Raw genomic sequence first — 288,358 nt, 5'->3', positions numbered from 1 at the left:
TAATACTGCAACAAGACTGGCCATCTTTTGTTCCAATCCACTGACCACCTCAACAGCAATATAGAACAACCCAAAAGAAATTCAGCTGCAGATCAGCATAGTACATTGTCAATGAATCACAGCAGTAATGTTCGGCTAAAAACCTATTTCTGGTTTGGTTTCTGGTTTGGTTTAGCAGTCATCCTTCATCATGAAGTCTCAAACTTCAGTATCACTTAAACTGTTTCAAACATTAATCGAAGTAGACGTCACTGGATTGGACTGTAAACATGTTTCCGTCGTATTCCCTGATTTGAAACATACATCGTGTCTTAAGCCAGCTGTCAACCATGCTACTGAGGGCAGACAAGATCTATAGTAACACAAAAAAGGGATTAAATTTTGACCAAAATTAACCTCCAACGGGGTCCTCACTTTTACTGTAAACCAGAAATGTGTGTATGGCCCCAAACAACCATTCACTAAAGACTCCAGCTGCTATGGACCCCACAATGACATCAGACCTGACTAGTGTGTGTTGCTGGGACTGCTGAAAAAAGCCTGTGAAGTTCATAGTTTATGGAGCATTTGAAGGAAATATTACGTTTCTTTGAAAGGAAATTGTACTGACAAATCTCCCAGACATCTCCAGTTGGGCTAGAAGCTTATCAATAAAAAGAAGTTCAGAAATTAATACCTTTGTCTTGGAGGATTTTGACTTTGGTGGAGCTTGATTTGCTGAGCCAGCAGGCTCAACCTCAACAACCTCAGTCACAGTTGGTTCTTTGTCAACCTTAGGAAAAGAAAAGAATAGTCTTTTAATACCGCAACAAGACTTGCCATCTTTTGTTCAAATCCACTGACCACCTCAACAACAATATAGAGCAAATCAAAAGAAATTCAGCTGCAGATCAGCATGGTACATTGTCAATGAATCACAGTAGTGATGTCCGACTAAAAACCTATTTCTGGTTCGGTTTAGCAGTCATCCTTCATCATAAAGTCTCAAACTTCAGTATCACTTAAACTATTTCAAACGTTAATCGAAGTAGACGTCACTGGATTGGACTGTAAACATGTTTCCGTCGTATTCCCTGATTTGAAACATACATCGTGTCTTAAGCCAGCTGTCAACCATGCTACTGAGGGCAGACAAGATCTATAGTTACACAAAAAAGGGACTAAATATTGACCAAAAGAAACCTCAAACGGGGTCCTCACTTGTACTGTAAACCGGAAATATGTGTATGGCCCCAAACAACCATTCACTAAACACTTCAGCTGGTAGAGACCCCACAATGACATCAGACCAGACTAGTGTGTGTTGCCGGGACTGCTGAAAAAAGCCTGTTAAGTTCACAGTTTATGGAGCATTTGAAGGAAATATTACATTTTTTCCAATGCAACCGTACCAACAGAATCTCCCAGACATCTCCAGTTGGGCTAGAAGCCCAGTGAAAAGAAGTTCAGAAATTATTACCTTTGTCTTGGAGGACTTTGACTTTGGTGGAGCTTGATTTGCTGAGCCAGCAGGCTCAACCTCAACACCCTCAGTCACAGTTGGTTCTTTGTCAACCTTAGGAAAAGAAAAGAATAGTCTTTTAATACTGCAACAAGATTGGCCATCTTTTGTTCAAATCCACTGACCACCTCAACAACAAAATAGAGCAAACCAAAAGAAATTCAGCTGCAGATCAGCATAGTACATAGTCAATGAGTCACAGCAGTAATGGTTGACTAAAAACCTATTTCTGGTTCGGTTTAGCAGTCATCCTTCATAATGAGGTCTCAAACTTCAATATCACTTAAACTGTTTCAAACATTAATCTAAGAAGACGTCACTGGATTGGACTGTAAACATGTTTCCGTCGTATTCCCTGATTTGAAACATACATCGTGTCTTAAGCCAGCTGTCAACCATGCTACTGAGGGCAGACAAGATCTATAGTAACACAAAAAAGGGATTAAATTTTGACCAAAATTAACCTCCAACGGGGTCCTCACTTTTACTGTAAACCAGAAATGTGTGTATGGCCCCAAACAACCATTCACTAAAGACTCCAGCTGCTATGGACCCCACAATGACATCAGACCAGACTAGTGTGTGTTACCAGAACTGCTGAAAAAAGCCTGTTAAGTTCATAGTTTATGGAGCATTTGAAGGAAATATTACATTTCTTCCAATCCAACCGTACCAACAGAATCTCCCAGACATCTCCAGTTGGGCTAGAAGCCCAGTGAAAAGAAGTTCAGAATTATTACCTTTGTCTTGGAGGACTTTGACTTTGGTGGAGCTTGATTTGCTGAGCCAGCAGGCTCAACCTCAACACCCTCAGTCACAGTTGGTTCTTTGTCAACCTTAGGAAAAGAAAAGAATAGTCTTTTAATACTGCAACAAGACTGGCCATCTTTTGTTCCAATCCACTGACCACCTCAACAGCAATATAGAACAAACCAAAAGAAATTCAGCTGCAGATCAGCATAGTACATTGTCAATGAATCACAGCAGTAATGTTCGGCTAAAAACCTATTTCTGGTTTGGTTTCTGGTTTGGTTTAGCAGTCATCCTTCATCATGAAGTCTCAAACTTCAGTATCACTTAAACTGTTTCAAACATTAATCGAAGTAGACGTCACTGGATTGGACTGTAAACATGTTTCCGTCGTATTCCCTGATTTGAAACATACATCGTGTCTTAAGCCAGCTGTCAACCATGCTACTGAGGGCAGACAAGATCTATAGTAACACAAAAGGGATTAAATTTTGACCAAAATTAACCTCCAACGGGGTCCTCACTTTTACTGTAAACCAGAAATGTGTGTATGGCCCCAAACAACCATTCACTAAAGACTCCAGCTGCTATGGACCCCACAATGACATCAGACCTGACTAGTGTGTGTTGCTGGGACTGCTGAAAAAAGCCTGTGAAGTTCATAGTTTATGGAGCATTTGAAGGAAATATTACGTTTCTTTGAAAGGAAATTGTACTGACAAATCTCCCAGACATCTCCAGTTGGGCTAGAAGCTTATCAATAAAAAGAAGTTCAGAAATTAATACCTTTGTCTTGGAGGATTTTGACTTTGGTGGAGCTTGATTTGCTGAGCCAGCAGGCTCAACCTCAACACCCTCAGTCACAGTTGGTTCTTTGTCAACCTTAGGAAAAGAAAAGAATAGTCTTTTAATACCGCAACAAGACTTGCCATCTTTTGTTCAAATCCACTGACCACCTCAACAACAATATAGAGCAAATCAAAAGAAATTCAGCTGCAGATCAGCATGGTACATTGTCAATGAATCACAGTAGTGATGTCCGACTAAAAACCTATTTCTGGTTCGGTTTAGCAGTCATCCTTCATCATAAAGTCTCAAACTTCAGTATCACTTAAACTATTTCAAACGTTAATCGAAGTAGACGTCACTGGATTGGACTGTAAACATGTTTCCGTCGTATTCCCTGATTTGAAACATACATCGTGTCTTAAGCCAGCTGTCAACCATGCTACTGAGGGCAGACAAGATCTATAGTTACACAAAAAAGGGACTAAATATTGACCAAAAGAAACCTCAAACGGGGTCCTCACTTGTACTGTAAACCGGAAATATGTGTATGGCCCCAAACAACCATTCACTAAACACTTCAGCTGGTAGAGACACCACAATGACATCAGACCAGACTAGTGTGTGTTGCCGGGACTGCTGAAAAAAGCCTGTTAAGTTCACAGTTTATGGAGCATTTGAAGGAAATATTACATTTTTTCCAATGCAACCGTACCAACAGAATCTCCCAGACATCTCCAGTTGGGCTAGAAGCCCAGTGAAAAGAAGTTCAGAAATTATTACCTTTGTCTTGGAGGACTTTGACTTTGGTGGAGCTTGATTTGCTGAGCCAGCAGGCTCAACCTCAACACCCTCAGTCACAGTTGGTTCTTTGTCAACCTTAGGAAAAGAAAAGAATAGTCTTTTAATACTGCAACAAGATTGGCCATCTTTTGTTCAAATCCACTGACCACCTCAACAACAAAATAGAGCAAACCAAAAGAAATTCAGCTGCAGATCAGCATAGTACATAGTCAATGAGTCACAGCAGTAATGGTTGACTAAAAACCTATTTCTGGTTCGGTTTAGCAGTCATCCTTCATAATGAGGTCTCAAACTTCAATATCACTTAAACTGTTTCAAACATTAATCTAAGAAGACGTCACTGGATTGGACTGTAAACATGTTTCCGTCGTATTCCCTGATTTGAAACATACATCGTGTCTTAAGCCAGCTGTCAACCATGCTACTGAGGGCAGACAAGATCTATAGTAACACAAAAAAGGGATTAAATTTTGACCAAAATTAACCTCCAACGGGGTCCTCACTTTTACTGTAAACCAGAAATGTGTGTATGGCCCCAAACAACCATTCACTAAAGACTCCAGCTGCTATGGACCCCACAATGACATCAGACCAGACTAGTGTGTGTTACCAGAACTGCTGAAAAAAGCCTGTTAAGTTCATAGTTTATGGAGCATTTGAAGGAAATATTACATTTCTTCCAATCCAACCGTACCAACAGAATCTCCCAGACATCTCCAGTTGGGCTAGAAGCCCAGTGAAAAGAAGTTCAGAAATTATTACCTTTGTCTTGGAGGACTTTGACTTTGGTGGAGCTTGATTTGCTGAGCCAGCAGGCTCAACCTCAACACCCTCAGTCACAGTTGGTTCTTTGTCAACCTTAGGAAAAGAAAAGAATAGTCTTTTAATACTGCAACAAGACTGGCCATCTTTTGTTCCAATCCACTGACCACCTCAACAGCAATATAGAACAAACCAAAAGAAATTCAGCTGCAGATCAGCATAGTACATTGTCAATGAATCACAGCAGTAATGTTCGGCTAAAAACCTATTTCTGGTTTGGTTTCTGGTTTGGTTTAGCAGTCATCCTTCATCATGAAGTCTCAAACTTCAGTATCACTTAAACTGTTTCAAACATTAATCGAAGTAGACGTCACTGGATTGGACTGTAAACATGTTTCCGTCGTATTCCCTGATTTGAAACATACATCGTGTCTTAAGCCAGCTGTCAACCATGCTACTGAGGGCAGACAAGATCTATAGTAACACAAAAAAGGGATTAAATTTTGACCAAAATTAACCTCCAACGGGGTCCTCACTTTTACTGTAAACCAGAAATGTGTGTATGGCCCCAAACAACCATTCACTAAAGACTCCAGCTGCTATGGACCCCACAATGACATCAGACCTGACTAGTGTGTGTTGCTGGGACTGCTGAAAAAAGCCTGTGAAGTTCATAGTTTATGGAGCATTTGAAGGAAATATTACGTTTCTTTGAAAGGAAATTGTACTGACAAATCTCCCAGACATCTCCAGTTGGGCTAGAAGCTTATCAATAAAAAGAAGTTCAGAAATTAATACCTTTGTCTTGGAGGATTTTGACTTTGGTGGAGCTTGATTTGCTGAGCCAGCAGGCTCAACCTCAACACCCTCAGTCACAGTTGGTTCTTTGTCAACCTTAGGAAAAGAAAAGAATAGTCTTTTAATACCGCAACAAGACTGGCCATCTTTTGTTCAAATCCACTGACCACCTCAACAACAATATAGAGCAAATCAAAAGAAATTCAGCTGCAGATCAGCATGGTACATTGTCAATGAATCACAGTAGTGATGTCCGACTAAAAACCTATTTCTGGTTCGGTTTAGCAGTCATCCTTCATCATAAAGTCTCAAACTTCAGTATCACTTAAACTATTTCAAACGTTAATCGAAGTAGACGTCACTGGATTGGACTGTAAACATGTTTCCGTCGTATTCCCTGATTTGAAACATACATCGTGTCTTAAGCCAGCTGTCAACCATGCTACTGAGGGCAGACAAGATCTATAGTTACACAAAAAAGGGACTAAATTTTGACCAAAAGAAACCTCAAACGGGGTCCTCACTTGTACTGTAAACCGGAAATATGTGTATGGCCCCAAACAACCATTCACTAAACACTTCAGCTGGTAGAGACCCCACAATGACATCAGACCAGACTAGTGTGTGTTGCCGGGACTGCTGAAAAAAGCCTGTTAAGTTCACAGTTTATGGAGCATTTGAAGGAAATATTACGTTTCTTTGAAAGGAAATTGTACTGACAAATCTCCCAGACATCTTCAGTTGGGCTAGAAGCTTATCAATAAAAAGAAGTTCAGAAATTAATACCTTTGTCTTGGAGGATTTTGACATTGGTGGAGCTTCATCTGCTGAGCCAGCAGAATCAACCTCAACACCTTCAATCACAGTTGGTTCTTTGTCAACCTTAGGAAAAGAAAAGAATAGTCTTTTAATACTGCAACAAGACTGGCCATCTTTTGTTCAAATCCACTGACCACCTCAACAACAATATAGAGCAAATCAAAAGAAATTCAGCTGCAGATCAGCATGGTACATTGTCAATGAATCACAGTAGTGATGTCCGACTAAAAACCTATTTCTGGTTCGGTTTAGCAGTCATCCTTCATCATAAAGTCTCAAACTTCAGTATCACTTAAACCGTTTCAAACATTAATCGAAGTAGACGTCACTGGATTGGACTGTAAACATGTTTCCGTCGTATTCCCTGATTTGAAACATACATCGTGTCTTAAGCCAGCTGTCAACCATGCTACTGAGGGCAGACAAGATCTATAGTTACACAAAAAAGGGACTAAATTTTGACCAAAAGAAACCTCAAACGGGGTCCTCACTTGTACTGTAAACCGGAAATATGTGTATGGCCCCAAACAACCATTCACTAAACACTTCAGCTGGTAGAGACCCCACAATGACATCAGACCAGACTAGTGTGTGTTGCCGGGACTGCTGAAAAAAGCCTGTTAAGTTCACAGTTTATGGAGCATTTGAAGGAAATATTACATTTCTTTGAAAGGGAATTGTACTGACAAATCTCCCAGACATCTTCAGTTGGGCTAGAAGCTTATCAATAAAAAGAAGTTCAGAAATTAATACCTTTGTCTTGGAGGATTTTGACATTGGTGGAGCTTCATCTGCTGAGCCAGCAGAATCAACCTCAACACCTTCAATCACAGTTGGTTCTTTGTCAACCTTAGGAAAAGAAAAGAATAGTCTTTTAATACTGCAACAAGACTGGCCATCTTTTGTTCAAATCCACTGACCACCTCAACAACAATATAGAGCAAATCAAAAGAAATTCAGCTGCAGATCAGCATGGTACATTGTCAATGAATCACAGTAGTGATGTCCGACTAAAAACCTATTTCTGGTTCGGTTTAGCAGTCATCCTTCATCATAAAGTCTCAAACTTCAGTATCACTTAAACCGTTTCAAACATTAATCTAAGAAGACGTCACTGGATTGGACTGTAAACATGTTTCCGTCGTATTCCCTGATTTGAAACATAAATCGTGTCTTAAGCCAGCTCTCAACCCTGCTACTGAGGGCAGACTAGATCTATAGTTACACAAAAAAGGTACTAAATTTTGACCAAAAGAAACCTCAAACGGGGTCCTCACTTGTACTGTAAACCAGAAATATGTGTATGGCCCCAAACAACCATTCACTAAACATTTCAGCTGCTGTAGACCCCACAATGACATCAGACCAGACTAGTGTGTGTTACCAGAACTGCTGAAAAAAGCCTGTTAAGTTCATAGTTTATGGAGCATTTGAAGGAAATATTACATTTCTTCCAATGCAACCGTACCAACAGAATCTCCCAGACATCTCCAGTTGGGCTAGAAGCCCAGTGAAAAGAAGTTCAGAAATTATTACCTTTGTCTTGGAGGACTTTGACTTTGGTGGAGCTTGATTTGCTGAGCCAGCAGGCTCAACCTCAACACCTTCAGTCACAGTTGGTTCTTTGTCAACCTTAGGAAAAGAAAAGAATAGTCTTTTAATACTGCAACAAGACTGGCCATCTTTTGTTCCAATCCACTGACCACCTCAACAACAATATAGAACAAAACAAAAGAAATTCAGCTGCAGATCGACTAAAAACCTATTTCTGGTTCGGTTTAGCCGTCATCCTTCATCATAAAGTCTCAAACTTCTGCATCACTTTTACCGGTTCAAATGATTACCTAAGAAGTCGTCACGAGACGTGTTTTTCTTTTCATACTTTTAATTAAATTTAACTACCTTAAGACTATATGTATAAAATCTAAAATATATACATATTCTTAACATATTTTCCTCAAAGTTTTTCAAGGTACATACATTGAAATTGTATCAATCGACTTCCATCTTAAACTTTAAGATTGTATTCGCTCCCAAATCAATTCCACAAAATGCAATATTCCAGTCTTCAGGATTTTAACCTCTTCAATAGACACACAGACTAAACATAGGTTTAACCTTGAGAAGTCCCTGCATGGCCATTCAGTTCCTCCATAGTGGTAAGTTATTTCCTCTCCAGGGTTTATATCTTTGATGGCAAATAAGCACAGGTGTGGCTTTCCATCTACCAATATCTTTTTTATTGTACAATTTGGATTTTTGTTGTCATCATTGACTAATCTTCCAAGACTGTTATCCTCTTGGGATGCATCAATACTTTACAAATAAGGTGTGGGGGGTGGGGTAAAAGAGACAATTGTTAGTCTGTTTAATATTTTTTTAGTTATCTTGGTAAAAATATAACACTACATAACAGCCCTCCTGAATCCAGTCCCATTGGCTTTGAAGAGCTCCAGAATTTTGCAGACTTACATTAATTTATTATAAACTCTGGACTTACCACCACCATCTTTCATGCCACAAGAAGTCAAACATGAAGACAGTACATGCACTATGATACAGTGTTCTCCTTCTTTGTGATTCTTCAGAGTTTGTCAAAGCCACCACAAAATCTCCTTTTTTAAAAGGAGCCGTGGCGAACACACCTCGTCCTAAACACACAAAAACCGTGAATGGCAGATCAGAAGTCTATCGAGTATGACCTTCATTGCTTCAAAATTATTTTGTTAATACTTTAAAATGTTATTTATGGAAATATCTGAATTGTAATGCTCATACACACAGACCCACCTTGGTATTCTTCTTTTTACTGATGTCATTATCCTGTTAGAGCACAGGTAATCATTTTTAAAACCATCTTTTTCAAATAAAGTTTTAAAACTTTCATTTCAAAGTCAAAATGGCGTTAGTAGTTCAAGTCAATCAGGAACCTTCCACCTTAATTGGAAGACAAAAGTTTTCAGGATATAGTGAAATATTTTGGCTTGCATATGTTAACATATAGTAATTTTTTGGAAATACTTAAACCTAGAACAGTATGTCGGGACACAAGGAAAACAGCTTACATGACAGGTAGCTAATGTAAACGCAATCTTGTCCATATTAACTTAAGTAAATCTTCAATTTACTTCTGTGGTATGCTTTTGTGTGGCTTTATAGAGTTTTAAAAAGAAGCTCGGCTAGCATCACAGTTCATTAAATCTTTTAATTAAACCAGTATAATAAAATACATTTAAAATAAGAGAAATTACTTACTTTTCCACGTGCTGAGCTGCTTTGCCCAGGGCTCTTAATTAGTTCCTTTAAAGGTGCGCTTCATTTGTTAGTCAGCGTGGCCCCGGGTGGAGACAAGTGACACACAAACTACGAGCTTCCACCCGTCCGGTATATCCATGTTTGTAAATCCAAATGACTCAAGTATCTTCCTGAAGTAATTTAAAGGGACTGCGTGTTTGATTTGATGGCATGGACACTAATTAACTATCTATGTTTTTAAAAGTAGTTGTTTTAAAAAGCAGTTGGAATGCAAAGAATTGTAAATTTGTAATTGGTAAGTCAGGATTTTTTCCTCCTCTCTTGTGTCGGCTAAGTTTCTGTTTTGTGTTTACATGTAATAGGTACAATCTGTTTAAAAGTTGTTGGTTTTCACATAGTATCCCACATAGCACATATTTTTTCAAATTTCTTTGTTTGATTTTAAATAAATTATATAAATTGGTACATTGCTGCAAATGACTACATCTGAAGAAGTGTGGTGGATTAAACTCTGCTAACTTAAATGCTTGTACCGCTGTTCTCAATATTGATGAACCATGTTGTACCAAATGTTATGCATAGCATACATTTACATGGTATATTAAATTGAATTTTATTCAGTTTGAAAATTTTTAATTAAATATAAATGAATTAACTACTTTTTAGACACAATTAAGATTTTTTATATGCCACTTGCACCTATGTATGAATCATTGAAACATTGTCCATTATTAATTTACTAACTACTGAATGACATCAAACTAGGAATTATAGATCCCGCTCATTCTGACCAAATGTCCACATTGTTGGTTACTATCTTTGTTGCTGAAAGATTTAATTTCTTTTCTCCCAAACCAATAGTCTCATTCAGATCAAGAGGAAGGGTTGATCTTTCCAACTGCTATTTTCTCTTTCTGGTATGCTTGTGGCTTTCTCTAGAGTTGGTTTTGTGTTCATCCTTTGGTATCAATTCTGCCTTCGGGTGTAAATGTCTAGTAACCTGATTCTTTAGATATTTTGTATTTCTTAACTATTTCATCAGTCCATCAATCAAGTTTATTTGTATAGCACATTTCAGCAACAAGGTAGTTCAAAGTGGTTTATGTAATTAAAACACAAAAATACAAATTCATAGAACACACAGTCTACAATGAAAACTTTGTAACTATTTTTAAGATTCTGAGAATTCAGGTCAGAGTCCATCACTACTTCCAGATTTAGGACTTGATCTCTAGTTTCTACCTGTAATAACTGAAACTGTGTGCTGACTCTAGTCAGGGGTGTCAAACTCCAGTCCTCGAGGGCCGGTGTCCTGCAACTTTTAGAAGTGCCTCTGCTGCACCACACCTGAATAGAATAATTAGGTCATTAGCAAGGTTCTGGAGAACTGAGGAGGTAATTAAGCCATTTGATTCAGGTGTTTTGCACCTGTGGCACATCTAAAAACTGCAGGACAGTGGCCCTTCAGGACTGGAGTTTGACACCCCTGCTCTAGATCCTTCCTCTTGAGGTCCAAGGATAACTTCAGTTTTGTTTCTGTTCAGCTGGATAAAGTTTTGACATATCCAGTCATTTTTTCTAAGCATCTTTTCAGTGCTTGGATGGGTTTTACGTCACCTAATGACATTGTAATGTAGAGCTGTCTATCATCTGGCGTAGGTTTATAATCTCTTCTAAACTTTTGTAGTTTAGTGTATCCATCCTAGTAATGCCAGCATCTTGCCAAGATCTAAGATCAGGACGACCACCTTCTACTGTCAGATCCACCAATGATGTCTGAGATGAAAAATTTTTATTCTGACCAAACATGTTCCACAGAAACAAAGAAGTGAAAGTTATCTTTGACAATGAGTGGGAATTATTGGTTTTGTTTTAACATATTTATGGGGTGACAGGGTTTACAAACACTTTCCTCGATCTCAAGCCATGGATTACAGTGTTTTTGGGTAGCCCACACTGAAATAATTCTTACACGTAAAGACGGTACATAGTTTTCAACCCTGGGCAGGCCCTATCCACTCAAGGTTCAGGGAAGTTGTAAGACTTTAGTTTTAATTTGAGGTTTTCAATTGCTTTATTGATTCCACCTAAATCTTTAGAGTCAATAAACAAAAACAACATAGACACTGGATAAATTAACTTAGGGGGAATTATCATCTTAATAAGGCTAACTCTCCCCAGAAAGGATAAGGGGAGCTTCTTCCATCTCACCAATTTATCCTTAATATGAATAATCGTAGGATTGATGTTTTCAGAGTACAGCTGACTAATTCTAGATGCAATGTGTTTTCCTAGATACTTTAATCTTGTAGAAGCCCATCAAAATGGCTTGATGAATACTGATTCTCCCTGGTCACAGGCATTTAAAGGCATTATTTTCTGATTACTATAATTTACCTTATACCCATATATTTTACCAAATTTTGTTGACGCAATCAATTAGAGCTGAGGTAGATTTCACAGGGTCTGTCAAAGTTTAAAGTATATCATCAGCGTATAATAATATTTTATACAATTTTGTTCCTATTAATATACCTTTAATATCATTGCTTTGTCTAATTGCAATTGCAAGTGGCACTACAGCCAAAGAGAAAAGTAGCAGAGAAAGACAGCTTCCTGCGCCATTCCTAGCCCACAGGGTGTTGACAAGAGGCTATTTGTCAAGATGGTACTGTGGGCTTTTTATAATTAAGTTTTATCAAGTTTATAAAATTTTCTCCAAGTCCAAATCTTCTGAGCACTTCAAACATGTACTCCAGTTCAACACAGTCAAAGGCCTTTTCAGCATCCATTGAGACAATGATGCCTGGTATTTCTGTCTGATTTTTGGTCACTATAGCTGGGTTTTCTTTTAAATGATGAGGTCATAGCTCCATTTCCTTCTCTACCCTGAATGAGCCTTACTCTCACAAATAAACATGCTGCCATTCTGCAGTCTTGTCAGATCTGAAATGGAAAACCCGCCCAACTCCAAAAATTCTCCAACCCTGATAAAACCAATGTTAATAGCATCTGTTAATTGCAACCATTATAAATACAAAGTAGCAATTTAAATAGAACAGTGGAAAACACTTTCAATATGAATAAAAACACATTTTAGTGTTAAGCATATTAAAAGAAATCTTATGAAAATCCTCAGTTTCCTCTGAGCTCTGGAAGAAGTTGTTTTATTTAATTTTCCATATCGATGGTCCATAACAAATTTATTATTTTAAAGTCATCTGCCATTATACTGTTGATAGTTGCTCTTAGTGATTTTTCTGAATAATATCTAAAATTAGCCCAATGTATTTGTAGTCAGGCAAAAACAATAAGTGCATAGTTTGCTTGAAAATGTACATTTGTATAGTTATTCAAGTTTTATTTCCTTTGACTTGGTTTTTAGACACTACTACAAAGGAAAGTGTTGTGGCAATAAAATACTGACTTCATTTAAACAACATGGGCAGAAATATTCAACTAAAATTACACAAAATTACAAAATAAAACAAAACATTTTAATGACGACATGAATGAAAAAATGGGAGAGCTGTACATTTTCCATTCCCTTAGAACTGAATGAGTTCCTGATGTTACTACAACTCAGAAGCAATCATTTAAAGAATAATTTAATATAATTTAAGACAAAGTTTTTTTGTATCAATAATTAATGATGGTCTGAAGAGACAATGTTTTTTTGACAAGACTTTTATCCTACAGGTTCTGCATGTATAAACCTATAAACAAAATTATGCTGGTATATGAAGATTATGGCGGTTCCAGTAATAAGCTACCATGTCATAAAATACTTTTTTTTTTTTTTACAGATTTTTAAGAATATTTACTACATTAATTACATAAATGTCAATGTAGTACTAAAGAAGTTAACAACCAATCTGCAATCACGCTAATGATTCCAAATGTGAAGGTTATAAATCAACAAATAGTAAATAAAATTATTTCAAGTCATTTAAAATAATCCGCTGAAGTAGATTTTTATGAGTCCCTTCAATGTCACTAAAGTAAGATTAGTGTGTATTGTGTTTGTGTTTGTTCTTGCAGTACCACAACCCACCAATAGAGGCCGATACTGAGTGACTACCTTATACACACTTATACACAAACTGTTGGTTTTTGTGAATTATGAGGACTAGTCTGAAAATTTGACAGAGCATCCTCCTGACCTTCTTTTCATTGAATTCAATGCAAACGGTGTGGGGACTAGGTTTTTGGTCCCCACAAAAAATTTGGTACCCACACCGTGAGTGTGCTGTCTTGCTTTGGTCCCCTCTATGTAGCAAAGACAAACACACACACACACACACACACACACACACAAAATACAATTTAGACTCAATGTTTTATTTTAAAATTGACAAAAGTCAGCTTTTTCAAGAAAAAAAAGTGCATCAGTAGAACCGTACATTGATATTATTAGTGTCAAAAATGCTGTCCTCTCTCATAGCAGAAATATATATTTTTTTTGTTTTGGATTAGGTTTCTATTCACTGAGTATCCACTGACTAAAACCTTTCCATGCAGGTATCTTTCTTCTTCTAAAACTGATCAATAATTGGTGCCAATAGGAACTGCTGTCAGGAAATGTCTTGATTAAACCTTCTCTTAGGCTCTCTTCACATTGTAGAAATCTACACAAATCAAGCAGGATTTGGTTAGTTTCTGTAGAGCTTGCAATGGATTTTTGGATAATGCCATGAAAGACTTAAATCAAATAGATTCTCTCAACATGTTCTTTAAACACACACAGTCTCACTAAATCTGCTTTTGAGCTTGTCACCTTCTTACCAGGAACAAATTTCACTTCTCTATAAGGTTTATAAGGTTGCTTCATTCTTTGTCAATATACTGGCTGTTCATATAGACACCATAGAGTCACACTTCAAAAACTAAAATTTCCATAAACTTTTAGTGGAAGCCTCTAAGTCTTGATTTTGTATCCCACTCCTAACAATAGCTCTTTATTTGCCTTGGACTAAATTTAATAAAGAAAGGATAAAAAATAAAATAAAAAAACATAGCAAACTGATCATAGCACATTGCCTATGATAATTAATATTCCTGGATCATTTGACTGAATGATTGGAAAGAACATTTGTTTAATTTATGTAGTGGGAATGAAAACGGTTGATGTATTAGATTTTTTTTTTGCTTACTTGAAGACAAAGGATTTTCATCATTGTTGTAATTAACATTCGGTTGAAATGCAGTCTCCCTGAGCACACGTGTGGTTGGTAGCGTCTTGCTTCTACACGTTTCTGTGCTGTAAATCTGTTCTTCTTCGCTCTTCTCCTTTCAGCATTCCTCTCTTTTGCTGTCATTCCTCTTTGCTTTGCTGCAGTCGTTTGTTTCAGAGTGTCTTTGATCATGAACTGAGAACAGTAATCCACTGGAAGCCAAGTGTTTATATATCCAGGACAGCTGGAAATTGGGTCACACTTAGTAATATCAGCAGCCTTAAGCCTATAGGGGGCACTACCTCAAAGTTTCCGCATCATTGTCTCTTTCCTCCCCTGTCAAGGTTTGTCAACAGTGACTCAGCAGAATCGATTCAAATGTCCAGCCAAGTCTTAAAATGGCATTGAGTAAAAGAGGCAGATAATCAAAGCTTCTACAGTTTTAATGCACAATATAATGCTCAAATTATAGATGCAGTGCTCAGAAATAGGGCTGCACAGTGGCGCAGTTGGTAGAGCTGTTGCCTTGCAGCAAGAAGGTTCTGGGTTCGATTCCCAGCCTCAGTCTTTCTGCATGGAGTTTGCATGTTCTCCCTGTGCATGCACGGGTTCTCTCCAGGTACTCCAGCTTCCTCCCACAGTCCAAAAACATGACTGTCAGGTTAATTGGCCTCTCCAAATTGCCCCTAGGTGTGTGTGTGTGTGTGTGTGTGTGTGTGTGTGTGGTTGTCCTGTCTGTGTTGCCCTGCAACAGACTGGCAACCTGTCCAGGGTGACCCTGCCTCTCACCTGGAACATTAGCTGGAGATAGGCACCAGCACCTCCTGACCCCACTAAGGGACAAGGGTGCAAGAAAATGGGTGGATGCTCAGAAATAACTTATATACATATATAGAGATGCAGCAGCAGTCACACTTTTTCCAAATTGTGAAAATTTCAGCCACACAATTCAATTCATTTTGAGAAAGTTTATGTCATAGACCAACACAAAGCAGGTCTAAAAAAACTGCATGGGTTCCAATTTTTTATTCTTTTATTTTTTACTAATAAAAATCTAAATAGTGTGATGCACATTTGTTTCCGGACTCGGTGAGTGACAGCTTTAAGATGAGTGAATATATTTGCTTCAATAGCAGCTGCAAGTTTTTGGTTTATGTCTCTACTGGTTTTGAGACTGAACTTTCCTTCTCATTCTTCTTCGCAAACCTTAGCTTGGATGAGATCAACTAACATATGTAAACAGCGGCTTTTAAATCTTGTCACAGATTTTAAAATTAGAACTAAATCAGGACTTTTACCAGACCTAGAATTTGATAATCATTAGTGTAAAGCCCCTGCATTCTTTCTCAGGTTGTGTGTCTCGACTTGGTGGCCTGCAAAAAGGTAGAAGTCAAGAACAGCCTCTTTTTTTTTTTGTAGCCGCCAAGAGGTCTTTATCATTCAGCCTCATCTAAACAACTTTGACCAGCTTCTCTGCCCCTGCTACAAATGATTTCCTTCAGGATAATACTGCCGCTCCGTCCCGTGGTTTACAGAGGTTTCCTCAGGACAACGCATGGTTTTCCATCACAGATATAGCTTTTTGCATAAAGGCCAATAAAATTCTTTTTTTCTTATCATCTGACCAGAGCTGCTTCCTTCACAAATTGACTTTCTACACTCCTTTTAGCAAACTGCACAGGAGACTCTTTATGGTTTTCTGTCAACAACGGCTTTAATCTCACAGCTGTCTTCCTTTGTGAAGTGCTCCACTAAAAGTTGTGTCAGGTGTATTTACAGTCAAGAAATTAAAATCTGAGCAAAAAGTTGATTTTACTCTATTCACTACCTAAACAGATTTATATTTTCAAGTCTTTGGCTTTTCTGCTTTTTTTTGTGTCAGTCTAATTAAAAAATAAACATTTAATACTGAATTGTTGGCTTAATAAAAAGTATATTCACTACCTAAAAGGTGTTATTTTCAAAAGATACTTTTAATCTGACAAACCAGCCTCGCTGAAACTCATATTCTGGTTTACTGGAAATTACTTCTAAAGGCACCAGAGTTTATTCACGGTTATTGAAGTTGGTGAAAATACAAATAGAAGGGCGCTCTTCATAAAACATTTAGGAAAATATCAGCAATCTTTTCCAATCTTATAAATTCTGGTTAAAAACCACTGAAGATTGTTGTTGTAATTTCACAAAACGTAAAAAAGTTGTTTTAACCAATTTTTACGATAACTGAGTTGTAACTTTTATCATCAAAATTGTTTGATATGCAATTTTAAGGAATTTTTCCCCTGAAAGCGGAAATGCGTTGTAATTTTCAATTTAATTTAATATTTCCCCCAAGAAGACCCACGGGCAAAACTGTATGCAGTTTTTTTTTTTTTTTTTTTTTTTTTTGTTTTAGGCAGGAGGTTCTATAGTTTCCTTTGGCTGCTAATCTGCAAAGTCACCAGAAATGTTCCTCAAAATATTAATGAAAAACTCTTCTGCTCAAGCTCATCAAAGAGAAACCTGAAGCACCACTATTCCAATCTCAGTGTGCATGTGTGTGTGCGTGTATGTGTGTTTTTTAATTATTCATAAATTTAACAAAAACACTTTGAAATTTGCCTGCAGACACTGCACAGCAGGCTGCTATGTTGGCTTTTCTGAAAACGTAATTTGACAGTATTAGGATAAACTGGAGAGAATCAAATTTAGGACTTTTGTCAAAGAAAGTAAAACGTCTTCATGGCTTTTTTCTTTTGTTTTTTCTTTATTTTAAATTCCCTTCCCCGGCCAGCAGGCCACACATGGAAAGCAGCTCAGTGGCCAGACAAGTGAGATCTGAACAGTGATGTCAGAGATGACACTGGCACATGTGCAGCTGCAGATGTGCCGGTAATTATGGGGGGGAATGAATAGTGGTGTTTTAAGAGGAGATTGGGGCCAATTACAGTGATTTAAAGCAATGGAGCCGGGCCACGAACACACACCTTCTAATTAGCCGACAAAATCCGATGGTGAGCGCGACACATTTGGCGAGGTTGCTAACGAAAACAATGGCCTGCTGCGTGATGTTTATCTTTCAATATTTAAGGGTCCTGAACCTGTCGGCATTCGATAGCACATTTGCTTTGTGATGTGTTTGTTTCTGCTGTTGTCGATGCTAATGACTTTGAAGGAGCGTGGTGATATATTTAGCTGCTAATCAGACAATATTAATCTAAAGTCATTTGGAAATTTTGTTGCGTTCCAATTGCTTGCGGGACTGTATTAGATAGGACTAAATGTGGAGGGGGGGAGAGGGGGGGTATCCACAAGAGGCTCAAACAGGAATATAATTTCATTTGATTGCCACACTCATCAGGCCCAAATGAAGATTAATGAACACATGATGGGGGATTGAAAATAATAATATTCCTGTTGTCTTTAGGGCTCTAATTTGTTTGAGAACATGCTGTCACGCTACAGAGGGCTTATTGGCATTTGCTAATGGACTGCTCATCGCAACAGAAACAATACAGCGAACGGGGATGGAGGAGGAGGGGGGGCATCTGAAAACACTGATGAAGCTACAAGCTATGATGAGTAAGGATGAGAGGTAGAGTTGCAGTGTGTGTGTGTGTGTTTTTAAGCATTTGTCTAAGGAGGCTGCACTGCACTTAACAGAGCCTAAAAGCAGGAGTGTGTGAACACCAGTGAGTTAGAGTATGCAGATGGTAGTAGCCAATTCCCTAAATAACTTGTTCATTGATCGCAGCAAGTAGATGCAGTATTGATAGTGTTGTTCACCCAAAGGACCCAGATCCAGTAATAATTAATTGCGATTGAATAAGGAGGCAGGGCGTCTATACTGCATTGCAGCTCTGCACAGCACGCCGGAGATGTAGCGTTCAACTCGACTTTGCTCGTTTACAAAAGGGATTCGGTCAGTGAAGGAGAACCAGCAGAGGTCTGGTTAGAGGGTTCACTCGTACTGAAGAGAGAACCTGGGCTGTCAAAATATGAATATTATTGAACGATAGTTGTGTAAAATAATCAGTTTATTTATTTATGTATTTATTTATTTATTTATTTATTTAGTGTGTGTTTTTGTGTAATAGTTTGTGTCTGTGCTGAGGCGCTGCATTTAGCTCGACAAATTGCAATAAACACACATATATCCTCTGTCACTAAACATTTTTCTAATGATATTAACATGAAATTCTCACCAGATGTCATAATAAACAAGATAAATCAAATAATAAAGAAATATAAACAATTTAATGAGTTATGCACAGAGAAATGATGAATTGTTGTTCTTTCTACACTTTAAAAATCTAATTTACGCTAAACCATCGGCAGCTGTGGTTTTACTGTATAAACTATGTAACATTTTAACAACTACACGTCCCGGTATTTTAGCGTAAATTAAAGATGTTTTGTTTTAGATTACGACACTTACCTTAATATTCAAAAGTTTTGGGGAAAAAAAAGGCCTGTAAACAAAGCCATCAATTGTTTTTAAAACAAAAAAACTACGAAGGTCTGGACATGGATCCTGTTTGAAAATAAAAACCTTCTTATAATGTATAGATTAACCCTACATAATCTTAGATTAAGATTAACCATAATCCTAATGTAAAAATTAGGATTCCAGGTTTGTTGCTATAAATTAAGGTAATTTGGAAACAATCTGCAAAGGTTTTGTTTTTGTCATTTATGCACAAATTTGGCTTCTTGGCGAACCAGGAACGATCACTTTTGAAACCAGGTTCCAGAGTAGATCCTCTTCAGCACGTATTGATCTCTGCGCCCATGTGGGCTGCGTCTTTTTTTTTATTATGATGTCGATCTCCATCCCGCATCTGTTTCATTCCCAAAAAACGATAAAAGAAAAAAACAAACCTGGTGTCTTTCTGTGTTTTTCGTGTTGGTCTGTGACCATAGTTACAGTGCCACCGATCGGGCCGACATACCTGCCACATTTTCTGTGGCGCGTCACGTTTCTTCTTCCAGGGCCCAAGTTCAGTCGAAGTCACAAAAAACAGGGATATTGTAAGGACTGAAAATCCATGCAATGAAGAACTTACTTCATTTTGAGGCAGCAGTAGTCAGTAAACGTGCTACTTTGTCTCTAATTTAAATAAATAAATTATTACAATTAATTAAATGGCAGTATTTCTGAGCAATCGGTTGTTATTGATTGATATTTGTATTGCAAACAGTTGATGCTTTGTTTTGTCAAAGCTCATTTTCTGATGGGGTTCAGTAATTTTACGTGCATCTCTACGCTTAAAATGTCTTTGTGTTGATTTAATACACACAAAGAACCATACTTGAAGTATTCAGACGGCTGAATGTACTGTCACACTCCCAAAAATTTGCACTGAAAGAATATTATCGATAGAAACGGGGGAAAGTGGCCTGAAACAGACGGGTTTGATCCTGTTGGCTCTCACTGTTGCATCTATGACTCTGCAATGGACCAGGTGGTTGTTTTTATGCTGGTTGTAAGATAACAAAATTGATTACCTCAATGTTGTTGTCAAGTTGTCTCTGCTGCTGTAGTATAAAATAACCAATGAGGTCCGAGAGACCAATAACCAGAAAGTTTGGATGTAACGGGAACGAGATTAAACTTTAAAATATATTTGTGAAATCTTGGCTCCTGTGGGAAACGGTGCTGGAAAGAAAGTGGAAGTAGTGAATATTTTTACAGCCTTGTTGGTGCTGTGTAATTAAAAAAGAAGAGATTGGAGGAGAAAAGTCACTAAGCAGACATTTTATTGTCATAGTGGCTAATGAAAAAGTAAAGACTAAAAACAAACAAAGGGGAAAAAAACAGCTCTGCATTATATTACAGCCGATATACTTTAATATGGGTTTATTATAAAGTTGGCAGAATATAGAATTAAAAGCTTTATTAACAAAGCTAGTTTGGGATCTGTTTACTTCACATCAGACAATTACTTGTATGCAGATCGATTGTTTCTATTTTATTTGTTTTATATAAAACTGTCAAAACATTTATTTTTCATTCGGGTAATGAAAATGAATCCATAATGTTATCTGAGTTTGTTTCATTCTCTTTATATATTTGGCTAACAATATTTCGGTAACACTTTATTTGAAGGGGTGTGCATAAGACTGACATGGCACTGTCATAAACATGATATAACATCTGTCATGAACATAAAGAAGTCTTTATGAATGTTTAAGACTGTTGTCATGAAGTGACATTCGGTAAATAATGACACTTAATGCAAAGTTGCCCAAAAACGTGCATTGAAAGTCCATTAAAAATAATAATAATAATAATAATAATAATAATAATAATAATAATAATACATTTTATTTGTAGGCGCCTTTCTGGACACCCAAGGTCACCTTGACATAAAAACAAGCAAATTATAAAATACATACCGGTAATAAAAAACATAAAAACACAAACAAGATTTATAAGACAGTACAAAGATAATTAAAGGTTGTATGCTAGTTCAAACAAATGGGTTTTGTGTTTGGACTTAAAATATTGGAGAGATAATTTAACGCCAACTTTGCATTAAATTATCATGATTTACAAAATCATGCAAAGTTGGCATTTTTAATGGACTTTTAATGCACCTTTTAGAGCAACTTTGCATTAAAAGTGTCATTATTTACCGAATGACACTTCATGACAACTGTCATAAACATTCATATAGTGGTGTAGTGATACAATAATTTCACGATTTGATATTCTGGTCACGATACGATATGTATCACGATATTTGTTGAGTGATACAGTTCGATACGATTCAGTGCGTTTTTACCGTTTTCTGAAAGATTTTAGAAGGACAGTGATTAATGACATTTTGTGACCATAGACTTGAATTTACTTAACTGAAAACTGATTAAAAGCACCAACTACACAATAATCAGAGTCAGCTCTGATTGGACAGTCTAACAGTCTGCAGCTGGACAAAATGAATCAAAGATGCAGTGAGAGAATTAGTTTCTGTCATTTAATTCATGTGGATTTGACATAAAACTCAAAAGTTTAAACGGTAATCCAGGAGCAGAGTGAGGAGATTATCAGCCTCTGTAGACTCTCAATATGCAAATAATTGCGTGTTTTTTCTTTTGGACACTGTGGCTGCATTTTGGAGTAAAAATGCAGCAACAAATGCAGTCTTTTGGACAATGGGGAAACAGGCTTTTCTACCTTGGCTCCCGGAGTTAGCCGTGGCTGTAAGCTGCTTTCTTCTAACTGCTAAAGTTGTGGCTCCGCCTCACCGCGTAGTGATCGACTCCGTGCAGCTACGCAGCGCCGCTATTCCCCTGCTTGGATCTCTGAGTAGCTGTCTCTCAGACTGCCAGGATCTCATAGTTCTTTCAGTCTCTGATGCTCTTTGTCTGTTGTTAATAAGAATGATCGATCAGCCATTGTTATCATGGAAATCCTCACTGCGCCGCGGATTCCGGCTCAAAACACAGCGCTGCTGCGCGCCCGCTTCGGATGTTATCAACCCATGTTCTTTCTTCAGGTAATCCTTTATATACAGAACAGAAACCGCTAAGATAAAAACTAATTACGAAGTGAATGCTACCAGTCGAAATGTGCCTTAATTTCTCGATCTCACTGCTGTGTTCGCGCAGCTACTCCTTTCCGCTTCTCTATTACGGTTACTTGCGCAACTTTACTTCGTTTCACAGCAACAAAATACAACCCATCGTTATTTATTGAAGATTTTACATTTCCAAAAACACAGGAATCTAATGTTTCGTTTCGTTTTGTACGTTTGGAAGCTCATTCCCTCTCACATAATCGGAAAAGCCGGGGAATGGCGGCGCTTTTGACATTTGTCTGACAATCGGAAAAATATGGTTTACTAATTTTAGCATAACTCCGGTTATACTTGGCCTATTAACACAATTCAAAAACTGGTGTGTAGTTTATAATATGCACTTTAAGCTCAAGTTGAAAGTGAGACTGAGGCGGAGTCTTGCTGCTACGCTGTAACGAACTAGACGTTAAAAAGAGCTATAAGGCTATGGACCCCTATGGTTTAACGGATCGATACTCGCGGATGAAAAATCGATACTTTCCGAGGGCGGAAAATATCGATATATATCAAAAAATAAATTTATTTATACAACCCTACATTCATAAAGACTTCTGTTTGTTCATGACAGGTGCTGTTATGTTTATGACAGTGTCATGTCAGTCTTATACACACCCCTTCAAATAAAGTGTCAACAATATTTCACATTTTTTCCAATTCACAAAACGTTGCAATTCTGTTCTAACAGCTAATATATATATATATATATATATATATATATATATATATATATATAAAAATTCCCTTCTCACCCTCCTCGGGTGGTCTGTTTCATCCTCTGAGCTCGGGTCCTCTACCAGAGGCCTGGGAGCTTGAGGGTTCTGCGCAGTATCTTGGCTGTGCCTAGAACTGCACATTTCTGGACTGAGATGTCTGATGTTGTTCCTGGGATCTGTTGTAGCCACTGCTCCAGTTTGGGGGTGACTGCCCCGAGGGCCCCGATGACCACAGGCACCACTGTGGTCTTCACCTTCCAGGTCTTTTCCAGTTCCTCCCTGAGGCCCTGGTACTTCTCCAATTTCTCATGCTCCTTTTTCCTGATGTTGTAATCACTTGGTATTGCTACATCCACCACAACGGCTTTCCTCTGTTCTTTATCCACCACCACAATGTCCGGTTGGTTCGCCATTACCATCTTGTCTGTCTGGATCTGGAAGTCCCACAGGATCTTAGCTCGGTCATTCTCCACCACTTTTGGGGGTGTTCCCCACTTTGATCTCGGGGCTTCCAGTCCATATTCTGCACAGATGTTCCTGTATACTATGCCTGCCACTTGGTTATGTCGTTCCATGTACGATTTCCCTGCCAGCATCTTGCACCCTGCTATTATGTGCTGGACTGTCTCAGGGGCCTCCTTGCACAACCTACACCTTGGGTCTTCTCTGGTGTGGTAGATCTGAGCCTCTATTGCTCTGGTGTTTAGGGCCTGTTCCTGGGCGGCCAGGATGAGAGCCTCTGTGCTGTCCTTGAGTCCAGCTTTCTCCAGCCATTGGTAGGTTTTCCTGACATCAGCCACTTCAGTTATTTGTCGGTGGTACATCCCATGTAGGGGCTTGTCCTCCCATGATGGTACTTCCAGCACCTTGTCTTCTGTTCCCCATTGCCTGAGACATTCGCTGAGCACATCGTCCGTTGAGGCTTTGTCCTTGATGTATTTATGGATCTTGGATGTTTCATCCTGGACAGTGGCTCTCACACTCACTAGTCCTCTGCCTCCTTCCTTACGGCTCGTGTACAGTCTCAGGGTGCTGGATTTGGGGTGGAATCCTCCATGCATGGTTAGTAGCTTCCTAGTCTTAACATCCGTGGCCTTCATCTCTTCCATTGGCCAGCTAATTATTCCGGCAGGGTATCTGATTACTGGTAAGGCATAGCTGTTTATTGCACGGATCTTGTTCTTGCCATTGAGCTGGCTTCTCAGGACTTGCCTTATTCGTTGGAGGTATTTGGCTGTGGCTCCTTTCCTTGTGACCTCATTGAGGTTGCCATTTGCTTGTGGTATTCCCAGGTACTTGTAGCTGTGCTCTATGTCTGCTATTGTTCCTTCTGGGAGTGAGACCCCTTCTGTGTGGGCGACCTTCCCTCTCTTTGTAACCATCCGACCACACTTCTCTAGTCCGAATGACATCCCAATGTCAGTGCTGTAGATCCTGGTGGTGTGGATCAGTGAGTCGATGTCTCGCTCGCTCTTGGCGTACAGCTTGATGTCATCCATGTAGAGGAGGTGACTGATCGTGGCCCCATTCTTGAGTCGGTATCCGTAGCCAGTCTTGTTGATGATTTGGCTGAGAGGGTTCAGGCCTATGCAGAACAGCAGTGTTCTGCATATATATATATATATATATATATATATGTTTGAATAAACAACATATATATTATGTTGTTTATTCAAACAACATAATATATATTATTATGTTGTTTGAATAAACAATGTAGAATAATTAACATATAAAGCATTTCATTTACATATGAGATGAGAGACATTAGCTAGTATCCATGTGTTGCACATATAGATATGTTGTAGATATGTTGTAGATATATATATATATATATATATATATATATATATATATATATATATATATATATATATTTGTGCCCAGTTGCAACACTCCAAGTCCCTGTGAAAAGACTTAGTTTTAGTGTTCAATCTTACATCATTTTATTTCTTTATTTCTTTATTTTTTAATGAATGGTTTATTTTTGGAGACCCGAGTCACTCCCCTGTACAGGGTGACATTACAGAAAATGATATTTAAATGTTGTTTGAATAAACAATGTAGAATAATTAACATATAAAGCATTTCATTTACATATGAGATGAGAGACATTAGCTAGTATCCATGTGTTGCACATATAGATATGTTGTAGATTCTAACATTTTTTCAGGTATTTTTTTCCATCCTTCTTGCTGTGAGCAGACACATACAGGGCCGGGACTTTAACGCGTTAATTTCGATTAAGTACATTGGTTTTAATTTGTTAAAACCTGATGGGCAAGAGATATCCGCAAACAGCATGACAAATCTGCTTCTTTTGTCCCACAGGGTGTTAATTTTTGCTTCAAAAATACGACCTAACGGGACGCTGGGAAAGACTTGTTGTTGTGTGCAGTTTGTTTTAAAAGGTTTTAGCCTGTCACAAAAGCAACACAAAAGTCAATGCAAAACATGTCGCCGCCAGCACAGACGTCCCCAACGTTGGTGTCGGCCTCCGCTGTCCACATTTCTGAAGACGATAATGCAGAGATAATGCAGGAAAGAGCTGTGTAACAGTTATTCCTTTTTTTCCTGAGCTCGTTATGTTAGTTAGCTGCACAGTTAGCATGGTTAGCAGTAATAAAGCCAAAGTCTAAAATGCCGAGAGAAAGGAGTCACTCTCATTAGCAATGAAATTTCCAAAAGGCTGCCATCATGACAAAGGTTGAAAGTTCAAAAATATAAAATGGAGCTGAAATGGTTTTGGATCAAATGAGTGTCTTCTTAACCTTTGTAAAATACTGCGAAAGCACATCGTTCTCGATCAATTAAGCATATGCTTACAGAGGCTGTAACTGTTCAATGTCCAACATGAATACATCTGGCAAAGACTTTGTGAATGTAAAAACCATAACCTGAAGTCTTCCTCAGGGTCATTCACTAAAACGTGGAGAGAGAGAGAGTAATGGTTATAATTACTCTCTCCCTTGCTTCTTCTATTTAAGCCAAGCAACATTCGAGATTTTGCAAGCGGCACAGCTCAGTAACGTCACTCACGTGCATACGAGTTATTAATAAGAGGATGCTTTCGTTGCTCACGCGCTCTACTTTTTTTTTTTTGGCTGACGCTGCAGCCACACAATGTATCATTCCAAGCAACGCTGTCCAAATTAAAAGCATGGAAAAAGCCCAAGGTTTATGAGTTCTGTTGCGGTCGGGGCCTGGGGATCACATCCAACAGGCAGCTGCAGATGAAATGTGTGATTCGAAAGGAAGGAGATGACATCCCTATTATTTCCTGAGTCATCAACAATCCACTCCAATACCTTCTGTCAGTCTTTCATATCATCTCTCACTTCACTCTCACTGTGTGTTTTGCGACATAACTCCGTATTTTATTATTTCGAGCAATAAATAGTTTGGAAACACAGGAGGATATAGCATGATAACCCAGATATTATTTATATTGAATTGAGAGGCAAAATCAAAACTACTTTCTGCACTTTATTTATCTATTTTTTTTAAGTTACCAACAAAGGTTCACACAAATGGACAAAAGGCTTTGATCTGTTCACATTTGTGCACAAACAGCAGGATTTCTCCGAGTATTTCATACGCATGAGATGAAGTGTAGGTGGATTCTCTTGGCAAGGTGCAAACTGTGCACAAGCCGAGGCAGAAGGATAAAGGTGAAAGGAGAAAAAAATAGGGTGGAGAATATAAATAGCATCATCTATAAAAAAAAAGAATGTCACAAAAATGTTCGCCGAATGACCTTTAGAGAGACGGTGCTGTTTTAAAGTAGACTTCTTGTCATAGGGGCAGAGTAACATTAATTACCTTACATCTATATTTAACACTGAATTCTGGAGGATGTTTGAAGGAGGAGATCTGTGCAAATTATGGACATGTGAAGCATAACATCATCCTCAGTTTTAATAAATTAAAAAAAGACTCCTAACGCCCCTTTTCAACACCTCCTTCATCAGAAGCTCTGTGATTGATGTTGACCAGAAGGTGACAAAAAGAATAGCATCCTGGGTGAGTTCATTATTCTGCCAGTCTCCCAAAGGATGAAAGCAAATGCAGCTACGTGGTCCCCATAACCTGATCTGATGCCACCCTGGGCAACTGCCTATGTGGTCCATATCAACACCATATCAACACCAACCACTGGTCACTGCAAGTCCCCTTTCAAAAACAAACAACAAAATAGGGTAGAATTTTCTTAAAATAAGAAAAATTATCTTGTCAAGATTTTTAAAAAAACAACAAAAAACTAACCAAGATGAACCTACAAATATCTTAAAATTTTGCGTATTTTTACTTAAAACAAGCCAACTTTACTTGTACAAGCACAATATGTTCTTATTTTAAGAAAAATATTCTCAAGTAAAGAAAATGTTACTTGACACTGAATTTCTCAAAACTAGCGTCTAAAACTAGTTTACTTTTTATTGTTACAGAGCGCTACTGATGAGCCAAGGTGTTTTTAGCCCAGATCTGAACGCTAAAACAAGGAGCACCGACTGCACACAGAGAATTTACACGATTTCAACTTTTTTCACATTTTATCATGTTCCAAACTTAAACTTGAATATATTTTACACATCAAATCAGTCTCTGAGTGATCAATAATTATGTACAGGTAGGTCTTAAAAAAAAAAGAATATTGTATGTCAAACATATAATTCTTGTAAATGGGATTATTTTGGTTTACAGGAAATGACCGGCTGAAATTAGCCTGACGTCAAAGTATATACATTTTATGCACTTAAAGTAACTTTAGAAAATCAACTTACTGACAAACTGCATCTGAAGATTAAAGACCAAACATCTTCGTGTTTTAGCATCCCTCACTCGCAGGAAGATAAAGGAGTGAAATGCTTTTGTTCATCAAAAATGTTTCATTGAATGTACAGCGTGCCCTGGGCAATGAAAACCAATTAGAGAGGCAATTATTTTACTTAAAAACTGCTCAGATTTATTTTAAGATGAATTAAGTTGAGACATTAAAGGGAAAGTCATTATCGAGTTGTAAGTGCCCATCCAAAAAAAAAAGTTAATGCTTTTTGTTTTAATTTTCACATTTTTGCAGCTCTGAGTTGAACAAATTAGAATCTGTTGAAACACTGAGACTTTTTGGGTAAACAGAGTTTTTCAGATGGGATGTGGACATAGAGGCATGTAGACATGTTTGCAGATCGTTTTTCACTAAATGAGATGAAATGTGTAAAGCCACATTTAATGCTTCTTACTTCCATTTTGGTCTTTGACAACGTGAAGAATAAATACATTCAGATATTGTAGCATTGACCCCCATTATGAATCTACATAATAATATGCTCTGATCAAGATTGCATTACATCAACTTAAAGCAGCAGGCATAAGGGGAGTCAGTCTTATTTTCAGATTTATTCATAATTCTTAGAACGTGTGAATGGCGTGCTTCCACATTTCAGCCCAAGATGTTCAAGTGATCATTAAGAATGAAAGATGGAAAACATAGGATAACATAAGAAAGTTTATTTCTTTTGACAATGACAGTATATTTACCAACAAAAACAAAGCTACGAAAGTAAACATAGTGCTTTTGTATCTACCTGCACACAGTGTGATTTACTGTTAATTAACCTCTCAGAGAAAAGTAATTAAAAAGTAAGAAAAGTTTAACAGTACACTGCCTGCACAGACTATATTTACTCCTACCTGCATTACATGCATGAAGTATAATGTCATTCTCATTCGCCTGAGATGAACCACTGTTGGCGAACAAAACCTATATCCTCAACGATGCGTCACATGATACCAGGTGCTACACTTTGCTTTTGAACGCAACAGATCTGTGCTGTGCATCAAACTGATGGTTAAAGTTACTGGGTGCAGCAGGCATGAGCCAGTATGAGAATCTTGCGGTAAAAAAATCAACACTTTCCCTGTATGTTGAAATGTAGTTTTGCATAAAAAGCGAGAGTGTCCTTGAGTGTCCAACAGGTTCTAATAGCTTTTAGTTCATGTATTTATCTTGCCACATTGATCCGACTTTAACCTTTCTCCTGAACAAAGTCATTCACTGTCAAACAGATTGCACGACTGGACCAAGACTTATCTGTTTATAGCTGCCTTTCTCTCCTCGATAAATCTATTTATTGGGTTAACTCTGTATGCTGTTTACAAAAATACAAGGTATTCCTTTATAAGTGCTAATTTGAAATATTTCTGATGCATCTGCTCTGTTGTGCTCGCGGCAGATGGCTGCTCGCAAAGAGCTTTTTTTTTTCTGCCGAAGGCTTCCTCCTGCTAAAAGAAGGCTGTTATTTTCTACTGTCGCCACATGCTTGCTCAGAATGAGGGATTGCTGTAAAGTCAAGGCCTCTGTTCAAGCAACAGTCCAAGGTCATCACTCTGATGAAAACTCCAAAACATGTCTTGGCCTCTCATTAAAATAACTTTGCACTGTAGAAGAATAAGCCTTTCATGGCTACTTGAGCAGAGTGCTGTGTAAATATACTGCAGCGTCTTAAGGATAATAAACAAATTTCAAGCCAATGCGTCTTGGGTTCTCGAGCCTTTCGGCGGCTGCTTTTCTCTTCCCTCACCTCCTCAACAGGAAAAGCAATGCCAGTGCTGTCATCTGACACCATGACATGATGCATCCTAAATTCAAGCCTACAGATGGACAAATTAACAACTTCCTGGAAGTCGCCTGAGCCTCTCGGCAACCTGCGCCAAATTCGCCCAGCTTTTCTGCCTTGCTGTGAGAGCATCAAAACACTAAACCTCAACAATGTGAGTCTCTCATATACAGACTAGTGAGAGCGGAGAAAACATAATGCATCAACCTGCAAACTTCGCCTTCAACGACATGTTGACTGGGATTCGTGTTCAATAAGATGACAGAATAGTCGCTTTCTTTGGCTGGCTGACAGCAGCGATTTTGTTGAACTCTTGCGTTGCATTTCCTGCTTGGTCCTCTTCGTGTCAGGCAGGCGCCCCATCTGCTGTCTCTCATCCATCTCTGAGCGTCTGCTCCGGTGTGAAGGGGAAACCTGTGAGAGAAGCAGAGGCATCAGAGACGTGGCATAAATTTATAGGTTGAAAGGCTCAGCAGACAATGTCAGTCTCCAAACACCTCGGCCAGATGGCCAGTGCCTGCCTGGGAGAGGGCCAGTCCCTCGTGTTAAACCTGCCACTTTAGCAGAGAGAAGTTTCATGATTAGTGTTTTTTTTATTTTTATTTTTTTAGATGAACACTTCATTTGTGGAACTTGATTTGTGGCCCAAAACATGTTCAGAATAGTAATTAAACATTAAATATTTGTTAAGAGTTTATTTGTCCAAAGTTGAGCTGTTTGCTTACTTTGTTTTAAAGAAAGTTGCTTTCGGATGGGTAGCAAATATCCCATTGGAGTCTTGCATAAGTTTACACAAAGATTAATAGGTTATAATGTGGTGATTAAGCAACTAAATCTTGAAAGTGTGATCAGTTGGTGGCGGTGGGGCAATACCTCTTGGTGGCTCTCTGGATCTGTCTAACTGAATCTTTGGACTGAGCTCACCAGGAGGCCAAACTTCCAGGGAGGAGACATCATTGAGCACTCATTAGTTAGTTTTATTTAAATGGGACAGTGGTAAACATACAATATTGTCATAAATACTAGATTTAGCAAAATGCTAATTTCCCATAAAACGAACACAGGATTCATGCATTAACATTCACAAAAATAACATAAAAACTCCATAGAAAGTCAGAAAACTGTATTTTAAGAGGCTTAGATTAAAACATTAACCAATCAGAGCTGGAGTTGGTGTAAAACAAGAGACACGTCAGGTTAGAGAGCAAGGAAAAAAACTTTTCCTTTTTTCAAAACCACATTGTTAAAGCCAAGAGAAAACCAAAATATCAATTCACTCTTGGCATAATGCAGGACATAGGTTGTTTTTACCTTCTAATGTCATGGAAATAAATATTGGATCATATTCATGTTCTAACAAATGCATCATTTTTTTTCCACACCTTGGTTATTTCTTGAAGTAACAACTAATCACAGTTTAGTCAAGGTCGTTCAATTAAATCAATTTATTTAATCAATTGTTTAATTATTAAAATTAAACAATTTCAGAATTAAAAAATTTTCTGGGTAAGCTAATTAATATGAACTTTGAGGACTTTTTGATATGTAGATTTTGATTTTAGCCTTTATAAAAGCAGAAGGTTCAATAACAATGAGCGAGGTCAACACCTGCAACAAAAGAGCTTGATTTCTCTATTATGACTTATTTTTACCCTGTTGTACTTCATTCCACAAAAGACACAATACCAATGGTAAAAATGAACCAAAATTAGTCTAAATAAGCTCGTCAGAGACACGATATAAACTGAGCCAAACTCAGAAGTACTGGGAGAATATGCAAACCAAAAAGGACAAAGAAAAGCACGCCATGTGTGTTTCGGAGAACCATATGCAGGTTTGTTGTCTGACCCTTTCTTGGCAGGCTCTGCTTGTGACACGACTGCCGTGGAGTCCAAACTAAGTCCGTGTTTGATAGTTTCTACCCAAGACTGGCTTCTTTTTCTGAGGGAGACGTAACGGTTTGTCAGCCCCTAAGATCCACAGACAGATGGAGACTCATCTCTCCTCCTCCTCTTCTCCTTCTCTCTCTTCTCCCAGGCAGAGCTGTTCATCCTGCCCCAGGGAACATATGTGCTGCTTCGAGGGGGGAAGAGCAAATTTTTGCACGTGGGCCAACTTTGAGTTCTGGCATGCTTCCCAAGTGGCTTATTTATTGTTCTGTTGAACCGTTTGTCTCGACGGACACATAGGCTCGGATTCACTGCCCTACATACTGTACATAACTCAGGGCACACAAGGACACACAAGCTGCTACGTTAAACCGACAGGCCACAAAAGGCAGAAAGCAATTAACGGTTAAGTTACTGTCTATCAGTATTTGAGGCCTCTCTTTTCAATCCATGTGAGCACGGTGCAAGTTGTGTAAGAGCGGAGTTAGCCTTAATAGATTGATGCTGAAAGCTAATTACTTAATGATATCAGTGTTTGCATAAAAAAAAAAAACCTTTGAGCTGCACGTGCCAAAAAACAGATGTATGGAAGTCTCTTAAAACCCCTAGAGCAGTTTCTTCAGATTTAGATCTACTTAATTGTCATTATTGCAGTGACATACAAGAAATTACAGCTCACAGTTACAGTTATGATTAAGTCATATTTGTTTAGAAATTTTCAAATGCAAAATTGTTAATTGTTGTGTTGGGTTGCTTTTCAACAAAACCACAGCAACTGTTGACTTTGGCTTGACTTAAATTTTAGCGACAAAAGTCGGTTGGCATGCTTTTTGTCTGTCGGCCATATTGGATTTAACAAAAATAATTTATTGGATTTGCAGTTGATGGCCAGTAGTTGATGGTGTATTTTATGATGCATTAGTGTCCACTTCAGTGATCTGTGTGCATTTATACCATAAAAATCCACAAAAAGCACAAGAAAATGGCTTTTAGATAGCTGTCCACTGTAGTGACTACTATGCATGAAAGGGTTAATTTCCTCTTGTAAGGTTTATAAAAGCATTCAGAGGCAAATTGTTCATATATGTTCACTTTCAGTCTAAGACTCTCAGTTAAACTGAGATACTTTACAGATATAACAGGACTTGATGTTTCAAAGCAAAGGTTTAATTTCTTTACATTTGGAAAATGAAGCATGTAGGAATTTGACAGCAGCTCAGCGCTCACTAAGGTAAGTTTAAGGTTTTAGATTGAAGGAAATGGTGCCAAATGTCTGGTCTACGAGTTATTTTAGAGAGCTTTGTTTTGGTTAATAGCTGTCCAAGAAAGGGAAGTGACTTTATTCCAATATTCCAACAGCATTTTCTGAGTAAGTCATCAATTTCTTAAGCTAAAGAAGTACATTTATGGTGAACAATAATTCAATTAAACATTTACAATGGAAAAGCTTACTGAATGGGAATAAGCTTATAGTTTTATGATATAAATTAATTATGGTTTAAATTTTTACCACGGTGTGAAGTGGATGAACGAAGGCAAACTTCTTCTGTGCTTATGAGATCTGTAATGCAGACTGTCACGGGAAGGAAGGCCTGTGTTTGAGTGCAGATCACACAAGTCATCACGGTTCATGACCGAGTGCGATTCTAAAAGGCACCAAAGAAAATTACCACACGCAAATTAACTCGGCAGACTGTGATTAAAAAAATACTTTTTTTGTGCGAAACTAATTTGCACTTACTGTAGCATAAAATTAAGGCTGGGTTGGAGCAGTTCGTTCAATTTTCAGAGGACCATCAGGACTTTTGAAAATTTAATGAGGATCCAAATAGCCTCTTTCTCTGCCTCTGAACACTTCATGTAGTTGTGACAATCCAACACTGTGCTTGTCCACTAAAGACCAAAGATTAAAGATAAAACCCAATAGATCCTGATGGAGGGTTCTAGAAAAGGCCTGCTGTATTTATAGTAGCTTGCTGGAGGCCTGGTTACCTGCCAACACTGAGATTCCTCTGGAGACATGAAGACCGTCAGTGGTGAGAATAAGCACAGACGACTGGTTTATTGTTTTGTTGATTACTGTGGGGCGGAAACACCTCATGTTGGCAATGAACAAAAGAATGGAAGATAACCTTTAGAAAAATAAGAATAATCTCTGTTTTTGTCTTTCATTTGAAGGTGAAGATATTAAATTACTGCAAATACTGAATCTTCACATGGACTAAAAATCACCTCTGGCATCAAACAATATCTGATTAACATGCAGGTTTGTGTCCTAAAGTAAGAGATTTTTAAAATATAAAGGGCCTGATCTTCAAGTGGTTTTACACGTACAAAAACAAGTGCAAACTTGAAAGCACCTTCTCTGCTTTTATGAATATGCCAAACATTGGCTGATCATCAGACAGTACAAAATAATGGGAGAGGACAAGCAAATGTAATTGCATCGATATTTAGCACCTTTGAAAAGCAGGTGCAAACTAGCGCTCAAAAATATTTGACATGATTTTTGAATATGCAATAAAAAAAATGTAACGATTAATTTTGACAAATTGTCAGAAGCCAGCAATGTGTAACAGACATTTTTTTATTAAACTTCTTTTTAAGGAACTTTGTTGCAAATTTTGTTCAAAGAATGACCTTTTAACTCTTGATTACAACCACGAGAAGGGAGGTAATGTGACCCCTCATACAACGTTGTTAGGAAAATCAAATAACTGGATCCTGCGGTTTACTCACTTTATCCTGCTCAGATGGCATTTGAGGAGAGAAGAGCAAAAATCCATATAATCTTAATGAATATGCATGTAATCAAGCGTGGAAATGCCCCCTGGTAAAGTCATTACAGTGAAAGTTGTTTTTTTAGAAGTAAAAATGTAAAAAAAAAAAAAAAGGAAGCCTGGCTTTCAGTTTGTGTGATCCACCCATGAGTGTATACTTAGTGTATGCGCTGTGTGCCTTTCCCTCTTGTGGCTGACACAAAGATTGGCCTATTTGAAGTGAAGAAAGTGGATCTTTATGAGTTCCTCATGATATGACAGGGAGACATCAGGGTGACGGGTGTTCTAACCCATTCTCCTCATGGTCATTGTGTGGAAGAGAAATGCTGAGGGATGACAGCGAAGAGAGCAAGCAGTACATAATCATCTTTTACCTCTGCGTGGCCTCAGTCGAGCAGAGGGGCCCTTTTCTTGTCCTCTCCAGTCATTCGAAGTCTGTCTGGGAGAAGGCTCAGCTCACTTGTTGGGGAGAGCCAGCCAGCAAAGCTTGTGTGCCGTCTGTAGGTAGGAACGAGGAATGAAACATTACTAACATAAGAACTAACAGAGTTTTGTGTTTAATTTACAGTTTTAAAAAGCTTTGATTTCAGCCCTTTTTGGATTTATGCTTTAGAGCTACAATTAATAGCATCCAAATACTTTTTCTAGCTTTTCTAGCTTTCAGGGTGACGTCACACTGTGTGCGAGAGTGGAGCGGCTATAAAAGACAGTTCTGGTGTCAACCTAAATTAAGGGCAAGTTAATTATGGAGGTATTTTTAAACTTCTTAATCATTTTATATGCCTGATTAGCCTGGTTAGTGGTGCTGGTTGGAAACAGTGGAATACGCATGAAAATCTTAACCCTGAATTTTTCTTTAAAAAGTCAGTAATACGAAATCCAGCACTCAAAATGATGGATTTAGTATTCAAAATACTAATGCAACTTCAGCTTTTTTTTTCTAAAGAAGCATTGCTATTTATTTGGAAACAGCAGCTTCTGTAAAAAAAAAAACAAAAAAAAAAACTTTCATAAACCTCGGCACATGTGTGCTATGACCACATTTGAAACATCGTTAATAATAAACAAAACAACTTCCACATTGAAGTGTTGTAAGTGCAATCTGACAGCGTTACAGCGTTTTCTCTGTTCACCGACCAGAAAACTATCATTTTTGAGTTTCTCCTCACAATAAAGCTAGAAATGATCTGATTTCATTCAAATCTCAACAGATCACAATAATAAAAAAACAGAACACATTTCCTTCCCAGAAATAAAATGTAGAGGCTGCAATGATTGTTTTTTTTGTTTTTTGTTTTTTTTTGCTTTGAGACAAAAAAAAAACAAAAAACAAAAATGGTTAAAATGGCAACATCCTTTTCCCAAAAAGGATAAATTGCCATTTATCTTTTCTTTCTTTTTTTTTTTTTTGCTTGTACTGGGCTAACTAAATTATATTTCGTAAGACAGTTATTTTCTGCCCTAATTATGGCTAAGAATTTATTTTCTTTTTTTGCCAAGACCAAACAAAACCTCATTCTTACTAGGTTTTTTTTTACTCAGTGTGTCCATTTGCTCGTCTTTTTATTTTGAAGCTTGTCTTTGTACGGTCAGGTTGGTTCTGCTTCCTGCCTTTGTTTTGCTTCTCAACTGTGTTAACAAATCCACTCTGCTTTTATCGCCAGCATCCCTTGCTGTGTTGTACTCTGCCTGAACGATGGATTTCTGAGGTTCTCTTTTCTTCAAAGCGTTAAGTTTTGTGTTACGTGTCAGCATTAAACTTTAGAATTCTTATGTCTCAACCCAAAATTCAGCAAGTTAAGAATGACAGGATGTTACTAAAAAGAAAATCGATTTAAAGCAAATGCATCAGGTTTTTTTCCACTTCCTTAAAAAGACAAAATCACATCACATTTCTTCCCCCCCCCAAATGTAACTTTTAGTACATACTTTTATCTTCCTTTCAGTACATTAAAAAACAGCTAGCTGTCAAATCCTTGTGTTATCTGATAGCATTACTGTTTATGAATACAAACATTTATTATTTCCACGTTATTGTAAAAACAACATTAATAACTAACGGTCGATGCACATTTTCTAAACCGTTGTGTCCATTTCACGCCAGATAATCGGATACGTCCTTTACAAACTACTTAAGCTAATTTCCCAAAATTCTTGAGGATGTTTGAAAAAATTTACCTGAGTCCAGAGAGATGTGCAGCACTGGGGCCGTTGTTCATTTGGAGGCATTTTAATAGAGCAACCTCTCCTGAAGTGGTTCATGTTTTCTTCACTCTTAAACATAAAAACTCAAAGCCGAGTTCACCAAAACCAAACCGTCCAACTACTTTTTGTATTTTCTCAAACTACAATTTCCCTATTATTGATGATCTGAAACCTTTAAGAAATGTGTTGGGAAAGGGGCAATATTGTTCTACTGCACCGTAGATTATCTAAATTTGCAATGCAGAGTTTTGTTTTGGTTTAGTGGGATAAAAAATTTTTTTTTAAATCTTTAAACAGAATCAGAAAACACATATTGTGGTTGCGAGTAACCTTGTGGCCACAAGGGGGCAAGTTTCCACCTCAGGCTTGAGCTATAAAGACAGTTTTAAAGTGATGTGAGTAAAACCAGAGGACCAATGGGAGTAAAGCTGGGAAGGTTTATTTAAAATATGCGAACGAGTTTGTTTTGTTTCAGCTCACACCAGCCTCCAAAATACAGATTTGTCAGATTTCTTTAATGTCTTCCTTTTTCACAGCATAAAGATTAGTCGAGTACTTCTTTTTTTTTTTTTTTTTTTGTCAAACGATAAGCTGGGAGAACACGAAAAATTGTTTGGGCTGTAAAACAAGCTGGGAAATGCTCTCACTTCATCCAACAAGACGAGGAAGACACGATCCTCGTAATGTGCCAGACCATCTGGAGCCTTCAAGGACGTTTTGACAAGACAGACGAAGAAATGGCCCCAATATTGTTGCAATCAGTTGCTGCACGTCAGACCCTATTAGTTAAAATTTGCTCTGTTTCTTTGCTCATGATAAGACTCGTCTTAGAGAGCTCCTTTCCTTTCTGCTGCGCCGTGGCTAACATTTGGATCAAAAAAATACCTCCAGGTGCGTCGGTCTGTCCCCTGGCCTGAGAACTTCAGGTCTGGATAATCTGCTGCCTCTTCTCTCCTCTGCGACGAAGTTTCTTCCTTCCAAAGTTAATTTTTAATGACAGTTTGTTATGTGGGTCCACAGGGGGCTTTTAGCGGCTGTGTTTTAACAACACGAGTCTCACTGCTTGTTCCCATCTGAGAAGGCTTTATTAGAGGTAGCGAAAGGGAAAGAAAGCACTCCGAATTCCCATATTTGAGCCAATTCTAACTTTATATTTCTGTCCATCTGTGTGTCTGGCATTTGTATGGCTTGATTTTCCTTTTTATGTCGAGAGCCATAAATAATCGAGACATTTTGAAGGGAGGAATATAAAGGACCCCCCGTTGGCCACTTTGTAAACTGGTACAGCTGCTGACATTATGTTGAACAGGCCCCTTTTTCCATCAAGACACCCGTTCGTCTTCTTTAACGTTTCACAAGGTCTGAGCATACAGACAGGTGTTTTAGCCATTCTTCTTTCCGGTCCTAATCATCTAGAGTTTGGAATTCTCTCTTCTGCATTTTTTTTCTTCTGTTTTTTCCTGAAGGTTTTCTACTAAACAGGCCTGAGGTCTTAAATACAAATAAAAAGGGGTTGCTTTTATTTTTAAATCATTTCTGTGTGGGCTTTTTCATCTGTTTGGTATAATTCCTCTGCTTAAAGACACAGATTTTTTTTTTCTTCATGTTTTTATTCAGAATGTCCCAGCATTTCAAACACTGCATGCATCCAAACATGTTTATCCATTACCTTATGCCAAACCCACCTGTCTTTGCCACGTTTGTGATATTTTCAGAGACAGATTGCTTTTTTTTGTTTGTTTTTTTTTGCATACAGAAAGCATTTGGTCACAAGCCTTTGTCATTCTTTGATATAATTCTTGAACAATGTGCTTTTGTGCTGCCAACATTTTTCAGCTTTAAAAATCAAAGCATCATTTTAATTTACAGGTATAATGACTCAGTGGTGGCACCAGTCATATGTTCCTTTTAAGATGAAGAATTTGTATGTCAGTGCTAGAACTACTTACATTAAAGATTCAAATTCAGATTGAGATTATACCTCTGCCAAAAAAAGGCATATTATTTAAATTTATTTCATACATCCCTACCTGGATTTCGTTATTGAGCTCAAAAACATTCGTTGGTGTTGTGTCTTTTATTCTATAGATTAAGACTCGTCCCTGTTGAGGTGATCAATCAAACTTGTAGATAAACTTGTGGCATAGAAAATCTTTGGAAGTTCCTCTGCTCTTCATCAATATTTTTTGACGAGAGGTCAAAAGTTTAATTGATCGCCCTGCCCGGTTTGAGGCAAACAAAGCTTCACACTCAACCGACCCAGCGGGCGTGGAAATAAAAGCAGATGGTGTAAAATTGATGCCAAGTGGGTCTAATTTCTTGGTGGCCCATTTTGTTTTTTGATCATTTGCCATGGTACATAATAATACTGCATGTTTTAGACAACAGCTCTGAATCTCGGAGTCAATCGATTAGACGTAGTGGAACAAAGTGAGACTTTATCAAACAGTTATTTCACTTCATTTAAGGCTTTCTAATGAGGGCATTTTTAAATGATCAGTGAAAGATCAATTGTTTTTCCTGCTGCAGATTCCCGTCTCTCTGTCTCATATCCCCTGCTCCACACTCTGTGTGGGAAAGGGAAGACTATTTGAAATGCTGCCCATTCAATATTTTTGATGCTCAAAATATTGTTACATTAATGAAGAAAACTTCTTTTCTCCTCAAAATTAGTGAAACTTCATTGAAATATGTCACGTTGAATTATCAATGAGTTATATATATATAAAAAAAGCATGCTAACGCTAACCCGGCACTTCAACCAACTCATATGCATATTGTTGTCATCAGTATGAGAAACATGTGTTACTGACGGAGAAAGCTTAAGCATCTGGAAATCACTGATGAATGAACTAAATATCTCAAAGTCACAATACTGATGAACAGTGATGTGCTTGTACTGAACATCACTGTACAAGCAGTGATGTTCAGTACAAACAACTTTGGAGGGTTAGCTCCAAAGTTGTTTAGACAACTTTGGAGAAAATACAGTGCATTAAATTTAATGAAGCATCATATTGAACTTATTGTTTATAAATGGTTATTTGTAAAAAAGAAAAAAAAATCAGGTGAACAACCACCTGGATATTCCCCAGTTTGTAGTTTTGTTTTGAAGTTATTGTCCAAATATATCCCATGCTGTTAAACAGATGATGTCTTTTAGCAAAAGAATGATAAAGTGAGTCAACCGTGTTATTTTTTTAAACCATTATTTTTTTATTTCACCACCTCCTTCTGGTTTTCTCTGTGGAACATAATATAAACAGGTTTTGTCTCATTTGCTTCTTTCACCAAATATTGAAACATTTAGCTTTTTGGTAACACCTGAACCACAGACAGACCAATATTAGAACAACATTTAGCCAACTAAAGTTTTTTTTTTTTTTTTTGCAATCACAAGCATTTGTCATTTTATTTGTTATACCCAATAGCTGTAGTTGTTGAACTTGTCTTGAGTTCAGCAATGATTTTCATTGCACACAGTGTCATTTATCTTACTCCATTTTACCTTACAATATCCCTACATTTTACCTTCTGTTGGATGAACGTTTTAGACAAAATTCCTGTAAATTGTTGGCACATTCTCTCCGCTCTCTATCATTACGTTTTGAAGTGTGGCCAAATCAGTAAAACATTCATCCTCCCTCGTCAGTTTAACAGCTACATTAACAGGGTTGACTCCTGGAAATGAACTAGAATTATCATCCATTGTGCTGCGGCTCTCTTAGAGAACATTTCTAATTGCAGGCGTGTTTAAGAATTAGATTTTTTTTCTTCTTCTTCTTCTTTTTTGCCTCTTTGCTGTGGCAGCCGGTCAGGAACATGCTTTCCTCATCTCAAGCATCTTTCTGATAGGATTACCAAACACAAAAGCAGCGGGAGTCCTCTTGACACCGTAGTGAAACTAGGCCTGAGTGAGTAAACAAAGCTAGCCAAATTAGCATGGCATAATCGTATGAATTAGGTGGAAAAACAAACACACTCTGGTGAACAGATTTCCCAGCAATCAGCTAGCACTGAACAGCACGACATGTGAAAAAGAGAGCAAAGTCTACATTTTCACGGTCTTGGTTTCACCTCATAGCAGCTGCTCCACAACCATTTATTTCCCAGCGAAAAACACAAAGAGAGTGAACAATTAAATAATAATAATAATACTAATCATCTGCCTTTTGCTTCCATTCTGATTACGCAAGTTTGTTCACCATAATGGAAATTTGTAAAAAACCTGTACCTCACACCCCTTGCAAAACACTGACCTTACTCCTTCTTCTCTCCGTAGAGATTGTTTAGACATATTTCCAATATGGAAATACATGCAGACATGCTTTCCTGCTACACAGCAGAGGTATGTAAGTTCTCTTCTATAAGTCTCTTCTAAAACAAAGTTGTTTCGCTTCAAAAAATATTTCAGTGACTACAACAGCCTACAAGTGGTTATGGTTTATTATATCATCAGCACACTGAGCAATCTTTACCCTCTGATGGGTATTTTGGAATATTAGAAACAGGTTGTGCTACCTGTTTTTAATGATACAGAGGAGTTTGAAGTTAAGTGGAGCTGCTAGTAATTATTCTCTATGACAACTTGCACTTCTGTTCCCTGCCAAAATGAACACCTGGCTCTTGGCTTGTTGCTATAATAATAAAGGAGGGGGTGGGGGGAGACTGCAGCTGTGCTATAGTTGTATTTAGCAGCTAGATTAATAAAAATCTCCCTCAGGCTGCAATAAAATTGATCAGACAGTTTATTGAATGTTTCTGCATTTTTGTGTTTTGTTTGTACCCATCTGTGTAAAGGTGTTTTTCTTTTTCTATTATTCATAATTTTCCACTTTTCTGTTGAGACAATAATTACTCAAAAGATTAATGGGAAAAGTAAATGAATGCTTACTGTAAGCCAGGGGAGAAACTGTCATTATTAAGACATAAAAAAAAACCTCCACACAGACGGTTTAAATTAAGCTTCAAGGTCATCGAGGCAGTAAGGTAACAATACGAGCCTCGTATTAACCTAGCTTTTTTATAGAAATTTGATAAGCTCAGGGATGTTTTCATTTCCAGCTCAAGCCTTAAAAAAAGAAAAAGTGCGGCTGTTATATTGCTACAGGAACAGAAGCGAGCTTTCCAGCTCCATGTAATTTACAGCTGAGTGAGCGTGTCATTTTTATTCAAATTTAATTTGTCTGTTTTATTTACTTTGGCGCCAGAAAGAAGAGAAAGAAGCAAGTTATTGTTTCAGTGCCTGCACATAAAGCAAACAGACTTAAGGCACGTTCATTTTCAATTTTCAAGGTTCCTTGCATGATTAAATATGTTTAAAAATGCCAATTTAAATCAATACCACAGTGACATTTTGACAGGTATTGATTTTATTTATTTACGATATTCTTAAAAAAAAAAAAAAAAAGCCTTTTGCATGACTAAAATAAAAATTTGCATCAGGGAGTTTTTTTTTTTGTCTCTTGTTTTTGGCACAGCACATTTTACAAACTAGTGTTTTGTCCTTGCAGGGTCATGGGCAAAATAATAAAGGAAAATATATCTTTACTGGCACGAAAACCATTAAAATCTTCTTGTAATTGCTGAGCATCTTCTTGCATGTTTCTGCTGGTATTTGAAAGATTTTTCTTTGGTGATGGAGTTGGACAGCCTCTTTCTAACATCTCATATTTACATCCCTCCAACTTCCCACTCACCTGAGTGACTCCACTTCATACTCAGGTTTCCTGTCAGACCCCAGGACGTTGAGCACTCTTTGCAGTTTCGCTTTACTGGACAGCGATCCGAGAGGGTGATCCAGGAATCTGCAGCTGCCACACTCCTACTTTGGTTCAAAGTGCACAAAAAATGACCACTGGCACCACTAAGGCTTTGAATCTCAACTCCTTGGCTTCCTTTTTCAACCATCTGTATGTCTTTTTAATGTTTCTGTAGGTGTTTTTTTTATGTGCTCTTGACTGATACTCTCTGCATCTGTAGCTTTGTCTAAAGCAGCGTTTCTTAACCCCTCTCCTAAGGGCCCAGTGTCCTGCAAGCTTTAGGTGTTTTCCTAAATAACTGAGTGATTAGAAAGCTTCTGCAGCATTCAGTGGCATGCTGAGCAGGTAATTTAATCCTTTGAATCAGGTGTGCTGGATTAGAGAGGCATCTAGAACATGAAGGACTGAGGGCCCACAGGACCAGGGTTTAGAAACGCCGATCTGAAGGATGGAAATGGTTTTGTTCACTTATGCAACCAGACGATTGTGTTTGTTTTTTTTTTGTTGTTTTTTTTATCTTTTAGCAGATGTTGTTTGTAATATTTGCCACATTAAAGGTGTAAAAAGTTCAGAATTGATTTCAACAGGAGTGTGTACACATTTTAGATTGACCGCGTCTGCTACGCTAGAGGACTTTGACTTGCTCGCTATCCGTTCTCAATCAACCTTCCACTTTTTCAGTGGAAAATTGTTAGTTGACAACGATTTAACCAAGAAGCTCTCGAATGACGCAACAGGTATTGGATTGCTCACTCCGACGCCAACGCTCGCTCTGCTTTCGGTTTAATTCATGTAATTCTGCATCCCAACCCTCCCTCCCCGCACAGGAGGGAAAAGCTGATTGCAGTGCTCTTCCTGTCTTTTCCAATAAGCCCAGCTCTGCCGCTGCCTCTCTCGGTCAAACACATGTGCGGAGTGACTGTCAACCCGCCAAGGCCCATTTACTCCGGCACACACAGCATCCAAGCTCCCTGGTGCTGTCTGCCTCCCAGCCCCTCCCAGCCCCGGCTTACTCTCCACTCACATTCACATTCGGAGGCTTTGAACCTTGAATTGAGCTCACCTCCAGCCTCTGCCCCACAGCACCGTTTCCACTTCCCCACTCCCCCCCATTTCTCCCCCCCTCCTCCCTATCTCATGACTCCCCCTCCTCCTTCCCTGGGGCTCCTCTAGAGGCGACGCAATAACATACTTTGGAGGAAACTGCTTCCCTCCCCCCAGAGCAGCCCAAACTGCGAGCATATTCCCTCCATCACAACAGCAGTGTAGCAAAACTGCTGTCACGCCGAGTTTGCCATGTTAATGTGGCTGTAAGCAACACTAGCCTGGCCTTAAACTACAGTGATACTGTGTTTCAGGGAAGAGGAGGTGTTCTGGGAGGCAAAAAAAAAAAAAAGCAGGTCTTCTGAGGCAAAGGAGGAAAAGTTCGGGGGGAATTGGGGTGTACAGTTAATGCACATAAGGGAAGCATTTCCTCTTCTGACTGCTCAGAGGAGAGCAAACTGTGCATGGAGACGCTGATGCAGTTGCTCCACACATTTTGCTAAATCTACCCTTTCAAAGGGGCTGAGACAAGAGGCTTCAAAGAGCTCGATTGACACCCAGCGAAGCTTTGAACCGCGTCCTTGGACTGCCACGTGGAAAGGCTTTCACTCCCTTTAATCACCCACTTACAAACAGCATGTATTAAGACAGACAGATAGTCAACATGTCAACATTGTTAAACCTACACAGCTTTTCTGCTGAGGCGGCTGACAGGAAGAAATATAACAAGGCTCTTGCCATCAAATGGACACCTACCTCCCGCAGCACTGGCACCGCGTCAACGACGTCTGCAAAGTCACAGAAGCCAATTAGCTTTCACTTTTTCTGGGTCAAAAGTTCTTTTTTATGTTCTTTATTCAACTATTTGTTGTGCGCCAAATGTGAAGCAGAGTAGCAACGCAGCGTTGTTTTTCACTGTAATTTAGCAGAAACGTTGCAGTTTTCCACATATAGCGATTCCAGTCAGTTTATAAAAAACAAACATCCTTAATGTGATTACATTTGTGCAAAAGCTTCAAAGTGTTTAAGTTAATGGGGTTTTTTTACACAGTGATCAGATTGATTAAGAGGAAAATAAAAGAAACTACAAAGGCTGGTGTCACCAAGTATATTTATAACATGATGTAAAGCTCAAAAATATAAATTTTACATAATTTTTCTGCCCTTATCAGACAGATTTTAGATGGCCTCTATCATTGCTACAGTACTCAGACCTTACCTGAAACTTTGTTCTTTAGACAGAGTAAACTGAAGCTGGATTCACACTTTACAATTACGGGCTGTCTTGGCCAAAGTCTTTTGTTGTGAAAGATGATCTCTAGTGGTGAGCTTAAATTGGTGGTCCGCGGTGGTTCAGCTTGATAGATGCACTGACTGCCGTTTTAGAGTTCCCACAACCATAGACAGCCTATGACTAATATCTGGCAGTATTTAATATTTTCTGGGGAAAATCGTGTCCTGACATGTTCCTCTCTATGCCACAGTCTTCTTTCCCTCCTCCCTCTTTTCAGCAGCAACAAGTAGTAAAGTTAGGCAACTTCTACGACATGTTCAAGTTCTGTACGATCTTTTTTTCTGATTTGCAGAGTGTGTGGTATGTTTGAGACTGGGTTTTTGTGGCAACAATCAAACCAGAGTGGGTTGATGTGAAACAGAGGATAATTGTGTAGAATGGCCTCATATCCACTGTTCGGCATGGTAAGGCTCGGTAATACTGTGGGTCTGTTTCTTTTCCCAAAGGCCATAGGAATCTTGACATACAGTGTTGACATGCTGAACACTTTGGCAACAGCGTTGCAACATTTGGTTACAGCAAAGTACTATTTGGCAACAGCATCTCATGAATTGTCAACAGCATTGCGCTATTCATTGTGTACTGATTTGCCAGAGCGTTACAATAATTGGCAGCAGTGTTGCAATATGAATGGTAACAGCTTGTCACTATTTGGAACCATGCCTCACTATTTGGCAACAGTGTTTTACTATTTGGCAACAGTGTCTCATTATTTGGCAACAACGTCTCAATATTTGGCAACAGGATCTCACTTTGGCAACAGTGTTGCAACATTTGACAATAGTGCTGCACCATTTGGCAACAACGTTGCAACATTCTGCAACAGCATCACACAACTTGGCAGCAGGAACTTGCTACATGTCATTATTTGGCAACAGCATCACACTATTTAGCAACAGTATGTCACTGTTTGGCAACAACGTCTCACTATTTAGCAACAACATCTCAATATTTGGCAACAGAATCTCATTTGGCACCAGCATCGCAACATTTGGTAACATTATTGTACTATTTGGCAACAACATCTCAATACTTGGCAACATTATCTCAGTATTTGGCAACTTTTGGAAACAGCATTGCACAATTTAGCAACAGCATCACAATAATTGGCAATAGTGTCACAATATGAACCAATAAATAGTTAACAATATGTTTGACAGCTGTTTGTCACTATTTGGGACCACGTCTCACTATTTGGTAACTGCATGTCCCCATTTGGCAACAGTGTGTCACTATTTGGCAACGGCGTTGCAACATTTGACAACAACATCACATTATTTGGCAACAGGAGCTCACTATTTGGTAACTGCATGTCCCTATTTTTTAATAGTGTGTCACTATTTGGCAAACATCTCATTATTCTGAAACAAAAACTTGTCATATTGAGGCACTGACATGTTTATTGACCGATATTTACTTTTGAGAGATGAATTTAGGTATTTTTTAAAAAAGAAACTGGCTTCTGTAGGTAATCCATGGTGTATTTCTGTTTGCACAAATTGTTTTGGGAAATGCACTTACTATTTTGCGAATGTCAAGGATAATTTGACAAATGCACCAACGCAACTGAGCAAAACTGCTAAAAGATACTTACAAACGCCACAGATTACCTGCAGCGTTTGCAAAAGCCAGTCTCTTGCTCAAAATCCTTAGTTCATATTTCAAAAGTAAGTAAATATATATCAACAAACATGTCAGTGCCTCAGAACGATAGCGACTCAGTCCTTGTGTCTTTGTGTACAGATAAGACACTCAAATTGCATTGTCATGTTGTCAGTACAACAGTATATGCTGTTCTGATGTAAACTATGGCTAAAGTGTTTATGAAACGTACTGTAAGTTGTAATTGTGGGAAATTAATGTCAAGATTCACATTTGTGCTTTTACCGTCACTTGTTGACATATCTTGTCTTTGCGATACAGAAAGGAAAAGTTAGAAGAAAAACAAACACAAGTAGAAATGGGAAGATACAATCTCCTTAAGAATAACAATTCAAGCATGGCTACAGGAATTACTGTGTAGCCTTCCTATGCCTCTTGAAGTGGTGATTGGGCTGCAAACTTTCATCCACATCCCAAATGACATCTTCTCTTCCAGTGCAGAGTGGAACGAATCCTTCAGAGTGTCTTAGCCAGCCTCTGCTTGCATTTACTGTGAAGGCATCACATGCTGCATCCATGGCAGCTGGAAGGGTCATCTGGCGATCGTATGCTCTCCATCTCGATGCTGGAAAAAATTCCTCTATGGAGTTGAAGAAGAAAGAGTAGGATAGGAGAAAACTCCAACAGCCTCCTGTTGTGGGTCACAAACCATTGCCTAAAGATGTTGGAGCCATGGAAACTGGCATATGTCCTCTGTCTCTTCTGGTTTCTTTTGCCACAACCTCACTCCTCTTCCTCTTCTTCTCTCTGGCTGTCCAATTTCTTGCTCTGCCGTTGTCAGAACTGTAACGCTCTCTTGTGCTCCAGCTACATTTTCTATATCCTTGAAAGTTGATGCCTTATGAGATGCATAAACCATCAACCTTCAATCTATTAAAAAAACATACTGGATGATCATTGGTTCTCCCAATTCTTTACTCATTTACCTTCATTGAAGAAAGTCAGAATTCACCCTAGGCAAGAAAAGATTTAGGAAAAAAAATAGTCAAATGGAAATGTATAGAAACATGCTTAGCATATAATGACAACTTGTTTAAGCATTTTGCATGTTAAGACTTAAACAATAAACGTATGCCTAAATGTTGTGGAGGTTAACAGAAACCCATGTAATTCATTTTGATCAATATGATGTATAAGGAATTGAAAACGCTAGAAACAGCAGAGTTGCGCATAATTACCAAAGAACTTCCAACTTGTTCAAAGAAATGAGAAACAGCTTTTTTGATGTGCACAAGTGATCCAAAAGACTGAGCAAGTAGTTTTGAGAATTTCAATTATGTTCTGATAAACGCATGAAAATGACTTAGAAAAAAAAAACGTAACAGGGTTGTCAATAATTGTAGCACTGGAGAATTTGTTTCCCCCCACTGAATAAATGTTCTCCAGTTAAAGGCCCGATTTTTAATTTGTGTGTGTGAGATGAAGTTATTACAATGAAAGGTTCATTTATTTTTAACTTTTTTTGTACATATATTTGCCAAGGGCACCCATGGAGGATTAGAGCGGTGTCTCAAGTGAAATCCACAGTCTTCAACACATTGCATAAGTTTCCCAGATTTCTTTTGCGTCGAGAGTTACAATTGCCTATTTAGTACAACATATTAATGTAGAATCTTTGCAATGAGCTGAAAAATAAATGTATTTTGTTCTCTGATTTAAATTTAAAAGAAAGTTTTCACTAGAGGAAAAGCAAAACATGCACAGTTGAGGTGTTGAGGACTGCTCTCCTCTTTGTGTCCTCAAAATGTTGGCAAGATGAAGCAAAAAAATTAACAGTGACATAACCCAGTAAGTTGAGGGTGTGATGGAAAATACACCATTGGTAATTCATGCTGCTGATGAATAAGTGATCTGTTTCAGCCTTGAAGGCCAGCCTTAAAGGCACAGGGCATATGGGGAATGAGGAGGGCACAGATGCTCCTCAAGGCCAGAGGGCAAACTTAAAAGGGACACAGACATGGAACAGCAATGAAGAGAGAATATGAGTCAAAGAGAAACAGGAGCTGTGTACTTTTGATTTCACTGTTCAAACTCACTCTTTGAATCTGACTTCTTGGGTGTTGCTGTACTTCGGGGTGCTGTGATGTACACGAAAGCTGTGTCTATATTCTGACCTCAACCAAACTAGGAACCTCAAAGATCAAAAGTGCTCTGCCTGTAACAAGGGAAGCACACTCTGAGATTCAAAACTCTACAAAAACCGTTAAAAACGCTCACAGTGTCCCAAACAGGATGCAGACGTGCACACTCACACACAGACACACACACACACACACACACACACACACACACACACACACACACACACACACACACACACACACGTTTGGCAGAGAGCATCGAGAGGATCTCAGCACCATCTGCTGGTGGCTTTGTTATCAAGCTGCTGCACCGAGTCTGAGGGCAAATAAACAAATCAGTTCCCTAAAATCATTTTTTTCCATCCTCTCTGCCAAGCCTGCCTCTCGTTCCATTTAACACTTCCTTTAAGCCAAGAAACTAATCTGACTTGATTAGTTACAGTTTGCCACTGCAGCAGTACACTATCTTTTATCATCCGTCAAAAGGGAAGAAGGTGGTTTTGATGAAAATGTATCAAGCACTTCAGAATGGTGCCTGCTGTTAAGAAAAGGCTGAAAATTCAAAATCCCAGAGAGAATAAATTAGCTTTGCTGTTTATTACTGGGAAAAAAAAGAAGAAATCAATTCTAGGTTGGTATTTTTTATGTTTTTGTCGAATTTAGAGCCACTGAACAAAATATTATAGTTCTTTAGATAATGTACAGTACGCTCCTCATTAAGTGGAACCAGTGGTAAAGAAAAATATGTGAAAAGTCACGGCACGTCAACAACCCTAACCCTACAAACTACTACATCCCATGTTTGTTGAGTTAATAAATTGTTAAAAGTGAAGTATTTCTTGTCATTTTAAACTTCAATCAACCAATTTAATTAACATAACATGCCAAAAACCATCTCCACACTTTGCAGATTGCATAAGAGAGCGCAGAAAATCCATATAATCGTTCACAAGTTCTCCTGTTCACTGATTGGCCCGGTCACTCTCACTTTTTTTAATTTTTATTTCTTACAAAGAAATTGCACAGGAAGCCAATGGCCAGGCTTCCTGCATCCTCAACTCTGTAGCTAAAACAAATGCATCCATCATTGGGGCAAAGTGACACTAGGCATTATGGTGTGAGCTGCCAGTTTACATAAAGGACCGATCATATGAATCTTATACAATATAATTAATGATTTGTTTCTGTTTCATTAGCTTTTAATGAAGCAATATTTCCCAAAGGGGCTCATGAAATAGCAGGACTTTTGCAGAAGTGGTGCATCCATAAGTGAGACAAAGATTAATTGAAAGAGTTTTGAACTCTACACCATGACTTGCAAAAATAACTTTTGGTTAGCTGTTGTAGGACAGAAACAGACAAAAGTTAAGTACAGTAAATTACTATCTGCATATCAACTGGTAAGAGAGTCAAGTTGGGCAATCTGGCAATACGGAATAATCTTACCTCTGTGCCTTGTTTCCATTTGTAAAAAGCTGCCATTGGGCAAAAAGCTACGCCTTGAGCAAAGTTTCTTTAAAAATACAGAAATAGACAATGTTGCCTACAGTTTTAACAATAAAAAGAAATAGCTGATCATGTGAAAATATTTTTATTTCTTAACTTTCCTCAAAAGTTGTCTTTCCACGTTTAAAAAATTTAGACAAGATATTTAATTTTCAACAAATTCTTCTGAGCTAAACGATTATAACTGCCATCAAAAACAAGATGCACATGGACGTTAATTGTTTTGGAGACAGGAAACAGTCATTCAGACCATTTTTACTTTTCGTTCAGTATTTTCTACAAATGAGGGGTGAGATGAACCGTTACATAGTCTTCTCAAGCTCATCCCAAAGATTCACATCCCAAGAAATTAAGTCTAATTTCAGAAATACTCCCATCTCAGTTTAAATTTGATTAATCTTGGCATTGACAAGACGTGTGAGGTGACTCACTAAGAGAACATTCTCACATTGCTGGAGAACGTTCACAAGGAAATTAAAACATCTATTACTGCAGAATCTTTCAAATCAAAAACTCCCACAGATTATATCTCTGGTGTTACGACTGACGGCATAATGAGTGTGCAGGTGCCCGTCCCTGATTGGTTCAAAGAAAACAACGGAGATGTCCTATTGGCTGGTTTCCAGAGGTGACAAGACATAAAAGCTGCTGAAGCGGACTTCCTGTGTTCCATCCTCGACTCATCTCCACCGGCCACACCCCTTTCCTTTGTTCACCTGTGTTAAGAGTTCTGGAGTGTAGGAGTGAGCTGCCGTTTATGTTTCCTCAGTTTTCTCATGTTTTTCTTAGTTAGGAAGGTAAGTTTTTGTCCTTTGGTATATTTACTTTCGATTAGGTAAGTTTCTGTTACTATTTAGTAGTTTCCTTTTGTTTGTTGTTTTCGGCGATAGCTCACTCTGAAGCCAAATACTCCATTTGTAACATCTCTATCAAAAATACTTTTTTTAAAAATAAATAATAACTATCAACTGTTCAACTTTGTGTGTGTCGGTTGTTGAGATCAGAGGAGAATGAATCCTTCATGTTGCGACCTGGCCACCCCTAGACTGGGCAAATACAAATGTGCACCACACATTTTAGATTTGTAAATGTATCAAAAATCATACATTACTTTTCTCCTGTGTCAAAAAATTATGCACAATCAAGTGTCAGTTCCAATGAATTGCACAAACGTTTGCCAACACAATGTGGCAAAATCTGAAAACGTTTGAAAATCTTTGACAGAAATTGTTATGGGTGCTTTAAGACTTTGCAAATGCTTTAGGCTGCAGTCATTCAGCTTGGTTACTATCTTAAATTATATCAGCTGGCCTTACGCTAAGCTTATCAGTGCTTGTCTGTAGGAGTTGGTACTTATGCTCAGCAGATGAAGATAACGATGGCTTGTTCTGATCAGCATGTCCTAGTCACCCAACATCTGAAGGGTACCGTGTTAATAGAGCCGACATCCAATCCTGTCACTTCGGTTGTACGTGTTTCTCCTTTATGTATATTTTTCAAGGTTACGTGAGGCTCATACTCTGGCACAAATTTGAATCCTGAGAGCTCAATGCAAAACTAGCAAGCTGTGAAGACCTGCAGAGAACAGCAGCCAGACAGAGCTTCCTCCAAATAATGTATGTTGTTAAAAACCACAGCTGGGTCACTCCAACTCATCTGCTCCCAGAACAGAAATCGAAAAGCTGCTCCAAGTATAATGTACTTCCAGCAGTCATCAATGTTCTTATTGAACAAAAAATAGAAACCCCCTTTTTTTTTTGCCCTTTTTTGCACTACCTTGCTTGAACGCAACAAGATCTCACAGCGCCGCTCATACTGGTCAGACATTTCTTTGTTGTGAAAGGACCAAGACTTTGTTGAAGGGACCAAGTCCGTCTTCATAATATAGTATGCTCACATTACAGAAAATCACAGATAAAGAGAAATGCCTTTTTGGTAGATCTGAAGTAATTCACACTTAGCACAATCCCCTGTGGTATCTGCGCTTATGATTAGCCCCAGTGTGCGTCTGTGATTTCAGGAAAAAATGTATCATGAATGCATGCTGCTCTCAGGGGCAGCAGGTGATTGTACAGTGCCTTGCGAAAGTAATTTAACACCTATGTGTTCTGTGAAATGTCAACGTATTTTAGGAGATTTAAACCAAATAGTTACAAAAATCTAAAAATTGTGGAATGCATTTTGTATCTAGTCAGTCTGTACTCTAATGCTTGTCCATATCCTCCAGTGCAGTCAATCGCCAACAGAAGTCAATTTATGAAGATATTGTGTGTTTAATTGTAAAACAATGTCCCAGGCTTTGAACATCTCACTCTGTTCAATCCTTTTTTCAAAAATGGAAAAGGAAGGCAATATGGAAGGCGATATGAAAGCCAACGTTCTCGATTTAACGTTCAATCTCATGTATCGTCACGAGAACCAACATTAGTTTCTTCCACAGAGAACCTAGGCTCTCCCAGGAATAGGGTGAGAATTGGTCACTCAGAAAGGGGTCAGAGTGGAGCCACTGCTCCTCCACATCCACCAGGTGAGTTGTTCTGAGGACGACCAACCAGGTGGAGGTCCACAGGAAAACATGGTAGGGGAGGGGTTATTGACCTTATTCCACCAACACTTTTCCCTTTTTCGCAGCGATGCTCAACTCGACTCTACACAGCTAGAATCGTTTATCATAGGCACATACTAAGGTGTTACGATGGTCCTGTCAAAGTATATGACTAAATCTAACTAGGAATGTGTGGCGAGATTTGAAAACTCTTACGTTACTAACTGTAATTGAACTATTCTCCAAAGAGGAATGGGAAAATATTTCTCTGTAGATTTGTAAAGTTGGTAGAGACATGCAGCTGTTACAGCAGCAGAGGCAATTCCACATTGGTGAAGTTTTTATAGATAAAATGTTTAAATCTGTATCTCATTATACTTTAACCTCTGAATATTAACTTTGTGTTCGTGTATCAAATAAAGTCCAATTAGAATGCATTGTTTGCACGGTCGCAACTACATATTCAGGTGGATAAATCTGCGCCCCTCCCCCCCTCACCCCCCCAAAGAAAGGTACGTTAAGGTGAAGGAGCACACGCGAAATATAAACACGTGAGAATGAATAGTTTTGCAAGACACTGTGTGTCTAGAGAAAAAGCAAAAACAAAAACATGATGCAATATAGCGCCGCTAATAACTTTGATACCCATGGTGTGACATTTTATACCAGGCTGAGAGCAACTCCAAAATATTCTTTTCATTTTTTATTCATGACCTGCGGGACATCCTGACTTGGCCTCTCACTGCTTAGCCCCAAGTCAGACTCGCTTCTGCTCATTTTTGCTCTCTGCAGCATTCTCCCCATTCTTGTGTTTCTTTTCTCAGCCTTTAATCAAACTATGTGTGATATCTGGCTCAGCTCCTGCATTTGTGACTGATTACTTATTTGCATAAAGCATATAGAGCAGTGAGGGGGTGGTGGGATGGAGAGGCATTACTGAGAGCATTAGCAAGTATGTGTTTTGATTGTGATTAACCATAATTACGCTTTGAAGCAAGACGTGTCCATTTGAGAATTTAGCCTAATTATGCAAATACTGCCAAGATTAGTAAATGGATTGCTTTTCTTCCAAGAACAATTAGTTTAAGATTTATTTTCAAACTTTAACCTATTATGTCTCACTAATTAGCCCCCAAAAAAGCCTCTACCTTAATGGTGTGAAAGTGAAATTAGTCAGGAGGTGGTAAAATATTATTTCCGCACTGATTGCTTTGAAATGACTGCATGATACGGGCATTTCAACCAATTTGTTTCAAATGTTACCACAATACAATTAATGGGAAGTAATTGAGTTTACAAAAAGCAAGACACTTGTAGGGGATGTGATGGTGTTTTAAGTTGTTGTTACGTACAACGTATGTGATGTACCTACGGAACATCACAAAAAAAAGTTATGCTAGAATTTATTTTCATTTCTAATGGTCCAATTATTGGATTTTTGGTTTTGTTTTGTGATTAATACTTATGGTAAATATTGCAGAAACATATTAGTATGAGGCTGCACAGTGGCGCAGTTGGTAGAGCTGTTGCCTTGCAGCAAGAAGGTTCTGGGTTCAATTCCCGGTCCCGGTCTCTCTGCATGGAGTTTGCATGTTCTCCCTGTGCATGCCTGGGTTCTCTCCGGGTACTCCGGCTTCCTCCCATAGTCCAAAAACATGACTGATAGGTTAATTGGTCTCTCTAAATTGTCCCTAGGTGTGAGTGTGTGTGCATGGTTGTTTGTCCTGTCTGTCTCTGTGTTGCCCTGCGACAGACTGGCGACCCGTCCAGGGTGTACCCCGCCTCTCGCCCGGAACGTTAGCTGGAGATGGGCACCAGCAACCCTCCCGACCCCACTGAGGGACAAGGGTGTCAAGAAAATGGATGGGTATTAGTATGAGCATAAATAAAAATAAAAAACTGCTTCACTTACTTTTGTTCTGTAGAAATATTTAGCAGTGCCATTAATTTGGTTTTAAAAAATGAAGTTGCATTTTTGTCCATTGTATAAATGGGTTGGATATTTTTTTTCTTCATCTGATAGCTTACTACTATAATATACAATGTTTTTTTTTTCTTTAGGGATTTTATACATTTTAACCAAGGATCCAGAACACAGTGCCACCTGTATTTGCAAAACAGCTTAGAAAGAGGATGTCTGTAAACAGTTTTCAAACATGCCTCAGGCACTCTAATGAATTTAAGTTTCACTGGACCATTGAAACACATAAATATGTTTCGATCAAAACTACTCCATCATACTAAAAGCTGAACCTGTTAAGAGTTCTAACAGTTCCCCCCCCAAATTGCTTTATATTTAGTTCCAGCCATCGCTCTATTACCTCAGACCAGCTTCAAATAAACTGGACTTCAGTTCCACCATCATGTTTCTTTAAGAATTGAAGAGCAGCGTTAGCGTTTCATGTCACATAGCATTTCCTCAACTTGTTTTGTTACCCTTTCAGAATGTGTGGCAAACTACAAATAGGTTTTCTAATGATTTTTGTGAACACACGCCATCTGTATGCCACTCCTCCATAAAGGTCAGATTTGGGGAATGCATAGCGAGTTGTTGCGAGAGGTTTACAGTGTACTTCAGTCTGATCTATATGTGAATGTCTGAGCTCTTGCGCTCCTCAACTTCTACCTATATTGTCATATCTGATGCTGATGCTTCTGGAGAAAACTACCGCATGTGAAAAGTCTTGGTCTAAGTGACATAGGAGGATGTCTCTTCCAGAAAGTTTTACTTATACTCCAACTCCTGCCCACCTCTGATGCTCCCCAGCGCAGCAGAGAACCTCTGCAGGTGGATGAACTCAGAGTTGTTGTGGGAAAAACTCTGACATGTTGAGAGTGGACAGGAGTGGAGAGAGGACCATCCTGGTGTGATGTTTCTGTCTTCCTAAGCACGACATCAAATCGGCAGCCGCCTCAAGAAACAAACGGAGGCATGTTTGACAGAGATTTAGCAATCCCAGACGCTGACACCTACCCTGAGCTGTTTCTCACCTGTCAGAGGAGGCTGGATTGTAGCGAAGGTGCTGCAAAAATAAATATAGAGTGATGTTGGAAGTGGCGCTGCTGCCACCCCAGAAGTGACCACCCTCCAGGAGGATGGCAACCGAATCTACGCCCGCTTGAGGTTTCTGAGCAAACAGGAGGTTTCACCTGTACTTCAAGGAGAGCAAAGCCTAATCTGCCCAGTTTGATTTGTTATTTGGTGGAAGACTCTGTCGAAACAAGTTATTTTAAATACACCACACAAAAAGACATTACATTTTTATTCTCATTTTTTTAAACATTAGGTCAAGCAAAACTCTTAAGATCATTTAGAATTACCAAATGTATATGATTAATATTTTCTAAATGTCAGAAATATCAAGAGATTATTTTTATTTGTTCAGAAGAATATTTTTATTACTTCCTTCCAGAGGTGGGGACTCGAGTCACGTGACTTGGACTCGAGTCATTAAAATCAAGACTTGAGGCTTGACTTGAGAAAAATGTTCAGACTCGGACTTGACTTTGACTTTCACACCATTGACTTGGGACTTGACTTAAATCTGTTTACTTGAAAAGACTTGATATTTTACTCTAAGTCTTAAAATTTAAAACAAATTTATAAAGTGGCCGCATTAATTCATTTCACTCATTCCGTATTGACATGCGCAAACCGTCTTCCTGTTTTTCCACACTCTAATTGTGTGTGTGTAACTGCAGCACAACCAATCAAATTAACAGGTTTTAAAAATAACAACAGGGGGCAGGGTGTGGAGGGGGGGGGGGGGGGGGGGGGGACAACGAGAGAAGAAAAAACGCTCAAAGCAGATATACTCCAGTGAGTAATTTCTTTTGGGTACATCAATGTATGGTTTATTCCAGGCACGTGCAGAGGTGGGGGCTGGGGGTGCTTGAGCACCTGCCCTTTTTGCTCCTTGCCCCAAAGTGCCCTTTTGGTCAATTTTTATTTTTATTTTATTTTTTTTTTTTGTATTATTATTTTCTAAGCCCTCTTCTGACACATAACATGTACTAAAATTGTTTTTATTATTTTTTGTACAACATAATAAGCCCTCCGGTCACCTTGTTACCTTTGACCTTTTGCCCGTGACGCATGACGCAGTTGCCTCTCGCGCAATGAGATAAGGCGGCTAACTGGAGCTCAACGTAGCGAACATTCCAGATTACAGAACAGTTTTTGGGGAATAAAAAAATAAATGTTTTTGATGAATAAAGTGGAGTAGACTTGCTGCTTGTCAGATGACAGAAAACATTGAGCGTACCGTTTCTGCTTTAGCACGGAGTATCGGTAATAAAATACAACAGACACTGACAGGCCTCTGCGTCTGCCTTTCTCTGAAGAACTACTGAGCGGGAGGAGACAGCCAGGTGAGGAAAAACTGTTCTTATCGTTCGATTCAGTATTTTTATCATACAGACATTAGGCTGCTGTTGTTGTGCTATTAGCTAGCTGCTAGCTAACAACTTTGCTAGCAAAGCAAGATAACTAAAAAGCTTCTTCCCTGTATCGTTAATGATATCAGTCATTCTTCAGTATCGCTTATGCAATAAGGGCACATCGCCCGTCCAAAACCGATCATCTCCATAATGGATATATGTCCAATCTTCTAATTTCCTTTGCTGCGTAATGTACATTTAATTTATTCAGGTGTTAGGTGAATGTATCTTGAAGGAGAATAACACTTAAATAAAAGTCCAACAAGGATATTTATTTAGAATTAAAAATAACTCACCCTGAATTACCATGATAGATATAATGTATGTAATAAAATTGTGTCATTAATGAAGGGGAAAAAAACTAAATCCAGACTTTAAGTTTAGGGTCTGGTTCGCAGAGTATGCAGTTAAATTTGTTTCCCAATTATTCAATGGAAACAAAAACTAACCATGAGACGAATGTGATTTAAATGTTTAAAAAAGTTTTTTTAAGCAACCCTCCTATTATGTTGCGGGTCAAATTGACCCGTTTCAAAGTTTAAAAATATTTTTAAAATAGTTGCAAGTATTTTTATTGCATGAAACTTTTTCTATTTGTCTTAATAGGTGAACTCTACATATAAATTGAAAATTTATTCATTTTACACATTTGCAGCCCCCCCTGCGTCTACTGTTACATCGATACTGTTCGGGTCAATTTGACCCAGCAGTCAAGTTAAAGTGCAAAAAAAGATTAAAAATGTCCAATTCTGTTTGTTTCCTTACAGCTATGGACCTTAGTTCACCACACACACACAAACACAACACAACACACCACACACATGCACACACACACGCAGACACACACAAACCCACTTTCTCCCTGCTCTCTTTGCTTCACGATGAACTGCGAGAAAGCAGGTGTTCATACAACTTTTGACGGGAACAGTGGGTAAACTCCACCCACACTGAGTGGGCACTCAGTAGAAGTGGAGGGGAACATAAATACTCTCTGCATGACTCATTTATCTTGATTTTAACTGGCGGGTCAATTTGACCCAGAACAGTATGTGTGTCTCAAGTTCAATTATAAAGATCACCCTTTGAAAAAAAAAATTAAATGTAATATAAAAAAATTTACCAAAGATCACTTTCAAGGAAATTATTGTTTTTTGTGTCTAGGTTTTTTCAGTGGACATAAAAAATGTAAATCCCATTTTGTATGTCCAAATGAGTAATTGAGTAAGTTGTCGTCATTAATCCTTAATTTCTGAGAAATAAAAAACATAATTGCACAAATTTTGATTGAGATGGTTAGTATTAGAGTTAATAATCAGATAAAGAAATGTTTTGGAGGAATTTTTTGGTTCCTGACACTATTGCAGGAACCAAAACTCTCCCCGGGTCAAATTGACCCACAAACATTATTGCTGTACCTCAGAAACGAACATAATAGGAGGGTTAAGCAAAACTCAGTAGGTTTTTCTTATGGTGACATACATTAACAATTAAATATTTGCTTTTGTTTTTTTTCTTTTTCCTGCAGTTCCACATTAAAGTTTGATGCAGCTCTGCTTTCCTGAATGGACCATCTTCATCTCCACTGCAGCAAACAGGCAGTTCTTTGTTTTATAGATTACAGTCCACTAAAAGGTTGCATTGTGCCCTTGTTTATATTTTTAATAGTGTAATTCTGTAAAGAAAAAATATGTCTGGTGGTATAGCACTGATTTACATATCTTGCTAAATTGCTGGTTTGAATATTGCAATACTTTCCTATAACAAAATAGACCTGCAGAAAGAAATTACTAATAAAATCTTACATAGGCATAGTGTTATGCTCTATGTGGAGATGTTCGTTAGCTTTGATTGTATATCTCACATTTTTGTAATTTATCATTGTTTATTAAACTCTTAAAGCTGAGTGGCTGTTAATATTCTGTCCTAGAATGCGGTTAGATGTGCCCTTTTTTTTTTGAGCACCTGCCCCTTTAGTGGTCTCTGCACAGGCCTGTCACAGAGAATTTATCAAACATCAGTTCTCTCTATCTGTTAACAAATGATGGCGCTACAAATATTTTTGTGACAGATTTCTGCTCGTCCTGCATTGGGATAAAATGGTTTATCCCAATGCAATCACATAGTGACTAATAGGCGCTGTCCAATCCAGTAATACATATCAATTAGCAGGAGTATGAAAGACGTACGAATAATGAACTATACTATATTAAGAAATTATATGTAATCCTCTGTGCTACATGAATTCAAGTTAAAACATTTGCAACAAGTAAATCAAGTAAATTAAGTCCTGTCGTGATCCGTGTTTCTATGTGTTTATTTTTGAGTTTCTGTATGATCCTGTTCCCTGTGAGTCCTGTCTCTGCGTCTTCCCACGTTGATTGTCTCCCAGGTGTGTCTCCTTTGCTTGATTGCCCCATGTGTATTAAGTCTTACCTGTTGTCTGTGTTCTTCGTTGGATCCTCGTCAGTCATCATTCGTCGCACGTCGTTGTCAGTGTCTTAGTCTGCCGGCACAGTTGAACTGTGAAGTCCTGTGCCGGCCTTAGCTCGTCGTCTCAGTCTTTTGTTTTGAGTCAGTTGCTACCGGTGCTGAGCCTCTGTGTTTTCCGCTCTGCCGTGCTGCCTGCTTGTTTTTCCTGGACTGCTCCGAGCACTATAACCATTTATTATTCATTAAAACTCATCATTTCATCTATATCCTGGGTCTCAGCGTCATCTCCTCACCACAACCTACCACACCACATGACAAGTCCAATGTTATGTTTGTGTAAGGTAAATGTGAGAGTGAGACATTCTATTATTTATATATATATATATATATATACACACACATACTGGCATATGCTGCCACCCCTGAAAAAATCCCTGCCACCCTCTCGCCACCCCATAAATATTTTTCTAGATCCGCCCTTGAGGCTTTTATACGGGGTCAAACGATAAATTACACCAGAAATAAGACGAATAGAAACTTCATGGAGATGGTAAAACATGAAGAACAAATTACATTTATCTCAAGCTCAGTCTCTTTAAAGGATTCTAAAGAAAATCAGCAAAAACTGCTAATATTAAGGGTAAAATATAACAAACTATCTTCTACCAAAGCTTCATCAGAGATATTCAAGCTGAAACAATCGTCCTACGATTAAGGAGAAAAGGCAGGAAAGCTTCTAGCCTGGTGCATTAAAGCTCTGCAGAATGAAAATACTTCTGATCCTCTAAAAATTAATGATCTCTTTAAAGATTATCACTCAAAATTTATATACATCTAAAGGACACATATCACAAATATCACTTGATTCATTTTTTAACTCTATAAATATCCCCACACTTAGTGAAACGGTTAAATCAGAGCTGAATATCCCGATATCTATAGATGAACTTTCAAGTGCAGTAGATAAATTTAAATCAGGGAAAACACCCGGTCCGGACGGGATCCCTTTGGACCTTTATAAAATATTTAAAAACAGACTACTACAGCCCCTCTATAATATGCTTGCAGAAAGTTAGACCCTTAAAGAATTACCTCCTTCTCTACGAAATGCAATGATAACAGTACTACTTAAACCTGGAAAACCTCCCACCAGATGCAAATCTATTCGACCAATCTCTCTTATAAATTCTAACATAATATCTAAAGTACTAGCACTTGGGCTTGAGAAATTTTTACCATCTCTTTCTGAACCTGATCAGAACGGATTCATAAAGAGGCGGCAAACCCACCATGGTATCCGTCGTGTGCTGAATATAATCCATGCTAAATATGAACATCCCAATACAGCTTTACTTTCACTTGATGCAGAAAAAGCAATCGACAGAGTGGAACATAATTATCTATACAATGTTTTATCTCAATTATTTCCAGGTTATGAAATAACTATTTCATAACCTGGATTAAAATAATGTATAATAAACCCACAGCCTCAGTTATAACAAATAATATTATATCTGATTCATTTAATCTAGCTAGGGGACCACGTCAAGGGTGTCCCCTCTCACCCCTCCTCTTTATTCTGGCAATTGAACCATTCTCTTTTGCCAAAAGGAACAATCAAAACATACAGGGTGTCAGAATAAAAAGTATTGAATCTAAAATTAGACTATTTGCAGATGACATTATTTTAATGTTGTTTAATCTGAAGTCCTCAATCCCTCAACTACTTAAAACCATCAATGAGTTTGGTTATCCATCCATCCATTTTCTAACACCCTTTGTCCCTTAGTGGGGTCAGGAGGGTTGCTGGTGCCAATCTCCAGCTAACGTTTAGGGCAAGAGGCGGGGTTACCCTGGACAGGTCGCCAGTCTGTCGCAGGGCAGCACAGAGACAAAACAACCATGTACACACACATCTAGGGGCAATTTGGAGAGGCCAATTAACCTGACAGTCATTTTTTTTGGACTGTGGGAGAAACCGGAGTACCCGGAGAAAACCCACACATGGACAGGGAGAACATGCAGAAAGACCAGGGCCATGAATCGAACCCACAACCTTCTTGCTGCAGGGCAACAGCTCTACCAACTGTGCCACTGGGCAGCCCTGAAGCTAAATCCGGCATCCTATTTTTAAATCAGGCCACCTCAAATTTAAAACGGGGACGAAGACTAAATCTTGCTCAAGTTATTGCGTTAAGAAATTGAGCAGCAATTATCATCATCATCTAAAAGGTGTGGATTATATTTAGCCCTATCTTCGCAAGTTGGGCATGCGGCGTACTTTGATTTATTTGGAGCTCGAATGCCGTAAATATCCTCATCCTTCGCCCTTTTGGACAGGACAGAAGTCAACGTTTCGTAGTCCGGTCTCTTTCTAGGGCAAACGTCCTCAGCCGAGGACGTTTTTGGAAGATTGTCCAAATCTTCCCTTACGACTGCCCTCTCTTGGGACCGGTCTTCCAACGCCGCTTCTGTCAGTCCAGAGGTTGAGGATTCAGATCCAACAACCTCTGCAGTCGGGGAAGGGTTGAAGAGATAAGCATCGAACTCGTCGTAGTCGATGGACTCATCCCTGTGGCTACTAATATCAAATGTCACCCCTGGAAGAATCTTATTAAAGATTTTCCTCACTCCGGTGGTAATCAAATATCCAGCACCAAAAGTTAATGGAAAAAACACAGTTGCTACAACTTGTGCCATTCTAAAATCACTAAAACACACAGAGCTGTAAGTCAAAGAGATGCTTGGATATGACCTCCTGTTTTGAGAGCCAAGCATTCATAACCTCAGATGTCCTTTGATCTATGTCATAGATTATGAGGTCATAGACAATGAGCTCACTATAGTTCTGGGGGAATGTCTTGCTTCTGATGGTTGCTATGGAAATGGTCAAATCAGTTCTGCATGACTCAAACTATTAACCTTTTGCAACTGCATCACTGAATCATTCGAGGCGCCATGACGAACTTCAGAAGGGTATATTTCAGGAGGCTTCGGATTAAAACAGGGATTTTAATCTTTAAATATTAAGTTTGGATTGACAATGATATATTAAAACCATTAATTTAAGAAGGATTTTTCATCATTTAAAATTTTGAATCATACTTGACTTAAAAATATCCTAAATATAAATTTAAATGTAACTTACAAACATTTGCTGCTGCTGCTGCTCTTTTTAAAGAAATGTTGCCTGCTTGGATCTAGGTGTTTTCCCATAAAAACACCTAGATATTAAATACTTAGAGCTGAAATAAATTTAACCAGTGACAATTCAAACTCTTCTTCATTCTGTTTTGCTTTCATCTCTGTGCCACAATACACAGAGGTTTCCTGCCATCCCTAAAAAAAATAACACCCTGGGCGGTTGCCCATATTGCCAATGTCAGAAATAATAATTGTCTGCACCATTAAACATAGCAATTAACAACGCTCAACTGTGAACACTGTCCAAGGCCCAATAAGCAAGAAGTAACCAAGCAGGAGGAGCACCGTGACTGTTCTCATCCTCCCTCCTGCTGCAATATCTGCCACCATGACAGGTGACGAAAACAAAGAGCAATGAGCATGCTCTGTGTTCTTATGTTCTTGTTTTATTTATTCGCCAATTAAATATAAAGATATTTTAATGAAATAAAATAGCTACTGCAGTGTACGCAGAGCATTACAAGAACAAAGAACGGCTCTCAGTGAGGTTTCAGCACTATGGAACTTGGTCAAGATCCATCCAGAAGAATCGGATCGTCCATGAATGTCATATTACTATATTGCACTTTGGTCACAGCGTTGTCCCATATATGCAACACCTCAGTCAACACCTCCACACAGTAATTCAGCATGAGTGACAACTTTTTTTCATCGCAGATCCAACATGTGTTTCAGTCAATACAGCTAGCTTTGCTAGCATCACGTCCACGGAGCTTACCTTTCTTTAAGCTTTCCTTCCAAGTGATGTTAAAAATTGGACGAAGTCCCACTGTCTGTGAAAGCGAAGCGCTGCTGATTTTACATGTCGCCATATCTTATGATTTATGCAGCGCTATTATATTACTGAGCTCAGAGGAAACCACTGCGCATATTTGGAGCTCCGCGTGCGAGTAAAGGTGGAGCCGATGGGTGACAACAGACACTAAGTCAGTGTTTTTCAACCACTGTTCCGCGGCCGTGAGTGATCGTCAGGTGTGCCGTGGAAATTATTCAATTTCAGTACGGTACCGTATTTTCCGGACTATAAGCTGCTACTTTTTTCCTTAACTTTGAGCCATGCGGATTGTAGCCCGCTGTGGCTTTTCTGTGTATTTTTCTTCAACCACCAGGGGGCTCTCTAGCAGGAAGTGAATCATTGGAAGTCAAAATTGTAAATCAAAGAAGAACGGCTAATTTTCATTTAGAACAAGCACATGCTAGCAGCAGGCACGACGGAGAAATGTTTTCATATCATACAGCTTTTAAGTTGAGAGCTGTTGATATGGCACTACAGGAGGGAAATAGAGCCGCTGCACTTAAGTTGGGTGTGAACGAAACCATGGTTCGGCTTTGGAGACGGAGTGCTGCGTCCAGCAGATTTATTAGGACGAGGCATTCTGCTGGGTCCTAATGGAAAACCGAGAGCAGCTTCCAGTTTTTATTTTATTTTATTAATTGAGGGTGCTAGTATGGTGCGCTCTATAGTCCGAAAAATACGGTAATTGGTTTTAAAAGATTTTTTGAAAATGAATTGTCTGCAAATAATGCCATCTTCGAGTGTCTTTGCTGTAGTAGCAGCAGCGGCGTAATCATGTAATGTTCTTACCACTAGATGGCAGTAGGTACAGAGCATTTTACATTAAAACGAGAATTGGTGATGCATGAATGTTACAGGTAGCGGTGAGAGCATTTTATCTAGAAAGACTGTGACGACAGTGATGGAAAAGACAGAGAAGCTCAGCAGTAGTTGGGTTGGAAAGAACATGAGTCCATTTCCCACAACATATCTGTGTGAAGTGAGCTTCTCTAGTGTGGCTACTACGAAAACTAAAAACAGAGAGAGACTGAGATGTTGAGGAAGAGCTTTGTCTTTCTTCAATTTCTGCCAGGAAATTAGCTGTTTTTATCCAAACATGCACAGGTTTCACACCAGGTGGGTAAAATATACAGATATGGACATTTTGTACATGCAACTCTTCATATTGTAACAGTGAATATGAAGTGAAATGTTTCCCAAATATTATTGCTTCTTTCAGAATAAGAATTATTTTCTGTGTTCTGGCTATAAGATGCTTGTGGATTAGTTTGTAAAACAGTTTGAAGTTTTCTACAACTTCTTTAAATTTAACACCACAGTGTTGTGGCACTGTTCAGGGGTATTTTTGAAGTGGACATTTTAAGTGCAATTTGAAATAAGAAATGTAAAATGTGGTAATACATTTTTGTGTTTATTTGATTCCTATTCGAGAGACTTTGATAAGAATGACTATATATAGGCGGCTACAGAGTATCTTTGTTTCCATTTTTGGTTGGTGGTGTGCCTCGGGATTTTTTAAATTAAAACAGTGTACCTTGACTCAAAAATGGTTGAAAAACACTGCACTAAGTCACGTTATTGCTTGGATTTTACGGCGCCACCTTAAGTCCCTGTGAACTTCACATTTTAACGGACAAAAAGCGCAACGCGACTTGGATGTAACGAGTAACGCAACACTTTTGTAGAAATGTAGTGAAGTAGAAAGTACAGATACTTACTTTAAAATGTAGTGGAGTAAAAGTAGAAAGTATCCATCATTAAATCTACTTAAGTAAAGTACAGATACACGAACATTGTACTTAAGTACAGTAACGAAGTGGTGACAACCATATTCATAGTTAGCTAGATTCCTTTTAAAAAAGTTTTGTTTAAAAGACTTTTTTTAATTAACTCATTTTTACCAAACAAACATTTATTTGCACACATCAGAAATCTTTTATTGTGTTGTAAAAACTCAGTAGGCTTTTCTCATGGTGGCATGCATTAACAATTCAATATTTGCTTTTGTTTTTTTCGTTTTCCTGCAGTTCCACGTTAAAGTTTGATGCAGCTCTGCTTTCCTGAATGGACCATCTTCATCTCCACTGCAAGTGCAGCAATCAGGCAGATCTTTTTTTACATAGATTACAGTCCACTTAAAAGGTTGCATTGTGCCCTTGTTTATATTTTTAATAGTGTAATTCTGTAAAGACAACATGTCTGGTGGTCTAGCTCTGATTTACATATCTTGCTAAATTGCGGGTTTGAATATTGCAATACTTTCCTATAACAAAATAGACCTGCAGAAAGAAATTACTAATAAAATATCTTGCATATGTATATTTGTATGCTCTATATGGAGATGTTCGTTAGCTTTGATTGTACATGTCACATTTTTGTAATTTATCATTGTTTATTAAACTCTGAAAGCTGAGTGGCTTTGTTAAATACTGAAGAAGGTTGAGAACTGGAGAAAGACCTGAAGCTGATGAGGCTTATTGATTGCGGGTGAGAGTGGCTGGAGCAGGAGCCAGGCTGAGGGGCGGGGTGAAGGTGACACAGGGAATTGTTGGGAGGATACATAAGGGAACACAAAAGAATGAGAAAGGAAGTACGTGGAAGATGGGAATAAGTAACACTAAAGAAGTACTAAAACTAAAGAAAAACATAAGCTAGAAAGAAAAAAAAAGGAAGGGAAACTATAAAAGAAGGCTAATCTAACAATAAGAGAAACTAAGGAACACAGAACTAGAAAAACTAGAAGGACTAAACAAAGAAATAACCTAACTAGAATCACTACAAGGGATGGACATAAAAGAATAACTAAACCTAGAGTAACAAAATAACTAAGAAACAAACAACTAGAAACACTGCGAGTGACTGAAACAAGGAAAACAAGAAGACAAATCTAACCAAAGTTTTCTCAAATAATAAAACTGGAATGACCCAGAAAGGTAAAACTAAAGTGAACTAGAGAAAAAGTGAAAAACAGAAACACCAACAACAAAATCTCAACCCAAAACCCAGAGTCCTGACATAAATGCGTTAAATGCTAAATAAATCTATGTAAGCTTCTACATTTGAATAAGAATAAAAGTTATATGGATTTCTATACAGCGTTCCGCATAATATCCGGTTTCAGCTGTAGTTTAAAAGCAGCATGGTTCAAAAGGATTTGAATCCTTAGCCTGAAGGAATCTGTTAATACATATGATTAATGTATATAAAAACAGAGAAATAAAGTTCTGGACTGCACTTAACTGATTTCGTAACCTTAATACTTGTGATCTTTTTTTTTTTTTTCTCTACAGTTTTTTATTCTAATAACATTTCAACAACCAGTACATTACAGTGAGCCTCGGGCCATGCAGCTACATTTTATGGATGGATTGCTTCACAATGGAGAATATAAATTCAGAGGTTTGTAACAAAGGAGAGGCTTGGATTTGTGTAAATGTCGAGCCTTAGTTGTTGACAAATAATCAATAAAGCAAGTGTTTGAGGCGTTTGGTCTTTTAAGGCCTGAGTTTATTTCAATAATGTCCAGACGGAGTTCCACAGCAGGAAAGGATGACTACTAAGAGCCTGACAGTGAACTCGCAAAACCTGCTCTCTCGATTTATTGGGTCAGACGTGGAGGACCACGTATCAGTATTCATACTCCCTGAATATCTTCGTCTTATCTCATTACAACCAAAAGGTTAATAGTTTTTATTGTGATTTAATGTGGTAGACCAACTCAAAAATATAAGGACCTGAAACAAAATTTTTCTTTAGTTTCCATTTCCTTTCCAGGTTTTTGGAGATTTAGTATGAGACAGTAATAAACTAATAATATCTCTCTTTATTTATGTATTTCTTTCTATGTTTACCTGTTACACCAGGCAAAGCTGGGCTCTTTAAAGATTAAAATAATTAGCTGTTTATACACTATGCAAACTGTCAGTTCAAACTTAGGCAAGTTTTTAAGTTCAGCAACCTTTATACACTAAGTGTAAACAGACCAGCAGACGTCATCTTTAGAACTTCATAATAAATATCTGCTGAGATGCATAAATACACAACTGAACCAAGGTCCTTTTTGACAGGTGGATCCCAAAAGTCCCCTCTCACCTTGTTTTTCCTCTCTGTGTCCCTTTTGAGATGTACACACAGAGAAAGAATTATTTGTCTGTGCGTCACTGGGCCTTTAGCAATATAACACTGTGACTTTAACACTGCGTGTGAGGACAAACTGGCTTGCTTGGCTGGTTTTTACTTTGTACTTAACTACCGCTGTCTGCTTAAAAAGGATTTAGACTTTTTAAAGCAAGTTTAAACAGAGTCACTGTTTAAACTTGAATGTCAGCCTGGCTCTTTAAGACTCGGCTACATGATTTTTAGACAGTTGTGTTTAACTGGATGGCACATAGCTGAGCTCACATTAGATCTGATTTTGGTGCAATGTGTTAATGCAATGTGAATTAAGCCCATTAAAATAACTCAACCGCAGTTAAACAGAAGTATAACTATTATTGTTTCATCGCGTAATTGTGTCCTTTTTTTTTTTTTACTTGATAAGAGAGTCAAGAGGATAGAAAACCGCACGCTGAAAATGGGGAATGGATCATCATTTGGGAAAGCTCTAGGATCTGATCTTATAAAGGAGCAAAGTGTTTTATTTGATTTGAATAATATGAATTCCTGTTGATATGTTTGCCTTTCTTTTAAGTGTTGCAGGTCCTACATTTTTATTATGTCTTTTTATTTTTAAAAAGATGCTATTTACACTACGGTAAGAAACAAACAAAATAAAACAACTAAACAAAAATGGAAAGGTTGGATCTGTTCCTCCTCTTTACAGTGCTGTAAATAGCTTCTTGTGTTTGTTTCAGTCCTAAGTTGAAAGTTTTATATCATTCTATGTATTCAAACTATGATGTAATTTCAACCACCTCTGGTTTTAGGTGGTAATGTTACCAGATTTGTATTGTAGACGATGTCCGATTTACAACCCTCCACCTCGTGAGTTCAAGTATCACATGCGTGGAATGAAGTACGACTCTCAGTTCAAGGTAACCTCATAGATCCTTGCGGGCTTTAAAATGCCAGCACGTCTGAGGTTTCAGTAGAAAAGCATGTCGTTCTGTAACCTCTGCGCTGTTGTTTGCTCCTCAGTACATTTCGGAGTGCCCTTAAAGCTTCTATCAGGTGGTGTGACAGTTGGTGAGGCTGACAGTAACTGGAACCTTTGTGATAACGATGTCTGCACTGAGGTACCTTCTGTCTTACCTCTGACCCCCTGACACATCTACAGGAGGATATTCACTTAGTTATCCCATCTGTGACTATAGACGCACATGTACATGATGAATCCTTGACAGTTGCCCCGTATATTAATACCTGTATGGCATTATACATTGACTTCACTGAAATAAATGTTAATTTGTTACATTATTGTCCTACTGTACAAAAAACTACAGGTTTTAATTGTGTAAATGCATCTTCTTACACACATACACGTGCAAACGTTATGTGAATCATGACTCCTTACTCAAACTCTTAACTAGAGGTATGCAGTGCAGGAAAAAAAAAATCCAATGTTTGTTCCATATGAAGATAGGGAACTAAATTGATAATAGTCACCATAGCAACCCAGCTTCTAAAACTGCATTTGCTTCGTGACATCGCGTGTGTAAGATCCCGCTCCCATCTCCGTGATTGAGGGCATAAAGATGCTGGCTGACGATGACCACCATTGTCAATGTAACATGGCAACAAACATGGTGGAAAATTAAGAAAAAAGTTTTATATAAATATTTAGTGTAGGAGAGGGAATTTATGATGCCAAATTCTGTTTTTGGTTCAGTTACAAAACAATATAAAACGGCCCACCACACACCAACTCTTGACAGATCATTGGAGCAGGTGTTTAAATGAGCTAATCAACCACCGCTGTCTTGGATTAGCTAATAGCAGAGGTAGCTAATCTTCCGCAGCTATCCCTTCTTAATAATCGTAAAATAAACACCAGGCCTAAAAACACGAAACTGTTAACAGACTGAAAGTTCAGGTTTTTTGTGTGGGAAATGTTTGAGTGTTTTATGGTGTTGAGTCGTTCCGACACACAGTGGACTGTTGTCAGTTGCTATGGCAACAAGTCTGCACGTAGCAGTTGTCACAGAGAGCAAGGGGGAGAAAGGTGGTTTTGAGTTGTTCTTCAACGGTTTTTCTGCGTTATTTTCCCTTTTTCCGTGTTGAAATGTCTGTTTCATTTAGTTGATGGAATTCTTCTGCCGCGGCAGCGAGTCTATGGATTATGTGAATAAATGGCATTAATAATAAAACTCTTGGTTTTAGTCATTCAATGGCATTGATAAGCTGTAGTTGAAGTCAACACGGAAACAGACAATCACACGTGCTTACCTGGCTGTTTAAAGTGCCCAATTGATCTAAAATGATGTTTTTGTTTTTGGAAGACATAATACCCGGAGAGAACAGACAGACAAGTTGACAAGGAAAAGTGTATGAAAAGAGACTCCTTGGTCAGTAGACCCAGGAGTTGTTCACTTCAAGGCAGTAGCTGTGTTACTGAGAAACTCTTAACTCTGGATTGAATTCCTCTAATCAATACTCTATTAGTATGAACTTAAACCGTAAAACTAACCATTGATAGTAAACTAACATAAAACTTAGGTATTACCTTATCACATTATTACAAAGATGCCATTTGAGTCAATAGTATCAGGACACACAAGGCCGTAAGAAAATAAAACTCCAGAATTACCCTTCTACTTGTGTGGTACGGTTAGCTTGTTCCTCTTTCTAACTAATTCAGCCAGTAGTTTTCTGACCACTTGGGGGCAATAGTGGAAGACATACATTTCAGTCTTAGGTGGTCAGATAAAATCAGAAGATTGAAAAGTAAATAAATAATGAAAAGGAAATACATCCTCACAGGCAAAAGAAGAGTACTCCATCCAAATAGAGCTGAACATTGTGAAGAGCATATCATTGATCCCAATATCGAAGCACTTATTGAACTGGCAGTACATTAAAGGTATAATGCTTTCTTCAAAAACATGGAGGAACTTGATGTTCCACAAGATTCCCTTCATTTCTCCAAATAACAAGCCTGAATAGCACATATTTTTTGCACTGCACCAGCATGGGAAGATAGCAAAGTGTGAGAGCAGCTTTACTGTGTTGCTATGGGGACTGTAGCTTCGATTTCCACAATTTCAGAACGTCCTCATAAGTTGCTGTCCTGTCATGACCCCTTCAAGATATAAACACACGCAAACACAACCAAGAGCATCAGCAATAAATTAATATTTGCCGATTGTTTAGAATGCAGAACATCTCCATACGAGTCAGGCCCAGCCAGATGCTCATGAATACAGTTGTATCTTGGAGACCTGCGTGGGTTACGTATGCTGAAGTTTTGGAAAGCTCAAGGTCACTTGCTGTTTATTTGTTCTTGGCAGCATACTTTTTTTTTATTCCAAGTATGGCTGACCCTTTTGTTCAAATGCTTCTGTGCTGACATGTCTTGCGCATTATTAATTATATTCATTCGACTCATCTTTTTCTGTCTTGAAAAGGGTGTTCCTTGTCATTTTAATATGTATCCTCCTGGAATTATTTAGACAGCAGTAGTTAAAAAAAATAAACATAAAAAATCTTCACACAACTTCCTAAACAACCAAGGAGATTATTAAAAATTCACACTTTTTCAGTGAAAGAAAATAGAACTCAAAGCACATCAAACTCAAAGTAGTCACCTTTGTTGGAGAAGAATGGGTTTATTTTTAGCAGTGAAACCACCTGAGAACAGAAAGAAAATAGCTACCTTTGTGGATATATTGCAATTAGCACTGAACTTTTTTTAAAGACATAATTAGTTGATGTCTGCTCTCTCTTACTCTGTCCCCTCTATTTTTCCTCCATCCCGGCAGATGAAAATCTCTGTGTGAAATAGATGAAGAAAGGAACCAAAAATAACACATCTTCTTGTGATCATTAGAATGAGAAAGTGGAGGAACAGCTGCTTACAAGAAAATAAACACATTAACACCAGTGCTCCACAGAGCGCAATCACAGATGCTTTACAAGGCAGCTGTCTGGTTTTAATTACAGTAATGCTTATGTTGTACCGTGTTTCTTTTTTTTTAATCCAACTTTTCTCCTCTGTGTTGGGGTATTTCTAGCACATTGGTCTATTTTTCCTCTCAGTTTTGCATAATTAGATAACTCAGATTAAGACTCAAATATAGTTTGAATGAGTTTTCTTGTCATTTCCCTCAAAATCTCATTCAATAGTTTGATTCTTGCTTCTTATTTTTTAACATTAACATCTCTCCAAACATAAAATAGACATGAAATGTATTTTACACCCATAATAAATCAATCTTAAAACAAACCTTTCTATATTGATGAAAGAATACTAATCCTTCTTTGAAAATGTTCACCAGAACCACCATTTTTTTTCCCTTTCTTTCAAATTCTTATCAAATCTAAAAAGAAATGCAGTGCTTGTGAACACTAGTACACAGTAAAAAAAATTCCGTAAAAAAACAGGAAAATGTACTGGTAATTTTCTGCCAGTACATTTTCTGTTTTTTTACGGTATTTCCAGCAGAATTTTTTCCGTAATTTAACAGATTTTTTCCTGTAATTTAACAGCTTTTATATGTTACATTTTTAACATAGAAAACAACCAGGTCATGCAGCGGTTCCATTGACACTTTGCCCTACACCTGTTAGGAGATGGAACCCAAATAACACATAAAAATGGGTAGGGCGGGAAAGTGGAGGGGTCAATGGTTCCCTGACCGTCTTGTTACGCTGCGCAAATCACTGCCAGTTCAGACTTGAGAGAATAATGCATTTAGTGCCCACAGATTCTATTTTTTTTCATAGCGCATGCTCACTGCGTGCTATTATTAGCCCTAGCAACAGTTGCCATGCTGCTGACAATGATGTCATCAGCATGACTTCAAATGATGTCTATGTCATGAGGGCCTTCTAAGGTTGACTCTGTGATGTCATAGAGGCAATGACATCACCAACTGATCAGTTAATTCTCTGATCAGTTAACACAAATCAGTTAAGTCAGTCAGCACAAGATTCATTTGGACGTTTTAGCTCAGCACAACGACGATGAACAAGATGAACGACGAAAGCCCACAGAGAGAAATGGATGTAAAGCCTAAGGTCTCTTTTTGGACAAAAGTGAAAAAAACATTGTCCAACAAAGTTCAGCCTGGTCAAAGAAGCCCAGATTACAAGAAGAGAAACTTTCTCAGTAAACTTCTGTGGGAAGTGATTGAAAAGACTGCAGATGGACCAACTCTGCATCTTGTCAGACAAATCTTTCAGGAACAACACAGCAAAATTTTGATCTTGCTATTGAGAAAAACTGGAGAATTAAACGTGGACGTACTCTCCGAGGTGTCAGAAGAGCTAGGAGAAAGGATTTTCCAGAGTCTTGCGAGAGATGCATTCCACTTTGCCAGTGGACTGCATTTAATTGCACTCCTTGATCACCCAGAAGGACACCAAGTAATTGTGGAGAAATTCAAAAAGCACCTGGAGAATCCTGTTCCTAAAGAGAAAATGTTAGCGTCTACAAAAAGAAAGTTCAGAAAGACATTTTTTCCTACTGAAGACTTGTACGCAGATGAAAACTGCCTGAGTGAGGATTATACTCAGGCAGCCATGGACCCTGAACAGTTTTTGAGGGACGCAAACAGGATGGGTTTCAGACGAGGAACCGAAGACGAAAGGAGAGTTATGGTGGAAAATATTCTTTGGAGAATAATTTATAAGTCTAGTTACAGATCTAGCTATGGGCATTACAAAAGGAAGCACACCGAACCTGTCCAGAGAAAGCTTGCTCCAAAAATCTGGAAAGAAGTAAAGGACATAGATTTCGTCTTTTTTGAGAAAATGGAAAAAAAAATCTGCAGAGACATCTTGCAACTTCTTTGGGGCAATGAAGATGCAGTTAGAGAACTGCTCTTCAAGTTGATCAAAAGCGACAACCCAATTGTTATTTATAAGGTTGTCCAATGCTTCCGAAGAACCCTGGCACGACCGCGGAAAATTATTCTCCGAGACACCGTTCTGCAAAAGGCATGGGGGCACATCAAAAAGGCTGTGTGTTGTGGAGACGCTTCAGAGGAAGAAGAGAGGCAAGAACCCACCAAGAGTGGACCGAACGCTGTGTTTAGTCCACACTTAGTTGGGCCTCAAAGTTTGGTTTGCTCAGAGGTCGGTACTGACTTGGAGAAGTCAGGGCCGGTCTCCGAGTCAGGAACCGCCTCCAAGACAGGACCCGGCTCTGAGTCTGGACCCGGCTCTGAGTCTGGACCCGCCTCCGAGACAGGACCCGCCTCCGAGTGTGGACCCGCCTCCGAGTGTGGACCCACCTCCGAGACAGGACCCGCCTCCGAGACAGGACCCGCCTCCGAGTGTGGACCCACCTCCGAGACAGGACTCGCCTCCGAGACAGGACCCGCCTCCGAGAAAGGACCCGCCTCCGAGACAGGACCCGCCTCCGAGACAGGACCCGCCTCCGAGACAGGACCCGCCTCCGAGACAGGACCCGCCTCCGAGAAAGGACCCGCCTCCGAGAAAGGACCCGCCTCCGAGAAAGGACCCGCCTCCGAGTGTGGACCCGCCTCCGAGTGTGGACCCGCCTCCGAGTGTGGACCCGCCTCCGAGTGTGGACCCGCCTCCGAGAAAGGACCCGCCTCCGAGTGTGGACCCGCCTCCGAGACGGGACCCGCCTCCGAGACGGGACCCGCCTCCGAGACGGGACCCGCCTCCGAGACGGGACCCGCCTCTGAGAAAGGACCCTCCTCCGAGTGTGGACCCGCCTCCGAGAAAGGACCCGCCTCCGAGAAAGGACCCGCCTCCGAGAAAGGACCCGCCTCCGAGTGTGGACCCGCCTCCGAGTGTGGACCCGCCTCCGAGAAAGGACCCGCCTCCGAGTGTGGACCCGCCTCCGAGACGGGACCCGCCTCCGAGACGGGACCCGCCTCCGAGACGGGACCCGCCTCTGAGAAAGGACCCTCCTCCGAGTGTGGACCCTCCTCCGAGACGGGACCCACCTTCGAGACGGGAACCGCCTCCGAGACGGGAACCGCCTCCGAGACGGGAACCGCCTCTGAGATGGGACCCGCCTCCGAGACTGGACCCGCCTCCGAGACAGGACCAGCCTCAGAGTCTGGACCCCCCTCCGAATCTGGACACGCCTCCGAGTCTGGACACGCCTCCGAGTCTGAACCCGCCTCCGAGACGGGGCCCGCCTCCGATACGGGGCCCGCCTCCGAGTGAGGACCGGTCGCCTCCGAGTGAGGACCCACGTCCGAGACAGGACCCACCTCCAAGACAGGACCCGCCTCTGAGACAGGACCCGCCTCCGAGACAGGACCCGCCTCCGAGACAGGACCCGCCTCCGAGACAGGACCCGCCTCTGAGACAGGACCTGCCTCCGAGTCTGGACAGACCTCTGAGACAGGGCCTGCCTCTGAGTCCTCATGCCGTCTCCAGACACTGCATCCAAAACGGTGTTTTGAGGATTTTTTCTCACCAACGGAGTGACACATTGTCAGAAGTGTCAAAACTGGATGCGTTTCTTCAGCCGAACTTCACAACTTGCGGGTGTGGATGATTATGGCCTTAAGAGTGCTTACAAGTTTTCAATCTGAGAATATGGAAACCTTTAGTCATCTGCTGTTACAGTCAGAGCAAGGTGGGAAGAGTGTACCGAAGAGTCAGAATGGGGGGCTGAGGGAACGGTGGCGGACTGGGGGGCTAGAGTACCTTCGAAGGGGTTCGAAGAAGAAGGAGAGAAGGTGGGGGGCTGACATATCGTTAGAGGGGTGAGGGGTCGGGGAAGCGAAGAAGGAGGGGGGCGAAGGAGAGACATTGAGGGGGGGCTAGTGTACCATTGAGTGCTGGGGGGCCGGACGGACGGCGTGTTGCAAGAAGGGGGGGGAGGTCTGGCCGTAGAAGGAGGGGGCGAAGGAGAGACGTTAATTTGCGGACTGGGGGGCTAGAGTATAATTAAAAGGGGTTCGAAGAAGAAGGAGAGAAGGAGGGGGGCTGACGTATCGTTAGAGGGGTGTGGGGTGGGGGAAGCGAAGAAGGAGGGAGTGAAGGAGAAACATTGAGGGGGGGCTTGTGTACCATTAGAAGTGTGAGGGGTCGAAGAGGGTGGGGCCTGTCTAGCGTACTGTTGAGTGCTGGGGGAGCTGGACGGATAGCATATTGCAAGAAGGGGGAGGACGTCTGGCTGTAGAAAGAGGGGGTGAAGGAGAAACATTAATCTGCGGACTGGGGGGGCTAGAGTATAATTAAAAGGGGTTCGAAGAAGAAGGAGAGAAGGTGGGGTGCTGACGTATCATTAGAGGGGTGGGGGAAGCATAGAAGGAGGGAGCGAAGGAGAGACATTGAGGGGGGCCTAGTGTACCATTAGAAGTGTGAGGAGTCGAAGAGGGTGGGGCCGGTCCAGCGTACCGTTGAGTGCTCGGGGGGCTGGACGGACGGCGTATTGCAAGAAAGGGGAGGAGGTCTGGCTGTAGGAGGGGAGCGAAGGAGAGACGTTAATCTGCGGACTGGGGGGCTAGAATATAATTAGAAGGGGTTCGAAGAAGGAGAGAAGGTGGTGGGCTTATGTATCGTTAGAGGGGTGGGGAGTGGGGGAAGTAAAGAAGGAGGGAGCGAAGGAGAGACATTAATCCCCCCGATCCCCTTATAAATGCTATTTTATTTATACAATTAGGGCTATTGTAAATGAATATTTTAGTAATCGAGTAATCTATCGATTATTCTTACAATTAATCGAGTAATCATATAAAAAATGTAACAAAATAAAGTATTGGTAAATCTGTCATAACAGCAGTGTTACTTCCCTAAGTTACTTTTTTGTAGTTTAGAAAACTAACCTGTAATAATAACAGCTCACTTTCTAAGTTAACCTGACAAGTTATACAAAAATCTAAAATTTATTTCAATTTACCGTAATAATAAGTGGCAGGCTAACAAATACGCTTATTAAAAATGTCTATGATCCAGCTCTTAGTTTATGTATAAATCTTCAGTCAGTTTAATAGATGAACTCTCACGTTGCCCCATACATGTCAAGCTTTGAGTTTGAGAATATGGGAAATGTCGCCTGAAGTGGTGGTGGGCCATAATTTAACAGTTTGTATATGTTAAGTTAAATTACGGGGGAAAAAACTGTTAAATTACAGAACAATTCTGCTGGAAATTCCATAAAAAACAGAAAATGTATTGGCAGAAAATTACCAGGACATTTCCTTGTTTTTTTTACGAAAAAATTTGAAATAAAATACTGTTTAATTACGGGAAACTTCTGATGGAAATTCTGCAAAAAACACTGGAAAATATCCTGGCAGAGAATTACCAGGACATTTTCTGTATTTTTCAGAATTTCCATCAAAATATTTTCCATAATTTAAGTTTTTTGTGTCAAATTTATTAATATTTTGTTAACCCAAAACTAAAATTCTCTTTCTTTTTACTCTTTTGTGATATATTCACAAACTTTTTTTTTTTTAAATCTTTGGACATTTCCAAATACTTTTGTCTTCCAAATCATTGAAGTCTGTATTCTATACCATATATTAATAATAGTGTAAAATATATTAAAGTTAATGTATTTAATATATTCTTAACATAATTTTGAAACAAAACTAAATTCTAAGTCCACAGTAAATGTAGTTGTAGAACACAAAACACTTACATTGAAAGTAGCTCATCATGCAAAGTGATGTAAAAATGAAACCATTCTACAATCAATTTGCAGACTTTATTTTGCCATTTAAGACCATAAATTGAGGTCATCTAGTCTTTATAACTAACCTTTCTTTTTATCCCCAAAAGCCCCACTATGTCTTACTTTCGGGGTATGTCTTATATTGGAAAAAAATTGTCGAATTTTTTGTTTTAACCATAAAATTAACATTTATTAACAACCTGAACAGTATTGTATTCACCACAAAACAGTTTTATAAAAGGAAGTGCCAAGAATGTCTTGTTACAACATTGCATAACATGTAAAACAATGAAAAATGGTAAGAACGAACAGTGGAATACTGGAAGATAAAACAGATTTATTCCATGACAACCATGTCATCATCCTCAGGATACTCCACGGTGTAACTCTTCCTTTTACCACTGGAATCGGAAACGCTCATGTCTAGGGGCAAAAATATAGCATACGGTATAAGCACTGCTTGTGGTTCCGTATCACAGTCTCCTGTGTGCATTACCGTATTTTAAGCAGGAGGCGGCAGTGACAAGTGCAGGGGACAGCGCGGTGACGTATGGAGAGGGAGACGGCGCGGTGACATATGGAGAGGGGGACGGTGCGGACGTGGGCAGGAGGCGGCGCGCAGCTAGATGAGAGGGAGGCGGCAATACCCCCGTGTTATATTAGTCGACCCCCCCTGAAACCTCCGATACGTCTTACAATCAGGGGTGTCTTACTATCGGGGAAACACGGTAGTTGTTAACAGGACCAACATACTTCAAAATAAATTAAATACAGGCATAAATATTTAGTTAAAAATCAAATGCTACATAAACCCAGCCTAATGCCAACGACAGTGGAAGACACTGGATTCATGAGTGTGTTCTCTCATTACCTCTAGTCGCTGTGAACATATTATGCAGAACATATCATTTTATGTTTATGTTCTGCAAAAAAAAGGTTAATACAACTCTTAGGTCCAGTTACCAAGAGCTTGAAATGTTGTCTGACCAGTTCTTGTGCTTCGCAAAAGTTCTTGGTGCACCAGGTTTGATGAGATGACCAATCACGTTTAAACTTCAAAAGGCTCAAATTTTCCATGGATTCCCAGTCATTCAGTTCATTAAGGGACTTGAACCATCTGGTTGGAATGCAAAGCTGCTTCTTCACCTTCGTCTGCGTCATGTCAGTCGACCTCATTCAGGGTTTGAGCCCAGAAAATCTATAAACAAAGAGAATGGATACTCAAGTTTAACACAGAAACACATCATGTTATAAACATACTTTTTACAAAACGCTTCTAAATTACATTACAGCAGCATATCACTTTTCTCATCAGCGTCTCACCAAATGCTTATACCGCTTTCACAAACAACAATATTGAGTAATTTTGATTAAAAAAATCTACACTAGGAGTGTGTCAATTGCAGATTTCTGGCCAACCTTTAAAAATCTGACATGTCAATTCTGATTTTGGCCGATACTGATTGTCTTGCCTGAATATTGCTAAATGCAGAAAACGTCAGTGGGTTGGCAACAGTGGGGTGACTATTGATTACTGCAAACATGGAGACATGACCTGGTGGGCTGGTCTATCAGTTAAACGTCTCTAACAGGAGAGGAAAGAGTTTGATTTTTAGATCTTTGCTGAGGTAGAAAAGATCAGTGGATGAAATCACTTTCACATGTATTGGCAGATCACCAATCGTCAAAATTAAGGATTTGGGGAAGATTTATTGGTGCACCCCTAACATACACAATACACAAATATTTTCTTTTGAAAATAAAAACATACACTGATTTTTGCATATTTGTTAAAATAAAGTCACCATGTCATGATTTTATGTCACGAGACGTATAATTTGTGAAAATAAAAACTCCTCCATTTCCCCTGAGCTATTTCCATCTGAAGAAATCCATCACTCCCAACCAAAACCAACCAATCAGAGGCAGGAGGATAGTCTTAGTGCTGTCAATCAACCTCTTCATGCTGTCAATCAACTTAACATTACAGGAAAACCGTTTATCCACTGTCTTCTGTGTCCATGCTAACTAGCCTTCACATTCACGAGAGGTTCCGTTAGCTGCAGCGTAGCCAAATGCAAGAGATCAGGGAGAAGTGGGATGAGCAGCACCACAGTGACAGTTTCAACATATATGTAAAAAAAAAGTATCATAAGTTACATAGTGCTGCATTAGATATTATTAGAAAGACACTTAACAAAACATTATGCCTATGTTATTGTAGAAAACACCTACTTCTTAATTTAAACTAATTTAAACAAAAACAAATGTACACACCTATTTTAAAGATGCCTTGTTGCTTTCTAGGAAAAGTTCAGGAGTGTCTGGATGCAGCTGTTGAGGAGAGGAAACAAAATAACCATACAAAGTGAAAGAAAACAGTGTCGGTGCGCGTATTGGTTTCAGCAAGTCACGTGACCAATACAGGAACTGTTTCGAAGTGCCACTGGATGCCAAACTGTGTTTATAAGTAAGCGAATCTGTCAAAAGCATTTGCCAAACAAATTCTTGATCTTTTACATTGTCATCTATGGAGCAGCTTCAAAGGAAATGTTTCCGCAGTGTGGGACCATTTTGATCTTATACTGGAAAATAAATGTTTTCATTTTTGTCGTTTCATCCGGTTCTTGTCAGTTTCTACTTAATCTATCTGAACCCAAATTCAGCTGAAACTGACTTTTAGTTTACTTTTATATTATGTTCTGCAGGTTAAGTGCCGCATATGTTTAACTAAACTGTCTTATTTAAATAAATCCACCTTTTCAATGCTGAGGCATTATGAGGCCAAGCATGAGAATGAAGTCCCAGATTCACCCAGATAAACTCAGATATGCAGCCATTCTACAAATTACTCAGTTGCTTTTTATAAATTATTTCATATAGTGAACCCTCGCAGTAACGCTGTTCAGTTTTCACGGTGTCGCTGCTTCGCAGATTTTTTTGTGCATTTTTTCCCACAGTGTTCTTCGTCCTAATTGACCATATGATTGGTAAAATACAGTCTCCGCGCTACCTGAGTGCCAATAACGTTACGGTGTTTAATACAGATTGGCCACTCAGGAGATGGAAACTGAAACTTTCAATGTCTGCCGGGAAAAAAGAAAACTGTGGCCAGAGGCAGCGCAAAACCCGACCGGAGGCTCGTTTGATGAGATCCGTCGCTCTGCCGTAGATACAGCTGTGAATCTGGCGGTGCAGGTTGGAGGAAACGCTTTAATGACATGACTGCGGATCACATTAATAAGGCCCGATTGATGCACACGCACATCCGCCGATCTGAAAACAGGCTTTGTTCTTTGGTTTCAATGTAGAGTATTTATTTATGCTGTGTAATAACTGTAAAAAATAAAGGTAACTACTTCACGGATTTCGCCTATCACGGGTTATTTTCGGAACGCAACCGAAAAACAAGGGTTCGCTGTAAATGTAGTTGTGACCAGCAGGTGGAGATATTTCTAAAAAAGTAACAAGACAACACCAGAACACAGATTTAACAGTGTACAATACTTTATTAAACAATTATCTAAAAGTTCTTTTTAAAACACTTCTTTTAAAATCCAAGGCATCGGGCTCACTACTTGGTCGCCGGAACCAAAGAAAAAGGGAACACACAAGAAGGGACAGACAAGATGAGGTTGTTCCAAGAAACAAGCAAACCATGCAAATGCAACAAAATAAAGCAAGAAAACAAAAGAACATGCAACACAAAAGAAACACAGCACTCAACAGAAACAAATGAATACTTCAACAAACGGTAAAAGAAAATACTTCAAATGATGGAACAAGTTGTCGTCGTCTCTCCAAGTGCCTTTCTATGGGGGCCAGAGGAGTAATGCCCCGCCCACCAGCCCGCCCAATCCACAACAGGCTCAGCGGAGAGCGGCCAGAACAAACAGTGATAAAACAAAGCAGCAGAGCGTCCAAAGCACTGCAGCTCCCAACACTCAGTTGCCTGAAACAGAAAACCCATTAATGCTAAATACAAAATAAAATAATCCAAAACTAAATGGCAGGTAGCTTACCCAGGGATGGAGACACAGCCTACACCAGGAGGGAGCAGATCAGCAGACGAGGGCTAGACAGAAGCCACACACCACCACAACCTCCAGCCGCGGCCGGCAACGCCAGCAGAGCCGCACTGCGGAAACGCACGACAGGTGTAGCACCCAAAAACCAACCACGATCCCAGCCCCGGATAGCAGAAAAATGGCACTTACAACATCAGATGAGCTCATCAAACACCGCCAACATGTAGCCGCCAATTGTGCAGACAGTGGAGGAAACAAGGGCACACACACACCTCGCAGCGACTTACCCAGCTTTAAAGGCATCTGCCCCGCCCACCAATCAGTGGCGCACCTCTCGCCACACCCGACGCAAAGCGTGGGGGAGGGTGAAACACCATCCCACCACATAGTGTTTATTTAATTTTTTTCTACAGCATAAGTTTTGTCAAAAAAAGCTTAACAGGCTTTATTTCAAAAGGTTGTAAAAACTTTTTTTTTTTAAATAAAAATGTGTGGGGAAAAAACAGTCCATGCATCCTCATTCCAAACACATTCACTTAAATGTTCACTTTATGGTATATGTTCACATTCTTTATTGACTCTATATCAAATATATTTAAATGTAACTGAAGATACAACAAATAATATTCAATAAAATACAAAGACTTAAATCTTATTGTACAGACTTGGTCATCAAATCACTACGTTGCCTGTAGGAATTCTTAATGTCCAGCAGGTGTCAGTATTGAGTGATACAGTATCGACACAGTATCAATACAGTGTTGCTATGAGTCGAAACGCCTCATGACGCCTCATTTGCCCATCACTAGCAACACAGCAATCACCGCATTTTACTTTTATAATACGCAAGCAAACACAGCATTGTAAAAATATATATTTTTTGTAAAAAAAAAAATTAAAAAAAAGACTGCAAAACAGTCTGCAATTATAGACTGTGCCAGGAGTCTCACGAAGTCAAACGAAGTTAACTACAAATATTTCAAAACATTATTCACAGAAAAGAATGTGTTTTTATTTATTTTTACTTTACCAGGGAGGTGGCAGAAATGTAACTCCGTCTCTTAATCCAACCGAAGTCCAAAAGACATATGTTCCAGGGTCCAGTTAGCGAGCTTGAAATGTCGTCTGACCAGTTTTCGCGCTTCGTGAAGGTTCTTGTTCCCATGATGCAATGCGTAAAATGGGAAATACGGTACAAATACATGTAAAACTAAAAAACGGAGAAATTCCTTCAAATTTTTACAAGTACATTTACCCGTTTTTTTACAGTTTTTTTTAACAGTGTATATAATTCTAACTCTAGTTAACATAGATAATGCTGGCAAAGGCTTTGTGATTCACCTCAGTTATATTTTGTGAGTGAAAGACAAGCAATTCACCGTGATTGGATTGGAGATTTATTGTCCCATGTGTCTCTCGCCCCGACTTAACAGATGTAATACATCAGTGTTGTTTTCTTCTCTCTTTTTCTCAGGTTAAGATTTCTTAACCTTACTGTTGTTATGAAGCAACAACGACATGTTTTAGCATTAGCAGTGCAGTTAACCTGAAGGTATTTGATTTTCCACTGAGAGTCAAAGTTTTGAAGTTACAAATCAGATTTTTTTTTTATTGAAATGCCACTGAAATAGAAACTCCAGATTGGAAAATTGGAAATTCCTAACATCAACAGTTAATTGCAGCAGCAACTGTTTATTTGCACCTATGGCAGTTTATATCAGTTTAAACCAGTTGCACACAGAGTATTATGCAAATAGAGGCCAATGTGTGGAAATAATCCTGTAGTGTTAGAATACATAAGATAAGTAACAATGTTGTGACAAACTGTGACAGAAAATGAGGTGGAGTCACTTTTTATTTATTTATTCACATTGTCGGCACCATTACGTGTGGGACTTTTTTCACATTTGCTGCATTTGAGCCTTGAATTCATCCAATCTTATGGCAGTCTCAGACCTTTTCAAAATCAATTTGAAGGATAAACACTTATTTTCCAAGGAACTATCTTTATCTCTTATTAAGGAATGAAGACATTTTCTTTTTACATAGGAGCACAACAGCAGCAGTTATTAACTTCTAAATCCAAAAATTACCAAGAGCAGAAGGAGGGAAGATTTTATGATGTTTAGCGGATAGGCACTGTTCTGGATGACCGAAGAAAGGATTTGCCAAATAACTATGATTATTAAGCATGTTAGCTCTTTTAATATGGACTTTATCTTTTTGTACACAATTGATAGAATTTTTTTTTAAGTTTTACATTTAAAGTTGTTCTGAAGACTGTTAAAACCTTGTGCTTATTGCAGCACTTTTTTGTCTTCAGAATACATGGCCAAACAATGGGAAGAGAAAATGACAAATGAGGCAGAGCCTTACAGGAATGATTCTTAATTACAAACAAAGCTGCCATTTAGAGTCCATTGTCCTTCCTGAAAGTTTGCAGACCATAGCACATTGTGCAAAATACATCCTTCCTTTCTCTCTTCCTTTGTTTTTTTCCCCCTCCCATCTTCATGGCAACACTAGCCGAAGAAGCATTTTGAGCCCTTTGTAATTTCTACAGTAATCAGTCTCTTCCCTTTTTTTTTTTTTTTTTTTTTTTTTACAATAAAGCTTTAATCAAACATCTCATGCCCTCTTTCAACCAGAAACCCGTTATTCCGGCAGAAAAACAAAAAAACGTGCAATTACACCAGAGGGATATGTCCCTCCTCCTAGCTATACAGCTGCAGAATGGAGGGCAGTCTACCAAACAAATACTTCTCCTTTCTTCTCCCATACTTCTGCGTTGGAAGAAAAAGGAGCTTCCAGCCGAAACCTCAACAACAGAGGATGTAAAAATTGGCTTAAAATTAGAAACATTCTGCTAACATTGAGCAAATTTATTGCTGTGTTTCCCTACAGAAAGGCCTCAGGAATAACATGGAGAGCTTCTCTCCTCCTTTAACTTTTCACAAATTTGGAGCAAACAAAGAGAAATTTTTGTCAAATTGCTCGGAGTATTTTCCTCTCTATGGCTCATCCCACAGATTTTCTTTCTAAGGAGTTATGTTAAGTGAGAATATTGGTTTAGCGACCCATTTTTATAGTAATGTGGCCATTTGCTTTGAATGATTATTCTGCTAAAGCATATAATGATGACCCATTTTCAGCACCCTGGCAATGACCAGTGGATTTTTATTTTTGTTGGTATTTCAAAATGTTGATGATGCAATGTACTAAAACTACCTCCTTGTCACCATTATCCACTTGACAACAAAACCTGTGTAATTTAAATGTCCTCATCTGATTTAACTGATGACCATCCACCTGACTATCTGTCTGCCTGTCTATGGCTATTTGGCTAAAACATGTGAAACCCTATCAACACACTGAAGTACACACTCCCATATTACTACCACTTTTTGTTTATTCTTCTTCTCAAAGTAAAACTGGACGTGAACATCATTGTCCAAGTTTTGCAACAGAATCTGAATTGGTCCAGATGTTGTCTGAGCCTCACCAAACCACTCGATTGTAGCACTTGCTTTATGTTTAATGTTGGTGTTCCTTTTTTAAGGTAAACCTCCACCCCTGTTGTTAAATCTGTTGCAACTTCTAACAGGTTTTTCTTCCAGGATTATCCTGCGTTACTACTATAATTGTGTTGTAAAGTGGGAATGATGTGTTCAGAGTTACATACAAAAGTGTTGTCTTTCAACAACAGAAGAACAGAGGAATCCTGTAACTCTTCTGTTATGGACAGATTTGTGGAATGCAGAACTAGTAATTGTCCAGTTGACATATTCTTCCAGCTTAACTGTGAATCTCTGCAGCTATTGCAGAATAACAACTGTAGTCTAAATACTTTTCTGATTATTAGACAGGCAGCTCTCGGTAGGTTTGCCTTTATGCCATAATATTTTACTTTCAGAATAATGGATTTAAAGGTGCTTCATGGAATGTTAAAAGCTTATAATATTGCTTTATGACCTACCCCAAAGGCACAATGATAGTAAAAAAAAAAATATTGGGATGGGAATAATATTGGTAAATATTGCAATGATGGTATCACTTGTGATGTAAACCTATTTTCTAATGTTTTTCTCATTCTCATTGTTGTCACATGCAGTCTATGAATGAGCATTGTTTTAAAGTGCCATTCTACCTCTGTTTCACAATTGTGCGCTATTTTGCTTTTACATAAAATCCCAACAAAAGTGAGATTTGTATTTGAAATTTGACAAAAATTAAAAAGGTTCAGAATTAATCCATTATTATTATTATTATTATTATTATTATTATTATTATTATTATTATTATTATTATTATTATTATCAATCAAAAGTGTATTTATTTCTCAAAAGCAAAAAGACATAAATAAGGTTATTTCTGTTCTTTACCAACTGACAACAAAATACAAGGCTTTAAATGTGTTTAACTTATGCTCTTCATGTCAACTTTTTACAATGCTATTTGTTTTAGATTTGCACCAGTTAATGCATGTTCGTTTTATTCTCCTGTTAGACTTTTGAGCCTACCATAAATTACTGTTTTCTACGTAGGAGGTGTTTTACGCAAAATCGTATGTAACGTTTACTGTCCCCAAGGTCGCTTCATTAAGAGTTATTCTATCGAATGTCAAATGTGATTTGTTTTACATGTTCAATGGTATTACTATCAAAATCACTAAATCTATATCGTAATTTACAAAACAGCGTTTTTACTATGCGATTTTCTTTTTCAAACGCCACATCATCAGTTTTGACCGAGCTGCCATGAACATCTCACTGACATGCGTTCTTAGCGGTTTATTCGGATTGGCAGCATCACTAGCACGAGATTATGGGAGACGATTTAGGTGACGACTGGTGGAACCATGACGGTAATAACATCACATCAACTTTTCGCTTCATTCGTACGGTATGATGTGTCCAAGCAGTGGTGGCATATCCCGGCTGGCTCATGCTGTCACGTGAAATCTGTTACAGTGGCTAGCCTTAGCTAACAGTGCTAAATGTAGCTTTACTAAGAGCACATAAAGCAATTAGACGACACGTGGAAAACAGTGAGCACAGGTGTGTTTTATGTTGCTAATTACAGCGATAAACTATTCAGGAACGTTGGTAGTTCAACTGGTTTTAAGTAGAGGTTGTGCGAAACACGTGTTTCTTCTACGTTTTCACAGATGACGCTAACGCAAACTACGGAGGCTTCTCTAATATCGGTTCCCATGTCCTCCGCTCTCATGAACAAGTTGGGGTGTTTTCCTCACAGATTTTAGTGCTCTGGTTCTGCTCTTCACATGTTAAACTTCATATGTCAACAAAGGAAGTTCCCTGCGGCTACTTCTTGCATAGCTCACAAGCTCGCTGCATACCAATAGATGGCAGCCATGTAGTTTTTGTCCAACACATCGACCCGATTGTGTTGGACAGCTGGGTGATGCTGTGATGTGAGGAAGATATAGAAACATGAGTCCAGAAGAGAAACGAATGAAAGAAGAGGTTTTTTTTATTCAAGATGGTTTAATATGATACATTAATGTCACACATGATCCTTGCCAAAACAAGACACTTGGTGAAAAATAGCAGAACATGCAGGAAAGAGTTACTCCAGTCAAGGTATGATCATAAATGTAATGTCTTTAATATTATAAGCTCTTAACAATATAAACACAACAGTATGTACTCATAAACAGCAAAATCTTTGCCATGTTTCCAGTTTTTATGATTGACATTTGATAAAATATTTCATTGATTTTTTTTCTTCCACTTAATTCCATGATTTATGCCAGTAAACATATCTGCAGCTTTCTTCGTAAACAATATTACTGTCAGATTTTTGTTGAGCTTTTCTTTTTTTCTTCATGGTAACATTTCCATATAATATCGGCAGGGTTCCAGATACCTCCATGTTGTAGAAACTGTTGCCGTTTCTTCCCTTTTTAAAGATGCACAAACCAGTTGTCAGAAATTAAATCCAACCAGTTTCCTCCTGATCGGTTCTGATCAGTGATTGACAGGTCAAGTACTGTCAATTCCATGTCTTTCATGTCAGTAAATTAATTAAAGCTTAGAACTTCCTCCCTTTCAGCATTTAATTTGCACTTTTATTTGGACATTAGCGTGTTGCGATTGCAAAACACAAAGAAATACTCTTAACTAAAATTTTTTGTTGTATTTAATACTGTTACCTGCTTACCTACCCACCCCTATTACATAGTTTGTAGCACATTTTCTGTTTTATTTGTCGCAACCCTTAAAAACAAAAATATTCAGGTATAGCTTCTGACATTAACAATATTATGGCCATACCTTTGTTCAGCTTTTCATTTGAAAGCATACTTTCATGTAATGAACTAATATTGCTTCATTTTAACTAAGGAATAGCTGCCTTTCCCACTGGACCTGGTATAAACATACATCACTGCCCTTGCTATCAAATGGATGAGGGAAGATATCAAAGATGTATGCTTTCTGTGACCCATTAGCTTTACTGTCATCCTTTCTTAACCATATTTATATGACAGTGCTCTTTGAAACAAAATGCTGTAAGTCTGACAGCAAACTGACAAGGCAGAAAATGTGATCTGAAGTCTGTCGTAAGAGCACACAATCGACCTTGAAGTTTCATGAATGAAGCAAAGATTTGCAATACCCCATGTGTCTGATGTTGTTGTTTCATGTGGGTAAATGTTCACACTAATAATAACAGAGATTTTCATATGAGTTTCGGGCAATACCCTGAACAGTCAGATACCTCGTTCATCCTTGCCAACTAAACACCAGGCTAGTTAACTTCTTCTAAATCTGTTACCATAATTTCCGGAAATGCTGCTGAATTCCTTTTCAAAAGTCATTACCTTGCAACTAGAGCAAATAAATTAAATCTGTTTAAATTAAATTAATAATGATAAACCTTTGATGAATCAGGACTTTGATCGTCCATCTACTCACCTCCTTTTATGTGACTATACAGTTATTTTACGCTTGTTGCTTTATTTCTGATTTAATGTTGTAGAAAGAATCAAATGACATTAATACAGATGCCAGATTGACAGATCCAGCTCATGTTTTTTTAAAACTTATTTCAAGCTGAAGGCTGAGATCAGATCCTCTATTTCTGGCCCATTTCAGCATTGTGTATTCATGTTTTGATAGAAGAAATGATTTTCTAGTCTGTATAAAAGTAAATGTTATTGAATTGTTTTGATGTTTTCTCTATTTTTAACGTCACGGTTTTGGAACTTAAATTTTAAGTTGCTATCAAGATGGCAAATTCACATAGATGCGTTGTGTTTTTATACAAAAACGAAAATGTTCTTACTTTGAACATTATTCCTGAAAAATTATCTTGCTAGAAAGTCTCATCAAGAAATAAATTTCTAGATGGTATTCTCAATTTATTGTTGTCTTTATTAGACAGAATATTCTCACAATATGGTAGCCTTTTGTACTATTTAATGAAAAAGTGTTATAAAAAAACAAAGTTTTGTTTCTTTCAGTCAGTTGATCAGCATTGCATAGCAACAGGTGAGGGAGAGGCTTACTCTGTTCTTTAAAATACTGCAGAAAATTGTGGTCACTCTGGGGCTCCCTTATGTTTAATTAAATGTTTTTTTTTTACTTTTGGAACATTACAATTAATAATTGTTTCAAAAACTGAAACCTTTCAAAGTCCTTTTACCCTTGATCCCAGTAACTGTTCTGTATTAAACTAAAGAGCATCCCACTATCTCTAAAAATACTCACAAAGTGAATGCAATGGGGGAAAAAAAAGTTTAATTTGCCAGAAAATAATGGTTAATGAAGCAAACAATTACAATAAATGCATTACATATTTAGTTAGTGACAGTTGTACAAGTAGCAATTAAGATATTTTTAAAGGTTATAAGAAGCAGTAAATGGGTTTAACAAAGGCACTGGTGGGAGGCTATGATGGTTATATAAGAATAAACAAATACTCATTTAGGTATTAAATTACATTTTGCTGCTAATCATAAAGACCACTAACGGTGATGTTTGAGTGTGAGGCATGAGCATTAGCAGGGGAGATGGTGATGCTGCTTGTGATCTTGCCAACACCTTTCACGTGACATCCATTGGCAATTACTTGAGTCCTTTGCTCATGCCGAAGGTAGTACGGCCCAACAGCCGGCGGGATGCTTTGGCCCATACCATTTAGAGGGTGGCTATATGGGCTCCCCAGATGGATGTGGATCTTGCTATCCTCCGTTGTAATGATACTGGGACTTGTATCACTACTGTTGGACATTTGTCGCTGCCAGCTGTTGGACCGCTCAGGAGTCTTGCAGAAGACGGCTGGATTTGCAGCGTCTGTTGGCTCAGGAGAACATGTCCTGACCGTGACGATCTGAATGGGTGAGTTGTTGTCAGGTGTTGCAGAGCGGGATGATTTTGGACTGAGCACTCGAGAGATGGGTGTTCCATTGACCGGGGAAAGGGTTCGGTCAGGACTTGAAGATGGACTCTTAGGATTAGCCACAGGTGAACTCGAGCTCTGAATGATGGTAATTCTCTGCTTTGGAGAGGCCCCACTCGTTGGAATGGTGGCAGTGCTGGTGTCTCCAGAAGGGCTGGTAATCTCAAGCGTGGCTGTGCTGATCATGTGATGTGGTGTAACTTTAATTTGTAAGGGCTGCCCTGGTGTGTGCGTCAGCATCATCACCTCTCCGTTAACTGTTTGCTGCATATCCACTTCTGGATGGCTGTTCATGCTGTTATTTGCAGTGTTTAAGTTGTCGATGCTGCTGACAAGAGTGCTTTTTCTATTTGTTTCTTCGGTATTTGGGTTTAGATGTTTGTCGGTGTTTACCTCACTTAATCTCTCGATGTGCATGTTGCGAGTTGAAATAAGGCTTTCTCCAGAATCAGTTTGCACTTCTTTGGTGGTCTGATGAAGATCTGAGAAGTGGTTATTGGTTCCAGGCGTCCAGTTCTTGATTTGTCTATAACTGTTGAGCTCACTCGTCAATTTCTCCATCTGCTGGGCCAGCTCGTTGTTCTTGGCTTCCTGCTGGCTCAGTTTTTTCTGCAGTGTTGACTGATCCATCTGAACCTTGCAAATTGACTCCTCCGTCCCCATCAGCTGCTGGAGTTTCTCCTTCAGGGTATCTATTTCTCTAGTTAGGAGTCTGGATTTGACTTGCTCTTTTTGAAGATGGCAAAGAAGAAGGTGCTCCTTGTTGACCTCTTCTTTTTCTCCATGCTTGTAGCTGGAAAGCTCCTTCTTTGCCTCCTCTAGCTCCTCTGTTAAAACTTGTGACCGTCTCCTTTCATCATTCAACCTCCTTTCTAGGGCCTCTAAGTCTTCCTCCACTTTCAGCAGTTCTGCCTCCAATACCTCCTTGTTCTGGAGTCTCTTCTGCAGCTCATCAAGCTCTTTAGTCAGCTCTTTAACTTTGTTGTCCTCAGTTTGGCACAAATGGCTGGTGTTGCTTGTGTACTTCTCTGCTTTTTCCTTCCTGTTCTCAAAGAGGTTTAACTTTTTCTTCATTGTGGTTATTTTACTCTGCAGCTCCCTGTTCCTCTCCTCCTCTGTTTTTAGTCTGTCTCTGAGCTCATCCTTTTCCTTCATAATGTCCTTAATCTTCTCTTCTAAATCTGCCTTAGATCTTAGTGCCAGCTGCCTTTCCTCTCTCAGCCTCTCTGTCATCATTGCCAAATTACCTTGCTCATTTTTCTTGCTCTCTTTCTTACTCACTTTTTCCTCTGCCTGTCGGAGCTTCTCTGCCATACTCTTTCTGTCCTCCACCAGAGCCGCAGTCAGCGCTCGAAGCTTGCCCAGGTCTTGTCTAACAATCATTTCACTTGTTTCTAGCCGACCCTCAACAGCCTCCAGCTCTCTCACCCTAATTCTCAGTACATCAAGTTCCCCAGACATCATCTTGCTGTACTCTCTCTCTTTCTCCAAGTTGTTCTTCAGAATAGTACAGTCCTGTTTGCTTTTGCCCAAAGCTTCCTCCATCCTCTCCATTTCACAGATTCTGCCATTGAGCTTATCCACCTCAAACTTTAAGCCACGACAGTGCCTGGTCTCGTTTGTTAGTCTGCGGTCAAGGTCTCGACACTGGTCTGCCATCCGTATCAGCTCCTCGTCCTTCCCTTCCATTTCCACCACCCTCTTCCTCAGCACCTCCACCTCTGTTAACAGGCTTGGGGCCGTCATGGAAACTTGGTTAAGCAGCGCTGCAGTTGCAGAAATGTGAGCTGTTCCTCTACACTGGGTGGATCAGTGGATGGAGCCCCTTCTCAATATGAATGATGGGGACAGTCAAATCCTTGATTGTACGCTTCTGTTCTTCCACCTCAATTAAATGTTGTGGTAAAATCCTTCAGGTTGGTTAACTCCTCTTTTACAGTTGAGATTGCTCGTTCATTTTTCTCTCGATTTTGCAGTATCTTCTTTCAAAGAGAGCTTGAGTCTGTAGAGGTAAAAATATGAATTTCAGACAGGCTTTAGAGCAGTTATCAGTATCAAGGTAAGATGTATAGCAATATAAAATGACCTTCCTGTAAAAACCTTAGGTGAAAATCCCACTGTATCATGGTATAACCACAAATACTTTTAACAAAAATGCAAACCATGATCTAATTGCTTTCTTTTCAAAAAGAAGCTTAAAAATGACCTATTGAGTTATAATGTGATCTGTGGCATACGTATTACATTTAATCCAATACATAGAATTGAACATAAAACACAGTATAAATATCTTGTTTTTTTGTAGTTTTTGTGAAAGGCTGTGGTGCATGACGGCAGTTGAACTATACTAATATTTATTGCAGCAGCTGGAAAATGGGAGTTAAACAGTTTTTAGAACAAGGTTTATTAATGCTACTTGGTTATATTAAAAGATTATGAAATCAACTCTGAGCACAGAGACAGTTAGAGACAGCTTTTGTCATTCTAATGCAAATCTGACAAAATTATGGCTGGAGCGGTGTTTTTACTTTTATCTTCCTTTTTTTTCATTAGACAGATTGAAAAGGAAACCAGAAACGGAATTTTTAAAAATGGTGCTCACACAGTTTTGATTGACTGCTGTCCCTAAAGACCCTGACAAAAGCAGGTTTTATGTCTGGGCTCCAGTTTCTTAAGGGCCAGAGCTCGCTTTGGTGGGCCACAAAGAGCTAATACAGTTCATCACTGGAACATGTGTGGTGGATAAAACAGACATGTCAATCTTTCCAACTACAGTTTTAAAACGGCATTCCAGCACTTTTGCTCTCCTAGCTGTTGCTAGGCATTGCTAGTCAGCTGCCTGACAACAGACCACTGCTTTTTTCTGTTGTGTAAGCTACAAGAAAGACAATTTTATCTGTTTGGAAATATGTCCAAATGTGGAAAACAAAAAAAAACACGGTGTGGAAACTAAATGAAAACTATCCATTATTCTTATTGAAGTAACACTGTTGGAGAGTTACAACTGACCAGCCACAAGCAGCTGACTGGAGGGTGGCTACTAGCACAGACAACCCAACTGCCAGCTGGTATTAACTTGTTATACTTGTGAAAGAAGCTCTATTCTGTGCAATAAGTCCTTAAAACTACTACAGAATTTAGAAGTTTATTTTTAATTTTGCTTAAGTCGGTGAATAAAATTAAAAAATATCGAATAAATGTTATTATAAATGTAATTGTTTTAGCAGCAGCTAGATAGTATTACCCATTTGTTTTACAATGCTTTGTGTATATGCCGTCTGTGGCATATTCACTATCATATCGGAGAAAATCTTATACCCACGTGAGGCTAATTTGTTCATGTTTTCATCACATAACTCTTAGCTTTGACTAGTTTGGTCATAGTTACCTTTTTGGCCTGATATATTGCATCATTCTGTTACAATTTGCTGTTGTATAAAAACTGTACAAATACTCAACGACATCATCCATGATGTTTTTTTCTATAATACATGCAACATGGGGTTACCTCAGCATGTCTCTTTATTTTGGGGTATTTCTCTCTAGTGAGCATGTAATCTGTAAGATCTTCTGACTTTCATGGCAGATGGTCCCTTAGTAGGGAGTGTTAGTTAATTAAGAAGTTCTCTTCTCAAGTACCCGCAGCGCTGCAGCCAGTCGCCCTCCCTCTGTGCACCTCGAACGTTACCAAACTTGCAGCTTGGAGAGGCAGGAATTCCCCGTTGTTCTTGAAGTAATTACAAATTGGCTACTTCTCATCAATAGATGTCAGTCCTCAACATTTCCCTGGATGCAACCCAGAATTGAACTTGGAATAGAACCAGAAAGTTTTAAAAAATAAATACAGAGAACAATTACCCATATTTAAAACTCACTGTGTTTGTCCATTTGCTACCGGTGTTGCATTCTAAAGCTCCACAAAGTGTTGGTATTTAGTTCTACTTTTTTCTTTTTGTTTAAAAAAAAACTACAAAACTCTGCTATTGCTTATAGTTTGGAAAAATCTCAGTCAGCCATGTGTTCTGAAAATATGAGACGTTTTAGCTAAGAGTAGAATGTCTCTGCTAAATGAAATGCAGGGCTGGTCAGAAAGGACGGCACAAATGTTTTTATTAGCTAGCTGCATACCTGAACCCTCACTAAAGTTTCTCTTAGGTGTAATTTGGCATGTTAGTTGGCTGCAAAAATGCTCAAGCAGAACATTTACATCCTCTAAAGTGTTAAGATATAGTTCAGTAACAGCTTAACTTCAATCGGAAAATTCATATTCTGTTGGACGCTTTGATTAGCGTGGCTTTGTAAAAGAGTCCTTATCAAATCTTTGCAGTTATTTACTTGTCAGCAGTTGATCTTAAACTATCTTACAAATATAGCAGTTTTTTAAGGAACAGCTGAGTCCAATGAAAGTTTGCATGTTTTTTGTTGCATTAATGTGTCTAGTTTCATACCTGCACAAAGAAGTCGTTCTTTTTCCGTCTTTAAAATCCCTGGAAAAGGCTGTTTTCCCGGTGATGTGGACATTCCATCCGGAAAACCAAACATTATGAGAAGTTCTCTGCAAACTGACTCTCACTCGCAGTAAGTCTGTGGCGCCCATTACATCATCAGCATGTCCTTATATGGGACTGCACAAGCTCTAGAGCTCTGTGTGTGTGTGTGTGTGTGTGTGTGTGTGTGTGTGTGTGTGTGTGTGTGTGTGTGTGTGTGTGTGTGTGTGTGTGTGTGTGTGTGTGTGTGTGTGTGTGTGTGTGTGTGTGTGCGCGCGCGTGTGCGTGAGTGAGCGTGTGTGTTTTCTCTGGACTTCAGCCCAATGCAGATGAGGTCATTGTACAGTCATGCCAAAGAGGCTAATGGGAAGGACAGAATGGGCTTGTGTGTATGCACATGCAACGAAAATCTTTAAGCACAGTTAGCATTTGAGAGGATAACGCCTTCTGTTTACAGATTAGAGATGGCAAACACCTAAAGAATGCTGCGTTAAGCGTCAGCCCCTACTGTCGCTCATGTAGAAGCATGTGGATTGTATCATGTTGTGTATTTATGCCGAACTCTCATGTTTGGAGAAGAGAGGCATGTTTTCTGAGTTGTGCAGCTTTGCCTAGGGCCTGATAACCTGACTGGAAGATGACATCAGCACTTCATCGACTCTCAATTACATCCATATGTTTGTTCTCTGTCTTCTCTTTCTCAAACTTTTCTTCAGCTCAGTGTTTGTCATATTCTTTATCCCATTTTTGCCGTTGCTTTTAAGTCTTGGACTTTCTCGTTTTTGTAAATCCCAACTTCTGATATTTTTTCCCCTTGCCTTTGTTGTTGCAGTTTGTTGGATGAAACATTTTCTTTGTGGCATAAGGCAAATTTGGGTTCTTCGTGGAGCAAAGAGGGAGTGATTATGCTCTCATTACTCCCACAACCTCAAAGTCCTCTCTGTCCCAACAAGAATCCAAAAAATTATAATTGACTTGTAATAATCTTGCTCGTTTGAGGAGAGTCCAGAAAGTTCAGTTGGAGAAACACTTCATCATAGAGCTGATCATTTTTCCTTCTGAAGACACATAGTTGTGTAAGCCATCTCTGGGAACTATATTTTCTTTTTGTTTGTCGAGCACTCAGAGGCCCGTGTTTGTCCCAGGGTTATGTTGCAATTGCTGATTTACAAAACACACATTCTTTTAAGATTTCTTAAAAGGTTTATCCCCTTCTTTGTCTTTACAAAGTGTGACTCTACTAAACAGATGTTTAATACTGGTGTCAAGGTATGCCAAAGTTTCAAAAAGTTATATTTTCAAAACAACCACAATGTTGAGTCTTATATATTTTTTATAGATTCTTGTGATGAGATGCCAAAAAAAATTAAGGTTCTTTTTTTTATTATTAGCTTTATTGAGTTGATTAATGCAGTGCCACACCACCCTCACCTGTTGTCACATGGTGCGTCAGTTTACTACAAGAAGTTACAGTTTGTAAGCTACAAGCAGCAATATTGTGCATTTGTACACATATTGTGTGTACTGATATGACTGCAATAAGTTTTTTTTTTATTAGGAGTGGGGGAAAAAGCAGTAAAATTTCCTACATTATCATCTTACTTTTTGGCTGGTAATTTTACTCTGTTGCACTTGATAAAGCCAGAGAACATTCTGATTACTGCTTTCTTTTCTAAAAGACTTCAATCTATTTGCTTGGCACGATGGAAAATTTTATCAGGAGCTTGAACTTGATTTACTGGTAGCCACCCCTTGTCTAGTTGCTGTTCAGCATTTGTTTTTTTTTTTGCTTTTTATTTGTGAAGCTTCTGCTTCTGCCTTGGTGTCTAATTAACTAGTTATGTAACAGACTGATGTGAGGTTAGTATTCTTAGAATGGCTGGTTTCCCCCTTAATCCTTTAATTAATTCAAGGCAACTGTGGCAGCTTGTTAGCTGCTTCGATTGCATGTATTTGCTCTTCCTCTGCTTTTATGGAGCTCATCACTTTCAGATGCATGCAACTGCATGTTTGCATGCTCAGACAGAATTATTCCTACACTAACCCAACGAACATAAAACAAGATCACTCCTTTTGTCCAACTGGTGACTAAATTAAACATTTTCCTTTGACTTGGTGTTTGAAATTTCTCTACAAAGAAAAGCTCTTGAGGAGGGTGGTGAAATATTGATATCTCTTGTTAAGGAAAGTGAAAGAGATATCCTCATTCTTTGCACTTTTTCATGATCTTTATAGATCCCTTTCATGTAGATCTAGGGCTGACATTTGCACCACTTGTCCTTTATCACAAAGAAGTATAAACCTGTCTAAATAATAATAATAATAAAAAATACTCTTAAATAGTGATTTGTAATATTCCATTTCTGAGTGGAGGACTCCTGCTGAAGGTCCTGCTTTTATCTGGTTAATGATTTAAAACGGTTTATCTGGTTAATGGTTGATTTATTTATTTATTTTTTTAATCACAACCTCTTGTTCTGGAGATCTCAGTCTCTCTAGTTGTTCAGTGACTATTGTGTTGCTTCATAAAAATGACGTACTACGGCTGCAACAAAAAGAAGCGGCTCAGCTTGATATCCTTTTTTTTGCTTCTGTTAATTAATTAAGGTGCATATCAAAGGCTTTCAGGTCAATGCTTTCTCCAATTTGGCTATAAGAAAGAATGAGGATCTAATAAAAGATTTTTTTTTAATTCACAATTTGTATCCAGGTGTTTAACCATTGCACATCAGAGCTTCTTAAAGCTTCCTGGAACATTCTGCATTAAAGGAGCATCATCAAATATATTACTGGCATAAAGAGCCTGAATGCCTGGTTCTTGTACAACTGGCAGGTTTTCCAGTCCAGGCTGTTCTTTTTATAATTGATATTTCATATTATAATATTGCAATAAAAATAAAGTGTCTATATACTGTTCAGTTTTTCATGAACACATTTCCTTAAGAAGTTGAGATTATTGAATCTACCTTGAGTGGATATGAACACGTGCGTGGTTGCTAGGAAACATCTTGTGGAAGACGGCTAAAATACCTCTTTAAAATTTATACCATAAGTGAACTGACCTTATGTTTAGTATTGCTAGTGAATGATGATTTTATTTTTATTAATTTAACGTTTTATTTTATCAGGAAAATCCCATAGAAATTTAAAGTGTCTTTTTGCAAGAGAACCCTGAGAAAATGTTTTGATCTGCTGTAATTTGAAGCTCTGCCAATCTCTTATAGAAAATGTTGTTCATGTTTCCTGGCACGTGTGAGCTGTAGTGTGTGTGATATATAGAGCAGCTGTGTGTCTCTCTGAGACACAGTAAAGTTTACTGTAGAATGAGAAAGAACCAGTAAATGTTTAATTTCCTCTGTTTATCCAAACAAGAATATTCTTAGTCATCTGTTATGCTTGTGTTGGGTTTAAGCATCTGGCTGTCGTCCTCTGGACCCAAACTTTACCAAGATGCTTTTTAGCTTTGTGAGAGCTGCAACTAATTGTTGCAACTTCACTGGATCACATCTAAGGTTTTTTTTTGTTTTATTTGTTTTTTCTCAAAGTCCCCAGTTTCTAGCTATTCGCATGTTAATGGATTTCTGGTTTATTTTGATACTAAGTTAATATTTAATACTATTTAATACTAAGTTAACTGGAAATAATTGCTTCTTTTTCATACTTGCTTTATGGATGTTAATGTAAATATTTAATACTTATTTAATACTAAGTTAACTGGAAATAATTGCTTCTTTTTCATACTTGCTTTATGGATGTTAATGTAAATTTGATTCTACCCCAAGTCCCGGCTGCTTTAAGGACCAAATGACTTTGGTTTGTTTTTATGTTTTATGAATGTATGCATTTAACATCGTACATCTGTAGCAAGCCAAGGGGATGCATTGATTAGAAAGCCACATCAAAAGGGAGGTGAAAACTTGACTGATTTAAAAGAGCTTTGTGGGAGCTGGATAATGCCTCGGAGGAGGAGATGATTCAAAGCTTTTCTGAACGGATCGGGGCAGAGATGTGTTTTGCATGTCGAGCATATGTGTTTGTGGTTATTGCTCAGAAACACACTGGTTTAGAGAAGACTCTGATAGATGAGGCTGGAGCAACCACAGCGCTGCACTGGCATTGTGATGCGCGGATGTAATCGTCCTCTGACACGCAAAAGGGATACTGTTGAATAAAGTGACTGTAATGTGTGAAGGGAATGGAGCGTATATTTTGCAGCTGAAATGGGTCATCTGTTTTGCACATGGCACCTAGCAAGGCTGCTGCTGTGGAGAAATAAAACAGAAGAGTTACTCATTTTAGAATATGTGTAAATGCTTGAAAGTGATTTAATGAAGTGAGATTTCTTTCTTTGGTTCTTTTTAAAACACTGGTTTTCAGTATACAAATGCAGAATTTCAGAAGAGAAACGCAGAGGAGGAGATGACTGAAATAACATGCTGGGGATTTTCAGCCAGTGATAAATATTTGGTATCCTCCCACTACAAAAATCCATGTTTAGTTCAGGGTTGATCCAAGAAGTTCTACCTCCTTAACAGGGTCTTTGTTCGGGGGTAGATTACTACTCGCTTTTGTCTGATTCGGTCCTGATTCCTGCAGTAGAAACGCAAAGGAGAGAAAACTACCATAGTTCCTGAAAAGGCTGCTGCAATGACGACATACCCCAGAAGGGGTTTTTTACAAAGTATTGACTTGGATGTGTTAACATACCTTTCAAACTAGTATTTACAATATAACTTTGAAAACGTTTTATTTTCCTTCCATTTCACAACTATGTACTGTTTTGTGTCAGTCTGTCACATAAAACCTCAAAACACTGTGGAAAGACAGACTCATTGTCTTATGCATTACCCTTTATTGGGCCAAACTGAAGCACTTGTATATTTTGTTGTGCATGTTAGGTTTCCACATTCTATTTAAAAAGACAGAATTCTGGTGAACTTAATCACTCTACAAGCATGGCTATTTCAAGCCCTTAATTGCATGTGTGGCTGCGGTGGATCAGAAAAGCTTTTTCAGTTTGGCACACGTTTGCAGACAACAAGTCTCCGTCCAAGGCTTCAAGCCCAGCGCGGGTCCAGCCTCTACATGCGTAGATTACAGAGGAGACTCGGGTAGTAGATGGGCCGAAGCAAACCAGAACCTTCAACCAAACTTCCCCGTTGTTGGCCCGTTTTTTTAATTAGCTTAGGAGGTCCAGTAATCAGAATCTTGTTGGACCTGGACGTATACTTCGGGCTACCTCTAAATATGCTCTGTATTTAGATAGCAGATAATTTCTGCTCACCAAAAAACCCTCAGTCCATTTTCCAGTTTGGATTAAGGCCGAAGTATGCACTGTGTGGTGTTATTAAATAGCGTAGGAGAGCGGCAATTTAGGTTATGCATGTAATTGCATGAGTGGATGTTTGTGTGTTTACAAGGGAGCGCTTTGCCAGACTGACCGCAGTGTGTAACCAAGTCCAGGGTTTAATGGACTGTGCCTGAGTGGGGTAGATATAAGCTCTGTCTTGAGGTCACATTCGCTGTCTTGCAGAGATACCACTGCTAAAAGCCTCCCATCACTCAACCATGACCATCTTTACTGAATGAAAAGAATCTAATCCTACAGACGTGCACATCACTGAGCTTAGCTTTGGCTTGTTTCATTGTGCAAACTTTTAAATCCTACATCCACTCCTAAAATCCTCAGATAATTCAGATAATAATGGATGGATTTTTCTACAAGCCATGGCTCACTAAAGTCTATTAATTCTGTGGGAAGCATATGACATAAATATTGTCTTTGCTCGGGTACATATTTGATTTTTTTTTTTTTCTTTTTTGCATTTCATGCACAAACCTCTGTCTGTCCTGCTCCAACAGTGTAGTCAGGCCATTGTTCTCTCAGATGAAATCTGTGTAGTTCCTCTTCTTCTCCAGTCGGGCCTCATAGTGATCTGCAAAGCTTCTCAAGCTTTTTCACCATTAGTTTTCATGAACCCCACTACTTGCCATATTGATTGGGCTAAGCCTCCACCAGCACAAACTCAACTCACCTTTAGATGAAAAAAAAAACAGTCAAACAGCAACATTTGTGATAAGACTATAGAGTATCTTCCCTCAATAGTACAAGATTTAATGAATTCAGTTGCTGCTGAGGTCATGATTGGTGAAATCAGGCAAATCAAATCAGCTTTGAAGGCAGATTCTCCTGGTCATTCCCACCAAAACCAAACATTTTCTATGTATTGGTGCATTGCATGTCTTCTCAAGGATAGTATTTATAAAGTTGTCCAGGTGTATTTAGCGGCTACTTACTATTTATCAGAGCTTTATCTTCTCAAATTATTTATTTTTAAGAGATCTTGTTGGGGGGGAAAAAGTAATATATTTTGATGAGATCAATGTTTGTGCAGAAAGGAAAAAAATAGTGATCTGTAATCTGTCTTGTGTAGAAGATTTTTTTTTTTGTTGCATTTTATTTTCAAATCTGCTGGATAATGATGTATTTGTAGATTTTCAGTATGATTGCATAATATCAGGAAATGAGTGAATAGGATATTATTCAATACCAAACACTCCTTTAAGATTATGATATTGGAAAAATGGACGTCACAATGACTGGCGATTCGGTATATAAGGTGGCTTAATTTTGAGCGATATGTGAGGCAAGTTATTTATTACTAAGATACTTTCACTTTTATATTTTGCATGATTCTTTAAAGAGAAAACAAAATTGGCTAATATAGTTATCAGAAGGTCAGAGCTTTAAAAAGTTGCTAATCTGAAATTGGCCATGATAATATAAGAATAACAATGTAACACTTACTGTGTACTTTCAACTGTTTAATGTACATGCAACATTTTCTCAATTTGTTTTAAAGAAATAACAAAATTCAAGTAGTCTAGCTGTACATATCTATCTATAGTGATGAGAGATCAACTGGGTGAAATACCTGTAGAGCAAACTAACAAATGTGTGCAGTAATGCAACTTCACTATATGCTCTTTTGTCAGTCTGTAATATATTCATCTCATTAGATTTGATTATTCACTCCATATGGTGCCTTGTTTCACACGACTGGCTGCGGGTACCTCAGCAATTGATTTTATTGTGAACATCCTGTAAGTGGTCCTGCTGGGCCAGGAGGGAGTCTCTCTGCAGGGGGCAGAGCACCATCCCCTTTCTGCTGAGTCCATAGTGGGGCCCCAAGGAAAACCTAATCTGTCTTCTCTGATTTCAAAACAGCGGTTACCTCATCTCTGGCTTGGTGTGAGGAGAACAACAGATTTCATTACATTATTACATTACTTTGAGATGGCAGCAGTTACAGAATGTTTTTTTTCCCCCCAGAATATATAACATGAACTGAAAAATGAGTGAACCATCCTACTTGAATCTGTCTTTTTAGAGTACTTTGAAAGAAAACAAGACTTGTTTTTTCTTGAGTAGCTATCCTCACACTTCTCGCTGTTGCCTTGCATGCTTCGATTTTTTAAAATGTATTTAGGAACCTGCATGGAGAGGTAGCAGGTCACTGAAATGTAATATTTTTAGAATACACTTCATTGAAATGAACATTTTTGCTGCTGTTACCAAATTAGAAGAACTGGAAAATAAGGAACTACTGACGGTGTCATTTGGCAACAAGAAGATTGTGTCCCAGTGACCAGTGAGGTTGAACAAAGCCAAGCATTAAGTGGTTATTGTGTGACTTCTACGAGTTATGGACTAACTAGTGGTCAGACAGCCTCTTGTCATAACAGTTAGTGTTACTGAAATGAATAGGCCTGTCTGTGCCTGGCATTCATTTGAGCGAGGCTCATTTACTCTCTGCGCCTTTGCAGCAACAACTATTAGTCTGAAAGAAATGAAATATTTGATTCCAGATTTGCGGGATGCTGGGTGTGCGTGCGTGCGTGTGTGTTTGCGCGAGACATGTGTGTAATTGAAGCAAATTTCATCAGATAAACAGATGTCTAGCAGCCAACTTTCTGAGTTCATCCAAGAAGGCATCCAGATTCATATTAGCAAAGGATGAGGTCATTTTTTTTCTCTCTTCAGTTTTACTGCATTTGTTTAAGCTCCTGGCCAAGAGTGCCTGCTGTTTCTTAGCTGTTCATCAATGTTTTATAACATGTTTTATTTTGTGGTCTGTTACATGTTTTAGCTGCATGTTAAATTTTCAGAATGAAACAAAAATATGGTTTATACTTTTGAGTTCTCTTCACATATGTAACCTATACTTGCATTTACCTAGCCTAAGGAGCAACCCTGAGTTTCTTTAATCAAGGTGAGAACAGACATGTCAAGTAGAAACTCTGCAAACCAAAAGCAAGATTTGTGCCACTAGCTCCTTCATCAGATATACTCAAAGGAGGGTGTCTGTAAAAGTGAAACATGTACAGCCTTGAGAGGATCGGGATGTAAAGGCCATTCAAAAGCTTGGATAAGATTTTGAAGGTGTGGACAGCAGCTGGAGTCAGAGCTTCAAGAGCCACCACAGACAACAAAATATGTCATTAGTATCTCACCTGGGCTAAAGAGGAGGACTGAACTGTTGCTCCTCTCTTAGATGAAAGTAAGTTTTGTATAATTTTAGGATTCAAGATTCCAGGAGGAAGGGTGGGGGTCACAGAATCCTCATTGTTTTAGGTCCAGTGTGAAGTTTCCAGTCAGTGATGACTAGGGATGCCCTGTCATTTACTGCTGTTGTCTCAGTGGGGATTAACAAGCTGAAAGTCAGCGCAGCTGTCGACCAGGAAATTTGAGCACTTTATGCTTTCCTTTGTTGACGAGCTTTATGGAGATGCTAATTTTATTTTTCAGTAGGACTTTGCTTCTCCCCACTTATCGTTGTAGATTGGTCAGCAAACCAACTGGACCTAAAGCACATATATGATCCATAAAGTATTGTAAAGAGGAAGGGGAGATGCATCAGACTCAACAATGAGATTGAGCTGAAAGCCACCATCACTATCAAAGTAAGCTGCTTCCACTTTCTTCTTTAAGATTTAACCTGAACCTAAGACTGATCACCTCCATATCACTCTGCAGTTATTGTCCAGTTTTCAAAAAAGTTGAATTTAGGCTTTTCATTGGTTGCAAGCTAAAATTTATATTAATGACGGAAATGGTCAGAGACCAAGGTTCTTGACAGGTAAAGGTCATCTCGCCCTCTCTAGCTTGGAGGGAAGTTCTTCCCTTAAGTGAAGGAGCTCAAGTATCTCAGGGTTTTGTTCACAAGTGAGAATGGACTGGAAGATCGATAGACGGATTGGTGCAGAGCAGAGCCAAAATTTAAGGTTCTCAATTTACCGGTCAGTCTATGTTCCTACCCTCACCTACGGTCATGAAGTTTGGGTCATGAACAAGATCCCAGATACAAGCGGCCGAATTCAGCTTCTTCTCTCGGGTGGCTGAAAGTTCCCAGGAGGGAAGTTCTCATAAGGCAAGGAGCTCAGTCAACCAGGAGCCACTACTCTTTCACATTGAAAGGAATCAGCTGAGCTGACTCAGGCATTTTTTCTGGATGCTGCCTAGAAACCTGTTTTTTGGGTTGTTTCTGGCATGTCTATAAGGGAAAATGCCCAGTACCTACCCAATAATATGCCTCTCAGCAGACCCGGGAATGCCTCTGACTTCACCTGCGGACCTGGAGATAGTGACTGGGAAGAGGGAAGTCTAAGCGTCTCTGCTGAGACTGCGACCCGCTTCTGAATAAGCGGATGGTGGCAAGTGCATAAAGAAATGAAGTTAACAGAAACAAATACTTGAAATGCATTCTGAATTTTCACTTACTAAAACAACTTTACCTTAATGTTTTAATGTATTTTGATGCATCTATAGGTTTTTTTTTGTTTTGCTTTTTACATAGACAGGATCTGACAGACATTTTTTAGGTACGTTCTTCACCTTTGGGGACTTTGCAAATCAATGGGGAGACAGTTTGGTTTGTTAAAGGAGCTTACATCAATGTTACTCTGGTTGATAATGGAGATTGACAGAGTAGTTGCACAATTATCATGGCTTTTTAAGAATTTAAATTGATTTTATATGTGTTCATTTTGCTACCATCAGTTCTACAGGAATCCCTGATAATCGTTGGTCCATTTAGAATAGAATACCCTGACAATTGATTGAAATACAGGCATTTGTGTCGCATAACCTTCACTGTATGAGTGATATGAACATTAAATGACTCCATTATGTTTTAACGAAGTGAAAAATTATTCTATATTGATTCCATGTATTTAGACAAATGTAAGAGGAACCAACTTCTTGTTAGTTTGTTTTAAATAAACGCTGTCAAACATTTGAAACTTTATCCCTAAATAGTTTAAACTCAACATTAGTGAATTTCCGTCTTTAGGAGTGCTATGCTGGTTTTGCTTTAGCTACACTAAAACAAGAGCACTAAAATAAACACGTCTATAGTATGAGGTAATGTAATACCGTCTGGTAAGTTTATGTTTGACACTTGCATAGTCCTCTTTTGTAATAGCCCTGTTGGGATGCTTGTTTTGTGTGGCCTAAGCATTGTTGGTGGTCTTTCCTTTATTGCATTAACAAGTCTATAAATCAAATTGTAGCCATAATTGTGGAAAGAAACACTGCAAACATTTGGTTGAGAGTATTGTCATGAAACATGGTCCACATGGTTTTGCAATGATGTAAGTTGTTGTTCTGAGGGAGGCTTTTTTTTTTCTTTCTTTTTTTGTCGACCAGGACCCCATTAAAAGCACGCTTAAAATGAATAGCACTTTTTGTGCGACTATATTTAAACTTCGATGTTTATTCTAAGATTTACTGGTAGGGATACATGTGCATTACATCATCATAGGGTTACATTCAAGGATATAACTAAGCTTTATATGGAGACTTGTGACAAGAAACCTTTTCGTAGTTTCATATTTTCTCCAAAACACTTTCATTCATAATTTCTTTTAGAATATTAATACATGTTGGATGGTAAAAGACCACAATGATGGCCTATTTTCAGTGTTAATGAATTGTGCACAAGAAATGTGTGCATAAAGAAGAACAATCTTTCAAATTATACCATGCAGTCCTTCGTGTTCCAGTTCATGTTTTGCTTAAACCTAAGAAATGTGCATTTTTGATCACACCAGAAATATAAGCCCTCCTTACATTGGCTACCCTGTGTTGTCAAGGGTTTTCCTCATGTAATTCTAGTAAAAGCTTAAAAGCTTTGGGTTATTTACACAGCCTTGTATCTCTGATTAGCACCTGCTGTGCAACCTCCTCTAGAGCTCCTATCACACTGTGCCAGCCAGCATTGGCTTTGCTCTAACACGTGGAAGCTGGTGTTCCAATCTAACGTTGGGGATTAAACTGCACAGATCAATCTTTCGCAAAGAGAAGGCAATGGATTTTTTTTTTTTACTTAAACAGGGAGGAATTAGAGAATAATTGTATAAATCAGATGCACACTTCAACTTTTATTGCAATGGAAATCAGTATATCAAATAATGGTGTCTGACCATCATACACTAAAATAACTAGCATTAACTGTACAAATATATGTATGATCAATACTAGCTATGCACCAAAAGGAATATTTGAGCTGATATCAATTGCTTTTACTATCCTTTGCAGAAACACCATTAAGTGTTTGTATTGACTGGTAATTGGTTTCTTCACTAGGGAGGAATTGTAGCTCACACTTTGCAGAATTGTTTCACACGTGGGAGGTATTTAAACTTTGGATGGCCATGATTAAGAAAATGCCACAGCATCTCGGTTGGATTTAAGTGCAGAGTTTGACTAGGCCACTCCAAATCCTTTGTTTCATTTTTTATGTGAAGTAATGACTTCAAAATCTTGAGTAGAAATTATCCTTCCATTAATTTTGATTGTCTTAAAACAGCAAATCACTGGACCATCACACTGACCACCATATTGCAGATATAATGTTGTTTTTCTGAACTGCTTTAACTTTTACTTCAAATGTGACAGGACACCCATTTCCTAAAAGGCCTCAATAGCCCATGGAATATTTTCCCAAAAGCCTTGGATCGTCAAGAGGTTTTTTAGCAAATCTGAGACAAACCTTTGGTAATTAAATCTGCTTTCTGATTTTTGAACACTTTGGCTAAACTACAAATGATTTCAGAACCGAGGCCTAAATTATTACTGCACTTCTCTGAGAGCAGAACAGTTGAAAGATTGTGCCTACGCTTATTGTCACATGTTTATATTGCAGAAACAATATAGGTACCATTACTTGCCCGTGTTGTTCTGTGTAAACAAAATAATTAGCTTCTCCAGTGTCATTACTGCTTCAGGTTATGTATGAGCTCAACAGCTTTAAAAACAGAATCAGAGACTATTTGTCGAAAACAGACACAATCAGTTGCTTCCTGAAATGACTTGATTGATCCTTTTTATGTCCTGTCGGCACCATTGGCCATCCATTAAAACTAATCAGCCCTATTGATGGCCTATAAAAGATTACTGGGTTTCCCATTTTGCTGTATGTGATTTCTCTCTATAGCCATAGACTTTAATTGATCTATGGGTATTTGAGCTGTAACCTCTTTGGACTGAGTGAGACTTTAGTCATATAAATGTCTTTCTGACTCTACCATTTGGAACCTCTGTGGTAAAGAAGACACTGAAAGTTAAGGGACTTATATTACCTTTAATTAGATTACTATCATTCTTGTGAGAACACATTTAGATTAGTGGTTGACCGATAGTTTTTTTTTTTTGTCAATACCCCACATAAAGTGAACGCTGGCTAATTTTTCTTAACTGGGTTTTTTTAGTTGTCAAAATTTTCCGCTTGCTTTCACATGAAATCTGCAGCTAAAGACTGAAATTAGCTAGTTGGTAAAACAGCATCTTAACTCTATTCATGGTAACATTTCAGGTAACTCATTATTGTTTTCACAACAAGCTACCAGAAGGCCCTTTTTTGTCAATAAAAGTATATTTACATGTAAATGTAATATTTATGCCTGTATTTTTGTATTCAACAATAATTTTAGGATACTTGGGGTTCGGTTTGATTTGGCGAGTAATTTTGAAAAGTTTCACTTTTACACTTTCAACGAAAAGGTCTCCCCTATTTTCTTCTTTCCTCTAAGAAAAAGGGTTAGGGTTAGGGTTAGGGTAGGGTTAGGGTAGGCTTGTTGGGGAATTCTCTGAGATAATTTGCAACTTAAACATTGAAGTTGCTAATGTCTCTTTATTGCCTGAACATTCTATGAAAATGACTTATATATGTCTATCATTCCTAATCGTTTATATAATATGCTAATCAGCTTTGGATTTGTCTTGGATGCTAGACAAATTTAATTCAAAGAAATTAGTTACAGGACCAGTGTGTTGAATTTAGCTACATGTAAAAGCACATTTGATGGTCTGAAGCACATGAATTCACTTTAACCTTTAATTTATATCTGAACTGCACGTCTTCATTACCCACATAAAATAAATGTGTAAGCTGCCGCTCATTAGTAAATCTATTTCTCTTGCAAGTGTGTCTGTGGTTAAATGAAACGTGTTTAAGGAGTCAACCTAATCGCCTTGCCTGCACCTTATTCTCATTTAAACATCGGTCTAACTTCTCTGCCCACAGGCTCACTGCAAAGTGCTTCGCAGCTCAGTGAACACAGAATATTGAAGTCACATGGTTTATATTGCCTATTCAAGCAGCTGGCTCGTACCTTTGGAAGGGGCAAAATTCACTAGAAAAATGTCAAACATCTGCTTGACTTGATTGCATAAATTTAGGATTGGCTTATATTAATAACTTTAACTTAAGATAATCTGACATTTTCATGTCATTAGATGTCCATCCATCCATCCATTTTCTGTACACTCTTGTCCCTAGTGGGGTCGGTGCTGGTGCCCATCACCAGCGAGCGTTTCGGGCGAAGTCATTGGATGTCATCTCCATTATTTTAACTTCTTTCATAATAAAGATTAATATTATTGTAAGATGAATTGATTGAAATGACCAAACGGGAATTTAAAAAAGCCTTACCTACTGTTTTACTCCCTTTTTCTGTCTGTCAAGCAGGAAGTGGAAACTGTATCGTGGTACGAATCTCTCTTCACCTCAGTGGTCGCGTTCTGCTTCCAGTTATCCTCGCTTCTTTGATCTTTGATAGTTTCTCCAAAATCTGTTCACAGTGACAGTGAGCGAGTGGGAGGAATCATTTGGTTGGCCCACCAATAAAGGGTGTGGTCTTTAAGCAGAAGGGGAGCATGATGAGTGGATTATTGTATCAGGAAAACGTCTCTATAAAGAAACAATATACCATTATGTCAAAAATTAAGATGTCCCAATACAAATTTTGTTTTGTATTTATTACACTTAAGAAAATGTACGTTTTACTCATTAAACAAAAGATAAAAATGTGTTTCCTAACAGGAAAATGTTAGGACACCTAGTAACCAGCTTTCTCCTTTTTGTTTAAATAAATATCGCACAAAAAGGAAAAACTAATTCCTATATCTACAACTAAATACTGTATTGGTATTAGTTGTTACTGAAATTGTACCAAAGGGGTGAAAGGAAAAAAAAAACTTGAGAGGAAGGAAGAAATAAAAACCACAGTTGCAAAATAGATTAGGAAACGGTGCATCAAAAGAACAAGCTGGAAAATTTGCATCTGATGTTGGTTTGTAGAGTGCCTTTTTCCTCACGATGTTCTTGACCTCAAGCAAGATGCAGATCAGTGATATGCTCAATTTGCTGAGCCACATTGCACACATCCTGATCTAGCTGCATGCATCATCTTTCATATGTATTTAGACTTAAAAGAGCCTGACATCAAAAGCATATGTGACATATAGGACTTCAAAGATGGGTGATAAATATATCCTCTTCTCAGGTAGTTCAAATGCAACCCACTCACCAGCAGTGAGGACACTAACCCAGAGACAGTCAGGCTATTGTATGAATCAGAACAAATGTTGCATAAACCACAATGGACTTTATTTTCCTTTTTGAATTCACAGGAACCTTGTATTTCACTTCCTTAAAGTCTGATTATGATACCTCAACCCTGCATGCCCAGGCCCCTTCCCCCAAGGTTTTCCACACAGGTTATGGTACATGTGGGGGCTTCCCATAGATATTTGTGCTTAAAAAAGGGTTTTCAAGAGCGTCAGCTACAGTTGAATCACTCTTCCTAACCCTCCTAGAAAAGTTAACTGTAGACTGTTGGAAAAGAGTCCCGAGCGCAAATATTAAACTTCACATTCCGAAGTAACAGTATGGTGATTATCGTAGCCATCAAACAGGAGGTCAGATCTTTACCCTTCCTGAGGTACTGATTTGGGCCATAAGAGTTTGGTTGTTCAGTACATGTCTGTTGTGGATCTGGAGAAAGCTTATGGCCGATCCTCAAGGTATTTTGATTGTTGGATTATTCAGGGGTACAAAGTTGCGGAGGCACTTTAAGGTCCATCTTGTCCTATTATAAGCAAAGCAAGAGCTTTGTCCACATTTTTGGCACAAGTTGAGCTTGTCCTCAAAACAGGTTGGTGTCCATCAGAGCTTTCACTAATCCTGTTTATAATGTTCATGAACAGAATTTGAAAGTTTAGGCTATGTTCACCCAGTAGCTCTTGATTCTGAAATCCACATTTTCTGCTAAAATTGGATTTCTTTTGCATGGTCGTTCAAACCTCAATGAAACTTCTGTGTGAACGGTTTAAGTCCCCAAATTTAACTGCATGAGCAGAAGTAGAACATTGATGTCATACTGTCTACAGAAGTAATAATGGATGGAGTCGTTTATGGATTGATTTTAAAGTTTATTCAGCAATGGGAACTGACAAGGTTGTCACTAGATCATAGCAACACAAAGGAAGCTAATTAAAAGAAAACACAACTAATAGAAAGGGCCTTTAGTGGAGCTTTGAGTGCAACTTCTGTAGAGAATTCTGTTAGGATATGTAGTCAGAGCCAGGAGTGGTGGGATTGTGATGCAAAACACTTCACTGACACATGCTTCTTTCGTAATTTCGTAATATAATTTTCAACCATCGTTTGAGTCTTGATTTACCTTATCTGGCTTCTTCTGGTGCAGAATTATGAATCATGGCCGATCACGCTGTAGAGACTTTGACAACAATCGGATGCATATCCAATTTAGTACCATGGGGTGAAAATATCTAAATTGGAATATTCAGACTGTGGGTGGTGAAAACATCGGATATAGGTCGCATTTACGCAACAACAAACAAAGAATTGGATTTGGTTCGTATTTGCCTGCTGTCTGAACGTAGCCGTTGTCGGTTCTCCTATTTGCTTTTTGCAGAAGATGTGGTTCTGTAAGCCGTCAGTTCACAGCCAAGTGTTAGTCAGGATGAGAGTCACTTCCTCTTAGTCACTGGTCTGTCTACATTCAAGCTTTGACCTTTTGTCATATGACGTGGATGATGATGGAAACAGTGAGACCCCAGATGGAAGTTGCTGGTATTTGCTTCCTGTAAAGAGCACTGCTTTCTGCATCAGAACAAGTCAGCTGAGGTGGTTCAGGCATCCGATAATAATCTCTTCTTGAAGCCTCTCTTGCAAGATTTTTGTAGGCACAAGTCACTGAAAGGAGACTACAAATCCCTTCTGGCCTGGGAATGCCTTTTAATCCCCCAGGATGAGGGAACAGGGGGATATCTGCGATTCCCTCAGCAAATTGCTAAAAGAAAAAAAACATGACTGGATGAATGTACAGTGAGAAATTTTATACTGATAATGGTCAGCAACTATAGAAATGTACATTGTTCCAGTGATTGTTTTCCAAAAGAGACTATAAAACTAATTTGATTTGCATGAAAATGGCAAAAGGTTCAAAATAAAATTTTACTGTCAACATCATTTGGATCATGTTTTTTAAAAAGTCCTAATTTTTAAATAGTGATAATTAGAGGTGTGCCGATCGATTGGTCACCGATCATAATCGGGCCGATTTTCGTGAAAAAGTGCATGATCTGTGATCGGCGATCATTGGCTCTTGTTGCCGATACCGATCACCTGCATCTCATTTCGCATCCTGCCTGTGCAGCTGGTCTCCTCTTTCCTTCACACTGCGCAAACACGCAGCAACAAATCCTAAGCGATGTGGAACTATAACGCACTGAGTGAATGGGGACGTTTGCGTGTTGCGGCGGAAAATTGAAGCACGTCAAAATGCATCAACACAACGAAGTTAATACGATATTAAAACAATGCCATACTTGACGGAGTTTGGCTACATCGAGGCTCACTGCAGTAAAAAAGACATGGAGCGATCAGATAGCAGGTAAAGCAGCGCACAGCTACAAACACTCACCCGGATTATTAGCATGACGGTCAGAAAGCTAAACAAATAACCCGCAAAATTATTTAAGTCTTCGAGCTGCGATGTAAGACGCTGGTTCTGCTCTCGCTGTTGAACTGTTGCTACACGCTACAGGTAGTAATATTTCACAGACGGAGCGCCGCTTCTGCTCCACCTGGTAGTGACTCTCACACCGAACCTTTGCTTAAAGCTGCAGCAACTAACCTAAAAAAATTATTTTACATGCGTATTAAAACTTTCGCTGTCCTAACATGAGACAGATAATCTCTAAAAAAATAATCGATCTCCTCCCTGTTCTGCATAATTACTCCGCTCAGTCAGAAACAGCCAATTAGAACTAGCAGTAATCAGCTAGCCGCCATTCTATCAGGAAGTTTTCATTCAATAACTCAGGATTGTTTATTGTAATGGAACCTGCATTTGCCTTTGAATGCTAAGTTTTATACTTGAATTTTTTTGGCAATGTTGAGAGGTTTTATTTTGGCTCTTTGCATTATTTAGTCTCTTCAGAGCCTTCATATGTTATTAGTCTGTTAAAGATAGTATTATTGATAGCAGTACCATTTGCACAATGCCTGTTTTGTTTAGTTTTCTTCTTGGAAAAAGTTATTAAAAACAAGTTTTTGTATAAATTAAGGTGAATTCCTTTTTCCACATAATGGAAAAATGAACCATGTGTTTGATAAAAAAAAATAAAAATAATTATGTGATCGGTATCGGTGATCGGCCCTCATGGGTGATCGGTATCGGTATCGGCAGGAAAAAACCTGATCGGCACATCTCTAGTGATAATCGTATTGAAACTTCATGATGTTTTTTTTTTTTTACTTTTATTTAGATTGTGGGGGGAAACATAAGTAAAGGAACGACAAAGGTTTTTTTTCCCTTGATTTGAAAAACTACCAGTAAAACAAGCTGCCACCCAGAAAGGTCTCTTTAGTACAACCAGGAAAAAACTGAAGTAGATTTTTAAGGTTTTGTTTTTAAACACTGTTGACCAATTGTGCACTTACTCTAAAAGGTGTAAGCATGACCTCATAGCGTTGGACTAGAAGAATGCAGTGAGAATGGGTAGCAACAGGGAGGCTAAATATAACCAGATGCTTGGTTTGAGATTTGCTACACAGTTTTATATATAGACCTCAGGTAATATTTGATTATTTCCGACTTTATAGAGCATGGGAGAACATTAATAAATAACTAGAGTTCTCTGTGATCTGTTGTGTGGATGTTAGATAATTGTTTCAGGGCTAATGTTGCATTCTTTCAGTGTTGGTTTAACCCTTGAACAGAGAATAAACAAATTCATTAATTCATCCACCACATAATTTACTCATATTCCATCAACAGTTTTTCTCCCTCTGCTGACCCAGATATGGGTGCACACTATTTCTTGTGCGGGTTTTAATGAAAAACTTCTTCCAGCTTTTATTATACTCTTTTCTTTTTTTTATTTTTTTTACAGATGCAGTTGAGGCAGAGGAAGAGACAGAGCAGGAGAAAGAGCCAGCAGAAAAGGCAAAGACAAAACCAGAGAAAAGGAAAATGGTGACGGAGAAAAGCCCTAAAGCCAAGAAGACGAAAAATAACGATCAGGTTGTGCCCTTTGTGTGTCAATACCACCCATTCTGTTTTCTCACCATGAGAGCAAATGTGTAAAAATAAATGTACAAACTAAAAGGAAAAAAAATACAATTATTTGTGTGCAGCCAGAATATCAACCAGGGTATTTAATGATCTTTTTAAGATAACCAGCGTTTACCAGCGGCTTTTTTTTTTTTTCTTCTTCTTCTTTTACGAGGATGGTTCACGAATAAATAAATTGCAGACATGTTCTCTGCAGGCAGCTATGTCAGCATGACTGCTTTTGATTAAGTTTTTAATTGACACATTTTCTTATGAAAAATAAGAACTACATAGTGCAACCTGAATCAGATCTGCTCCAGTAAACACTGACAGTGCAGACCAGAAATCTTTAATGTTCATGTGAGTTTTATAATTTTGTGCTAATAAAATGTTCTGTGTCTTAGAAAAAAAAACATCAACATGCTCAGATATTAAATTAGTTGGATGTGGGGCGAGGGGGTTCTCAGTGATGATTTGTTTTGTATTTGTTTCAACTCAAAAATAATTAGGTCGCATAACAGCAGAGGAAAAAATGCAATGTCTGATTTTCAGACTTTTGGCGGTAAATAAGGACAGTTTTACATGTAAGACTGCCTAAAATTAAGAAAATCTGGGGTAATTCATTGGTGCAGTAATGATAATTATCAAAAGTTTCACTCCGGAAATGTACAACTGGAAGAGAAATGCCTTGAAACAATTACAGCTATAATTGTCTAATAAAGGCTTAATCCAAATGCACACCACGCTTTACAGATTTGTTCAAATTTAGCAAAAGATATAAAATTTTCTTGGCCCTTTGCAGCTAATAATGTTTGTGTTGCTTTAATCTTTAATCTTTGTGTTGCTCTGTAAAATCCCCCTAAAAACATTAGCTTGACAAAATACAGAAAAGTTAAATGAGATATATATATATATAATATTCTGGCTGCTGAATGAATCAACATACACTGCTCAAAATAATTAGAGGAACACTAAAATAACGCATCCTAGAGTCCAGTAAATAAAATATTTCAGTAGAAAATCTTTATTCATTGCAAAGAGGAACACGTTAAGAACAAAATAACAAACACAAACAATGTAAATCAAAAGTATCATCCCATGCAGGTCTGGATTTAGAATTGCTCAAAAGTGGGAAAAAATTCACATCACCGACTGATCCAGCTCCATTGGAACTTTCTCAAGACTAGTCAAAATGAGGCTCAGTAGCAGAGCCTCATTTTGAGCAGAGGTCGCGTTAACAGAATATTTTCCGTATTTGACTGGTTATTTTTTTAAACAACGGAAAAATGTGGAAGCCCGTCAGTCATTTGACAAGTTATAATTCACACCCTTCACTACTGCACACAGGCAGACATTATAGACTTTATGCAAAGATCTAATTGCAGAGGCAACTAAAATCAATCTGTAAAAACATCCTTTCTAAATATCATCTAAGGAACACACTTTCTGACCAGGAGCTGACAGCGTGTTGAAGAGTTATGCACCGTACCCTTTGGAGTGCGTCTGGTTGGGAAGTGCATTTGATACCTTTGGTTTAAATGACGCCTTTAACTCCAGTCTCCAGTACAGAACAGAGAAAACTAAAAGAATGCAGCGTTGAGCTAATCCATTTATAGTTTAAACAGAGGAGCCGGCAGTTTATCTTGAGAAAATAAATAAAGGTGCAGAAATTAATTGGACCGTAACTTGCGCAGTCCGCTGCACAACCAATGCGGACGCGGATCCGCCTCTGCGAAGAATTAAACTTAACTCACCCTGCGGTTTTAACAAATGGAGCTGAAGACGTTACCCTCCCGGCCCAGAAGGAGAGCGGCGCTCAGAAGCACAGCAGACGCAAGATCTGTATGTTTCGGGGAAGCGAAACCACTCAAAAAAATACTCGTAAAAGCGCACCCCCGGACCGTGCAGAGGGTAAAAAAAAAGTTCAATTGATCAGTTTGGATCAGACAGAGCCAACTGATGAACTAGCGGAGATTTCTCTGTAGATGCGACCAGGAGGAATTTGTGAGGCTGTGCGTTCAGAACCCAGCGGGTGAAGTGACCGTAATTTAAGTGGAGCCGTTTAATTTAATTTATTATAAGTTATTGGGGCCACAGTCAGTGGTTTTTGTCACGGAGAAAAAGTTAGATGCGTTCATCTGTTTTATGTGTGATGGGATCTGGATTCACGGTTCAACTAGGAGAATATCAACTAAACCGCATAAAAATGCAGCTACATAGCCGATGTTAATATGGTTATAATTTGACGGGTAAAAATAGTACATGACCGATTTTTTTATTTTATTTTATTTTTATGTTGTTGGTCAAAATGACGGGAGAACAAAAAAATCTAGCGAAACCTCTGCTCAGTAGTTGTGTATGTGTGTTTGATAATGTGGCCCCCACCCTCCTGAGGCAGCAGATGTTCTCCTGAGCGATCTCCTCTCAGACCTGGATTAAAGCATCAGCTCACTCCTGGACAGTCTGTGGTGCAACTTGGCGTTGGTGGAAGGAACGGGACATGATGTCCCAGATGCGCTCTTATTTTATTCAAGTCTGGGGAACATGCAGGCCAGTCCGTAGCATCAGTGCCTTCATCCTGCCGGAGCTCTTCAGCCACATAATGCATCACAGGAAACACCTACCTCTGCCATCCTCTGGGCACTGTGCTGACAGACACAACTCACATTGATGTGCCATTTTGGATGAGTTGCACAACCTACGCAACTTCAGTGGGTTGTAAAAAGTGACCAAAACATCAGCCTGAAAGGATGAGAACAGAGAAATGGTCTCAATAGGGGGTGGGCCATATGGACTTAAAGATTGATCATGATATTTTGTGGTACTATTGTAATTGGTTAACTGTATGACTGTGACTTCATGACCCAGCAATTGTAGCCCCACAAGCACAAATACTGTTCTTGTGTCTTCATAAATGACATTATCAATTTCATTAATGTCATATGTAATTGTTTAGTCTAACAGAATATTTTTATGTCTTGGTTTTACAGAAAGAGTGTACAACTCCTCAAAAGAAAGAAATTGAAGATCCCCAGTCAACTAAACCCCAAAAGAAGAGAAAAGTGAGTCTAGCGACACCTGCTGTTGTTGTGGAGAACTGCTTTTGCACACGCTCCTGCTCAGGGCAGTGAAGGTCTTTGTGTGGAAATATTAGCTGAATATGCTTCATTTTTCAGAGAAAAAAGAAAACTATCACAGACGTTTTGGCCACCTCTGAGCCAAAGCCGGGCTGTGCAGCTGACCTGCAGGACCTGATTACTCTGTACTACTCAGACAAGCGCTCCGTGATCGAACTGGAAGAGCTCAAACTGCAGAGTGAGTCGCAGCTATTTCCCTTTCACCTTTCATCTTCAGTCGATGTCTGCTGACCCACCGAGTCACTGAGGTCGCCTCGTGTCCTTCCACAGACTCCTGCTTTCTGTCCAGTAATGACTTGACACACACACTCTCCTCTTATCTGAAACAAGGTGAGCCAAGTTCTGATCTTTGATGATTTTTTTTTTCTTTTTGTTTGTCGTTAGATGTTTACAACCAGACTCATGTGTTTGACTTTGATTGCTTTTTTTTGTTTTCTTATTCTCAGTTTGTCCCAAGTGGGCAAAGATCCAAAAGCAGCATTCAGAAAAGAGTTCAGTGGTTATACTGATTGTCTGCAGCTCTGCGCTTCGAACTATAGAACTCATCAAGTAAGTAAACGTGAGGTTGGATGGTCAGCAACTACACTTACAGTGCCTTGAAAAAGTATTCATACCGAAACATTTTCTGTTCTCTGTCAAACCTGGCGGGCTTTAATAAAAAAGCTGCTTTTACGCTGAGGTTAATTTACACAAAGATTAACTTATATTTACACAAAGATTAACTTATATTTACAAATGAAGTGCATGTAGAAGCATTTGGTTGCCCAGGATTTTATTGTGAGGTGTAACGTTTACAGTAGCTGAATACATGTCTTATACTCTAAGGGCGTTTTTACACCAAGTAGACTCGATTCATTTGGGGACCAGAATTGCAATATTTATTACATTTTCAGCTGATGTCAAATTTTCAGGGTTTTTAGAGGGTGAACTAAAAAAACCTGTTCACCCTCTTGCCTGCGGTGGCGCTGCACCAAGAATGCCTGAAGGAACCAACATGAGAACCTCTGAAGAAGACATGAGCAACTTCTTCATAAAATGTAAACAAAAACAGAATGGTGAAAGATTTTAGTGGTTGTAGGATTTCTCTTTCGTCTTTGGTAAAAGACAATGAGCCATTTCTCCCACTAGCGCTAGACTCACATGTTTATTTTGGTTGTATTTACCCAGAATTCTCTGTGCTACTGTTCGCTAAAGCATCTTTTGGAGCAGTCTCCAGTCCGCTTGGCATTCACATATCCATTCAGTCCGAGCCAGAGTTCATTTTAGTCGAAATGAGACCTAGGTTTTCAGGCAGAGTCCAGAGTTTGCGTTTTTCGTCTGCATCAGAGTTCGATTGCACATTCACACCTCCCTAAACAAACTGGACTTTTTGGCAAGTGAACTAGAGTTGGATTGAAGCGGATTAAACAGGGCCGGTGTGAATGCACCATTAGGTTTGTTGTTATAAAGTGTCAGAGTTAAACGACTATGAATATTGTTGCAAGATGCTTTATGTTTGAATTCTAATCTCTGACTGTTTCGATTGCAGGCAGCTGACTGCTTTCAAGGGCGAAGCCAGAGCAGTGAAGCTTTTTGCTAAGCACATCAAGGTATTCATTTAGACATATTGGAAGAACGCAGGTTGTCAGTCATGAAGGGGACAGTTGGAATTATGTTTTCTCTGGGTAGATGGAGGAGCAGGTGAAGCTGCTGCAGAAAGGCATCACACACATCGGAGTGGGAACACCAGCCAGGATCAGCGCTCTGATCGACAACGGTTCGTGTGGACAAAACGGTTTGTTGAAAACCACCTCGGACATCCTGAAGCCGTTTCAGTCTCATCTTCTTTTTCTCCAGAGTGTCTGAGCCTGCAGGCTTTGAGGTACCTGGTTGTTGACTGGAACTGGAGGGACCAGAAGCTCAGGCGGATGGCGGACATTCCTGAGGTGAGCTACCGCCCCCTGCTGGATTAAAATGATAAGCAACAAGTTTTAACAGAGTTGATATTTAGATGGAATTTTAAATCAATATTGGGCCAAAAATGGGATTTTGATTATTGATAGCCTTTGAGTCAGGACTCTTTATCTTTTCAGAAAGCAGGAGAAGTAGCAGTAACAGTATTTCCAAACATTCTTTCAGGACGTTCTCCTGCTTCTGCCTAGAAAGAAGCCGCAGTCCTCCCCAGCAAGTTGATGTTTATTTATCAAAACATACATCGCTGACGTTTGTATCTGATTTTTAATGAACAAAAAAAATGAACGCATTGAACAAAGTGATGTTGGTTGACGTGTTTACAGACTGAACAAAGTGGGAGTTTTCAAATTGGATGCATTTAATGACCGAGAGAAATGTGAGAAAGCAGTTTGAGAAACATTTACCTTGAAATTTCAACATTTGTCACTCACTTTTGTGAAGATGAAGAGGTTTTTTGATAGCATTTCAGGTCTGCATCTCATTTAACGTTGAATGCTGTTTTTTTAGCTCAAATCTGAGTTTATTACTGTCCATGTTATATTCCAAAGAGAAGGACAATTTAATATATTTTGCACAGAAAGAACTTTAAAAAATTGGACTAAATGTATTAGTTCATTTTATACTTTGAAGTAGTTACAAATAATAAATAAATGGGAACAAAAAAATATATATTTTTACTGTAAATGTCTATATTTTGTCTCAGACTAGCTTTTTTCTCGTACCATGAAAATCTGATCCTGGCCAATTAAAACCTGATAATTGCAACATGTCATTTATTTTAGTATTTGTTTTGAGTGCTGTCCAGATTAGTGGTTGATGTTTGTTGTTTTTAGGTCAAACTGGACTTCTTGAAGCTGCTGGAGAACGGAGTCCTGGCTGCCTGTAAAGAAGACAAAGTCAAAATTGGACTATTTTAAGTGAACATCTGTGTGATCTTATTGTTTTAAATGATCACAGAGGAACCTCGCACTGTTTGTTTCCTACTGTGTTTATGTCCGCTTCTCCTTTATTTTATTTTTGTTCGACCAGAGTTTCTACAAAGTCTTGAGAAGTCTAGCAAAGTATAAAATATCATGTTGTTTTCTAGGTCTGGGTTAGTTTGGAAAAATGTTTGGGCGTCAAGATTTTATTGCTCATTTAATTTTCTAGACCTTAAGCTGGACCTGGAGTCTGGTGTAATTGCTAAATAAAACTTTGATAATGCTGTTTTCACATTTCTACAAATAGAAGTAAGAATGTCACAGAATCTGTAATTACTAAAATCAAGCAAATGGAAGACGCCTTCAGAGTGATGTTTCATGAAAACCTAACGTCTATAAAAACTGTTAAAGGTACCTTCCTTGTACTTGGACAATAATAGTACAAAAGCTTCCTAAAAATGCAGAAACTATAAAAGACTGACATTGTGGAGTGGAAAGGCTATAGGAGCCATTTGTGTAAAATGCATGTCAGAGTGTGATGTGTGGAATAAACTAGCTCAATATTACACCTCCATACTGTTGTCTGTTCTTAAAGGAAGTCCCTCTTGAAAATGTGAGGTCACTGTTTACATCAAACAGGAAATCATTTGTCACAGCAACTTTAGAGTAATGCAATTCTTTCTTTTTTATCAGCCAATAAGAGGTAAAAAAATCTTGTATGGTTACAGTCGGATGAAACGGGAACTTGTTTCAGGAAAAAAGTACTTTAGAGGTAATTAAACAATGAGACAAAGGTAACACAAAAAGGTAGTTGGGCAAGAGATTGTGGTTAATAAATGACAGGTTGCAACTGACTCCCCACCCAGAAGTGCCTGGCGTGAGTGCTGTGTGTGTGTTTGATAGCACACAGGCGGATATCACTGACGTTAAAAAAAAAAAAAACAGGAACAGAAGACAGAGCGTCGTTTTCTCAGGTGCCGTTTTCAGCCGTCGGTTCCACTCATGGGGAAAACCAAAGACAAGTCTGGGCCCCTGGCTCGGAGGCCGGACAACTCTGCTTTCAAGCAGCAGCGGCTCCCCGCCTGGTCTCCAATGCTAACCGCTAACACTGTGCTGCCTTTCTTCTACCTGCTGGCAGTGGTATGCATGCTGCTCGGAGTGTGGCTGCTTCTCCTCGTACAGAGCACGCAGGAAATAAAGGTGAGCATAAATAACTTGCTTTTTAGTTCTCCCTTTGATGTGTAGAAGAGAAATATCCGCCAATCTGTGTGGGTGGAAGAGGCGCAGGGACGGGAAGCTCAGAGCACCGAGCAATAAAAACTGGGAGTGGCAAAGATACACAGGAGCCAAGGTTAAGGTTTGAGTCCTAATTCATGTCTTTTGTTTTCAACCCTTCCAGCTGGACTACACCGATCTGGGAAACTGTAATGAGTGTTTCGACCTGCGTCGAAATGTGAGCAACGCGGCGCAGGCCTGCAGCTGTCGGGTGGAGTTTTCAATTGACAAATCATTGAAGGTACCCGACCCTGTGGGAGCGTGTTGGACATACTGTGACATGGCTCAGCTTTCAAATTCAGAATCCAAATTACATCACGTATAATTTTCATTTTTAAATATTATTATTTACTGTGTGCGCCTCAGAATGGAGCACATTGCTTCATATTTTGGCTCTCTTCCCAGGGCGATGTCTTTTTCTACTACGGTCTCAAAAACTTCCATCAGAACCTCCGCAGGTACATGGACTCCAGAGATGACGGACAGACGTTGGGCAGGATAAAAATTTTAAAGGTATTTCTATTTGTTTTTGCCACTTTGGAGGTTTTTATCCTCATTCATATTCATTTTTGTAGTACAATATTCAAAATATATTCAAAAGCTGAAAGTTTCCCTCAATTTTCTTAACTCCTCAGTCAGATTGGATGGTGAACATGTGTGAACAGCAGTTTTCAAGGTTTTCCGAAGATTTTCAGAGTTTTTTAGGTCTGGACTTTGACTAGGTCATTCTAACACGTGATTATTCTTTGGTCTGAACCGCTCCATCCCATATTGCTCAGTGTATCTTAGCTGCTGTCTAGTTTACTTAGCCCCGTTCTAGAAGGCCATCTCCACAGCATGATGATGCCACCGCCATGTGTCACAACGGGGACGTGCGGTCAGTGCTGGGCAGTGTTATTTTCAGTTGATGGATTCATCTCTGTGAGTTCAAAACGCGGCGTATTGTTTTAAACCCCAATCCTGCTGTAAAACACTCTTACTTTATATTCAGTCTTTCTGGTGTGGTCCTTGATCTTCACGGTTTTATTTGTTCGTTTTCTGATGATGTTCCTGTTGCCTTCAAAATGCAGCATTTATTCATGGAGATTAAATTACAAGTGGACTCTACTTTCAAACCCGGTGACGTTTTAAGGCGGTTTGTTGCACTAGATTGTGACAGAAATGAAAAAATGCATCGTTTTTCCTTTCACTTCACACCTGACTAATGTTCATGAAGATCTAGAGTAGAAGTGGTTTTAGTACAGAGCTGTCTGCTCCGTACAACAAGAGGACCTTCCCTTGAATCCTCAGTATTTACTTCCCGGACCTCTAAACTTCTAACATCCAGGCCCGTTGAAGCTGTTGAACTTGCTGATGGTCTGTTTCACTTGCACTGAGAGATTTCATGACTGCATGCTGCAGATTCACACTAACAGCTTCCACATGCAGAGCTTGGAGTCAATTAATGTAAGGTCTTTCTACAGGCTTAAAAAAATGGCGAAATATAAAAAAAAAAAAAAAAAAAAAGGCCTGCATCTATTTGTGAAACAAACTCTGGATCCTCATTTGGTTTTATATCAATAACCTGATTAGAAAAGTTACATAAACATATTATATAGTGGACAGAAGTATAGTGGTGAAAACTGGGCAGCTACTCCTGTTCCAGATTTACATGATTTACAGAATATTGAAATAAAATGAGCAGTTCCAGTGCAAAATTGACTGAAATATTCATTTAGTCTTAAAGAACTTGCACTAATTTCTCATTTTCTTCTGAAGAACCCAAGTACTTATTGTGCGCCGTTTGACAAAGATAAATACGGAGTCCCCATCGCTCCCTGCGGAGCGGTCGCCAACAGTATGTTCAACGGTAAACACCACTCACAACGCTCGCCAGCCGACACGTCGTTGACACGTCGGCCAGCTGACTGTCTTTTCTCCTCCCAGACTCCTTCAGCCTGACCTATCACCTCTCCAGCGGCCGTAGTGTTCCTGTTCCTTTGCTACGGACGGGCCTCACCTGGTACACAGACAAAAACGTCAAGTTCCGCAACCCAAGGACGGACAATCTAACTCTTGCTGAGGTGTTTGAAGGTAAGGAGAGAGACGACGTGACCTCAGTCTCAGGAAGTCCTTTCGTTTCTCTCGCGAAAGATGCAAGAGCACGAGGACAAGCCTGTAGCGTTTCCTCCGCAGGTACGAGACCGCCTCTGTACTGGCAGACGCCTGTATACAGCCTGGACCCACGTGACCCGAACAACAACGGTTTCATTAATGAGGACCTGATCGTCTGGATGAGAGAGGCGGCTTTCCCCAACTTCAAGAAGCTTTATGGGATTTTAAATAGAGCAGACCCCAACTTTGAAAAAGGGCTTCCGAAGGGAAACTACAGCATCGATATATCCTACAGTATCCTTTCACTACAGTTTTCACGGGAAACCTCCTTCAGGCACTTGTTTGACGGTTCACCTAAAGTTCAAATGAGAAAAAAATGAATCTCGCGTCTTTAGTGTAAGCTGCATATTGTGAGACTAAATCATTTTTCTTGTATCACATTATTCCACAAGAGAATCATCTTTGTTATTTTTACTTTGTTTTAATGTGTTAAAAAAAATTCTTTTCCACTCTTCACAATGGCAAAGACAAGACAAACATGCACATGAGCTTCATAAGTCAAGAAAAAAACTAATGCGTGATTTTAGGGAAACATTCTGTTCAAGTGTTACATATTATAATGTTGTTACTATTAAGCCGTATTTTCCTAGATTTTTTCTGTAATCTGTTTTTTATTTTTCATAGTTCATCCAGCCAGATAAATGTATAGTATCAGCGCTCAAAACATGACCTAACACCATGTTTTATCCAAAGCAGTCCTTGATAGATGCAGTAAAGCCCAGACTGACATTGTGTGGCTCTGTTAGCATTTGTTAGACAACACCTACATACATGGTGAAGGCAAAAGCAGGTTTTACAAAGAACCAACCGCAGGGATACCAAAACGTGTAACGCTGCTGATTTTAGTTTCTTCAGAAGTTCTTTTCCTTCTGCTGAATTAATGCGCTCAATTTAATGAATGGATTTTTCTACATTGTGAAACCGTCAATTATTTGATTCCCACGATTTTTTCTTTCCCAGAAGCGCTAAAATTAGGTGCCATGTTTATTTGCATGCTACCTGCTACAGATTAGCCTTGACCTCCTGCCTCTTCAGACTTCCCAGTGCAGCACTTCCAGGGCAGGAAGGGAGTGGTGCTGACCACGCTGACCTGGTTCGGAGGCCAGAACCATTTCCTGCCGATTGCCTACCTGGTAACCAGCAGCCTGATCCTGCTGGCGGCCGTCGTCCTCACCGTGGCCTGGTGGAAGTTCGGAAAGGATGGGAAGAACATGAAGGAATGAAGCATGGAGGCGTCAAGATGCTGAGGACGGAAACCGATGAAGGAATGAGCTGATACTCGTGAAGCTGAGAAAGTTTGCAGACCAGAAACAGGAGACACAAAGTGAAAAAAAGTCAGGGAATTTTAACGCCAGTTTATGGTGAAACTGTTATAAACTAGTTGTTTTAAGAGGAAGCAGTCATTCTGCATTTTAAATCTTTTTTTTCTTTTTTTTTATTTGAAGGGTTTGTGATGCATACGTCACATTAGGGCCATGCTATACTGGAGCACAAAGTGCCATAACATGGTGGTTTTCACATCTTTTTGCTAAAGAAAGTTAAGTAATTAAAGCACTTATTCTGTTGTTTTTTTTAAGAGTAATTTGAGAGATGTGAATTGTTTATTTGGAATAAAGCCAAAAGGATTAGAGTGAAACTGAAAATCCTAGTTTTTAGAGATGCAAAGTAAGCAGCTCATGACTGGTCCCAATTTTTCAGCGGTCAGAAATAAAAGTAAATATTTTTTTCTTTCAGTGAACACATTTGATTTTCAAACCGATGCACTTTGAACTTTGAACCTAGTAGAAAATTTTTTTGTTGCTGATATGGTGTTTAGAGTATAAATATAAAATTAAGTGATTTTATAAACTTGTTTGCTCTTTGTGCAGAAACTCTGGTACTGTGAAAGGTAAAACTTTTTTTTAATTAAGACTGATACACCAGGTGCTTTTTAATTTGTTCCAAAGTGCAGAAAATAATTAATTTTGAAATAATCAGAATAAACACCAATTCATATTATAAAGTTCTACAAAGAAACTTTCTTATGTGAACTTTTAAAATAAACGTACTACATTTTTTGACACCCAGATTTTGCAGTGACTCTGCCCAGACACAGCAGAAAGTAGGAAAAATATTGAGTGCTGTAATTTTTTTGTTTTTTAAGAAGCAAGGTTAAACCCTTAAAGTGGCCAACAAGAGCATCTCTGTTTTGCATTTCTCCGTTAAGTTTCACACCTTTGTCTATCGAATGAAATACAGCATCATCTCATTTAAACATTTATATATAAACCTGTTAATTTAATATGAAAGCCAAGCTGTTATTTATATTAGTAAATTGCAATGACTGAATTTTCAGTGAAGCACTAAAGAAATAAACATTTCTTTAATAAAAAAAAACCCATCTTTATTCCTTTCCCCCTCCCCCAAACAGATTGATTCCACTTATTTTATGCAACCAGGGAACTTTAATCTCCATAAATCACTCTGTGGTTATTGAACACAATCAGCGCGTGACACTGGCACACCTTCCCCACAGCTGAGGCAGCTGTTCTGTGAAAATATGAAGCAGCTTGATGCACGTTTGTCCACCATCTGCCCTCCTGTCAGCCAGTGTTTTGCTCAGATCAGTGCCTGCAGGCGTGCAGGAGAGGAATGCAGTTTACCGGTGCGACATTTAAACGGTTAAACACTCGGACGCCGATGAACACAAGACGGGAACAGTCGATCTAAACGCTTCAGGACAGATGCAACACCGACTTAAATACTAAATCACACATTACCATTTGCAACAACATTACACTTCTCTAATTTAAGACTTTTTTTTTTTTTATGGTTGTGACGATGGCACAGATTTGGACCACAGAAGGCAAGACTTGGTCTCCATCAGGAAAAGTCACGGGTTAAATACTTCATGACAGAAGTTATCCTAAACCTAAACTAAAAAAAAAAAAAAAACTTCTTTCAGCCATAACAGTGCAACAGATTGATTCGCTAACAGTGAGGGGGGAGCCGCTTGGTAATCAGCAGGATGTGAAATAAAAACAATCTGATAATCGTTTGACCTAAAAGGATCGCAGTGATGGAATTACAACAACTATTAACAATTTCAAGTCATGCTTTAAAACACAAGTACCATAAGGAGGCGGCGCGATCCGACAACGCACCATGGCGCGGTTCGGAAAGATCTGAACACAAGCGACGTAATAAAACATGCAGCGATTGGCTGGAGAGACGGTCAGGTTGGAAAAATCACAGCTTCGGAAGAGAACAGGAGGACACGTCACAAACAGGGACAAAGTCTTTCACAAACAGTAGTCAGCTTCCTCCTTTCCGTCACCAACACATTCATCGTAGTTTCAGTGATAGGACTCTAAAGGCACCGCACAAGCAGTTTTGTAGCCTTGCAGAAAAGTTCAGGAAATGCAGACATCTCCAGCTGAATCTGAAGCTAAAAAGGTAGTGTTCATTCAGGACTTCAAAGCCAGGTTCAGAAACCCTCCCAGCTGGGTTTTCCTTCCCCAAACCGGGCTCGTCCGGCCCCTTCGGTGCTCAACCAGCTGGCTTTGGAGGGACTTTTTGAGGGACCTGATAGGTCAGATCCTGAGTGGGCATGGTCTGTCCGTTGGCATTTTTAGGCGTGTCGTATACAGACCCCCCAGACTGGCTGCCGTCTGTCCATGTGAGCAGTGAGCTGGGCCCCACGAAATTAAGCACTTTGGAGGGCAGGTGGCAGCCCATGTCCACCACGATGGGAGTCGCGTATTCGGCTCCTGATGACGGCAGCGGCTCCGCGTAGGGGTGGTAAACGTCGGGTGGGATGGGAGCGTCATACAGGTCTGGATCCGAGTAGCCCGGTTCAGGCCCTTCGTCTGGTTTAAAGGTCGACCGTGCACCCAGTGTGGTCACGCCGCTCACCAGCGGCTGGGCATACTCTGTAAACAAAAAGGAGGAATCAAAGTTATTTTTGGGGTGTTTCAGTGTATTCTCTGTGTTGGAAGTTTAGAGCTCCCATTTTGGAATATTATAAGGGTTCATTCACACCAGCCCAGTTCGGTCCGTTTTAATGGACCTCTACCAAGTTTGTCTTCAAGGTCTGGTTGGTTTAGGGAGGTGTGAATGCCCTTTGTTTGATTGCCTTCTTCCCATTCAGCATCTGGTACCATGTAATGGCTACATGTTTCAAATGGAACAAAAAGTTGCGCTTAAAGGCTTTAAGATGCACCTACAAGATGCTTATTTCAGAACACAAACTGCGGTGCAATACTGTTTAATTAATGTGGACGTAAGGTGATAAATACTCACCCTGTCATCATCAATTTGCTCTTTTTTTCTGCTGCTAACAATTTCTTCAAGCTCTGTTTTAAATAATAATAATAATAATAATAATAATAATAATATTACTGCCAACCTTAAGCTTTAGGGAAACGATATAGCTCATGTTTATCACTTTAAATTGATTGAACATGATGGTTTAAACTCACATTGATTCAAATACCACCAGGAATCTAAACATTGTGTCTTCTGGAGTATTGCGTCAGAGTTAGGACTTCCCTCATGCTGGACAGAAACTGATCGGCTGAATATTTTGCATAAAAACTACCATGATGTGGGATATTTATACACCTGCAGTACTATGCAATTCTGACTAAATTAAGGCATCATATTTTGCAATCCTTCTCACAAAAAGTGAAGTAGTAATGTGAAAAGATGACCTCCAGGGTGCAAATACAGAGGCTGACATTCTTGTACAATAGTCTAAGGAAATGTTAAGATTAATAACTTCATAAGAAACGCACAACTAAAGCATCGCATTAGCCTTAAAAAGGACCAGATTTTACTTATTTTTTCCCTTGCAGTGAGCATGGCGTACCTGCAGGTTCAGCGTGCAGACTGGGAACGGCGCTCCGTCCCGCCAGCCGGCTGACCTCAGGGGTGCTGTAGCGAACCGAATCCTCTGTCTCCATCATCTTGGAGGGCAGCAGCTGCTTCATGCTTTTCCACCAGACTGTAACACACCAATAATGAGTCGCGGAGCTGCTGTATAACCACACGCTACTCGAAGTGACAGAGCGGTGACATACCTGTCCGATCCCAGTAGGGAATGTCGTACGTTCCTTCTGCGCTCTTTTTCCTGTACGGAGAACAATAGGTCAGTAAAGGATGGAGATTTTACGTTTAGGAGACGTGAGGAGATGCAAACTCGTACTTATTCCTCCAGTGGCAAACGCAAGTCACCGTCAAGATCAGAGCAGTCAGAACCACGACCGCCACCGGTACCAGAACTGCCATCAGCACCACGTCTGGGAGTGAAAATACAACACTGAAGCTGAAAACAAAGATCTGCTACTGTACGGACAGGAGGTCTCACTCTGGTCAAAGCTACCTTACCTTTGCCACAGTGGGGAGGCATCGTCGTGTTTCTGATGTCCGGCGTGTGTGTGGCTTCGCTGAGGTGAGGCGGGTGCTTCGTCTTGGCAGGAGGTGGAGTGGAACCAGAACCGGAGGTAGTGAACAGTTTTGTATCAGCTGCTCTGCCACCTGAGCAAAAAGACGCCCAACAAAATACATTCGGGAATTGAACTTTTTTTTTTTTTTTACTCACTACAAAATTGAGTTTCTGTATCAAATTAAACATGCGGTACTTAAAAAAATAAATAAATAAACCTTGGAGTTTTATACATCCTGCTAACAACAGTTTAGTGCATCGTTAAAATCCTTAATTAGTCCTAAAACAAGTGAATCATTATAGGGTGGTTCAAATAGAACAAGTTGTTCTTTTTAGCTTTGGAGCCAAAATAGACAGACTAAAGTTTGGATATGAAAATGTTTCACCATACTCACTTCTTAGCAAAACTTGAGTTGACTTGCAAAAGTATTCACACCCCTTAAACTTACTGACGTTAAGATCATAAACGTCACAGTATTTTACTAGTATGTTTATGTAATAAAGTAGAAAACAATACTGACGTGGAAGAAAAATGCTCCACGGTTTACAAATGTTTTTCACAAAAAGAAAAGTGAATAGTGTCATGGATTTGAATTCAGCAAATGCATAGTGTGTGTGCATGTATTCATGCATGCACACACAGACACATATAAATATATATATATATATACACCTGACGTTAAATTAGTTGGAAATGTTGAAAAATCTAAATCATTTATCACTTTTCCTCCCAATTCAGAACTATATACTACTTTTTTGCTTTTATTATTCTTCCTATAGCACCTTTACTTAACCAGGATGTCTCACTGAGACCAGAAATCTCTGACCTGTAAAATACTTTTGCCGGCTTTTTAATACATTAAAGGGATGGTTGGTGGTGAACCAACTTCCTTTACCTCCAGAAACGCAGCCAAACAACTCCAGCTTCAGAGCAACCCTCTGGTCCCACAAGGTGGGTTTTATCCTCACAAAACGAGCCTCGACTGGAGGAATGAAGTTATTCCTCACCTTGTCCTGGTAGTCCATGTTACCTTGGAAAATCTACCACAGATTAAGAAGAAGAAAAGAAAAAAAGAAACATGACAGCTGAAAGTCGGACATGGCGCAACAACGAACAGTTATTTCCTCCCCATTGGAAAAGCTGATGGATACCATCTCCCACACAATGAGGGAGTGTGTGAATCCCCCACAGTGAATCGTCACAGGCAGCAGCTCCGCCGCTCAATCCATATCCTTCCATTATTAATACCCGACTCTGCCATTACAGCACTTAACTGCGACCGCTGCCTCCTCTCATTTCCTACCATCCACGTCTTTTAGTCAATATCAGCTGCTGGGGAAACAAAATACTCCTGCTGCTTTAAGAAATTACTTTACCCATTTACTGTAATTTGGAGGGGGAAAAAAAAACAAACATAAAAGCAAATGACGTAATGGCTGAACAAGCAGGGTTTATTGATTTCTCCTTTTTTTTTCTTTTTTTTTTGTACCTTATCTTGTGAAGAATTAGTTTCCCTGTAGAAATGCCACTCCTTGCCATCTTTGCTGAACTGAACCCGGTATGCCTTCACAAAGTACGGGTACTCGCTCCGGTCGGAACCCGTGGTGACAATCCCTGCAGAGAGGAGACAGTCGGCTTACAGGTGAAGAATAAACAGGGCTGCACAGTATGAGAAAACCCTGATTTTCAAACCATTGTTTGATAAGTAGGATTAATGTATGTGTGTGTGATTAGATTGAATTGGAGCTATATAAAGAGCATCGTAAATATTGCCACAAAGACATCGGTTGTGATCTCCGTCTTTCCTCTCCTCTGTGAGCATCTGCTTGTGATATATTAGCCAATAATTATTGTCCTTTCCAAACAGTCTGTTGTGATTTAAATAGTTCTGATATTTTTGCTACATATATTGTGCAGCTTTAAGACTAATACTACTTTATTTGGACTGAAAGCTGAGCTCCATGTCTTTATGGAAGCAGCATCAATATGAAACCTTAGCCTTAGAATTAAGCCTTTTGGTTGTTTAACTAGAAAGTCAATGGTCCACAAACACATACCGAGTTAATAATGCAAAGCTATGCTGGCAGCTTGTCAGACCAGGACAGAAGCAGGGAGTATTCTCATTTCGTGCTGCTCGATCAGAACCAGGTTTAAAGCAGAGATTCAAAATACACAAAGATGAATCAGGAGCAAGAGAAAAAGTCAATAGAGAAGGCAATTTTTTTTTTGTAAATGCATTTGAACTCAAAAAAAGCTATCAAAGTTTTTAGGAGCTAAAATGGCAAAATTAGAGAATAAATCAGGTTTTTATGTTATTTTCTGTCAGGCTTTTACAGTGTCAGAAAACCCCGACGGCAGAAAGGCGTTCTGTCTTTAAACGAAGCAAAACTGTTGAGAAGCACAAGAAGCGACTCAACGGGACGAGTAATCGTCATGCAAGTTGTGGGTTTGATTCCTGCATCCTCCCGCAGCCACAAGTCAATGTGTTGTACATTAACACAGACTGACACATGTTCACATGTTCATGACAACTTTTTCTGTAGCTCATAAATTAACATTTCAAAAACAATTGCATGCATAGTCAACTTAATTCTAACATACTCTATTTAACCCAAAGGAAAATTAAATGCTGCAGGAGATCATTATCATCCTGGTATCTTCAAAGGCACATGGTGGATGGTGATGCTGTGGGCAGGACGGTTCTTTGGTAGCTGTCAGTTTTGCAGCGAATGCGAAGAGGCCTCTGACTGAAGACTGTTGCTGTATGACAGTGTTATGACATGCTGACAGCTCAATATCTGGGGAGCAGAAACAATGTTCCAGGGGGACACCACTGCTACTCCACCTCATTTGCTTTTGCTGCTTCTCTTTAAATCTCTGTCTGACAATATGATTGAAAGTCAGGAAGAGAGACGGTTGAATCGGATATGATCCATGGTTTGAACTGCCTCATTGTCTCTCTGCTCTTTTCATCTCCTCTGGGATTTGAGGTCATAGTTCAGGTATCATTTGAGCTTTAAAAGATGCCAATCGGCTGCTCCTATTTGCAAGAACAATACCTCGCTACTGATGCGCATCATAGCAACTGTCCGAAATGAAAAGAGCAAAAAATCTTTCGAACAGCACGGCATCCAAAACCGAAGGGAATAATAACCCAGATCAAAATCATTATGGCTAAAGATCTTGTTAAAGCCATAGAGAGAAAAAGAACAACAGAACAGAGATGTACCTGTGATCCTCTTCTCCCTCCTGAAGTCAACCTGCAGCCACTGCTGCCGGTCGCTGGATGAAGGAGCCCAGGGAAGCCCGGGCTTCTTCAGACGAGCTCCCGACTTCCCCCACACGACGTGCTCACCGGCGGTGGTGTTCCAGTCCCACACGGACGAAACGCTGAGCTGAGAGTCCACAACACCACCAGACTCCAAACCCAGCGTCCCGGAGCAGCCTGAGAGACGCATCGGTAACACAGGAGGAGGCTTGGTTTAAAACATGCTTTCAATTGGTGTTTGGAAAAGTTTGTACATGCTTTTTTTGTGTGTGTGTGTGTGTGTAAGTAAAAACACACACAAACACGTATGCTTTCTGAGCTCCAAGCGTTCACAAGAAGAAAACAAAAACTCACCATCTGTTTTGAAGGTGAAAAGATTCTTTGATAAAATTCCTCTGAAAGAAGATGAAACAGAAACTACGAGTGAGCAACTGAACAGGAGCGAAGAAGGTAGAGATGAGTTTTCTGCGCTGCGGCGTCTGTATTTCTCACACAGTGGAAGTGACGTTATTTGCCAGTGTTGCCTCGTAGTGAGGAATGCCTGTGCTGCTCACCACGGTGATCTTCCCTCCCGCAGCATTGGACACCGCACCTGCATGGATAGCCGCCACGCACAGAGGGGACGACTGCAGGGACGAGCACAGGAAGGGAAGACAGGAGAGACTGTTGCTAGGTACCTTTACAGCACAGATTCATTTCTGTTCAACCGTGAAGAGCAAACACATTACAGTTTTTCCAAGATGGTGGAGGAAAAAAAAGGGCTTCAGACGAGATGACAGACTGGAAAAACCTGCTTTGGGTAAAATATCTCCAAAGCAATAATAGTACTAAAGGGGAAAAAAAAAAAAAAACATTCTCTCATTGCCACCACCCTATATAACTGTTACCTATATAACTGTTAGCTTCTCAGTAACTGTACAATGTGGACACCAAGGCTAGAAAAGTCCATCCAACTAGCCAGATATGTTACCGTCATGCAGGGCGTTAAATGCCGAGTACATGTGATTTCTTTTGCTTTTGGGATTCAATATATCGTGAAGTTTTAGGTTCGTGATGAATAGATTAGCTTCATCTGCCCTATTGAATATTGAAACCAAAATATTATATGAATGATGCAGAGCTGAAGCACTTAGTCGTGATTAATCGATCTATTGAAGTAATTGTCAACTAACTTGGAAATCGATCAAGTGTTGACTGGACTATAAAAAAAAACCTAACTGCTGCTCACAGAACCAGAGGAGTAGGTAAGACAAAACTGTACAAAAAACCTGCTTTGTCTGTAAATATATTCTACCCATAACTCCTTTAATGTCAGAGTTTTAGCTTGAACCTTGTTCAAATTCTATAAAAAACAAAAATAATCTCCTCTTAAGCATCTTTTCCTGTCCAATTATAAATCAGTTAATGCAATAAAATTACATAGTAGTCCTTTGCTGTATTGATAAATCAAGCAGAAAGGGTTAAACCTTTCACATGTTGAAGTTAGATGTTTTGTTTTAGATTCTTTGCTACAACTGATTAAGTGTTCCTTTAAGGAATGGTATGTTATGGCAGGTTAGGTAATACAATTTATATTTTCTTATTTAAAAAAGGAATTATTAGTTTGTATGCATTTTAATGCATTTCTAATATTGTATAAAAAAAGGGCTATTGTGACAAAGTAAAAAATCAGCTGAACGTTGCAAATTTTTTATCCGATTAATCGCCTGTCAAAATAACTGATTACTAAAATAATTGGTACAGTAGTTGCTGACTGCGGATTAATTCTAGTATTACTCCACAACCAGCCATGCAATCTGAAGAAAACCTCTGAAACAAAGACTGTTGAGGTTTACTTTAATTAAACCTGATGTTCCCGGGTGAAGCAACGACCAATAAGAAGAAGTTTACGTTAGCCGCTACAGCTCCACTGCCAGTTTCGTGCAGTAATGCGGTGTCCGCCCTGCGTTGCAGTGTGATCACTTTAACCTTCGGACTCGACCAGATAAGTGACATCATCCTGATTCATCAGCTCCTCTCTGTACGGGAGCCACCGATGGGGAATGCGTCACGGCCGACTGCATTCCTGTCCAAACCTGCTTCCACATCACAGAGCAGCTGAGAAAAACCCAGATTACCCTGCCGCCCCCACCTCTTCCAGAGGAGGAGATCCTCCATGCGAGCAGCTGCTGCAGCGGGAGTGAAATTTTATTACGGGAATAAAGACCCACAGTGGAATTCACAGCTGAGGAGATTGTGGGAAAACTGGTGACCCGCAGAGTGAAGAGTACACATGCAGCAGGCTGGGATTTATGCACGAACGCAGCAGTAAAAAGCCTGCCACAAGCCATCAACACCTTCGCTGTGACTCTTAAACTTCCCAAAAGTCGCACGCCACATCCTGGAGAGAGGCTTCGCAAAAACCGCTGCGACAAAAAAAAAAAAAAAAGAATCGCTGCACCCTGCCTCCAACGGAGAAAACCGCACACTTAAACACACGTGGAGCAAGATGTTGGAAAGGGTAAAAGACACTTAGAAGAATGAAATAGTGATATGGGTGGAAAGACTAATACAACATACTAACAATCACCATTCTGGAATCACACACACGCCCTCCAAAAAGCAAAACATGAATGAATCACACGCAAATAAAAACGCCCCCGGCGTCCACACGCGACGCCGTTTCTCTAGCGTTTTAATAACATTGACTCATTCGGCAGGTTTTTGTCTCTCCAGAAACACTCAACGCGCGGCTCTGCTCGGCGCTCTCCTGCAGCTGGACTGGATTACAGGGTTATTACTTTCAGCCAAACTATTATCTAACCTCCCTTTTACCCAGTGACCCTGCCCCTCCTCTGTTCCTGTGGGGCGCCTCGCTCCCTGAAGCGCACGCCCCCGCGCTCCTCCTTGTCTTCCCATCTGTCAGGAACACCCTTCCCTCCGCCATCCAGCAAAAATAAAAAAAAAAAACTAATGAGGTCATCATTAGGAGACTAAGCAACTGTGACCTAAAGCACAGCAGGGGGTTCCGTGAGGTCATCAAACCAGGACGTGGCGTTAACTCACCTCTCTGTAGCCGTTTGGTGTAGTTCCAGAAATCTTCTCTGTCGATGTCAAGCAGCCTGCAGGACAGTATTTACTGTGAAGGAACAAAACAGAAACACTGAGTATCAGTCGGGTCTTCGAACAAAAAAACCTAAAAAAAAATTTGATGCAAAGCAAACGGCGCTCACCTGAACTCCGCCTCTGGGAAATCAGATCCTTTGTCGAGACAAGTGATTAAATCTGCAAAGGGGAAAAACAAACGGCATCAGAACTGGTTTCTCTGCATGTCGCTGCAAAACAAACGTTCTCTCCTCCTCTATAAAAAGGAAACCACCGCTGCGTTTTCTGCATTCAGTTGTCTGAAAATTATAAAGTACAGCGCTCAAAATAAAACCCATTGTTTTCCAAAACCGGACGTGTTTTTAGAGAAACTTCTAAAATTGATTGCATTTTTCTCGATCCACTCGGTAAGTGGAGAGACACAGCACCTCGCAAAAGTATTCACGCCTCTTTAGCTTTTCGTATTTTGTCATGTTAGATCCACAATGGATGGACGGACAGAGAGCCTCTCTCACCATTAGTTTTGTTAGTTTTGCCACACATTATAAGTTTTTGATTGAGTTGTGATCTAAATCTTTGGATTTACCTCCATCCATCTCCCCATCAAACCCAGTCAACTTCCCTGTCGTTGCTGAAAGACAGAATTCCCATAGCACCATGCTGCCCCCACCATGTTTCAAAGTGGGACTAGTGTGTTCACGGTTGTGTGTGTGTGTGTGTGTGTAAGGGACAGAGCAACGTTCAATAGCCGACCTCAGGATCTTTATTAACTCAGGTTTGTAGTCAGTAACTAATATTTTAGTTGAAATATGCAGACTATGGGTTTATATCTAATATAATCCATGCAAACCTGAGTGGTTTGTATAAATTTGACCTCAGACAAGTTCAAATTACCTTCCCATCCATGAGTCCAACAGGTTATAAAAGCATTTAAATGCTTTTTTTCCCCCTATGAATTTGAATGTCATAGAAAGAAAAAGGATTTTATAAATATCAGGAAATGTCACTTCTGTCTATAGAAATCTAAATGCGAGGATTGCACAATTTCAGGAAAATATTTAGATTCCGTTGCTGAAAATGTTAGCGGTAGAGTCACAGAACATACTGAAAATGTCTGAGTGTGACTCCCAACTTTTGCCTGATTAAAAAGTCCTGTGAAGGGAAAAAAAAAAATCCATACATGTACTATACAAGATTAAATAGTTCTGTCAAAATTTAAGACCTGGGAAAAACATATTAAATGCCAACTTACGTTTTTGATACAAAATTTGAGATTTTACAAGGATGCGTGGAATATTATATCCCATCAAACATAACATCCATTATAACTGAGATATTCTACACATTGATGCTGCGGTTCAACATACTGTGCAGGTCTTCAGAGGACTTTGTAACGAAACTCTGTGGGGGTCATGTCAAACGTTTCCCCACAAGGGAAGCATGAACAAGATGACTCAAGTAGAAAAGCGACTGAATGACCTCTATAAAACATTTTTGGATCGGACCTGAAAAACTCCCGCAGCTGCTCGCATGTTAAAAACAGACTTGCCAACCGACTTCAGACGTCCTGGATTTGTCCTAATTGTGGCTTGAACTACATCACTGAAAGGGAAAAATAAATCTGAATCCATAAATCCGCGAAGATTCAATTTGAATTTTGAACCAGCCGCCGCGAATCTTTCCATGTAAACTCTGAAAAACAACAAAGTAGCCCTGCGAGGCCGTGGGAGTACAATGGGTGATCAAACACACACCAGTCATGTCTCGCAGGATGACGTGGGCTGCTGGGAATGTCATGTAAACTCTGCGGTGACTTGCAGCCCTCCTTCTGCAGTGACCACATTAATATGATCAAAAACGGTACCTCGAAAACAAAGTTAAGATGGAAATTTTTTAAAAAAGAGAGAAAAAAAAGCCACCTCGCATCGCCATGGTGATTGGTTAACTTTTGGTTCAAGCTGCCCACCCACACACACCTGAGTGATCATTTTCATGTGAGGAAAACACATGCATCAGCTTTGTGGCGGAAAAAATGCCACCCAGTGTGATTCAGTCGAGCCACGATGACCATCGGAGCTAAATAATTGCGGATACTTATTTCTTGCGGCTTCGGCTCATCTCGTCTGTTGTTCGGGTTTTTTTTTTGTTGAACCCTAGAATATTTCTGTAACTTACTGACCAACATGTGCACTGAGATAAACAAGATATTTGTTTGTCACAAGTTTTTAAGTTCTCGAGTTTTGGATGAATTTAAAAGAAAAACCTCAAACATTTCCTTACGTGACATTATGGGAAAAATCTGAAGAAACCAGACAAGATATCAGGAAGAGAACTGTGGATTTCTGCAAGTCTGGTTCACCCTTGGGAACAATTTCTAGAAGATGCCACGTTCATCTGTTCTAAGAAGGTCTAGCTATCACTCTGTCCAGGAAGGAGGCCGGTAAAAGCTGAAGTTGGGAAGAGAGCGTCCATTACCTAACGAATCCCTAACCGACTTGGACTAAGAGGTCACTCAGAGAGGAAGAAATCATTACTACAAAAGCAATATTACTGTTTCCAAATGGATTTGGTGCTAAAGAGCCTAATCTTTACAGACATGTCCTAAGTTCTAATGAACCCAAAGTAGAAATGTTTTTGCTGTAATGGTTGTTGTTACATTTGGGGGCGGGGGAAGACACCAGTAAGGATTGAAACCAAGTTTTCTGCAGGTTACATCAACTCAATTTTAAGACTTTTTAAGACTTCATTGTTAATTTCCACTTGGGATTAATAAAGTATGTCCATATTAGGATTGAAATTTAAGAGCTATATCTCCACAGAAATGTACAAACGTCTTCCAGCCAACTGGAGAAAAATTTGCACTCAGGTGCAAAATAGTTAGCTAGCTAGCTAGCAAGAGTATATTAGTAGCCAGTTAATAGTAGCCTCAACCGAAACGCAATAAAGATGTCAGCATACGACTCAAACTTTTGCCTAACAGAAAATCCCATGACAAAAACACCTATAAGAGATTAAATATTGCTGCCGGGACAAAATTTTATACCTGTGATTAATAAATTAACTTACTTTTTAAAAAAAGTGAATTTAAGATGTTTTAAGGCCAAACTACTTTAGTTACAAAGTGGCATTAGGGACATAAAATCAATGGTTTGAAGTGGGTATCATAAAAGCCTGATCTGCAAGAGGTGTGTCTGAGTAAAGCCACCTACAGCCCTGACCCGGTTATACCAGTTCAGCTCGTGGACGGATACCCAAAACATTTGACCCGTGTCAAAGTTTGAAGGGAAAATTCTGCCAAATAGTAATAGTTAAATTGCAAATCTGAAGCCATCGTTCTTGCACTCGGGGAAACGGGAATAATCCTGGTCGTCCTAACTGATGTAATCCAGGAAACCTTCAGTCACATTTTATGCCAAGAAGTGAGAGCAAATGGCTATATTCTTTTTTTTTTACGCAGTGTATGTAAACATCTGGTTTCAACTGCACATCTGATAGCACAGATCAAATGACACACAGAGACGAGGAAAACGCAACAAGCTGCCAGTTTTTAGACAAACCCATATGTTAAAAAGATTTGTGTATGAGTGTTTTTTCAGGACAATACAATTACTTCATAGTCATAAAAATAAAGCTGGGGTACAGAAAGAAAACAGCTGTGACTAACACAGAAAATCCTAGCAACTCTTACCTCCAGGGCTAAAACAAAAACGGAACCAGGCTCAGCGCTCAGGTCTCGTAATTAAAATGAATGCCACTGGAGAAAGAAGACAAAAAAAAACAACAAAAAAACAGAATGGTGTAGAGCAAACCAGCAGCCTGCATACCTGAGTGTTCAGTGGTGGAGTAGGACAGGTAGAAACCACGTCCCGTACGGTGCATCACACTCCTGAACTGGACGGTCACCTGGTTGCCCGAAGACTCGATCAGCTCATCAACCTTCTGATCCAAACCACAGTATTTCACTTTAATGCAAGAAATAAAAAAGCACAGCGATTAGTGAAATTTTACGCATAGATTTAATAAGAAAGTATGGAATAAATTCACAGTATACTCTTAAGTGATGCTGGCTGGTTAATTAGTTAAGGTATCGCCTCAATTTGCTAGACAGCATTCACCACAGACATGATGTCACAGTTTTCCGAATGTCATTTAAAAAAAAAAAAATGTCACCGCTCAGCTACCACTCCTTTAGTTTATACAGCATGACCAGAGTAACCAGAAATATCTACACAACAGTCCGCTTTTGTTGCAAGTGAGAAAATGGTGGTAACCCCCCTTTCAGCCGTGCAGTGTGCAGCAACAAGTGGGGGAAGGGCAGCACCTCACTACGCTATGCTTTATAAAGCTGGAGAATAAACGGGTCACTCCATGGTATTTTGCTTGACGTCTCATTAAAGTTGCCTCAAATTGTAGGAATAGCAGGATGGAAAATATATGTATATTTTTTAAAGTGACTTTATTTTGAAACCTCAATATTCATAACGAGTCCAAGCTTTCTCCAAGCTGTGTGACAAAATGTATGCAGCATAATCAAGCAATCTTTTGGCATTTTTCATCCAACCACTTCATCCAGTGATCCCTCAACCACAACAAAATGAAATCAAACTTCAGCCTAAGTTTAATTAATTCTCGGCACAATCCAGATCAAAACTTATAGCAGCAATTGTCCTAAGACGGAAAGAAAATTGATATCAGCACAAATGAGTTCAACCTAAGGAGCTTTATACTTTATACATCAGGTTAAGTTGACTAAAAGATGACTAATTTCCAAGTTTCAAAAGCAAGCTCCAACCTCGACACTCCCACCACCCAGTATGAGGTGATCATACTGGTATGGGGCCTGTAAACATTCCATTGTAACAAAATGAGCAGCGTCACTTTTCCCCGTGTCGCAGTTTTCTGGCTGATCAGCATATTTTCACAGTTACTTTTCTCACACTTTTAAAGGACTAAGCCTTGAGGCCTTTTGATAAAACACGAAATGTAAAGCCAGCGAGAACTACGCGGCTCAGGATAATTCATTATGCAACATTATTAGGTTGTTTGCAATAATAATTCATTGAGACTCAATGAGACCTGAATTTCAACCAGAATATTTATTATGTCCAATCTTGTGTTATTAATGTTGTCTTGTCTACTCAAGAGTCTGGTCTGTCGGGGCAGACGATTGTTTTGAATCCAACATTCATCCTACAAAAAATCAGTTACTTTTAATTAAGAAATAAAAATACTTTTTTTTTTTTTTTTTACTATTCATTAGCTCAGTTATTTTTCTTTAAAACTGTGCAGCATGTCTCAGAAGTGCAAACTAACACAGACTGTGGATTATAATTTTAGTCAGTGACAGTGACTGTAGACCAAGCTACGTAAATTCGGTGAGAAATGCTCGTGTTTCTCTCCGACTGCTACAATCCTCTCACAAATGGCTTCTCCTTTCATCCCTACACACAAAGTGCGCTTCTGTGGTTCTGCTTGTGGAACCACCGAGAGCCCCAGGAATACCCATCCATTATGTTTTTTGTGTGTTCTTTAAACAGAGGTGAAAGCAGCTTTAAGTATCAGTATCATGTGTCAAAGTAGACCGGGCTGCTTTGGGCTTGAGGTTAGTGGTTTGTTGTCTCTAAGTTAATCTACCCCAGATAAACTTCATAATACATTCAACTAAGAAAGAAAGTAGACTTTCTGTTTAGAAACATGACCAGAGTAAAGGTATAGTTGGGTGGATTTAAATATAACCAGGGCATCGTTCTACTTACTCTTTTCTCAAACCAGTGAGCATCAGCAGTTTGGTTTCTTTAATTTAAGCTTTGGCTGAAAGTTCACAAGTTTAACAATTAATCAAAAACTTGCACAGCAAAGGTGCTCATATCTCATAAGCCTCTTTAACATTTATAGCAAACTTAAAACTCCAATGTAAATGTATATCTGTCCATCCAAACATAAAAAAGTGTGGAGGGAATTTGCATCCATGTCCCTTAACTTTGAAACGTGGGATTGAAAGTAACAAAAATAATACTTTTACAGTGACTTTAATGATGCCAGACCAAAAACTGATCATTCCAGTCAAAAGTAGCTTCAGGACTATTTGATCACCACAGAGTAACTGCTGAATGTCCCCAAATTTTTTGCCTTTTTTTTTTTGACTAGCACACAAACAAAAAATAGCTATACAACTTCACTTACAGCACCACTTATAAACTGGGACAAAGAGCTGCCTGACCTGAAGCAAAGGGTGGCTTTTAATCATTCCTAAAAGTCTCCTTCTAACCCCAAAACCTGAGTCTGTTTCAGAAAATCAGTCAGTATCTTTCTTTTCTCACCAATCTCAGTCTTTTTGGATCCGATGCCGTTGTAGAGGCGGAGATAGTTGACCTGGCAGTCGCTCTCTCCTAAGTCCAGCAGAGCAAACCGAAAGTGGATCCTCTTTCCACGCGGCACAGTGATCTCCCACTCACACACAGTGTCACTCGGGTGTGTCCTCGGATTGTCCAGAGAGGACAGCGTCCCGCTGCTGGGGCCGAGCACACTGGGGCCGCAGCCATCACCTGCAGGGCAACATAAATACACACACATTTATATTTGCAAAGCGAAGTAAAAAAGAATATATAATTTTAAGATGCTACTTTAACTGCTGCAAGCTTAAAGTTTCCTGTTTTTGAGGTCAGTCATTCTAGTCTTAATCCATCTTTGTACAAGAGAAGAAAGGAGCAGGGAAGAACACCCAAGAGGAAATAAAGCAAGGGCAGACAAAAGCACTAAAACAAATAGCAGAAAAAGAGAAACGGGGAAGACAGGCTCCAAGGGAAGGAACAAATGAACAAAGAAGCAAGAAGAACATTTAAGAAATTATGGCCTGACACGGAGGGACAACATTTGGACAATGAGACAGAAAATAAGGTGAGGAAATTCCAGTATTTTTCAAGATTCTTGTCTCTCTTTACTGCTCATCTGCATGTGAACAGAAATAAAATAAAATATCATCCATCTCCTTTTACAGACAATGTAGAAAACTGGAGACTCCATTATTAGCCCAACTAAAGCATTGAATTTTCACCTTTTTCCGTCTCTTAAGGTGCCTTGGGAAACGACCATCCACAGTCCTGACTTCTAAAGCAGCCCTGGCTTCCCCAGAAGCTGTTCAATGGCCAAAAGTTTTCAGACTAATAAAAATCTTCACTGCTTCAGTTTTTATGGCGACGCTTTGCATCATGTCTAAGTTGCAATTCAGACAAAATCCCTCTTTTCCCCCAAAATGAATGAAAACTTACTTAATTACAAAAACATAGGCTGCACGCTGTGTTTTGGCCAGACACAAATGACCAGTTATCATCCTTTCTGTGATCTCATGGTCTGCCTAGGAGGAAATTGTTAACCAGGAGAGCTAACCTGATAGCACTCTGTCATTTTTATTGGATTAGAAGGGCAAAATGGCTGCTTAAAGTGGCTTGAAATCATTTTTCCTATAGCGAACCATGGCCATGAACCACAAGACATCACATGCTGTAATCAATTTTTATAAAGGTAGTTTGAATATGTTATGGGAAAGACTGCACACCAATCAAGAAATGGTCAAACTGCTAAGAAGCTTCAAAGTGTAAGAACCGTCGCTTAAACAGGATTCAGCTAAAGGATTTGGTTGCCACCAGTGTAGAGCAATGGCAGCATGCTGGTATGATTGCAATTACAGAGTAAGGTAGACAATGCTAGGGAAAGCAGACACGCAAGCTGAACTTCTCAAAGTACAACATCAAGGACAGACTGACTTTCTGCACCAAGTACCAGGACTGAACTGCAGAGGACAAAGGCCAAGTTATTTTTTCTTAAAAGTTTTCCCCTTCGGACTGATTGGGACATCTGGAGGAACTTTGCCAGATGAACCAGAAGCAATACAATGACAAAACAAAGCTCTTCCAAGCACAATGTATCACCAGGTAGCTCACATTGACATTTTGGGTTCAAGCCCAGGAAACGTCCCAGATGAATCAGAAACCATCTTCTACCCCATCACTTGTGCAATTGTGCAAGGTACTTAACCCCAAATTGTCCCCAGACCTGCATAGCGCCATAGGAAGTTGTGTTTGTTGTAGGTGCACCTGGGTGACTTGGACTCCAATGTAAAGGTCCTTTAAGTGGTCCAAATGACTAGAAATGATTAGATCAGCTCAGTGCAATTAGATCAGATAAATCTACTTGAACGAACCTTTAAACCTGGAAGTTTTCCTACATGATTTCCCGTTTAGCTCCTTTATCTTAAGTAATTTCTGGGAAGTTAAAGGTTTGAAGCATTTTGAAACCTGAACACACTCTTTTGTATGTCTACTCATTATCTTATCAACCTGATCCAGCTGCCTAGAGAAACCAGGAGCTCCTGAGAGATAACAGTGCAAATAGTTTGAGAGTTTAAACCGAGCACTAGCTCACAAATCCTGACCTCGGTTTTAAGACAAAACATGAAGTCTCAGTTACACATTTCTGCTCAGAACAAACATACTTTGCTATTGATGAGGTTAAAAGAAACAGATTACACATCCCTACTGTTACACTCACTAACATGGAAGTTCAATTAAAGAATGTAGTTTGTCTTGATCTCTGAATATTTACCATCACTGCTTACGAAAAGAACAATTCCTAAGAAGTGACTACAGCGGCTGCGACAGACTGGCGACCTGTCCAGGGCTATACCCCGCCTTTCGCCCAAAATGTTCGCTGGAGATGGACACCAGCACCCCTCCCAACCCCACTAGGGACAAGGGTGTAAAGAAAATGGATGGATGGATGGATGGATAGTTACAGCGGTTTGCAGAAATGCAGCCTCTTAAAACAAGCAAAAGAACAAAGAAAACAGTTTCCTAAAATAAAATCTTGCATGTTTTTAACACTCAATCCAGTCATCTCCTTCAGTTTAATTGGTATTCAGAAGGTTTCAGAGTTTCAAGTTTGTAAAACCCCAATAAGTTTGTAAAACTCCAACAAAATCATAATTCCTATACAGAAAGTCACCAAGCCACCCCGGCCTCAGTTTCCAATATATATGAAACACAAGAGCCACAAAGCTGCAGGAATCTACTGCTTCTGTGCAACTTTTGCAGTTATATATATGTGAACGTATATAAATGACAGAATTAAAAGTTAATGTGTTTTTACCTGTTTGTATTTCTAAAGGTATTCAGCCCTCCCACTGGTTTTCTGAACTACAATGAGAACAGATAGTTGTACAGAATTTGGGAACAAATCAATACGTAACCTAGTAGCTATAGAAAACTGTTGATCTTTTACAAGAAAAAACAAACAAAAAAAATAACCATTTTGTGTTTCACTGACATTCAAATGCAAATCTATTAGATCATCATATGGGAGAATTGCAAGTTTACAACCAAACTTGTTTGTTTAATCATTAAATGTCACGAGGATACCAGTGTCCAAATGGACCCATTGACTTACATTTAAGTGTAAGTCGATGGTTAGGGGTTAATGTACCAGAAAAAAAAAAAGCTTGTCTGAACAATGGAGTGGAACAACACAGATAAACTAGTTGTATTTTCACTACATTTGTAAAAACTAGTTATAAACATATTTCTGCACTTTAAGCCCTGAAAGTTTTCAATCTCATAATCAGACAGATTATGGTTGCTGGCTCCCCACTCTCACTCCTATTCGACAAATGAATGAGCTTAATAGAGTCAAACCTATTTTGTACAGACAGCAGGATTGTGGCCAAAAACCTGAACACCTACAAACAAAACTGAAGAGTTAGATCATCCTCAAACAGATGGGAACATTTTTAAAACTTCATGCACACACGCTGGGAGGCTATAGTGAAACTGTTGTTCACTGTTGTTGTTACTGACTTGTGTGGTGCTCCATTTACCTCTGAAGTAGATCTGCACAATGCATAGAAATGCAAGTCATCATCGCAATATTGATGCAGCTTATATTACAATTGCAGATGACTGCTTTGATGCAGTATTTAGTAACGTACTACATTTCTAATGAGATGCTTTCATGCTCAGTGTGCCAAAAATATTTCCAGTCAGTTGGACAGACTTTCACTGCCCTTGATGTCGACTTTGATAAAGCGGCGGAGACTTTGTGGTGATGGGAGAAAGAGAAAGAAATGTGGGTTTAGTGTAACTGGTATCCTTACATTATTCAACAATAATAGCCCTATTATGAAGTTGGAAGTTTGATCATTTCCAATAATGTAATGTTAAGTGATAAGCTCAGCTGCTACACTGAATACAATTAGCAGTAAAAGGCAAGTTTATTTTTAGAGCACATTTCAGCAACAAGGCAATTCAAAGTGATTTACATGATGAAAACATAAAACATCATTTAAAGCATCCTATTGCAGGCCCAGATCAATAAGCTCCTCCGGTAATATTACCCACATGTTACCCTTTCATACTCGTCTACTTAGCTGGGTTGGAATTTTTTTCTCAATGAAGGGACATTTTGATAAGTATTGGAGATCGGTCCTGGAATTGCAGCAGTGCCATCTCAGTTTATAATTTAAAAACTTAAATTGCTTCAGGCAGATCACCTATTAGCAAATCCTACTGAGGAAAAACAAGTCGCCCAGGTACAATGCTAGTAGTGCAAAGCATTAGCTTTAGCTTACAGGCTGTTTTGACTGGGTTTTCATTTTAAAACTGTATTACAAAATGTACTGTGAGAGATGTTGTTATGGTAATAATTGTTTGAACCTTATCCTGGATTCCTGACTGTGTGATAAAACTTTGCAGACACACGCCATGGTGCTAAGTGAATATTATGCGAGCCTTGAGTTATGCAAGAGCCCTCTGAGTGGACATTATCCAGATGAGCAGAACAAAAACACGACAATGACTCAAATGTTACTGAAAAACTGCAGAGTGAGCTACATCTCACATTACGCTCTGTAACACCAGTAATAATTCCTGAAGAGATTTAATACCATCGTTGTGTATATTTAAAAAGTATTGCTAGAGTCAATAAATTAGTGACAAACTGGGCACACGTGTTTACCCCCCACTCCCAAGGTGTTAGGAAAAGCCAATCCATCCAGTGTAGTTTAGTTAAACTTGAGTTTGAGTTTAGCTATGCTTTTATTTGGGTCCAGTCTTGTGCTTAACACATAGTCTCCTCTGTGATGTGCATCAATCATTTCATTTTGTTTATGGCATAGAAAAGGCCATACACTTTCTAAATGGCGTCGGTCTTTAAACCGACCTATAAAAAGGCCTAACAAATGATAAACCTAAACGGTAACCAGTTTATTGGAAGACGAAAATCAGAAACACATTGTTGCTTTGACAGTAAAATCCTCAAACGCCTGCTGTTCATTTGTTATAAACACATACAAAATGAAAACGTCAAAATTCAGGAACCGGTTTGCCTGGTTTTTCCCTGAGCAGTTTTCCACCAAAAAAACCCCCCCAAAAAACACCAACCTCCACAGTGCGCGGCGTGAAGAAGAGCCCACGTACACACACAGACACACGGCCATGTAAGGCAGGTTTCAGTTAGCTGGACAATAACACTTCCTAAAATCCCCCCCCCCTCCCTCCAACAACAACCCTGATGTGTTCGTGTATTTGCGGTCACACACGGGTCTCCTCCGGTTATCGCAGCTGTGTGGCACCAACCTTTCTGCCCTCGACAGCCCTCCGCGGTGAGAACGATGAGCACGGACAGGACGAGCACCCCGGCCCCTGTCGGTCCCCTGCCCACCATTACCGCTCTGCCCATAGCAGCCTGCAGTCTGAATGCATACTGCTCGCTTCTGGCCCCAGCTGCTGCTGCTGCTGCTGCACCGCTTCAGCCTGGACAAAAGGAAAAAAGAAAAAAAAAAGGAAAAAAAAAACAAAGGAGAAGACCAAATCTTTATCTCCTCTAAGGCGAGTAAGCACCTGGTTTCCTCCCGTGGATGTGTTTTTGTTTAGTTGAAATTTAATGGTGGTTAGCGACACGCTCGCTGTGGAGGAGGTCACTGCTCTACACACACTCAGCCAATCTGTGGAGATACTTCCTACACACACAGACTCCACCTCCAGTTCTGGGAGTGGGATACCCGAGTCCCCCAAGTGGTCTGAATGATAACCACACAGCCGTGTAAAATGCTAGGGGGGATTCTCATCCAGCTGAATGGGGAAAATAATTATTGTGTTTAAATAGTTGAACTATCTGGAAAAAAAAAAAAAAAAGTATCAGAATTTAAATACAAATATGGCATTCAAATAGCCGGACTATCAAAATGAGCCCCTGAGGGAAAATTTAGGAGAAAAAAAACAAACTGATCCTTAAACCGTAACTGAAGTGAAAGAAAATTAATGGATTACGATGGATGAACTATCGTTTTCTAAACTGCATTTAAGCAGCTCCGCATCTCAGCAATGTCACTGAAAAAAACAAACGGTTTAAATATCAATTTTAAAAAGACACCAAAATTATAGAAAATAATAACTATACTATCTAATAAAACTTTAAATTTAAAAATTGTATTTAAATACCTAGACTGTCTAAAATAATTGAAAATTAAGAAAAATATTGTAATAGTTGAATCATTTTTTTTAAATATTTAAGTACTTGCATTGAAACAATGCAACTACTTATACTTAAGTACTTTGTTTTAGATGACACATGTATTTTCTTTAAAAATGTTTGCCAGTGACCCCACCCCCATTTCAAATGATTTAACCTTTAAAACAACCCTTAAGGATAAATCACACTCGGAACTGATTATGACAAAGTAACCAAGTCTACTTTGTCACAACAACCACAGAATACATTTTATTTTAATGGAAGTTTATCATCACAATGTTTAAAGTACAAGAAAAACAAGATCCCCCCCAAACCCCAGGAACAGTCTGTGCATTTGCATTCAATGCACAGACTGTGCTGAGGGGTGTTCAAACTTTGGGAAATTATTTTGTAACCTTACACCTGTTGTTCTTTTGGTTTATATGATGCTAATTGTTCACTAATATCCTAAAGCAAACTTCAAATGCCTTCGCAGAGCAACTGCATCTACATTGACATCAAATAACAGACAGGTAAGTGGACTATTTAGGAAAATTTTTAGAAGGCAGGTGGTTGAATTAAGTTTTATTTAGGGGTATCGGAGTTAAGGAGGCTGCACTCTTAAGATTGTATTTGTAAAACAGCTTAAAAACTATGTATTCTTTTCCATTAATTGGCTACTGATATTTTTATCGGTGTTCCACTTTAACTGGAGCGCTCCTACTTCCGACTTCCTAGGTAAATGGATCGCAGCAATACAACCCAGACATAGAAAATACAGTAATCTAAATTAACTGATATAAACATTTCACTTTAATACATGTACGCATCTTATACAAAAACTGTAGACAGCATTTCTCTCTAATATTATTTTATTGTTTAGACAGCTGGTAGTCGCTGGCTCGTCTTGCTGCTACAAACTACAAACGCTCCCATCATGCTTTGCTCTGCCAAGACGTCAGGTCAGCTGACCGTTGCTGTTCGTAGGAGAAAGATGTCGGTGACGACCTGCCGAACGATGAAAGCTGGTTTCACCTTTGCGTTTGCTCTCTGTTGCCTAGCTTTAGCAGGTAAGAAGTGTCCAACGCTAAACAATCGACACTCATAGTTTCACAAACCTCCTTCGTTGTATTTCTAACGCCGCGGCCTCGTGTGTGGCCTCAATATTCATCTGACAAGTCGCTACTCAGCCCAGGAGCATCGTTAGGATGATCATTTAGCTTTTTTTTTCTGCTATTCCCGTGTTTTTCTTCATCTGTCAATAAGAATCAGAAAAGTAATCCATCTAAATACCAGTTGCTTTTGGAAAACTATTCAATTCCGGCTTCATGAAACTGATCGAATAGCTTGACACAACTCTTGCTTTTTGCTAGTCGTTATGCTAGCGTTAAGGTTAAATGTGCCATTTACTATATCCAATGAAAATGTTTATAATAACGTGGTGTCTAGTTTCTCTTTATTAATTATTTGCCTGTGCTGTCATGTGACACTCTGTTCTGGGCTACTGGTTCCTCTTTAACTTCCATCTTTGCTGCTGCTCCATGTCACGAGTGTATTTCTCCATCCACGGAGGTGTTAACATTGTAGCCAAGATTTCACATTCTCTTTGGTCTGCAAATGAGGCTACCTATTCTGTTTTGATTTATTTTTACGTAAAATCTATGCACGTAGTGCAGTCATAAAATTATTACAAGGCATAGTAATTTTAAATGGAGCATTAAATGTGATTGTGAGAGCTTTGTAGCATATTGGTAGGGATAAAAGTAGCTAAAATTGAACATCATCAGTTTGTGCACAGTCTTTTAAAAACGTGTCTTGCTTTGCTTGGGCTGACAAGAATCTCCATTCTTCTTCAGGTGTCCGTGGAGACAGCTTCACGGTCCTTCAGGCTCCAGAGTTTGTGTCGTTCCAGAAAGGAGACTGGCCGGTTTCTGGAGAGAAAGTCCCTGATGTGGTGGCTCTGACTATGGGCTTCTCTATTGAAGAGGTATCTTATTTGCAGTAAAGGAAAAAAAAACAAAAACTGTTGAGCTTTGTTTTTATAGATGCGTCTTGAGACCACGATGTTGGCATCGTAAAAAACGCAATATGTTTTTGTTTGCCCAGGACCTGCTGTGGCCTGGCCTGCAGGCTGGTCCGTTGTTCCAGCGTCCCCGGGCTAATGTGTTGGTGGTGGTGAGAGGAGTCGACAGCCTGGCTTTTCCTCAGACTGTGGCTTCCTACCCCCTGGAAAATGTGAGTCAAGCAATTCTTGGAAGTAAGCAGATTAAAATCTACAGTATAATGAGAATAGGTTTGCTCAGTGTGCTGGTGGCTTCTCCTCTCTCAGCCAGTACCCTTCACCCTGGACAGCGTTGCAGAGACGGTCCACTCTTTGTTTTCCGAATACACCCCCGTAGTGCTACAACTGGCTCCAAGTGAGGAGGTAAAAATAAAAAATAAAAAATCAGCTTATACAGAACAACAGGGAACAATAAATACCTTTAAATAAGCTTATTTATTTTTCTACATCTTTACCTAATGTTTTGTCCCCTGCAGCGGCTGTATATGCTTGGCAAGGCCAATGCTGTGTTTGAGGACCTTCCGGTCACCTTACAGCAGATCCGCGCACGCCTATCCCAGGATGGCTCTGTGCTGACATCTCTTCCCCTCAACTCCCTAAGCAGAAATTCAGAAGTTGGTGTCTAACATTTGCAGTACACGTTAGCTACATCTTCTGTAAAAAAACAAAACATCAAAAACTATCACAATTATTCGAACCACGGCTGAAACAATTAATCATGATAAATCGATTATTAAAATAATTGTCAACTACTTTAGTAATTGATTAATCTTTAACTGGAGAATACTTAAAAAAGGTAATTTGCTGAAAGAACAACGTACTCAGAGGAGTAATTCAAAACTGTTATATATACAGTCTGTATTAAAACCTTGGATGTTTTCCACCCAGAAATTCTCAAGTGCCATGATTTTAGCTTCACCTGGTTCAAATTCAGTTAAAAAAAGATTCCTATTAAGCACCCTTTGCTATCTAATCATTAATCAGTTAATCCAAAAACCAAATGATAAAGCATTCACTAAAGAAATCCTATGCTGCTGCATTTTAAGCAAAAAAAAAGTATATCTATTTTTTTATTTAAAAAAGAAGTAGGGTTATTGGTTCATTTGCATCTGCTATTATATTTCTGAAATGTTCTTAAAGGGCTTGCATGGTTAAATAAAAAAACTACAGAATGTTCAAATTTTTTTATTGGAATAATCCATTACTAAAATGATCATTAGCTGCAGCCATAATTTGAACCTGAAAAAGACTTTGTCTGTATGATTAGGTTCCAACCAAACTTCACACCATAACTTTTCTACTTATTTTGGTCCTAGGCTGACTTACTCTTCCTGTCTGAGGTTCAAGTACTGCACGATATCACCGCTCTGGTAAGCTGCCCCCGATGTTGCAGACCTCTTTTTTTTTTTTTCCATCGTAGAAAGGGAACTGGTGAATCAGATTTCAATCATACCTTCTCCTCTGGCAGCTCCAGAGGCACAGACATCTGGCCAAGGACTTCTCCCCTGACCTGTACTCTCTGGAGCTGTCCGGCTTGGAGGAGCTGAGTCGTCTTTATGGCAAAGACTCTCCTCAGTACCGCGACGCCACGGCCATTCTTGCTTCTGTCCTCCAGAAGGTAACGGGGAGAAATGAGGCAGTAAAACAACTGTCAACATTATCTTTAATTTACCTCAGTTTTAACCATGTCCTAACTTTTTCTTACAGTTTGGAGAGGACATGTATCGACTCTATGGCAACAGGGCTGTGGTGGAGGTTGTTACTGTGAAAACCTTTGAAGCTCCTTTGACCAGAAAGTCTCGTTCAATCTTGGAATCTAAACAGATTGTAAGTCTGAAAGGATCCTGTGTTACTTCTAATAAGCTGTGGCAGCAGAGAGAGAGAGAGAGAGAGAGAGAGAGAGAGAGAGAGAGAGAGAGAGAGAGAGAGAGAGAGAGAGAGAGAGAGAGAGAGAGAGAGAGAGAGAGAGAGAGAGAGAGAGAGAGAGAGAGAGAGAGAGAGAGAGAGAGAGAGAGAGAGAGAGAGAGAGAGAGAGAGAGAGAGAGAGAGAGAGAGAGAGAGAGAGAGAGAGAGAGAGAGAGAGAGAGAGAGAGCACTAGTTCAGTTATTTAATGAGAAATACCAAGAAACTTACACATGCATAAAATTGAAAACAAAAAATACACAATTTAATCAATAAGCTGCTCCAAATATAAACAAGATATCTGGGAGCATTAGTATTTCTTTAAAGTAGCAGCTTTATGCTCTTGTTTTTTTTAATTATATATTTTTTTGATAGCATTTATGCAAATGCTGTGACATGTTGTTTTGAATATTAAAATGTCTTGATATTTACTGTTGTCTCTACACAAAAGCAGACTGTATAATTTTACACTGAACAGAGGTCTTTAACACTTAGTTTTAAGAATCCATTTTTTGTTTATGAAAACATAAAAAAGGCTTCGTGCAACGTTTTCAGTTTTTTTGCATCACAACTACATTAAATTAAGAGAAGCTGGAAAACCACAGGTCAAACCTGGACTTAGTTATTCTGCTACAGCAAGAATAATCAAAACAGTTTGATTTGTGAAATTTTTAGTTTGTAAAAAAATCTAAAGGAATTGCTAATTTTCCCAAAGTTATTGATAATGTATGAGGGTTGTCTTGTGAGCTCATAACCTTGAGCACATCCTATTCAAATTAAAGCCATTCCTCCTTTTTTTAATTTAGTCTCCAGAGTTCATCTGATGCAGCATGTTGTGAAATTTTAATCACCTGTCGATCTCATCAGTTAATATGTAGGCAGTTTTTATTGCCAGTAAGATGCATCATCATTTTATGAACTAGCCAGAAGCTTGTTTAGGTTTACAAGGGCGTGTCACCAGGTTGGTCTTAGTGGTCATTTTTGTGCATCCAGTCAGGATTAACATATGCAGCGACAACCTGAATAATTTTGTCACATAATAGAATACATAATAAAGATGTGTTGTAATTGTTTAGTTTGCCCACCTGTGAGTGTTGCGGTTTAAACACAAACTGAATATTACGATCATTATATGAGTGGAGGATTTGTTGTAGATTGCTTTGTCAGACTGCGTCTCTACCTAGTAAATGCTACATAACCAACTGAACTGAATTAGATAAATGTGTCTACATACGCTTTGTGTTTAACTTATTTGACTGGGTTGAATATTTCCAGAGTAACCCGGGCAGCCCCTACAACCTGGCCTACAAGTACAACTCTGATTACGCTGTGATCTTCAACATCGTCCTGTGGCTGATGATCGCTCTGGCCCTCGCGGTCATCGCCATCGCTTACAACCTGTGGAACATGGACCCGGGATATGACAGCATCATCTACAGGATGACCAATCAGAAGATCAGGATGGATTAAGTCCTGCCATCGCCACCCCTGCTGCGTCCTTACAGTTCTCCTGGTGAATATTTGTGTTTGTGTTGATGTCTTGTGTTGTAACTGTATCTGTGAAAGTTCGGTGGGAGGAAGAGCACAACACTGAATTGTTTTTGAGTTTACAGCACTGATATAAAATGCTGACATTAAATGATATCCAATTAAAATCATGGCAGCATTAAACTGGTGCCCATTCAGCCAGTCTTTAGCAATATCGTCCCATGGAGTGTACACTGAACAAATATTGCCTTCCTCCTTTCAGCTTCACAGCTCCAATCATTCCTTCCTTTAACTTCAAACATTTTTCTCACTGGTGATTGCAAGTCCATTTTTATTGTTAAAAAAACATGTTGAAAGTAGATTTCTCTTTGTTTGTTTTGCTGTATGGAACTGTCAAAGGTTTAAGTTAAAGAAAAATCTATGTGTATATATTGAATATACGAATGTATGAGAAAGTATGGTGTTCATGTTTGCTGTGCTCCTTCTTCAAATAACAGGTATTTGGACTGTGTAGAAACTTGACCCTGATGTTTGCCATCATAATTAAAATGGCCCAAAAGAAGCTCTGTAAACTGCAATAAATGCTTAACAATAAATTATTACATGTATTGTGCTAGTTTGAACTTATTGCAGCAGGTTAACCTGTGAGACAGGAGTAAAAAATAATAAATCAGCGATGTTATTTCATTTTTACATTTTTTATTGATGCAGCATTTTTAGGTGTTTGAGAAAATGGAACATATTTTTAATTGCCTAACATCTGCAGAAAAATTGAGATCAAAATTAACATATTAGAATTTAACTGAAAAACAATTAAACTCAGATTCATTAAACAGTTTTTTCCCCCCGAGTTTTTTTTTATTTTGGTGACTGATTTACAGCTAATGAATTAGAATACCACATACAACTGAAATAAAATTGATTTAATATGGAAATGTTAACTTGTTCATAAGTTGGACAATATGTTTGAGGTACTTTTAGTATAAGTTACTGCAACAATACAGAGCGGGTGGAAACAATCAGCGTGTGTCCATTCTGAGGTGTAAAGGAAACCACGTAACTTTACCAGCAGTTTCAACTCATCTATATTTTTGGGATGGACGTCACTAATCTTCTTCACATTGACAGATTTTCTACCACAGTGATGCTATGCAAATGTAAAAGTAAGTATTGTTGTATTCAGCAGTGTGGATAGGTGCCAAGTCCTTATGAGAAAGGAGAGCAATATTTCCATAAAGCTTGTAAGCAGAGGGGAACATGGAGTGCTCTGAAATGTGCTGGTAGATGCCTGCTGTGACTTTCATCTTCTAAAACTCAGTGGATCATCTCAGGCTCTAACATGGCTCCTCAAATGATCAATGTGGAAACTCCCACTGGAACTAAACCAATTCAGTTTCTGTGCTCCTTCTTTCTCTTCCTTCAGATTCTGTGACTTTGATTTTTAAATTAAATGCAAAATGTACTTTGGAATGCTGAGCATGTCAAGTCCATTTTCCATTCATGCCCAGGTAAAACTATTTTGAAGTTGCTATTGTGGTTCAGGGGCAGTGGTGGAGAAAGTACTCAAAAAATGTACTTAAGTAAAAGTACAAATACACAGACAAAAATGTACTTAAGTAAAAGTAAAACTACCACATTAACATTTGTACTTAAGTAAAAGTAAAAAAGTACTGCCATTACCTAATCCCTAATGCAATACCATTAAGTGAACCGATCGTATTTAATTTTAATACATTAGAAATGTGCCAGTTTAATGAACAATGCCACAGATAAAGCATGTTTTTATTATGTTTACTCTGTGTAACATAGTTTAGACTTAGATATGTGATTCTATGCATCATAATTTCAGGGATGGAAACATCTTATCTCCTGTCCTAACATAACATGAACTTCCCTTTTTTTTTGCCACTAATGGCATTTATTTTTTTAAAGAAATCCAACAGAAAGGTGATGGAAAGAAGGTGGGTGGGAGAGGACAGGCAACCAAGGAGTCAGTAGCAGAGTTGTAGTCAAGACCACCTACCCAAGACCAAGTCAAGACCAGCGCTACATGGCACAAAAAATTAACTTTTACCTATCAAATTTGCTTCTCAAATTGATCTTAAAGATCCACATTCCCATAAAACACCTAGATATTAAATACTTAGAGCTTAAATAAATTTAATCAGTAAAGATCCGTCCAGAAGAATCGGGTCGTTCCTGAATGTCATATCACTATATTGCACTTTGGTCACAACGTTGTTCCATATATGTGACACCTCAGTCGCATAACCCTAACCCTAACCCTCCACACAATAATCCAGTGCATGAGTGACAACTTTTTTTCATCGCAGATGCAAAATATGTGTCTCAGTCAGTACAGCTAGCTTTGCTAGCAACACGTCCACGGATATTACCTTTCTTTAAGCTTTCCTTGCAAGTGACGCTAAAGTTGGACGAAGTCCCACTGTCTGTGAAAGCGAAGCGCTGCTGATTTTACATGTCGCCATATCGATTTATGCAGCGATATTATATTACTGACGCTTAGACAGACACCTTCTCCCGCTCAGAGGAAACCACTGCGCATGTCTGGAGCTCCACGTGTGAGTAAATGGAGAGGCGATGGGTGACAACAGACACGTAAGTGACGTTATTGCTCGGATTTTACGGCGCCACCTTAAGTCCCTGAACTTCACATTTTAACGAACAAAAAGCGCAACGCGACTTGGATGTAACGAGTAACGCGACAGTTTTGTAGAAATGTAGTGAAGTAGAAAGTACAGATACTTACTGTAAAATGTAGTGGAGTAAAAGTAGAAAGTGTCCATTGTTAAATCTACTTATGTAAAGTACAGATACACGAACATTGTACTTAAGTTCCCACCACTGTTCAGGGGTAACTTAACACAAAGAATTAGACAGTAAAAGAAAAAAAAAAGTCACTACCTCATTTTTTTTGCCTGTATCATTCTTTGAACAACTGTAACGAGTACCAATTAAGCTTTTTTTATCTTCTAGATTTTTAGATGCACTAGATAATTATAGAACACGTAGATGCTAACATTGTGTAACAGTTTATATGACTTCCCCACAGAGTCCACGGTTCATCAATACCGATTATGTATTAGCGGTGTATCTCTTTAAATATCATTGTTGTGTCTGACGTTGCGAAACGACCCAGCCAATCACAATCATATTGGATTTATTAAGCTCCGCCTCTAGTGTTATTCTCAGTCTATGATTGGCTGTATTTCTTCTATGAAGCGCCAGTATTTATATTGACACATTCGGGAAGACGAAATTGTAAAACAGCTGAACTGAAAGAGGGTAAACAAGTCTCTGACAACTGCGACTCTGAAGTTCATCGAAACTGCAGCGTACAACACCAAAGACTAATGGTCTGACTGCTGGTAAAAGGTATTTTTTTTAAATTATTCGTGTATAAATTCATGGCCACGCCCGGAAGAAAAGCAGCTTTCTGTTTACAATTTGTCTTTAGCACCAAGATTTACGTTTTGAAGCTTTTTTGTTTAGAAGCTAAAATACGTTTAAATTCTTTACAATTCAATTATGTGTATTTAATATGATTTAAAATTTGATGAAGTGAAATAAGTTATCGCGTATTGACGTTGGATTTTCGTGCTGGTAAAATGTTCCTCCTCGGACGATAAAACAAGGAAGTGCTCCTCTCCGCTCCCAGTTTGCTTTTCTGCCCTTTTTAAGCCTGATTTGCGCGGTCTAATCGCATTTTATGTCGACCGTAGTAAAGGCACCGTTTAAATGGTGTGTTTACAAACGGCTTAATTATATGGTTCAAATTTAACTTAACATATTTTTTTTCATTGTGGAGAACAAATATGGAATGACTCAGCTTTTCTCTGTCATACTGTAACCCGAGCACTGGGAGTACAGTGTGTTTCCTTGTTGGTTAACTTGTTTATTGAAGTAAGGTGTAGAAATGTTTTGAAAAAATAAAAAAATAAAATAAAGAATCTCACTGACCTAAACTGAGTTAAATAGGTGTAAAACTGTGAGCAAAATTTTCATAAAAAAGTAAGCCCTGGAAACCTTGCTGACAATTATTGTATGCTTAAATTACTATTTTAAAAAATACATATTTGTACTTCTTACATTGTAGCTTGCGCCTACGTGGTGAGGAAGATCAGGGGTTCTGTTTCTGAGGCAGAGCAGGAAGAGAAACCCATCCGTACACCATGTAGTGCAAAAGGTAAGAAACTGACATCAAAGCTGATCTTCTGTATCCTTAAACTGAGCCTTCAAAGAAGACCATCATTTTTTAAAAATCCTAATCTTAAATGGGTCACTTGTTTAGCATGCATGTAAAATTCTTATGTTATCTTATATGCATATGTTTGAGAATTATTTTTTTCTTTGCTATGTTTGTCTGTCATAACATGTCATATCTCGCTTGTTTTTCACTTGTAGCTCAAAGCAAAAAGGAGCGAAGATCAAAGTCTTCCTCAACTGCTGCCCTGAACCCGGGACACGATGAAGGAGTCGTCGACGGTGCAGCGGCAGCAGGGACGTCATCAGGGGCACCTGCGCGGAACTGTGGCTCCTGACGTTAAATTTCTGACTGGATGCTGGAACTGTGGTCAACTCACTCTCAAAAGATAATTTACATATTGGAAATTATGTTGGATGTTTCACTGCGATGAAATAACCACATGAATTGGATGGCAGGTGTTTTTGACACAAATTTATAAACCGGGTACTAAAAGTCTTAATTTGAACACTTTCCAGTTTTGCACAGTTTCCGGTGTCCAGCTCAGAACGTCCCATAAAACGGCCTTTTTCACAGCAGATGTTTTCATACTTCCTGAAAACAAGTGCAATTAGTAACGTTAGTTGTGGGAATGTTCCTTTTGTTGTGCTCAGGTGCAACAGAATGTAATGAGGGCATTCATGTTGGTTAGAACTGATAGTGTGTGTGGGCAGTCAATGTATTTCCTGTGAAAGAGGCCTACATTCACGTACGGCAGCGTTTGACGGCTGGCTCACCAACCTCTGCACCCAGAGACTGAGAACGCCTGATGTTCCTGCTGTTACACCAGTAAACATAAGTATGTTAAAAAGCTCTGTTCGGGTATTTATACCTGTATGATAGACTTATGCATTATATATTCATGTCACAATAGGTAATATGCACATCATTGGATAAATTAAATGAAGTAATTGAACTAATATTAAAGTAAACTTTTACAGATGCGTTTATTTGTATATCTATTATGAAATTGTTATAAGGTTACATTTGCAATAAATTTGGAACTGCAATGTCATACATTGTGTTATGCATTTAATTTCTTACAGCTAATCTTGAAAATAAAAGAGTGCAAAGTCTGTTCTCTTGGCTTGTTTGGTATGACGAATGCCACAGCGCAGAGATGGTCGTTGTTGAACACCGTGCTAGCAAACAACCACCATGAAGCTAGAGAACGACCCCAAAAGCAGACATAAATGAGAGATGATCAAAAACGTTGTGCCGGTCTTGAGATGCAAGATCGCACCATGACCCTGTCACCTGATCCTGAAATAGGTGAGATAAAAAGCATGGGTAACCACCAAAGCCACTCTGATTTAAAAAGAAGAAGAAAGAAAGATTGCTGATTTGTCACGCCATCAGTCTTCTTTTTTAATTTGCATTAAAGATTAAAAAAAATAACTGCAGTATAATTACGAGCTTGGTCTAAATTAAACATATTTCATTTAGACAAAATGAAAAAAAAAAATCACATTGTTCTCGTTTGTATGCATGTACTTGGTGAGTATTTTGAGACTTGTTATCCCTCTCACTTTAATCTTTTTACCAGAACTACAACACTACTATAATGTAGATACTATTTTTTTGCAAGTGTCTTTTTTTTCTAATTAGTTTGCATTTATATTCTAGATTTGATGTTGAGAAACGTTATTTTTAGCTGCTTAGATATAATCCCTGTAATGCATAAAATGCACTGCGTAGCACATATCAAAAATAACCACGTTAGAGCGGTATACTAAAACCAAAACCTATGACAAAATTTCTGGATTTGTTTAATGCTGCCGTTCTATAGAGTGCAATGAAAAATAGCGATACCTTAAAGTCTATTGTTGCACAATTGATTAGATTTATTTATTTTTTTAAGAAAAGATCTAACATTCATTTTTAAAATATGAATAGTGTTTACGTTTGTTGATAAGTTTTCTTTTCTTTCGGTGCAATGCTTTTTGTGTATTAATTTTTATGTCAGTCATATGGTGTAGGAATAATACCTTTATTTTATTTTCTTTGCGAATAAACAGCATTATGAAGAACAAGAAAAACACAGGATAGAAATAAAGTTCTCGAGAAGTTTAAAGCATTGTTTAAAGGTTGAGGTAACACTTTAATTGAAGGGGTGTGCATAAGACTGACATGACAGTGTCATAAACATGACATAACACCTGTCATGAACATGAAGAAGTCTTTATGAATGTTTATGACAGTTGTCATGAAGTGCCATTCGGTAAATAATGACACTTTTAATGCAAAGTTGCTCTAAAAGTTGCATTAAAATCCATTAAAAATGCCGTCTTTGCATGATTTTGTAAATTATGATAATTTAATGCAAAGTTGGCATTTTTAACAGACTTTCAATGCAACTTTTAGAGCAACTTTGTATTAAAAGTGTAATTATTTACCGAATGACACTTCATGAAAATAGTCATAAACATTCATAAAGACTTCTTTATGTTCATGACAGATGTTATGTAATGTTTTTAACAGTGTCATGTCAGTCTTATGCACACTCCTTCAAATAAAGTGTTACCCAAATATTCTTCTTTCTTTCGCTTCAATATTACGCAAAGCTGTTTTACCACTGTATGGCCAGGAGGGGCCAGTAGAACTTTCTTTGGACACCAGATTTATATGGGTTGACGGTTGACCCCCCCGACTCAGTTCCCCTTTCTGGAGCGACTTAACGCCACTGATAGCTATTTTATTTAAGTTAATTCATTTATTTATTTGTTTATTTATTATTATAAATATTTTGGGCTGGTGAATAGTTTTGCTTTCTGGACACAAACCTTTTCGGAATATTTTTCTGGGTGCACTTCCTCCTTTCACCGGATGTTGCTGCAGGAACCAGAAACGCCTGTTGAGTGCCGAGTCTAGCCCTTTGGAGAGGATGCGTGCCGTCTTTTCAAGGAAGGTGCGACAGGAAAACACTGATGAAAAAGCTTTTCTCTCCATTCTACTGATATAAAGAGAGACTATCAGAGGAGGCACTGGCCTGCAGGGTAAGTTTGGTCTCTACTGCAGTTAGCAGGGTTTACACCATTTAGCATGAACGCGGCAAGCTACGTCTGCTAGTGGTAGCTTCGAAGAAAAATACACTTTCTGTAGTTTAGCTGTGTAGAAAATAAACTATAAAGCACATCACGTAATAGCTGCGAACGTGTGCACAACTTAAACACGGACGGCCGGTTTTTTACAAAATGTGACACACGTGTTAACTGTGCAACACAAACATGGGCTACAATGACAAAAGGAACGTTGAGTTTCCTGGCTAATTTGTCATACCAGGAGATACCAAGTAAACTGGTCATTTCAGATCAACTTTATTGCTTTTTATGGTTTCCCATATATTCCCGTCCTAGGTTTAACGGTGTTTTACATATTTGTATTCATCACATAGGTTTTCATCATACCCTTCTTTACTGAAGTTGTTTACGTTCATGTTTTTTTGGCCAGTGTAATCTCAAGAGAAGTAGATCGTAGATCGTAGCATAATTTTCGTATTTTTCTAAATCAAGCATAAGTGTCTTCAACCATAAAACTATTCCTACATAAAATGAAGAACTAGGAAACTTTCACAGGCCTTGTTTTACGTCACTGAGAAGATTTGGTTAAGAGTAAATTTATAATTTCATGTTGACTCTAGTGTCAATCTGTAACACCCTTTTTTCCAGAATGAGATCAATTTACACTGGTCTTTTATTGAAGAAAAAAAGAGGAACTTCCTCTTTATCATCATCTAAATCATCTTTGTTTAGTTTTCACCATGTTATAATGCCGTCCCTCATGAAAGACCTCGCTAAAGTGTTGTATTGACTCTTTCATGCATGTTTGAGAAATCCTGGACTTTTGTGTGGCACCAAGTCGGGAATGCCTCACCGCTTGCTCATACAATTCACCACTTATTTACCCAAAGCTGAGCTCCATCATAAATCTTCGTTCTGCGTTTGACTTCCCAGTTGGAAAAATCAACTGGAACACTCTCTGAAGTTGGATTTGTCTCTGTGACAGTGTGACCCCCAATTATGACTTGTAAGGCTGACTTCACGGTTCAATATGGCAGGGGTGTCAAACTCCTGTCCTCAATGGCCGCTGTCCTGCAGTTTTTAGATGTGCCACAGCTACAAAACACTGGAATGAAATGGCTTAATTACCTCCTTCTTGTGTAGATATGTTCTCCAGAGCCTTGCTAATGACCTAATTATTCTATTCAGGTGTGGTGCAGCAGAGGCACATCTAAAAGTTGCAGGGCATTGGCCCTCCAGGATTGGAGTTTGACACCTGTGCAATATGGCTTCTCGCATCTACTGTAGTAAGCATGGGTAGAAACTAGAGATGTACCGATCGATCGGCCACCGATCATAATCGGCCGATTTCCGTGAAAAAGTGTATGATCGGTGTTCACCGATCACGGTCTCTTGTTGCCGATCACACAAACCGAAAAAACCTGATCGGCACATCTTTAGTAGAAACATGTATTTTACAAGACACAGATGTAAAGTGTGTGTAAGATCAGTGTTACATGGAGCACCTGCAACTCTAAACTGAACAAATAGTTTAGTACATAAGAGGTACTACGATCAATGTCTGTGGGCGTTGCCATGTTGAAATCCCAACTGGAACGTTGTTATCTCGGGTGTGACACCAAACCCAGCTCCGATTTCCGAAGTAACGTCCGATGCAGCATCACCCCGCCCTCCCATGCGCCTTCCCCACACAGCTCCACCTGACTAGCGGCAGCAGCAATTAGCAAACACCTGGTGGAAATCCACGTCTCCTGAGCTTAACAACTAAACTACAAAGCTCCTAACAATGTTTAACGGCACGAAGAATCATTGTTGTGATGACAAGAGGGAGTGTTAGAAAGGGAAGGAGGTGAATTTCTAGCCATCTGATGTGGCTATGATCCAAAGTCAAACTTCTTTTAAGTTGTGGTTGATAACTTGCAACGTAACAACTGAAAGTAACATAGATATATGACTGCTATAAAATTATACTATATGCCTGGAAAATCCATAACACAGTTCCTTTATATCCAGTATAGAGCATTATTGTTTAAAAGGAGTAGCATCTTTGTCTAATCCAGATGAGAAATAACCAATTGTTCACAGAAGATGCACGTGACCTTCAGATAAAATTTAGACCTTTTAAAGCTTGCGATTGTTTTTTCCCAAAAAATAAAAATAAAAACGAAACAAAAAAAAAGACTGTGACAAATTATCTTTCTATTTCATGTTTTGTAGTCCTTTGGACAAAAATAATTTGAGCTGGTCAATATCAGGATTGGGTGGTCAGATCCTAAAGAAAACTAGAAATCTTTATCCTGAAGAGAGAAAAAAGCTGATCAGTACATCTCTACATGTGTTTATCTAGTTTTCATAGTAGAATGTAGAAATAAAGTGCCTAGACAGAGAAAACGTGTAGATACAAAACTTTATCTCTTGAAATGTATAAATAATATCGTTCAGGATGGTGAATTAAGGCATTTGTTCAAACACACATAAAGAAGATATTCTGTCACTTATATTAAATCAGAAATTTGTCAGTACTTGACATACTTAATTGTATTTAATATTAAAATTGCACTGGATAAGTTGCAAGACTTGCGTTTAAAGAAACTGCAACAGAGTCAAATATAATAATTAAGAAACAAACTCTGAATATCTTTGGCATGGATTAGATTGGTAAATAATTATGTATTTTATTGTAACTGTTCTCAAGTAAGATTACAGTTTGATTATTGTAAGTTTAACTACTACGTCTTCATTTATATTCACTCTTTTCTTGCAAATTATAGCATGGACTTAACCATATCACCTGCAGATTGTTTAATATAAACCGACTTTAACAGATGAAATATCTGCATATAAAATAATGTTTCCCTCAATTCTCCACCTCAAACTCTTATTCTCTCTTTGAACTTTTTATTATATCTTCATGTATCTTTTTAATTTTAGGGTGAGTGAGTTAGTTATTTAGCTAATCAGATCAGATTTCAGATAATCAGATTTATTTAAGCCACCAAAGTAAAAAAAAAAAAAAAAAAATCAGATTTTTATCATATTGAGAATCACTTCATATCTAATCATACTGTTCTATGTTTGCCAGAGGACAGACTTATTTATTATGTCCTTTACGTGTGTCTTGCAGTGCCTTATGAAATCTTGAACAATGATGGAGCGAAGAAGAGCCTTAACTATTCCGTTTGTTGACAAGGAGAAGCTGGTATTTGTTAAATTAGTTCTTGATTTTCAGTTTATTTAGTTGCATGTTGCCTTGTCCGTGTATCTGAATCAGAATGTCCTGCTGACTTGTTATGTGGCTACGTTGTCTTATTGCAGTTCTATGTAAACAGTTTATGTCTTTATAAAGCCAAGATTATTTTTTGTCATCTGGTTAGGTTTGTCAGTCTATGTTTGAAAAAAAAAAAGAAAAGCTTAAAACATTATATTCCTCAAAATAAAACATGGAAAGAATTTTGCTTTTAATGCAAGAACTGTATACTGTATCTCCATTATGACAAAATTAAATAGAATTAAGCTCTTATTTATGTATTTAAAATTTAAAAGCTCTGTATATTCAGAAGAAAACTCATATCAAATATGAGACTGGATTGTAAATAATAGAAAATAAGTCTCAGTTCAGTCAGAGGAGAACTCTAAAGAAAAAAATCGTTATACCCATAAGTTAAAATACAGGAAACCTCAATTTGAAGAGTATTTTTTAAATGTTTATATTGTTATTGTTTTGTTTTTTGTTTTTACTTTGTTTGGGAGATTTTAATTTAGACTTTCACAGTATTGTCACAAAAATATTGTGACAATATTATACTGTTAAATTATACTGTTATGTAATTTATAATAATATAAATTATTATACTGTTATAATTTAAAACAATATGTAGAAAATAATTATTTTGAGCTTCACATGGAGGCAGCTAATCCTTCCAATATGAGAAAATGTAGAAGACAGTCTGTTTTGAAAATCAAATTAAGCAGTATTTGTATGTCATCAACATCCTGATCAGGAATGGATGAGGATGATGATGGTGGTGCCTATGTCCGCTGCTATTGTGACTAGAGTGTTTTTCATCTAATTTGTCATCTCCGTTGTTTGTACATGCTGCACATTTGCTCTTTACGTCATTTTGCCACTTGGTGAGATGATCTGTTTGTTCAATTTCATTTTTATTATTTATATCTCATTTTACGTGTTCCCTTTTTTTTTTACCTATGTGTTTTTGCCTTTTTGTTTTTTACTAAAACACTTTTTAACTCTGCTTCCACATGTAACTACTTGAACAAGACTTTCTTAACTAATCACTGTCTGTATTTCAGATGGAAAACCCTCTGAAAATACCCATGGCATGCCTGTCATCAGAGTGCGGGAAGTTAGAAGTACAGGTACAACGACGCTGCGATTTCTCCGACCACTTCAACATGTTTATTGTTGATAGTGGTCAGAAATATTTAATATTTTTTCTTCTTCTCTTAACAGGTCCCCTGGACTGCATTTGCTGATTGTAATTTTAAGTCTTGTAATTCGAGTCACAGAAAAGGGGCCAAGATGTTCGATCACACCGTTTTAAAATGTTCTGACATTCTGAGGTAAACAAGCTACAGAAGTGATATTATGGTTGATTTTTATGTTTTTTAAAAGGAAAATTGGATATGTCTACCCTGAAAGATTTCCCTGTTGTATATTTAATATAGTTAATTTTAACACAAGTTTGACACAAGCCATGAAGGAAAAAGAAGAAAGGTTCTCTGTTCAGATGCGATAGGTTCAAGGTTCTCTGTTCAGATGCGATAGGTTCAAGGTTCTCTGTTCAGATGCGATAGGTTCAAGGTTCTCTGTTCAGATGCGATAGGTTCAAGGTTCTCTGTTCAGATGCGATAGGTTCAAGGTTCTCTGTTCAGATGCGATAGGTTCAAGGAGTTTGCTAATTTTAGCAAGGCAGTATATATATTCTAATAATCATACTTTGGTTAATCAATCATTGCCTTTTCAAGTTTGAAAATAAATAAAATATTGGATGATTATTTTCAACTTTAAGCTGGGTTAGTTGACGGAAACATTGTTTCTAAACAACATGACTTCAATGCCATGTTATCATGACAACCCACATGGCTTATCTGCGTTTCTCAGTCCCTCCCCGTCCTTTCAGCTGGTACAAGTAAGGTTCTGTCTGCCGTAAAGTTGAGCTTAAGCTTGGAAATGTTGACGAGCCACAATGTTGAAGGTGAAAGTTGTTGGAAAACAATTGACTTTTGTGTCTTTTAGGAGGAAGCCACGTCTTATCCTAACAGATGTCTTAAAGACAGAACCGGGTAAGGATTATATGGAGAGGGTAAAAATGAGTAGAAACAATAGACGGTGGTCCAGTCCTCGAAAGGATAATGGCCGACGCAAAGAGGAAGATGTCCGCTGCAGAGAAACGAGGTCCAGTCAGATGGATGACAAGAGCAAGAATGTAACCCCTAAAGGCAAACAGAGGACCTCCACCTCTCATAGGTACGATGACGTTTTTAAAATTACTACCTCGACTGTTCCTAACTTTGGTTCGAGGGCAAGAATCACATTCTGTTAAAAGATGGTTGGCTTTATGCGGCTCAGTGTTAATCCACATATTCATCAATTCATTTTACAACTTTGTAATAACTTAATTCCTCTTTGTCATTATGAAAAAAAAAATCGTACCCATGAACTTAATAATTTATACTTTTGGAATTTAGATATTTCGGGTGAATTATGGAGACAAATAATCATTAATCTTATGTATAGTTTAGTACAAGCCTGTATTTATTGTCAAATATTTAATATTGCACTCCATATATTATTGATTTTGGTTCTGATTCCTGTTTTTACCACTTGACTAAATGAAACCTGATCAAACCAGATATAACTCTAAGCAGTCCTGTGCTGCTTGATGCCATTTATTTAAGGTTAAAAAAAAAAAAAAATCCTCATAAAATCCTCAGTTTTCTCTGTGGGTGAGAACATGATCTGTGTGAAACGCCTGATGGCTGACATCTGCTTTTTAAACAACTTGTTTCATTTCTCCTCCGTTTTGCTGTTAGTTAATGCAGATGTTCAGCAGCATTGTGATGTTTCATAGGGAAAGGTCAAGTTTGTATTTGTTCCCTGAGCAAATATTTTCGTTTTAAGATCATTTCATGTTTGGTCTAAGCATGGGTAGAATTGAGTTTTCCACAACACACTTTTTTCAGAGGAGTTTATTTCTCCATTTGGTACAAAATGTATGGAAACAACAACAAAAGAAAATAACAAAATTTGGAGTTTTGAGATTCTAAAACATACTTCTTTTTTTTGCACAAAAATGGACAACAAAAGTGGGAATTAGTCTTTGTTCCCTAAACTGGTTGATTTTTTTTAAATTTAGTCATAAGCTTGTGGTAACTTTTAAATGGACTTTGGTTGTAATGTGGTGGATAGAATGTGCTGAGGATAATTCTGGGTGTTTTTATCTTTATAGACCAACAACTAGAAACAGAAAACCACAGAACACTGAAGAGGAAGCCAACGAAGAAAACCAAGATATCAAAGAAGTGATGATCAGCAAAGTCAATGAAAAAAAAGACGAGACGTTTGCGGAGGTTGTAGGTGGGTCTTCATTATCTGTGTTATGTTAACAGTGTGTAGATTTCACATTTTCATTGCGAAGTGTAGCCCTTAAAATTCCCTACCCTTTCTCGTTGGTTACTGCCGAAATAAATTCTTAAGAAAAACTCACTTTCTTTCTGCTGGGATACAAAAACCACTTGGTGGGATAATGAGGTTTTCAACATTGAAGCTTTTTCCAGTTTTATGAAGGTGGATCATTTAAGCTGTCTACATGAACTGTGAAATGTGAAACCTGAACAAAATTAGAAATGTCAAAGGATATTTTACTTCCAAGAAGATTTTGTTCTGACATTATAAAACATTGTTAAAGGAGCATCATATTTGAAATAATGTATATTTTCAGATATATCAAAAATTAACCTGTTTTAAATGATCCATACCTTTCTCAATAATCAATTAAAACATCTTTATTCGTTTCAGCATTTAAACACCTTCTTATAATTGCTGAGCAGCTTTTGGATATTTACACTGGCATTTTAACTATGTCATAATGCGCTTCCTCTGGGGTTATGGGTAAGTTTGGATGCCTCTAGTTTTGGGTTCTGTTTTTATCCAAGCAGTTAAAGGTGGAAGTCACTGTCAAGTTTGTTAGGCATTTTGTGTAAGAATAGAGCAGAAAACTGCAACGCAGGGGACAATGTGTTGCTCCATTGTTGTTTTTTTTATTAAAGGATTTATATATTTAGAAGACAGTGAGAACTAGCTCTTTGGCAAGTTACTGTGAGAGACCGACATCAAACCTTTTCCAGACAAAGCCTATAAGCGTTATAGGAAGTAACCTAGCCATAAGCTTGACACAATCATAAAACGTTCGATTGTAGTAAAAATTTTCCACTACAGTCCATATTTCTGTCCCTTTTTCTGTCTCTTTCACAGAAACAGAAATAAGTAGTAGCTTCCTTTAGAATATCTTTGCTAACAAAGAACACGAGAGAAGAGAGAGAAGGAAAACACAAAGCTGTTTGCACTGGCCTCATGTGGGTAGGATGCAAATGTTTTGCAAATATTCCATGTTTATTGGTGTAGCTTTCCCTTTATGGCACTGAGCAGCACAGTGAAAACAGGGGTTCAGATAAAATGATTGAAAGGGAAGCGAAAGGGAAGACCTCGTTAAAAAGGCAGATGCAAGAAATTCTATTAACTGGACCTGGTTTGGTCCAGATAATTGACCAAACCAGTAATCTGACAAGTTTAACATGCCAATATTATATAATGCATATTAATCGCATGGCCTTTTTTGACCTAAAAGGCTGACTCCCGCAGAGGGTTACATAGTTCACAGCATCAAGTTCTTGTGCCAATTATTTATATCCCTTCCATGATTATGCCACCACTACCAGTCTGAATTGTTGTTATTCAAAATTCTGACTATCATTTGAATCTTTGAGCAAAAATCAAGACTCGTAAGACTAGACAACGTTTTTCCACTCCATCGTTCCAGTTTTGTGAGTGTGTGAATCAGGAGTGTTCAAAGTCACAAAGTTAAACTCCAGAAAGTTGCCTTCACCATGTCTACAGGCGGAATTTAAAGGAGATAAACACATAAAATAATACAAAAATGAATTAAACTGGTGTACCTAATAAAGTGGACGGTAAATCTAGTCATCCAGTTAAAATGAAAAACTGCTGCACTACAACGACCTTTGAAACAAAACATCAACATTTTTGTTTTGATTTGGTTCAAAAACTGCAACTAATGAGAGAAACTGCACGCTGAATCTACTTAAAACTAAATCTTTTAAATAAAAATCAGAAAAAAACCCATATGCTGACAAGGAGGAAGAGGTGGGCCAAGTCCCAGGAAGAGCTGGTGCTTATCATCCTGTCAGAAGACGAGATCCAGGTGTTTTCTGGTCCAATCAGCACCAATTACTTGCTGCTGTGAAACACAACAAATGACATCGGGCCACAAAACCATGTGTATGTTTAACTTGACTTCAGCCAAATCTTTTATTTATTTATTTATTTTGAATGATCATAAATGTTATTTTTATGTTCCACCTTAGACAAAAGCGTTTCTGTTTCTCATGCAGACTGTGGGTTGTCACTGAGCTGGGAGCCAGCTGGGGATATATCGGTCTCCGAAGAGATTTCTGCAGATTTCACGATAGACAACTTGACTGGATCAAAAGATATGCAGCACAGTTTGGTATGTACAAGCTTTTAAAACTGAAAATAAGTTGAATCTGTGCTTACTGAGATCTGTGCCTCTGGTGTTATTGTGGTGGAAACTAAATGTATTGGAACCTCTGGCTTAATTAGCTAAATAGAAACCACACTTGTGAATCTCACACAAATTGTCTGCTGCCAGCTTTGCATGTCGCCCTCATGTCTAAGGCCTTCCAGAATGCTTTCATTCCATTCATTCTGTTTTTGTTTCTTAGTTTTATTTTTGCTTAGGAGCTGTCCAATATAATGTTTTTATTTATGATGTCTGAATGTTAAATACTTGGAAGCTCTCACCCCAGTCCATGGAGCCACACTTGATCACTTTGTGCTCAACCTAACATTTGTCACACTGATCACAACATGGCTCTGTTTGAGCTGCTGTTTACTTCACTGCTGCCTTTGAAACACGCTTTGAGACAAAGTTCATGTTGTTAATACAGAGGAAATGATGTTCTGCTTTAATGCCTCTTGGCAAAAGCATCATGGACACGGGTTGCCTCTTGAAACCATCTGAACCATGGTGTGCTTTAACACGTCTCGTGCTGCCAGCAGGTCTGATGGCAAGTGGAAAATAAGCGCAGTGTCCTAAATCCAAGGCGGGCATACATATTTGGAAATTATTGGTGGAGAAAATCAAAATATTTTGTATTAATTTCTTTTCTAAAAACGGCTTCAGACAGCCCACAAATTGTCATATTTTCCGCTGTTTTCAAGCAGTTTCAGCTAAATTAGTTGCTGGTCATATAAACTCTTCTACTTGGCTCTTAATTGATATCCCCCCCTGCCCCCCATCACCTTGCCAAATCTGAGAGACTACTGGACTAACCATCCAAATAAATGTTGACACCATTTTAGTCTGCAGTGTTGTGAGCTACTTCTAAACTTGGAGTTGAGTTGAGCAACCAGTATAGTTAATGTGGAAACTTCAGAGCTTCCAGTCAGATCTAAACTCCACTTCCTTTCATGATGGGAATAATTTTCTTACTCTAACCCAGAGGTTCACAAACTGTGGAACGCGCCCCCTAGGGGGGGTGCCGTGCCATTGCGGGAAGTCGTCTGGATAAAAAAAAAACTGAACGTTGTATGCGCTGGGTTTTTACCTTAGAATGGCCAACTCTGTTATTCCTATGTCAATTTGATCAGCAGTTAAAACTGTTTAATCCGTTAACATTTGGTAACCTGTTTTTCCGAGCCGCCTTTAAACACAACATGAGCGCTACGACGCTCACGCTGGGTTTACACCTGTGCGCCATGAAGGAGACCTGCTGCTGCTGTACGGAGTTGCACAGGTGTGTGTTAGAATCATGGCAGCAAACCAGCAAAACGCAAAAACCTTTTCAGTTTTTCCCCCAAACTGACTGACTGTTGAGTAAAGCTGTTGGATGCAGGTAAAGTTAGTTAAAAGATGACTAGCTAATATCAGCTTAACAAGTAGGCTGTAGGCTACTGATGTTGTCTATGTTCAGCTAGGTACATTCATTTTGCCCCCCAAAAAAGTCGATCTACCCCCCCCAACCCCTCACAAGTTGTTCAATTTGACAGCTATTTGTAATCCATAGGGGGGGCCCAGAAAATGTTTGGAAACCACTGGAGGGGGCGCAGGAGAAAAAGTTTGGGAACCACTGGGGGGGGGGGCAGGAGAAAAAGTTTGGGAACCACTGTTCTAACCTATTACATCAAGATCTTCCAGACTGATCTTTAAACCCTTTAGTGGCACTGAATCTGAACATCCATCCATCCATCCATCCCTCCCTCCCTCCCTCCCTCCCTCCCTCCCTCTTTACACTGCAAAAAGTCCCCTTTCAAAAACAAGAAAAAAAAGTACAAAAATAAGGTACAATTTTCTTAAAATAAGAAAATTATCTGCCAACAGAACAAGAAAATTTATCTTGTCAAGATTTTCTAAAACAAGAAAAAATATCTAACCAAGATAAACCTACAATATCTTAAAATTAGTGTATTTTTACTTAAAACAAGCCAATTTTACTTATACGAGTAAGATATATCATCTTATTTTAAGAAAAATTATCTCAAGTAAAGAAAATGTTACTCGACACTGAAATTCTTGAAATAGCGTAAAATTTTCTTATTTGAAGAAAAATGTTCTATGTATTAAGAAAATAAATCTCATATATTCTATTTATATTAGTAAAATTGGCTTGTTTTAAGTACAAATACACTAATTTTAAGATATTGTAGGTTTATCTTTTCTTGTTTTAGAAAATCTTGACGAGATAAATTTTCTTGTTCTGTTGGCAGATAATTTTTCTTATTTTAAGAAAATTATACCCTATTTTTGTACTTCTTTTTCTTGTTTTTGAAAGGGGACTTTTTGCAGTGATATACCTAAATCTAGTTTATTTTTATTGTTGCATAGGATTAAAATATATATTTTATCATAGCCTTACTCAAGGTTCTTATGCTAAGACAAAAATACAAAAATTGATCCTGTGAATACTGGAACAAGAGATGTTATTGGCTTGCTGAAATGAAGACATGAGTTCAATTACTTTTAACATATTTATTACGTTTAAGTTTCACATAAGCACAATAAAACATGACTACTGGTCAGAATAAAGTCTGGATGGGCATCTGATTCTGAAACAATCCTGTAAAATGACAGAACAATGAAGATCTGACACATCTGCCGCACTCATAAGATGCCCTAAGAGTCAAGCCAACCACAATGAACTTCTTCCAATAAGCCATAGCCTTTTATATGTGGAAGTCTTGCCTCAGTTACAGACGCTGTTCTCAAGACATCCGTCAGCAGCACAGAGAGGAGTGGCCACACACACACACACGGATGCTGAAAGGTGTAGTAGCTGTGATGTCCTCCTTTCAGAAGATCAGGGCAGGCATGGTTCCAATGGCCAGTAGAAAGTTGGTTTCATGATCACCACAGAGCTGAAAAGTGGTCTTGTTTGAAGTTGTTGGGTCATCTGCTAATTGGAGCACAGACAGAAAAACAATCACAAAACAAACCACGTTTTAGGGTCTAATCAGTGTAATGATGAATCAGTATCATAAATTTCTTACCTTGAGAATGTGAAGGATGCCGTCACTTGCATTTCCCAAAGTTTCTTGTATATGGTGCAATACGTGATTGGAGACTTGTCTGGCATAGGCTTCACCATGGCAACAGTTTGGTTTACTTGAAAAATAAAACAAGTCTTATTTTAGTTCATGTGCTCAATTACAATATTACATGAATTCAAGATGGCAAGAAAGTCATTTTAATTAAATCAAACAAGGACTACTTAAATTCACTAATTAAAAATAGTGTTTAAAATATCCTGGTAACAGTGTGAAATATCTAACCTTGTAGACTCAATGCATTTAAGTTTTTTAATTACAGCACATAAAACACCCTCAAAGTTAGTGAAATACTAGGCGGAATTGCCCTTTAACCATTTCCCGAATGAGAAGCCACCTTAGCTATGTTAAAAACGGAAGCTACCATGAACCCGTGTCGATATTATTTTTAAGCCACAGCTATTGTGGTTAATAACTGTTCAAAGCTCATATTTACAAGAGAGGCTCTTTAACCGCGGATGAAAATTGGCATTTCACGACATGCTAACTAGCTTCAGTTAGCTTATCTTAGAAAGACAGACAACTTTAAACTTACCTCTGAGTACAGCAGCTGTAGGGTCTATACACGTAAAAAAAGTCCTCCATCTTCATCCACGTCCAACCGAGATTAGAGAATTTGCCAAAAGAAAATCTTATAAAAGTACAGTAGATAAAAGCTTAGTTAGGCTGTTACAACTGAATTAACCGTTAATCAGGGCAGTTAAATGATCTCTGGCGTTGCCGTTAGTGATGTGCGGATTGATACTGAAATATCGATTCTTTCGATACCAGAACTTAATTCTTTAAAATCTATTTTCAGATCCAAGGATCAATACTTTCAACACTTTAGTAATTTGAGATAATGTAGATTAACAAGAGCAAGTTAGAAAGTAACAAAATTATTGAGATCTTGCCTAAATGAAACGTTGTTAATGGGAACTACTTTTTCTTCCGCCTGGTAAGTATGTAATGTATAATGCCCAAGCGCAGCGTGCTGCTGACGCTCACACACTCAGAAATGGACATGTTGACAGATTATAAAAAAAGTGACACGGAGCTATTTCAGCTGCCATTTTATAGTAGTTTTAATAATTAAACAATGATGTAAACTGCTAAAAAAAATAAAGGGAACACTTAGACACGTTCCCTTTATTTTTTGAGCAGTCTATTTAGTAGGGTTATTACTTTACTAATTTTGTTTTTTTAGTTTGCAACTCCATTTTCACATGTTTTGTATATTTCTGCTGAGTTAAAATAGCTTATAGTAAACAAGATTGTTGTCTCAATATACTTCTGAGTTTAAAATGAGTGCATCAGAGTACATTGTGTTCTTTTTATGAAGCCAAGATATGGATTACATTTATTTTTTATTTAATTAAGAAACAAACTAACTGTCTTTGCACAAAGTATGGGATCTGTATTGCCAATACCAGCTTAAATTTTACTCGGTATTGGATCGGAAAGAAAATCTGTTGTATCGAACATTAATACTATCTCACTGACATTTTGGGCGCTTTCCCATTTGGATTGTATGATGTCATAAAAGGGGTTACAAACATGATGAATAAAATATTGTTCAAACTAATATTAGTAACTTATATTTCAAATTCTTACTTTATAAACCAAAAGTTAAAATATTTATCATGACATTGAGCTAATCAATATTGTTGATTCTAATCTCATTGTGTGGAAAACCAGCCATTTCAAATCACACATCAATAGAAATTTCATGACATGTCAGTAAGTGGTCCCACATCTTGCATCAAGAAGATCACTTTAAGGTCCACAGCAGACGGAAACATGCCAAGAATTATCTTGATATATAAACTGATATTGTCTCTGAAATTGTTGTGTTAAATGTCAACCGTTTAAATATTAAATTATAATTTCCAGTACACTCTGCCAACTCATACAAGAACATAAGTTCATGTTTTTTTTTTTTTCATTGACAATAACACAAAGGATTCCATTTGGACATAGTCCGTTTTAATTATCTGAATACATTTCATTAAGTATGTGATTTCGCTTTCTGTGCTTGAAATAAGAAATTTTTACTTATATAAAATAAGTTCTAGACTTGAACTTTGATAGGTAAATATTGATAATCTAGATTCTAGCACATATTTACTCATAATAAGTAATATTTCTTAATATTAAGCTTTTATATCTTACTGAGATAATTAAGTACAAAAACACTTAAAATAAGAAAAATATTCTAACATAAATCCCTCTTGGTGAGAAAAATTATCTTGTCAGAAATAAAATAAGAAAAATCTCCTTAATTTAAGATATTTAATCTTACTAAGATTTTAGTTTTTGCAGTGTACACCCTTGTCCCTCAGTGGGGTCGGGAGGGTTGCTGGTGCCTATCTCCAGCTAACGTACCGGGCACGAGGCGGGGTACACTTCATAGTTTAATAGTTTGCTTTGCAGGTTCGTCATCCTACTGCTTATTCCTAATGCAAACATCGACGCTTTGGTGACCAGATCTTTTATTTAGTTTTTTTTACCCTCTCCATACTAATCATTAATTCCTGTTTTAATTTTTTGATGCTCTTTTAGTAGTTTTTTTGTGGACTTTCTTCAAGTTAATTTTTTAACTTTATTTAGTTAGTATGAATGGTTTGTTGAACTGTTCTAAAATGTAAACAAGTTTGTAAACAAGTTTTAGATTTAAATTTTTCTTAGAACAATTCTTTTCTGCGTCATTTGCCGTACGTGCCAGAAAACGTCGAGCGTGCCATTTTATGTAAAGTCCCTATTATTTTACAGGAGAAACAGTTTATTAAAGTGTTTTTTTTTTCTTTTTTAAATGGTCCTCATTTTTGAACTTTATTAAGTCCTTAATCTCTTACAGAAGCGTAAAAGGAAGGATCCCGGCCTGCAGTGTAATGGGATGAGCAGCCCTAAACGTCAGTGTGACATCGTGCTTTTTCAAACCGAAGAAGCAGGAAAAGACGGAGAACAGGTCCCAATGTCTGTCGGTCATTGTGAAGACAGCGAAGACGACGTAGATCTAGAGAATATAGATCGTTGTATTGTACAGTTCACTGTTGGGGGAGAAGATGTCCCAGTCATCCCTGAAGGCATCATTTTCAGCAACAAGCTGAGCTTATTGGCTGCAACTGAGACCAGCACGTCTGATCCCAGTGAGTAAGCAAATATGTTGTAGATAATTCTCAGAACTTTTTTTTTTTTTTGTTTGTTTTTTTGCGCTGTTTATTTTAGTCAGGTATTGAGTGGCATTTGGACCAAACTTTCTAAACATAAACGGCTTATATTTGTCAGATTTAAGGATGCGCATGTGGATGAGAAGTCAGATTACTGTAGATGCCGACTGTCGACTTACTTTTTAAAGCAGGGGTGGGCAACTCCAGGCATCGAGGGCCGGTCTCCTGCAACTTTTAGATGCGTCTCTACTTCAACACACCTGAGTCAAATAATGAGGTTGTTGACAGGACTCTGGAGAACCTGACTGCACGTAGGAGGTGATTAAGCTATTGGATTCAAGTGTTGGACCAGGGTGACATCTAAGAGTTGCAGGACACCGGCCCTCGAGGACCAAGTTTGCCCACCCCTGTTTTAAAGTAACCTGGACAAAAGTGTTAATTTTGAATATAAGGTTAAACATATTTAAGCTTTCTAAAGGCAGTTACCTTAAAGGTCTCCTTCTGTTAACATTTTTAGTCTCCTCTTCTGTTTACTTCAATCTGCTGTTTTATTTCTGCATCCAGCCTCTGGTTACAAGCTTCTGACTGAATTACAGCTCATTTTTCCAAGATGCCACTTCAAATAAGGGCTTTTATGTCTTTGATTTGAACCTGTAGGGTGAGTAAAGTAGTAGAAATCCTAAGGGAATTAATTTTAATTTCCCCCCCATTTCAGTTGTGTTGTCCAGTGACGACGAAGAGAACAATGACGATTCGAAATGTCTCAGCCAATTGGTCGGAGAAATGGCCTCTGAGGTCGACGCAGTCGTGTATAGAAACTCCTCGAAGGAAGCTGTGTCCCATCTGGAGAAGGCTTTAGACACAGAGGACATGCAGGTTGGTGCAGCAGTTTTCATTCAGTCCATGCTTCCTCTGTACAGGAAGGAAACTTCATGTTGTTGACACCAGGCAGGTTTGTTAATGTACAGCTTCAGATGATTTTGGAATGTTTTTTAAAGACTTTGCAACTTGAATCAAAAAAAGTTGTTTCTGACCTGCATATCAGATCAACTTTTTTTTTTTTTTTTTTTACAAAATCTTGATATTTTGAGGCTGTAATTGTGTCACAAAATGATTGTCTTTAGCCAGGAAGTAAGCAGCAACTTTTCCGATTGTCCCACTGAAGTTTTCCATCTCTTAACATCTGAAGAAATAAGGAACTTGGCATTTTAAAAGTTTTTAAGGTTGATCTGGATTGTCTGTATAGTGCCATAAGGGCTTGATTGCATTGCAAAATTCCCCCCCTCAAATGGACTGAATTAAGGCTGTTGTGATTCCTCGAATGATTTGAGTACCTCGATTATTAAAATTCCTAGAGGAAAAATAATCTGCCTCGAAACCTCGTTAAGTTGTTTTATTATTTAACGTGCGATGTTCCGCCCGGGTCATTATCATGGCCGGGTTCTTATCGTTTTTGGGGCAGCAATAAGGATCCTCAAACTGATGCCTGGAGGGCAGCAGCTTTTGTAAATGTCTGGGCAAAGTGAGAGTTTATCTATTAAATCGACTGAAGATGAATACATACAATAAAAACTGGAGTATAGACATTTTTATAAGCGCATCTATGAGGTTGCCTCTTTATTATAAAATTTAACATAATTTCAGATTTTTGTATAATTTCTCTTCAAGTTAACTTAGAAAGTGAGCTATTGTTGTTACAGGTTAATTTAAAAACACAGCTGTGTATTCATATCATAAAAATTGTCTCTGTAAAGAGCTGAGATGACGGATTAGACATCAGTGATTTACTGAAAATTTAATTTTCCTCCATAGTCTTTGTAACGTCAACACCATATGGGTTTAAGCAATCTCAATGGTGCGCAGTATGTTCTTCTGTCATTTGTGTGTTTACCACTAGATGGTGGCAAAGTAATGAATTAAAGAGGTTTAAAGAGGAAAACTGCAACGTTAAAATGCAAACCCAAGTCAGGTCTTTGTGCCTCTGGTAAATCAGGATGTGATAATTATTTGATCATAACTTTGTTTTTGTTGTTCAGGTTTTGCAGCTGCTGATTGAAGAGAATCCGCCTTCAGCACCAGGTTCTCCTGCCTGTGAGGTGGACTACTCCTCTTTGAGCGTGCCTTTTTTGTCCATGTACTGCGGCTGTTACAAAATAAAATCAGCTGGAGGCCTCATGGTAAATCCAGTGGAATAATCCTGAGAGATTTTTACATTCAGTTTCTGGTTCATAGAGTAACTTTTTCTTTCCCTTCACAGATTTCAAAACATAAGGTTATCATGCCAGTTAAAGGTAACTTTTGTATTTTTTTGATCCACGCGACTGATGATAGTCTGCCCCTCGTCATTCAAACTTCTTCCCTTAATTCATGATTTGTACCATGATTCCTTTGTTTGTGTCCTTTTAAGATGGTTTTGTTGGCCATTGTTTGTCAGGCTTACCTGTGACCTTTGCTCCAAATTGTTTCAACCTTGCCAGTAAAGGAACTTGTTTTATCTCCTTCTGGTCAAGCTGTCTGGGTCCCATCTTAGTGGTCTATTTTAGTTAATTGTCTTTGTTCTCGTGGATTAGAACTTTTAAGACCCCACCATCACTTTCAGCTGAATATGAAATATATTCAGTTTTTTTTTTTTTAACAGTTAATGCGTCTAGTGACATTTCATTGATATGATTAACTATTTAAGGCATTTTTTTGGGGGGGGATCAATCAGAAATCCCTCAATAAATAAAATTAAGCAACACTGTTACTGCTTGAATTGGCATTTAAAAGCAATAATTTTTATTTTATTTATTTTTGAACATCAGGAGGTTTTACCGTCTCTGTGTAGGATCACAGGTTGCTTGGCGTCTCGGATAACAAAAAAGAGTAAAACGACTTGTTATGTTTTTATTTTACCAAATACTTATTACAAGTTTCTGCATGGCTAGTAATTAAGAACTATAAACCAATATCATATTGCAAGGCTCGGTAATTGAAATGTTATCTGCACATGTCCAGTGTTATGTTAAGGTGAAGATGCACATCTTTTACTGATGTATTTGTAAATGCAATACAACAGTAAAAACAGCAACTTAATATTTCAAATATTTTAAAAATGGTTCGTCTTCGCCAGTTCTCCAACAGTGAATTGCATTGTGTGCTGAGAAGCAACAATCCTATCAGGACGTCTTGTCCCAGACGTTGATGTTTAACATCGGGCATCTGCTCCAGATCTTATTAAAGGGAATAAATCAAATGGCATTTATATGCCTGCAAACTCTGTAGCTTTAAAGTTTTTATCTGTAGCAGACTTGACTAACTTACTAGTTAGCCAGGACTCTGCAGTTTATTCTTGTTGTAGTTCTAGGAAATAGTTGGGAGAAAACTTACTGAATACAATGTTTTACCACTTTTAAACTTGGTGTATGGCTTTAAAAGTCATACAATTTAATGAGTAGTGTTTCAGCTGCTCTCGCCACGGCTCCGTTTCCTACCTTGACAACCATGACCGAGCACAGTATGCAAAGCAGGTCGCATGACGCCGCGTCACAGGCCAACAAATCAACAGGTGTCAGAGTTGAGTTGTATCAGGGATTGTTAAAAATTAATTCTTGGATCAGATCCAAAAGATGAGATTTTTTTTTCTTGGTTCAGTTTAACCTAAAAACTGTATTTGTGTGTGATTGAAATTTTAGACTGGGTTTAAAATTAATCAGGCCTGATCCCTTCCTGTCCTCAGGCACAGGTGAGCAGCTGAGTTTTGAGCGCAAAGAGCTGAGGAGGTACAGCGTCTGGGATCAGCAGGAGCTGGAAGCTCGAGAAATTCACTTTGGAGACGAGGATCTTTCACCGCCTGGCGTCATGCTGTTCTTTGTGACAGAAGCTGCTGCTGCTGCTATACACCAGGAGCTTTATCATATGTGTGTTAGTGAAGATGGACCCATAGACTCCGGTGAGAAGGGAGGAAGATGTAAAAATGCGTTTATTGGCTGATATGTATTTATTTGATAAATGAATGTTTCGTTTTACCAGGAAAAGCCAGCCCCTTCATCCTGCTGACTCTCAAAGATCCTTTGGAGGGAATGGAAGGAGCTTTGCTTCGCTCTGTGTTGGACATCGACTGCATCAACAGGATGACACACGAAAACAGCATTGCTAACAACGGCGTCGGACTGAGCAGTTTTTTGGACATTGATGCTCCAGTGCTTTCCATGGATGAAAGTATTAAGCTAATTACAAGAACTGGAGTGGACTCGCATCTGCTCTCCATACTTGGAATAAAGAGCTCAGATTCTGATGTGAGCGTGGGCCTGGACAGTTCTCACTACGAGGACGAAATCCCCACCGCCCACATCTGGGTGGACACCAACTATGATCAAGACGAGGAGCAGGATCTCGACATGGTGGCAGAAGATGGAGAGACGGAGGCCGAACCAAAGGACGACCAGGATGATGAAGAACCAAAGACTCCCTCTGATGTAAGTTGTTTCTACCTTCTTTTTTTTTTAAATAGTCTGAATGTTTAGAAGATTCTTGCACCTGTTAGGTATGGGTCAGGAGGAAGTTGTCATGGTATGATTTCTGAGAGGAAATATGAGATGTTTGCAGGTTATATGTTTTTAGGACTGTTTCTTTACACATTTTAACCTTTTAAAATATTTCAACTTGGCATTTTTTGCTTTGACATTTTGAGGCTTAAGTTTTTGCTGCGACTTTTCCTTTCGTCTTAAATATTTTGTACCTTTTAAACGCCTTTTAGATTTGCTTGAAAACTTCAAATCTACTCAGAACTTGGAAACATTAAAAGATTTTAATCCTTTAAGTACCAGCTTTATTTCATTACTAAAAAGGAGGTGAGACTTTAATGGTTATTATATATGGATTTGTCAAAAATTCTCAACAAAATTGGCTTGAACATATTTTTTGTAGTGTCAAATACTTGGAACACTTTGGTAAAATGCACCTCTTATAATTGTATTATCAAACCATGAATTAAAAAATGTTAGCAAATCATTTTGAAGAAAAGTAGTGAAAACTGGGAATATTCATTGTCGTCCACCAGAGTATTGAAATTCTTGTAACGTCTCCTTTCACCAACAGGGTGTCCAGATGGAGGATCTGGTTTTACAGAAGAGCACTACTGCAATTTCTTTTGTGACTGTTAAATGAATGTGTTTCTCCTGCTACCTCTGATGGCATTGCTTAAAAACCTCAATATTAAAAGAATAAAAAGAAATTGTAACCATCAAGTCCTAAACGAACCGAAAGATTTGGCATTCAAATGGGTTAAATGACACAAAAATGACAGTATTAGTACTGCGATGCCAAAAATGTACAGAAAAATGTAAAAATAATTTGGATGTTTTACAGGTTTCTGATTATGCTGTCAGGTTTTTTTTAACCTGTTTTTGAAACAATTCACCCCAAGTTGTAAGTTTGAAAACCTCTAATTAGATGCATTTACTCCCACAGAGCAAAAGGGAGGAAGCCAGGCCTGTGTACACAGTTTGCCATCATAGAAAAATTGGATCCTACTCTGTATCTCTCTTTAAACCCGACTCCAAATGGAGTAAATATAAACATCGGGGACTGACTCAAAGGTAAGTGACATTACTCCCTTTACATCCGTATGTTGTCTGGTTAAAACAAGAATGTCTGCTAATTTGATTATGAATATAGGTGCTACTGCTCTGCAGTCTAAAGTTGTAAAAGCAAACTATTGATTTTTTTTTTTTTCATAGGTTAATTCAGTTTCCACCACCGCCGTTGAAAGGGGGAATAACTGTGACATTGGAAGATCTGCAGTGCCTTGATAGTGGGCAGTACCTCAACGATGTCATCATTGATTTTTACCTGAAGTAAGTGACGGCTTGGCCTGTCAGGCGATTTTTTTATTTTTTCTTTTGTGGTGAAAAAAACTCTCTGAATCAACCATTGTGTGATGTGTACATATATATATATATATATTAAACAGATACCTTATCCAGAATGCATCTGCTGCTATTTCTGGGCGCTCCCACATCTTCAGCAGCTTTTTCTACAAGCAGCTGACGCGCCGGGACAACGCCAGCGAAGGAGGCAACAACGACTCGTAAGGGAACCGGTGTTGCATATTTAGACTAAAAGACTTGTGTCTGGAAAATTTAAACATAATTTACAAGGTATTATAACTCCCTGAAATATTTTATGAACTCCTTTTAGGAGTATTTGTTTTTAAGAAGGTAAGAAGTTGCCCATTTCTTTTGCACGGGCAACAATTTCTATTAACTGAATGTAACTGAAGCATTTTTTTTTTTTTTTAGCAGTTATTTAATGAAATTGTTTAGATCATCTAGGAGCTTTAAATTGTTTCTCTGGCAGCTAAATAGAGAGAGGCTATGAATGAAAATCTGATTACATTTGTTGGAAAACCAAAACTCTGTTACATTTAGCCAATTTAAGAGAAAGAGGCAAACGTTGTACTAAATCAACTAAGAAATATTTCACCACACCTAAAATTGAACATCTTTCATTTCCATCTCAGTCCTCAGACCTAAATCCAATAGAATATCTGAGGTTATCTGATGAGGATATGAGTCGTCTCTTTATGATCTGCAGAGGAATGGCGCTCTGTAAGCTCCAACTGTGTGAAAAAACTAAGTGATGCTCTATTGACACAAATATATTGTCTAAACTTTTGTCTGTGCCAGTAAGTAATCATTTTTCACTACTGAATAGATTTAGTCAAGATAAAGGTTGAGTTTTTTTCTACATAATTTAGTTTACGCTTAGACTGCTGCAATAACAAAAATGCCTTTATTTCATCGCTTGCAATACACTTAAAGCTTACGTTGTATATTTTTAGTTTTTTTTCTGTCCGTTATGAATAAGAACTGTTTTATAACTTCTGTTTAAAATAGACTCAGTTGTCAGAGGCAGAGGCGGCACCAGCGAGTGAAAACATGGACCCGACATGTGGACATCTTTAAAAAGGACTTCCTGTTTGTGCCTGTTAATCAAGAGTAAGCACAAAACTCACAAAGACATGCGTTTGACTTCCATTTGTGTACAATGTGTGACCTGCTGCTGTACTTTTTTCTCCAGAGCTCACTGGTATTTAGTTGTCGTTTGCTTTCCTGGGCTTGAAGAAACTCAGATGGTGGACTGGGTGGGAGAGTCGCAGGGTCAAAATGAGGCCCAACAATGTAAAGGCTCTAATGATCATTCAGAAATCCTGGTGAGACTAGACCCCAGTGACAGTATGGAAACAGAGACAGGTAGGCAGGCACACCTATAATGGGATCAGTATAAAAATGAACCTGCTGAAGCCAGATTGATTATTTTTTTGTTTGTTTTTTTAGAAAACGGTCAGGATAAAGTGGCCAAAGACCCACCACCTCCTTGTCCAGTTGTAAGAACAAATTTTATTGTGCTTAACAGAAATGTTTTCTAATTTCTAAAAAAATTTTTTTTCACCATTTACCTGATATTGTCTTTTTTCTTTGTAGAGTTGCACAGAACATACATGTGTGAGACGGACCGTTTGCAGAAGGTGAGTTTCTCTGCCACCTCAGCAACGCCTCGTCATGCAGGCCTCAGCAGTTTATCATACAATCATTTACTATAATATGTTTAATACTATCCAGTTTGTTTTTTCTTCAGAGGCTTTTTGTGTCTTTCAGTCATATTGTACTAAACACTTTTGTTGCTATGTTAACATTAGCTCCTGATTAGGGCAGTAGAAACATTTTTCATGAAGAAAAGTTCTAAGGAAAGTAGCTTGTTTTGGTTTTATTGAACAGGCTGACTTAGATTTTGTTCTTTGATGCGTTACTATATATAAGAAGAAGCACAGTTAAAAGCTGGGTGAGAACTGTGATCACAGGTTGGCACGTCTTTCTCCTGCAGGCCGTGTATTCTCATCATGGATTCTCTCAAACTTTCTTCCCACGAGCGGATCTGCAAACTCTTACGGGAGTAAGTTGAACACTTTAAACCTACAGTGAAGGTGTTTGTGAGTAGATGGGTGAGGGAGGGGAAGCTTTTCTGTCCTACAATCAGACATTAACAGGTTAACTTTGCTAAACACTGTTGACACTTTAACTAGAATCCTGTGATCTCGTAAGACTAACATTAAAGGTTTTGATAAAAACACCAAAGGTGTTCAATACAAGTCAAAAAGATTTTCTTTCACCAGGATGGAGGTTCTGTGATGTGTGGACTTGTTCCTCTTCACTGCCTGGCACCATCAATTCTTTGGACAACCGTTTTAAATACATCTGGTTAAGTTTGTCGAGATGATAAATAACGGGTCCTTGAAATGATCTTTTATCAGATCGGCACAGAAGTGCTTCACCTGGCACAAAATTTACTTTCATTTATAACCATATGAGCACAAACCTGAATAAAGTGGCTGAATTTCTTCATCAGCATGTGATCCAGCTCTGCAGAGGTCTGAATGAACCATTTGTTTGACTCTGGGATCTTGGAGAAGGGATGTGTGGGGGAATCCCTGATCTAGAGAAATTGTAACAAAAGATGGCTTCTTCCTCCCCAGGATATTTTGTTGCAACTACTTCTAATCATTTTTTATTTTATTTCCTACTGTGTAAATCTTCTAAAATCAAAGTTTGGGGTTAAGAAAAAAAAAGTTCAGTGTGGGTTTACATTTCTGCAATAAACAGTTATCAGGGATATTTGCCAGGAGGTTTTGTTGCTGTGTGCTGAGCTGATTCGTGTGTGTGTGTGTGTGTGCTCTCCAGGTACTTGCAGTCAGAATTTGAGGTTCGTCGTGGCTCATCCAGGGAGTTCGGTTTAGATCAGATGAAAAGCTCACATTGTCAAGTTCCACTTCAGGATAACAGCAGTGACTGTGGCCTTTACCTCCTTCAATATGTTGAGTGTTTTTTAAAGGTACAAAGCTTAACTTTATCGCCCTTAATTTTATTGGATAATCTGATATGCTTTGAAAAGAATGTCATGCTTTTTGTTTTTTTGTTTTTTTTTTAAAGATGAGCTCATAAAATGATTTGTTGTTCCGCAGGACCCTGTGGTGCATTTTGATTTACCTCTGCAGCTGCAAAAATGGTTCTCCCGCCAAGTGGTTCGGAAGAAACGGGACGAAATCCGAAATCTGATCCTTAACATTTACCGGCATCAAAACCTGGACAGTATAAACACATGAAGTAGCTCTGCTGCTCAGCGAGTCACATTCCTGAAGTCATTATAGAGCATTGCTCATAATGAGCAAAAGACAATTTATTTCAGTGTAAACTGGAACACGTTCCTCTGAACATGATTCTTTCATGTTATTGGTTTCTTTAACCAAACCAATAACAGTAACTCAAATATTTGGTAAGTAGAAATCAAAAATGTCTGTTCATCCAACCAATTAAGGCATAAAGATTTACAAACTGACAGGTTGCTGACTTTTTTTTTTCTGAATGCTCAGTTGACTTTTATAAAAATTTGTATCTTAAAAATTAAACAGAAGCTGCATTTAAATATTGGTTTGAAAGTGAAAACAGGACAATGTTGGAGCTTAGTTCACAAAGAAAAATTGAGCGATTGGAGTTAGTTTACCTGCTTTGTTGATCTTACGTGTGTTGGGTTTGTACGAGTTAAAGATGATCTGATTATTGTGATGGGTTTATTCCATCTGTTTACCAAGACGTAAACCTCTGCATTGTAACAAGGAAGGAAACGATTCAGTCATCTCTATGCTGTGAAGCAAAACGTTTACTCTTTGTGCACAAGAAAACCCAGCACTGGTCCCACGTGAAATGATGCAGTCGACATAAATTATACCCACTTACCGCTTGGCTTCATTATCTCTACAGTAGGGTTAAAAATATATATATATTGGTACAGATTTTACAATTGACGACATGAAGTTTAACTTGTTCTCTTGCGGTCAAAAAATTAAAAGCATTAAAATCTCAACTTGGTGACATTGGTTCAGTTTGCTGTTTAGATTAGATTTTTAAAACTTATCACTTTAGCCCCAGTTTGCTGCCTTTACTGCTGTTTGAATTTGTCATAAGACATGACGCCTAATTTTATTTTATTTCATTTCAATTTTCCACATTCTGGCTTCTTGTTTTATATTTATATTTTTAACTCAATGTCTGTAATTGAATTAGTTGTTTAGGATGAATGTGTGTGATGAACATCAGTTAGCTCATCCCCAGAATGCAGTTTGGTTTCTGTTGTGCATTAAAGCTTCTTGAACAAACTAAATCCAACTGTTTGGTATTTTTGATTTGAAATGAGCAAAACTCAGTGGAAAATTTTAAGAAATCCACAGATTTAAGAGTATTCTTTTGCTTAATAGTTTTTCCAACTTTGCAAATGTTTTTTTCCCCAATAGTTTCTAATAGGTTTTTACATGCACTGCACTGTGGCAAATTAATTTCTTTAGCTTCCTTCAGCCAAAACGTGTTTACGTTGTAGTGCTTGCTGGAATAATCTCCCAAGTGTTACATGCTCTGATATATTTAGTCCGTCTGACTTGAAGATCCGCCTACTGAACTGTGCCATCCATTTAACTAAAGCATTTATCTTGCAAGAGTTTTCATACTCCATTACTCGCATCTTCTAGGGCAAACACAAAGTTAATATTTTATTAAGGTCTGACGTGAAAGACTAAAAATTATGCCTAACATGAAACGGGGGAAGAAAAAGATTTTCTTTCAGATCTGAACTGTTTTTTTTTTTTTTTGTGCTTTTTTTTAATGCCTTTAAAATAAAATCTGGCTCAACCAGTTGCCTTGGGAAGCCACGTAATTGGTAGAAGTGAATAAGAACAAATGTCATCGATCTCATTGTTTAGTGTGCTCAAAACAATACGATTATGGGAGAGTTGCAAGATTGTTGAACGTGGCATCTCTTATTAGACCAAAACTGAGTTGAAAATTGTTACCCTACTTTGAGAGTCCATGTTTGGTGAACAGCTCACCATCACGAATGCAGCTGACAGTTTGAATAATTTGCAAAGATTGGGTAAATGTCAGTCTTTAGCTGCAACACTTGCAGCAGAGTGTTGATTCTGATGCATTTGCCTGATAATCAACACTGTCTGACCTAAAACCAGGTCCATGGCAGACATTTAAAATCGCTCTAATTTGGTAAAAAAAAAAAAAAGTGGTGAAATATTCAATCAAGTCAGAAGTTTGACTACAAAATAGTGAAAAATCTTTGGTGGTTTACATACAGTGGTGTGAAAAAGTGTTTGCCCCCTTCCTTATTTCCTGTTTTTTTGCATGGCCAGGGCCATGATGGTTTGGATTTTTTTTCTCCTTTTAATAATGAACACCTTCATTTACAAATTGCATTTTGTGCTTACTTGTGCTGTCCTTGACTATTGTTTAAATTGGTTTGATGTTCCGAAACACTTAAGTGTGACAAACCTGCACAAAAACGGGAAATGAGGAAGGGGGCAAACACTTTTTCACACCACTGTATTTGTGTTTATATCCACGATAAGTCCAAACTTCTACTAGGTTATTTTTTGGAGACTTTTGTACCATCCTTCTCCGCTCTTTTATTTTTAATTGCATGTGTATGATTACTTACAGCCAAGAAGGGACTGATCGGTTTTACTCAAGCAGAATAAAATTTGCAAGAAGGGTTAGGCCCAAGTCGGGGAGATTTTTTAATTTAGAAAACAGTGTATTAACTTTATAGCTGCTGCTCTCAATTATTCTTGCTTTATTTGTTGTATGATGCATTTAGATTGAAATATAGCGGATTTGATGTTTTTCCAAAAGGCTCGAACAAGCCTTTGTTGAAATAACTGCACCTTAAACACACACACACACACACACTCACGCGCACCTTTCATTCTCAAAGATAACCCCCCTCCTGCAGCTTTCCGTTTCATTCTCTCTTTGCCCCTCGCTGTTTGTCCTCCCTTCACAGCTTTGCTCCAGTAACTTCTTGACGAGTTTTTCCTAACGGGCTTAAAAACAACAGGATTAGAAAGAATTAAAAAATCCCCTTCTCTCCACAGGCCATCTGCCTGTCCACCTGAGCCAGGGGCTGGACTCTCAGCACAGTGACACACACACACACACACACACACACACACACATACAACTTTCTGCCGCACAGTGAACCACACCAGGGACAGGCTCTATTGTCAAATGCTTTCTCATCATTATTGGTATCCTTTGGCTTTGGAGAGTTTTGAACTATGCAAACTCTTAAGCAACTATGTCGTCACTTGAGAGGAAAGACATGTCTTCTTGATCCCTTTCCGAGTCCACGGATTTAAACCCAATCACGGATTTAACATGAGTAGCGCTTCCTGGAGAAGTGTTTTCTTTTGTGCTCTCTTTAGCCTCACAGTCATAGTTTTGAGCAGACTCTCAGGTAAGGAATTGGTAGTAAACCAAATGTTTTCTGCATACTCATGTGCAGCTCAGGAAAAAAAACAAACGTTTTTCATTATTTCATTTTTTTCCCCCCCCTGTGATTGTACAGATGCCACACTGGAAGGCTCCTCTATGGGATACCTGGGTAAGCCTTTTTCTCCAGAGCCGGCGGCGTTTCCTCAAATCATCCGGGTGTCCGATGTGAAGGCATCTCACGACGGCCATGCCGTCACCTCTCGAAGGAAAAGGAATATCTTTTATCAGAGCGGACTCAGACTGTGTGGACAAGAGACTGCTGAGGAGGTTGTTGCAAACCATTTGGGCTATTTTCACCTCAGAGGTAAGTGGGCTGGGCTTTGTCTGCAGGTCGAGAGCCGTTGGATCTTATGAGGTACACGTTTTGAAAAGGCTACGGTCCGCTCACAGGGTCACTTTACCCAAGCGAAACACAAGAGCACGCTCAACTTGTGTCTTCTTCACAAAATCTGCTCCGCAGAAAGAAACACACATCTCAGCAGGTGGCAGCTTTGCCTACCTGCTTTAAACCGTGTGGCATATTTCACCCAGATGACGTCAAATTACAGGAAACGGGAGCAAAACTTTACAGACAAAGCATCTTCAACAGTTGGCGGCAGGGATCATATATGTGCAACTTAGGGATTTTGAAATATATTGATGGCTTTTATAAGTTTCCAAGGGGGTTTAGAAACACTAGGATGCAATTATGAAGGGATATAGAGGCCCATTTTTTGTAGCATCTCATTAAAAATGGGAAAGACGAGGGAGAACGCCCTTATAAATATGTGTTCATCTTCATAAGTCATGAGATGACTCCAAGAAAATAGCTGCATGCCCAAGCCAAATGTCTGAGATAATTAGAAATGTGACTTTTATTGCTCTATGAGGCCCAGAGTTTCTGGCCAAATTGCATCAAGAGACGATAACAATCACCGTTTCAGTAGAGGAGCAAAAAGAGGCATCTTGGCCTCTGTAACAATCAAATTTGAGGATTTCTATACAACCTTTACCTTGGATGCCAGTAACCATGGAGACAGTTGTATATTCAAGGAGGTTTCAAATTTTTATCGTCACTCTTCAGAGGCTCCACAGCTGAGCACCCGGCAGTTCAGTCCGAGAAGCCGACTGAAAACTTTCAGATACTTTCAAATATGAAGCTACATGTCTAAGAAAGTAAAGACTTTGTACAGCAGATAATTAGTACTTTCAGTCCTTAATTTACGAGAGAGCTGCATAGTGGAGATAATTAGGAATATAAGGACCCCAGCAAGCATCCGCTGTAACTAGACGGATATTTGGCTGCAGCAATTATTTTGTAAAGTTACATCAGTAGTAGAAGTAGGTGATCAATTATTACATTATTTTATGGGTTTGATTAAATTTAAAATGTAGAAAGTGATCATGTAATTAAACGGTAGTACATTGTTTATGTCTCTAAACCTATGGCAGTGTCCAAAGATTTAACTATTTGCAGAGGTTATATCCACAAAAGCCTGTTAAGCTAACTTAGAATAACATGAATACAGCGGAGGATGAAAATAAAGTCTAACATGACATTTATGCATCCTTATGAATTGTTTTAGCCACAATGTGATGGTAAACTAATAAGATGAGTATTATGTGTTGTGATTCCTGATGATGGAGGAATGCTTTAAAACCTTTACTAAATCTTCTGCTCGCTGATAAAAATCTAAATAAGACCAGGCCACATCCAGGCCCCAAAACAATTTTACGAAGCAACAGAAACAGCTGTTGTCGTGGCGTGCCACCGCAGTCATCAAACTCTTTTTAAAGACCCGCTTGATGTTCTTTTAGATGACCTCAGATGAATCAGTCCATCGGAAAATTAAATCACTCCCTCTGGACTCAATTTTACCTTCATTATTTCTTTCTGATTTCAGTTTATTCTTTTAACCTGAATGGACAAAATTCCCTCTGTTTTTAATCTCAATCAATAATAATTTAGATCACGGCGCTGAGGTGAATTTGTAACGTGGGAGTAATCACTTTTTTGCTCCTCTACAGTTTCTCCCCAGATTTAAATGGCTGTTCATTTGCATCCTCGAGAAAAGCCACACACGTTTTGCAAAACATGTCTTGGTGTGACTCAGTTTTGACAAAAGTGATGGAAAGACAGCAGGGTGACATGCAGAAAACCTGCAGCTTGAATGGAGCGGCCAAAGTGATGAGAGATGTTTGACACTTTCTGTGGAGAGTGAGGAAGGTCCGGTCCACTCATTTATACAAACTATTTTTGACTTATTTCATGATGTATGTGTTATTAATCTAATCATTTCATTTAAGCAGCAATAAAAAGTTTCCTAAAAACTGAAAATGAATTGATAAAAAAGAATAAAATACGTATTTCACAGCTGAACAAAGCAACCATGCAGAATTTCTACTTTATTTGGCTCATTGAGACTTTTAGCAAACGGATGCAAAAGTGGGATCTGCCCACAGTATACCGACTGTTTTGACTTGTTAATGTTGGCCGAGCAGCTTTTGTCTGTTTATCTGGTTGTGATAGTAGAAAGTGGGGATTTATTCAGGTCAGGCCTGCAGGCGACGGACCAAACAGAAAAGCCCAGCAGGTTCACAGCAAAAAGCCCAGTGTTAGTTTAACTCTGAAGATTGTGGACTGTATGAACACTGAAAAGTGTTAATATCAACTCTGTGGGAGTTAACAACATAATTCCCAGTGTTGATTTAACTCCCACAGAGTTGATATCAACACTTTTTCAGTGTTTATATAGTCCACACTCTTCAGAGTTAAATTAACACTGGGCTTTTTGCTGTGTTGAGCCGTGAAGTAATGACATTTGCACATCTTCACTTTTTCATTGTTTGAATTATTCAAAAATGTTCTTGTGAGAAAGTTTACGCCATAATAGGAAGCAGTCAACTTTGTCCCAGTAGCACATTGTCAAACAGAAAGGCCTGCAGGTTTGGTTAATCGGCCGATGGCCTCTTTCTCTGGTGACCAGTGTGCCAGGAAACCGTGTGGGAGGCTTTCAAGATCTTCTGGGATCGACTGCCTGAGCAAGACGAGTACCAAAGCTGGATGAGTCAGTGCCAGGAAGGCACAGTCACTGTGCAGGATATTGGCAGCTACTTCAGCCAGTCAGAGGAGCATCAGGCTCTGGTCAAAGAGGTGAGTATGTACTCTACTGACTTTATGGAAGTGGAAATCTGCGTGAAACCAATATGTCCGCTGGCAGGTTGACACCGAAGTTCCTAACACTGTTTTATGTTTTCAGAGAATGTCGCATTCAGTTTTTAAAAGGTAAAGAAAACTGTCCGCTTGTTTAATGCGTCACTGAAACATGAATGTTTTCTCACCATGAAGTCTGTGTGTTTTGGTAAACGTGTCATTCTTCCCACCGTCTGTAGTGAGCCCACCCGGTCCTGGAAGCATATGTGCAGGTAAGGTTGTTAAGGCCATTCAACCTTACCTGTTCATATTCCTACTCATCTGTAATCGAACTCGTCTTCTGATCCCAAGGATTCATAAATCCAGTGGACTGGTTGATCATAGATGTACAGCCGGAGGGATAATTATGTGCTCCTCTGACGTTTTTCTGAGTTTGCTCACTGCATATAAATGAACAGTATTTACATTCGATTTTCAAAGAGAATATCTATCAAAAATACAAAAATAGCATTACTGTTGTTAAAATATATTACTCATATTGATGTCATTATGTGAAAATAAGCACATGAGTATTTTTTTTCCATTCAAACTTTCTGCTGGGGAGGTTCTTGTATAAATGGTGCCCTGAAAAATGAGCTACTGTTTTGCCAACCCGACCCCCCTGACCCATTTAAAATACAGGAAATAATCTGACATCCAGAGGAGGGGATAAAATACAGTGCAGCCTTGCGCAACACACATAAGTTGGTATCCCTTATTGAAGCTGGAAGCATTGGACGCCTACTCAGTCCACGTCGGTGCAGCTCCCTGTGGACTCAATAGAAAAGTTTCCCATATGGCCTAATTCAAAACGTGGCATCAACTTTCTGCCACGGCGGAGTTTAGGGAAAAAATAAATGTTGCTGTGACTCATTTTATACAAGTTTCTTCAAACAGTTGTTGTAGATGGTGATGGATGTGGGAAAGAAGGATCTCATGTAGCGGTCAGTGTTACAGAGAATCAAGAGAGGCTTCTTACTGAAGACACTCTGCTGTTGTATGACAGTCTAACAGACAGTATGCTGAGCGTTGTCTGTAATGTTCTTACAACCAGGAAACACAACCAAAATGATTTGGGTAGATAAATTATTTTTGGATTAGTGCAGCAAACCCCCTCCTAAACAAAGATTAACTATTAGAATTATGTCCTTGCCAGACATAATCCTGGTAAGGACATACCAGAATTATGGTATGTCCTTACCAGACATACCATATGTCTGGTAAGGACCAGACCTTGAAATTGTTTCCACCAATTTTAAGGTCCTTTTTTTTTTTTTGCTTATTTCACTTACTGATATGCACATAATTTTTTTATGTGCTTTATCTAACTCACCTTTTCTGGATTCTTGGTAGATATTCTGTCTTTTTGCAATAACATGTTAAAACTCAGGCTGTTCATTTGTTTGTAGAAACTTTTAAAGATTAACAGCGGATCAAATAAATATTTCCCTCTCTGTATGCAGGTATTTGTTTGAGCTCCCTTTATAAAAGATAACATTGTGGCTGTTGTTTTGGCTTGCTCGTTTATTAATACAAAGTTTTACAACTAATTAAATGAAAAAAATAAATAAAATTGGGGGGCAAATTATTCATCAGTGATTACCTAAAACATAGTTGTAGAAGTTGAATACCCATGTCATCTTTAACATGGTGTAGTTATTAACTAAGGCTTTTTAAAATTTTGCAGAAAATGTATTGTGAAGTACACAAATGTAAAGTATGAATTTTGAGTGACAAAATGTGTCAGAAAAGAAGTTCAGGGTCTCTTAAATTAACTTCGTTGATTCATTCTGTTTGACATTGTAATGTAAATAAAACACTAAAATTGTAAAAAAAAAAAAAAAGTGTGTGTGTATATATATATATATATATATATATATATATATATGTGTGTGTGTGTATGTATAGACATATTGGCAGGCATTTTACATTGACTTGAAACTTGACATCACAGTTTGAAGCTTTTTTAGATTTCAAATATAATTTGGAACAATTTCTCCTATTATCAAATCATACAATAAAGATCAATGGAATGATAAAATGAAATTAATACAATTAAAATTTCATGGTTACAAAAACGCCACACAACGAAGTGCTAAAAAACGTGATGCTTTCCTTTATACTTTTTACGATGCAAACCTAGCACCCAATACAAAAATGTTTAAATAAGTGAAAATGTCTCGCAGATTAATATAGAAAGAGGATTGTTAAAGAATAAGGAAAATAGCTGAAAATGTTTTAAATTTTAAGTTTATTGCTGCAGTAAATGATAACATCTTGTGCCATGGTGTACTAAATGTAAGGGATAAACCTAATTACATCACATTGTGACTTCGACCATCTTTGCTATGAGAAAAAAAAAAGTATTATGTTCTTCTCCTTTGAGATTTACGTTAAAGTGAAAACCACAAAGTTATCTCTTAACTTTTGTTCCCATCTTTACCCACAGTCCACATGATGTTGTAATCTGGGATTAACACTGCATGAACATTTTTTCTTCCCGCTCTACAGCACACCAACACCAGCGAGTTCAGAAACAGTTGAAGCCCCAGAGTTAGGTCAGTGTCACTGCTGATAACAACCCTGCAACATACTCACATGCTTATTACAAACCTCATCAGGAACGGTTGTGGTGTCAGAGTTAGCTACTTGCCTGTCTTGTTGTGTGTTTAATCCATGAGCTTCACTTTAGTTCAGCTCACCCTGAGATTCTAAGACAGTTTAGGGTCAACATTTCATCGCGTTGCAGCCACAAACTTTAATATTTTGGGATTTTATGCGCTGGACCAACACAAAACTTTAAGTGGAAGAAAAATGACGCACATTGTTTTTCATCGTAATTTGAAAATTGTGTCACTCATTTGTATTCAAAACCTTTAATAACGTCTAGCTTTCTGACATCACCTAATAAGTTAAGAAATTAACTTATTAGTCAAGGTGTAGTGTGTGGAAGTACACACTCCACCTGTGTGTAATTTAATTTCAATATAAATGTGTTACTTGTCTGTGAAGGAGAACATTAGTGAACAAACGGGATCATGAAGGCCAAAGGGCAGACAGGCCTGGGAGAAAGTTGTGGACAAGTTTAAAGCAGAGTTAGGTTATAAAATATTAAAATATAAACAGATTATGGAGTACTGTTTGGTCCATCATATCAAAAGGCCATTATCATAAATACATTGAAGATTCTGGTTGTAATGCGACAAAATGTGGAATAGTTCATAATGAATACTTTTCCAAAGCGTAGATATATATGTTTATTTATTCAGAGTCAATCTGAATTAACACCCTGTTTTGTTTTGTTTTTATACACAAAATAAACAATGTAGAGGAAATAGATAAAGGAAAGGACATCGCAGACGTCATTTCACCAGAGGTGGAAGAGAATCCAGTGAGTACACAGAGATATTGTTTTCATTGTTGTGCATCACAAATGTTTGTGTTTTCCTGCAGTTTTATTGCATGTTTTTTTTTTTTTTTTTTTTTTTTTTTTAATGGTACAGCTGTTCAATGAAATCACCATTCAGCCCACGGCTGCCCCCGTTCTGGAGCAGGTGGTGGAGCTGAGCATCCTCCTGACCGGAGAGGTCTTCAGCGACGAGCTCAGAGATCCAGCCAGCCTCAAGTTCCAGACGCTCAGCAGAGATCTTGCGGAAAAGGTTTGTCTCAGGCTCATCTGGGTCTGTTTTTTTTTGCTGTGGGAGATTACGGCGTTATCATTGAACATAATCTAATTGCCTAATGCCCTGTGATTCCTTGCATTGTCTGTCTTAAATGCGTTTTAACGACAGCAGTAGCTAAAGCTTAGCACCATGGGCTCAACGCTTGCAGGTTTTATAGTTTGCAGTTGGAAATGGTAAAATAATTGCCTCTTGTTCTGGAAACACAGCTTTATAAGATTTCATGAGAAAAGATGAACCTTTGCACATGTAAGCATTTGTACAGATACTGTTTGAAGCAACTTTTACAAGCACCTGGAAAACTTTGTAAATGTGTCCATGAACATCTGTTGCATTAACCACAACTAGGAGCCACAATGTACTCCCAAATACAAGCATAACTCATAGACAGCATCTTGGATAAAAATCAGTATTTCTTTTTACATAATGGCTGTGTTTCTTTGTTTCTGACTTTCTTCCTTTACCTTCTGTGTGGGGATTTTCAACATAAATAAATCAGCATTGCATACCAACACCCCCCTTGCATGCATGCAGTCTTGCATACCATGAAGAGAACATGTGCCTGCAATCTGAACGTTTTTTCAGTCATTCGCTTTCATCGTTTTGTCTGAAAGTTTTGATAAATTGGTTGAGGGAAGCAATGCATGTAGATTTATTTTATGTTGAGGAGCAAGACCTTTTCTTATTTGCTAAAGAAGATTGTTGGTAACAAAGTGAAGCATCAATTAGAGATTTGTGGCCACTTCACCGCCTTTGTTTACCTCTAAAGCGTCAACCTGCCAACTCCGATTTTAATACATTTTTAAGAACTATAATATAAGATAAATGAACAGCAACTAGAATATTATTCTTTCCTTTCTATTGTGAGCTATCAGAGACAAGAAGTCACTGTAACCTTCTTGTCGGTCTTGCTTTCTCTCGCTCTTTTGCAGCCTGATTGAATATAAGAATCGCTTCACGCATTCGTTTGCTTCCCCCGATGTAATTTAAAATTTAAAAGAGCTAACTGTGAGTCTTCTCTCAATAATAACCTCCCCACTGGAGAGTGTTATCATCAGTGCAGCCAAAGTCAGGACTGATGAAGCTAAAAATCCTTTGATGATGGTCACAAACTGATTTCTCTCTGCTTTAATCACAGAATATTGGATTTGTGTTTCTGCAAACAAGTTTTGTTTCAACACTTTGAAAATTGGAACAAATCATGAGTTGCTTTAATCTCATGCCTGACTGTGTTTGTGCAGATAGAAGATGCTCTAGAGGGGCTTCCCGGCTTTAAGAGTGTGTCTGTAATCGACTTCAGGTTAGTTTCTGATCGCACACCTCATGTTTTCATGCCAATGCCATCTCTGCTGTCAGCAGAAATCTTAACGGCTCCTTCCTGTTTATCTAGACCACAGAAGGACTCTCAGTGGTGAGTTACTGTGTTGTTTAACCCCGGAGATCTCTTATCATTCCTCTGGTAGATTTAGATGTATCGCTAGTTGCACGTGTTAATGATCTTAGTGCGGCCACCCACCTGTTAAGTGGGATCAGGACGGGTCCTACCAAGTAATCAGGTGCTATTATGTGTGAGCTTTTTAACCTCACGGAACTGAGTAAGAGAAGAGGTTTATGACATGGAGTGCAAGTCAAAAGAAAAATATCAAAGCTAACATGTTATAAAGACAACAGAACAAAAAAATTAAAGCCATCTGGTATACAAACTGAAAAAAAAGGAAAACAGATTGAAAAACTGTTTAGAAAGTTGCAAAACCGACCATCTGCAAGCAAAACAACCATATTTTTACCTAATGTATTAATCAGTGGTACTTAGTTCATTATGAAATCTGTGATGAGTTTGAAGGCTGCATGTTTACATTATTGATTCAAGATGCAACCTTGAATCAATAATGGACATTTATTATGTTTTTGCATAACTAAGAAGCAACAATGATTGAAATATTGTCATGTATCTTTACAAAAAAAATAGTTTTATGTTCATCCTAAATATAAACAAAAATGAAGCCATATAATGAGAAATATGTTTGAGCTGTTTGAATACTAACATGTTTTAGTAGTTTATACAATTAACTTTGGTTGCAATAACTTGAAATATTTTTGAACCACTCTTCCACACAATATTTCATGAGTTCTTTAAATTTGGTGGGCGTTTTTCCACCGCAGCTCTCTTCAGCCTCCTCCACAGAATTTCCAACACATTTGTTATTTTCTCTTCAGCCTTTTTTTTGTAGTTTTGTTGCTTTGTTTGGGTTCATTTTGTCATATCACCCTGTTTGTCACATCAACCCCCTCCGCCACCTTGCTTGAGGAGTTTGTGCTTTTATGTTGCGTTTGGTTCTTGCCACAATTCTCTATTGTTGTTTCATCTGCTCAAAGGATATTGTTACTAGGAATCTTGTGGTTGACTCAGCTCTGCAAACCAACGTCCAACTGCAACTTTTTAAAGATATTTGATATTTAGCATGCTAACTGAGCTCTGTAGCATTTGAGACGGAGCTCTTGGATCAACCAGTTTCTCTGAGTATTACACACTGATTAGGACATCTCGTCTTGGAGTGATTAGTTGCCATTTTTGAATGTGGAATCCTCTTTACTGAACTTTTATTGAACTTTTATTGGCATCGCCATAACGTTAAGGCACTTCCCAGATTGACCGGCAGCAATAATTGCTTCTCTAAGCTCATTGCTGATTGTTTTTCCTGCCTTGCATTGAGTTAACACTCCAGTCTGTGTGCTGCAAACAACTCAAACCCGGGTTTTATAGAGTGGAGAACTGCTGCTGATGTCTTTAGACTCTATTTTTGCTTTGGTTTTGTTTCACAGATAATTACAGTTCAGCGTCTGGTGTGCCATGCGGAGTTGGATCATTTTATTCTAAAATTGTATTCATGCGTAATATCTCCCTCTGAAAGCGGATTTCAGTATTAGACTTAAGTCTGTCGCTGAGACTAAACTGGGAGGGAAACAGGATCTCTGAGTTTGCACATACTCAGCTGTCTGCCAACGGCCCGTTAGGGTGGAGGAATAACAGCAGTCGAATGAAGGCTAATGAATGGCTTTTTCCAGGAGTGGAGGTCTGCTGTGAGGTATTCACGTTTGTTATGATCACACTGGCATTTCGGCTGACTCAGGTGGGGGGTTTTTCATTCAGGAGAGGCATGCTCCTGTGTTACAAGTAGACATAAATCACCGAAGTCGTCGGTGAACTCATTTTTTTTTACTGATTCTTAATTAAATCAGCGCCTTAGTAATTTTTTCTCTCTGGATTTTTTTCTTGAATCCAGTGCCGTAATATTGCTTGTGCCCGCAGAGATATTATATATCATCCTGATGTTTTCTCTTTGTCTCAGTGAATTTGCTGTTTCTCTTCTGTATGACAACATTACGTTTGTGTCGCCAGGGTGGATGGCATAGTGGTGGATTACGCAGTCACAGTAGCGGTGGACGGAGCCGGGGTGAGCTCTGAACAGCTGAACTACCTGACCCTGCAGTCCAACCTGGTGGAGAACTCGTATCGAGAGGTCAAGGAGCCCCCCACAGTGGTCTACACCATCAGCGAGATTAAAAACATCTTCACCGAACCGCATCACATCAATGAGCTGGAGAGTGGTAAGACCGCAGCCCGCCGCGATAATTTAGTCACATGTTTAGGTTGCATGTACCGTTTCAATAAGAAACACAAGGATATCTGTAACCTGCTTAATAAGAGTTGACCACAGAAGTGGCAGTGACAGCAAACACTTTTTAAATGATTTTTAGGGTGGAGTGAGGCCTTTCAAAAAAGGTGTGTAGAGGGTAAAATCTTCTTAAATTGAACAAAGTTACACCAATTATCTGTTTTTTAGGGGGTTTTTTGGCCGATTTTTCTCTTGATTTATATTTGATAGTCAAAGGGCCACAAACATCGAGCGACTTTCTCGCAGAAGCAGATTTGGAGGCAACTATTTATTCACAAAGAGTGACCCATATCATGTCATTTTAATTAAGAGAACACATAAAAGACATAGTAAAAGAAAACAGAAAACAGTCGGCCAAAAATATATATGAATTTTTTGCACCATTGTTTAACAGAGCAAACGTGCGAGATGCTTTTAGTGTTTCAGACATACAACTGTTTATCCCTGTCTACATTAATCAGATAACTTTTCATGGGTTTCGATTAAAATTTAGGCCAATTTTAAATATGATCAAACACATTCACATCTTCACTTGTGTTTTTTTCTTCTTTCATGTTTGAAAAGTAGCATGTACACGTTTAAATTATAAATTGTACACCATTACAAACTCTGTCAACTACAAATGAGATACTTACATTTCAAAACAGCATATAGTTTTGTAATTGCAAAACATTTAATCAGAATATAATCTTTAGGCAATGATTAAGAAAATAAAAAATTATATATTTTACAAAGCATTTGCCAGGGAGTACTTAAAGTCTCAAAATGTATAAAATCTGACATGTAATTTTAGTCAATTTATATATAGGCCCATTTCTAAGTGGTTTTATCCCAGTTTACTATTAATAAACCAGTTAACCATTAACTAGAGAATAAAAGTAATAGTTAGACCAATGGCACTGGTCATAATAACATTTTATCTTCTTGTAGCAGCTCATTTTGAACTGGAATTGAACATGTCTGAATGAAATATAGTTAAACAATCATTTAAAAATTGCTCACGTTTTTTTATTTCCCATTTAATGCCCTGTTCACCAGACTAGACAAATATTTTCTTAAACATTTAAGAGTCATACAGGACCCTGCGGTGTTGACAGCAGATAATTCTGGTTTTATGTACTTATTACATTTGCTTTTTGCAGAATTAGAACGCAGAGGCTTACAACCACAGGAGTGGCCACCAGCAGCAATTGTTTCAAAAACATTGGTTAGATCTGGCCGGTAATATTTGGACATCTAATTAAAGGGAAACTGGGATAAATAATGAGCTTTTCCATAGTTAAACTCTTTGTTTTGCTTTGTTCTTCTAAGCACATTTAGCTAATTGCAGAGAGAAGATCAAAGGTGTACAGCATGGACCTTTTTCACAACATAATGACGCAGCAGAGAACCACTTCTGTCTCTGAAAACCAAACCTTTCTTTTTTTCCTTTCTTTCTAATAAGACCAGTTGAGAAATGGCTCTAGCACCAACACTAGTTAAGTGCCCAACCCCACTTGTAACTTTTGGGATATTTTGCAGACATCACCACGTTTTCTTCTTCTCCAACAAGTGAAACACTCTGGAAAAATGCATGTGTGGTTTACAGATCTGTGGAAACCACTGGGCTTTGATAACGGTCTGACTTTGTTTGACTTTGATGTGATTAAAGTTTTGTGCTACACCTGGGGTCTGTAATGTCTAATAGTTAAAAGAGACTGCTATTTTAAAGAGCTAGTTACAAACATGCACTGAGTGACCAGACCAGCTGAGTCAGCTGGAGTTGTAACACGCAAAGGAAAAGCAGAATTAAAAGCTTTGCAGCTAAGCTTTCAAACTTTTGGAGCCACTAAAGAAGGCAGCGTCATTCAGGTCGACATCACAACATGGTTTGTTTCCTTCTCTGTAAAATCTTTAATACTTTCTGGAACATAGTTTGGCTTTAATATCATCTTATTTCATGGGTGATTCAAGTGAACTGGTTTAAAAGTGAGAATTTGGGCTCATGACATTGATGTTTTACCCAACAATGCAGAAGCAGAATAGAAACATTGCTTCTTTGAAAATGTTAAGTTAATTTTAGAGTCCCGTACATGCCGACACTGTAACATACAGATAACGAGAAATAACATGCAGATAACATAGTAATGTGCATTTATCAGCACTCAACCATTAGGGCATTAAAATAATAAAAAAAAATGTTGTTGGTTTATAATCCATTTTATTTGGTAAAGATGTGTTTTAGTCTTGACTTGTTGAAGCTGTACTCTGGTGCAGCGGTCATTGTGGTGCGAGCAACACTTCCTGTGCAGGTATAACGCAGCTTAACACCTGTCAGTCTCAGTAGCACGGCTTCTTTTCTGTTTCTCACATTGCTCCTTCTTGTAAAAGCGTAGCGTGACAGTTTGGATGGAGATTAAGATTATGCTATTAGCTCATTAGACGTAATGTCTCTCTAGCTACTCACCTCAGAGACCTAGTAACTTCTTACTATCTCTACACGACCTGATTCTCGTGTTCAACACGCTACTTCTAAGTGACATTCCCTGAGTAAAACATGAAGAGTTTGTATAATTTATCCTGTAAAAACACACAAAATGTATAGTCTACTATGGATTCAAGCAGCCTGTAAGTAGGTTAGCTGCTTTTGGGGGGTTGGGGGTGGGGCAGTGGGCTCTTGGATGATGTGATAATGTCTATCCCATCTCTTTGTCCTGCTGTTAAATTTTTCCATGCGCTTCTTTGTTAAGGCAAACATATCATTACTTTACTGTGTTGGTGAGATTCTCTGGAGATCGATGCCTTCTGATGCCTACGTTAGTTATAGACTGCGACATAAGAAAAGGAGGCTAAACACCCATATGGCCAACATATGGGTCTGCAGAGCCTATATGCACAGCTTAGCTTTGTTCTTCTGCTTTGGTTGTGGTGCAGTGACAGGTTTTACTTGCAGTGTCTAATATTTACTCCCAGAAAAGCTGAAATGTAAGACAGCAACGGTGAAACAGCAACAACAAACTTTGGCAGACTCTGTCTTGTGAAAATATTTTTACTTTGGCCACGTTCCTTTTTTTTTTTACGTGACAATGTGTTTTAATATTTTTTCTTCTCCACTGGTTCCACAGTGTCTGAGATTCCTGAGCCTGTCAGCGCTGCAGACGAAGCGACGGTGAGTAGCCACCTCAACGATCTGCCTGCAGATGGTCTACTTTAGGCTCCACCAACTTGATAAATCACTCATGCTTGAGGTTGCTGACCTTTGCAGCATGACTGATGTTCCGATAACCTGTAAATGGCTTGAGATGTTATCCAGACTTCACCAGCCAGCAGATGAGCTCCCCTGGACGGATGAAGTGAAGGCTTTGAGGATTAGGTTGGCTCTTGCCATACTAATCTACTACTATTCTTGGACAGAAACAACAGTGCACCACACCAGAATTAAGTGACGAGTACCATCTAAAATCTTCCATGGTTATATAGGTTTTCTAATGCATATCAATGCTTGTTTTGCACAAGTTTCATAACACATTTGGTTCATTTTTTATATAAATAATTGAACTAAAAGCTCTTAATTGCACCAGCTAAACTCTTTCTGAATTAAATTTGGAATTGATTTTTTTTTTTTCATATAAATTGTATTCAGCCTGCAAGATCTTACTGATATAACTACAGGCTGTCACTGTCATTTCATGCAGTATTTTACATTCTTTTAAACATCAATAACAGCAAACAGCAAGCAAGGTTTCCATAGGAACATCAAGCAATCTCAATACTAGCTAAAATCAAATAACTGAAATATTTTTGCAACAGTGACTTGGTTATTCGAACCTGACGTTAAAAAGCTTAAAACTATAATTTCTAAAATATAATATTTTTTTTCCGAACAGCGTAAATCATTTTATTTCTCCGATATTTAAAAAGATAAAAATAAATATGAAAAATTTGAGTGTTTAAATCATTAGCCAATTAAAGAGAAACACATGCATACATACGTTTTGTCTGGTCTGAATGTGTGAACAGATCCCATTCTTTACTATGAGTCCCACCTCGTTGATCCAATATTACAAACAGGATTAGCTCTGCGGCTCCTTACTGACGTGTGACAGGCGAGCTAGCTCTGGCTGTAAGAAGTGTCAAAGCTCTTAGAACCAAATCTGCTGGTAGACAGTTTCCAGCTTTAGACAAATAAAAATGTTTGAAATAAAGCAGCTTTTTCCTGAACAACTTTAGAACATTTCAATCAAGCCTTTAATTAACAATCTCATTCATTGATTCATTGATCAATGAATTTCTTTTTCATTGATCAAACTAGAGTGGTGTTTTTTTGTTGACATGTAGCAAACCTGAACCTGTTGTCTTCCAGTCCATTTAAAGATAAATGGATAATGTTTAGTTTTGTCTAATGGAAAGAGTTTTTTCCAACCGTCGCCTGGCGTTGATTCAGGAAGGAAAAGTTCAGCACAAAGTAAACTCATCAGAATGAATTATATTATTTGCATGTGACATAGAACAGATGCATACGATAGATTACAAGATGAGTGATTCTATTATCAGGCTGTTGCCAGAGCAACCAACAGTCATTTAAAACAATGAGTAAAGATAACCAGACCAAGAGACTGGAAACAAAATTGGTTCCAGGTTGTCCGGTGCAGAATAGAGATATTGTGACACAAGTATCATATCTGCACCTAAATGTGTGCAGAACAGGAATCTTGTGGACAAAAGAATTGGATAATTTTTAAAAAATGTGTTTGTGAGTGTTCTCACATACGTTTCCTGCCCATCGCTGAGCTACTGACACCCGTATGTGCCATGTGATGTAAAAGACTCTATCAAATGCCATCAAAAACTGTAAGTCTGACTACTGCCCGATCATGTATCACTCAACTCATGTCAGTTCTTTGCAAATCTAAAAGTCCACCTAGTCCACACAGAATAGAGTAAACTTGTGTGTGTTATATTCTCAATATAAATCCAGTATGTGAAATACCCAGACTGCAAATTTAATCGAGACTTGGCCGTCCACCGTGGCTGGCAGGCTGGTCAAGATCGGTAGCTCAAGTGAATCTCTGTAGCTCTGCTGCTGTTGATGTAAAGTGACCCTGGCAGATGAGAAGGAAGTTATTTTTGAAAGAATACCATGAGAAGTCCCGTAAGAAGGTGCAAACCGTTTGTGATTTACAACCTTTCTTTAACATGGACACACAAATGTAAAATACTTAATTTTGGGGTCACAACAGGGGAAAAACATAGAACTTACTTTATGATTCCTAGAGGAGATCGAGTTTTTTCCCCTAACAGTAGTGGGTCTTCAAAATTTCAGATGTCCTGTTTCAAAAGAAACAGGGCAGCTTTCTTTCATCAATTGGCTCACCAACATAAAGCTGTAAAAGGGATAGAGGTACATGCTGAGCGCTTATGTGTTTTGCAATCAGTCTGCAGTATTGTCTTCAGTTTCTCTATTTGTGGATGGATTTAGCAGTTTGCCAATGAAAATAGATCTAATAAAGGAATAATGACAGGGAATCCAATCAGATTACCTCCGCATCTAACTCCCTTTGGTGTGAAGTACGTGGCCAATCTGATCCTTCTGTCTGCAGGAAGGATCCATACATGGACTTGTGTTTAGCTAACAAAGCCTATTTGTGTTGCAGGGCATTGACCTATCAGAAGTCTTGACCCTGGATCATCCCACTGGCGGTGGATCATCACCACCAGTAGAACTCAACACCCTGGGACCAGAAGAGGACATCGTTATTCTGGAGGAGAGTGAACTAGCGTCACCTGAGGCAGCACTCGCCACCAGTCCACCTGAAGCTGGTAGTAAGTTATTGACTTTCTTTTCTTGAGCTTTGAAATGGTCACCAAGTGTTGCTGTAAAACACCATCAAAGAGATTGAGTCATTTCATCTTTGTTTATCCAGGCATTGAGGAGGAAGATCTGTTGCCAGAGGATGTTGTGCTAGCTCCTGCTCCAAAGACCATCCCGCCTATAGAGCTCCTACCAGAGCCTCCCTCCCAGGAGACGCCAAAGAGCTCCACGTTGCCTGAGCCGCCAATAGAAACAGAGGCTTCTGGGTCAGGCCGAGAAAACCTGGACAGTTTAATTGAGCCATCCATTGAAGAAGAAGAAGACCAAATATCTCTTGTAGAGACTGAAGATGTCAAATCAGAACCTGAACAAGAAACAGTTGATGAGGTTGAGATTTTGGAAAAACCTGAAGTCTCTACAGTTTTAACTAAGACCACAATAGAACAAGGCCAGCCAGCTCTTTTACCCCCAACAGAGACTGTGAATATCCCAACTGAGGTGTCGGAGCCTGATGTAGCCAAAACCACGCTGCACTCTGATGTTGATGAACCTGTGGTTCAGGCACCAGAGGACTCTAGCAAGTTTGACAAAGACCCTGACCAGACTGTAGGGATCAATGTGATTTTTACCTATCCTGAGGAACCTGCATTTGATGAAAAAGGCTTTGACGAGACAATTGAGAGTGATGGAAGTGAAGTGAAAGAGGGATCTTTGTCTGAAACCAAGGATATAGAGGAGGAGGCACCTCTGACCCCAGAGATCTTAGCAGGAGATCTTGTGGAGGATGAGATTTTGCTCGTGAACAGAGACAATTCGAAGTTACCCGGGACAGACTTCCCACGCCATCCACTGCCAACTGCCCTGTCTCCAGAGGAGGAATCCCCTTTTACAGTCTTCTCATCCATTGTCCCAGATTTTGATGCCCTACCTGACAAAGCCATCACTTCACTGGTAAAAGTAAAGTTGATATTAACATCTTGAATGTTGTTTCTTCACAATCTGGAATAGAATATTTTCTTTAATGCTCTTTAACATTTCACAAAATGTAAAAGCAAACCCAATTCTTTGGACCAATCCAACTAGGTCAGATTCTGACACTGATGTGCCCGATGTGTTTTTTTCAGCAGCTACCTAATTAATGTGTGACTATGTGGGCTGAAATGAAATAGGCTGTGATTCACTCTGTTTCCTGACTGCTTTCAAAATGACATGATTTCTATGCACCATAACATTATGACTGCCAGTCCCCCTTTTGCTACCTGACATGCCAAGACATAAACTTCCCTAGTTGTTGTTCTGTGGATTGAGCATTTTTCTATTGACAAAGAACACAGCTGTCAGATAATCCTGTTCCCATGAGGAGGCTTACATGGTCCATGCAAAGCTTAGTTAGGTGGTATGTTTCAAAGTAACATTCACATGGATAGGGACCCAAGGTTCCTCAACAAGGAATTGCCCAAACCACCACACTGCCTCCAACATCTTGCCTTCTTCCCTTAGTACATCTTGGTTACACAGGTTTGCAAAACGCACACTCACACACAATTCACTTTTCACAAAATGTAAAAGCAAACCTAATTCTTTGGACCAATCCAACTAGGTCAGATTCTGATACTGATGTGCCCGATGTGTTTTTTTCAGCAGCTACCTAACTAATGTGTGACTTTGTGGGCTGAAATGAAATAGGCTGTGATTCACTGTGTATCCTGACTGCTTTCAAAAAGAACCAATAATAATAATATCAGCTACTGACAACACAGGCCAGCCTTTACTTCCCACTCTTCCTTCTCTGGGTGGCTTTTTGAATGACACTGAGCATTGTAGACTGGGAGCACCTCTCTTCAGTTTTGTAGATGCTCAGAACAAGTTATTTAGCCATCAAAGTTTAATCCATTTCAAACGCAGTCAAATGCTTAGGCTTGCCCATTTTTCTGGTTTCTGACACGTTTTCAGTTTAAAGACAAACTCTTCTATTCTACCATTTATCTCCTGCCCACTCATAGGTGCCATAATGAAGTACTAATCAGTGTTGTTCACTTAAGCTGTCAGTGTTCATGCCATTATGCCTGATTAGTGTATAATGTTGAGCATTCAGAGAAGCTTCAAAGATGGGACAATTACTCATACGACATACAGCAAAGGACCTCTATTGTAACAAGTTTTGAGCCTTACACATCACTTTACATTGAAAGTATGCCTCTTGCACCTTTACCCTAGTCTCTTTGGAGAAAAAGTTACAATTAATTTAATTCTTTAAAATGCATAGATAAGATATGGCATCAATTAGAAGCCACATTTTTAAGACATTTTTCTGTTTGGTTGAGGTAGACCACTCAGGAGGACCTGGATGATGCTGCCCCTGAAGATCACGGATATGACCTGATTCCTTATGATTACGGCTTGACAAACCAGACAGAGGAAGGCAGCACTGGATCCCCATTCAGTGTGGCCCAAGGCACAGACCAAGTCAGCATTGCCATGCCTATAAACCCGAGGCGAGCTCTGATAGTCTTCTTCAGCCTGAGAGTGACCAACATGGTATTTTCTGAAGATCTCTTTAACAAGAGCTCCCCAGAGTACAAGGCTTTGGAGCAGCGCTTCCTAGAACTGGTAACCACCGACACTGTGTTGCATTTGTTTTGGTAAAGAGTCCACACCGGCATACAGCTCGCAAAATCCGATTTTTCTTTTTCTTTCCAAGCTTGTGCCCTATCTTCAGTCCAACCTGAGCCACTTTGAGAATCTAGAGATCTTGAACTTCAGGAATGGGAGCATCGTGGTCAACAGTCGGATGAAGTTTGGGAGGCCTGTGGCCCGGGGCGTCACCACCACCGTGTATCTAATCCTGGAGGACTTCTGTAACACTGCGTACCAGACCATGAACCTAGCCATTGATAAATACTCTCTGGATGTGGAGTCAGGTGAGTTTCTTGCACTAAATAAAGTCAGTGCTTACACAGCAAACCCACAATTGACAGAGCAAGTCTGTCTTAATGTTGAGCTAAGCAGTTTACTTTCATTATTTAACTATTGTCGTCCAATCGTCTCCTTTGATACTTGGCGTTTCTCAGACTGTCTACTGAGCACCATGTGAAAAAGATTTATGCCTGTTTTAATATAGCCAAATGTGCTTCTAAAGACCCTTATTGTGCTGAAAGCTACCACAAATGTGCTTTTGAAGACTTTGGCAGATTTGTTTATCTGTTTCTACCCAATAAAACAACAGACAGATATTATCAAAGTGAGCCTGTCTGGAAATACAGACATAAATCACATGCCAATAATGCAATTACAAAACCTGATATAGAGCGCCCATAAGCCGTTTCTTTTTTTTTTTTTTTGGGAGGGGAGAAATCCAATCCCAAAATCTGTATTCTGGTGTTTCCTAATGCGGAATGCCTTCTCTTTAGTGTTTTCTATTGCTTTGGCTGCAAGTGTTTTATACGTCTACATGAATAAACCACACCGTAAGTATGCAGATGCACTTTATGCTAATTGTTATTCTATTCACAATACTGATTTCAGAAGCATTAGAATGATCATTTGATGTCTGTACTTGCAGTCTAGACTGATGTAGACCTGCTAACTCTGAACTACATTGAGATGGAGAGAGTTTGGTACAATGGGCTCAGGAACAACATAGCAGATAAAAAAGGTGCTGTTGTTTGAGATTTAAAATTGATAAAATTACCTGGTAATTGAGTAATTTAATAAGTGTTATTTAAATATTAGCCAAGTAAGAGTAAAAAAAGTACTGTGTAAAAAGGCTACTTAAGCCCTGAGTAGTACTATTTAATCTATACACTTATGTACTGGTTCTGTTATTTAACGATGAAATAAAATAGGACTAACGGTAAATCTCATTGTTTCAAAATAACAAACACAGGCAGAAAGTAGTCAGATCAAATAACTTTATTCTACTTTACCGTGGAGTCTCCCATGTGCCTTTGGCAAACTTTAGTCGAGCCTTGATATGAGTTTTCTTCAACAGTGTTTTTTTTTTCATTGCCGCTCTCCCATAAAGCATCGACTGGTGAAAAAACCAGCAGCTGCGTTCAGAGTCTCTCCCATCTCAGCTGCTGAAGCTTATAGCTCCTGCTGTGTGTCCTGGTGGCCTAGTCCACCACACTCCTCCCTGCACGGTCACTCAGTTTGTGAGGATGGCCTGATTGTCAGATTTACACATTTGACATTTTCCTTCCACTTCTGGGAGGTGGAAGGAAGTGGAAGGAACAATCTCTTTTCCTTCCACTTCTGGAAGGAAAAGAGATTTACCTGAACTCCAGGGGAGTTTGTTCATAGCCAGCTTATACTTTTCAATAACGTTTTCTCCGACTTGCTTGGAGTGCTCTTTTGTCTTCATGCTGTACTGGTAGCCAGAAATACAGTTTAAGCAGTTAATGGTTTTTCCAGACACAGGTGTTTTTATACCACATTCATTGGAGACGCACTCGCTGCACTCAGGTGATCTCCATTCCACTCATTGAGAGACCACTAGCACCAGTTGGTTAGACCTCTTTTGATTAAGGTCAGTCTTTTTGAAACGGGTGAATATTTATGCAATCATTTACTTAATGCTATTGTCATTATTTTGTGGAATAATTTCCACTTTAGCATTGAATGGTGTTTTTTTTTTCTTCTAAAAGCCAAATTATGTGGATCTTGATTGAGTTGTAAAAGCAGCAAAAAGAGTAAAACATCCAAAGGGTGAACACTTTTTATAGGCAGAGGAAACAATTCAATGCAACTTTAACTACTCTACATTTTTGCACAAAACACAGAACAGATAGGATCTCACCCTTTTCACTAAAATAACTCCACAGAAGGCAATACGGAGTAGCAGAGTTCTCATTGAGGACCAGGCAGAGTGAACAATGTATCAACAATGATGTATTGACATAAAATGTGTTTTTAAACAGTTTGTTTTGCTGTGAGTTTGTAAATTTGTGTTGTTTTTGCAATTTAATCCAACTTTTTCTTTTTCTTCCAAAATCCCAGGAGCTGTAAAAATGACAAATAGCACTTTCAGAACTTTGGGGAAATTGTAAACATATTCTTTAGAAATGCATAATATTACTGAACAGGCATGAGCAGCTATACAATAACAATTTTTGTATATTTAAAACATGTTCTATCAAAACAGAAATACCAAAAAGCACATAAAGTTAGTCTTTGCATGAAGTTAAATTCTAAATAAAAACAGCACAAAACAGGGTTTTCAAACTAAAAATAAATTAGTCGTTTAACATAAATTGATGTTCAGCATACATCTAAAGTTTTTTTTAGTCAAGTAAATCTGAATACCTTTGAATGTTGCATTTCATTGAGATTAGTGGCTATCAGACCAACTTGCAACATAAGAAGCAACTACACTGATTCATCCACAAAGATATAATCCAAAGGTTTTTTTTATGGTGGATTATAAGATTTTTAAAAAAAGCAGCTGCTGAATAGAAATTCCTTTGTGCCTGTTTTAATTTCAATGCTTTAATTGTTTTTAACTTCCAGGTGACCAAGCCGACCCCTGCAAGTTCCAGGCGTGCAACGAGTACGCAGAATGTAAAGTGAACAAGTGGTCAGGGGAAGCGGAGTGCGTCTGTAACGCGGGCTACTTCAGTGTCGACGGCCTTCCGTGTCAAAGCATCTGTGAGCTGCAGACAGACTTTTGCCTCAATGACGGCAAGTGTGACATCATCCCTGGCCAGGGAGCCATCTGCAGGTGGGTGAGGGATTAAGACTGTGTTTGTGTGTGCATGGGGAACAAGTCTTCAGCTCTAAAAGGCCTCAGTGACTAAACAGATTTTCCAAGTCGGTAGAGTTTAGAAGGAGAAAAAGTAAATACAATTACTTATTTCACTAATTTAACAGATGTTTGCTTCTTGTGCTGATTTTCAAGAATACAGACCAGATTTAGGTTTGTTTTGAACAATGTTTTAAATGAAAGAATGTGAGGATTTACACTTTTACAAAGTCCTCAAACGTCGTAGAAGTGAAATCATTTTTCTGTCATAGTTGTCTAATACGTGATACATTGTAGAAAAAAATTAGCATCCCACTGAAGTCAGAGTAAATTTTTTATCTCACGATATTGTGCAAAACCAACAAATTTTATGACGTTCTCCACCTCAAGTAGTCAAATTTCTTATTTCAAATGAATATTTGATCATTTTTACATCTTTAATTATTTTCATTTTCAACCACTGACAAATATATTTTAAAAAGTTCTAAAATTGCTCTGAAGAGTCACTCAGCCTGTAGTTTACCACAGTGCCAATTAGACCTTGTGACAAAAAAATGTAATATAAACCCTTTGAAATCCTGGCAGCATTCAGACTGAAGCCACAGTTTCTGCTGTGGTTCTGACCAACATCATTATGCTGCTGCTTTCACATGAAAGGACCCTCCCTGATTTATCACTTGACAGCAGACTGAGGCTGAGTTGAGCGACGCACAGTTTAACGTTGTGGTCAGGTTCAGTAATTTGTGCATCATCTGTTTGCCTCAAAGCAGAGACAACCTGGCGTATGTCCATAAAGACCAACACTTAGGAGAAGCTTGCAGTGTGTTCACACAACATTAACAAACACTTGGAGATCTAAACAAGAAATAATATATCCAACAATTTGAAATGCCATAGAAATGAGAGGTGTGTTTGTGTATTATAAAAGCTGTCAACTAATATAATCTTTCCTTAAACAAATTATATCTTGTTGTGACTTTGAATAATGTTGCCACCTGTTACCTTTATAATGTCTTGAGGTTTTTTTGTACCCTGCCCTGTGCTTTTCTCCCTTGCTTCAGGCTCCAGCCCTGCAATTGGAGCACTTTATGCTGCTTTTTTTGTGAAAGGAATCTTACCTTTGTCAAAACATCCCTTCCACCAAGTCACCTGAATACGTCACATTACCAAGACACACAGTGGTGGTGCAAGAATAAAACCTAATCAATCTATGTTTTATTCATAAGGGTTTAATTTGCACATCGGAATGTTTTTCCAGAGAACACAGCTTCTGCAATTCAAACTCTAGTTTTTCCTACGTTTCTTAGCTCTAAAATGTCTCATCTAGCTAAGGCTATAAATGTGGTGAATGAAAGGAAAAATAAAATACTGATTTGCAATCACTCTGTCACTGCAGTCGAATACTCTCTGATTCACTTTGCTCAGACACAAAGAAAAAAGTCACGGCTAAAGCTAATTACCGCGGGTAAACTTGCTGGAGGAACGTTTGGAGAGAGTTGCTATTAATTTAAAGTCAATGCTTACAAACAACAGATTTGGTCACGTTGCTTGTCTAACTGTTTACTTCCTGTTTTAGCTTTCTGTAGTAGCTGGCGTTAACTAATTTGTTTCCTCAACACTCTGGGGTTGTTCCTTCCCTTAAATTCAGGATTCTAGTTCCCAACACAGAATGTTTTTTTTCTAACAGAAAGTCAGATTTTGGTGGGTGCGGAGAAACCTGTCATCACCACCTGCGTTTACTTCCATGTTTTCTGCATAAATGGTTTTGTTTCGGAAGAGCACACTATGTAACTTGTTTCTGCCACCATTTAGCAGCCAAACATCCATTTGACACATTTTCCTACAACACAAAACCAGTCTGTGCTTTGATTACTGTCAAAGATTTCCAGACAGAGCAGGTTGTGCATCTGGTTTGTAGGGCATGGTTCAAATGACTTATTTCATTTCAGAAAAGCGATTAAAATAATGTTAAAAATAAATTTGTGTTAATGAGCACCACTGGTCAATATGCTTACCAGCAGGTCTTATTTTTAGTATGTGTTCAGGTTACATGTTTTGGTCATGATGAACGAGTTTTTTTTTTTTTTTTACCAATTCACTTGCACAACATGAGAGGCAGTTTGTTGTCATTTGCTCAACACAAGCTCATCTGTCAAGAAGAAACACAATAAACAAACAGTTTGTGTTTTGTTTCTGTTTCATACCTTTAAGATTTTTTTTTTTTTAGAATATCTTGCTCTTCAATTTGAGTTTTGCCCTTCAAGGTTTCCCCGCTTTGATGTCTGCAATGTGTCGTCTTTGATCAGAACTTGTGTTTGCATGTGAAACAGATTTATGCATGTGTGCTGAAGATGAAAAGCCAGCATTGGAAATAAGTGACAGGAACTTTTTGTTAGCCCTGCTCAGACTTTGATATGCAAGTTTTTTTTTTTTTTTAACACTCTAGTAATTATGAGCAGACTTGGGTAAGACAAGCCAAGATGACTGCTAACCTCTATTTCACACCCACTACAGCATTATAACACATGAAAGCAGTGCCACGTGCTGCTGGATTCTCATTAACTTCCAGCTAAAAGTGTTGCATTCCTCCATGGAGACAGAAAACAAATAAGAGATTTTCTTCCATAACAAGGAATCAGTGATTTTTTTTTATGACACAGGCTGAATTAAAAATGAATTTAGCATCTTTGTTGTGACAAAAATGCAAACAGGAACAGCTTTTATGTGATTTATTTGCCGAAACGTTTTGATTCTGCTGCTCATTAGAAGTTGAGTTCTTTTATTCAGTCCACAGTTTCACAAATAAATTTCAGGCTGGCATTTTCCGTCTTCAGGTGTCGTGTTGGAGAGAACTGGTGGTACAGAGGTGAACACTGTGAGGAGTATGTGTCCGAGCCTCTGGTGGTTGGCATCGCCATAGCCTCTGTTGCTGGTTTCCTGTTTGTGGCGTCCGGAGTGCTGTTCTTCCTGGCCAGGACACTTCGGGATCAGTACGACAAGGAAGAGTCGGAGGATCCCGTACGGTGAGGACAGGAGCTAAAATACTGAGCACCCAAGAACATCCGTAATTTGACAACAGCCAACATTTCTTTTACCTACAAAAAGACAGCTTGACTATGTCCATCTGTCATTGCGTGAGTAGTGGGTTGAACCACTAAAGGGGAACATAATTGATGTGCCAAATTCTAAGAAATTAATTCAAGAACATTTCTTTTAACCATTTATGACCTAAATTTCAAATGTCCGCCTGGATATTTTTTCTTTAAATCTTTAAATGTCCTGTGAGTAAATACATATTGTCTATTTATCCATAACAACTGGAACTTTCAATATCTAGCAAGTTATTTTTTGCAATTTACTGTCTGCTAAAAGAACTCTCTCAGTTTAATTTCTCTCCCTGCCACCGTGGGGGTGAAATTACCGTAATAACCCGACATTGGCTGGAAAGCGCAACGTCTCCCCTCAGAAACCTTTGGAGTTTTTCAGGTGGCACAAAATGTGGCGGAATTACGATACTGCAAATTTGGCTGGATCGTCGGTGCTACCTTCTATCTGGAAGAGTTACATTAAAGAAACTTTGTGACTCATCTTTGTTGTTTTGTTTGGTGTATCATGAATGTATTTTGGTTGAAATATTGAGTCAGAGGAAGTTATCCAAATGTGAGCAAGTGGGGGTGTTGACATTATGAATGTTTTTATGCTCACATTTGTTTTTTATGTTTGTTTTCTTATTGGATTATTGTGTGTCACGTCATGTGACCTGTCAAATTTAACACACTATAAAGGGTGTGTGCTGCCATGTTGAACGCTGAGCCAAAAAGTGATTCTGCTAACAATATTTCTGATTGACTTTCAAATGCGGAAATAATGTAAACAAAGTGAATGATTTAACGTGCCAAAATGCACATTTTAATAAAAGATAATTTTTGCAGTGTTCTGATCTTGGCCTTTAGCGGCTCTGACATGTTGCTAATATACTTGCCACCTTTGGGACCGGGAAGTGTCTTCACAATTTAGTTTATCGTGTTCTGGTTGCTATTTGGAAAACCAGTTAGGCTTACTACATGTTGGGATGCTAACTGCTAGTAGCAATGAAGCTGATGACAGTGTATTCCTCTCCATTTTATCTGTTGTAAACACTTAAAACTATATTCACAAGTAGCGATTATAAGGAACAGTGTGTGCTTCTTGGTTATTGAGGTAGAAACTATTAGAAGTCCTAACAAATTGTTTATATCTACAACTTTAACTATATTTTATATGCGTGGCTGGCAGCCACACTGGAAATTGAACTCACAGTTGCTCAGAGACAGAAGACTTTCCAAGTTAAAGTTCTCACTTCAGGCTGTGTTATTGTGTTCGTACCTGGAAACTTGGAAAATTTGGATTTTGAAGACGAGCACAACAGTTGTCTCGCACGGTTTACCTTAGTGGGTTAGTTATTTAATTCGAGGCTCGGTTTCTCTCCCTGCCTTTACATCTCGACTAATTGTTTTCTTTATCGTTTTCTGGGTCTTCAGGCGGGTGGAAAGTCTTCCGTCATTGGAAAGGGCAACCAAATACAACCCCATGTATGAAAGTGAAGCCACTACAGGCTACAGCCACTACTACCGTCGTTATCCCGAAGCGCCTATGTACAGCAGTGCCAGCGCCGAGGCATCCACCGATTTTAGCAGCGAGGAGATACGGCACATCTATGAAAACAGCGAGCTGACCAAAGAGGTAAGTTTCTGTTTCCCCCCTGCCTCCATTTCCTTTAAATGGTAATTAAAAGATTGGTCATGTCAACCTCAAGTTTGAAGCAGCTCTGATAAAGATGGAGAACATTTCAGTTCTAAAGTTCAGTTTCTCATAATTTCAGACACCCAGATACTTATAATCTAAAAGAAAACCTGCATCAAACCCATGACGAGAAAATTAGCCTGTGTTATTTCCTACTCGTCGACTCATGCTGGACGTGTGTGGCCTGCTGCAGACAATACAAGGAGCAGCGTCCAATTGTCCTTTTGAACCTGTTCTCTTTAAGAGCTGATTAAACTGTCCACAGCTGCAGTCCAGCATCCTACTCTGCCCCAGCCTGACGCAGCCAATATGTATCAAAAGGCGAGAACTGATGGGACTTAATTGAAGAGGCTCGCCAAAGCTCCCAGTGGCGTCAATAAAAGGGATTCCAAATTTTAATATGTCAACATAAATAAGGAATCTTAAAAAAAAAAAGTATAATGAAAACATTGTAGACGTAAATGGTGAGCAGAACCTGTCCTTGGAAAAAAGAATCCACCTGTTTTTAAAAGATAAGCAGCTATTTTTTGTCCAATCCTCAAGATGACAACTGTAATAAGAAAACCAAGTGGTCACTGGTGTCAAATCTCTTTTTAGTTAATGAAACAAAGGCACACAGCAGCTTATCTTTTGCATGGAGACCATGTCAGTGGTTGGTGTTAAATGATGTCCACTTTGAGTAAGAGACTGTACATGACTGTGTCATAAAAATCCAAACTAATTCATCAAAACACAGATATATATATTTTGCACAGTAACAGTAGACATGTCCGGTATAGGTACGTCATATCTTTGTCGGGAGAAGACTTTCATACAATTGGTGTTGGAAGTGTTGTGTTAGTGGTTGCTTAGCTGCCTCTGCGACTGGGCAGCTTTTCAGTGACTGACTCAGCAATGAGTTCTGGATCCCATCAAACAGGGCCGGAGATAACACGGGTCCATCTGTCAGGAAATTAGAACTGAACTCAAAATGGACCTTTCAACAAGATAATGATCCCCGGTTTGTTCCAAGTTATGGCCGAACACAGAGAAAGTAAAGATACTGGAAAGCCAAGATAAAATCCTTAAAAGAGTTTTAGTATAAACAATAGATTCAAAACAGGCACAAGATCGCTTTAAGTATAATTTCATATGCAAACAGTGGAAAGAGCTTTTGCACAAAGGGATCCGGATGTCATGCATGAAACTGAGCATAGTTACGTCCTATTATGTTCCACATCCATTTCAGTCCTGTGTGCAATTTCTCTGTTTTTGCTGTTTTTGCTCCCTTATCGAGTGAAATCCTGTTTTTCTGCAGGAAATCCAAGACAGGATACGCATCATTGAACTCTACGCTAAGGACCGGCAGTTTGCAGACTTTGTGCGGCAGCATCAAGCGTGAGCTCACTTGTTTGCAGCTTTTAGACCTCAGTGAGATAATGTACTAAATAAACCTGGATTTGAGGGACGGAAAAGGGGGAAGTGGGTTTGAGATACAAGAGACTAACGAGAACAAAGAGACAAAGCGTTTGTTAGTCAAGAGCTTCAAGAGACGAGAAGTCCAGGCCATGCCAAACCAGTGTGGAGACAGATTTATCTTTCTTAAGTTTTAGCCAGAACTGGAGCCACAGATGCAGACAAAAAACAGTCAGATTCAGACGTTACTTTAACTGCCTTTAACTTGATGTGATGTGTGTAAAGATGTCTCCCATTTTTCTTTTGCTTGTTGCAGTGTTCTGTGTAGCATTGATGTTGATTATGCTGAGTTTAGTCTAGCACTTTTTCTTTTTTTTTAAAGTACAAAATGTAACATACAAAAGATAACATTGTTACACTTGTTCCTGAATGTGTTTCAGAGTTCTGGATACCCAGAGGGAAAGCTCCTCTATGCACTCGTAGAACTGTAATGAACAAGAAACTGTAAGTAATGTTTCATTTAATTTGAAAAACAAACAATAAAAAAGAGGAGTCACCACTGTACATCATGATGATGATGATGTTTAATATTTCTTATTGTGTGAGTTGCCTCGTGTGCCTGTATGAATCTCAGTTTCATATCAAATCAGCTCTTGTAATTTACTGAACGGTGAAAAAGGTCTTGCGGTTCTTCAAAGTGATGACATGTTACCCATGTTGAACCGTTTTACTGATGAGCTTCTTCTGTTTCACAGAAACACGCTTCCTGATCAACAACGAAGCTTCCTGTCAAGACGTCTCTTCGATCGCCATGTTCCTCGTAGTACGGACTGTGTTTAGATTATTTTCAGCACTTTTGTAACAGAAACAGTAAGTCTGCATCTGTCGCTCTTTGCGTGGGTGGGTGTTGACCATTCATTCATAAACCTCTGTGCCTTCTGACTGGGTGAGTCTCCTGTGACGCTACGGCCTGTTTCTGCTCATGTTTTTGCTGCTTAACTATCAAACCTTTGGGGAAAACCGGGCCGCATCCTGTTACTTGAACAGAAACGCAAATACCAAACCGACGAGTAACTATTGTTTTGTGGGATAAGTGTTTATTTGCATTATCTTCTATCTGCCTTCTCTTAAAGGGGAAGAACATATATTGTGATATGTTTGTATAGCTAAACTGACATTTGTCCGTCTGAGATATGTCATTTTTTGATCTTTGTCATGCTCAGATTTATTTCTTAGCTCTGTCGAAGAGCCATCAAAACCTAGGTAATTTTTAGTTGTTGGTGCTATTCTAATTTTAAAAACTTCTTGAGATGTGTAATGTCATCGTTGAGTCATTTACAGTTTGAAGCCAGCACCAGTGGATGGACTCTGTTGTAGAATACAAGTACAAGTCAATATTTTGGGAATGCAGAAAAGGCCAAATTATAGTTTGCCTCTGTGTTCACTGATGTTTGAAGCAGTCAGCGTTAAAGATATGCCGAACAAAGATCCTTCAATGGAATCATTTAAATCAAAGCACATGCATGTGCTTAAATGGCCCAGTCAAAGCCCAGAAAGAGCTTTCAATTTAGTGTCCATGGATGTTCTCCATCTGTAAATCTGCCAAAACTTCTGGGACATTTTCCAATTAATTGACTCAGTGATGCTAATTACTTACTCACAACAAACTTTTCAGATTTTTGTTTGTAAAAATTTCTCTTAAGCATTTAGTGTCTTCTCTATACTTCACAGTTTTTCTCCACTTTGTGTTGGATATCCGTCTCTAATTTCTCTCTGAAATACCCTGATGTTTGTAATTGTAGTGTGAAAAAGTTCAAAAGGTATGAATATCTTTGCAAAGCACTTTAGTCTTGACTGATTGCCTCTTTCTTGGAAAATATAAAGCAGCAAAAAGCTGCAGTGTTCTGAAGTGTAAAAGTGACAGTCTACTGTCTCAGTTTTTCACCCCTCCAGTTGATTTGTTTGCCTTTTTTCATGGATTTTTGTAGGTAATAATAAACTTTACCTGAGTGAAGTTGGTCCCACCTTCACCTTCTTCAAATTAAACAAAATTGGTACCAAACGTTTGTGCTGGTTTGTTCTCATTTTAAAGCTGCTAATAAATGTTTCCAGAGGTCAATGAAGGTCAGCCAGACAGTTTCAAAATCAAATGAAATCTGGTGTCAATCAACAGTGCTAAATTTGTGCTGTAGAATAAAATGTTTCTTGTCGTCCTCCAAGATCAACCTACCCTCCTCTCTACATTAAAAAAATCAAACAAAACTGGTATAAATTAGTTTTGTTATGATTGTGCTGGCTTGTGTTGTTAGCATCTTCTTAGCACAGTTGTTTGACACCAAACCTGCATTTGATCGCCTCTGGAAACATTTATTAGAATCTTTAGCAGCACAAACCACAATTTGTGCTGCACAAACCTTTGACACCAATTTTGCTTGATTTGAAGAAGGTGTGTGTGTGTGTGGGGGGGGGGCTTCACTCAGGTATAAACATTTGGTTCTCCAGACGCCTAACAAGGCAGATAAAATGTGTTTAGATGGAACTCATGAAGGCGTTCGGCCCCGGGATTTAAATCCGGCTTTCAGTTTCACATTAAGACTATCGAGAGTCCCGGAAAAGCAGAAAGCGGAGCATGACGAACAACAGACGCTCTCAGTAAAGGCATACATAGAATCTTCTGTACTGCTGTCTGTCTTTTCAATCTGAAACTGTCTGGGTGACCAATTCCAGTGTTTCCTATGGCATTCATACACTTTCCTCTGGATTTGTTATCCTTGACCCCGCCCGTTCACGGTGTGGCCCTTCACATCTGCACCTGGTTATGTTCTGCTTGTCTACGCTGTCGGAAAGCACGAGCGTCTGCTGTCTCCGGAGGTCACAGCTCCACACATAGATCAAGCTTCAGATTTTTGCTAGGAATAAATTGTTCTGTTAGTCATTTACCCGAGTGAAAAAAAATAAATAACATTTTCGGAGCAGACCCTTGTGTCACTCTCATGCCTTTTGCAATCTGTCTATTCAAGTTTTATTGTCTTGTTTTTGTGTGTGTATCGAGTTATTATCACTGTCCTTCAGCATCTGCCACCTGGTTAAATGGCCAGAAATCAAACACACAGTGTTCATTCATGTAAATAACTCTGCAAATGTCATCAGTCACTGCAACATAGGGTGTTAATCTTGCATGTCTCCTGTGTCTCTTTGTTTTATATTGATGACTGTAATCAGTGCTATCATCTTGTGCAGCTGTAACGGGTAAAAAAAATAAAATAAATAAATTAAACGCTTTATATAAACTGATGAATCTGGTTACTGTGATTGGGACGTTCTTTACCACAACATAACGCAGGTAAAGGAAAAAAAAACAAACAAGTTTAATGATGTAGCACTTTGAGTAAGGACAGTTGTGCTTAAATAATCACTTAAAAAAAACTGAAGTAAAAATAAAAATAATCACCTTCATTCTTGCCTTGCTCAATGCCACAGTTTTCCTCTTCCACTGGAAGCGTGAGAGCACACTTTGTCCTTTCACTGTGAGCCATAATGTTGGAGACGATTATCTCCTCTCCGGATAATCCGAAGATGAGATTAGCCTCAGAAAGTATGGATTACAGGTTCATCTGCAGCCACGACGGTTTCCAAAAAGAGTGCACACCAGTAATCAGCCTGCACATGCAGTATGATCTCATGCGCCAGGGTTTGTCTCACCATGCACACGAGCAAGACCTTGTGTAAACAAAGCATCGACCTGGGGAAACAGTGTTTCTTTGTACTGTATGAGGGGAAATATTGGATCCAGGTGCTGCTCGTCGTGCCTCGACGTTGACGATAGGTGCAGCTGGAAACGTGATTTTTGGGCAATTCATCCGTGAAAATTCTGAAGTGCAATTTCTCAAAAACATTGTAGCTCTAATTATTTTTATATTTGGTGCAAACGATTACTCTGAATAAATAACATCTTGGGGAATAGTAGCTCACGATACCAAACTACCATTCAGCGAAGACTGCAGCTGAAAGCTGTCAATGACGTTGCATATGTTATCACCAAACTCGGGGCCATTAAATCAAAACCTAGCGTCCGCTACAAGCAGAAAGTTGGATTAACCTAGTCTCCTACTCAAATTTAGTTTCATATGCTTATTTGTCCATTGATGAGAACAAAGTCGAGGCAAACTCTGCCTAGGAGTGGTATCTTGGAGACCTAACAAACTGGCACCCAACCCCGGGAGTTAAAGGTCCTTGATTTAGCCAAGGATGGACCTTGGCTAAATCAAGGTCCATTGTGGTCCATTGTGATGAAAACTGCAATTAAAAAAACAATAAATTGAGCATTGTTCAGATAGATGTAAGTTTTATTCTCAACAGAATTTTTACCCTGATGCATAACAATTGAATGACCAAACTTAATCACCTTGTATAAGGTTATAACTGCATCTCAAAACATATAATCAGCCTGTATGAGGTTTGCATGTTTTCTCTCTATGAAATCTTATGATATTCAAATCAAACCACTAACTTTATTAAGCAGGTCATCAACCTTCCTGTAAGTTTTGTCTGCACACTTTTAGTGGGAGCTGCAAATATTTGACATAAGCCAAATTATCAACAGGTACTATCACAATTTAGAGGATACATCCTAACTTTTACTTACCATTTCAGTAAATTGCTTCACATGAAAATAAACCAGAGTTTTGTTGAAGATTGTAGAAGTATGCATTAAGTCGAGTACACCTTTAGAAATACAAACTATTCTACAAAACCTCCTGTTACTGTCAGTGTAAAAAAAAAAAAACTGATATTGAAGCAATAGTGAGCTAAGCGGGACACCATCACAATACTAACGTAGATTATAACACAAGCAAACTGCAATGAGTTGTTTTCTGTGCTTGTAGGACAAAAACAAATTAGTTTTCAACCAAACATGGCATTGATTTTCATGAAGTATTAGACTGAGACTTGGTGTTACCAAACGCCTGTTACTGCATGATTCCAGTTGGACGAACATTTCTTTGTATGTCCGCATTCAAATATATGTATCGATTTGTCAAAAACTGTTTGACCTGGAAGCGTCATCCAGAGGAGCTCCAGCGGTTATCTTGGTTCAAAAATACCTCTTGCGGTATACCGCGGCATCGAACCCCGACAACGTCCAGCTACGCAGACCTCTGGAGATGCATTCAACATAACGTGGTGTTGATTTCAACCTGCTGCAGCATTCTTCATTTTTATAGCCAACTTCTGCTTCTCATCCGCAAATCCCTCTCTGAGCATAATTTCAGTGATTCTGGCAATTAAAAGTAATGTGTTGCCGTTTGTCCCTGTTAAGTTCCCCAGTCTTTCTCGGGGGTTGGTGCCAGGAGCTCCTTTCTCACTCATCCTGGGACCTGATGACTTTTGAGTTCTCTTCTCGGAGTGTGATTTATTCCACACAGATGTTTTACAATGAACAATTATGTCTGTGAAGTCAGTACTGTATATATATATTTTTTATGTGGAGTTTTTTTTTCTTCCTCTACAGAGGAAGAAATTGAGGAACTCAGAGGAACCTGAGGCTGTTGTTTAAATATCTGCCTAAAAAGTCTAATTTTCACAGTTTTGGACATTAGATGGTGATGATACTGTTGCTGGACGCCTTTTTAGTTTTCCAGTCAGAGCTCATGCATGCGTTATGCTTTTTTTTTTACTCTTTTTTTTATCAGTTCAGTGTTTGCAAAATTTTGCAGCTCCTGTCGCTTTACACGTCTTAACGGTTCCTTATTCAGCTTATGAAAGCCAGAGGTTTTATGTTACCATAAATGTCATCTTCCTTTTATTGGGGCAGCGTCTGATTATGTTCCTTAGCAACGAGTCAATACCATTGGTGAATTTTTGCTCTTTTGTTTTGACCCTCTTGCTTTGGTGACTGTCGTTGTGTTGTACAAACAGGCAGTGAAAAGACGCTGTGAAATCCTGTGTCAAAAAACCCATTTTGAGTGGATGAGGCATTTGTTCCCAATTTAAAAAAAAGAAGAGATTTTCCTACACTCAGTGACTTTATTTATGGCTGCACTGGAAACAATAAATCAGGAGTGTGAAAAACATGATTTTGCCTGTCTTTTTGCACACTTTCTGTCAGCAGTGGCTTTATGGATGAAGGCAAACAATCATTTGTGATTTCTCTGGATTGAGTAAGAACTGGCCAAAACAAACTGTGTTCACGAGTTTTATTTTAAGTCCAGTGTAAAAAACACACAGGGCATTAGTACTGATACATTGCTGGTGATCCATTTTCATCATCTTTGTTGCTTTGCGTTCAGTCTGGTCATTGTTTCTTTGCTGATTCTGTTGCACAATAAATATAATATCAACTTTACATGAGCCTCTGCGGGGCATCAAGGCTCTTCGCACTTTGAGTCATCGTCTACTGAACAAACAAAGTCTTCAGAAAACAAAAACCTTTAATAGCTTAAGTGTAAATCTATTCTGCCTAGACTTAAAAAAAAAAAGTCTAAAATCGGTTCTGATAAATGAAAACAGCTCCTGCTTTCGCCATGTGGTCCGTATTTCTAGCATGTGGTAGGTTTTTCTTTAAGCCGAAGCCTAAGTTAAATTAACTAAATGTGGGAAAACAAAATAAAAACAAAAGGAGTAAAATCAAATAAAATGATTTTGTCTGAGACTGAAACTTTTTTCTTTCAGATCAAAGCGAAGTGCTTTCTTTGCCGTTTTTTTCCTGATTGCTTACCACGTTTTATTTTCTGGTTGTTTCCTCCTGAAAAATGAAACAAACACTTAGAAATGTATTTATTTGTAGCCCTAATGTGGCCCTAAAAGAAGCGTAAGCAAAATTATATACAACTTTTGAGTTAAATACTTATATGCAAATTTCCTAAAAGTTGGGATGATATTTAAGTTCATTGCTATTTCCGATGCGTTTAACCATCACCACTCTGGGGATTTCACAATTTAACAACTTTCCAAAACACATATATTTGTTTAAGATATTTAGAATTATTTTTATTCATAATTTTAAACAACCTAAACCTGTGTTGTGCTGAAGCTGCAAAAAAAAGAAGAAAAAAATCCGTATTGAGTGTACCATTAAGCTAAAACTAAGCCTCTGACCTTTCACCTCAGTCTCTTGTGCTCTCTCTTTTCAAGTTGCACAGCTGATTCACAAAGTAAATAGAACAGTAGCTCTTAAGTCGACCATTTGAAAGTATTTTCCCCTTGTTTTGCTTTGCAAAGCAGTTGCTCTTTGCTTTGCAATATAAACCTGAATTTTCCTGTGGCATTTTCCAGAGTAAAAGAGGGAAACTATATGTACTTTACCGTAATTACGTTATGTTTTTTTAACTTAACGAGTTAAAATAAATAATTGACCTTGGTTGCTGCATCCTCTTCGTGCAGCATCATGTCTTTCCTCTCTGTCACTGCAACACCCAGGTTAATGTTCATCGTGTCCGGCCGCCGTTCATCACCGAAAACAATTTCTGTTAATGGATTAAACTTATTTGAATCCTGCAATCGTACTCCGATCTATGAGACTGTTACTTGTGAAAATGACCTTCATTCCTCTTACTTACTGCTTCTGCACCATCTTCCAGGAGGCGGTAAATATTTCTCTCCGACTACTTGCTCTGATCGGCACTCAGAATTCAGAATCACACACTTTTTATGATTTTACATAAACCTAATATTCTTATGAACACAAGCATAATGGCTCATCCGAGAGCTGGCAACGGAAAAAATATTTTGCTGGTGTTGAGAAAAATTATTATTTTGAGTGTTTAACACAGTTTAAACCTTTTTAGAACGAATTTCTTAAGTTTGAACAGGTTTGTGTTAGTGATTTAAAACCCGAAGAACTATAGGATCTGCAGGAGAGCTTCAGCTCAGACCCCTGGGGTCTTATCATTAAAGACAGGAGGTCATAAATTAACATATGCAGGAAGGTGGAGGACATTATCACTTGAATTACTCTGAGAAAGGGAACTTTGGTCGGTTCACGTAACCAGGATAAGAAGTCTTCCAAACTAACATCTGACATGGTGCAAAAACTGAATATAACATAAAATGTTTTAAATCACATTTTATGTGATTTAAAACATTTTTTATGTGATTTAAAACATTTTTCTTAGTTATTAATAACTAAGAAAAATGTCTTACAAATTAAATGTTAGTGATTTAAAACATTTTATGTTATATTCAGTTTTTGCACCATGTCAGATGTTAGTTTTGGAAGACTTCTCATCCTGGTTACGTGAACCGACCAAAGTTCCCTTTCTCAGAGTAATTCAAGTGATTCTGTCCTCCACCTCCCTGCATATGTTAATTTATGACCTCCTGTCTTTAATGATAAGACCCCAGGGGTCTGAGCCGAAGCTCTCCTGCAGATCCTATAGTTCTTCGGGTTTTAAATCACTAACACAAACCTGTTCAAACTTAAGAAATTCGTTCTAAAAGGTTTAAACTGTGTTAAACACTCAAAATAATAATTTTTCTCAACAGTCCCCCTTTTGAGGTCTGAGATACACAGACCTCACAAATAAATTGATCAGGCCTTCCAATATAGGAACAAAAAAAATTCCGTGTACTAGAATAACTAAAACATAACATTTACCTTCTCAACACTGGGCAGCAAAATCTGAGGGAAAATAAAATTTCTTGCAAAGACATGTTGAGATTGACGGATTTCCAAATATGTATTGCACATGGTGTTTTTTTATGTGAAAAATATTATTGAATCAGTAATTGCCATCACTGTTAAAGCTACTACGAAAATAATATAAATATCAGAACATCAGGCAATACTACAAATGAAAATAGTTTGCAATTTTGAGAAAATGTAAAACAAATAGCAAACATTTGTAGTAGCTCTGGAAGAATTGGTACTCTGAACTTCCTGTATTCAGGATTCGTATTGTTTTAGCAAGAGTAGATTAGGAAAGCTCAACCAGGTTAACTCTGAAGTAAGAGCAAATAGAAATAGTGCTGTGGCTGAGAGATGAACACGTTTTTCATATCCAGTTTTGTAGAATCTTATATTGTTCATGATTTATTTTTATGTAAGTGCCATGCACCTCTGACCTTATAAGACACTCCATATAAAAAAAACAAACATACAAAACAAGATGGCCGTGTCCAGGTCACATGCTCCACTAAAATATTAGATTCTAACTCAATCAGGATCCAGCCCTGGTTTTCTTTTTCATGTTTTACAGACAAAACCAACAAATGTAACACAAAAATTCTACCATGCATCCAACTTAAAATCTTCTCCTCAGACTAGTAAAATGCATGTTCATTTGTAAATAAAATCAGAATACAGAGAGCAGTAAAGAACAAAGTGGTCCTCATCTTCCACCATGTTAAAGTCACAACAGACAGACTGGTTCTGGTTCAGTTCGTGTGAATCCAACCCAGTCATGTAGGCAGATTCAGTCCAGTTCATTTTCAATCTTATGACATCCAGCCTCGCTTTATCTCTGCATATTTAACAACGTATATGTAATGCCTGAAAACTAGACCCCACCTTTGTACCACCTTATTGTAAATTAGAGCAATTATCTATGAGTCTTAAAAGAACAGACACTGAGCTGTCCTCCGTGTTCAATTTGGTTTAACAAGAGCAATAAAACCATCCAATAAAACAGATGAAAACAACTTCCAGCAGAAGATACTGCAGACCTGAGTCATTGCAGACTTTTGTCGACCTTTGACTTCTGTCAACAAGGGAAGAACACGTCTTAACCAAACGAGTGAATCAAATTGTTGAGCATTAAGTGATTACTGTTGGAAATGGTTTCTTAAAGCTGCGATGCCATTAGATAAACATAATAGAAAATAAATAGAAAATACATAACTTAAGATTACAACGTTTTTTTGTCATGACTCCAGTGGTTCACATAATATTTATTTAGCTGTTTTGTTTTTTCTGTTTTTAGTGTACTCAGTCATTTCATAGCTCAGTTTTTTATTGTGTCCTCCATCTTTGATGGAAAGCATTCCAACCTCTGACTGACGAGGGAAATGGTTGCATCCACCAACACATGAAGCAGCATGTATAAATGAAACATTGTCTCACTTGACTTAGTGAGGGTGTGTGAATTATTTGTGCTTTTTTAAAAAGGTTTTATTGGCTCTAGTGGCCTTTATTTGAAAGTAGTTTTACAGAAAAGAGGGGGAAGACATGCACAAATGTTGCCAGGCTGGGAATTGAACCCACAACCACCAGCATGAGGACTACGGTTGCAGTGCATGGGTTGTGCTTTGCCCCTGCACCACCACAGCACCCCATTATTTATGCTTTTAAATATAACCACAGAGAAACAAAGAAAAAAATGCCTTCTCGATTACTCTCTGACTTGATTGCAGTGTGACAGCGCTGCTGTTGTTACAGGTTTGGAATGCAGCATTTAATGAAATGCATGTCTGAAACTACGCTTTGTGTCTGTTTCTGTCTACTTTGTGAGAGATTCAAGTCAACCAATTGTTAATGTTAATATTGCCGAACCAGATGAAGTTGCCACGCTAATTTCACACTATAACCAGAGAGTTTAATCAAAAAGAGTAAAATTAGTGCAGTTGATTTGTATTCATCCTCACCACCCTGATACCTCAACATAACACACGAGGAGGACGATGTTCTGTTTTTCTCCTTTCGAGAGTAAACTTCCCAGATGAATATTACTACAGAGCTCCACCGTCTAAACTATAAAGCCAGAGAATTTCTGTGGTGGAATGAGCCTTTGAGAAGAGAGAGAGAAAAAAAGCTGAACACGTGTCGGTGTCGCCGTGCCAGCACACTACTGAGGTTTTGAAGCATTAAGAAAAACAAATTTCTTAGTGGACGATAGAAAAAATAGTTGAATAACATGTTCAACATCCAACCCGTTGGCCTGACGCCAAACAGTATTAGGATGATCAATCTTATTTAAAACAACATCAGAATGGAGCAGAAGTTCCAGCAAAATTAAAAACAAGTCAGGAAAACACTTTATATGGAAACAAAAGAAAATGTTTCAAACAAACTGATATGCCAGCATTAATTTGAATGAATGCATCAGGAAACATTTGGTGAGCTGTTATAGAAATAGGAGGATATGACAATGTTTTTGTTACTTCTATTGGTTTTACATTTCCTCTTCTCAGTTGAAATCTTATTAGGTAATACGCTCCTCCATCACTGTACCTGCATATTTACTCCGTATGTTGTTTTTTTTTTTTTACATTTCCGTGTGTAATGTTGGTTTTGGATGTCAGTGGCTGCATGTGAAAATTATCTTTTGGAGCTTTAATCTGGTGTGAAGCATGTTTCCTTTTTAGATTAATGCACCATATGCATTATGGTCCCCATTTAATAAACTAAAAAAAACAAACCAATAAATAAAACAACATCTCAATTCTCATTAATTATAATAGAAATTGTATGTTTTTATTTATTCTGTCACTAACAGTGTGCCTGTTGTGTAAAATATTCCTCAGGAATAATAACTTACAAAGTCTCTAATGAATTATAATCACCTTTCTAATTGCATGCCACCATTATGTTTGAAGTAATCTTAAATTTTACCAACATTTTCTTTCTTACAGTGAACATTATTGCTTTAGAAAGGACTAAGGATTCGGGTGATGGCAAAATCAAACTTCTTCGTTGAATTGAAAATATTTAAAATCTAAATCTAACAAGAGTGTGACTAATTTTGGTCCCAACGGTGGAAGAGAACATGTTAGATGCTGAAAGCGATTTGAGATTGAGGTTCACTAATGATTAAAACAATAACTTCTAACACATTAAATGGTTTAGAATAGCAGATTCATGTGTAAGACTGGCCCAGTCAAAGTCCACAAAGAGAGTGAACACGTTTTCACAATTACAGATTTGTCTTCAAGACAAACTACAGTAGCTATTACAGATAATACACTTGTTTAGTTATCGATCTGAAATAAACGTGTACAGTCAGACTTGGTTAATGATTATAAAGCTCAAATCAGGGGGAAGGTGACTTTGTCAAATAGACAAGTTTTGTTAAAGAAAAAAAAACGGATTCACAAATCTTTACCTCTTTAATATTTTAAAAAACAATCATACGTTATATGGCTACAACAATATACACACAGCACATTCCCATCAGTATAAAGATTATGGATCAGATCAGATGGAAATGTATTTTTCTTCCCATTTTAAATACTTCCCCAGACACACACACACACAACTTAGATTCCAGATGGCTTTTTGAAGAACTATTCGTCCTAGTTACTAAAGGAGAACAGTGGAAGAATGAAGGTTAAACATCACTTCAGTTTGACTCGGGTTGGGATTCAGCATTTTGTCTAAATTGGGACGCACGCTCTCCAACGTGAGGGTAGCCATGACTAATTGCACTAAACACAGAGCTTTTGCGTTCAGTGTTTGCTTTTAGATTAATAAAAATGGGCACAATGAAACTTAATGTGGCTGAAAAGTACAAAATTGTTTGGAAAACTAAACATTAGAAGCACAGCCCCTGCAGCTCCAAAAGGCATTACCTGAGGCTGGCCATGTGTTTTCAGCAGCTGGAAACTATTTTAATGGGAAACACAGGGATGAGCAATAATGAAAAAAAAAAAGAGTTAAGAGCTACAACTTCCCTCCTCTCCAAGTCCAATTAGGTAGTGGCCTGTTTCTGTCTTTCAGCAGGTTCCCACTGATTCATGGTTTATCACTGCAGCAATAGCACCGCTCCACTAAGCAGAGAACCTCGACAGGTCGGCCTTCAGGAACTGGCACTTTGTGTTTGACGCGACATGCCAGCTGGTGGTGAGATGAAGCATTATGGTTTAACTGCTTCTGGTAAATTGCAGAATAATGTGCTCGTTTGTAGCTAATGAAATGCGGCGAGGCATTAAGTCGACGGTTGGAGACGTGGCTCTGACTCGACTGCAGCTGCACGTGCAACGTCTCCGCCGTGTCTTGAGGACGCTTCCGGGCTCGTGCAGGTTGAAGTTTGGGCCCGTGGCAAAAAAAAAAATTCTAGGATGTGTATCACTTGTGTTTATTTCCTCCTGACAATAATTCACGGAAGACGAGGACTGTCTGATTGGATCCATAGGAACAAAGCCCGAAAGAGGAATGCTGCCGATAAACACTGGTAACTGTGAAACAGATGTGCGAGCGAACTTGTCTGTCTTTTAATTTACTGCGTGTGTGAGTCATGCAGCTACTGCATTAGAGGATCAATCCCTCTTCTGCGGCTTAGTTTGACTACCTTCGCACCAGGAGCACCTGTTTCTCCAGCTGTGGTTTTCTCCGTTGTTGTTGTTGTTTTTTTTTTTAAGTCGGATGTCAGGATCTGGGTGAAAATAGATTTAAGGGTTGGCCTATTTATGGAGCTTCACCAGGTGAAAAGGTTGTTTTTGATTGAAAGCGTCACAGAAATGTGTTCTGTTTTTTGTTTAAATCTCGCTTGAATCCGAGGTAGTTTAGTTTCCGTAAATGTATTTTTTAAAAATCTCATTGTTCCTCAGCTATGGGGCCTTCTCCGTCAAATGGCTTGTGGTAAATTACCAAGAGGATTTCTAATGGCTTTCTTTCAAATAATGACTTTTCTTTTCATTGTACTGTCAACAGATCCTCCCACCCAAGCTTTCTCTGCTCTCCCAGACTTTAAGTTTAGGTAGATCCTCATGTCTTTATAGATTGAAATTGTGCCATATTCTTTCCCTTTTTTTCCCCCATGATGGGTTGAACAGCAAGATGTTTCAAAGCTTGCCATACGACATGCAAACCTTGTTTCAAACAAGGTGATTAAATGGTGACATGTACACGGTTAAAACTACACAAACGTGGAGCTTTCGTCATTAAAGCCTCTTGGAAATCATGAGCATGACTAACTATTTCCACAGACATTCATTTGCATTTTTTTAAGTATTCCTGCAAGTACTTGATGGTTCTCATTAATCATAACATTGAACATTTTCCAGTTTCTGTTGTTTTGCAGAACAGTTTTTTTTTCTTTTTTCTTTTTTGTAAGTCTCCCCAGCAGAGCAGAGTTTCCTTCTCACTGTGAATGACTCAGTGCTGTTGTGATCAGGACAGACGGAAAACATGGTAAACAACTGCTGGCCAAGTTATCCTGAGTTTCCCTGTCTCCTTGGTCCAAAAGTACTCCGACGTGCCATGGACTCTGGCTGATCGCCGCCTGAGATCGAGAGTTTGACGCTTAAGAACAAGACACCTCTTTGAAGACGTCTGCTTCATGGCGACGCCATTGTTGGATCTAAAGATGTGTACAGTAGAAATAGCCGAGATATGTGCATTTCACAGGAGTCGCCCAGAACTGGGATCGCTGAGCCACTCAAATACGAATCTGAGTCACTAAACAAGCATCAGATTTTCACCAACTTGGACCTCATAAATTTCAGTTTCAAGTGAACATTAAATTGCTTCAATGTAGTCAGCATCATATTTGCGTCAGACAGACATTAATTATGTCACTGCATGTGGTTAAACAAAGAACACAGCGTTCTTTGCACAGCTCTGTCTTGTAACACCTAAACAAATATCTTTTGAATTGGTCTAAATATCTGAATGATTTATTCTTTCATTGTGTGAGTAGTTTCTACGTCAGACATTTCCTCATATCTCTCTTTATATCTCTAAAGGACCCATGTGTAATTTGAAATCGCGCAATCATAAAGTTCCCTAAATTCCCGCCAGAACACTATTGCGAGCGCATCTCACAGTTTTATGGTGTTAAACAATTATGGGCTTTAAGTAAATGATGCTCCAGCAGCATCACTTCTCTGCACGTCTGCGACTGTAGCAGCAGTGTATTTATTCCCTGCTAAGCCAAGCTGCTGCTGAGATATCGGACGTGTTGAGAATTCTGTAGGGTGTTTCAGCACCGAGACACTAAAAGTAAGCGTAGATTTCCTAAAACGTCTCCTAATAGGGTATGTTTGTTTTTATTATGTTTCTTAAAGAGACAGAGGCAAATTTCAAGGTGTCAAATTGCAAAGTGAAATTTCTTAAGTCATCTCTGATATGCACAGTGTTTTTAAAACCACCAAAGGTAACATAGTTACTTGATTGTGCTATAAAATGGCACTGTGTGCCTGGAAAACACATAATCCCGCCCCTTTAAGAGCCTCTGTGGACGGTGTAAATAGCCGCAGGTGGCTCTGGAGCTGCAGCTTGCATACCTCTGGTGTTGAGGATTGATGTCTGAGCTCAGATGGTTTGGTGATACTTAAGACTGAAATGTTCTCCTGCTGCTGCAGCAGCACACAGCAAACTTTACACTCCACACCTAAACGTGTATGCTCCATGCAAAAGGGGAACACATCAAAAGCAACGCTCATATCTAAAAATGTATTTTTGAGCTTCATTTCTTTATGTTCAGCCTCAGGTCATTTGGTGGGCTGTATTCATTATAAGAAATGTTAATACGCAATAACCTACAAATTTCACTCTGATTGTGCAAGGCTGTATTTATGCTTGTAGTTCCTTCAAAAGTCATATTATTTATAGTCTTGCTTTACTTTCCCATGATTTATGAATAAATAAACAGTCCCTGCTCCTGCGGCGGCCTTCCATCTGCAGACGAAAAGACAGACAGATGAACCTCTTAGGACACCTGGTTAGAGTTAGATTCATAAATATATCTCTTACGAGGTGAAACAAGGACTGCTCACTAAGCTGAAACAGCTTAGTGTCTTTTCGTCATCTATCACATACCGATTTACTCTGGATGATGTCCATGGAAATTCTCCACTGTTCCAGTTTGACTTCACTTTCAAGCTCGCAAAGGACAGACAGGAAAACGAAAAGCAGAACCAATACAGTGTAGTATAGTTAATTTTTACGATTAGGGATGATCTGCATTAAAAGTGTCAAAATCTTTGCGTTTTTAAAAAAAATTTTTTTATCTAAAACCGTTCGTTTTATTCTGTTCAATCCAGGTTGTGTTTCCAGTCATAAAACAATAAAAATAGCTGAATTTTCTGTAAGAACATAGAACCTTATCAGACTGAACTCGCCTGGTTGTTTTTGAGTCATCTCCAAATGTTAATTTGTGTGAGTTGGATATAATTTATCATAATAAATAAAATACTAACATGCTCTGTGCACAAAGACATCAAAACAATTTGAGTTTTACCCTGATCTGCTCTGCAGGACCTGCATACCTGATGCTGAAATACAAGCTTTTATTTCCGTGTGTATCTACAAAATCTGTTTTTCTCAAGTTGAATAGTTTCCAACATGCTGAAGTACAAAAAGATGATTCTAGCGCAATGATTTGTGATTTTACATAACGTGTGTTATGTAAAGCGTTCCTGTTTTAACCATTGGTGAAGCTGTAGCTTCCTCTTGAATATGCTGTGTTTTGAATTCAGATAGTTAATAGGCTTTTGGAGCCGTGGAGAGTCCAGCCAATAATGTAAAATATGGATGGCTCTCGGTTTATGTTTGCTTTAACTTACTGTTCCTTGCAAAAGTACTCATGCCACTAAAACTTTTCACATTTTGTCACACATTCAGTGTAAGTTATTGGGTTTTATGTGGCAGAATAACGCAGTCATTCATAAGTGTAAAGCAGAAAGAAAACAATACATGGTCGTCACTTTTCACTGTAATTACAGCTGCAACTGTAGACTGATTTTCACATTCTTCATTGCACAGTTGGAGAGCATTTGTAAACATCTTTTTTAAAGCCTTATCAAAAACTTTCAGTTTGATTTAGGTGCGTACGTTAACTGGGCCATGGTAGCATAATTATGCTCCATAATCTACTCCAGACAATATCCACATGTCTTGGGGTTTGTGTGTACATAACCAATTTTTCTAGAAATAAAGTTATTTCAGAAGAAGAGTGATGTTTACTGAGGCAAATATAAAGATTCTACTGTGGGCATCTCAAATTCCAGTAAATGGGAATCTGCTTTAAAAGATCTGAACTGTAAAGGACAAAATAATGGCAAACAAAGGTCTCAATTTTACAACTCCCCCAAACGGCTCTACACAAACGTACTTTATGTAATTTGATTATTATTATGAGGTTTTAAAACTTGAGTGCATGCTGAAGTGGTATTTCAGCCATTTGATTCAGGACGCATATGACCAAAGCAAACCTAAAAGTTACTGAATTTTAGATTTAGATTGAGTTGTTTGTGACCACAGCTGTATAAGTTACAGTATTTTACACGTTAAAGTTGATGGCAGTGCAGTTATGAAATGTCTGAATAGTTCTAGCTTGTTTAGTGGATGAAAAATATCTTGGTAGTAAATCTATAGCAGTATAGCTGGGAAAAAAAATCCCCGTTTTGCAATAGTTTAGTCAAAGTCCAGACCTCAAGCAGATTAAAATGCTACTAATGGGATCTTTGAGTTTGTGGGTTTATGAATGTAAAGTTGCAAACTTCATTGGACTGAAGCAGTGATGCACAGATTAGTCAATCAAGTCATTTTTGAAAAAAAATTATACTTGCACCACAGTTTTTAAAATCAGGTTTATGTCTGGGTCATCTTGCAGTTCTAGCTTTATTCAGTTTTCAATATTCTATCTTCCTGTTAAAAGTTTCTACTGTGAGTAAAACTGTGAAGAAGCGATTAACAAGGCAGCTCTTTTTCTGTGTCTGCTGAATCACCAACGTACTGCAGATAATTCCTAATACTTCAAGAAAAAAGTTTATGTGTATCTTTTGAATGCTTACCCTACAGGAAACCGAGAATACTGATGGAGGCTGTTTTTAGAGTTACTTATATCTGCCTAAAGAGAGTGGTGACTCACTGTTTGATCAGTGAGTCCTTAGGTAATACAACATATCTACTAAACTAGCCATTTCTTGATAACAAATCGTCAGCTATTGCTTTTTTTTTCTTTGTCAGTTGTTGAAAATACTGGTAGGTGAAGCGCAAAACAAATTGTGTAAAAAGTGACAATCATGCGAAGCTGAAAGATGTGTTATGTATTCTTGTGAAATTTCCAGATTATTACTTTAATTCTGGGGATTTGTTTGGGATCCTTTAAGCTGTCAGCTTTAAGCCGCTGGCTTCACCCTCCCATTTAATGTGGTAAGTTATCTCCCTGAGCTTTCCAGTGTCTAAAATATGTGAACTCTTGCACAGGCACAGAAAGCATGCACACTTCTACAGTCAAGCACACAAAATGAGAACCACATTGGACATTCGGCGTCTCTGTCATGCCCTCTGAGACAGATTTAAAGCGGGTTGATATACGATTCCTGCTCTTTTCCTGTCCCGCTGTCTTTCTAAGTGGCCTTGCTTTATCACTTCATCCCCCACTGCCTTCCAGAAAATGACTGCTCATTACCACATGGAGGCTGGCAAAAACTCTCCTTTTTGAGGGGTGCGGTGGGGATCTTGACAGTAGGGTTGAGGGTCTTGTGTTTTTGAAGGATTTGTGGTCAACACTTTGACCTCATGAGAAGACAGCTTTTGATTTTGGCTGTGTATATCTCTGGGTGTACAGTCTGAATACATTCTGTCATTTGTCAAGAGGGAATATTTGGTCAACTTGTGATTCCGAATGTATTTTTTTCCGCTGCATTATCTCATGTCTCTTCTGTTATGATGCACACTGTTGCTTTGTCCCTGCAACTGCTAGTACCCCGTGCAAGCTAATTTTGCTTGCAAAATACAATATGTGGTGGAAAACTAACAAGTGTGCACATGCCCTTAAACACGCCATCTTGACAGCAATATGTGACGGTTGCAGCACCATTGTATGGGAATGATTTTCTTTAGCAAGGAAAGTGATGCTAGTCAGAGTTAATAGGAAGATGGATAGAGCTAAACATGAAGCAACAGTGGAGCAAAACCTCAGAGAAGCCACAACTGAGGATGGAGGTTCACCTTTCAGCTGGACAGTGACCAGAAAGGACCTGCAGCTAAACTATTTCGAGCCATGTTCATGTGATACTAGTTAAACCCTTTAGATACTAAGCCTCAAAACTCCACCTGGATATTTTTGCTTATTTGAATTGCAAAAAGTTCTTTAAATGTCCTGTGAGTTTCCCATTTTTCCATAACAACTGGAACTTTCAATATCTGGCAGCTATTTAGAAGTTACAGTCTATTAAACAGTCTGAAACCATTTGTAGACAAATTGTACAAGTAGTTTCCAATTGAGAATGTGCAGCAAATATTGAACATTTCTGTTCAATGATGCTACTTATTCAACCTGAGCTAATTTACAAAGGAAATTATCAAAACATGTGGATCTGCAAACCTAGTTGGGACTAATGATAAACAGGCATGCAGAGAAAGATAAACCTACAAATTACTGATTGAAGGAAAATGAATATAAATTCATTCCAAACTTCCATATTATTTTTTTAATTTAGAAAATCTTTTCCCCTTCCACTTCACTATTGCTACTTTGTGGTTGTCCATCCTGCTGGAGCAATTAAAAAAAAAAAAATTCTCTTACATCCTCTATCTCGCCACTGCTGTTGTAGAGCACTGGTACCATGCAATGCTTTCACAATTTTTAATTTAAAACAAACGGCACCCTCCGCTGAGTCATCGTTACCAGCAGTTCTTACATTGCTTTGGTGCAGAGAGCCTCAAATAGTTCCTTCAGCTGCTCACGTTTTGTCCTGGGACTTAACAAGGAGCAATGAAACGAAACACCTGGGTCGTCTGAATGAGACGCTTAAACATCTGGGAACAATTGTGTGATTTCATCTGATTGGGAAATCTGCCCAGCTTGAGATAAACATGAACCGTTACGCCAATTAGGTATCCTTGAATTAGAGCGTTTTTGGAACATTTATCCATGTATAATGTACAGAATTGGGAATCTGTTTACAGTACATTAATGAGTACAGTAAACAGGTTTTGTTGTTTTTCAGGTTCCATCCTGAAAAACAACAAAAGTTGAACGCAGTTAAAAGTTCAGTCATTTGTCTCAAAAGTTGATAATGATCAAACACAGTGTGACAACAGGAAAGTGGTTGACATGGTGTGTGGCAAAAAGAGCATCCATATTTTAAAGTCCGCAGCAGTTTTCTCTTCAGCTTGTATGGAAACCTGAATCTTACCAGACAGTCAGTTAATGATCTCATTGTTTTGAAAAGTAAAAAAAAAAACTCTCCGTATTTAAAGTTACTGTCTGTCCAAATGAAGAATCAAAACTGAGCTGGGAGGAACCTGCTGCTCTTGGCTTCAACCCGACACATTTTCCAGCTTCCTGCACAGACTGAATGCAAACGTTACAGAGAAAAAGTTATGATCCTACAGTTTTACTATGTCTGCTATATAATGGGAATTGATCGGAGAGGTCCCCTTTGACAGATTTTTTTCCATTTTAAGATTGTAGATTGGGATTTTTGGATAAGCCACATAAAGTCATCCTCTTCATTATTTTCAAACCAAATGCAAAAACATTTGAGTTTGTGGGACCGCTGCCTTTCCCCCCATTTCTGATACAGTTTTTTTGGCTGACTGGTCTACATGTTGGCAAATTCTCATGAGTTTGTGTCAAAAATGTATCCCATGGAGAAAAGGGAGAGCAGATCGGTGATGAGAAAAGCAGAAGGAGAATAACTTCCCTGATCCTTTCCCCTAAAACCTACTCACACCTGACTATGCATGGACAGAAGTAGAAGAACAAATAGATTTCTAATCAGGTCAATACCTTAATTGCAAATCACTTATTATGTACACAGCTTAATAAAATGCCAGAGAAAACATCAACCAAATTGAAACCAAACATCAAGTTTTTTTGCTTTTCTCTATAGTGGGAAAGCTCATGAGAAAATTTCCACAAAGTGGGAAGCAGTAATTTCCTGTCTGGGATGAATAAAGTATTTCTATTCTATTCTATTCTAACTAGTGACTTTCTATCTTTTCTTCTTCACATGTACTCAGACGTATCGCTGCTGATGATGTTTATTTCCCTGACCGAACTTGAGAAATGTATTAAAGGGATGTATTAAATGAAATCTGACATTAGTGCATAACACCATAACCACCCAAGGTAAAAGTACTAATAGGAAAATCACACATTCACAATACACTTCATAAGGTGAAGAGTTGATTTGTCCAGTGAGGATGAGGAAGAGAAGCGTTGCCATGGAGCTCTAAATGACAAACCAAAGTCCTGAATAACCGCTTGTGACAAAAATTAAAATGGTGAAAACAAAAACCGTGGCAGATTGCCATAGTTGTTGTAAATATTCTTTGCATCACTACTCACATAAACATTTCCAAAATACCTATCAGTAGAGAGCCAAGCAGGGATTGCGTGAAATATGACGACAATAAATGGAAGGAGCTGAAAGTCTCACTTTCCAACACACGAGGCAATATTTTTATACAAGGCAATATTTTACGTTACGTTTTTATGAAGCCACAGTTCATCTGTCAGTTTTCATACAACAGGTTTGTTCCAAAATAAAGCTACACAGTAGGCAGTAGGGGCGAGTTAAAATACGGATGTGTCTGTAGTCAAACACTCATTCATTTGGCTCACACACTGAACAAAAACAAATTGTAGCTACTGCTAAATATATTGAGAAAAATCCATCTGTCCTCTTTCTAATATCCTTGGGGATCATTGGATGCCTGCCTCCACACATTCCCATTGTGACAGAAAAGTTTGTTTTATTAAAGTAACCTGCTTCAAAAACAATAAAATGGTTGATTGTGGTTTATTTCAAAGCTATCAACATCTTGAGGTTTTCAAACACCGAAATGATACGAAACATGCCTGTTAGGGTGACTCGGTTCATAATTACGAACGGCATACATGTGTTTGTGAATGCTGATGTTTCTTGAGTCATGTTATCCTAGACACCAATTATTCATAAATCACCATTACCACGCCTGTCAAAGTGAATTTTTTCATAATGTATGTTTTGGGGCAAGAAAGCTTAGCAGTGGTCTGGGCACGATTCCATCAGGACATCGTCTAAAGATCCAATGTTTACCAAAATGTTATAAAATATTTTTCGCTAATGAAAGATGAAATGATGACTACAATAAACAAAAAAGGATGTTAAAAAAAAGAGAAGAGGAATTACATCAGTGGAAACACAACAGTGACTTAGAAGGAGAAAAATACAAGAAAATATGGATGAAAAGTAATAGATTGGAAAATAAGTTAATTAAATTACAATGTAAAGAGTTTTCTGGTAATAAAATGAATATTTTAATGGTTTGGTTTGATTATTTTCAAATAGCCTATGATTGATGTGTGCAAAAAGCATTCTCTGAATATTTTTCTAGAATAAAACAAAAAGTCAAATGAGTTTGAGACTCAAAGCGAGACTGTCAAAAACTTTCAATATTTGAACAAAGCTGATATGGGAAGGCAGTCGATATTGTAACCAAAACAGAAAAGCCCAAAAATCAATGAAACGAAAAATAAAACTGAAGAAGAGACTTTCTAAAATGTCCAAGTTCTCCAAAACTTAAAAAACTAAATAAATGTCAGAAAAATATACATAACCATCTAAAAGATTATTTTTTAAATATGGCACATCAATAATTATGTGCTTGAAAACTCGCTAACTTTAAGCCACATTTACACTTCACTTTTATGTCTCGCTATGAAACACTTAAAAACTGCAGTGCATTCATAAGATTTGCTCTAAAAATACAAAATCGTACACTCACCTTCCAAAAAGTTTGAGCTCACTGAATATTTTCTTCTCCAAAGTCTCAGGATCATCACAATTCTTTTTGGGAAATGCGAGACGAGTAGTGGTGGGCCGTTTCACCCGGACTCTGTCATATTGTTGAATCATGACACGAAACACTAATTTTAACTGAGGCAAGTGAGGTCTGCAAGGCTTCAGATGTTATCATTGGCACTTTGTTAATGTACTGGGTAAGTCATTGATGCACTTAGGTAGTAATTTTGACAGGCTGGCTTCTCCTGGGAAGGTTCATCACCTTTGTGGATAATGGCTCTCACTGCGGTTGAGAGGAATCCCGAAGCATTAGAAATGTTTTTTTTTAAAACCCTTTCCAGACTCATTGCTTTAAGTGACTTTATATATTACCTGTTTTTGAATTTAACTTTTTATATTACAGGTTTTGTAGCAAACAGGTTTGAGAAAGTGAATAAAAAAGAGAAAAGGTTTACTGAGCTCACTTATTTTACAAGCTTCCATGGAGTATAAAACAGTTGCCTTTTGTATTTACGCAGGTTAACTTTGGCTCATTTGTTTAACAATCGGAAGCATTTTTAGGTTGAAAATGCAAAACCTCTTGAAATCTGCAAGGGGCAAACACTTTTACAGAGTATTATATTTCATTGAAGTTCAACTTCAGAAAATACACAGAACTTGTTTTCTGCCTCATAAACTCAGCACTTTCCTGTGAACGTCAGAAACTGTAATAACTAGAAACACAGATACAGTGGGGAGAACAAGTATTTGATACACTGTTGATTTTTCAGGTTTTCCCACTTGCAAAGCATGTAGAAGACAGCCAGTAAGAATTTTGGCTCTCACAGACATGTTAGTTCTTCTTTAAGAAGCCCTCCTGTTCTCCACTCATTACCTGTATTAACTGCACCTGTTTGAACTCGTTACCTGTATAAAAGACACCTGTCCACACACTCAATCAATCAGACTCCAGCATCTCCACAATGCCCAGGCCAAGAGAGCTGTGTAAGGACATCAGGGATAAAATTGTAGACCTGCACAAGGCTGGGATGGGCTACAGGACAATAGGCAAATAGCTTGGTGAGAAGGCAACAACAGTTGGTGCAATTATTAGAAAATGGAAGAAATACAAAATAACGGAAAATCTCCCTCGGTCTGGGGCGCCATGCAAGATCTCACCTCGTGGAGCATCATTGATCTTGAGGAAGATGAGGAATGAGCCCAGAACTACATGGCAGGACCTGGTCAATGACCTGAATAGAGCTGGGACCACAGCCTCAAAGAAAACAATCAGTAACACTCTATGCCATCAAGGATTAAAATCCTGCAGTGCATGCAAGGTGCCCTTTCTCAAGCCAACACATGTCAAAGCCCGTCTGATGTTTGCAAATGACCATCTGAATGATCCAGAGGAGGAATGGGAGAAGGTAATGTGGTCTGATGAGACAAAAATAGAACTTTTTGGTTTAAACTCCACTCGTCATGTTTGGAGGAAGAAGAATGATGAGTACAACCCCAAGAACACCATCCCAACCGTGAAGCATGGCAGTGGAAACATCATTCTTTGGGGATGCTTTTCTGCAAAGGGGACAGGACGACTGCACCATATTGTGGGAAGGATGGATGGGGCCATGTATCGTGAGATTTTGGCCAACAACCTCCTTCCCTCAGTAAGAGCACTGAAGATGGGTCGTGGCTGGGTCTTCCAGCATGATAACGACCCAAAACACACAGTCAGGGCAACTAAATGAGGGGTCATCATCCGCATAACCACAGTTATGCGGATGATGCACAACTCTACATCACAATGTCACCAGATGACTCTGAACCCATCCAATCACTGAATAGATGCTTAGAACAGATCAATGTGTGGATGTGCCAAAACTTTCTCCAGCTAAACAGAAACAAAACTGAAGTTATTATCTTTGGACCTAAAGATGAGCGAACTAGAATCAATGCACAGCTTCAGTTATTACAACTAAAAACCAGCGATCAGGCCCGAAACCTGGGAGTAGTGATGGACTGACCTGAACCTTTAGAGCCACATTAAGACAGTCACAAAGTCGGCCTTCTATCACCTGAAGAACATCTCCAGGGTTAGAGGACTGATGTCTCAGCACGATCTAGAGAAGCTCATCCATGCGTTTATCTTTAGCCGCATTGATTATTGCAACAGCGTCTTCACAGGTCTGACTAATAAATCAATCAAACAGCTGCAGCTGATCCAGAACGCTGCTGCTCGGGTTCTCACTAAAACCAGGAAGATAGAGCACATAACACCAGTTTTAAAGTCCCTACACTGGCTCCCTGTAGCTCAGAGAATAGACTTTAAAATACTGATGTTAGTTTATAAATCTCTGAACGGTTTAGCACCACAATACCTTAAAGATCTGTTATTACTGTACCAACCGTCTAGACCCCTCAGATCTTCTGGTTCTGGTCTGCTCTGCATCCCCAGAACCAGAACCAGACGAGGAGAAGCAGCATTCAGTTTCTATGCACCACAGATTTGGAACAAACTTCCAGAAAACTGTAAAACAGCTGAAACACTGGGTGCCTTTAAATCTCAACTTAAAACCCACCTGTTTAGAGTTGCTTATGGCTAAATTAGGGTTAGAGTGCGGGTTTTGATGTCTTCCATGTTTTTATGTCTTTAATGTTTTTAATTTTTTCTTCTTTCTTTTCGACGTTTTAATGATGTAATGTTTTTTTTTTTTGTTTTTATTTTTATTTTTATTTTGTTTTTTTATTTTTTTTTAAATCTCTCTCTTTCTCACTGATTATTTCTGTTTTTATTTTAATTATGTAAAGCACTTTGAAATGCCTTGCTGCTGAAATGTGCTATACAAATAAAATTTGATTGATTGATTGATAAAGAGTGGCTCCGTAGGACACATCTTAAGGTCCTGGAGTGGCCTAGCCGGTCTCCAGACCTGAATCCAATAGAAAATCTTTGGAGGGAGCTTCAAGTCAGTGTGGCCCAGCGACAGCCCCGAAACCTGAAGGCTCTGGAGGAGATCTGTATGGAGGAGTGGGCCAAAATCCCTGCTGCAGTGTGTGCAAACCTGGTCAAGAACTACAGGAAACGTCTGATCTCTGTAATTGCAAACAAAGGTTTCTGTACCAAATATTAAGTTTCTTTTTTCTGGTGTATCAAATACTTATTTCACACAATAAAATGGAAATTAATAATTTAAAAATCATACATTGTATTTTTCTGGATTTTTGTTTTGGATTCCATCACTCACAGTTGAAGAGTACCTATGATAAAAATTACAGTCATGTACAAGCTTTGCAAGTGGGAAAACCTGAAAAATCAGCAGTGTATCAAATACTTGTTCTCCCCACTGTATGTGATTACAGTTTAACTAGGTCACATGACACAGACGGACATAAGACTAATGTCACTACAAAAGGTTTTAAATATATATATATATATTGGTTCTCTAAAATTCTAAAATAAAATCTAAAATTAAACTTTGTTGTCTTGGTTTTAGAATTGTGCTTCATATAAACTTACCATATATAGTTATATATTTGAGCCTGCTACTTGGTGTCATAGTTGGAGCAACAAGCAAACTTTTCAGGGTTTTCAAGACTTCTGGTCAACTGTAGTACTTGTATTAAACTGCTGACTGTAATAAATAAATAAATATTTGCACTGGTGATTTATTCAGGCTTCAGCATCTCAAGTGACAAACCAGGTTTGGAAAATAACATTTAGCTAAACGAATAAACATTGCCAACCAACGTGACACATTTACTCCAATAGCATGCTTTGCAAATATGAATAAAATTATGGCACAAAAGACAAGGAGGTGATTCTGCAGCAGAAATAAATACTGCTTGTAGATTAGTTTTGGAGGAATTTTCAAACTGAAACTTTATTTGATCAGGAACTAATTTGTCTGCATGAAATAATTTTAAAGTCTTTCAGAAAGCATCTGCCGTGTTCCCCCCTCGTCTCAAGCAGAACCCAATCATGGGGCAGTCATTGCTTGTCACAAGTGAAACTTTTCATTATTTTCCTTGTGTACAGTGTATGATTCATCTGTAATAATAGATTCTGGCATGATGGAGGCTGGAATACAAACACTCCATTCAGGGACTTCCCTGGGAAACACACCTCCTTTGGTAGGTGACATCATTTCCTGTCTCGTGTGATAACATGTGAAACACGCCGTGGAAGGGTGGAGATATTAAGCATCCGATGAAACACATATGCATGCAGACATGTGTGTCCCTGAGACCTCGCTCAGGGAGAAACTTTTGGCAGACAATGATTAAAACCGCCTCAAGAAAACGATAACACGTCGTTTACACACACAAACGTGACCGGCTGTTAAAGGGGATACATATTAACACTTGGAAACTGAAGAAAGATCGTGATGCAGCGCTGTCATCATGAGACTGCCAGGCACCTAGTGATGTCTGGTGCAAAAAGTACTTATTTTTTAGTAATGTAATGCATGTGATGTTAGTGTGATTATCATTACTTACTATGTGGACGATGAAAAGTAGGCTTCAAGTGTTGTACTGAAAGAAGGTGTTGGGTCTGAATCTCATCGGTGTCTTTTCACTGTGACGTTTGCATGAATCTCTCTTGGTTTTTTTTTTTGGGTCCTCCAGCTTCGTCCCATTTTGCAAAAACATGCATGATTAAATGATTGGACTGTTTTCTGCACCCGCCTATTCCTAGCAAATTCAGAGTCGGGTGGATGATGAGGGTGTGTAGAAAAAGGGCCGTCACATCAATTAGGAAGAGTTCCACGATAATACTGGAGTAGCTGCAGATATCCACAACTCAGGTGGAAGAATCTGTTGTGCACTACAAAACTCAATCCTTTCTGGAAGAATGACTCGCCAGCGTTTAAAGTTTCGTTCAACTCGTATGGAACTTGCTTTACCGTGAGCCAAAACAAGAAACAGCAAATGTATCAGAAGTTGCTCTGTTCAGATGAATGAAAAAATTATTTTCATCTTACGAAATGAATCTGTATTTGGTGAAAAGCTAACAGACATTTAAAACTTCATTTGGTGACACATGGAGGTGGTAGCATCTTGCTGAGGTAAAACAACAGTTTCTAGATTTTCATCCATAGGAGTTTTGAAAATCATCTACAGTTTTACTTTTTTGGACGTTGTTGGAAGCAGGTTGAGAAGTTGCTCAGTTTATAGAAACACAGCTGGCAAACTAGTGTCAGGATTCTGCCGTATTAATGCACAAATGTGACACAACTATCGATGTACTGAGCAACATGTACAATGATAAACCAGCTTTCTCAACTTCCAGTAATCACACTCTGAATCAAAGAAATATAACCGTAGATGGCACATGATGTGTGGCAAGCAACAAAATTAATAAGAAAAGAGGGAGAGAAGAGGAGATAGGAGTTGTGAGGACAGTGGGTGTGTCTTGTTTTGCACGTTCCCTCCCTCCATCACAGAGTTATAGATGGAGCAGAAGCAGCCTGCAGCATCCACACCTCCTGGTCCTGAGAGCGCCACTCGTACCGAGAGCATCCAAAGAACTCAGTAAAGCCACCTGGATTCCTGCGGCTGAAGCGTAAACTTCTCACAGCGTCTGTCTTTTGGAGTCAACCCCTGATCTCATTCGCATCGCCGCAGGCCGTTTCCACCAGAGACTGATAAAGATGCCGCGGCAGCACTCACACTGCTTTCTGCTCCTTTTCCTTACGGCTTTCCTCATCGGGACGGCTCTGTCTCTTCCATCAACTTCCCACAGGCGCAGGGGTGAGTGAGAGCCACACTGGTTTCGTCATGTGACTCATCTGCATCGGGGGACGCACACGATGTGATGAATTTGATGTGTTTGTCTTGGTTCTCATGAACTTGTTGAGCAGTAAATGTCCATCTGCTGCCTAAGACGAATGCAAAAGGAATCAGTTTTTCTCATGAGTGGGTTGGTAACATCTCTGTACCACTTAAGAGGATTTAAGACTGCATAAGATGTAAAGTAGGATAAGCTGGGAAAATAGCATAACTTAAATATGCAGAAATATTTATGATGTTTGCAAACATTAAAGGTATGCACAGAGAAATAAATTATAATTTCAATGTAAACATTACATGGAGCCATATTTAGATGAGCAAAATGATCTGTTTGTAAGTCATGCATAGTTGTTGGATTGTCTTCTTCCCAAACCAACCCCCCCCCCCCAAAAGTGGATTTGATTCAGTGTTTTGATTCTCTTAAATGTTGCCAAACTCAATTTCCAAAGGAGAAATTATTTAAAGTATGTAATTAAACCACTTTGATGAAAGTATTATTACAGTATATTTTGGACAGTTGAATCTAATTTATCCACTTTCTTTTATCCCGTATAGAAATCAGAGTGAAATAGTTTCCATGTTAGTGGTCAATTGACATGTGAAACAAACTAGTTTGATTGCTTTTGTTGGAACAAATCTCACCCATGTTTGCATCTTAGGTTTGTTTTGTTTCATAATAATTTTTAAAACTGTAGATGGCACATAATGTGCCATCTAAAAAATCAGCTCACAATAAAGATTATAATCTTTATTGTGAGCTGATTTTTTCTACAATGAAATAAACCTGACAGGAAGAAAAAAATAGTTTCAACAAAGTAAAAATAACCATGACTGAGCGATTTTTAACACATCCATTTGAAGTTGATCAAAGTGTGTTTGAACTTGTATTACATTTCCCAGGATTACAAATAAAAGGTGTCATGGCCGCTTTTCAAAACGAGAAAGACAATAGAACATACAATACACATAAAGTGTGTTGATCTTCATAAAATCAAGATATTTCCACATAAATGTACCTGCTTTACTGAACTCCCCTGATTGGTCACAGCGCCAATTAAAAAGCTTAAAACAACAAGTGAGCTTAAGGAACAAATACTTTATGGTAACAAATACTGAAGTCGGGTCTGGCAAGAAACAAAGGATAAAAATGGCTACTGCTACACATGGTGGATGATCTGGAACGCTATGGGTTTTGCTTCTTTGCTAAAACCTATGCAATGCTACACATAGTGGTTTGAAACTTTGAAATATCATGAGGCTTTTAGACAGAAATCTTGTGTCCTCTTCTAGAAAACAGGTAAAACTGGTCAGAGGATCAAAACAGAAGTAGATCGCCAGACACACACCCTGTCTCATTGCCATCTCGGTCCCAGAGCTAAAAGTTGGAGACATCCTCTGAGGCGAGTTGAAGAGAGGAGAGCATAAAACAGGATGAGGAGTCAGGATGATTTAGCAAGATTGTGCAAAGAGGAATAATCAAACGTCCTCCTGTCTGTACACTCCCACCTCGATAAGCATTACAGAGGAAGACTAAGTGCTAGCTGTCCTGCTGGGAAGAGGGAGTCATAGAAGATATGGGTGCTAATAATTCACACTTGTAAATAAAAGTGCCCAAACTACTGGCTGATCTCAGAGGTGTTAGTATTTTCGGAAGGCGACGACATAGCTGTGGGTAAATATGATTAATCTGTGTTTGACAAATAAAGGCTTTTTCGGTTTTTATGTTCTATTTACTTTATTTTACATGCAGGTAATTTAAGTAAGTTAAGAAGTTTTTTTTTTTTTTTTGCAGTAGTTGGAAAAGGAACCCAAGCATGAAACATAAGAACATCAAAAGTGCATTACAGCTTATTAAACCTTCTCGGCCTGATTAGGATTCTTGCCACATTCTTGGAAAGGAGATGAAGTTTCCACAAATGTTTTCCATATTGTCTCATTGTCCTCTTACTGTAGTTTTTCGGCTCTCACATGTGAATTCTTGGGATAATGATTTCCATTTCCAGCTCTGTTCTCTGCAGCCCTTTAAAGGCATTATTGGCAGTAAGACTGATTCTAGCTGAGGTGGTACAAAGCAGTCAGAACAGCTGACTAAAGTTTGCTGGTGTTTTTTCTGGCTGCTGGACTCAAGAAGCTTTTTTTGTGTTGCTGCTCTCTGACCAGAGTCAAACGTCTTTGCCTTTGAATCTAACAATAAAAAAAAGAACATTATTGTTAAAGTATTGTGAATTTTGAGATGCATAGCACTGATGCCTTGCAGCAAGGCGGTCCTGGGTTTGAATCTGGGTTTGCTTGTCCTCTCTGTGTGAATGTATCAGTTCTCTCTGGGTACTCCGGCTTCCTCCCACAGTCCAAAAACATGTTAGGCTGACTGGTTTCTCTTTGTCATCTAATCTAAATGTACATGCCAGTTACAGTACTTAGAATAATAAATAATTTTTTACAAAATAGTGAAACAAACTTGAAGAAGAAACACTTTAAATCTCACAATTTCTTCATTATGTTACAGCTCAATCCACTATAAAAGAGAGTCCACTATGAAAAGCACCCCATGATGTTATCTTTGCACTTCTCTAGCTCATGATGCAGCCCCCACCATGTTTCTCTGGAGGCATGCCAAATAAACCCTTCAAAACCAGTACTTATAGTAGGACAGGTATATAGGCGACTGCAGCTGAATGTGACGAGTTTGTCTGAACGTTGTGGGTTCAGTTCCAGATTCCTGCTGCCATTGAGCAAGGTATTTGTCATCAATTTGCCTATCGAGCTGCATGTCAGTGTACAAATGTGTTTGTGAGCGCAAATGGGTGAATATGTAAAGCACTGAGTGGCCAGATACCTAGAGAAGGACTATAAATCTGGTGAAAATGTCTTTGTTCTTCATCCAGTGAAGTAATATTAGAATTTGTATAAAAATATGAGTAGCATAAATTGAAAATAATATTTTTCAAGTAGAATTAAAACGAACAGAGCTATGAAGAAACTGCTCCTTGGCGTAATTATTTTTCAGAAAGTTACTCAAGGAAATGCAATCAGTTACCACACAACACCTCTGAAGCATCACTGTGATTTCCATGGCTTTATTTAAGTAGTTTAAACACATATCTGCATCTTAATGAGTTTCTTCACCTGTAAAAAGTTAAATAAAAATCTCAATATTTGTGAATGTGAACAACAAAGCATCAGTCTAGTTGATTAAATCAAGATAATTGCGCAGGTGGGAATTTGTGTCCGTCCCCCTTTACTTTAAGACCCCTAAATCAAATCAAATTGGCACTAGTAACACAAGTGCACTTTTTAAGTAATTTAGTCCAAGCATAAATAGATCTGTTATAACACCACACATCCTTTTAAACACACTATGCCTACAGTGAAACATGGTGGTGGCTGCATCATGCTGTGGGGTGCGTTCAAAGAGGACTCTCCCTGTCCGCTATGATTGAGATGTCGCATAAGGAAGAATGGCTAAATCGTGTCTAAATTTCCTTAAGCTTGCCCTGCACGTCTATGTACACAAAATCTCAGCAAAATATGTTTAAGGGTCTGGTTTTATGGTGAAAGAATGTAAAAAAAAAAATTCTTTTTGCAGAGTATGACTGACACAGTTTAGCACAAAATACAGTCCACAAATTACAGAGTCATGCCAGACAAAGCAGAATCTCTTGTCATCACCAGACTAATAAAGTGGTGAGTCTGGCATGAGAGATGAAAGCATGAGATTCATTATTCGGAAAGTTGAGGCGGGATCAGGTCAAAGGTACGATGACACATGTAGGGCAGCGGAGACGGAGTGAGGAAGGAGAAGGATAAAGCAGCCATACGAGGGAAAGAAGAAACAGCTGCTGCTCATACAGCTGAGTCTGACACTGAGGTGGTGATGTAGTGTGAGAGAGGAGAGACCCACATGGGAGCAGCATGACTGCTTGGGGTAAAATATGAAAATCCAAGGCACGACTTGCTGCAGCCAGGATTTTAAGGCGATGCCCGCATCCAGGCCCAGATATGTGATTATTGATGGATGTGGCCAGAGAGACGTGTGCCGAGCTACAGGAGATATTCTTAGCGCTGAATTACACCCGTCTCCAGTTATTCCCATTAGAGCTTATGTAGGTCAGGTCTCATGTCGTTAAATCACCCGCTAACTTATTTCAAAACCTCCCCCGTCTGACTGATGTGAGGTTCTAAGGGATTTTCCCTCTTCATTTCCTTAACTGGACGGAACCGCTGCACCAAACAACACAAACATCTGTCTTTATCTTCACAGCGAGGAGATCCAAGTTTTCCTTCACCTCCTCACTTCCAACACAGAAACCTGAGTCTGTGCGGTGCTGAGGCGCGTCTCTCCACGACTGAACCCCGCAGTTAAATAAAGGCTGGGTACAAACGTGTATCTACAAAATTTTTCTGATTTTTTCAAGTCAACCACAAACATTAACGTATTCAATTGGAATTTTCTGCGGACCAACACAAAATGACATATGTTTCTACTTATAAAGTAGAAAAAATGCTGCCACCATCAACATAAAGATAGTTTTTTTTTCAGAGTGCAACTTTTTTTTTTCCATCAGAAATAACATTTTGCATTTTTAGTATTTAGCACACCTGAGTCAATACAACCCTTTTCTGCAGGTACAGCTGTAGGTTTTATTGAACGTGCCAATAACACATCAGACTAAAACTTTTAGGGTTTTGTCCCCAGACGATAAACAAAAAAAAGTTCAGTTTTTAGCTTAGGCTCTGTTTATTAAAATATATTAGGCTCAGTGAGATTGGGTAGGTAACATCCTTGAATATTAGCTTTCAAATCTTGCCACAGATCCCCAGTTGTATTTATGTTTGGACTTTGACTGGGCCATTGTAACACTTGAATGTTCTTTGCCAGATCTAACTCTGCTGGAAAATGAACCTCTGCTCCATTTTCCTTAACTTATCTCCATCAAACCTCCCATCAGGTCTGATGAATTTCCTTATCCAATCTCAAAATAAGCATTTATACATCATGATACTGCCACCACCATTTATTATGGTGAGATAATCATCAGTGAACTAATGTTCTCCATTAAACCTCTGAGATTTTCAACGCATTATTTTTCCTGCTGCCTCTCAGTTACATCCCATTTCGTAACTGAGAAATGGGATCTACTCTTTAAAATATCAGCATGCTATGTTGGCCGAAAGGCAAAGCTTTTGACAAGTTGTCACAGGACAGATCCAGCGTGTGTTTCTTCTGGATATCAGAATTAGTTTAAGTTTAGAATTAGCTGGCAGTCTTTTCTCAGTGTGTCAATGGTTTTGAGTCTCTCATCCTAAGAGACAGTCCCGGTTGGGTTCCAAAGGAAAAAAAAAAACAAAAAACAAAATTGATGACTGTGGGGGAACGAATGAATTCAGTGTTGATAGGAAACAAACCATGATGGTGTTTTTCAAATCCAGGGCTTCCCCCTCTCTCGCTGTCGGTGCCTGAGCTGGCGTCCTGCAGCGTCTGGCACCGCCGCTAATGCAAAGTTCCACTATTTCATTCAGAGCTGCGGCCTGAGCCAAGGACGTGTGCTGAGGAGAGCACAGGCGCGGGTCCTCACCCAGGCAAACACCCCATTGTTTAAAGAGCGGAGGTTTTAGGCAGGCACTCGGGATTTCCACCGCAAAATAATAATAAAACAAGATCAAAACAAATAGAAACAGAAGGGATGGAAATACAATTAACAAAATACCTTTAAGTATAAAACTCACCATTTCACATCCAAGCCTTCCTGCGGGGTTATTGTTTTCCATGCGCCGCAGCCAGCTCTCGGTTATAACTCTCACCCCTTGTCAAATCCAGTTTGTCTCAGTGCTCGGGCTTTCAGCAGCACATCTGGTATGAAGTGACAGTTTTTCTATCGCAGGCAAAAAAGTGGCAAAGGAGACTTACTTTTTCTTGTTTTGTGCCAGTAATGATGGGGGATTCAGGTCAATTTATTGTCCATACTGAATGGAAGCGTGCACATAATGCTAAGGTGACTGTGTTGTTAGAAGTAACAGTCTGCTACTTGATATTTCTGAATCGGAGTCTGGTTCATGTATTAACAAACATGAACCTGTACATGATGTTTTCAGTAAGGGCTCGTTTCATGCTCGGTCAAAACTTTATCAGCTGCAAACATTCAACCTGTTAGCGTTCCTGTGTCTCCAGAATGTTACCAAAAGCAACATTTTGTCCCGTGGAGGACGGTAGAGACATTATTGTCCTGCTGCAGTGGGAGTTGGGAGAGGCTGTTCTATAGATTATCAAGGAGGAGTTCTCAGATTTCATGTTCAAAGGTTCAAATCTGATTTCTAGATTGGGTTGATGTAAAACCTTCCTGCTTGTAGCTTTGCATTCTCTGCTTGATAATGCAGCTCATAGTTGTTTTGGCATTGGTCCCTGGTCTCCCCTGAGCTATGCCTCAGCTGAGTGGACTGGGCCCAGACTGACTGGCTGTTCAGTCACGATTTGTCTTCCAGACTTTGGGAATCTCTGATGCGCTGTGTGGTGTCTCCTGACTCTGCTTCTTCTGGCACATCTCACCTTCACATGATAGGAAAACATGTGTGGGATGTCTGACAGATTCAGTAGCTTCACCTGGTTTTGTTGCTTCCTCTCGCAGTCCAAAAACATTCATGTTAAAGTAATTGTTCTCCCTAAAGTCATGTGTTCATGGTGATCTGTCAAGTTTATGTCTCTGTTGTTGTATGTCATTACACGAATGCTGTGAAAATGGACGTCCCTTTACAGATTTCTTCAAACTAATTTCAATAACAGACAGAGATCATCTGAGCGAACACGAAAAGCCAAAAGGGCACTTTGTGAAAATCTAATATGGCCCCCTGCCGTTATTTTTCAGCGATTATTCTCACCAGCCAAACCCAGTCCTGATTTCTGCCAGACATTTAATATCAAGAAATCACCCATAAAGAACTTGTCTGGCAACGTGAAGTAGACTAAAACTTGCACATGATGCTCTGATCCAAAGAAATTCAAGATTCAAAGCCACAGTTTTCTGTCAGTCTTGAAAAGTAAATAAAATAAAATAAAATAAAAACATTTGTAATCCTTGAGGACTGAAGTGAACCACAGTAGAAGTCATCAGGGGGAAATGAAGAAGAACTAGAAAAGTTCTAAACCTCCCCAGGTGTGGCCAACCCTCCGAAAATTAACCTGGGAACTTATTGACGGGTTATCCAGCTGGATGAGTCGTTGATGCACTGAATCACTCGACCCACTTAAGATTACTGTTTATAACTGAATAATGCGAAGATTATTCAATGATTCAATGAACAAAAAAGACTTCAATCAGAGAGTTTGAGGGGGAAGCTGATACATACCAGAGAGGCCTGTCTCATTTTTCCCAAGTAACACCTCGGTGATCCCCGATATATTTGGGAAAATGTTTTATGTACTGATGAGGAAACGTAAGTGGAGCTTTTTGAAAGGTGTGTATCCTATTTCATTTGGAATAAAACTATTATTTTTCAAAGATAACATCATACAGAGACAGATACTGTTTTCCTGGACAGTTTTCTTTACCTGACGTAATATCCATTCTGCTCTCCAGAGTACTTATCATTTAATTGCCCTGACAAAGTGAACATAAAATAAGACTAAGTTTTTAGGTTTCCGTCCAGCTTAAATCCGTTCTCTAGTTCCTGTCATCGTCTGACATCTGTTAGCATATTCTTCTTATTTGTACTTTTTCTGAATAAGTCATTTTCAGCAGAAATGTGGTGTAATTCTGTTTCTGTCACCTCATGATATTTCATTCAGCTCTACATGAGAGTAACGCTTCCACTCTCACCTCATATTTTAAAAGCAAGTATTTATTTCTCCTTCAAGAAGATTTCATCGCACCAGTTTTACTCCCAAGCTCATCATCTGCATGTCTCGAGTTGTGATGGTGAAATCAGGATGATTTGATTTTAAAGTGAATATTGTTCTTTATCTCTACACGTAGCATGAATGATTGTCTTACTCTCTGAGGAATCTGGCAACATGAGCTCTTATTTCTTATGTACTTGCAGCTGCTTTGACTGTAAGTGATAAAATGCAGAAGAACTTAAGTTTTAAGAATATAACTTTAGAGCAGCTTCCTTCTCCTTGGTATTTATGTGTGTAGATTATTTGTGTGTATTGTGATTTTGGAAAATGCCCTGCCAGTTTGTGGAACAATAAACCCCATTAAAGTTAGCTCAGAGTACAGCTACCTTGAAAGTTAATGGAAAGTTCCAGAAAAGGTCATGGAAAGTTTTGGAAAATCCATTTTACTGAAAAGCAGTTGGTAAGTTCTAAAAGTTATTTATACCTTCAGGGAAGTACCTCGTAGGAAAAAAGTGGGAAATTCTGTAAAGTTCTTGACTAAGTCAGAGAAAGTATCTGTTACCCTCTTGAAAGTATCCGGTAAATGTCTGAAATCTGTAAATTCAAGAAATGCACGGGGAGTATTGGTGGAATTTATCCCTCTGCCATGATATGTTGTTTTTATTGGTCATCCAATAGTTTTAGGTATATAAAAGGTCTTAAAGTGTCGATCTGATCAGTGGTTCCCCTCCTGCCTCAACAGTGAGACGTCAGAATATGAAAGTCCGCATCAGCGCCTCGGGAGACACCATCGTGATGAAGTTCCTGCATCCTAACACCGACACCAAGCTTGAGGGCTACATCCTGGGATATGGCAGCAGCATGTTCTCCAAACAGTTCATCCAGCTGCCTGAGAACGGACAGCCATACGAGACTGAGTTTGGTAAGACTGGAGGGGCGTTTGTCCACAGTCAAGTAATCTGCCTGGATTGTTTGACTGTAAGCTGAAAGAGTGAATTATGTTTGCGGAGCCTAAGAGCTCATCCACACCCAAACTCACATGTCCCTTGTGGTTAGATGCTGAACCAAAGTACCTTGTAGCTGTCCAGCCAATCCCAGCCAATGAGGTGAAAAAGCAGTGCAAAGGTTTGTGTTTAAAACAACAACAACAAAAAAGAATCATCACCAAAACTACACAGCAAGATTTATTTCCAAGCTAAATCTGAGTGATTTAAGTATAAAAGTAAAATCCTGCTTTGTTTTTTCAGGTAAAGTGGAACTGCAAAAGCCTCTACATTTGGTCATCGGGTCTGTGACGCCCACCTCTGTCCTCCTCTCCTGGGGGATGCTGCTGAAAACACCCTTTGAAGGGAATGTCATGAATGACTGCTTAGAAGATGGGTGAGTGTAGATAACGTTTATTTTCTAAAACGCACCGTGACACGCAGACGCCTGCTCATAAACAGATGCACACAACACATAAATCCAACCAAAACTGGTCGTCTATTATATAATTTTTTTATAAAAATAATGCATCAGTCTCAAAGGAAAAATTGATTTCTACAAAGTAGTGACAATTAAATAAAAATATTTAACATAAAAAAAGTGACTGCACACATCACCTTCTGTTTTTTATTTTTTTGTAAAAATTTCAAGACGGTGAATGTGTTTTATAAGCACAGTAAACGGTTTAAAATCGACACTGTGTGGCTTCTAGAAAACCGGGCAGATAACTCTTAAATTGCATACCTCATGTGAGAGTTGTCCCTTTTTCCAAGGAAGAGGGAAAATAAACGTCTGCATATCTTCTACATCTTGACTTTCTCTTGGAATACTTTACCTGAACTTTATGAGTAATTTGGATGTGTTTGAGTGAAAACAATCCACAGAAAGTGTGATGGAGATGTCCTGGCCAGTTACAGTAAAAGACTCCCTGACGTCTCTCGGGTTACCTAGCATTGGATCCAGAGCAGCTGGGTGTTTGAGAGAGGAGTCCTCCCACACGACATGCAGCATGCGTAAAATATTTAGTCTAAAATTGGAAAAAGAAAACTGTACTTGTGTCATTCTCCTAGTAATATTTTCACATTCAAACGGAGGAAAGAATTAAAGGAAAAGTCTCTGCTGCACAGTCAGAGAGTAGCATGACGTCACTAAGCAGCACATAAAAGAATCTGTTCAAAACTGTTAGTTTTAGTTCGTTCTTCATCAATTTAAACTTCTTACTCCATACATTTACGAGTTCTGCTCTGTTCTCCTCTCAGACACTATACGGTTCGTTACCGTGAGAAGAACAGGAAGTGGAACTACCAGACCTGCCCAACGAGCGACACGGTCATTGACAATCTGAAGCCCCATGCCGTTTACGAGTTTGGAGTCCAGCCTAATTCTAAGGACGGCGCTGGAGCCTGGAGCAAACCCCTGCTTCACAATGTCAGCACTGCAGGCATCCAGGGTATGTAGGATTTCTTTGTGCTGCTCAAGTACCTCAAAGTTAATCAGTTTTCAATAATCATTCAATTCTTTTTTTTTTTCTTCTCAGTCCAGAAACAAAGACTCACCTGTGAGTCATATAGGCATGTAGAGGATCCTGAACTGAATGGATGAACAGATGTTGTGTCAACTAGTTTTATATTTACCTTAGGAGTTTTGTTAGCCTGTTACAATAACCATTGTTGATCTATTTGATTTGTTTGCGTTTTTTAAAGTTAACGATTCTAGTGTTGGACAATGCAGGATGGTGTCTCGCAGCAACATGCAGATTAGCAGTAAAAAATGACTTAATGTGGACTGAATAACTGTTATCTTTGCACTTCTCTAGCTCATTACTTTGAGTTTTTGTAAAATAGCATGACAAGGGTTCTGATTGGAATCTTTTTCTCAGTGTTAGCACATTTATCTCTACTTATCAGTCTCACATTCCAAAATGTGAGACTCTTAAGTATCTTGAGATGGGACACTGGTCCCACAACGTAGACGGGGATCCCAACATTTCTACTTGTCACAGTTTTTTTTTTTCAGGTTTTTCTTTAATTTAATTTGATGAGGAGATCACAAAATACATGGTGTAGCCATGGTAATTACAGGTGAAAATGGGTTATGCACAGACTCATTCTATAAATTAAAATATTACAGAAAACCCCATTTATTTCAGGAACTTTTTCAATAAGTGAAACACATTATATAGATTAATTACACACAGATGGTTGTTTGAAAGCCTTTATTTCTGTTAATTAGGATGATTTTTCACTTACAGGAAATGAAAATATGACATTTAAATTAGGATAATACATCAGCATCAGACCAGTAAAGAACACATTTAATACAGACATGTGGGCTTAATTAAAAGTATGTTTAATACCTGCCTGCTAAAGGTTATTTTCAAAAAGTGCTTTTAATATGATAAAATGGGCGTCATCTGAATGCATATTCTGGAGGTGACTGCTAATTATTAGATTAAATAAAGTCATTTTTGCTTCATGAAGTTGCAGTGTTATCACTGAATTGACTTCTTTTCTTTTTTGTGATTTTAGAAAAGGTCATCAGAAGAATCTTAAAGTATCCCATCAGCCCGGTGGTATGTAATAAACATGTTTTATACTCCTCCAAAAAAACCAATATTTTAGCATTTTCTTTTTAATATAGCCTTTACTGGCTATTCTGAACTGATGCCAAATGCAGAAAAAAAAAGAAAACAAATAGAGTTTGAAATCAGGCTCACCTCTTCTTCTGCAAATATTAAACAAATAAATGACATTTGAAAACTGGGTGTGTATGCTGAGCAGATGTTCTTGCTGTGGAGTCCGTGTTATAAACTTTAGTGAGCCCATGCTATTCTTGGGCTTGTTGGCTTGTTGATTTTCCATGGAACTGCTAAATGGAAATGACATCAGTGCAGCCACGACTAGCCAAGCCACAGAGCATGGTCTGTATCTCACTCTGCAGTACAAAGAGAGGAAATCAGCAGATAGGTCTAAGAGGACCACATAGTACTTTCTGTCATGTTGTGTGACCGGTCTCAGTGATAGACCTTTGAACACTCTGCTTCTCTCCGGGGACTCGGAGTCTTGATAAGCTATGCACTGCAGACAAAGAGACAGTTGACCATAAATACTCACATACTGGTGTCTTAAAAAAACAAAACAAATTGCCTCTTCTACCCTTTCTTTTCTTCAGAAAACCTTCACTCCTGCTCCTCCGTCCTTCCAGTTTCCTCTTCAGCACGGTAAGCCAAGAGAAAAAAGCAGTGTTCTTACAATCTAAAGCACTGAATGTTTAATCCATTGATGGTGTGTCCTCTTTTATACATTTCTGTTTCTCCGTTTCCCTTCGTTTCTAGGCTGAGCTCTGATATGTGGTTTGTTGTGTTGCGGACCAGATCATTTCCTCACGAATTACTTTTTCATGTGCACTCTCTGCAGCAGATGGCTGCTAGATATTCCAAAGCATCATTAGGATGTTGACACACCTCTGTGTGGATTTTGGATGCTTTTAAGGTTTAATGTCTCATCGGGCAACCTCAAACCGATTCAATGACTCAAGTTCAACAACCTGTGAGAGCCGGGCCATCTGTTGCAAGTTGCAGAATAACTTTGGCGAGTGATCATTTATCAATAAGATATAAATATACAATTAAAGAATAAACTCAACACTTTTGGCATGGCTTGTTTGCTTCAGTTAATCAGTCATGTCTCACATTGTTTTAGAGCAGCCTTAATTAGCACTTCTTCCTCTAAAAACATTTTAAGACAGTGTGGGCTTGAGCTGCTATGAGGTTCTCGTTGCATGTTTACTCCAAGTAACGATAAAAAATCTGGCATGATGTAATTGCTTTTCTTTTGAAAATGGGAAAGCGGCAATTATTCCTTCTGCTGCAAGAGATAATATAATATATTGAAGGATTACTTATGAGAAAACTATATGGATGTTTTAATTTTGATGCGAAGGTTTATGCACAAATGCACAATGAACACCCACTACACTGAGCAGTAGTCTTCAGGTGCTTATTGCAGAAATTGTGATTGTGATGTACAAAATGGATATTTTTTTTCTGATTTTTGAACACTTTCATCTTGATCAACTTTCCTAAAAGTTATTATGGCTCTCCTTTAGTTTCTGTTTTTTTAATTTTTCTGTAGTGTAAACCCATCTGAACTGGTCTTTCTTGCATATAACAGAATAGCTAGGAGCCAGCTGACTGGCAGTGTGCACCACTGGGGAGGAGAAGAGTCCTCCTGTGCTGCTTTTTTCTTCAAAAATCTAGTGAAAAGTCTCCATGCGGTTAGAGAAAAGGACTTTTTAGCATCTCATCAAAAGGGTTTCAAATCTGAGGAATGCTAGGATGATAAATCATTGCAGTTTTGAAATCCTAACTTTTTAAAACCTTCACATACCTCGATGCTAACAACCAGACCTTTCTTCATGGACATGAGTGACTGCTGGCATTTGTATATTTGTTTGCATGAAAAGGCATAAACATTGGGGCCAAAATTTGTCAAATTTGACACAGTTGAAGCAAAAGGTGAGGCGTATCGTCCAGATACGTTTGTACCAGCTGCATTTTTAGCTAGATGAAGACTGCTGCTTTTATTTGAGGACCTCAAACCTCAAACTTCAAACCTAAGCAGCTGACCGCCAGAGTCTTGATAGGAAAAACTGAACATGATTTAGTGACTTAAAAGATTTTCCAGATACTTTAGCATGTGATTATTCAAGCAGAAGTTTGCGGTCATCAAGCCTGGCAGCATTTTAGTTGCAGTGTTTCAATTGTGTAGCATTAAACATGTTTGAAAGTATATTTTCCAGAATGTGCTTTACTACTCCACAGTTTATGCAAAGTAATTATGATGCAGTATTTTGCTGGTTTGGACTAATTAAATGTAGCGCAGCTCCTTAACGAAATACATTCTTTTCTCCTCCTGATTAACAATGTTCTGTGCTGTTTCTTTTTGTCCCTGTCAGCTTCTAAAAACAGGACAAGGACCAGAGTGTTCGCCTCCAGAATCAAAACCTCACAAACAACTCCTGGTAAAGACTTTTCTGGACCGATTCAGTGGTCAGAGACAACCTTGAGCATTTGAACCGACAATTTAACTTGAATTCTGCACATTTTCTAGCAGGAAATCCTAACTCACTGTTTGCTCTTCGTGCAGGGCATAACAAATATGTTTTTACACAGGTCTGCTAACGCTCACTGTATTTCTCAGCTCCTACAACAGCTGCTAAACAGAAAATTCTGCCAACACCTGGACCAAAACTACGTGTGATCAACAAGCAGCCTATCGGTAAAAAGCTCCTGTTGTTTTGTTTTTTTTATATTTCATTCTCGCTGTTCTTATGGACAATCATAGGAATGATGACAGCCAAGAGGCTTATAGATGCTTTTGTTTTTGAAATAGTTGCTTGAACTGTCCTGTGGATCCGATCTGACTCTACTGAGTCATTTCAGCTGTGTGACGAAAACAAAAATCCCAGCATAAGCAAACTTTTGCTGTCGCTCTCAATATTTTACTTTTTATACTGATTTATGTAGCTTAAATTAAAAGCCATAATCTAAGCCTGCAAACCAGGTTTTTAACAATAACTGATAAAGAATGGGAGCTGCTTTCTTTCTGCATTTCCTGTATTCTTTTTGTTCTACCCTAACTTATATCTCAATGTTTCTTGTCCATTTTCTTTAGGATCTACAGTCTAATGTTTGCAACTGATTTGTTTTCCTTTAGTAATTTGCAAGCAGTGGCTGTTTAATTTATGCACAGTCAAAAAAAAACTTCTCCATTTCTTCTGCCTCTGACACAGATGTTTTTTATTTTTTGTTTATTTTTTTAATCTCATCAAAGGGATATTTTTGGACATCATATACTACTTTTTCAATAGCCACCGTTACTTGGTGCAATAAGCATGCAATAAAAGCGACAACAATTGCACAGATTTTGCCCTGGAATGAAACAATTAATAACTTTGGGTACCTGGTGAAAAAGTAAAATAAAACTTGAGCAATTGTTCATCTATAAACCATCCAAAGTGGGCATCTGTGTCATTGTTTTTAAAAGTTTCTCAGTATATATTTAGGCTGCAAGCAATTTTTAAAACAAAACTATAAAATATTTCATTTTACAGTCTTACTGCCCATTCTTTCTTTAAGATCCACTTTGTGTTTCTCTGCCCTCCCTTCTTTTAACAAGGCCTACATCTCACCATATGGAGTAACCAAGAAGTGATCAGTGAGAAATTATTACTACCTCATATGTCACAGCATTTCAGGGGCATAGCTAATGGATTTCAATGGCGATCACTCATCGGCAACCAGGCCTCTTGCTGAATATATGTGTAACAGCATGGCTCTTAGACTACAAATACCTTCAAATGGTTTGCTTATTCTCTTGAAATTGAACCAATCAAGTTTTTGTGTTTCTGTGTGACATATCAGACTAAAGGTTGACACTTGAGCTTAATGAATTAATTGCAACTACCTTTGTTGTTATTTTATTTTATTTCTTTTTACTAGGCCATCTCTGCCAGTGATCTTGACTTGCGTGTTTCAGCATGATAGCTTCATGGCTATATTTTCTCTCTCAGTCACACACAAACCAGGAAGAGAGGAACTATCCAGACCTGTCTTTACTCCTTTCCCAGAGGCTCCTATGGCTCCAAACGGCCACCCCGAAGGACTAGGTGAAGTTACCATAGCATCTGTGCCAGTATACCAAGGCAAACTGGAATACCGCCAAGACCATCCAAAAGAAATCCCCCCTCCTGAACTTAAAACACAGACTGAACCAAACTCAAAGCACCTGCAGCTCCCACCCCAGCCAACAGCCAAACTTCTCCAGATTACACCGAAACCACTTGATGAAAGCATGTCACAGCCACATACAACATCCCCGAGTGACTTCCAAACCAAACTAGAACCTCAAGTTACAATTCAGCCTGTGCAACAGACTGACTTAATTTCACAACCTAATAAAGAACCAAATTTCCAATCAGTTCCTTGGACAACACCAATGATTCACTCTGAACCAAAGCCACAACCATCAGTCAAGACCAAACCACAGAACGAGCAGCTAATCCAACTGCAAACAAAGACCCAGACCAAACTGCAAGCGCAACTTCAAACAACCACTCTTCCCCTCCCGGTGACGCATCACGAAACCACGCAGTCAGCGCCTCTGTACGTACAGCATGAAGAACCGGCACCGACAGAGGTCCGTCCCGAACGTCCACCTCACACAGATACTAATTTGTTGTTTAAAAATCCACAAACCCCATCACCACACTCACCAAAGACGCCTCAGACACAAACTCAGTTAATCCAACCAACGCAGAAGCCAAAGGCAATACTTCACCAGTCCAAGGCCACCCCACAACATCAGCCCAAGAACCTGGGAAAAAAGCATCAGAAAACTACAAGAAAGCCCAGAATTAAGAACCAACGTGGTGTGGCAAACCTTCAATCACGCCCTCAGACACAGTTTCCAAAAAAGGATCCATTTCAACCCAAAGATCTACCAAAGGAGCATCAGCCAGGATTTCAGATTCGGCCTCAGACCAGGACCAAGACTGATCACTCCAAGGGTTCGTCAAGGAAGACAATTCATAGGGGTAAAGACCCATCGACAGCACAAATACTTCGTTAAAAAATAACACAATGAAGGGGGCATGCCAATCTATATTTGTTTTTTTATTTCTGATTATTATTTCTGATTAGAATTGTAACATCTCCAACTCATATTGAGAAGACGAGATGAGATTTTAGCTATTCTAAATCAAGATTTTTAACAACTGAAAGATGTAGCTGTTAGGTTAGGAAGAGCTGAAGCAAACCAAGTTATCAGCTAACTATTAGCCAGTCGGAGCATTCTTGATGCGCTAACAAATTCTTTGTAGATCATTTATCACTCTGTGTACCAAGTGTCAAAAAATGCTGCAACACAAACACATGCTGTTAGCCAGCCTGACAAGAAGTCTTTACAGGGTGTTTGCAATAGCAGGTCAGATAACTTCTCTTCTGGAGGACATGCAGATAAGAGCAGCAACCAGACACTCCTACTTGTGAGGTTTTAGGACATCTCCAACAGTGCTTGGGCTAGATCTAGGCTTATCTAGTACTTCTGTAGACTTGAACTGGGCTTCCACTTTTCAAAAATAGTTTCATAGTCAATGTACATAAATTTGCAAAGCAAAACTCTAAGCCAGGGGGTTTTATATTTGGGCCTTTAGGGTTGGTGTTCTGCATCTTTTGAATGTGTCCCTTCTTCAACAATCAAATAAGTCAAATAAGTAGTTAATTAGCAGGACTCTGTATAGCTTGACTTCATACTGAGGAGGCAATTCAGCCATTTCATTCAGAAGTGTTGGACCAGGGATACAGCTAAAGGCTGAAGTCCGCAACTTCGGTGTTTCCCAAACCTGGTCCTCAAGGCACACTGACCTGCGTGTTTTAGATGTTTCCCTGCTTCAACACACCCCATTCAGATGACTGCTTAACAGCAGAAACCTGTTAAGCAGCCGTCAATTGAAATAATTTGTTAGATATGAATTGACAATTTTTTAAAAAATGAAAAGCTGGTGGATATTAGTATTTGTCAATAAGAAAAAAAAAACAACAACTTTTATTTTGCCAGAAGCAGCAGCCTTGTTTTCCTTTATGTTGTCTACAGACGCATTTCTTGCCAAATGGTAAACCGGTCATACGCTTCAATGACAACTGCAAATAGTTGCCCATACCAAACATTTCATTTACCAAACTTATTCCTATTTCAGACTGTATTTACTGGTGTGGATCTAGTCCATCTAAAAGTTGGAAATGTCTCCTAAAAACCACCTTTTCTTCCTTTGAGATGTGATTTAAATACTTTATTTCTGTGATGTGTGTTGCCATGGTTAGGCTTGCTCTTTGTCTTCCAAATCATCTCATTACAAACACCCAGTGAGGTCACTCTGTCACTAGAACAAGCCGAATCAAGTATCCACACCTCGTTACACACTATGAAACTAACCGTTTGTGGGGTATTTTTTTACACAAAGGAAAAAAGGGTATGCCCCCTTTATAATGTGCTGCAATACATACCAATGTCATCCAAGATAAATTAGTACGTTTTCTTTCATACAGCTCCTAGTCATCCAGAAGAGGGCAAACCTCTGTCAGGACCCGGCCTGGCCACAGAGAAGGCTGGTAGTTACAATCTTGGTAAAGTGCCATGCCAAGTTCATGTCTCATCACCATTTCAGCTTTTTTTTTGTCACGTCGCGGAGCACTGTGTTTCCCCCGCCTCCATCTCCATCCTGCCAGCCCACACACCCCACCCCATTGTCGTGAATGTTTCCATGTTTGTGTCCATTTGCAGCAAGGTTGTTTCACACTTGACCTCTCTTAACCACACCAGTCTGGCAAGCTTTGGATCTTATTTTTATTTATTTATTTTTATTTATTTTTTTTTTTTTGCCTTTCTGTCATTTCCTCCACTGTCCACAGGGCTATAATTGATTTTCACTTTAGCGATTTGAATATTTGTTGGCGTTTTCATGCTTTAAGGTTGATCCTCTGTAATTTTCTCTCTGATCCTCTAGGTTCTGGCTCCAGCCGATCATCCACTGCTGAAGTTCCCCATTCTCCCATTAGCTCATCGGTTCCCACAGGAGGAAGAAATGCCACTGTGACTCGCAACCGTGATCCTTCTCATTCCAGTAATCCTGGTGTCAGATCATTTTCTCCATCCAAGACAGCCACCTCCTCTCACACTTCCAACACACCTGGCGGTAATGCTTGTTCCCCTTCTCCCCAAGCAGCTTCTTCGTCTACAGCTGAGCACACAGAGGAAAAACAATCTCTTTTCCTATTTATTTAGCCGCACGAAACTGCTTTGAACCACTCTCTCCTCGTCGTAATCTCTTCTGCTCCACCTTTTCTCGAAAATATAAGCGCTCCCTACACTCAACATGTGATTGCTATACTTTTCTGAGCTCCTCTAGAACTGTCAAAGAGCTTGTGGTCATTAACATGATTTATGGTTTCTTTTTGTTCAAGTTGGAAGTCTGGCCACCACAACTGGCCTGGCCGCACCACATCTTACAGTCACTACGCCAAGTCCAACACTGTGCAGACATTACAGTTGCCACAGCTCTTACTCCCATCTATTCTTGGGCTCTTTCTCTCTGCAAGTTGTGGGCAATTGAGCAGAGAATGTAAAATTACAAGAACTTCAAGCTTTGACACCTTGGCTTTTCCATTTGTACATCCAGTAAAAAGAGACTGAAAGCACAAATCTATCAAGATTTATTTATTTTTTTTCAATTTGCCTTTTAATACCAGTAGAACACAAAGTATTTTCTCCCTTTTTTGACTTTCTTTTCACTTGTTTTTGTCATAACCAACATTTCTCTCCCTTCAGCAGCCAATGGGGCACATCATAGGGGCAATGCTCTTCCTAAACCTGACGCATGGTCAAGAGAAAAACCTGGTAAAGATACGCCTTGAAACTTACCAAAAGAGACAATCATATTCTGTCAGAGGGCCACGCTGATCTGTGCTTTTGCACCAGCTGTCTCATGCTTTGCTATTTCTCTGTTTGAATCACCACCTATGTTTGTGTAGTCGCTGCAATTTAAACTTGACTGGGACTGAAGCCATTTATAATTTTAACCCAAACCCACTATTTACATGCATAATGTAAAAAGACTCAAGCTTTTTTTTTTTTTTTTTGTCATTAAGTCAGATCACAGTTTTCTGTGTTAGTTTGGTAACAATTGCTAAAAGCCAGAATAATGAGAAAGAGGATTTTCACAAGATTTATTTTTACCTATTTGAAATTCAGAAGTTTACATACATTGATTACTTTGTCTCTAAATAGTTTGTGAAAGACCAGGCCATGTCATGTCTTTGTAAGCTTCTTATATCTGAGTTAAGTAGAGGCACATCTGGTGTTAAGTATTTTAATGCAATACCACAAATGCACTGCTTTCTTGTGCAACAAAAAACAAACAAACAAACAAAAAAAAAGAAATCAACCAAGATATTAGGAAAAGAATTATGGACCTCCACAATTTCCAGATGCCCAAAGATTAATTAAGTAAATACAGGCTGCAATCATGTAATAGTATGCTGGGGAATCAAGCAGATTGGTTCTGTGTTTGTGTTTTAGTTTCTAACTATGTACAGTAGTCTTAAAATAAAGATAAAAAATGTTGTGAAATTGCTGAAGCTAGTAATAAAAAGAGGAAAAAGAAAGAAGCTTTTTACCTTAAATTCAATCTTGGGCACAAATCAACTCGCCTTAAGCATAAAAGCAAGGCAGGTTTTGGAGCGGCCATCACAGATACCTGATCTTAATCCCCTGATTTGTGAGCACATCTGAGAAGGTGTGTGGGATTCAAACCTGACTCTGCAGCACCGGTTCTGTCAGGGGGAATTGGACAAAACTGCAGCTAAATATTGTGAGAAGCTTAGAAACTTGGAAAAGCAAAAAAACACATCAACATTCAACCCAATTTACATGGAAATGTATGTAAACTCCTGACTTTGAAGAAAATTAAAACACATTTGCTGCAAAAAACCTGTTTAGCAAATGAAAATGAGCAATGTAATCCCAACTGGTCTAAAAGAGAAAATGAATACTTGTTTTCAACTCTACTCTGGCCATTTTAGTGTCTTGTCCATCTTTTATGATTATCCTGAAAATATTTAGCAGACGTTTTAAAAAATATAACCCTTTATTTGGTCAATCACATAGTTTCCATTCTGCCAGACAGGCTCTGGTAATTAGTTTTACTGAATTTAGCACATCAGTACAAATTGTGTTAATGGTTACGCCTTACCATTAACACAATTTGGAGCCGCACAGAGAGATTGAGCTTCAGTCCCGGATCGAATCACAGCTGGTGTGTGTTATTGCTGGAAACTTGGACAGTTTCAGAGGTCTTCAAGGAGTCGAAAGGCTCACTGGAAGCAGTTCTACAGAAAGAAAAGGTTGGGGGGTTTTTTCCCCCTGCAAGTCCTGCACATGCAAGCGACTGTTTACGCACTAAAAGTCTGGGCACAAAACTTCTTAAATATTAAAAGCAAACGTGTTCATCTTTTCAATTGAAGAGTTAAAGATTTCTAAATCCTCACTAAGACTTGCATTTAGAAACTTGTGATTTTGGGAAGTTAGTAGCTTGCTTTAGATTCTTTAGGCTTTGCTTTAGTTTGTTTATTTCAGTTTTTTAACATCTTTGAGTCCTCTTGGATCTACTGTGCTTCAGTCCTGTTTGGAAATGTTATTTTGGTGTTGAAGCGTTTAATCCAGAGCTTTTTTTGTGTTTTGTTTCTTAAAGTTTTCAGTACATTTGTTGATAGTGTTCGTCCGTGCATCAGTGCTTTGCCATCTTTGCTCCCTAGATTGACAGCATTACACACAAGTTACCCAAAACTTCATGTTTTTTTCTGATAGTTGCTACACAATGATTCTTAATGTGTCCAAATAAAATACATACAGCAACATGTTAATATCTTTTCATGCCAAAGACAATTGATGATATGTCCAAAAATATAATTTTAATACCATAATTGTCCATATGAAGCAATTTTAAAGGCAATATCGTTTTAAATGTATTCAAAACTCTATCCTTCTTTTTGTGTATTGGTGTGTTTTATATCCAGAAGAATATGCTAAAAATCCCTGTGTTTGGACTGAATGTGTGTTTTAGAGCCAACCAGAAAATGAGTAGATCTTCTGAGAGAAACCAGTGCTCCCGTCATCGCTGCTGTTTTAGCTCCGGACCTAAAGTCTTTGACGCTTCACATGTCCAGTCCACTCATTCAGGGCCACCGCAAACCAAATACCGTTTGCTCCAGAAACTGTATACCAGCCGTGTCACTGGCGTCACATTTTCTGCACCGCAGAGGCTACATTTTACCAGACTGATCATGGCATCGCACACCAAGATGCTTTTTTGACTGTGCTGGTTTTTGTTTGTTTCTGGGCTGGAATTTAAATCGCTGCATCCAGACCATACGACTGGACGTCATATGCAAGCAGATGGTTGCCGTCAGCTGAGAGCTGGCAAACTGCTTGCTCAGTTTTTGTCGACGTTATCAAACCTTTTGTCCTGGCAGTCGGTTGCAGAGGAGATGAAACAGATTCAAGAAAAATATGTAACTGGCCTCACTACATATTTTCTTATCTTGTCAACTTCCTGACATTTATTGAATCTCCAAGATATGAAATGATAAGTTATGAAAGGAGTGCATGCTCTTCAAGCAAATGTCAACGATGTTCTCTTTGACTAATTTAGAACATGTAACATGTCAAGCACCCTTGTGGCTTTATGCCTTTCATGGGGTTCTGTACTTATTTGGTATAATTTTTCTCTTAAAAAAACAAAACAAACAAAACTACTCACTGACTTTAATGAGGCCAACATTTTTATTGTTGTACGTTTTCTGTGAAACCGGGGCTATTATTCATTTCTTGTTTGTTCTTCTGAGTCATGGTGAAAATGTGTTTACATTCTGTTTTATAGTTTTATAGCTTAAGGTAATTTTAATGACTCAAAGGTTACAGTGGTGCTTTGTCGTTATTTAATGCAAAGTAGCTTTTAACGTGAGTTGTTCCCGGTTGCTTCCCTGTTGCTTCTTGTGTGTGTGTTGTGCACTTGTGTTTTTTTCCAGCTCAGAGTCCTTCTGAAGACTTCTGCCTGTCTGAATGCACTCCTCTTTCCCTTCTTTAACCATCGTTGCACTTTGTAGACTTTAACAACACTTCTTTTCAGATTCTCTGCGTTGGCCATCTGTTATTCTGCTTCCTTTGTGAGTTTAGCCTCAAACAAGCTCTTGTTTCCCACAATTTCCTGCAGTTCAGAGACCCCCTGTTCCTGGCAACAAGAGACCAAACCTGGTGGGGAAAGCAAGTGATCACGGTGAGGACCTTAAAAAAAAAGTGTTTTTTCATTTTGTTTTGTTCAAGCTCAAACCGCCCATGCATCGGGTTCAGAAAGGGACAGAAAGTGACTGTCCACAGTTCTTGTGATTTAACAACATGCAAAAATGACGAACAATGCACTCAGTTGTGTTTGATAATGTGTTGGACTTATGTTGCAGTAATATAAAAAATTCCCTGCCCACTGGAATGAAAGTTGCAGACGTGTAAGGAGGTAGTTGCATGAGCTCCAAAGCTTTAGAGTGTCTCATGTGGACACGTCTTCCACATGATTCCTCTTTGGTCTTTGAGATGTTGACCAGTAATTAATGCTGCGCAAACATTGGGATCAGATGAGTAACAGGCTGCTTGCAAAGGGTCAGAACATCCCGACCTTTAAGGTGTGCAACCAGAGCAATGCAGTGTGTTGTTGAAAAGTGCCACACTTGAGCTGGTTTGAAAATGTATCAGTGTCAGCAGAAAAGAGAAAGAAGTTACTGTAAAACAAAGCCCTGGAAGAGAACTGTATTTAAAACAAGAGGCGGGTAGAATAGTCCAGATTTGAACTCAAGTAAGAGTAGCATTACTTCACCATGTTTTTACGCAAGTAAAGGTAAAAAGTAGCCGTGCAAGAAGTCACTTCGGTAAAAAGAAAAAAATCAATTGGTAAAAAGGCTACTTACGCGATCAAAACACCAATCATTTAATATTGGTATTTCAAAGATCAAAATTAAACTAATTCATATAAATGACATACTTATAAAATAACAAAATCAGGAAAAAGGGGGCAAAAAAATACAATTGAGTTTTTTTTATATAAAACTTTAACAAAGACTGCAGATGTGTGTCTGCGTCAGGTGGATTTTTGACTAAAACAAACTTGTTCTTCTTTCTGTGAAGTTGTTCAGTGGGTTGAGTATCGAGAAATTTACTAAAGTAAGAGTAGCGATACTTGTGTTTACATTACTCAAGTAAAAGTATAAAATACAGCATAGTAAAAAAATACTCCTAGAAGTACTTTTTATTAAAAGGTTATTCAAGTAAATGTAACTAGTTACTGTTCAACTCTGTTTAAAACCAAGAGCTACTTAACTTTATATTACTGAAAACACCTGTTGTAGTTTAGAGATTAAAATGTCCTACTGAAAGTTGGAGAGGTTATGTAGCAGATCATAAAAAGTTTAAATGCTGGTATGTGAATGCTGTTATTCATGTATTTGGCAACCATATCAAGAAGTGTGAAGCTTGTTTCCTATAAGAATGGCTTTGCCTTACAGGCAAACAGAAGTTGATCCAGTTTGTCTGACATCAGGTCCGATACACAATATTCTCTCGCCACATTTGGAAAGCCCAGTCAACATAGCCATTGATATGTAATCTCTCGGGTCCCACGCAGGAGACTTTACTTTATTGGGTGGGGTTGGAATTATTGTGAAGTCTTTCTATTATCAGATGAAGCAAGAGTCCAAAAGGCGATGGGACAGCCTGGTGACCACTCCACGTACCTGAGCGGAGCAGAGATTGGCTCTGTGCGAGATGGCAGTCACCAGCTGTTCATGGATAGTGAGAACCTGGAGATTGGAGTTTAAGTTGGAGGAGTCTGGGTGGTCGATGTGTTGCCAATATCAAAAGTTTTAACTCCTCTGTGAGAGATGTACTCTGAAAACAAAGGTTTTATGGCTGTTCTCTTGTCTTGTCCTTTGATTTTGCTCTTAGTCCTCCAGGTAGAAAAATCTGTATTTTCAGTCTTTTCTTAAAGTCTCTGAAGTCTCTGAACTTAAATTACAATCAGCCTCAGATACTAACCCTAGTTTTTCCCACTGACATTCACTCCTTAAATGACCCAAAATTCAGATTTTTACCAGAGTTGAAACCACAGTATCTCTCTAAATGCTGCGCAGTTGGAAACTACCCTCTCTTGAAGTAGTTTTCAATTAAGTGCTACCTGATGGAAACAAGGCATTTATCTTCAAATCACAGTTCCTGTTGGCCATTTTGCTATGCCTACAGGGCAACAAAGCAAGCGTAACTGGGTTTGTATTAATCAATCTACGCACGCTTTGTTTCAGAAGAAAATTTCAACCAGGTATCTTCCTCAAGGCGTCTGAGGGGCCATGACTCAACACTTTATCTTTTCGTCCCAGGAATGGGCTGCTGATTGGCTCACCGAGGGCGGCCAGAGCAGATGGATCACAACAGTGCATGGCTGCGAGTCACATAACGTGGGAGAAAAACTGATCTGTTTTCCTCTCGCTGCACTCTGTCCTCAGATAAACCTATGGATCTGAAGCAAAGAGGCAAGGAGTCCACCTTAAAGTCATTTCTGCCAGTCACACCGAAGCCGAAGCCCAAACACCAGCAGCAGCAGACGACCACAGTGGTCCCAGTAGTTAACAGTAAGTGCTACGTCCTTTTTTTAAACGATTCGCATGAGCCGTAGCATGTACAAAACACGATCCAGAGAGTTTCATGTTTGCCCATTTAAACATAGCCATGAGCGACAGAAAAAAAAAGAAACACATTTGAATTTCGGAGATCTGAGTGTAGACCATAGCAGGTGTTGTGCTGGGTGGTTGCAGACAAAGGCCAAGGCTGTAAAATAGGAGGACACAAAGAGCTGCCAGGGACTGCTGGCTGACCCCAACTAACCCCACCTCCCATCTGTTGTTGCCTTTCTAGGCAGTCGTTATGATCTAAATGAAAACTCCTCCATATTCAGCTCCATGCCTGCATCAGAGATAGACATCATGGGCAAGAAGCGCTTCATAGGTAAGGTTTTTATCGGGACTGTTTTGCGGCATTAAAAAAGGAAAACCAATACTCTTTCTGTTCCTGTTCACAGCTCCTCATGTCATCTACAAGACGGACAAGAAGCCAGATGAGCCGTGCTCCATCACCTCCTCAATGGCTTATTTCCCTGATGAGGAAAGCAGCGATGTGAACGTCACCGGTCCTCCTCGCACACCGCCATCCAACCTCACCGTGGTTACTGTGGAGGGCTGCCCGTCCTTTGTCATTCTGGACTGGGAGAAATCTGATAATGAAACCAGAGGTACACAGGAGGAACTGTCTTGGGTATTGGGTTGAATTTAGTGACAATGTGAAATATGGACAGTAACAAAGCAAAGGGACAGGCAAAGTGTTCAGCCCCACTGCGTGAATACATTCCTGGAACCGTCTGTCACATCTGTCAAAGCTCCAAGTTAGAAGATACTTCTATACCAGCCTCCCAAAATGGAGACCGAAAAAGGTCCTAATTTCTAAAATAGCCCAGGATCAAAGATAATTTAGTTGTGTTTACTTCTGGACTTTGACTTGGCCATTCTAACACATGCTTCAATTCCATTGTAACTCTGGCTCTACTTTTAGGGTCGTTGACCATCATTAGACAGCCTTATTTCCCTTGCTGAAGAAATGTAACCCATAGAATGTTTTACTCTAAAGATGGGGTGAGATGTTCAGTGTTCTGGAGACGACTACGGAGCCAGTAGAGATGATATTGGAAAGAAGAATTTCACTTAAAATGAAGAAAATTACGGCCAACCTAGACCGTCCTCGTCACGAGACTGAAAAACTTCACCTTCAGTCAGAGGCTTCTTCATATTTGCCTCTACTTTGAAGAATCTTGAGTTACAACATTTAATTTCCATTTGGGATCAATGAAGTATTTTTGAATTGAATTGGATTTGAATGTAGGCCAGCATGTTCTGTTCCTCTCATCTGGCCAGTGTGTATTTCCACGTGTTTACTTCATCGTCAATGTGAGGTTGTGGCAGACTATAAATTTGACTTATTTCTTTCTCATAGCTAGTCTTTGTTATATTTAGACAAAACAGGAACCTAAGATTCATATTCGAGAAAGGACGAGGAAATCAACTCGTTGAGACAAATGTTGAATCAGTAAACACGGTCGTTTGAGTTTGAGATTTGACTTGCGACAAGTTATTAAAGGTAATCAAACAATCCCAACTATTTCTAACTGGTTAAAAGCGATTTCTGTCTTACTTTAATACGTATTTTGACATGTAAGGAAAATTTTAATAATAAGAATAAATGAATCACTTCATCAAGTGAAGGAAATGTTTGTATGCGTGTGAGAAATTCATTCTTTGATTCAGACCCTCACACCATTTTCTATCCTCCTTCAAATACTTGGTTAAAATGAACAACGTCTGACATGTCAAAACTGTTTCTTTGACTTGTTTATCAGAGTATGAGGTGGTATCAACAACCACCGGACCGAATGGACAGGAAGTGTCCATCCTGACGACCAATCAGACTCACACAGCCGTTGAGAATCTCACACCAGACAGCAGGTACGCCGCAGACACTTGATGCATTATCCATCCTACGTCCGGTCAGTTTTAAATACAGTCAGGAATTACACTGACGAGGCTCGATGTCGATTGTAACTCAAAAGAAATCCAAATTCTTTGTTTTTGCATTGAAACATATTTGGTCTGCGCACAGACGAAACATGTTCTCAGTCACACCAAAGCCAAGGAAACATGTGGCGATTAAGTGGGTCGCTGATTTTTAAACTAGATCCTAGAATCTCTGGCCGCTCACCAGAACCCGTCTGGGTTGGGTTAGTTTGGCAGGTCGTTGCCAACACATGTGAATGCAGCATGTGGATGGAGTGAGTGAGTGTGTGTGTGTGTGTGTGTGTGTGTGTGTGTGTGTGTGTGTGTGTGTGTGTGTGTGTGTGTGTGTGTGTGTGTGTGTGTGTGTGTGTGTGTGTGTGTGCTGGTTAAAGAGTAAACTCATACTCATCTGTCAAAGACATTAAAACCTGCTACCTCCCAGCTCAGGAGACGGATTGGTTTCAGAGAGAAGACTCGCAGTTTAGATTAGGCTGTTTAATTCTTTTTATCTGTGTAGATGACTGATTTATTTCATTTTTTATTTTTGCTCCATTTCAGCTACGAATTCACAGTTACACCAAAAAATGAGCTTGGAGTTGGACCATCTAGTGATCCTGTCACTTTTAACACAGAATCAGGTAAGTTATGAAAATAAAAAACATTTGATTTTATTGTCACATAAGAGGGAGAACTTTTTTATATAATTTTGAGCTGTTGTAGTTTTGTGATGATAAATGCTTTTCTTTTTTATATTCAACGAGGTTCACTAACCAGTTGCTACGCTGTTAATTTTACCCTCCTTTGGGTTTTAGTTATCAACACTCAAGTCTTTGTAAACTCAGCAGCTATTTAGAGCCTGCTTTCCAAATGTCTGGAGTTTTGCAGCACGTATTATTACCGCACTTTGACTTGCGCTCCATCTTGTTTGCAGCCGATCCACGCGTAAGCGAGCAGGCATCAGGTGAATGTTTCATTCCTTTCTCCAGAGTATTTCGGTTCTCTTCGTACAGTGTGTTGAAGCCTTGCGTCTTGTCACAGGGAAAGATGCCATCTGGACTCAGTTCCCATTTAAATCCGATGCCTACTCTGAATGCAACGGGAAGCAGTACATAAAAAGGACATGGTACAGGAAGTTCGTGGGAATCCAGCTCTGCAACTCCTTGAGATACAAGATCTACTTGAGCGACTCCCTCAATGGTATTTATGCATAATATGAACAACTGCTCAAAAAAAGAAATAGGAAAACAAGCTTCAAATTTGAATTAGAACTGATCTGAGAAAGAGAAACAGCCTTACTGTTGCAAACAAATGGTAACTCTTCCAACTCCAGGGAAGTTTTACAACATCGGGGATCAGACGGGGTATGGAGAAGACCACTGTCAGTTTGTGGATTCCTTCCTGGACGGTCGAACTGGAACCCAAATGTTGGCTGACCAGCTACCAAGCAGGCAAGGTACGGTTCAGAAGCACCAACGTTTTATTCATTTTCTGCTTCTGATGATGTATTTCAGCTGTTGTTCTTCTTGTGCACAGATTTGCAACTATTTTAAAACGAGACAAAAATTATTCCACAACGAGTTCAAACTTGCACACTAAGTACTGTTTTCATTCATTACAGCTGTCTGTTTTACCATAATTTCACACAGAATGAAGAAGCGCTGACATAAATCAATAAAAGAAATGTGTAGAGCACATGAAATGGATGAATTAACACAAACTGATGTTTTATATGCAACATATTTGTTGCATATGTTGATTTTCTGCTCGCAGTACATTAGAATATTGAATTTAAGGTTAGAATATCACATCAGACAAACAGAAAAACGCTGAACATTTTCAATGCAGAAATGTGGTCTTAATGAAAAGACGGCTTCATTTCTGCTTAAAGGTTGCTATTTTCAAGCGGCACGTTAATCTGACAAACAAGCCTCATTAGAAGACATACTCTAATTCACTGAATATGATTCAGAACATCTGACAGGAGCTACATTTTGCTCACCCATTACCAGTTTGTCTGTTATCTCTTGTGATGAGGACACTCATCTCCTTTGACAGGGTTCTTCAGAGCGTTGAGACAGGAACCGGTCAGCTTTGGACAGATCGGAGGAAAGTCTCATGTGACGTACGTTGGCTGGTATGAGTGTGGCACACCCATACCTGGAAAGTGGTAAAACAACAAAAATTCCCCCTAACTGCTTTGGATGATGACTTTATCGGCTGTGAGAAGGAAGACCTCACCAGACTTAAACCCTATCTTCTTGGACCGCAATATCTGTTTGAGTTTTTTCCCTCCAACCTTTCAGGTGTGAACTTTTAAAGGACTATTTCACATACGTAAAACCTAACTAGATTTCTATATTTATGGGAGAAAAAACAAAACAAAACAAATCTCACGATGGATGACAGAACCAAAATAACATACAGCATTCATAAAGATACTGCTGGGAAGCTGGCTCTCACACAGTATTAACTTGTGTAATAATATTTATCGAAGGGTTATTAATGAACAGTCTGTATGCAGTCAAACGTTTTGAGATGTTGAAGGAGAAAACACTTCTCTGTCGGAGAGCACGTACTGTGGTCATAGGTGTACAGAAAATACTGCTTTCACAGTACATGTACAGTGCAAATACATAGACATGCAGAACGGAGCTTCTGCAGCCACTAAGGGACTAAAATCAGTTGCAGATTGCACAATGCTAAACTTCTGTTCATATATGTATATGGTGTCAAAAATTATATGCTTCTCCGCTTTAATACATTTCTGTGGGTTTCACAAATCTTAACCTTTAAATGTAGGGCAGCCAAAAGTTTAGAAGCAGCATTTGAGATTTTTTTCTGTTTTGTTTTAAAGGCAAGTACACATCAAATGTATGTATATCTAAAACATATTTGTTTTTTAAAATCATTATGCAAAATGTAAATAACTTGATATTGCTCATAATTTTCTTTCCTGATTTTACTTTATTGTGCAATTTATAATTCCAGCAATAAATCTTGTTTTTATACTTGGTTTGCCGTTTTCTTTATTGTGAAAGCTTTGGGGCAGTTTTAGGTACAGATTTCCAAACCTCTAACACTTTTAGTACCAATAGGAGCGACTTGTTCCCCCATCTGTCAGCTGAGTTTACAAGTGTTACAAATCTGATTTATGCACAGCATAAAAATATTACTTTTATTTTGATTTCTGAAGAAGACCTCAAGACTCTGTACTCTTTGATTTGCAACACTCAGCATAGCCTCAATCCCTGGTTCGTTCAAATGAAGTTGTATCACTGACTTTTTAAGTTGTAATACTGCGAAATTCTCTGGAATTACATCACTTATGGCCCCAGTATTTCCAGAGTAGCTCTGTTACATTAGTTATAACTTGATCTAATAATATTTTTTGGTTTAAGAATTGCTTTTTCAGACAACCACTCCCTCTGGTTTTGGATGGTGTGCAGCTAGGATTTCTACTCTCACTCCTACTCAGCCTTTGGAGACAGAGGGGCCGTTTACCAATTTCATACTCATTTTACCAGAGTTATTTACCCCAACTACTTACATTTTAAATAAAACTGATACATTTATTTCAGCTCCAAACTAGCAGACATGAACAGAGAACTAAGAGTTATTGTTTCTTGTATTTATCAGAGGATCTGTAAATGGCATTTAAAGGGGAGGAAACAGACAGTGGTGTGAAAAAGTGCTTGCCCACTTCCAAATTTCCTTTATTTCTTTTTTGTTAGGTTTCTCACACTAAAGTGTTTCAGAGCATCAAGACTTTGGGATGGCCTAGTCAAAGTCCTAACTTGAATCCAATTGAGATTAAAAGGTTGTTCATCCCAAACCACCATATTTTTGACTGTTTTTATTTTTGAAATGCAACATTACAATTAAAACGGGCTTATTAGAAAATGCTTCAGGTGTTTTTTTTATTTTTGTTAAGGCTCCAGGGTGAAACAGGCTACAGTAATATCAGCTAAGATCACAAAAATAGTTAATTTTGTATTTTTAATAGTTGCCCTTTACTCTTCAGGGTTCATCAGAACTTCTGAAAGTTATGATAAAGATTTAAATGTGTAACAAAATAGCAAAAATAGGTGTGTAGAGAAAGCCCGCCAAGTTGAAGAACTTTACATTTTTTTCAGTGCGTGACGGAGCACATGAAGGACGCTTAGCTAGCAGCTCCTAAGAGATTTCAACGCTTACGCTTTACCAAATTATTAATAACTGTATTCAGACGGTTTCACATGGTAGACCAAACCACATATTCCCATGTCACAAGTCCCAGCCAAGCACAACCCACAGGCAGGAAAAACAAAGCAGAAATAAGCAGCATTACTGCAGTTTTTCCAAAGCAGGGTGCGGAGAGGGAACGGTCCAAACCATACTTAACAGACGTGAACTCAGAAACCACAGTAAAAGATTAAGAAAAACACTGAATAAAAAGCTGCACAACATTAAGAAAAGACAAACGACTCAAACTGGGTCTCAATTCTTTATTAGATTCAAGAAAAAAAAAAAAGAAGAAGAAGAGTTAACATTTATACATAAACAACTAATCTCATTTGAGAGAGGAATTTGATTTGATATACATTAGTAAAAACCAGTGAGAAGAAAAGAAAGGAATACAAGCTGTGCTGGAGGTGACCGATGGTAAGAAACTAAACAACAGAAGCCTTCATTACCTAAACCTGTAGCTATAGTGTTCCCAACATGGGGCAGACACATTATTAATACCAACATGGTGGTGAAGTTAATCAAAAAAACAAAAACAAAAAGAAACGGGGCTAACTTTTGTTGTAGTGTCCTACACAGAGTAAACTCAAAGCTGTTGAAGAATTTTATCACAAATTCTGATCCCACTCGCAAAACAACACCTTATCATGAAAAGGACGAAGAACAGTTTGTGCAACAGCATGTTTTGGTCTCCCAGGTGTGCGCGTACAGACTGGGTCCGTTGTTACGACGACAGACACAGGAGGGCAGAACAGCCGGTGGAGGTGGCAGGAGAACATATGGGGGGGGGGGAATAAGGTGAGGAGCAAACATCAGGACCAGAACAGAGAGAGGTGTGTACGAACACTAACCATCAGACAGGGAGGGAGGGGTTGCCTGTTTTCCTTATATTTGGACTTGATATTTGTAGAGCAGTAGACCTTTTTTTCTGCACACACCTTAAACAGTTGGAGCCACATAATGGGGACGAGGGGGGGCATGGGGCGAGGGATTATTACCTCCTGCTACTGCCCTCTTTTACCGGTACCCAGGTCCCGGCTGAGTGTAGGCCTGACCGTAATGTGGGCGGTTGCGGGCGTAGGGATTAGCGGCACCGGGTGGAGGAGTGACGGCAGTGCCTGGCGGCGGGGTGAAGCCCGGGCGGGGTTGAAACCCTGAGCCAGGCTGGGAGCTCGGTGGCATGCTGTAGTTGGCAGGCTGGGAGCCCTGGGAGGTATAGTTTTGGGGAGGGAAGGCTCCGGGTGGATACTGCTGAGCTCCCTGAGGCTGATGAGGCGGCTGCTGCTGCTGGCCGGTCTGGAAGCCAGGAGTTGGGCTCGGACCGGGACCAGGAGCCTGGGAGGAGGGCGGAGGGTAGTTCTGAAACTGCTGCTGAGGCTGTGGAGGGCCAGGCTGAGGGGCTCCAGGCTGAGAACTGTATCCAGCTGAGAAGTAGGAGGACATATTGTGAAATTTATTGGTCAACATCAAAACAACCATGGAAATATGCCAGACTTAGCCTGGCAGGTGGATGGTAAGAGAAAGAAAAACAATTCACACACATGGATGATCACATGGTTAATCATTTGTGCAAATTAGCAATTATAAAAAAGGAAATCACACCCAAATAAAACAAAAACACATTTTTAAATGGAATTCTGGACAAAAAAAACTTATTTTTAGAAAAACAAAAACATGGAACTCCCCTCCATCTGTTTCAAATGTAACAATTGCCAGTTTTCAGTCAGAGCCCTGTTTAATTATTTTATGACATAAAGTGTTAAAATTGTAAATTTATTAATCAATATGCTATGCCACTAATGTTATATTAAGTGTGAATATCTGTTGTTTTGGGGGGTTTTTTTATAATGTGGGCCCCAGGAAGAGTAGTCATCACGGCAACGGCTAGTGGGGATCCAAACAAACAACAACAAAAACATTTGCCAATACAAATATATTAATTTAAAAACATGAATGCATTTTTGATTATTTAGAAGCTGATGCTTGAATGATTTTTCTAAAACAAATTTTCCTGAATGATATTTTGAAATCCCTTCATACTAGCTGCTCTTGTTATTTGTTCTATTTGATTGTAATTATAATTGAACAGTCTTTTAAAGGTGGTTCCTGCTCTCCAGGAAAAAGCTCCTCACACAATAGATTATGTGAGGAATAATTGTAGCATTTGAGCAGAAACTTGAAGCTTCTACTGCCAGATTATTTCTAATTTAGATGAATACAGAAGCATTTTCCCCTATAATCCTGCCCAGTTTCCGTCTTACCGGGATACTGCATGGCGTACTGCTGCTGCGGTGGCGCACCTGGCTGCTGAGGAGGGTATCCACCTGGAGCCTGGTACTGCTGATACACCTGACCTGAGGAGGCAGAGACAAACGGTATCGTTAACAAACACTCCAAATATAAAACTACTACTTCTCCATAACAGCATTATTACCTAATCTATACATCAGATAGTCTAAACATGGCATAAATCTATAAATCAAGCCCTACATTTTTGAAGTCAAACCAGAAGTCTAGCTTCATTTTCAGGTTTCTTCCTGCAAAGCCGTCTCAGTTCCTCTTCCGAGCTCGTTATTCCAGATGGAAAGGCAGCACTTCAGTCAACAATTAAAATCTAATTAGCGCGATTAGTGGGCCAACAACCCTCCATAAAACAACTCGAGTGTGGCGCATAAATTACATTTATGGACGACAGGGCGAGAAAGGTTTTATAGGCCCTGCTTGTTCCAGCTCATCCCCACAGATCAGTCAGCTTGTATAATGACCAGTTTCGGACGGTGTCACAGCTTTCGGTGAAATTACAGTTAACTGAGCTTCTCCAATTAAGAAGCTCATTACCAAATACATCAGAGACAGATTTACAACTTCTTGACATCGTGGGTTTTTTTTTTGGCTCCCTTACATTTTTTTTAAAGATCAGATGGTATTCGGTTAGTCTGTATAACGTCTGTAGACGTGTGCTCAAATCGTCATGGAAACAGTCCGATTCTCAGTAAGGGAGCAGAATGCAGGTGCGCGAGTAGCTAAAACTGCAGAAAGAAAGCACCTTTTCTCTTCCTCACATCAAATAAACGGCTACAAATATCATATGAGCAAAGCGATTTCTTCTTCAAACTGAGACTTCATTGTTTGGCATCATCACGTCCTGAAGAGACCCGAATATTTCTCAAGAGGCATCTGACTTTCTAATACATTTACCTTTTTATTTGTCTTGCAAAAAGAACAGAAATATATCGTTTATTGCTTAACCGCAACACAGCTGCATGATTTTATGCTAAGACAAAAAAAAAAAGAAAACACAATACATTTTTCTTTTTCATTAGGTTTTCCATCAAAGGTTCAAGTGTGGAACACACATGCAGAGACTTGGCAAGTCAGAGTTTTCCCTAAACAAGGTCACAATTTTACTTCCAGATCTCACACTGGGTATATACGTGTATGGTGATGGCACAAGCAGCTAGAGAACAGAGCACAGCACCGGTTGGAAAAAAAAAAAAAGAAAAAAAAAAAAAAAAAAAAAAAAGCTAGACGCCGATCGGAGATTTTATGGCTCGTTTCTTACCAATAGAGCAGAAAAGGAGGGAATTTCAGATTTCACTCCATTTCTCTATAGGTTCTGTGAGTAAAATATATTTTCTACAATCAAATGTTAATAGCTTCAAAACCTGCTCAAAATTACAGAGCTACGCAGTATGCTCCTCTCGGTCATGACACATAAATAAACCCCAATAAAACCCATCAAAAACAATAACAGCATAGCTCATTTACTCCTGTACTGCAAAAACTATTTTTTAACAACTGACACCATAGAAACGTCACAAATTATTCATCTTTGTCCAATAAAATCCATTCAGAAATAAAAGCTGCCAAAAAACGTCAGAGAAAATAGCTCAACTATAAAAAAGGAGCCTGTCTGTCATGATCCTGCCCATTTGTGGATTTGTTATGCGTGTGTGTGGGTCATTACTCCAAGCTATTTGCGATAAATTTGGTTATTTGTGGATTTTTTCATAGATCATATCTAAAGTATTTGGAAGAAAATGCAGCTTGGGAAGAACTTGACTCGCTACTGGCTGTGCAAAGCAACCAATCCTGGAGCGCCATTCCTTTTCCTTGGCACTGATTGGCTGTACACAAAAAGAGCGAAAATAAGGAAGTTGGGTTCTGCGCTGGCGGCAAGACGGTTGCCACGGTGCGTAATAATGCATATTAAGACAAATATGGCGTTTCAACTACTAAAATAGGCAATTATTTATCAGAGTACCCTCAACAATAACTTCCAATGAGACCAAGTAAGTGTGGTGCGTTCACTGAGGGGATATTTAGTTTCTGACTGGCCAATAACTGGACAAAAAAAGTGCTCAATTAAAGGCAACAGATTTTTCTTTTTGATGCATCTCTAAAAGCATGTTAAAGATGAGCCATAATTCAATAGGTCTAGTGTTTTTTCATGTATGTCATTTAAGCCAAGTCTTCACTTATAACTTCTCACAATGCTCTGCATTAGAAACACCTCAACTAAATACTTGGCTGAACTATCCTGTCGCCACATGAACATCCACACAAGTGGTCTTTACTGTAAGAGGAGCCATGTGTGTAAAATTGTTTTTTTTCCCTTGTGTTGCCATCATCTGTTGTCCATTATGAGCACTGTTAAATGCAAGATTGATGGGCAGATCTGAATGTGGATTTCACTGAAACTTAAGAACATTTTCTCTTTAATCACGGAAACTCGTTAAAACTGATACTTTGGGAGTCATCAAAACAAAATCCTGTTTTGCAACGAGTATTTTACACAAATAAGACATCTGTACATTTGATCAATACACGTCTAGTTTTTTTTTTTTTACTTTTGGGGGGAAGTGGGAGGTTGCACAGATTGAAATTATTACCACAGTTCAATCAGCGTCAGAAAAAAAAAAAGGGGGGCAAATTTTTTACCATTTGTTCACAAATTGTTTTAGCAGCATTCTTAAGTTAACAAGCAGTCTAAGGCTCCATTAAAAAATGACTTCTGGCTAACGCAAGTGCTCTGTTGGCATTCAAACTCTCATATTTTACTATATAAAATATTGTGCGCAGACTGGCTGGTCTGATTTGCCTCAAGGCTGTCAGACTGCAACCACAGAAAGTAGTAAGAGGGTGAAGAGTGAAGAAACCACAATGTAAAAGAGCAGTCTGTACAGGGGCGGGTTTATGGTCTCTGTGTGCCAACCATCTGCAGCCTTGGAAGTGAGGAGAATAAAACCATGGGACAGATATGAAGATAAAATACTTGGTACCATATTGGACATAAGAGATGCATTTATAAAAATAATAGGAAAAAAAAAATCACAGCTGCCAATGAATCATAGGAAAACAATGCAGTAGAACCTTTCATTTTACCCTACTTTTTTGTCGGTGGCACACAGAATGGGACGCCGACAGGGCCATCGCGTTCGGAGAACAGCAATCCATACAACAGCATTCACGATAAACGAGATTAACAATGGTGAAATCAGATTAATATGACGTTATTTTCAGATATTTTTTTTTTCCACAGCTAAGTAATCCCATAATTTACGGAAATGCTGAAATATATTTAATTTTAAAAAAGCTGTGATGAAAAAAAAAGAAAGAGTTCCACATTTTTTTAAAAAAGTTGTGGTTTTAAAGGTGTAGTCCGGCGATGGCACCATACAGCCTTTGTAGCATCACTTCCAACCGCTTGGAAACGTGTAACCACAACAAACTTTAAATAACTTTCTCCATCTTGTTTACTTGCCTATAAACATAAGAGAGAGCTTCTTGGTCACAAATACTTTGCACTACTCTGCAGATTTTTAATAAATAAAACCTGTACCACCCATACCAAGAGAACACAGGCCACATAAAGCAGCAGCTGCAGCCTGTCTGCTTCTTTCAACTCGGTGAACAAAACCCGCACCTTATGATTTGTTGCAATGTGCATCTTAGAACATAAACACCTGAAGACTTTCTAACAATTATAGCTGAAATCCCTAAAAATGGCTTTGAAGAGAGCATCTACACAGATGTTAAAACAAAACATCATTTGATCGATATTCCCACAACGTTTAGCTGTTTCTAGTCACATAATTGAAAGTAATAAGGACTATTCCTGTTTCATAACTTAAAAGTTAGCAAAATCTGGACTGCAGAGATGACTGAAACAAATGAGAATAGAGTAACACTTCAGCAGAACCGCACACAAAGTTAAAAACTAAAGGTTTTTTTTGTTTTTTCTCTAGCAAAGATGTACAATCCCTCATTGGCCTATCTGAATCAGGCTTTTGGCTTGGGCCAAACATGTAGGAGTCTCAGGTTACACACTGAGAAGAGTAATGGCAAGACCTCTGATTAGTGAGATAACCTCCTTGGATACTTTTGTTTTTATTTTGTTCAGGATTGCAGTGGTGATTTTTCATTCAAAAACACTCATGACATCATAAATGTGAGTTCCAGAGAAAAAGAAAACAAGTCTATGAAGTACAAAGTTATGAGTAAGAGAGAAACAAAAAGATGTCGGTGTGAACCAGAATGATTATAGCGCACCTTAAATTTGCTATAAACTTCAGTTACTTTTTCCCTGATGAGGTTCATTCAGTTTCCCAAATCTAAACTATTATTGATCAGAGAATCTATTTCTGCAACTGAAAGCAAATACCCATAAAAATGTATAAGCTGAGGACAGACTATAAACACTCATCCAACAAAATCCTATATTACCCAGCAATTTTATTTGCATCACATTAACCAAGCATTTGGTTTCTAGTTTTTAGCTCTGGTGCAGTCTTTGTCAAACTGTGGTCACCAGAACACTTGTGGTCAACAGTCGCCCCCTAGTGGTCCGCAAGGTAGAATCAGCTGAGCTGCATATGTAAACAATATGCAGCTCAGCTCAAAGTGCGATATGTACAGTTAGCTTATCAAAGGCTTGTGGTTAAAAATAATAATGAGTAAGTGGCCTAAAACCAGCTGTTGTAATTTTTATTTAATTTAGAAATGATTATCATGATAATCAATAGTATAACAGCTCATAGATAGGTGATATGTTTGGTGCAGAAGCTTTTGTTTTGCCACAGACTCAAATCATTTTTTTTTATTGTGCTTCTATTAAATAAATAATTACAAAAATATTTAAAAATTAAATTATGTGTTACATAAAAAAAAAAATATATATATATATATATATATATATAAAATTGCATTTCTAAATTACAAATAGCCCTAAAATGATGTTAATGCACACACCACTTGTAGTGAATTGGAAAACCTACAATCTACACTTTCAGAATTTGTAAATAACTCGACATGTTCATGGTTTTCACATGTCTAAAACAGCACCACTTCTCATTAGTTAAGAGACTAATACTTTCATTTCAGGTTGGATACATTTAGATGATACATTTGCATGTTGTGTTATTGCAGGGGCACTTTTAAGTTAGGTGGCCTTGGAGAGTTTGTTAAATGGGTTAAGTGATCCTCAGCCTGAAAAGTTTGAGAAACACTGCTATAGAGTAGCTTCTACAAATGCTAGCAAAAATTCCAATTAGGACTACAAAAAAAAGAGATTTCTCAAGCTACACAACCTGAAGATAGCGTTTGTAAGGCTAAGTTGGTGCTAACTTTGAAATAATGTGCCATCCCAGCTATAAAACAAAGCATCGCTCTTCTTTCTCTATCGGGATGTGTCTTACCATTGAGGAAGTATGTCTTTTTTCCCATCCATTAATCAAGAGGATCTTTGTGGGTCAGTTTCTTACCATCAACTCCAGTGGGGGGTCCCTGTTGTACGCCAACATAAGGAGCCTGTGGCTGAGGGGGCACTCCTGGCTGAGGCGCTGCAGAAGAGGAGGAAGCAATGCTGTCAGGAGTCCCTGAGCGCTCCTCTGTTGCAACAGCAGGGGGAGCAACTACATTTTTTTTGTTGTTTTTTTTTTAAAAAAGAGAGAAGCATGTTAGAGACAAAACTGAACGCTTTCCAGGGGAAGGCGTCCCAGGCGTCCCAGTGCCGTACCTGGGGCCTGGTCCTCGCTCAGACCAAAAGCAGAAATGACATTCTTGTTGACCTCGTCCTGGTTTTTCAAAGGGTCAAAGGCCGACATGCTGGCTGCGCTGACCGGAGGAGCCTGTTTCGCTGTCGAGTCTGCCGTCAGTACTTTGCCTTCACGCCCATCCACCGATTCTAGAAGAAAACAAATTTAAGACGGAACATTTTTAAGTCCTTAAATGCAAGTAACAAACTGCATTTAGAAGAGTCAAGAGAGAATTACAAAAATAGTCAGAGAATAGACTAGTGCAAAATATTTGCTCACTGCTCTGATGTGGTAAGAACCCATTTCTGCTCTTATATGGCTTCGGCCAAAATGAATTGTGCATAAGACGCTCAGAGAGCTGCTGCTCGCAAATATCCTGCTAAAATAATCAAATGCGTGTTTTAATAGAGACTTGTATAAACTGCCTCAGTCTGGTGTCAGAGTCTAAGTCAGACACATTTCCTTCGGTTCTCCTTGTGAAATATAAGCATCTGCTACTTTTGGGGTGTTCCTCCAAACTATTCTGGTAAGTCCTAACAGGAAGGGAGAAACAAAGAGAGAAGTTTCTCTTGTGTTACTTGAAGGTGTATCAAGTTAAGGTGAGTTGCTCACCGTGTTCAGGCGCCGTGGAAGTCATTCCAGGCTCTGAGGGCGGCTCCAGGCTGTCAAGGAGGTTGTTGACTTTATTCCTGAGCTCAATCAGCTCCCTGCGCAGGTACTTCACTTGACTGGATTCCAAAGGCCGAGGCTGACCATTCACTGCAAATAAAAACAATCACGACATTAAAAAAATGATTAAAGAGTCAGTCATAAACTGGCAGGATTATGTGCAGAATCCTGCACCTAATCCAATGTTTCTTTTCACAACAACTATCTTCAACCCTCGTCTCCCCCACTCTGAACCGACAGAGAAAATTAGGAAAGAATAAATAGGAGTAGACATTTTTTTCCATATCGGTTCCTGAGTTGTGCATAAGACGGTATCGGCTTCCCGGTGTTTGTGGAAACGGCTCGGAGCACAACGCCCCGGTTCAAGATGTTGGCCGTTCTGAGATCACAGGCATGATCTACGCCTTTCAAACTTGGCACAAGTTCAAGGCAGTAATCTCCAGATGAGGTCATAGCATTTGATCCAAAGCTCGGGCTTGTACCGATTCGCCCTCGTTTCAAAGAAGAAAAACATCTTTCAGTTGTTGCACTAAGGTGCAGTTTGTGCACTTTTCCCACAGCAAAATTCAAGCACTTTCCACAAAGTTTGAAAAGTTTTACAGCACCACACTTTGGAGTTAAAAGCAATACAAATGAACTAAAGAAGACATTTTTAATACACTATTACATGATATGATTTATAAATAATGTCTTGTGATGGTGTTGTACAAAGCAGGGACAAACTAAAATGTAACAACAGTTTATGTTTTGAAAGTTCTCTCACACACCCTGTCCATCTGACAGGTCTGAGAACAAAACACTAATGCAAAGAAAAAAATATCCTCTAATTTCAATTATTTTAAACATATGAAATATAAGATGCCCTTTATTTCAATTAAACAGATCATTAAGCTATTAGGCATAATAAACATTATACTGAACAAAAAGATTTGTGTTAAGGTAAATGAACTTCCTGCTCACATTTTGCTTAAACACTATAAATAATCGCCTGACTTTCTGTAAAAGGTATTTTCTCATCAAACTGTGCAGATGGAATATCAAGCACTTTCAAGGACTTTATATAGAAATCAAACACTTGTCAAAAAAGAAACGTATAATTACTAAAAACTACTGACAGAAGCCTTGACCGACATGACAGGCCGAAATAGTAACACTTCTAAGAGCTACGGCTAAAGTGAGCTAGTACGTAATTTAAATTAGGCTTTATAACCCGGTCTAACTGCCACGACTGGGTTTTGTGATAAATCTGACCATGACTTGTCATTATTTGTTTGCTCATCCAATTTCACAGGAGACACAGTGAAATTCCACAGACACCGAGTCACAGGGCAGAGCATCGAGAAAACAAAAGCTCCACTGCCCTCCAGTGACGGGCTGACGGAACAGTGCAAAGAAAGAAAATTTGATATCTTTTTGTGAAAATGTGAGAGAAAATAAAATAAATAAATAATAGCTTACCAAATAATGTCAATTTGAGTATTCTACTGCACTGGATTGCAAAGGAGAGGTCAGAGCTGTCAAAAATGGTGATGAGGTCATCATCTAGAAATATAAAAAAAAAGACAAATGAAAAAAAAAAAAACGTGCAGAAGTTATACGATGCAACAGAGGTAGACGCGCTTTGCATTCGGTTCAGAAGAGGGAGACTCACCTTCATCTTTGTATTTAATGGTAACTTCATCGTTACTCTGCAGCTTGCCTCTGAAGACGCGCTGCATCATCAGCACCAGCTCGTCGTATGTGATGTCTTCATTGTGGATCGGGATGCGTCGAATGTCGTCACCCAGCTGGGCTTTGATGATCAGCTTGCCGCTCAGGTCCAGCTGTCCGTTCATGGTGTCGTCTGATCTCTGCTGCTCCCACTGCCTTACCGAGGAACAAGAGGGGCACGTTTAAAAACACTTCGTCTTCCCTTATTTTACAGCTCAAAATTCAAGTTCAAACTTTTAAAAGCACTTGACATAAGAATTCCAGAAAAACGGTTTTATGTAAACGTGTTCACTTTTTTAAAATCAATTTCTTTGTTAAGATCGACACTTACTATAATAAACCACTGAGGTATAGTAAGGTAGCTTTATTTATGTAGCATGTTTTCAGCAACAAGGCAGTTCAAAGTGATTTACATGAATTAGAAGGAAATACAAACAAAAGAAAACCAGAAGAAAGACAAACAGCTAAAAGTATGTAGCTACATATCGGTTCTCCATGTTTTATAAGAATAAGTAGTTTGTATAAACTACTATCATAATTTATAAACTAGTACGGGTTTCTCTGGATTCTTCTTCTGATAAAACTGAATGTTGGTTCCAGTTGTTCTGGGTTGAGTTCTAGATTTGTACAATATAAAGCTAAATGTTAGCACTGAGGTTGGTGAATACAATTATTAGACAAGCTCAAAACAAAAAAAAACAGGTAAGACAGTGGGTGTGTGTATTGTAAATGGGTCATTATGTTTAGGTCATGAGCATGAATAGACTTGCTGTTTATTCTACCACTACACAGTGACACAGAAAATATGCCTCTGTGCATCAACTAGTAGCAAAAGTAGAGTCCCAGTGAAGAATGTCATCTTATGTAAAGCCCCAACGACACTGCTTCACAATGTTACTATTGGCAAATATTTTAGATTGACTGCGACATTTTGCAATAAATATCCCTTCTGTATTGAGCTGATCATATGCCTGAAAAAAAAAAAAAAAAAAAAAGGGAAAAAACATGAGCGTTCAGGCTCTACCCTGGCTACCGTCCTAGTTGATGAACATCACTTTCTCTCTGCGAGGCAATTTTAGAAAAATCTGTGAGTGCCGTCTGAGGCACATCAGCAGATTCCTCAAGTATGTCAGAGATAGGTGGGTGCTGCAGTGTAGCATGTAGGCTAATTGTTACAGTAAAAACGATGTATTTAACAGTTCTTTATTAAGCTAACTTAAACTGATTGTATTTACTTTGAGGAGTTCCAGGTGGGCTGATTATCTGAAAAGTCTACCAAAATATCGAGTTCATGAACAGAGAGTTAGGGTCAAACGTCAGCCTGTGAAGTGGCAAAGACAGCCTTCACGTTGACTTTGACCAGAACGCTCAGTCTTATTGATAAGAATGGTCTTTCAACTTAATTTAACATTAACCACAACAATTTACTGCAATCATCAGGATTTCTTTTATTTTTCATCTAAACCTCTCTACATTCCCATTCCTTCTTCATCAGCTTTTAGTTTATTTAACTAACAGCCTCTCCATTCCTGGTTGTGTTGTATATGATTGGATTTTGATTACCTGTATGTATATTAAAGAAATAACTTAGGTTAAGATTTAAACAGAAAAAAATTCATCTCAGGGCAGACTCAAAACAACAGAGTGGAGAAAACAGCTACATTTTCTTTTTTGTCAGTAGTGAACTCAAATTGATTTTAATTAGAATCAGATTTTTTGGGGGGAACAGCTGTAGATACAATTTATTTACAAGGCGGAAGCAAACAAAGCACTATTTATTTTTCCACATTAACATTACAGATGGGGTACGATCATTATTAATAATGTGGGGGGAAAAAAATTAAAGAGAGGTAATGATAAACTACAACTGGTGATCACCCAAAAAGTGAAAGTATATATATAATTTGTGAATAGTGAATCCTCGATTAGTGTTACTGTTGTAGTGAAGTAACCTTTAAGGTTTAGGTTGCATTTTCAGAGCAGCATTTATATTTGTAAGGCTTCATGCAGCCTCAAAACTCTGTACGCAAATTTTATTTAAAACACACAAAAAAAAAGAGGAGTCATCAAACACTCTTCAGTGTGACTTCTGTCACATTAAATACTACAAAATACTGTGATTAAGTCAATCTTGCCCATCCCCAGTTAACATCAGCCGCGATCCAACATGTCAGTTATTATCTTCCCGTAGATTCAGTATCTGAGAGGTTTATGCCAAACAAAGCCCCGCTGTGGATTTATTTGCAGAAATCCTACTGCTTTGGCAGTCCTGGCCAGATGAGTAATTGGCTAGATGCTAAGGATTGTGTTGTTGCTAACCTTTAGCACACAAGCAGATCAAATGGCGACACCGAGAAACTGATTTCCTCTGTGATTTCAGGGCGCAAAAATCTCTGGAATTTAATGAATAAAATAATGATGCATGCCAACTTTGCCTTTATCGGTCGCAAAAAAGAGCCGCCCAACTTTGTTTATCACATAACAACAACGCAGTGTGACTGGTTAAGTTTGACAATCCAGGCCTTTTCAGTACTACATACATGGGCTACACAAGCCGAACATAATAAACAATCACTTTAGAAAATATATGTACAACAGTAAGCAAATGTAATAAACGGTTTAGTTCAATTTCAGGTTACACCAAAGGTCAGTAAGAATCGACTTAGATGTGTTTCTACAATTAACAAGCACCTACAGATAAGTGAAAGTTTACTTTGTAATCCAACAACGTATTGACGCAACACACTGTTGGATTATAAATAATAACATGTATGGGTAACTGAAAACTGAAATTCTGCTGAATCAGTCTCTGGGTGAACCAACGTACCGTTAGCTACATAGTTAGCAAACGAAACATTAGCCGGATACCGCTAAGTAGTAGCAGCTAACAGACAGTGATGACATAGAAACTGCTGAGTGATTACAGCTAAACATCCAAACCAATGCGGTATTTTACCTGAATCAGACGACTTCACCACGTTGTGTGTTCACAGGTTTCCCCGAACCGTGAAGTTCTAGTTTGTTAGCTGGCCTAGCTAAGTCCAGGAACCAGCATCAGGAAGTGTCATCCAGTCTGTCAACGTCAACCAGTACGTGGCATTCTCTCCGCGCAGCCGCAGACCGTCTGGAACAAAGTGTGTTAGGACTACTCCCCTCTAAATTGAATAGAAGAACAGGATTACATTTCTTCTATAGTCAATATCTTGAATAGCTTGAAACCCAACGCATTGCACTGCACAAAGAGGTATCTATAATTGATATTCGTATTTACTGATAAACAATAATTAGAATATCACTGTTTGGGATTCCGCCCTGTTTAAAAGAGATGGACCCACCAATGTTAATATCTACAAGCCCAT

General features: G+C 38.7%; 10 protein-coding genes and 5 long non-coding RNA genes across 30 annotated transcripts; 7 read left to right on the top strand and 8 right to left on the bottom strand.

Annotated features, from left to right (window-relative positions):
* Positions 1-5,224: 5,224 nt before the first annotated feature.
* On the bottom strand, positions 5,225-11,247 carry LOC145549383 (uncharacterized). Of its 2 annotated transcripts, XR_014085335.1 has the most exons (5): positions 9,011-11,247; positions 7,757-8,871; positions 6,974-7,069; positions 6,188-6,283; positions 5,232-5,497 (listed from the first exon to the last, which is right to left on the bottom strand). It is a non-coding gene; the product is annotated as an uncharacterized LOC145549383 (long non-coding RNA). The 2 variants fall into 2 exon arrangements; XR_014085333.1 differs by having other exon boundaries at positions 5,225-5,497; positions 7,757-11,247.
* A 17,163-nt stretch (positions 11,248-28,410) lies between these two features.
* On the bottom strand, positions 28,411-39,163 carry LOC103479574 (uncharacterized). The gene is made up of 3 exons (XR_535962.3): positions 36,389-39,163; positions 34,585-34,708; positions 28,411-29,955 (listed from the first exon to the last, which is right to left on the bottom strand). It is a non-coding gene; the product is annotated as an uncharacterized LOC103479574 (long non-coding RNA).
* A 32,727-nt stretch (positions 39,164-71,890) lies between these two features.
* On the bottom strand, positions 71,891-75,053 carry LOC145549692 (uncharacterized). The gene is made up of 3 exons (XM_081602318.1): positions 74,867-75,053; positions 74,111-74,792; positions 71,891-71,896 (listed from the first exon to the last, which is right to left on the bottom strand). Exons 2-3 carry the CDS (start codon positions 74,750-74,752, stop codon positions 71,891-71,893), a joined length of 648 nt encoding a protein of 215 aa, XP_081458444.1. The 5' UTR covers positions 74,753-74,792; positions 74,867-75,053.
* Positions 75,054-77,264: 2,211 nt separating this feature from the next.
* LOC145549381 (uncharacterized) lies at positions 77,265-81,377 on the bottom strand. Its single transcript, XR_014085332.1, has 2 exons — positions 79,225-81,377; positions 77,265-78,145 (listed from the first exon to the last, which is right to left on the bottom strand). It is a non-coding gene; the product is annotated as an uncharacterized LOC145549381 (long non-coding RNA).
* A 4,319-nt stretch (positions 81,378-85,696) lies between these two features.
* Positions 85,697-119,397, top strand: cmss1 (cms1 ribosomal small subunit homolog). Its single transcript, XM_008434074.3, has 10 exons — positions 85,697-85,839; positions 112,653-112,783; positions 115,804-115,875; positions 115,990-116,128; positions 116,221-116,280; positions 116,397-116,499; positions 117,479-117,539; positions 117,619-117,706; positions 117,787-117,875; positions 118,737-119,397. Exons 1-10 carry the CDS (start codon positions 85,800-85,802, stop codon positions 118,818-118,820), a joined length of 867 nt encoding a protein of 288 aa, XP_008432296.1. The 5' UTR covers positions 85,697-85,799; the 3' UTR covers positions 118,821-119,397.
* Positions 88,722-94,173, bottom strand: LOC103479560 (filamin A-interacting protein 1-like). Its single transcript, XM_008434061.3, has 2 exons — positions 93,848-94,173; positions 88,722-91,401 (listed from the first exon to the last, which is right to left on the bottom strand). The coding sequence occupies exon 2, from the start codon at positions 91,143-91,145 to the stop codon at positions 88,950-88,952; it is 2,196 nt and encodes a 731-aa protein (XP_008432283.2). The 5' UTR covers positions 91,146-91,401; positions 93,848-94,173; the 3' UTR covers positions 88,722-88,949.
* Positions 119,398-119,488: 91 nt separating the features above from the next.
* Positions 119,489-124,784, top strand: tmem30c (transmembrane protein 30C). The gene is made up of 7 exons (XM_008434049.3): positions 119,489-120,023; positions 120,223-120,339; positions 120,504-120,611; positions 121,857-121,947; positions 122,025-122,171; positions 122,274-122,486; positions 123,288-124,784. The coding sequence occupies exons 1-7, from the start codon at positions 119,826-119,828 to the stop codon at positions 123,473-123,475; spliced, it is 1,062 nt and encodes a 353-aa protein (XP_008432271.1). The 5' UTR covers positions 119,489-119,825; the 3' UTR covers positions 123,476-124,784.
* dcbld2 (discoidin, CUB and LCCL domain containing 2) lies at positions 124,647-146,028 on the bottom strand. Its single transcript, XM_081601598.1, has 15 exons — positions 145,655-146,028; positions 140,351-140,575; positions 137,855-137,992; positions 134,159-134,210; positions 133,992-134,064; positions 131,439-131,572; positions 131,301-131,341; positions 130,908-131,123; positions 129,168-129,292; positions 128,574-128,718; positions 127,620-127,769; positions 127,438-127,531; positions 127,313-127,362; positions 127,102-127,236; positions 124,647-126,163 (listed from the first exon to the last, which is right to left on the bottom strand). The coding sequence occupies exons 1-15, from the start codon at positions 145,755-145,757 to the stop codon at positions 125,781-125,783; spliced, it is 2,064 nt and encodes a 687-aa protein (XP_081457724.1). The 5' UTR covers positions 145,758-146,028; the 3' UTR covers positions 124,647-125,780.
* Positions 146,029-147,449: 1,421 nt separating this feature from the next.
* On the top strand, positions 147,450-152,589 carry atp6ap2 (ATPase H+ transporting accessory protein 2). Its single transcript, XM_008434024.3, has 9 exons — positions 147,450-147,598; positions 148,385-148,515; positions 148,635-148,763; positions 148,858-148,953; positions 149,067-149,204; positions 149,907-149,960; positions 150,059-150,208; positions 150,298-150,417; positions 151,769-152,589. Exons 1-9 carry the CDS (start codon positions 147,466-147,468, stop codon positions 151,961-151,963), a joined length of 1,146 nt encoding a protein of 381 aa, XP_008432246.1. The 5' UTR covers positions 147,450-147,465; the 3' UTR covers positions 151,964-152,589.
* A 2,627-nt stretch (positions 152,590-155,216) lies between these two features.
* Positions 155,217-157,321, top strand: LOC103479530 (uncharacterized). Its single transcript, XR_535957.3, has 3 exons — positions 155,217-155,377; positions 156,099-156,188; positions 156,407-157,321. It is a non-coding gene; the product is annotated as an uncharacterized LOC103479530 (long non-coding RNA).
* Positions 157,322-159,058: 1,737 nt separating this feature from the next.
* On the top strand, positions 159,059-184,495 carry LOC103479511 (SUMO specific peptidase 7). 3 transcript variants are annotated; one of them, XM_008433989.3, is made up of 23 exons: positions 159,059-159,241; positions 162,390-162,464; positions 163,577-163,642; positions 163,737-163,846; positions 164,523-164,753; positions 165,736-165,863; positions 167,918-168,033; positions 173,986-174,277; positions 175,014-175,174; positions 176,335-176,475; positions 176,556-176,589; positions 178,017-178,229; positions 178,310-178,755; positions 179,750-179,877; positions 180,019-180,135; positions 180,252-180,368; positions 181,177-181,278; positions 181,361-181,533; positions 181,618-181,667; positions 181,765-181,808; positions 182,165-182,233; positions 183,019-183,169; positions 183,300-184,495. In XM_008433989.3, exons 2-23 carry the CDS (start codon positions 162,411-162,413, stop codon positions 183,438-183,440), a joined length of 3,084 nt encoding a protein of 1,027 aa, XP_008432211.2. In that variant the 5' UTR covers positions 159,059-159,241; positions 162,390-162,410; the 3' UTR covers positions 183,441-184,495. The 3 variants fall into 3 exon arrangements, with proteins under 3 accessions (XP_008432211.2, XP_008432220.2, XP_008432229.2); XM_008433998.3 differs by lacking the exon at positions 162,390-162,464 and having other exon boundaries at positions 159,060-159,241; XM_008434007.3 differs by lacking the exons at positions 159,059-159,241; positions 162,390-162,464; positions 163,577-163,642; ... (1 more) ...; positions 164,523-164,753; positions 165,736-165,863 and adding an exon at positions 167,567-167,804.
* On the bottom strand, positions 170,746-172,098 carry LOC145554185 (uncharacterized). The gene is made up of 3 exons (XR_014090227.1): positions 171,685-172,098; positions 171,093-171,207; positions 170,746-170,998 (listed from the first exon to the last, which is right to left on the bottom strand). It is a non-coding gene; the product is annotated as an uncharacterized LOC145554185 (long non-coding RNA).
* Positions 184,496-184,921: 426 nt separating the features above from the next.
* impg2a (interphotoreceptor matrix proteoglycan 2a) lies at positions 184,922-218,197 on the top strand. Of its 3 annotated transcripts, XM_008433969.3 has the most exons (22): positions 184,922-186,628; positions 186,740-186,970; positions 189,633-189,799; positions 189,906-189,931; positions 190,039-190,071; positions 192,350-192,396; positions 193,168-193,229; positions 193,342-193,497; positions 194,760-194,818; positions 194,909-194,929; positions 196,919-197,127; positions 200,300-200,343; positions 202,829-202,997; positions 203,099-203,937; positions 205,315-205,596; positions 205,688-205,907; positions 208,495-208,705; positions 211,561-211,749; positions 213,247-213,448; positions 214,806-214,885; positions 215,344-215,407; positions 215,659-218,197. In XM_008433969.3, exons 1-21 carry the CDS (start codon positions 186,550-186,552, stop codon positions 215,384-215,386), a joined length of 3,369 nt encoding a protein of 1,122 aa, XP_008432191.1. In that variant the 5' UTR covers positions 184,922-186,549; the 3' UTR covers positions 215,387-215,407; positions 215,659-218,197. The 3 variants fall into 3 exon arrangements, with proteins under 3 accessions (XP_008432191.1, XP_008432201.1, XP_081457694.1); XM_008433979.3 differs by lacking the exon at positions 190,039-190,071; XM_081601568.1 differs by lacking the exon at positions 194,909-194,929.
* A 24,714-nt stretch (positions 218,198-242,911) lies between these two features.
* On the top strand, positions 242,912-273,368 carry abi3bpa (ABI family, member 3 (NESH) binding protein a). 9 transcript variants are annotated; one of them, XM_081601512.1, is made up of 23 exons: positions 242,912-243,253; positions 251,866-252,045; positions 252,180-252,248; positions 252,371-252,503; positions 253,367-253,557; positions 254,636-254,679; positions 255,279-255,327; positions 257,064-257,129; positions 257,309-257,386; positions 258,681-259,703; positions 261,214-261,291; positions 261,672-261,860; positions 262,496-262,561; positions 265,935-265,997; positions 268,267-268,392; positions 268,676-268,765; positions 268,839-269,048; positions 270,207-270,312; positions 270,919-270,998; positions 271,292-271,321; positions 271,399-271,557; positions 271,691-271,813; positions 272,416-273,368. In XM_081601512.1, the coding sequence occupies exons 1-23, from the start codon at positions 243,154-243,156 to the stop codon at positions 272,529-272,531; spliced, it is 3,369 nt and encodes a 1,122-aa protein (XP_081457638.1). In that variant the 5' UTR covers positions 242,912-243,153; the 3' UTR covers positions 272,532-273,368. The 9 variants fall into 9 exon arrangements, with proteins under 9 accessions (XP_081457638.1, XP_081457641.1, XP_081457645.1 ...); XM_081601515.1 differs by having other exon boundaries at positions 242,913-243,253; positions 261,214-261,276; positions 262,493-262,561; XM_081601518.1 differs by having other exon boundaries at positions 242,914-243,253; positions 258,738-259,703; positions 262,493-262,561.
* A 1,462-nt stretch (positions 273,369-274,830) lies between these two features.
* On the bottom strand, positions 274,831-288,125 carry tfg (trafficking from ER to golgi regulator). 3 transcript variants are annotated; one of them, XM_008433957.3, is made up of 8 exons: positions 287,956-288,125; positions 284,941-285,151; positions 284,748-284,831; positions 283,233-283,379; positions 282,602-282,769; positions 282,348-282,425; positions 276,846-276,938; positions 274,831-276,008 (listed from the first exon to the last, which is right to left on the bottom strand). In XM_008433957.3, exons 2-8 carry the CDS (start codon positions 285,122-285,124, stop codon positions 275,602-275,604), a joined length of 1,161 nt encoding a protein of 386 aa, XP_008432179.2. In that variant the 5' UTR covers positions 285,125-285,151; positions 287,956-288,125; the 3' UTR covers positions 274,831-275,601. The 3 variants fall into 3 exon arrangements, with proteins under 3 accessions (XP_008432179.2, XP_008432171.2, XP_017159066.2); XM_008433949.3 differs by having other exon boundaries at positions 282,348-282,497; positions 284,941-285,155; positions 287,956-288,124; XM_017303577.2 differs by having other exon boundaries at positions 282,348-282,497; positions 287,956-288,123.
* Positions 288,126-288,358: the final 233 nt, after the last annotated feature.

This window comes from Poecilia reticulata, chromosome 2 (genome assembly GCF_904066995.2).
Source record: "Poecilia reticulata chromosome 2, P_reticulata-male-v2, whole genome shotgun sequence".
NCBI lineage: Eukaryota > Metazoa > Chordata > Actinopteri > Cyprinodontiformes > Poeciliidae > Poecilia > Poecilia reticulata.
Note: the sequence above shows the minus strand (reverse complement) of the source record. Positions and strands in the feature narration are given on the sequence as shown.

What these genes read in the sequence shown, in the direction of transcription:
- atp6ap2 (XM_008434024.3), top strand. Translation starts at nt 147,466, where the DNA reads ATGCTTTGCTCTGCCAAGACGTCAGGTCAGCTGACCGTTGCTGTTCGT. An exon ending in CTTCCTACCCCCTGGAAAAT is followed by an intron (nt 148,764 to 148,857) that starts GTGAGTCAAGCA and finishes CTCCTCTCTCAG; the next exon opens with CCAGTACCCTTCACCCTGGA. An exon ending in TTGCTTCTGTCCTCCAGAAG is followed by an intron (nt 150,209 to 150,297) that starts GTAACGGGGAGA and finishes TTTTTCTTACAG; the next exon opens with TTTGGAGAGGACATGTATCG.
- tmem30c (XM_008434049.3), top strand. Translation starts at nt 119,826, where the DNA reads ATGGGGAAAACCAAAGACAAGTCTGGGCCCCTGGCTCGGAGGCCGGAC. An exon ending in AGAGCACGCAGGAAATAAAG is followed by an intron (nt 120,024 to 120,222) that starts GTGAGCATAAAT and finishes CAACCCTTCCAG; the next exon opens with CTGGACTACACCGATCTGGG. An exon ending in CAGCATCGATATATCCTACA is followed by an intron (nt 122,487 to 123,287) that starts GTATCCTTTCAC and finishes CTGCCTCTTCAG; the next exon opens with ACTTCCCAGTGCAGCACTTC.
- LOC145549692 (XM_081602318.1), bottom strand. Translation starts at nt 74,752, where the DNA reads ATGTGTCACTCCGTTGGTGAGAAAAAATCCTCAAAACACCGTTTTGGA.
- dcbld2 (XM_081601598.1), bottom strand. Translation starts at nt 145,757, where the DNA reads ATGGGCAGAGCGGTAATGGTGGGCAGGGGACCGACAGGGGCCGGGGTG. An exon ending in TTCCCAGAGGCGGAGTTCAG is followed by an intron (nt 134,065 to 134,158) that starts GTGAGCGCCGTT and finishes GTTCCTTCACAG; the next exon opens with TAAATACTGTCCTGCAGGCT. An exon ending in AATAACGTCACTTCCACTGT is followed by an intron (nt 131,342 to 131,438) that starts GTGAGAAATACA and finishes ATCTTCTTTCAG; the next exon opens with AGGAATTTTATCAAAGAATC.
- tfg (XM_008433949.3), bottom strand. Translation starts at nt 285,124, where the DNA reads ATGAACGGACAGCTGGACCTGAGCGGCAAGCTGATCATCAAAGCCCAG. An exon ending in CATTAAATACAAAGATGAAG is followed by an intron (nt 284,832 to 284,940) that starts GTGAGTCTCCCT and finishes TTATATTTCTAG; the next exon opens with ATGATGACCTCATCACCATT. An exon ending in ACCCCCCACTGGAGTTGATG is followed by an intron (nt 276,939 to 282,347) that starts GTAAGAAACTGA and finishes CTGCCTCCTCAG; the next exon opens with GTCAGGTGTATCAGCAGTAC.
- impg2a (XM_008433969.3), top strand. Translation starts at nt 186,550, where the DNA reads ATGAGTAGCGCTTCCTGGAGAAGTGTTTTCTTTTGTGCTCTCTTTAGC. An exon ending in CCACAGAAGGACTCTCAGTG is followed by an intron (nt 194,930 to 196,918) that starts GTGAGTTACTGT and finishes TTGTGTCGCCAG; the next exon opens with GGTGGATGGCATAGTGGTGG. An exon ending in GCGCTGCAGACGAAGCGACG is followed by an intron (nt 200,344 to 202,828) that starts GTGAGTAGCCAC and finishes TTTGTGTTGCAG; the next exon opens with GGCATTGACCTATCAGAAGT.
- LOC103479560 (XM_008434061.3), bottom strand. Translation starts at nt 91,145, where the DNA reads ATGACGGCCCCAAGCCTGTTAACAGAGGTGGAGGTGCTGAGGAAGAGG.
- LOC103479511 (XM_008433989.3), top strand. Translation starts at nt 162,411, where the DNA reads ATGATGGAGCGAAGAAGAGCCTTAACTATTCCGTTTGTTGACAAGGAG. An exon ending in AAGATATGCAGCACAGTTTG is followed by an intron (nt 168,034 to 173,985) that starts GTATGTACAAGC and finishes AATCTCTTACAG; the next exon opens with AAGCGTAAAAGGAAGGATCC. An exon ending in TAGACACAGAGGACATGCAG is followed by an intron (nt 175,175 to 176,334) that starts GTTGGTGCAGCA and finishes TTTGTTGTTCAG; the next exon opens with GTTTTGCAGCTGCTGATTGA.
- cmss1 (XM_008434074.3), top strand. Translation starts at nt 85,800, where the DNA reads ATGGGAGACGATTTAGGTGACGACTGGTGGAACCATGACG. An exon ending in CTCCTCTTATCTGAAACAAG is followed by an intron (nt 116,281 to 116,396) that starts GTGAGCCAAGTT and finishes TCTTATTCTCAG; the next exon opens with TTTGTCCCAAGTGGGCAAAG. An exon ending in GGATGGCGGACATTCCTGAG is followed by an intron (nt 117,876 to 118,736) that starts GTGAGCTACCGC and finishes TGTTGTTTTTAG; the next exon opens with GTCAAACTGGACTTCTTGAA.
- abi3bpa (XM_081601511.1), top strand. Translation starts at nt 243,154, where the DNA reads ATGCCGCGGCAGCACTCACACTGCTTTCTGCTCCTTTTCCTTACGGCT. An exon ending in AGTATCCCATCAGCCCGGTG is followed by an intron (nt 254,680 to 255,278) that starts GTATGTAATAAA and finishes TCTTTTCTTCAG; the next exon opens with AAAACCTTCACTCCTGCTCC. An exon ending in AAGGAAGACAATTCATAGGG is followed by an intron (nt 259,704 to 261,213) that starts GTAAAGACCCAT and finishes TCTTTCATACAG; the next exon opens with CTCCTAGTCATCCAGAAGAG.